General features: G+C 45.6%; 2 protein-coding genes and 2 long non-coding RNA genes across 4 annotated transcripts; 2 read left to right on the top strand and 2 right to left on the bottom strand.

The window, feature by feature from the left end:
- Positions 1-34,177: 34,177 nt before the first annotated feature.
- On the top strand, positions 34,178-62,486 carry LOC125757016 (uncharacterized). Its single transcript, XR_007415002.1, has 4 exons — positions 34,178-34,308; positions 58,871-59,092; positions 61,159-61,423; positions 62,213-62,486. It is a non-coding gene; the product is annotated as an uncharacterized LOC125757016 (long non-coding RNA).
- Positions 62,487-97,649: 35,163 nt separating this feature from the next.
- LOC119405600 (uncharacterized) lies at positions 97,650-124,809 on the bottom strand. Its single transcript, XM_037672437.2, has 8 exons — positions 124,596-124,809; positions 114,580-117,263; positions 111,249-111,299; positions 111,103-111,161; positions 109,913-110,007; positions 100,805-100,873; positions 100,680-100,740; positions 97,650-98,661 (listed from the first exon to the last, which is right to left on the bottom strand). The coding sequence occupies exons 2-8, from the start codon at positions 117,260-117,262 to the stop codon at positions 98,548-98,550; spliced, it is 3,132 nt and encodes a 1,043-aa protein (XP_037528365.1). The 5' UTR covers position 117,263; positions 124,596-124,809; the 3' UTR covers positions 97,650-98,547.
- Positions 124,810-125,207: 398 nt separating this feature from the next.
- On the top strand, positions 125,208-216,692 carry LOC119405569 (uncharacterized). The gene is made up of 13 exons (XM_037672406.2): positions 125,208-127,227; positions 130,355-130,458; positions 137,806-137,896; positions 141,658-141,734; positions 141,900-142,014; positions 142,725-142,812; positions 144,246-144,388; positions 161,141-161,294; positions 166,785-166,865; positions 197,337-197,405; positions 204,234-204,319; positions 216,291-216,395; positions 216,472-216,692. The coding sequence occupies exons 1-13, from the start codon at positions 125,850-125,852 to the stop codon at positions 216,477-216,479; spliced, it is 2,499 nt and encodes an 832-aa protein (XP_037528334.1). The 5' UTR covers positions 125,208-125,849; the 3' UTR covers positions 216,480-216,692.
- On the bottom strand, positions 190,550-196,960 carry LOC119405593 (uncharacterized). Its single transcript, XR_005186476.2, has 3 exons — positions 196,758-196,960; positions 196,204-196,291; positions 190,550-190,726 (listed from the first exon to the last, which is right to left on the bottom strand). It is a non-coding gene; the product is annotated as an uncharacterized LOC119405593 (long non-coding RNA).
- Positions 216,693-288,358: the final 71,666 nt, after the last annotated feature.

The following is a 288,358-nucleotide window of genomic DNA, read 5'->3' as shown; positions in this document are numbered from 1 at the left end:
TTTTAAGCTGTCTTCCAACTATACAGCGCGCCGTTACATTAAGCTGTTCCCGCGCTGTTTTCAGTATGTATGACACGTGTGCTATACGTGCCTGGGCGAACGCTCTCCTCGGGCCGTCGAGCGCGCGCTCTGCGTCCGCGCGCCGCTGCCGCGTGGCGGTGCTGTGCAAGTAGACTACGGGAAGCTGGCGCTGAACGGCCGCCCGCATCACGGAGCTCACGAATTCGCGTTTGCATCCGAGTTTAATTGCATTTGTGCTTCTTGCAGGCTTTCACAGGTACAGGGGCATGGAAAGAAACGCGAACATAGCGGCGCGCTGTTTTCATCACGCTCTAACCGTGGTGGCAATGAAAAGATGCTAGATGGTCTTTTCTTGTGTCGTGGATGATGTCGTCTTTTCATCAATCATCCAGTCTATAACCACTTGAAAATAAATGCGAAACAGCAAAGGATGCAGATGCCACATGTTCGCGTGTCTTTCCATCCCAGCTGTACGTATTACGCAGGCAGTCTGTCAGGCCGTGCTGCCGGTTCGATACTTGCACTCGAGGTTGACAGTATTCGCGTTTTATTTTCTATTTCAGGCTATTGCAACCGCCCCAATGCCTTATTATGTCATACTGGTGTTTCACTCTCCAAATGGAACTGAAAGAAATCGATCACGATTGTATTTTTTTTTATTTCCCTTTATTGATAAAGAAAAAAAATCGCACAGGGTCCCTTATGCATTCATCTAAGACGACTGAAAGGCGAAAGCCATCTTCTTCTTTTTCTTCTAGTCAATTTATTGAACATTTCCTGCCTCCCTTCGAGATATTTCTGCGCCTAACGTGGTTTTCTCACAGCCTCAAGGATCGAAGGCAGTGCAAGCTTTTTGCACATCAGCGGAGGCATGCACTGCCTCCGTGATCAGCTCATTTTGACCAAGCGAAGATGTAATATGACGACGTCACGTGATGTGACGTCACGATGATGTCACAAAATTTCATTTGTGACGTCATATGATGACGTCATCACGTAATTACTTTTTGCATCCCTCGTGCTGACGCCGCCGACCGTCAATTTTCGCGTTTGATCTAAGGCTTTCGCCTTAATACACTGTTCGGCTGTCGTTCCATGAAATTGCAGCTGCCGCTGGTGTTCGGTAGAGGTGGCTTGCAGTAATTAGGCGGGATAATTGGTCTCCTAATACATCTTCAACAGGGGCGTAGCCAGAAAATTTTTTCGGGGGGGGGGGGGGGGTTCAACCATACTTTATGTATGTTCGTGCGTGCGTTTGTATGTATGTGTATATATACGCCAGCAAAAGTGAAAAATTTCGGGAGGGGGTTGAACCCCCCCCCCCTGGCTACGCCCCTGATCTTCAACTACACGAGAATATGCAGCCGTCGTTACGACGTGAAGATTTCATAGGATATAAGAAGCGGCGGCTTAAGAAGGATGCAGTAGCGCCCGGTTGCAACAAATGTAATTCTCAAAAGCTTTACGATGGGAGCGGGTGGTCGCGTATATTCCTGGAAGCAGTCTAGTGACATTTCATGCTATTTAGCGCATGAACTCCAGGCTTGCGTATAGTGTGCTACACCAGTAGACGGTAGCACGCATCGGGGAACTTTAAGCGCCCAAGCTTTCAGTATTAGAACGTGGCAAATGCTGCTTTCGAAAGTCGACTTTCACACTGTCAAAAACCGACTCTCAGTCAAGCGAACGTAACGGTGACAAAACAATTCTCCGCGCATCACATGCGCTCTCTGGTATTGGGCTAGCAGACGACGCGCGAGCGTCTCGATCAAATAGCCGCGAAAGACACGCGCCTTCGAAATGGGCTGGTTGCCCAGAACAAGTGCTTCATGATTACAGCTTACAAGTTTTAATTATACTTTAAACACCGCGAATACAGCCGAAAACTGTACCATATAGCAGCTCCGAATGCAGCCACGGCATTCGTTTCCGCGAGCGACGACGCGATGGCAGGTCTACTACGGTGGCGGCGCCCGGCGGCTAAACGCCGCACTAACGCCGACGGTCGGTTCCCATTGCGCTCCGCTCCGGGAGCGACTAAAAAGCCACCAAAACATGTCCGCGTTGCCAGACCACTTTTTGGTGCTGTCCCTAGGAAATTCCAAGCGAGATGTACCTAGCCTAGTCCCGTGGCTGTGCGTGCGAGACGTCGATCATGCGATTTAACCATGGAAATGCAGGTGGCTTGATTTAATGGACGCACGAATTAAGGTGCATACTTGCTGCTTTCTTTGGGAAGGGCCACTTTTTGACTAAGGGTTACGCAGTTCGCAAGGAGGGGGAATCAGTTTTGTTTCAGCTGAGATCACTGCGCAGGCGTAGTCGCACAGTCCATTAGGTTTCATTTTTGTGTTAACCTTGCTGCCGTATCAAGCGCATTAGTTTACGAAGCTGGTTCTTTTTGGACGACGAAGTTTGAGACATGATCGGAACATGAGCTGCTGTTTGGGCCTTGTTTCGTGGTTCCAGAAAAGCCAGCTTTTCCCAAAAGGCGCCTTAGAAAAACGTTTAGCTCCAATATTCCGTGAGAGTCACCGAATAATCAATATTATTGCTTGTTTTAAACAAATGCTTGTGGCGATCGAACCACCACGCGAACGAGCATCACGCCGAAGCCGGCCTCCCTACTTGGAGCACAGTATGTGTGTATTAGGCGCAGCGATGCAGATTGCTTATTTTCTCATCTGATCAGTGGAGTTCCCGGTGCCTACCGAACACATCGTGGTGATGGATCTAGGCCATCCTCAACCGATATATGTCGCATATGCATGCATGGCTCCCATCGCATGCGTGGGCCGTGCGGTATCAAGCCGATATATGAAACACGTGCCATTGTGAATAACCTTTTTTGCCTAGCTGTTCTTAATGAAATATTTTTTTTTCATTGCTGTGCTTTTCACATACTCTATCATCAGTGAAAAGGAGTAGCCGGTGCTATACAGAAGCACCAACATCTCCTAAATATCATATGACGAAAAAAAGTATTTGTTTACGCCAGGAAAATCAATGCTCCTCACCACATAATGCTTCGCTGAACCGACCAATGTGTTACGAATGCACACTGTCGGCTAAGTGTATATACAGTAAAACTCGCATACATCGGAATCAAATGGCATCGCTAAATAGTTCGATATACCCGTAATTAAAAATGCATAAAATGCCTGTCTGAAGCTTAGATATAGTTGGTACATGTCTTGATATATACTGAGTACGCGCAGCTCAATGAAACGAAGACAAGAGGAGACACATAAACGACATAGCCAGTCTATGTCGTTTATGTGTCTTCTCCTAGTCTTCGTTTCATTGTGCTGCACATACTCAGTATATATCAATAAATATTAATGCGTCTCTGACTGTCCCTCGAGACAATTGTTCATTCTAAAGCTGTTGTGAAGCCGTTGAAGTTTTCCCATTACTTATTCTTCATCAACCTGCTCGTGTGAAACGTGCACGTATCGGACCAGACAACACTTTGCGCCACTGAAGCAACCTGGCGATACGTCTTTCCGGCAATTAATTGCAGCCGCAGGTAGCAAGCTTCACAGCATGGCATTTAGTTTTCGTCGCATTACACCCCTGTGTAGCGGTAAAACTTACAAAGCAATTCCTTCATTGTGGAGCGCAAAGAAATCTGTGCTGCGCACGCCGCGCATATTTTGACTCGTACCCTGCTTGTTTACGCCATGCTTGCACTGCCCCTTGGATTCAATGCACTATGTATTTACATTATATATACGTGCTACAAGATGACAGATTCACTACAGTCAGCTTTATGGCACTGCAGCTGTGTTATGCCACAAAGCATGTACTGTGCATCGACGATTCGTTGTGCAGCGAAGCCCACCCGCAGGGAAATCGTAACTGCCACATACGTTACTAGCTGATGCTTTGTCTTCTTTAATTACAAAAAAGGCGCCCACGCAGTCTCCATGCAGTCACCATACGAGCACGCAAACGTCTAATAAATGCGCAAGTGCATAGTAAAGGTTTCTTCAATTCTTCTATCTGCCACGCAAACGAATTAGCAGCAAACCTCTACATTAGAGAACAGACCAAGTCACTTTTTGAAATAGCTTGGAATAGTGTCATGGAGAAACTTAAGTATGCCAACAGAGATTATTACAAGATACCAATGAATCAGGTGGTCTGAAGCGTGCTCGCATAGGGAACTTTCTGCACAATTGCGACGAGGCGCCGCTACGGATGTCTGCATCAAACGCCAGCTGCTACCTTTCAGGTCAAATAATAAATGCGCAGATGATGGATTTCTTAGCACTGCTGATAGTCTTAACAATCTGTATAAATTCAAGCGAACACTCGCGAGGTAACATAAAGCAGGGCATACACAGACATTTTAACGCAAAGCACGCTCTCGAGTGCTTCAAGTTTCACCTCACTTGACGACCGTCGGACACATTGGATTCGAAGGGGATCGCGAAATAATTCGATATATCCATTATTATGAATCGAAAATACGCCAGTTGCTTCGAAGCCGTAAATGTTTTATCAACCACTTTGCGGCAGCGAACCCTTCTCGGCCACGAAGGGCTAGAGCTTCACAGCGTGACGTTTAGTTTTCTTCGCATAACGCCACTGTGCAGCGGTGAAGCTTAACAAGGCAAATCCCTCATTCTGGAGTGCACTGAATTATACCATGCGCTTACATCGGAACACCACTGATACCTTGAAGAGTGAACTTGTTGGCTAGTTGGTTCAACATAACTTAAGGGAGCAGTGCGAAAGACTGGGACAGAAAAGGCACACATACACCCACACGTAGCGCAGTATGTGTGGTTGTATGTGTGCCTTTTCTGTCCCTGTCTTTCGCGCTTCGTCGTACTTGAGGCTGCTGGTAGTCTTAGCAATCTCAGTCACTTCTAAGCGCATACTTGCGAGGTAACACAGATATACAAAATCTTTAAAGAAGACACGCCATCAAGTTTCAAACAAAAAGTTTCAACTCCGCCTCTCTATCTCTGCTCTCGTCAACTTGACTAGGGAATTTCTGGGTACACCACGGCGCTAGTTTTGCTCGGCAGCACAAGGTAGCCAACATGAAACATGCTTACACCGCTAACATTGGGTGATGTTTAGGTGGCTTTTTAGTCTCGTGCCTCCGCTCCTTCGCCCAGGCACAGAAAAATAGAGGAGGCGCTGGCTATACATACCATGCACGAGTCATCGCTTTTAGACTTAACGTGTATCTTCTTGACTGTCAAAAGGCATCCGTATGACAACAAAAGTGTGTAAGTATATTGCGCTGTCCTGAGAAGTTTATCACTGGAAAATATTTGCACAAAGATGGCGAACCGGTTGTGTATGAGCTTATCCATGATAGCAACGCACGACAAAACGAATGTACGGAAAACAATTAGACGGGACAAGCTCTTCCTTCAATGGAAACCTTAATGGAAGCGAAACGTGACATACATACGAGGAACAACAAAAAACTAAAGACAACAAAGCCAATAGCCACTATAGCGCTTCAGTAAGGGTCGGTTAAATACGAGGTTACATGGACAAGTTACGAAATATGGATAAGTTTTATGGCTCTTCCCTTGTCGATGTGACAGAAGGCTGGTCAACACACACTCTTCTTTTTTCTTATCTGTTTATCTGAAAGGATTCAGTGATCTCGCGCATGCGTTGGACCTTGTGCTTGGCGATAAATGTGATGTTACAGAAGGCTGGAGCGCGCATCCACAATCACGGAAACAAACGGAACGTCGGAGTGCCTTTTAAGCTATTTTCATGATAACATCGACGAACATTCGCATAATGCCCTGTTTTCCCAATACACACCTGGCCACATGACAGAGGACACTAATTTTTATGCACCACCCCGGTACAACAATCTGAAGGTTTACTTTAATGTGATTCGTAGAGCGTGCATTTGAAACTGTCCTAGCCTCGGGCATAGGTCAATTTCAGCGCACACAAACTGCCAATTGTTTTTGCAAAAAAAAAAAAAAAAACTGCATCGATCCCATAACGTTCTGCAGCCTTCATCAAACAGTGCGTACTCTATAATCGCGACCCTTCTTTTTAACTGCGGATCTGTTTATGCTCGGAGCAGGGGCGTAGGCAGAAATTTTCTTTCGGTGGGGGTGGGGGCACCTCCTTGATCTGAAATGGGACACGGTCAGGCAGATGTGGTCGAGTGCCATTTCGTGCTCTGTATGCCTTGGCAAAAAACCGCGCGAGCAGACAGCGGAAGGGCAAGGTTCTCCCTGCGCAAACATAACAAGAAGCGAGCGCGCTCGCCGACGACTTTTAAATCCACCCGTCGCGCTCCTAACGCCATCTCGCTGGTAATGAAGAAACACTTATAAGCGCCTAGCGTCTCTGAGTCCGTCCCCGTTAGCTACGTGGACGATCTGCGTTTGGTGGCGTAGTGGATAGCGCCACTCGCTGCGGAGCAAGAGGTCCCTGGTTCGATTCCGCGCTTCGGAAGCATTTTTCTGAATTACTTTTCTTTGGGGCTTTTATATATATATACATAATTAAACATATACGGTGCATGACGGGCGACGGCAAAATTCAGCCGAGACTGTCCATATAATTGCTATCGCAAAAAAAAGAACTTAGTGAGGAAGGGAGGGGAGGGGAAGGGGCCCGGGCCCGGTGAGCCACCCCCTGGCTACGCCACTGGCTCGGAGAAACCTCGTTAGTCGCGAACAAAAACTATCATCATCATGAAGTGCGCGCGCTCTCTTCGTCCTCTTCTTCATGTTCTGCTTCGCTCCCGGAACACGTGCGCCGATTTGTCCGGCGTGGGATGCAATGCAGAGAACGAGTACAGAGAGAGAGAGAAAGAAAGAAAGGGAAAGAGAGAAATATAAAGAAAGAAAAAGAAGAAAGACAGAGAAAGAAATGCACAGAGAGAAGAGACACTTATTATAGACAGAAAGAAACAGACACAAAAAAGAGAAAAAACAGAGAGCGAGACAGAAAGAGAAAGAGAGAATTAAAGAAAGGGAGAGAAAGAAATAGAGAGATAGCAAGGAGGTGGGAAAGGGAAGTGAGAAAGAAAGAGGTTCTTGATGGAAAATAGAAAGGTGGGGGAGTGACACAGTAACTGTCTCTCAGTCGAGGACACCACAACCGCGTCACTTTAGGGGAAGGGGATAAAAAGGAAAGAGGAAATAGATGGTGGGAGGAAAGGGAAGAGTAGGGATAGGATGAGGGAAGAGGGTGAAGCAATGAAGTCATGTATAGTATAGTATATCAAGGGGGAAGGGAGGTGAGGTGAGGAGGAGGGGAAAGGGTAAATCATAGCATAGCCATGTATAGAGCAGCGTAGCAAGGGGCGGGAAAGGGAAGTGAGGATGGGGAGAAGGGAAACGCCACCGTGGCTCCGTTGTTTCCTCATTCTTCGCACCGCTATAGTGCGTAGCTGCCCCAATTTTTTTTATAGTAGAAGAAGTGACGGGAGCTTCCCTCATATGGCTTTTTATCGTCTTCAGTGTCCTTATCGAAACAATGGCACATGCTGCAATATTGTGGAAGCATGATTGGAAGCAAGACAAAAAACAAGAGTCAGCTAACTATTCGTTACTATAACTAGAAGTTTGCCGCTTTGACGCTTTTTCTGTCCATTCTTTTCTTCCTTGGATTTTAACCTTTCGCCGCTTCCCTCCTATGGCTGTTACTTCTTTCCCGAAGTGTTGTTATGACCGCAGCCCTAATTTGAATATTACCGGTACGTTCAACAAAGACTAAATACTGATCCACAAACCGAAACACTTTCTTAGTGAGTTGTTCCAAATCCCGCTTCTGTGCTCTGTCCATTTTAATAAGGAAAGTGCCGCTTGTGACTAAAGCTACCTTGGAACATTGTGCAAATACCCGAGGATACGGGCAAATGTATGTCCCAGAAACAAAAGTGAAATCGAGGTAAAAAAAAAGAAACTTTCCACTAAATGCCACACCAATATATATGATATATAACAATGACAGCGTTTATATATATACATATATAAACGCTCTCATTGTTATAATCTGTGGTTAAAAAAGAAAGAAAACACGGAAAGGGACACCACACTGGAGGTCTCACATCAGCACTAAAAGGCGTACAACGCCCTGGGTTCGCAATCACTCATAAAACTGAAACTTGTCACTGAATTACTGATGATAAACGGATCATAAGTTGTTTCTGCAAGTAGCTGGTCACTACATACTGCGTTCTGACACAACGGCGAGGATCAAGACCTCTAGAATGTGTTACGGTAGAGTGCAGTGGTTCAAGCTATAGAGATCAATCACTCAGCACAAATTTCTAGTGAGGAGCAGTGGGAGGCTGCCTTGCGCAGCTCGAGGCCCGACGTGGGCTGAGAGGAAAGAGGAGGCTACTTCAAATAGTTCCTCTCCCCCACCCTCTGTCCCATTGCCCCTTCCCTTTAAACAGGGACAAATAAAGTTGTTTATTCATTCACCCAACATAATTATCGCTAAGTTGAATAATCAGGAACCCGTGTTTGAGTGCTCGTTTATTCACAGAGATCCCTTCAGAGTCGATATATAAGATGTTTGTGAACCCTTTCAATGACATTGTCACAACAAAATGACAACAAACGAGCGTTCTTTACGGCCACTATACTATAGAAGACGCCATAATAGACGCCACTAAGAAAAAGCTCGACGAAGGAGCACGTGTCCTGAACAGTACTGCACCGCGGTTCAAACCTGAACACAACATTTCGCCGCATCCCTAATGAAAGACGATTTATCTTCATGTGGGGCAAGAGAATAAATGTTACGCGCAATTGCTATAACTTCTCAGTATTTGAAAATGAAAACTCTGACAATGAAAGCAAAAAAATCACAGTTTCGCCGCAAGGGCGAAGCAATGAATCCGATAGCAAGAAACTAATGCTATACGAAGTGAGGCTCGCCAGTGGATACTCTCAGTTTGAACAGCGCTCCTGTTGCAAAGGCGGCCGAAGCAGCGAAGGAAACTAGCGTGCTTCGAGTGTCGAGCTGTGACACTTGATAGTTCGCGTTCATCTTCTGTTTGTTCGTTTAGAGGCGTCTCTTGAGCTCGAGTGACTTTCGTACGCTCTGTAAAATGAGCGCGGACATCACGGTGAAAGATTGAAACATCCCTCTTGCCCTCACCACGAGAAAACCGCGCAAGAAGACAGCGGAAGGCCAAGGTTCTCGCTGCGCAAATATAAGAAGCGAGCGAGTTCGCCGACGACTTTTAAATGCGCCCGTTGCGCTCCTAGCGCCATCTCGCTGGTAATGAAGAAACGCTGATACGCGCCTGCCGTCTCTCAGTCCGTCCAGCGGTAAAGGGTGTGTATATAACGCTCGCCGTTAGCTACGTGGAGGACCTGCGTTCCGTGGCGTAGTGGTTAGCGCCACTCGCTGCGGAGCGAGAGGTCCCTGGTTAGATTCCGCGCTTCGGAAGCATTTTTCTGAATTATTTTTCTTTGGGGCTTTTATATATATATATATATATATATATATATATATATATATATATATATATATATATATATATATATATATATATATATATATATATATACTTATACATATACGGTGCATGACGGCGACGGCAAAATCCAGCCGAGACTGTCCATATAATTGATGGATGGATGGATGAATAAACTTTATTTCGGTCCCTCGGAACGCGCCCTACCACGTTGCGGGCCGCTCCCACGTCGGAACAGAAAGACCAAGTCTCTCTGCTGCGTCGCGGGCCCTTTGGACTGCCCATAGTTGTGCTTCGAGTCCGGAGCTTGTAATAGCTTCTTCCCATTTTGACGGCGTGATGACTTCGCCGCCGTGTAACGCGGGGCACCGCCAGAGCATATGTTCGAGATTAGCGATATCTGCGCATAATGAACATGCATTAGTTGGCTGTATTTCAGGATAGATCTTGTGCAATAGCGCGGGGTTAGGGTACGCCCCGACTTGAAGTAGCCTGAGTGTCAGAGCCTGTGGTCTGCTTAATTTTCTGTGTGGTGGAGGGTACTGTCTCCGCCCCAGGTAAAATGTTTGGTAATTTCGTTATACGAGGTGGGCGGGTCCCGATTCTCCAAAACCTCAGCGCGCCCTCCGGTAGCTACGCGGTCTACTAGTCCTCGCGCAGCTATGTGGGCCGACTCATTGAGATTGGGCGGGGCTCCCTTGATCTGTCCCATGTGAGCTGGGAACCAGACGAGTGTGTGTGGCTCGATGTTCTTGTCCCGGAGGATCCGCAAGGCCGGTTCCGAGATGGTGCCCTTGGCAAATGCTCTAATCGCTGATCTCGAGTCGCTGTAAATCGTGGACCTCTTGTTGTCCAGCAAGGCTAACGCAATCGCAGCTTGCTCCGCTATTTCGGCTGCTGTCGTCCGGACCGTTGTCGAGTTCGTGATTATCCCCTCATGGTTGATGCTCACTGCCACATACGCCTTCCCCTCGGGATACCGGGCCGCGTCGACGAAGCAACAGTCCCCGGCCTGATCGTGAGCCCTTTCTAAAAGAGCCTTTGCCCTGGCCCGTCTCCTACCATCGTTATGCTCGGGGTGGACGTTTCGCGGGATGGGGACAACGGTGATTCGTCCTCGCTGTTCACGAGGAATGCTGCAGAAGCGAGACTCGATTTCCGTCGCTGGAGTCCCCAACTCCCGCAGAATGTTCCTACCGGAACGCGTGGTGGACAGCCTGGCGAATTGCGCCCTCTCCTGAGCCTCCGCAATTTCTTCCAGCGTGTTGTGCATTCCGAGACGAAACAGTCTCTCCGAGCTTGTGTACATAGGGAGCCCGAGAGCTCTCTTGATGGCCTTCCTGATTAACGTGTTGAGCTTGTCACGCTCCGCTCTCTGCCAGTTGTGCATGGCTGCAACGTAGGTAAAGTGGCACATCACAAAGGCGTGCACCAGCCTTACGAGATTATCTTCCACAAGTCCCTGTTGCCGGTTGGCAACCCTCCTTATAAGTCTGATGGCATTGTCCGTTTTTCTGGCGAGTCTTGTTACCGTCAGGTTATTGGAGCCGTTCGATTCTATAGTCATACCCAGAATCCGGAGGGAGTCCACCCTGGGGATGATGCAGCCTTCACCTGTTCTAAGAGTGATGCTGATGTCCTCTACTGGCTTCCAACCTTTCGGTTTGGGGCCCCTGCGCTTAGGCCTGTACAGCAGGAGTTCCGATTTCCGCGACGAGCACCGAAGACCAGTCGGTTTTAGGTAGTCTTCCGTGACTTCAATAGCTTCCTGTAGCACCGCCTCTATTCGTCCATCGCTGCCTCCAGTACACCATATGGTAATGTCGTCGGCATAGATCGTGTGGTTAATTCTGTCGACTTCGGACAGTCTTTTAGACAGACCGATCATGGCGAGATTAAAGAGGGTCGGTGATAAGACTGGCCCTTGTGGCGTCCCTCTGAAGCCAAGCCGGACCGGGTCCGAAACTAGGTCGCCCATTTTGAGAATAGCCTCTCTGTCTGTCAGGAATGATTTCGTGTAGTCGTGGAAGCACTTGCCAAGCCCGATACACGAGATCTGACTCAGCACGAAGTGGTGGAGAACGTTGTCAAATGCCCTCTCCAAGTCCAGTCCCAGTATTGCTCTTACGTCCCTTGTGTTGCGATCGATGACTTGGTCTTTGATGAGCTTCATGGCGTCTTGCGTCGAGAGGCCCGGCCTGAAGCCGATCATATTGTGGGGGTAAATGTCGCGGTCCTCCAGGTATCGGGAAACCCTGTTCAGGATGGCATGTTCAGCCACCTTACCCACGCACGACGTGAGCGAGATGGGCCGGAGGTTGTCGAGGCTGGGAGGTTTCCCGGTTTCGGGATGAGGATAGTGGTGGCCGTCTTCCACATCTCCGGGACTCTACCGCTCCTCCACGCCTGGTTGATGGCATCCGTCAGGTACTCCACCGACCTGTCATCCAAGTTTCTCAAGGCCTTGTTCGTGATATCGCAATAAAATAATGAAAGAAAGAAAAGTGAAGTTTTCGATGCGATAGATGCAATAAACACCTTTCTGCAGCTCACTGGGTAGGTGACTACATTTATGCCACCCCGTTTCAAATGGACGCCAATAAACATCATCATATCCGCTTGTAAAGCGTCAGCCCCGCATAACCAAAAAAATTACACCATATCCCGCTAAAGGGGACCATGAGGCGATGCGAAGCCGGAGCACTTGCACGATCGCGTTCCGTTGGCGTTCGTTGGGCATGCTACCGACCTCGCGTCGTGGAACGCGAAGAGGGACGCTACGCGCGTTATATCTTCCATCTAGCCTGGCTGTTAATTCTCACAGGGCGAGCGGGGAACGCGGTCGACAGGCGGGCGAGAGAGGGGCAGCGTAGGAGTGGAGAGAGAAGAGGAGGGGACGCGCATGCGCTCGAGCTCATCGCGGCGTTGCGCAGGAGAGAATTTCGGCATGTCTAGCCCGCGTTTCAGAGGAAGAGTGGAAAGGGGGAGGGGAGAGGGGTATGGGAGAGGGGAAGGGGATAGTGAAAGTGGAGAGGGTGAGTGGAGAGGGGGTGAGTGGAGAGGGTATGCGCATGCGCAGTAAGGGTGGTCACGCCGGACACCACCACCACCGGATTGAGCTCCGCCTTAAGATACTTCGCATCTAAAAAGAAACTCGCATACCAATATTTGCGTGACATACACACAGTATTAGGGGCGAAGCTCCTTAAAGGGGTGGTGCCACCAAATTTGTGGCTTGCGCGTTCTTTGCTGTAAGCGTTTCCTATAGCTCCAGGAAGCATGATGCACGCAGCAAGATTCATGTATTCTCGCCAAATAATTTAATATCGCCTTTTGATGTCGACAGCTTTCGGTTTCGGTTTCTGGGCGCCGAGGTTGGTCAGTGACGTAGAAGTGTAGGAGGCTTGGTCACGTGACCACACAAGGCTGTGACGCACTTAGCCAGGAAGCGTTAGAAACGCGGCGAGTGATGTAGCAATCGATGCTTTGCCGGTACTATAGTGAACTAGAATATATTCTAGTTCACTACAGCCGGTACGTACGTTGCGGAGGTGGCGGAGGTCCGGAGGTCACTCACGTCACTACAGCAGATCTGGTGTGACGTCACTACAACTTTCGTTGCCCTTCCTACAGATCTACGTCAGAGTTGGCGCGCTAGCGATGGGTTTCCATCGGGAGAATGGACATTTAGGTACACTTTGGAAGTGAATTAAAATATATTCTAAACGTTTGCTGTGTCCGACCCTTCGTGTGGAGTGTCCTTGCATACGGAGGAAACCCGCAACAGGCTTGTTAGAGCCTCGAAATTTGATGGCACCACCCCTTTAAGGCGGCACCCGTTATTCCCTCGTCGTAGTGCGTAACCAGTCGTAACGCTAGTACCAGATCTTGACCTCCAAGGTGGTGCCGGTGGGAAATTTTTCCTGTGCGTTGTTGAACAATAAAAAATTCGCAGCGTGCGCGTTAACTAAAAGCCGAATTCTTCTGTCTCTCATTCCCCATTAGTAGCCATTGGCATGTTCCAGTAGGAAACGTTAGTAGAAGTAGAAGTGTAAGTGTTAGCTAAAAGCCGACTTCTTCTGTCTCTTATTCCCATTAGCAGCCATTGCTTACCTCCAAGGTAGTGCCTGGTGAGATTTCTCCTGTGCGTGATTAAACAATAAAAATTTTGTTCGAAACGCCGTTGATTGATGAAATAAACCAACGAAAGACGCCAGATGTTTTGTAAAAGCAAAACGAAAGAACGCCAGATGTTTCTAAAGCAAAACGAAAAGACGCCAGCTGCTTAACGAAAGACGCCAGATGTTTTCTAAAGCAATGGTTTTCTAAACAATGAAAATTCACAGTGTACATGTAAAATTAAAGTGAGCTGCAAGTCGTCATAACTCATCGAACCTTTAGTATAAACACGCCCGATCTCACGTCGGTGATGATGTACTGGGCAGAATTCACGGAAGATTCACGGTTTACCGATGAACCTCCGCAGCTTCGCCCACTCATCATCATTCACTCTGTGGATATGCTGTGATTTTTATTGCGATAGCAATTATATGGACAGCCTCGGCTGGAAAATGTCCGTCCCCGTCGCCGTCATTCATCGTATATGTATAAGTATGTATATGCGTAGAAAGGCCACAAAGAAAAATAAGACTTTCCGACGCGCGGAATCGAACGGGCGACCTCTCGCTTTGCAGCCCGCCGCGTTAGACGTTAGGCCACGACAGCACCGTCTCTCAGCCTGCTAACGGCGAGCTATTTATATACACCATGTAATTCATTTCAGCATGCTTTCTTAGTGGCCACATAGATGGCGCGACGTGCGCGCGTATTGCGCGCATTAAAGATCGTCGCCCCGCCCCTGCGAACGCCGTTGCTACCGTTGCTGTTCGCTCTACAGGGCGTCGTCGCTTTCGTGCGCTTGGGGTGGGGTGCTTGGGGTGGGGTGCTTCGCTTCGCTCGCTGCAGCGGCCGCGTTTGCGAAAGGAGCGCGCTGTTCAAACAGAAATAAGTAACAACTGTGACAATTAGTTCGCGCTCGTCTTGTGTGCATCTGTTCGTTTGTTTCGTGCGTCCTGCTTTATGTTTGAGCAGTGCGCTTCAAGTGTCGAGCTGTTACGCATTAGTTCGCGCTCGTCCTGTGTGCGTTCATTTCGTGCGTCCTTTGGGCTCGAGCGATGCGCTGGCAATTTAGAGCTGCTTTCCGTTCTTCGCGTTACATTACAATTTATTGCTATCGCAATCATTGCTTCGCCGTTGCGGCGAAACTGTGACTTTTTTTATTATGAGTGTCTGCAGTCATTCCTCAGCGTTTGTTGTCCCGCCGGTCGGCGCCTCCACTCGGAAAACAGCGGCACGCTGTCCACATTAGAGCACTGCACGGGCTAGGGCTTACCCGAAAACCCAGGCCGGGCCGGGTAAAGTAGTTTTCACGGCGGGCCTGGCCCGGGTTCGGGCCTCAAGCTCCGGGCTTAGGGTGGGGCCCAAGTTTGAGGTGGCGGGCTCGGGTCGGGCCGGGCTTGGACTTCGCTCCGTTCTTAAAGGGACACTATAAAGTGAAGCACAGAAATGCTAAAGAACTCGAATGTCATTCATTTAATTCAGCATCATGAGTTTAATAATCCATGACGTCACGCGTAGAGATTTCAGGGCGAAATTTAAAAATGGAACTTTGACCTTGAATTGAGAGGAGAAAATCAAGGTCAAAGTTCCATTTTTAAACTTCGCCCTGAAATCTACAAGCGGAGATTTCAGGGCGAAGTTTAAAAATGGAACTTTGACCTTGAATTGAGAGGAGAAAATCAAGGTCAAAGTTCCATTTTTAAACTTCGCCCTGAAATCTCCGCTTGTGACATCACGGATGTGAATCTGCATTTGCCGTATATTGGGGACATTGGCTCAACGAAATTTCCTGAATCTTGGTATGTTAAGTTTATGGCCTCCTCAGAGGTCAATGTACTTCATTTTTACCAATTAGAAACTCGTAGGCCCTAGTTGACGCCGTCAGAATCTATGACGTCACGGCGTCTGCTGCGCGAATTTCTAGGTGGCGTCGCCAACCGCATTTTCTTTTTGTGCGTTTTTTTCGCTTACCAAGAGTCTTGTCGCGGTGACCGTCGTGGTTTTTGGAAACAGTGAAAGAGCAATTTACTGATAATAGAAAAATCGTTTGTTGTACTAAGTGTCAGCTAACGTTGTCATTTGAAAGACCTTTTTCATATCTCATATATGGGTCATTTCTGAAGGGTATTTGGTGGCGCAATTCCAACAACATATGGATACCTATCTCCAAAATGACTAAAATCTGGACGCCGATTGTGAAATATAGAGTTCTGTTTCATGGTTATGTATGGACACATGGTGGCCACAGGGGCTGCCTCACGAAAGAAAAAAAAAGAACCTTTAGACCACGCTTGTCATGCCTGTGTAGCCTAAGAACGCACTTATAAAGAAAATTTTTAAAAATGGGACCAAGACAGTCATGTGCGGGCCGCGTGTTTGAGACTCCTGCGCTATATAGTGCGAGAGCTACACGATACTGCCGCAGCAGCGTTGGAATGTGCAGGAATATCATAGCTCCGTTAAACACGGCGTTATTAAACACGGCGTGGGGCTAATAATATTCTCTTAACGAAATATCTGGCTTGAAAAAAGACAATTACGAATTCCGAGCCGGGTGATGTCCCTTTACCTCGAACCATATGCATCCAATGAGTAAGCGTCGAGAAGCTTATTTGCGCCTTTATTAACAAACTGGAACGAACCCCGAACATAGATCAAAATCTCTTCGTCGACCTCCGTCCAGTTCTACCCGCGTAGTCAAATGACCACCTTCTACCAGTACAACATCGTTAGAAAGGCATACAGCATTCTAATATGGATGAAAAGAGCATGGTGCAAACCGTGCATAACATACACTATATATTAAAAACTGCAAGGAAAAGTCCTCATAGAGGAGTCTTATGGAAGACTTTGAAGAGTGGCACGACGTTCGAGAACGAGAGAAATGAAGGGATGAGCAGGGTAGCTATGCTCATTCTGCAGAGGTCCACAAAGACATTCTAAATTTGCTCCAGTCGTGGAAGTTAAGAACAACGACTGCCGACACCTTCACGATTCGCAAGGCAGATGTGCTCCCCGGCGGCTAGCGCAAGCAGTGCAAGAAACTTTAGCGCAGCAGGATATGTGATGCAACAGCGCATGGTGTGCTTAAAGCCGGAATCTCTTGATAATTTCATTTTCTGCACAATAACATGTGAAGACATAAACTATAAAATATGCCACAAAAAAACCTATAGACAGTATATACTAGCAGATGCACAGGACCTTCGCAGGTTCCTTCGTAGTCCTGGTCGATTTCGCGCTATCCAATTTTGAAGATTATGAACCAACTAGACCAGCAACGTATTCTATTAAGATATATGAAGAGAATGCTCTAACAAATAGTGTTTTCTTCCTTTCGACTGCTTATACGTATTTCTAAAAGTACACGTGGGTGTGTACAGATAAGATCGAACACGATGTCCCGGTCACCATTCCCGATTTTAATTAAATTTCGTGTAGGCCTAGGCGTTAGACCCAGAACAAAGGTTTAGGAAATAGTTTTGTGAAAAAAATTTTGTTCGCCTGAAAAAAAAATATATATATATATCAATTTTGGCCGCAAAAAACACTTTCCCGCCAAATTCACCATTTCTGATTGTGAGCGCGCCTAGAGAAGACACGGTGCACTTTTTTGTCATAATATTTATTCCTCTCAAAGAACAAGTGAAATACAGTCTTATGAATTTATTATTTTTCTTACCTGTCGAAGCACTTTTGACGAAAAAAATCACAAACATAGCCAATAGCACAAAATACCTGTATTGCAGGAATTCATTGCTGCAGACAGGTTAAATTGAGGATAATAAAAGTCGGTGCATATTAAATCTAATATTTGCGCTCTCTTTTAAAATAATTTCCGTGGCTTTATCGCGCTCCGTTTTAATCTATAATTTGGCTGAAATGTAAGTGGTTTACCAAAAACACCGAAGTTTGAAAATAATTTTCTAAAAATAGCCATTTTTAATTTTTATTTTTGATCTCTCTGACTGAAGGCAAAGACGTTGTCTAGCTGCCATTATGCGTAAAAAAAACGTTGCATTATTTTCGTTGCTAGCATGTTATAATGCGTCACATGTGTCCAAGTCAGCCTAGCGGCCGCGCCGTTCCTTATGTGCTGACAATCGGGTATAAGTTGTTCAAAATAATTGTACGCGACATAATCACAAAGCAGCAGCTCCACGACAACAAATTCGCAGCCAGGCGTCATGGTGAAGCAAGCTTTGTCTTGCGATCAGCCGCTTGACAAACCCGCAGCAGCGGCCGCTCGGTGCATGCGGGCGCTCACATTACATGAGTGACGCTTCGACTGCGTACGAGCTCCGCTTGGGTGACAAACTACGCTTATAGGACGAATGAAATAAGGAATGTATCACTGTGAAAGGTAAAGGCTGTTAAGTGCCAACAAATAGTCATGTCATGCAACAAAAACTCTGCCGGCAATCTTGCAGTGAGCGCCAGTATACATATATTGCGCTCATGCGTTGCTTCCTCTCTTCTGATGGCCTAAGGTAATTATGTTCACTCTATCAGCAACATAGCTCCGCCACGGTTGTCTAGTGGTTATGGCCCTCGACTGCTGATCCGAAGGTCGCGGGATCGAATCCCGGCCGCGGTGGCTGCATTTTCGGTGGAGGCGAAAATGTTTGAGGCCCGTGTACTTAGATTTAGGTGCACATTCAAGAACCCCAGGTGGTCGAAATTTCCGGAGCCCTACACTGCGGCGTCTCTCATAATCATATCGTGGTTTTAAGACGTTAAACCCTAGACATCATCATTATTATTATTATCAAACTACACTTGTTCTCCATCTCGTGCCAGAACATTATAGATATAATAAGTTGTGTCATTATAACTTGTGTCAGCCGGCTGTGAGCAGAAGTGTGTCCAAGTCCCATGCTTTATTAAAGCACCGCTTTTAAAATACTGTATTCTTGGGCGTCCGCTGATATCAGCAACACAAGCCGCGCGCTTATCGCGATATTTTGCGGCTTCGGGCATAACAGCAGGGAAAAAAATACATGCGTGCTGTACTGAAGGCATTCACTGCAAGATTGCCGGCAGAGTTTTCGTTGCATGATAGGACTTTCGTTGGCACTTAACAGCCTTTACCTTTCACAGTGATACATTCCTTATTTCATTCGTCCTATGAGCGTAGTTCGGCGCGCAAGCGGTGCTCGTCCGCTGCAGTCGACGCGGCACTCATGTAATGTGAGCGCCCGCATGCATCGAGCGGCCGCTGTTGTCAAGCGGCTCGCAAGACGAAGCTTGCTTCACCATGACGCCTGGCTGCCAATTCGTTGCTGTGGAGCTGCTACTTTGCGATTATGTCGCTTACAATTATTTTGAACAACTTATATCTGATTTTCAGCACATAACGAACGGCGCGGCCTCTATAGGCTGACTTCGTCACATGTGACGCAATATAACTTGTTAGCAAGCAAAATAATGCAACGTGTTTTTTTTTTTTTTTGCACGGAATGGTAGAGGACGTTCTTGACTTCAATCAGAGGGATTTTTTAAAAAATCCCAAATGGCCTTTTTGACAAAACTATTTTCAAACTTCGGCGTTTTTAGTAAGCATACCCAGCAATTCCGGACATCGCTTTCAGTTCGCGGTTTTTGGCACCACGTGGCGTACGGACCTTAAAGATTCGTAATTCCCGCTATGACTCCGACAGCGTAGCGGACACAAAGACAGACGACAATATCGGCTTTCACCACCACGCGCGAACCGGCAATCGCCGACTGATAACCGCAACGCATGCGACGAGCGGGCGGCTGCTCAACTGTGAATCAGCACTAGTTTTGTTGCAAAGTGGCTCGGTCCTTCTTCAAGACGGCGGAACCTGGAAAGGGCGTCCTGCCCTTCCTCTCATTTTTCTTTCAATATTTTCCGAGTTTCTTCCATATTTTTCGTCCGATCGTACTGCCGTTGGCCTCCCCTGGTTCCTTTTAAAGTTGGCGAACACGCCTTTTGTCGCTGCCGTGTTTTGAATCACAGAAGCTAATTTTGAGAAATAATACCATCTTAAATTATGATGACGGTCGCGCGTTTCGGACTATGCACACTCAGGCTTGACTTCCCTCATTTTCGTTGACGTCAGTTTACAAGCCCATAATATTGTACAACTGGGTGAAAGCACCAAGCCGTGTGTTACAGTCGCTAACAGACTTCGCTTTTTCGTGTTCAATAAGCGACTGAACTAAGGCACAAATTTATTTGAATAATGAAGATTATTCAGTAGCCTTCGGTGAAGTATTTTAATTAGGCGCCATAGTTTCAACTACGTTGCTTTCCTTTCTCAAACTCATAATAAAATACGCCCTAAATACCTTATGTTCCTAAGCACAGTACACAATTTACAGCTCGCCCTCGCCTTTCTTCTCAGTGTTTCTGAAAATGAAATTAAATCGAATAAACTGACAAATCCCACCTCAATGCCTCAATGGATATCTGCTAGTCTGCAGATTTGTGCGAAGTCATGGATTGAAACCAAGCTCTTGCGGCCTTTTTAAAGCAGGAAAAAAACGAAAACAAAAACGTGTTTCGTTACGTGACAACGTACGTTACAGGCCCTTCACGAAATCCATTGAAAACTTTTGTTACATTTTGAAAGTTTTATGTTGCTTATGAAAACAAGGCAACTGCAAGAGTCTCGAAACGCATGTCTTCTTGTTCTCTGTGATGAATGCTTGTTTACCGTGAAAAAAGTGCGTGTTCTTTGCAAAACATTGTTTCGATTGCACCTAAAGTTGTAGATGCCATCTAGCTAAGATTTTAAGAATGATTTTTTTGTAAATAGGAAGAGTTGCAAGATGTTGAACTGTCCTGTTACCGCATTTCCAGAAGGCACCACTGACAACTCAGGCACTCTGTGTCTTTACCTCGGCAAGAGTGCATAAGCGAAGTTAGTTTTTTTTTTTTCCCCGCTTTCTTGTGGACACTGGAGCCTCAGTAAGTTGTAATATTCAGGTGATAGGTCCCGCATGTTTTTATCGCTATTTTTCATTGCGGCACCATTCTAGTGTCGTCACTGAGCGTCTCAGATTAGAGGGTTAACTGAAGTTGCGTGTCATAGTCAGTGACTCGATCACTGCGCTGCAGTCCGTGGCTCACATTCGCAGCTGCAGTCCGTGGCTCACATTCGCAGAAAGCCCGGCTCCCTCAGAAAGGCATCACCTTCTGTATCAAATTATGGCCGCCCTTCTGCGGAGCAGCCACTCATGTTTTGTAGACACGATCACCACAGAATGATGTGTACTGCCCATTTATTTGTAGTGCGCAATCATAGTGAGAAAATCCGACGTGCAGGGGGGGAATAAGGGCATAATGCAGGCTAGCCGATGTTTTCGTATACGTATACGTGAGCCTATCTTGGTCAAAGGCGTCAATGACCAACCCTTTCAAACATATGGCGCCTTTGACGAATATACCACCCATCGAAACATCAGCTAACAGGTATGAGGCCCCTATTATGGCGAAAGCCTTAGATGCCTCATCAAACGCGAAAAGTGACCGTCGGCGTCTTCGAGATCTGGCAATATCTCTCGATACTTCGCGAGACCGGCGTTGGCGTTGAAGTATGCAAAAAAAAGTAATAAAAGTGGGTTCAAAGTCACGTGATCGATACTCAAGTGAATGTGTGTGTGCGTGTGTGTGTGTGTGTGTGTGTGTGTGTGTGTGTGTGTGTGTGTGTGTGTGTGTGTGTGTGTGTGTGTGTGTGTGTGTGTGTGTGCAGTCGGCGTACCAAAAGTCACATGACCTCAGTGTAACATGACGTCAGCATGACGTCACAGATCGCCAGAATTTGACAAATCGTAGTGGCGACATCGAAGGGCATCGTCACTTGATTAAAGGCTGGCCGATCACGGAGGCTATGCAAAACCATGTCAGGAGCAGAAAGCTTGTAATGCCTCCGATCCGGGAGGCAGTGCAAAAGCACGTTGAACTCGGAAAGCTTTTGAATGTTACGCTGGAGGGGAGGATCAGCACGTCGACCGAGAAGAAAAAGAACAAGAAAATGGCTTTCGCCTTCGAGTTGTCTTAGGCGATTGCATAAGGGACCCTCTGAGTTTTTCCTGTTGAGACAACCTCTATAGCACACCTATTCGGTGCCTTTGACTACGCTGTCGCTCATCTTCACAAATTCAGTCATGCGATGCTACCAATAAGCACTTCACAAAATTCAGAGGGCAGTACTAACATTTAGTAGTCCGAAGTCGCCGACATGGGTCACTGGGGGCAAATAGATACGACCCGTTGAACACAACCACGCATTTATACTTCGTCGTTAACGCGGGAGTGTCACGCACTAAGCTTCGCCGAAATTAAGCTTGGGAATGTTCTATTGGAAGCATAAGTTAGTCCGTACGTAATCCGGGAAAGTTCACATGCGCATGTTACGCGCATGTGAACTTTTCCAGATTATATGCTTCGCGATGAGTTATTGCAGTCATGACGGCAGATGTTTATCCCGCTTCTCCAATCTTGCTTCTGCTCCCTAGGCTGTCTTCTGGCGCTGCTGTTACACGTGAAATGTTTCATTGCAGTGCATTTTACTTCGTGGGATACGAGTCAAGCAATTTATTCTCATGGTATCCGCGTTTCTTTTTCTTTCTCTTGCCATAGGTTGGGAAATCCACAGCATGATTAGAGGCTTAATACTTGTGTAGCTCATTGTTCGTACACCGGTGCACCGAGCAGACAATGTTGAACCAGCTTCAATGGAAAGCTTCTAAGCTTTCATTTTTGCCAATACAATTAAGTGTAAACGATCACATTAGCAGTATAAAGAGGTTTATTAGCGGCGACGATACTCAACAGCGACAGTCAAGGCGGGGCCGACTCTCAGCGCGAGTTACGTTCTCTTCGAAAAGAGCCGAAGAGGGCGACCCACTAGGAGGTGTTCGAGAGGACGACCCATTACTAAGTTCGATCTCTTCGCTACAATTACCCCGGGTACGAAAAGGGAGCCGCCTGGCGACCTAGCAACTTGTCACTATGAAGGGGTCGTGGTAGGGCTTCAGGCGTTCCACGTTGACAATGTCGCGCCCTCGACGGCGCATGTCCGAAGATCGTTCTATGGGTTCGATCAGGTGGTTGACCGGGGATGTGCGTTCGACGATACGGTAGGGGCCTTCGTATTTCGGCAGTAGTTTTGAAGAGAGGCCGGTTGCAGTGGTAGGGACCGAGAGCCATACGAGCGCTCCGGGGAGGAACGTGGACTCAGAAGTGGTGGTGCCACCGCGAAGGCTCTTCTGCCGCTCTTGTTCGTGCGTTGTAAAGGCCTCTGCAAGCTCGCGACACTCTTCAGCAAGCCTGGCTGTGTCAGAAATAGGCGCACAATCAGATGGATCCGGCTTGTAGGGAAGGATTGTGTCGATTGTGTGCGACGGGTGCCTGCCATACAATAAGAAAAAGGGTGAGAAACCAGTAGTGCTCTGAGGGGCGGTATTGTAGGCGTACGTAACGAAGGGCAAAATGGCATCCCAATTTGTGTGGTCGGCGGCGACGTACATCGAGAGCATGTCGCCGAGCGTGCGGTTAAAGCGTTCGGTGAGGCCATTCGTCTGCGGATGGTAAGCAGTAGTTTTGCGGTGAACAACGTTGCACTCTTTGAGAATGGCTTCGACGACTTCCGACAAAAAGACACGGCCTCGATCACTGAGCAGCTCCTGGGGTGGACCGTGACGCAGCATGAATCGGTGGAGCAGGAAGGAGGCCACATCGCGCGCTGTAGCCGCAGGGAGGGCGGCAGTTTCAGCGTATCGCGTGAGGTAGTCTACAGCGACGATGGCCCAGCGGTTACCAGCGGACGTCAGAGGAAGTGGCCCGTACAAATTGATGCCAACGCGCCCAAACGGCCGGTCAGGGCAAGGTAGAGGTTGCAGACCTGCCGGCGACAGGTGCGTTGAAGTTTTGCGGCGCTGACAATCGATGCAGGAGCGAACAAACTTCTGCACGTAGCGGTACATTCCTCGCCAAAAGTACCGTTGGCGAATGCGGTGGTAGGTTTTCGATACCCCAGAGTGTGCACACTGCGGATCAGAGTGGAACGACTCGCATATGTGAGAACGCAGACTGCGGGGTATTACTAGTAGCCACTGGCGACCGTCGCCGTCGTAATTGCGTCGGTGGAGGAGGTCGTCGCGAACGGCGAAATGGTGGGCTTGACGACGCAATGCGCGAGAGGATGGTGTGGCCGATGGATCGGTCAGCAAGTCTATCTGTGAGGCAATCCATTGATCCTTGCGCTGTTCGGTAGCGATGGTGTGAACGGCGATTGAAGCTACAGCTATGTGAGACACTGAGCTGTGGGCATTGTCGTCAGGCAAGGGAGAGCGGGACAGGGCGTCGGCGTCAGCATGCTGGCGTCCGTTGCGGTACAGCACACGGATGTCGTAGTCTTGCAGGCGAAGTGCCCACCGGGCGAGAAGGCCTGAGGGATCCTTCAAGGACGACAACCAGCATAGTGCATGATGGTCGGTGACGACATCGAATGGGCGACCATACAAATAAGGTCGGAACTTCGTAAGGGCCCAAATGATTGCCAGGCATTCTTTCTCCGTAACGGTATAGTTGGTCTCAGCTTTAGTAAGCGTACGACTTGCATATGCCACAACGTATTGTAGCGAAGCGATCGAACTTAGTAATGGGTCGTCCTCTCGAACACCTCCTAGTGGGTCGCCCTCTTCGGCTCTTTTCGAAGAGAACGTAACTCGCGCTGAGAGTCGGCCCCGCCTTGACTGTCGCTGTTGAGTATCGTCGCCGCTAATAAACCTCTTTATAATTTGGTGGAGAGTGCTGAGCCTTCACAACAACTTCGGCCCTCGTTCGATGCCCCTGGCTCTTCGATCCCGTATCCTGCCGCCTACCATGTCTCAAGACGCCTCCCAGCAAACGACCCCGCCCGCACCGATATGTCCCGGTGTCCCTCGTATTCGCGACCCTCCAGCCTTCACTGGCGCCGATGGTACCGACGTGGAGGACTGGCTCGCCATTTACGAGCGCGTGAGTGTCCCCAATAAATGGGACGAGGCCGGAAAATTGACTAACCTGGTTTTCTACGTGGCGGGTGTGGCGGGCCTGTGGTACAACAACCACGCATCCGATTTTACGACGTGGTCCGACTTCAAGACCGCCATTATCAACGTGTTCGGCCGACCTGCCGTTCGTAAGCTCCAGGCCGAACAGCGCTTGCGTGAACGCGCTCAGCAGACCGGTGAATCATTCACCAGTTACATTGAAGACGTCCTCGACTTCTGTAAGAAAGCCGACGCCACCATGTCCGTTTCTGACAAGATCAGGCACATCATGAAAGGCATCGACGACGACGCCTTCACCATGCTGCTCGCCAAGAACCCCAGCACAGTGGCAGAGGTCATAACACTCTGCCAAAGCTATGAGGAGCTGCGCCGACAGCGATCGATGACCCGTCGCTCTCCATCACGCGACGCCGAGCTTGCTGGCTTGTCGACCATACCCGACCACTCCGCGTTGCTCGCAGAGATCAAGACCTTCGTGCGCGAGGAAATCGCGCGCCAGTTCTCTCTGCTGGACTTTGCTCGCCCTCGGTACGCTCAACAGCCGTCGACCACCCTTCTGCCTCCCCTCCGTCGAGCAATTGAGCAGGAAATCGGGGAGGTCATGCCCGAGTACCACCAGCACCATCCGGCTCCTGCACCTTTGAGTTACGCCCAAGTTGTCGCAAGACCGCCCCCATCAATCGCTACCGCTGCCCCACACATTTCGAAGCCTCCACTCGACCTCACTCTTTCGAAGCTGATGTACCGGTAGCCTACGCCAACGTCACGCACAGGCCACGACTGCAGCCCACCATGCAGTCCTATCAGTTGCCGCCCCGTCAATGCCGTCCTGCACAATAGGCGGGGCCGACTCTCAGCGCGAGTTACGTTCTCTTCGAAAAGAGCCGAAGAGGGCGACCCACTAGGAGGTGTTCGAGAGGACGACCCATTACTAAGTTCGATCGCTTCGCTACAGCAGTTTGAGTTGACAATTAAAAAACGACCGTTTTAATTGATTTGACGTATTAAATGCGAAGCATTTCTTAGCGAACTTCTGCGGCTTTGAGCGTATCTATCTATCTATCTATCTATCTATCTATCTATCTATCTATCTATCTATCTATCTATCTATCTATCTATCTATCTATCTATCTATCTATCTATCTATCTATCTATCTATCTATCTAGCCGCCTACGACTTTGTGCTCTCCTGGTCGCATGGTTAATCGAATGTGCACCAAAATTGGTATGGCGTAACATGACTGTGTGACGAACATAAATGAGAAGTCATAACATGAAAATCATGACACGCATGTCATGTACAGCATGATTTACATGCCACGCTCATGGGGCGCTGGCGGCCGTTTCGTTAGCTTTATATACACCAAAATTGGTATCTTGTGACGTGACTGTATAACGAACATTAATTACACGAGTTAACATGAAAATCATGACACGCATGTCATGTACAGCATGACTTACGTTCCACGCTCATGGGGCGCTGGCGGCCGTTTCGCTAGATTTATATACACAAAAATTGGTATCTTGTGACGTGACTGTGTAACGAACATAAATAACACGAGTTAACATGAAAATCATGACACGCATGTCATATACAGCATGACTTACGTGCCACGCTCATGGAGCGCTGGCGGCCGTTTCTCTAGCTTGATCTACCCCGAAGTTGGTATTGCGCGACGTTACTGTGTGACGAACATAAATAATAGGAGTTAACATGAAAACCATGACACGCATTTTCCTCAATGACATACAAGGCGGTGTATGCAGCTCTTTGCTGGCTGCTTCGAATTACATCGATTCCCACAATGCGAGGGATCTGCCGGCTTTTTTTCATCAGGACTTATAGCTTAGAACGCTAGGTTACGGTAAATCCAGTTAACTTGTATATTCAACAGCTAGGGCACACTGTTCATTCAGCTGTGATTAAGCCCTCTTTCGGTCAGTCCACGAAACGCCTCTGTGAGCATCATAAACATAATTATCATCATCTTCAACCTATTCAGTGACCACTTAACTGAGGTTTTCTCTAGCGATTTCCGATTCCCTCTATCCCGCGACAGTTGATTGCACTTTATTACTGCGACATTTTTAATTTCATCACCTCGACCTAACACTCTGCTGTCATTGACTTCGTTTCTGTTCTCTCGGTATCCATTACGCCGCACTAACGGCACATCAATTATCGGTCCTTCGTATTAGTGACCTGCCCAAGTCCACTTTTTTCTGATGATGTTAACTAGGATGTCGGCAACGCCTGTTTGTTCCCTTATTTCCTCTACGTATTATTCGGTGTCTTAATGCGGGCCATTTTTTTCTTCCGTCATACATTGCGCGGTACTTCACTTTTTTCTCGAGTTTCCTTGTTATCCTCCAAGTTTTCAGCCCCGTATGTTACTACCAATACTACGAAATTGCACAGGTCGGCAAACTCACTCATGAGTCGACTCACTCAAACTCATTCAGACTCAGATCGGGCCATGAGTCTGACTCTGAGCGAGTCCGGGTAAGTAATGTTTTGGTGTGTTTTAGTCGGAGTGAGTCCGACTGAGGAAAATTTTAGTGAGCCTGAGTCCAGGTGCGTCCAGATGAGAAACATATTGGTGAGTCTGAGTACGAGTGAGCCCTAAGCACAAAATATATTTCTTTTTAGTGAGTCCGAGAGGGCTGCACCGTCCATTGCCGACCTATGGTCATATCTACTCATCTTCAGCATTACTATCAGTCTTATATCGGCTTACCATTATACCCAAGTCTAGTCACACATATGTCAACGCACGAGCGTTCATGCGCCACCTCAATATTTATTGATCAGAGGTGTGAGGTGTGTGTGTGTGTGTGTGGAGGGGGGGGGGGGTGACCTCCCCGTACAAACTCTTTCACGGGAAGTTCTTGATAATCTATCTCGTGTGAGTCGCGTATTTCATAAAACTGTCCTTGCATGATTTAAGCCACTTATAATACGTGTTTGATGGTGCAAGATCAAAAGGCGCATCGTAGAGCACCGATTACGTGAGATATTGGCGTTAAAGAGCATCGGCACCACGACCGAAAAAGCTAATCTAACGCTAACAGACTCATTAATCGACTCACTCAGATTCACTCAGATACAGGTCAAGCCGTGAGTCTGAGTCTGAGTGAGTCCGGCTGAGTAATATGTTGGTGAGTTTGAATCCGAGTTAGTCCGGTTGAGAAAACATTTAGTGAGTCTGAGTGAGTCCGACTGACGAAAATTGGTGAGTCTGAGCCCGAGTGAGCCTTCGGAGCAAAATGTATTTCTTCAGTGAGTCTGAGTGAGCTCCAATTTTTTTGCCGACCTATGCGCAATTGTTGTATACATCCCGCTTTAAGAATAGCGGTGAATTGCCTGTCATGGCTTAGGAATGTCTATCTCAAGCACTACTCCAGCCTATCATCGGCGAGTTTTGGTTTCATGAGTAGGTTACCCTTTTAATTATTCGTGTCGATGAACATGCTCTCGCGCAGGTTCTGAACACTGGTTGCTAATTTTGAGTTCTTCTAAGGACTCAAAACAGACGAGTACGCAACACGGTTAAATTTGCAGATACAGCAAAAATATTTTTATTATCACTGCTCCTCCGCTTGTGTTTCTTTGGGGTAAGGTTATTCGACACATCGTTTTTTTTTCTTTGCGGCTCACTACAGGCAGTAGTATATAACTCCTCGAAAAAATACTTACAGAGTCCCAGTTTCCACTTTGAAGGAAATCTATACATTTATGGCGTTATATATATATATATATATATATATATATATATATATATATATATATATATATATATATATATATATATATATATATATATATATATATATATATATATATATATATATATATTGTGAGCGCTGACTGTGTCGGTCATCATCTTCACTTGTGCATACAAATCCTCCTTAGTTCTCCTTAGTGACCGTGGCAAGACGTTTCTTTCTCATGTCCTCGCTGAAGTCCTACAGGCCTCTGACACCATCCATAAGACCACCTCGGCATATCACCCGCAGACAAATGGTCTCATCGAGCGTTTTCACCGAACTTTGTCCGACATGATCTCTATGTATGTTCAGCCCGATCACAAGAACTGGGACACAATACTGCCTTTCGTCACGTTTGCCTACAATACGGCCATACAACGCACTACAAGCTACAGCCCGTTTTTCCTCGTGTATGGCCGTGCACCGTCTTTTGTTCTGGACACCAGCTTCTTCTCCGCGCTCTCTGTCCCATCAGCGTCCCTTCCAGAAGAGTTCGCTGCCCGCGTCGCCCGCTGCCGTGAAATTGCCCGCGCCAAGTGTTGGCACGGGCAATTTCACGGCAGCGGGCGACGCGGGCAGCGAACTCTTCTGGAAGGGACGCTGCCATTCAGGCCAAGAGGAAAGTTCGTTGTGATGAGACACGTAGAGTTGTGTCTTTCCACCCAGGCGACGAAGTGCTCCTCTGGACCCCTGTTCGCACACCGGGGCTCTGTGAAAAATTCGTTCACAGATACCTGGGCCCTTACACCGTGCTTGAACGAACGTCTGCGGTGAATTATCGCGTCGCTCCTGTTAGTTCGGCTTCGGACCGTCGCCGTCGCGGTGCCGAGATCACCCATGTGTCTCGCCTGAAGCCCTATATCCGGCGTTCGTACCCTTACTAAATAGACGTCTTGCTGACCGCTTTCGCGAAGGGGGAAAATAGTATGAGCGCTGACTGTGTCGGTCATCATCTTCACTTGTGCATACAAATCATCGTGATCATCATCATCGTGTTGGATCGCCGGTGTTCGGTTTTTGGTTCGCGCGCCTTTGCTGTAAATACAACAATCGTTCCGTCGTACCTGACGTCGTCTCACAATATATATATATATATATATATATATATATATATATATATATATATATATATTATATATATATATATATATATATGAACACTGCTCCCTTCCCGTCTGCGTCAAAGAATCAAACGCTCGATCACGGAATTTTGAACCGACCGCCACCTACGCAGGAACCATGACATGATGCTTAACCAATTCGCTCATTTTACACGAATTTGAATGTCACTCAGGCTGAGTCATGGTCACAACTGATAGGTCACTTTTATTCTGATTACTGCTTAGTAATTCTCTTATTTGCTGCATTTCTTAGCGAACCTTTGGCACTTTGAGCGTTTCTATCTATCTATCTATCTATCTATCTATCTATCTAGCCGCCTACGTCTGGGTGCTCTCATGATCGCCTCCTTTACTTGGTGTAGACCAAAATTGGCATGGGAAGACAAGAGGATTTGACGAATATGACTGTCGGGTCATGACATGAATAATATGAAAATCCTGTCGCGTACGTCGTCAAACCCTTTCCTCCAGACACGTGTGGCACACACCCGTTTACCACGGACCGCGGTGCACGGGGTATGCGCCACAGGTGACCGACAGTTTATATCTGCCTAGCAACGGCGAGAACACACATTGGTAATTTAAATGCCAGAGCATTAAGAAAAACCGACATCGGCAGCGTTGACCTCGAATGGAAAGAATCAAATCTAGGATCTCAGCAGGAATCGAACCCAAGGATTCTGCGTGGCAGTCAGGTATTCTACCACAGAGCCACGCCAGGTCTAGAAACTGCTTCGGAAAAACACCCAATGCAGGCGTAATTTCGGTGCAACATCAATTGTGGTTGTGGTGCTGGGTATATAATTGTGTAACAATGCAATAAACATGTACTCCTACGATACAGGCGTCATGTCAGGTTAACGTCTCTGGTTCCAGTGTTGGCTTCGCTTTTATAACATTTGTATTCCCATGGTTCAGCAAGCTATGATGAAGCATTGCTCGAGCACGGAAGAATACATTAACGAAAGTTACGTATGATATTCCCATTATTGCACCGTAAAGTGCATTTAGTTTCGATAATACTGACGTATGTGCTCTTACGTGAGGGCTGACGTTACGTCAAACCATAAGTTACACTTTAAACGCCAATGTTGTGGATGTGCCTGGTAAGCCCAACATGTGCACACAGCTACTACGCTTACAAAATCACCTTGATCAACCTCGTAACGCTTGGCTAAAAGCCATAAAATGCAGCATAGAAGTACTCGCTGACTGCTTCGCATGAAACAGATTCCCAGAAAGAATGGGATCTGCCGAATTTTTGTTTGGAGCAACAATCCGAAAATGTTTAAAATTAATGTTTTATTTATTTATTTTATTTATTTTATTTATAGGATACTGCAGGCCCATTGAGCGGCCCAAGCAGGAGTGGTTACAATATTACATTCAACTGAACATTATACATTGTAAACAGTTAGATCCGTGCAACAATAACAAAAAGGCAAAGCAAATCGCCATGCATTGCAATACACACAACAAAGGTAGAATGTATATACACACATACAGTAATCATAAAATATAGTAGGTAAGGTGACATACAGTAAATACAGCAGGTATGGTTACATCAAAACAAAACGACATACGTCTATTTAATCATTTGCTCTATTAGTTCCGCACTATGTAACCATGTCAATGGAAGGGCATTCCACTCGTTTATCGTACGAGGGAAAAATGAAAATTTAAACGCGTTGGTTCTGGTGCTGTAGGGCGTAAGACACTCGGCATGACGATGCCTCGTTTCTCGGGTTAAGAGGGGTGATATGTATTCATCTGGATTTAAAGCTATTTTTCTGTTTTTTAGCTGAAAAAGAAACTTCAGTCTCTGTATCTTACGCCGTAGCTGCAATGTTTGGATACCATGTTCACACATTAAAAGTGTTGGAGAGTCAGTTTTCCGATACTTTGAATAAATAAACCGTATAGCTTTTCGTTGAATCCTTTCGAGAGCATCGATGTTTTGTTTAGTATGTGGGTCCCAAACAATAGCGGCGTATTCAAGCTTCGGTCGAATAAGTGATAAGTATGCTAACTGTTTTGCCTCAGCTGGTGCTTGTTTTAATTTATGTCTGAGTAAGCAGAGTTTTCGGAAGGAGGACGCACATATGTTTGATATGTGTGAATTCCATTTTAGCGTGTTTGTTATAGTGACACCGAGATATTTGTAGTTTGTAACTTCAACAAGCGGAATTGATGCGAGCGAGTACGGAAAAGAAAGACAATGGCTCTTTCTGGTTATTTTCATGAAAACAGTTTTCTGGGCATTGAGAACCATGTCCCGTTGTTCGCACCATTTATGAATTTTCTGTAAATTATAATTAAGGAGTACTTGATCCTCAGAACACTTCACCTCATTAAACAGCACGCAATCATCAGCAAAAAGTCTGATACAAACCGGCTCACTAATTACATCAACGATATCATTTATGTACCTAGAAAACAACAATGGCCCAAGGACACTTCCTTGTGGCACACCAGAAGTCACTGGTAGCTGCCTTGAGCTAGTGTGCCTCGATGTGCGCGCCCCCCTTAGGGTGCTGCCATTCTTTGAAGGGGCTGATGCCGCCGCGACGCCATTTTTTGCCCCGCGTCTCGCATCACACAGCACAGCCTCCGTAGAGTGGTAAAACACCAGTAAGACGCCGTGGGCTCAAATATGGCAGCCGCGGCGCAGTAGACGCTGCAGATGTCCTCACCCTAAAGCGGACAAAACGCGCATCAAGGCACCCTACCTTGAGCAATGGCCATCAATACACACAAATTGCACTCTGTCGCTTAAGTATGCTGCAACCCAAGAAATAATAAAACCTGGTAAGCCTAGTGCCTGAAGCTTTAAGATTAGTTTAGAATGACATACAAGGTCAAAAGCCTTCTTAAAGTCCAGGAAAATAACATCGACCTGACCTGATTTGTCTAGAACCGAGGCTAAGCGATGTACGACTGTTGTCAACTGTGTGACTGTAGAGAGCCCCTTTCTAAAACCATGTTGAAACGGAGTTAATTTACTATTGTCAGCTAAAAACTTGTTTATGTAATTCGCGATGACGTGCTCCAGCATTTTGCAACATGATGACGTCAATGAGATCGGTCGATAGTTTGTTAATAGCATGCTGTCTCCTTTCTTTAAGACGGGAACGATTCGTGCTGTTTTCCAATCAACAGGAATGCCACCTGATGACAAGGAAGCGCGGAAAATAACAAGAAGATATTTCGAAAGCACTTCAGCATAACGACGAAGAAAGGGGTTTGGTATATTATCAGGTCCAGGCGACGATTTTGTCTTTAAATTCAGCAACATAGAGACAACACCAGCTTCTGAAATTAGGGTGGAATTTTCATGCAGGCTATTACGGCTCTGACGTAACGGTTCAGTTTGATTAGAAAAAACACTGTGGAAGTATTCATTGAACCTTTCAGCTATACTGCGTTTATCATCGATAGTCACGCCATCGCACATAATTCGATCAACTGCCTTTTTCTGTGTGGAAAGGTATCGCCAAAACTTCTCGGGGGAGTTTTTGATGAAATTAGGCAATGTATAACTGAAGTAATGTTGCTTTGCATTATAGACTGCCTCATTCAACCTCGCTAGTGCCATTTTCACTGTATTGTTGTTTGATTTAGCCCGTTTTAGTCTTTTAAATTTTCGTTTGAGGTGCAATATATCCCTTGTTATCCAAGGAATATTTTTCCGCGTTTTTTTAATTCTGTCCGGAACGAAATTTTCAAGGCAGTACGTGCATAAGGTCTTAAATGAGTTCCAGAGTACCTCAACATCATGTCCTTGAAAATTGTCCACGTTATGAAGTAGATAATCCATAATACTTTCATCACAAGCCCGAGAGAAGTCTTTAATCAAAACTGGAGTGCTAATTGTTTTTTGTACCTCGAGAGAACACGTAAGACACACCATATGGTGGTCAGAGATACCTTCTTCAACGGATGTATTGTAATTTTCAATTGAACGGCTAATAAAGATAAGATCTAGTAGTGAAGAAGAATTATTTTGAACGCGAGTTGGTTGATTTACAATCTGGTGAACGTCAGCACTCAGCATAATGTCGGCCACGTAATCAACGTGCCCACGTGTGTTACTATCAGTACTTCTTTAACGAGTAGGCCGACTACGTCACGGGACCCTGGAGTGCTCTTCGAAATCGAAACTGCCTCAGGTCCTAGCATACGAGCACATAAATAAACATTCGTCCCGCGCTGGGGCAAATGAGTTTCGTTGCCGTTATTAAGGAGACTGTCGCCACTGATTGGGAGAAAAAAAAAAAGAGGTTCACAAATTTTCTGTCACCCCTCCTTTAAGACATGCAAACTGCACGTAGTTATACTACGGTCACGTAAAAGCGCGTGCGTTGTTCTTCAGTCCCGCGTACAGGCAGCATCGGCAGCTGATTAGCCCAAACAAATCGTGACACTTGCTGGACAAATAAAAACGAAAATTTAAATAAAAAAATAAATTACGACTGGATTCTGATAGCGTTCATGTCAGACCAGACTTTGCGTACAGCAGCCCAAAAAAAAAAAGCATGACGAATGTTCCATTCTTGAAGCAGTTTGCGCATGCGTGTGGGAACGACATTGGTATAAAAGGCAAAGCCGCATGGTCTACAAGTAACAGCGGTTTAACTCTGTGTTGGCAACTATTCGTACGGCTTCTTCCCGCGATGGGCACTTCGCGTCTTCCTGCAGATGTACTACGTGGACGACCGATTCACTGATCGAGCATTTGCGTATCGGCATGGCTTGGTGTCTGCGTACCAGGAGCCAGGCCTCATGGTTCTACCAACAGCGCTCTAAGTGAAGGTGAGTTATGCGTTGTAATATTTTCGTTGGAGCATTCGTGTTTCGCTGCAGGTGGCAACGAAATTTCATTTGTTCAGAGTAAAGTGGTAATACTGAAATTTGACATTAGCACAAAAAGCCTTCAAGAGTAATAACAATTCGTCGGGTTTCACGTGCCAGAACCACAATATGAATATGAGGAACGCGCTTCAGTATAGTAACGGAGAACGGGCCAACAAAAAGACGGCAGATAGTTACTCTCGCAGAGAAAGAAATCTGATGATGAGAGCAGTGCTTTAATAATACGCAGTAGTCCTGTTATTCTTTCATTTATTTGCTCCTGCGAAGAATTTGGGACGCTTCTTCGGGCTAGACCGGCTTCCGTCGACACCTAGCATGTTACCGTCCTATACATCACAAAGCCTACCGAGTAAGCTAACATGAGTGCGATACCGTGACATTTGCGCCAACGGCTACAAGAGATGCGTTCAAAGCCTACCGAGTAAGGTAACTTGAGCGCGATACCGTGTTGCGTTCACTTCAGTTTTGGTCGAAGGTAGTCGCGTGTTTGCACTCTTCCTGTTTTCGCGGATTCTGCGAGTTCCACAGCTTAGAAATCAGCGCCGTGACTTTTGTACTGGCGTGGTTTCCTTTATATGGTGCTACATATCTGTTACTACTGCCGATAAATGTAGCCGCACCGTTGGCAAACATTGAAACAATCTAACCGCAGGTTGAGTGCCGTCGACGTTGCCGGCGATGCGCTTCGAAATGATGTACATGTTTCCCATACTATCTGAAAAAGGAGACAACCGTGCAAGACCGCATGTAGAAAGCTGATCAGTGGTACACAGGATGTGTGTGATCGATAACTTCCACTTCTTTTGTTTTTGAATGGCGCGCTTGCACAACAACCTCACGCACAACAATTTTTGCTTTTTGTGGTATGCTATACTTGTCAGACGTAGCAGTTCGCCCTCTAAATGCGCCCGTTCAGCAATGCAGGAGCGAATAAGTGACGTTACATCGTATAGATTAACATGCGCACGTTAGCTGAATTATAGACGAAGTCAAGGTCATTTTTGGGTGGTCAGTGGTGCAGCAAATACATGACTGCGTAATATTGCCTCCTTACCAGTAAATTTTGTCCGTGCGGGTACAAGATGTTCTAGATATGTGTTTCCATAAGACCATGCAACGTTTTTCTGCATGGGCGGCCACAGGTATACACTGAAATTTAGAAGACAGCACTTCGGTGTGACTGCGGTCAAAACCTGGTGTTCAAACAAACCCGGGTGTCGCTTTTTTTGTTGTTGTTTTCAACCACCATACACACCGTACAAGTTCACGTACAAATTGCATTTTCTAAGTAAGAATTTGTGAAATATTGGGCAGGCCTAGTACGTGACGTGCTGCAACACAATTTTAGGCATCTTAATTCCCTGATGCTCTCGAGGCATCTTTCGCTTGCATGATATAACTCCTAAGAAAGCATGTGCAAACCAGGATACGATTGAAGAACGCCGTAGTGGGGACTCCGGGTTAATGTAGACCCACTGGGATTTACTTAAATTGCAAGTCCGCGCGGTGGAGCAGTGGTTATGGTGCTCGGCTGCTGACCCGAAGGTCGCGGGTTCGATCCCGGCCGCGTCGGTCGCATTTCGATGGAGGCAAAGTGGTAGAAGCCCTTGTACTGTGCGATGTCGCTGCACGTTAAGGAACACCAGATGGTCCAAACTTCCGGAGCCCTCCACTACGGTGTCTCTCATAATCGTATCATGTTTTTGGGACGTAAAACCCCAGATATTATTACTATTAAATTACATCCAGTTCTGAGAACACGGGTGTTCTTCGCATTTCGCCTATCGAAATCTGGCCGCCATCGCCCGGAAACAAAGCCCGCGACCTCGGGCTTAGCAGCGCGACAGCTTACGCGCTAAGCTACCGCGGCGGGTCGTTATTCAGCTTGCATCTCTGCAGTTTTATAGCTCGCTCACCTCTGAAACCAATTGAACCCATTCCGCTAAAGCGGTACATTCATTAACGCGATGCAGCCGCTTTCTTGTGTTCTTTTTTTTAATTGCATAAGTGCGATTAGCGATAACCATTTTGTAGCTCACGGCTGCAGCGAAGTTGAGAGCTCTGTGGCCAACGTAGCGGGGTGCCGGATGCGCGCCGCGCGTTGAGCGAAAACTTTGTACGACCTATTGCGCAGACATGGTGGCAGAAGGCAGATTGCTCAAGCTAATCGTCAACGAAAAAAGGCGGAGGAGGGGGGGGGGGCATTTCATGCAGGCAGTCACGGTTTTCGGTCACGACGACATATACCCTCTGATAGCGAGCACCAGGAGTAATCCACCCTTATTGTGCTGCCGACTGCGATTCCGTTTTGCGGGCTTCTGATGCACTTAGGATGCATCCCTTTTTTTTTCTAACGATTATTAAAAAAATAGTCTGCATTAGCGAAATGGGCTCAAAATGTGGTATAGGTATGTTATCGCGAAGAAAGCCGCGCGATGCTAGTCGAACCTATTCAGAAAGCTTGGTAAAATCACATCCACGGCCTGCCTGACCTTTTCCCGCACCTGTCACTTGCACAGGACATTTGTACGTTTTTCACCAAAAAATAAAAATCAAGGGAAGTGATTAACGAAAATACCTGTTGACTAATTCATTGAACATACGATTGCTTTCAACGGACTCTATCAGCTATATGTACTGGACTAAGCCCTTAGTATCTGCTGATGCTTTATACGCCACATATTGTATATGTACAAAGTGCCTCTGATTTTTTTATTTTCTTATTCATTTATTTTTCCTAACTTTCTTGTCTTTGTGTATTTCTTCAATACTACTATCATGATGACGGGATAGCCTGCTCTAACTAAATTTATAATAAATTTATAAAAAAAAAGCTGACCAAAGCCGCGTCAAAGTGCTATCGCGTGTAGTACTGCATAATCGCTCCCATAGTTTCAGAAACAGTGACGTAGGGAGCAACAAACCCAATCATTATACCCAATCAGATACAATACGTGGTGCGCGAGACCAAGCAAATAGCTGCACGACAAGCCTCAAAGGCCATGCTATACAGGGTGTTTAAGCTAAGAAGCACCAAGTATTACAAAAATTAAGCATAGGTGCTACGCGTCTTCAATTAGCGCACTATTGTTCTGAGCCATATAGAGCACGTCAGAACATTTTTTCCAATCCGCCAAGCTTGGCAATTAACGAAGATTACTTAATGAACTTTTTAAATAGTAACTATAGAGAAAAGTTTTCAATACAGACGTTGTAGCGCTTGCTCATGAACATCGAATTTTTCAATCTATGTTAAGATAACTCCCCTGCTTAAGTTTTTTCCGGCCTTTCTTTAAAGCGCGCAAATTTTAAAAAATACCACGTGACTGCCGCCAAACGCGCGGCGCTTTGTGCCATCAAATGTAAGTTAAACGAATTATCAAAGGCTGCTTCGCGCACGCAGATCGATGGAACAGGTTATCGGTGACTGCGATGGACGTTAAGCGACAAAATGAGCATACCGTTTCAACAACAACAAAAAAAAATTTTCAACAAAAAAGCGGCAGCCACGGAGCAAATGCCACATGAGACTGTAGGCAGCATTTGATATAGCGTAGGCATTTTTTCTTTTCTTTTCGCACCAATGAAGACACACATTGGAAGACGAAGAACGAAAACAGCGCTAAACACGGGACGAGAAGAGGACACAAACACCGCGCCGTGTCCTCTTCTCGTCCCGTGTTTAGCGCTGTTTTCGTTCTTCGTCTACTATGCAGCACCAACCAGCCCAGTCAAGCACTTTGTTAAACAGGCATTGGAAGGGGCGAGGGTGAGAGCGCGATGAAGGACCGAGATAAGATTCACTCACACGTGGCGGCCGCTCTTTCGTGGACTTTTAGATGCGAAGCATCTTATGGCGGAGTTCAAACTGGTGGTGGGGGTGTGCGGTGTGACCACCCTTACTGCGCATGCGCAAACACTCTCCACATACCTCCTCGTCACTCCCCCTCTGAAACGCGGGCTCGACATGCCGAAACGCTGCTTCGAATCGCCTCATGGTCCCCTTTAGCGAGAGATGGTGTGATTTTTTTCTTTAGACGGTACGCCCTTATCATCATTTAGCGTCCATCGCAATCACCGGTAGCCTGCTCCATCGAGCTTCGTGCGCGGAGCAGCCTTTGATAATTTGTTCAACTTACATTTGAGGGCCCTAAAAGCGCCGCGCGTTAGGCTGCAGTCACGTGGTACTTTTTAACATTCGAGCTCTTTAAGGAAAGGCCAGAAAAAAATTAAGCAGGGGAGTTAGCATAGATTAAACAAGCGCTACAACTTTTGTATTGAAAATTTTTCTCTAGAGCTACTATTTAAAAAGTTCATTAAGCAATCTTTGTCAATTACCGAGCTTGGCAGATTTGAAAAATATTCTGACGTGCGCTATATGCATACCCAGGAATTCGGGACATCGCTTCTAGTGTACCGTTTTTCACACCACGTGGCGTACGGACCTTCAACGTTCAAAATGCGGTTACGGCAAGCGATGACGCTTGCCGTAACCGCACGAATTGAGAACACGACAATACATAAAAAAAGCACAATGACGACATCCGCTACAACCAGCGAGCGCGAACCTCAGTCGCCGACAGATAACCGCAACGCATGCAACGAGCGGCCGGTTGGGCTGCTCGACTGTGAATCAGCAGTTCTGTTGCAATGAAAGGGTGCACACGTATACAACTCGCGTGGCTGTGCTTGGTGGCGACGAACTCTCGAAAGAGAGCGCTGCCCTTCCTCTCATCCCCTGCCTCTCCAAAATATTTCGGCCAATGATGTTGTTGGCTCCAACGGGTTTCTTAAAAGAAAGCAAGAACGTCCTTTAGCGCTGCTGTTTTTGTAAATGTGAAAAAGCTAACTTCCAGAAAATAATGCAAGCTTGGGACGTAGTGACGACGATCGCGGGTTTCCGAATGTGCAGAGAGTCTTGACGTCCCTAATTTTTGTTGGCGTCAATTTATCGAATCGACATTTCGCACTATTACGTGAAGACGCCTGGCCGTGTTATATTCGCTGCCACAGACATTTTTCTTTAAAGCTCAATAAGAAGCAGAAGGAAAGGAAGAATACCTTTGCAAGCAGAATAGTGTTGGATGATCTTCTTAAAAAGAATGGTTTTAATAAAATAGCTTTAGTTTCAACAGCGCGCTTTTTGTTTCTAAATAACATAACTAAAGACGTCGGAAAGCACTGACTTCATTATACGCATGACACACTACACAGGCCGCGTTCTCCTCTCTGTTAAATATTGGTGAAGGAGTAATGAGACAGATTAGATTCCTATAACGTATCGAGAAACCCGCGTTGTTTGACTGCCTATGCTGGTCTGCAGAAATGTTGGAGGTCGCGGCTTCGAACCTCGCTCTCGCGGCCAGCTTTATTCGGGACAGAATAGCGCGTTGTATATTTACGTGGTAAAGTTCGCTAAAATACCCCTCGTCAGGACCCGCTTAATGTATTGATTACGAGCTGCAATATTTCATTTATGTGAGCAAGGACACCTGGAAGGTTCTCGAAAAGCCGTTTTATTTTTATTCGCTGTGTCATGTGTTTGTTTACCGTGAGACAACGGTCGATGTTTGGGGCAAGCTGAGGCGATGTTTGGCGCAAGCTTAGCAACCTTTCAGAAATCTCTTCTTTTTTTTTTTTTTTTGGATGGCATTGAACTGTCCTGTTACCGTGCCGCCAGAAGATAAACAATGCTGTCAACGCAGGCCTTGTCCGCCGCGGTGGAGCGGTGATTATGGCGCTCGGCCGCTGGTCCGAAGGTCGCGGGTTCGATCCCGGCCGTCTCATTTCGATGGAGGCGAAATGCTAGAGGCCCGTGTACTGTGTGATATCAGTGCACGTTAAAGAACACCAGATGATCGAAATTTCCGGAGCCCTCCACTACGGCGTTTCTCATAATCATATCGGGGTTTTGGGACGTAAAACACTAGATAGTATTATTAACTCTGCCCTTACCTTTGCCAATGTGATGGCCTGCAAGCGGAGTTCTTTCCCTGCCTTCCCTTGCGATCGTAGGCAATGTACTCTGTTTTGCTTACGTGACAAGCCCCACCTTCTTACTGTTTTTCTTCGCGGCGCCTTTAGAGTGACCACTATGAGCGTCTCGGAATGCGAGGTTAACTGAAGCCACGTGCTGTAATCAATGACGCTAAAAGCAGTGTGCTGCAGTGCGCGACTCGCGTCTCGCAGGAAGTGTGGCCCCGTCCGAGATGCGCGGACTACTTTTTATTATTTTCATGCTTGGCAGACACGATGTTCACCTACTAATCTACAGACCTAATTTGTCAGAAATCTTAGTTCATGAAGTTCTTCGGTTTCCTCTACTACCATATACTCATTGCCATCGTTTCAATTGTACAGTAATGTCAATAAACACACCGCACCGTCAGAGGGTGCTAAGTAACTATCACTCATTAAGGAGAGAGCGTTGAATGGCTCGTGATTTTAAAAATCCGGCGTTCGGCGGCGCGAATACCATTGGTACCAAAACTCGAGTGGGCCGATACCGCAGGCTGTGCAACAACGGGTGAGGTGGAAAATGCTTGAGGGTGAGGGTGGGACGAACAATGCAATTGACTAATAACGTTAAAGTAGTTTAATTAATGAATGTCTCTCCAGAGCATAGGCTACTGTGGTCTCCTTAGCGTGAGCTAAAGGGGCTAAATTTTATTCCAGCGCCGCCGAGATAATGTACATACTCGCCGTGCGAGCTATTGGCAGATAAGGTGTGGCGCTGCTAAGCGCGAGGTCGCGGGTTCGATTCCCTGTCATGGCGGCCGTATTCCAGTGGGGACGAAATGCAAGAACATCCGCTCACTTAGATCTAGGTGCACGTTCAAGAACCCCGGGTGTTTAAACCTATAACAGAATTCCCCGCTGCGACTTGCCCCGTAATGACAATGTGGTTATGGCAAGTAAAATCACTTAAATTATTAAAGTAGGACGCTAAGGGACAACAGAAATAATACGTGAAAAACAACCCCCTACACACGCTTCATCATTAACGTTGGAGTGTCACGCACCGAGTTTTGCCTAAATTAATGTTGGGCATGTTCTGTCATCTGCTTATTAATAATTCGCAAGTATCCACGTGTATGTGCATGTGGACACTTCAGAATTACGGATGCTCTTGTCGCAGGATTGCTTGCTTTGCTCGCTAGGCCGTCTTCTGGCGCTGCTGTCACATGCGAAAAGCTACACCGCAGTGTGTATTTTCGCGGGGTACAAGTCAAGAAATGGCTTCTCCTGCTCTTTGTACTTTTTTTTTTCAGTCATATAGCGAGTTGAGAAATCCAAAACACGACTAGACGCTTAAGACGAGTGCGGTTTAAACCAATGCACTGCGGAGAAAACATTAAACCAGGTTGAATATAAAGGCTTCGAGCTTTCATTTTTGGTAATTCAATTTACATAAACCAACACTCTACCAGTATCAAGTGTTAATAATAATAATAATAATAATAATAATAATAATAATAATAATTGTTGATGTTTAACGTCCCGAAACCACGATATCATTATGAGGGACGCCGTAGTGGGGGGGCTCCGCAATTATTGACCACCTGGGGTTCGTTGACGTGCACCTAAATCTAAGATAAGATTTATTCCAGTATTCTTATATATGGTTCGTCGACGCTCCGATTCCGTAGTTCCTGCGTAACTGCTGATACTCGACCGAATAAAATGCCTTCTCGTAATCTATGAAGGTTATATATAGGGGTTGGTTATATTCCACACATTTCTCTATCACATGATTGATAGTGTCAATGTGGTCGGTTGTCGAGTATCCTGTACGAAATCCTGCTTGGTCCTTTGGTTAATTGAATTCTAATGTTGTTCTAATTCTGTTAGCTATTATGTTTGTAAATCGCTTGTGGACAACGGACAGTAAGCTGATCGGCCTGCATTTTTTCATGTCCTTGACGTCCCCTTTCTTGTGGATTAAGATTATGTTAGCATTCTTTCAAGGCTCCGGTACCTCACCGTCAAGAGGCACTTCGTATACAGGGTGGCCACTTTTTCTAACACATTCTGTCCACTCTTTCAACAGATATGATGTTACATGATGCCTCACCAGCGGCTTTGCCTCTTTTCCCTCCAAGGCTTTCTTTATTTCCCCTGTCGTTACTGGTGGGATGTTCGATTCCTCTGGTCTACTATTACTTCTTACATTATCGTCCTGGTTGCCCCGGCTACTGTACAGATCTTTGTAAAACTCCTCAGCTACTTAAGCTATCCTATCCATACTGTTAGTGACTTTGCCTTCCTTGTCCCTTAGTACCAGTGTTGCGGAGTTCCCACTCCGGAATTGGAATGACTCCGGAATCATTCCACATTTTCGCGATCCCGGAATGGAATGGGAATGGAATTAAGCGCTTTTTGCACGGAATGGAATGTGAATGTAATTACGTCTTTTTCCGAAAATAGAGCAAGTTTTCGTCTACGCGCTGTTTATCAAACTTTTCAATTATCAGTAAGTCAGAACCTTGAATTTAACAATAAAGCAGTATTTTTAAAATGGCTTGGCTTATTACAAGCACGGTACATTTATATAATAATAATACTATCTGGGGTTTAACGTCCCAAAACCACGTTATGATTATGAGAGACGCCGTAGTGCAGGGCTCCGGAAATTTCGACCACCTGGGGTTCTTTAACGTGCGCCTAAATCTAAGTACACGGGTCTCAAACATTTTCGCCTCCATCGAAAATGCAGCCGCCGCGGCCCACGGTACATTTATAAGCAACGCGCCTACTACAATCCTGTCCTTATATAGACTGTGTTGCTCCGAAGTCTCGAGCTGAGAGCTGGTCAGCCTGCACTCCCACTGCTCCGGGGTGGGATCATTTCATTATTATCGTTATCCTTTTTTTTTTAGATGCGAAGTATCTTATGCCGGAGTTCAATCCGGTGGTGGTGGTGGTGTGCGGCGTGACCACCCTTACTGCGCATGCGCATACTCTCTCCACTCCCCCTCTCCCATTTCCCTCTCCCATCCCCCTCTCCACTTCCCCTCTCCACCCCCCCTTTCCACTCTTCCTCTGAAACGCGGGCTAGACATGCCGAAATTGTCTTCTGCGCAACGCCGCGATGAGCACCAGCGCATGCACGTCCACTCCCCCTCTCTCTCCTCTCCTACGCTGCCCCATCTCGCACGCCTGCCGGCTGCGTTCCCCGCTCGCCCTGTGAGAATTAACGGCCAGGCTAGAGGGAAGACAAGACGCGCGTAGCGTTCCTCTTCGCGTTCCACGACGCGAGGTCGGTAGCATGCCCAAAGAACGCCAACGGAACGCGATCGTGCAAGTGCTCCGGCTTCGCATCGCCTCATGGTCCCCTGTAGCGGGAAATGGTGTAATTTTTTTGCATCTTTTCTTGCTACGGCTCGGCACATACCCGCGTTCGCATCGCGAGGGCATTGGGGAGGAACGTATTTTCCGACACCCTTAATTGCTACTACTGTAATATGATGCTCAAATTAGTCATGTAGGCGTGAGTACATGTTTTTTTCGAAGTCGAAGGCCATAACGTATTCTCTAGGTCCACCTTTAGTTAGCCAGAGCCACGGTGTAACCGTGGCCAGAGCCAAGGGTAGACGTGTAAAAGTGTGAACGGTCTGCCAATTTGTAAAAGAGAAACCGAGGCATAAGTCAGTGTGCAAACAAATGCATTATCCCAGCAGCTACTGAAGGGAGAAACAAATTATCCCTGCGCGTTGGTTCCCATTGATACCCCCACACGAAAGCGGCCAGGGGCGTAGCCAAGGGGGGGGGGGGGGTCGGGGGGGTTCAACTCACCCCCCCCCCCGACATTTTTCAGTTTTCCTTGCGTATATAGGCACGCACGCATACAAACGCACGCACGAACATACATAAAGTATGGTTGAACCCCCCCCCCCCCCGAAAAAAATTTCTGGCTACGCCCCTGAAAGCGGCGAATACTCTATGCACAGCCTGATCTTTATCTCACGAGCAGTTTAGTACCTGACACACGTAAATAACCTTTGCGACAAGGAAGACATTGCATGCCTGCGCACAGGCGAACACAGAAAGTCCTCCTCACCCCATTCATGCTTGAAAGGCGCGCTTGACAAGCATGAGTGCTGACGAGCAGTGCTGCCCAGTGTTCCATATTCGATGCAAAGGCACAAGGTGCCCGAGCGGTGCACTGTTCCAACTAATACCGGCAGATCTAGAGGATTTTGTTCCCTATTAACCAAATCTTAGTTTTCCCCATATTCACGACCGCTCCAGACGCGTGGCAAAACTGCTTAGTCTTCATCAACGCTACTTTTGTCAGCATAAAAATGCGTTATGTCGTCATTTTAGCATTAACACATTTAAGCTTAAACAATATTAAAACACCATTCGTCCAAACACGCTGACCATGCAAATACTATAGGTAGCGGGAGAACTGCCCCTATTGGAATTGGTAGGGTGTATGTACTGCACGAGATATGTCACCAAGCTATACTATCCCTCGACCTTGGTTACGTGCTTTGCGTACTTTTGCAGTTCATAATTAATGTGATGACATCAGCTTTATGGGGCGTTCATTCTTAACTCGATAAAACTATCAGATGCCTTTCATACGCTGAGGAATTACAGGAATGGAATTACGGGAATGGAACTGCCCGGCCATTCCCGGAGTGGGAATGGGCTAAGTTTTTTCATTCCGAGGAATTGAAGGGAATGGAATTGCGGCAAGTTCTAATTCCCCGGAATGGAACTGGAATGAAGGCGCCCATTCCGCAACACTGCTTAGTACATACATCTGGTTTTTGCCTGTGCCCAGTTTTCTCTTCACCGCTATGAGGCTTCGTCTGTTCTAGAGATGACTAATAAAAACATAGCACGAAGTCAGTCACGTGCGAGTCGGGCCGGGTCCCCTGCCCCTGCAGCATAAATTAAATAAAACAATACAACTCGGCTTCCTAGATGAAGTTCAGGAGCGGTCTATGCAATTCGCAGATCCATTTGGAATCAACGTCCGTCGACACTGTCGACGAGCTGAAGGTGAGGCTCTGATATTTAAAGAGTACTCGAAAGAGTATAGTAGGCGTTTACTAAAATAAAGTATACATTGATTAGACCGCGTGCGCGTCATTCGCACCATATATGTAACAAACCGTAAGCTTTTATCGCCCTTCGTTGATACTAACTGCTGTTGTTGCATTTTAGAAACGCTGGTTGTGCTTTCGCGTGTTGGCTAGCAGGTGAATGTATACCGCAGATATGTATAGTCGTGAGCAAGATGAGCTGCAACTCTGATATTACCTTTTGAATAGGCTATAGCGACTAAACACAGCGAGCAAGCGCAAAAGTGTTCATGACACCAAATGCTCAAACGGAAAGGTGTGTATATGGCAATTCAGTACGTCACATTTACACTAGTACATTACAAGTTTTTGTACACTAAACATTAATTCGGTGTTCGGCTCATAATGATGACAACAGAACGTCTTGACGGCATCGGCACGCGATAACGCACATGCCGCTTAAGTGCTACGTCCGATATACATACATACGCTCGGCAATACCTACACTGACTGCGTTCTTCCTTTCACATTTCATGCGTAGATACATGCAGATGCGTTCGGATATGTGAAGTGTTTTACGAAGTAGGAATATTCAAGAGGCGACGTTTTTTTTTTTTTTTTTTTTTTCGTCTCGTGCTCCCACGGCGCCAACGAGCAGCGGGCGACCGAACGGCTGGCTCGATCGATGTACACACTTTTCCCATAGTGCCTACGCTCCCACGGGCGTTCTGGGATTGCTTGAAAGGGTTTATTAGCAAGAATCTCCCAATGCATTCACCCTCTCTCTATAGGATATCGTCTGATGCTTTGCAATCTTATCCTTCAATTAATTTTTATTATATATCTCCACTTAATTATTTGTCTGTAACTATCCGCGCAATTAATTACTCCTTTAAATTGCGGAAGGGTGTCTTGAAGGGCCAGTTGGTGCCTGTTACTGCGTTGAAAATAGCGCGAAAACGGGACGAAGGGTAAGGAACAAACAACACAAGGCGCTGTTCCTTTGTTTTCTTAGCTTTCGCGCCCTTTTCGCACTGTTTTTAACGCAGTAACATGTAGCAACTGGCCCTTCAAAACAGCCTTCTGTGATCTGTTTCTCTTACATCAGGCTCTTTCGCACCCAGTGCTTTGCATAATTCATCAATGTGCCAGCGCTTGTGTAGCTTTCCTTAGCCTTTGTCCAGTTTTCGCGCTGTTTTCAACGCAGTACTCCTATAAATCGTGATCTCTCGTAAATGTTTCTCGTAGCACATGTGAGTGATAAATGACATCTATATTAAAGGAATAATTATCATTGATTACGAATTAATCATATTTATTGCTGCTAATTAACAATATTCTATCATTTGCCGTTATCGTGCTATAACTGCATTGATTGAGATACTAGCTATCTGTCTTAATTATGTCCTACACTGACAGCTTGCACCCCTACATTTAAAATATGTTGAATTCGTTGTCGCCATTCATTAGTAATGCACTGCATGCCAAGGTGTGAATGTAGATCAACATTAGTCACTTGCTGAGAATTCTGCTTGGTTAACCTAATTTTCAAAATTCGCGCAGCTTGCACTGAGTCGCGCAAAGCTTGGCTAGAGGGGAGCTGGTCGACACTTGACTGGTCCTGGCTTGACCAGCCAAGTGTCGACACGTGCAATCACACGCCGATGCACGAAGTGTTCACGGGATCACATTCTAAATCACGAGTATAGACTATAGTTGTTGATCGGGTCCGATTGGGTATTGCTTGTCAATCACAACACCAGGTATGATAATTAGCTTAAGTGGATTAATTAGAATAATTAGCTTAATAGCATTGTAACGGAAGAACAGCGCGAGAAGACAGGGTCGGAAGGGGCACACACACAGCGCTCGTGTGGGTGCCCCTTCCAGTTCCTGTATTCACGCGCTGTTTTTTCGTTACTATGCTAACAAACCAACTAGCCCACCGACATGCAACAGCTTAATAGGTCTAAGTGGCACATTGGAGACTTGGTGTCGGTTAGCTTGCATCCCAAGTCAGACAAGCCTTAATTATAACTGAATTAGCCTAACTCGCACACTCGACGCTCGGCCCCGAATAGCTTGCATTCGAAGTCAATCTAAGCCTAATGAGCTAATTATCCTAATTGAAGCTAATTAGGCGCAGTACTATTTAGTATTAATTACGCTTTGCTCGGCACATCTTGTCAAACGCGGCATGGCTACGCACACCAGAATCTCAACTATGCTTAAAGGGACACTGAAGCGGTTTTGAATTCGCGAATTTATTTCAAATTCGGTATCGCGACCTCTTAGAACATGCCTGCGAAGGTTTTTTCCCCCGATTTTCGACTAAACAACGGCGCTATAAGCGAGCAAACTTTGGCCGAGGGAACGCTCCCCTGCTCGCGCGGAGCGCAGGGTAGGAGGACGGCAGAGAGAGAAACGTGGAGAGGTGACGTCATCGACAGGAACGAGCAGGGCCGTTGCACCTGTTAGCTTCGGTTTGTTCCTTGTTTCTGCTGCGACCTGCTGCCTAGCGAAGCATCAGTTGTGCCAGTTCGCATGGGTTTCTTGCCCTTGCACCATTGTCTTGTTTCGATTAGAGATTTTTGCTGTCCGACATTCACTAGTTGTGTTTGTCGGGGGTTGAAGCGGACTCTCGATGCCGCAGTACTGCGCGGCATATGGCTGCTGCAACACTTTCGGTCGCGATGAGATCGATTTGCATAAGTTTCCTCGGGATCAGAAGATGGCTGCAAAATGGGTCACTGGAGTTAAAAGAAAAGTCTTCAAACCTACGAGAGCAAGTGTGCTGTGCTCTAAGCACTTCCATGACAGCGACTACGTACGAAGCCCGTCTCTGATGCAGTCGCTGGGATTGACGATCAAGAACAGCAACGCGATTCCTTCTGTGTTCCCGCACCTGAGGGGGGCCTCGCCCAGGACGTAAGGTGCTTCCGTGTTAAACTCTTTGATATGGCTTACGATGAGATCTCGAAATCGGGTACTCTACATGAAAGTCGCATACTTATGACGCAGCAAATATACCGTTTGCATTTCAACACACCATCATTATAGTACTGGCCAGAATTCCGAAAGAGCGACGACATTGTAAACAGAACTGCAATATATGAGCCAAATTATCCATGCGCAAGATCTGGGGCGTAGGCAGAAATTTTTTCAGGTGGGGCGGAGGGGCACCTCCTTGATCTGAAGTGCGGGCCGGGCAGGAAGATGTGGTCGAGTGTCATTTTGTGCTCTATATGCTGTGGCAAAAAAATCTTGCGCAGTGGCGTAGCCAGCGCGGGGGGGGGGGGGGGGGCACGGGCCCGGTGTGCCCCCCCCCCCCCCAATCTGGCTACGCCACTGCGCAAGATTGCAACGCAGCCCGGAGCACATGTCACCACTGCGGCAAAGATCGGCTCTCGTGTGCTTTTTCTCTCGCGATAGCACACTAACTCATCACATGCTTCTTGCCCGCTGCGAAGTGTGACACTGATTGCGTCAACAACGCTGCACTTTGAGCAGAGAAATTCACGAACAGCTGATGTTGTCGCACGATGTGCGCGCGCAGCGCGGACCCTGCCAATACGCGGCTAAAAGCGACTGCCAATGCTGCTGTTCCCTATCGGATATAATATACACGGCTGAACGTATCATTTCTATCGGTTCACTGCACTGAAATTAAGCACTAACATGCACCTTGCACGTACCAGTCCATGTTTCCGACGCGGGTGAAGGTTACCGGTTGGGACACGCTTTCTTGTGCCGCATCATCGGCGCTGGCAGCATCTTCGGTCGTCGTTCCTACAGTGGCGACCGGCTCGACATGTAACAGCAACTACACGCCGATTTCAACAAAAGAAAAGAAAAACACGGCATCGCCTGCTGGAATACGCCGTCAGCTGTCTTCACAATTCCGTCGATGATGCCACGGAGCTTCGACCAATCACAGGCGGCGGCGAGACTCGCAATGCCGGCCGAGGCGCCTGTTGCTCGTTTTCGGCAAAATAGTTGTTTTTCCTAAAGGTGCATTGCAGGTTTCGCTGCAATGCATCTTTTCATAAAACTCGAGCCTTCGAGCCTCACAAACTTCGCCAACATCAGCCAAACTTCACAGGTTCGAACACTGAATAATCAAGACTGGGTCACTTCAATGATTTAAGCAGGTGAGGGCGCATTGTTTTTATATAAATTTTAAATTCTCTCCCATGGAGTTTCACATAGCACATTAAAGTGGTTCTCGAACCCAGGAAGTTAATGGGAATAGAACAAAACTTCTCGCACTGCGAGATGGACTCCCAGATTATATGGACGAAGTGATTTAGCCTATATTGAAGCGTTGCACTACAGTAAATGTTTAAAGGTCGATTCCCGTTCAGTGACGCTGCCACTCAGCAGCCAACGCAACAGATGGCGCTAGTTGGTGTCCCAAATTCTTGGACATGACTCAGAACAATACTGCGCTAATTGGAGAAGCGTAGCACCTAAGCTTAATATTTTTAATACTTGGTGCTTTTTTCTGAAACACCCTGTATACGCATGAAACGGCACTCTGCGGTTAACATGTTCCGGAATACAACAAAGTACTACAGTGCATTTTACATAGCAAACGTTTCGTCACATACATGTACACATTACACACGGAAGCAGCATACGCATACGGCACTTCGTATGTTATTACAATTAATGTACAAATGTTGGTATAATAATGAATGAGATCTTTTACCTGCTAACGTCACGTAGGGCGTGATCTTTTTACGAGCTGGCAGCTGGACAGTAATCACTCGTATACTACATGCAGGCATCAAGTATGCCAGAACGAGACCCCCGCTACGAATGAACGAAAGAAGCAAGAGGTGTGCCAATATTCGAAAATTTCGAATAGCATTCTATTCGATTCGGTACTCGAATCGAATAGCAGACATTCGAAATACCGCATGTTTTAACAGCGAAGCTGCTTAGCAAACCAAAAACTATCGTCACCATGAACGGGTATCTGCCACAGAAATTGGGCAAATCCCACTACTCACCACTGGTCCACTAAAAATGATGAAGGCAACAGTTAGCCCAACGCTGCGAAGCGACGGCGGCGAGCCCAAGATCCTGAGTACGTACAACGAGAGAATACTAGCTAACGGGAAAGGCAGCGGCGGCTGCGGGAAGACCCGAAGCGATGGAAGGCCTTCTTGTGCCAGAGCACCTGACCGAACGTGGAAGCAGGGATCAACCCCTGCATGCTTTGTCTGCAATCCGGGGAAAACGGTGTATTCACCCGGCCGGCCCCGTCAACTGACGCCAGTCGTTCTTCAAAGCTGCCCAGCTATGGAAAGGCTGCTCAACTCCTGCGGTGTAAAGGAGGTTCAACACCTGCGGCCGGCGGACGGTCAAAATACGAAGAGGACGCCAACACCTGCGTGCGGCTTCTGGCAGCGCGTCGCAATTGAGACTTCTAGCGGCGCGCCGCAATTTAGAGAACTTGAATAGGAGCCAACACCTGCGTGTGGCTTCTGGCAGCGCGTCGCAATTGAGACTTCTAGCAGCGCGCCGCAATTTGGAGAACTTGAATAGGAGCCAACACCTGCGACCGGCGGACAGTCAACAGGACAATGGACGGCTAGACGATTTAAGGCCGTGCCGGTCCGTGGAAGGAGGAACGAGAAGGAGAACGACTCGAACGGAGTCGAACCAGCCGACGTGGTCGGGCTGGCAGTCATGTTGCCTGGTAGCAAAAGTATGTAAATAGTTGTACATAAAATCTTTTCCTTCTTCACCTTGCCATTACTGACTACTCCGAGCACGATACACACCAGTGTTCGCACCGGCCACGCAACCCGAGTCCCAACAGCGGTTCCAGAGGAGGGATGCAACGACGCGTATTCCCAGCAGCGAGCCTGAGGGACGACATCGGAACCTAAAGGTGGCGGTAGCGATGGGCCACGCAACCTCAATCGTAACAGTGGATGGCAGCTCGGTGGGATCGGCCAGCGTCAGCTACCCTGGTGTGGTGAGTGCCTGAAGTTTACCTCTCTTATTGCCAGACCTAGCTAGCCTAAGTCATTGTTAGCAGGTTTTGACTTTTGTTGTTGGCTTAAAACTTTGTTTGGTCAGCCAAGAATTGGATGGTCTGACCACTTTGTTTTGTAGAGGGTAAACGAGGCGGAGTGTAGGGTCAGTATGGACAAGTTCAGTGTGCAGGACCTCCTTGAAATTTGCCAGGAGTTGGGCATTTCGGTTGGCTCGGCCAAGCGGAAACGGCAGATCCTCCCGATTATGGAGGCAGAGAAGGTGACTGTCGAGGAGGCCCAGGAAGCTCATGAGGAAATTCGAGTTAGAAAGGAGGAAAGGGATAAAGAGGAAGCTGCCGAGCGGGAACATGAGTTGAACCTAAGAGAGCTGGAACTTCGTATATCCGCCGCAAGACAGGTTCCCATAGTGAGGGAGGCGGTAAAGATGGAAGACCTTTTGCAGCCGTTCGAAATTGGCCAGGACATCGCACTCTTTCTTGTTAATTTTGAGCGAACGTGCGAGAAGGCAGGATTCCCCCTCGAAAGTTGGCCGCAAGAGTTGCTAACTCTTCTTCCGTGCGAGGCCGCCGATGTTATAGCTAGACTCAATAGGAAGGACGCTGTATCGTATGACAAGGTCAAAGAGGCGCTGTTGCGAAAATGTCGCTTGTCAGCAAAAGCATTCAGACAGCGTTTGAGTCACGCGCGCAAAGCTAGGACATCGGACGAGGGCACGCATGGGGGAAGAGGAAAGATGGCCAACAGGCACGCAGAGTGCCTCGGACGTGGGAAAGGCTCAGTTTTAGCCTTAGTGTCAGACGGCCTGCAGGAAGTAACTGAGGTTAAGGATACGTTGTTCAGCCAGTGGGGTAATGTAGGTTCGGCCGAATGCAAAGGCCCAAGAGAGAGGTCTCTGCAGGGCAGTGATAAAGCCCCAGTAATGGAAGAGACTCCTCAGAGCAAGCTGACTAGCTTAGAGAGCGTCGCGGCTGTCGTTCAGTCACAGGACATAACTGACGAAGACCGCGAGAGTAGCTCAGTTCAGCCGTTTGGAGCTTTGACTCCACAGAGTTCCGTACATGCGAGTACGAGGGACGAGGCGTCTAGTATCACGAGCCGCTCCGAGGCGCAAGAGGATGAGGCGCGCCGCAGAGACCAAGAGGTCGAGAAGCGTCGCGAGGCACAGGAGGCTGAGACCCGTCGCGAGGCGCTTCAGGAAGCAGAGGCGCGTCACAAGGCCCTAGAAGAGGAGGCGCATCAGAGAGAACGAGAGGCTGAGGCGCTTCGATGGGCGAGAGCGGACGAGGCGCTTCGAAAAGCGAAAGAGGCGCGAGAACAAGAGGCACTTCATATAGCGCGAGAAGCTGAGGCGCGTGAGGACGAAGCGCGTCGAAAGGTGCAAGACGAGGCGCGCCGCGGAGACCAAGAGGTCAAGATACGTCGCGAAGCGCAGGACGCAGAGGTCGCCTTCGAAGGCCTGAGAAAAGGGGCTATCCAGGATAGTGATAGATCACCCGAAGCTAGAGAGACATCTCAGGGCGAGCTAACTGAGTTAGAGAGTGTCGAGACTGTCGCTATGTCAGGAGTACAGACACCTAGCGACGACACCGAGGATAGGCTAGTTGAGCCGCCTGAGGTTTTGGCGATGAATATCGAAGGCAGCGTACTTGCGCGCGCGTGCGTCGAAGCTGCCAGCATTCCGAGCCGTTCAGTGAGGAAAAGGCGCCGGCGAAAGAAAAAGGGGAACGAAAGAGAGACCAGTAGCGGTAAGCGTGCTAAAGCGCTAGCAGAACGCGAAGACCGCATCTCTCGAGACGCCAAGTTGAAGGCTTGGCCTGAAATCCCAAAAAGGCGGGCTAGGAAACGTCCCAAGTTGAGAGTCCCGCGGGGATCTAGATTGTGCGCTAAGCGCATCGCGAGGAAGCGAATGTCGATGAGATTCAGGCGCCGAGGTTTCCGTCTGTTCTCATCTTTTTCACTGCCGTGTAGAGGCAGGAGCGCAACGAGGTGTCGCGCACATAGGTATCGTGACAAAGGCCCCAAAGTATGCACAAAGAGTCGTGCAAAAAGAAAGCGTCCGCAAGACAGAAATGCGGCAAAGGTCGCGACGCGTTTGAGGAAGAAGTTCGGACGTCGGCGCGAAATTGCGAGAAGGGCGCGATTGTCATTGTTGACCGGTTTCTACAGCATGCGTATGAACCACCAAGAGAACAGGAGGAGAGTAGCGCATGGTTCGCGGAATCGGTCAGAGGATGAATTGATGCGCAATCATCAGGACAGTAAGCGCGAGACAGCTAAGGAGCATGTTGATGCGGATGAGCATCGGAGGCGGACGGAATGCTCCAAAGTCTGCACCAAGAAGCGTGCGAAAGGGAGAAAGCGTCCGAAAGATAGAAATGCGACAAAGGTCGCGACGCGGTTGAGAAAGAAGTTCAAAAGTCGGCGCGAAATTGCAAGACAAGTGCGATTGCCGTCAGGGACAGGTTTCTACCGCATGCGCCCGTACCCCCGAAAGAAAAAGAAAAGAGAAGCGCATGATTCGCGGAAAGAGTCGGCGGGCAAAGGAACCTCCCGTTGTTCTTTTCGAAGAGCGTCGGATCAGGTGCGAGATCGCAGGCGTCCAAGCAGCCGAAAGAAAAAGAAAAGAGAAGCGCACGATTCGCGGAAAGGGTCAGTGGGTAAAAGAACTCCCCGTTGTTCCTTTCGAGGAACGTTGAAACAGGTGCGACACCGCGAGGCCGGTGACCTTCGCGAAGTGGCCAGGAGGCGACAAAGAAAAGTCCGCTACAGGGAAATTAGTGAGGCTCGAAGAGGGGGTGATTAACTTTCATGCGTATCGTACACCCCGCTTGACGAGAAAAGCCGTCTGGGCGCGACCGCCACGAGTGCGCCTGAAAAATTGTTGAGGACAGCTGTTAGCTTTTCAGGAATGTCGACCCAGGATTTGTTGAAAGGAATTTTGACTGTTAATTTTAGTTAGTATTTGGTATTCCTTGTTATTTCCGCGAGTATTGATGGCTTAGTTAGCTGTTATTCAACTTTGTTTTCTTTAAGCGCTCTATGGTTTTGTTTGTTTGCCGATATGCGTTGTGCGGTTAGCTATCAGATGGTTAGTGACACGTATCAGAGCGAGTCAAGGGCTTTAAGAGATGAGCGCCTTGAATAGGGTTACGTCAGCTGACTACGAAAAGAGTTTGTGGCGTTTCCGTTGCGTGTCATGCGTGGACGCAAGGAAACATTGGGCGGTTTTCGAGTGGCGTGCGCTGAGTTAGCGTTGGCGTTTGAGGCCTGCTGTTTCCGTCACTTAGCGGGAGCCCGCAAGCGGTTGGCGTATGACACGTGCGCAGTTACACGAAAGGCCGGCGCAGGGCTTTGTGTGCGCCGTTCGGGAGCTTCCTAGTAAGTCAAGATGTCCCACGAGTTGTTAGCGGAACCTTAGGCGTTAAGCTGAGAGCTTGCGAGAAGGATAGGCAAGGCTAGGCTTTGTGCGAGTTTTGGTAGAGCCACGCAAAATTTATTTTTGTTTGTTTTTTGTTCTTTTCGCGTGCGTTCTATGTAGTGAGGAAAGGTTACAGCGAGTCACTCGGTTGTTTGTGAGAATTGTGACCGCAAGAGTAGAGCTGGGTTAGTCGTACATCCGCGGAGTAGAAGCTCGCAGTGGCACTAGTACGTGCAATTACGGGTGTCGTTTGCGAATTCAGTTCCTGATGTGGGTGCAACGTGACAGAGTGCTCACGGAAACATGTCTAGCTTTAGTGGCGCAATATTAAGAATAACATGCGGAAGCAATGACCCGCACGAGAGTGAGCGGACGGCGTAAATTGAGGCACGTTAGCCGTAAGTAAAGATTTTACGACCGCTAATTGTGAAAGAGTGGTGTTTGGCGAGCGTGACCGAATTTTACTTGTTTGTGTTTACTGTAGAGGCAGTAATTTTGACCTATGTAGTGTCTATATTTTGGAGGGTAATCTTCTAGCGTTGTAGTTGAAACTTGTTTCAACAGAGCTAGCTGTAGGTTGAGTTTTAGTTTTGTTTTTGTACTAGTTAGCAAGAGCATTTAGTGCGAAAGGTAGTTTAACATTGTTTTATGTGAAGCGTGTAAGCTTTATTTTCAATTTCAGTTCCTAGTTAGTAGAACCATGTTGTGTTCTTACTGTAGCCTTTGAGCTTCCGTTGGCTTCCTTGGTTGTTTACCTTCTATGCCTAAGCAGCTTTAGTACAATTACAATTCTTGAATTACCTCGGAGTTGTTTCTTTAACAACACCTGAAATTGAGGTCTGTGGTTGAGCTTGTCGCCATGTGATGCGCACTTCTCCTTGTTTTATTTACAGCGGAAACGTTAGTTATCAGTAGGATTTGTTTCATTCATGTCTGGCAATTGGAGGGAGTGCGGAGGGCACTTGCAGCGTTGGGTGTAGTTTGACAATGGTTGCCCTGTCGAGTTCGTCTTATCCTCAGGAACCTCGAGTCCGTGCCAGCTGAGTGTTCGTATGGAATGTCACGGAGCAGTGATCCTGGGAGCTTCGCCTCGAGCCGTGGATGAGCCTGGTGTCCGGCCGCATCAATTCAGCCGAGCTACGTGGAGCAGCTCGTCCTCCTGATGCATTGTTTTGTGGCGGGGGTGCTGTTGTGCCAGAGCACCTGACCGAACGTGGAAGCAGGGATCAACCCCTGCATGCTTTGTCTGCAATCCGGGGAAAACGGTGTCTTCACCCGGCCGGCCCCGTCAACTGACGCCAGTCGTTCTTCAAAGCTGCCCAGCTATGGAAAGGCTGCTCAACTCCTGCGGTGTAAAGGAGGTTCAACACCTGCGGCCGGCGGACGGTCAAAATACGAAGAGGACGCCAACACCTGCGTGCGGCTTCTGGCAGCGCGTCGCAATTGAGACTTCTAGCGGCGCGCCGCAATTTAGAGAACTTGAATAGGAGCCAACACCTGCGTGCGGCTTCTGGCAGCGCGTCGCAATTGAGACTTCTAGCAGCGCGCCGCAATTTGGAGAACTTGAATAGGAGCCAACACCTGCGACCGGCGGACAGTCAACAGGACAATGGACGGCTAGACGATTTAAGGCCGTGCCGGTCCGTGGAAGGAAGAACGAGAAGGAGAACGACTCGAACGGAGTCGAACCAGCCGACGTGGTCGGGCTGGCAGTCATGTTGCCTGGTAGCAAAAGTATGTAAATAGTTGTACATAAAATCTTTTCCTTCTTCACCTTGCCATTACTGACTACTCCGAGCACGATACACACCCGTGTTCGCACCGGCCACGCAACCCGAGTCCCAACAGCGGTCCCAGAGGAGGGATGCAACGACGCGTATTCCCAGCAGCGAGCCCTGAGGGACGACATCGGAACCTAAAGGTGGCGGTAGCGATGGGCCACGCTACCCCATTCGTAACAGCCTACACCAACGATGACGTGCCCGTAGATATGTGAAAGGGGCGAACGCTTGGTTTCGGCGCGAGTTTTGTTTCTGGAGTTCGGACATCCATGTCGTCCGTAACCGTCTGTGGTTTAACTCGAAACTCTCTGCGCTGAGAATCAGCGTAGAAATAACCTAGCATCACCTAACTAAAGCCTAGCAACGACCTTGAAACAACCTGCATCACCTAGCTAAGGCCCAGAGGAAGCTGAAGCAACCAGATTAGTCTATGGCGAGTCGTCAGCGTCTCGGAGAAAACGACCAAGTTGCGCCTCAGCTGCTCCGCACGTTCGATAATAATAATATCTGAGGTTTAACGTCCCAAAACCATGATATGATTATGAGAGACGCCGTAGTGGAGGGCTCCGGAAATTTCGACCACCTGGGGTTCTTTAACGTGCACCTAAATCTATGTACACGGGCCTCAAACATTTTCGCCTCCATCGAAAATGCAGCCGCCGCGGCCGGGATTCGATCCCGCGACCTTCGGGTCAGCAGTTGAGCGCCATAACCACTAGAGCACCGCGGCGGGGCTCTCCGCACGTTCGAGCCTAGCGCGAGAGAAGAGGAGGCCCGCAAGAAGACAGCATCTGTGGTTACCCATCGGAGAAAAAGCATCAATAAAATATGTGTGAAAGCGAACGCCTCACGTCTTCCCACAAGTCTTCAGAAATGTCCAGTTTCGCTGTTTCAAGCTTTGCGCGGCTTAGTGCAAGCTTCGCGATTTTTTTTTCGAATAGTTTTCGAATAATCAGCACCGACGGGAGAACCAGAACACAATTACCAATACGCACGCAGCCCAACATTTTGCGAGATTACCTATGCTAAATTGAATACCGGATGAAGGCGTTTTTTTCTTCTTAAAACTTCACTCCTACTCAATTTTTACTATGCTGCATCGCATTAATCGCTTCCTGTCTTCGTCTTGTAATAACTGACGTTGGGGACTACGGCTGCGTTCAGCTTCACTATAGCCAACAGACGCGTAAATTGTTTGCGTAAATTGTTCTTGCAGATGCAGCTTTCAACACTGATGCTTTCGGTGCAGAGGCCCATGTTGTAATGTCAGATTTCTCAGTTTTATGACAGATTTAGCTGTAGGCGTGGTGTCTCAATTTCATTTAGAAGCAAGCGACTAAGTGTCACCATGATTACGGTAGTCACTGCTGTATTTAAACCTACAGTTGCGAAATATTTTGAAGGCTCTGGTCGCTGCTGTATACGAGCTTACCTCGGTATTCATAACCGAGGTATTAGGGTCGGTTAAAAGTAACCGTAATGTTGTTGGGTGAAAGTTTGTGAATGTTTGTTTAAATTAAAATGTTGTAGAGTGTAGGACTTCTGAAAATGGTTGTCTTACTATTGGAAAACTATCCCTAGAGTATTCTATTAGGATTAGATTTGGTGTCATCACTAGTCGATTCGTATGCGATTTGGTTTCAAAATTCACTATTCGCACACCTCTAAAAGAAGGGGAATTTTTAAGGGCTCGTTTGTCTTTGTTAGACACAACGTGGCATCAACTCGGCCATAACGAGAATCCCGCTACGAATGAACGAAAAGGGAATTTTTAAGGGCTGGTATTTCTTGTTAAACACAACATTGTCTAACAAAGAAAAACGAGGCCTGCGAAATTCCCCCTTCTTTTGTCCGTAGCGAAAATTGTAGCACTTGTTTTACATGACTAAAGTTACACCCTTTAATTGAGTCTTCGGCTATGCGTGTAGTATTTGTCTTGTTAGCGTTTAGTCCGGCTAGTGCTTGTCGCTATTCAGTGTTATAATATAGGCCATGCTTGTAGTTCCGTCATGGCCTACAAGTTCACATTAGACTAACTTGCGTAGTATTGTGTTCTACATAAGATCAATGGAGTAAAAAAGGTGTGGCATTTTACATATTGTACAAAAGACGTGTTTTCGTAATAGTGCGAGCCTGTAAGCTGGCAAAAAGTGTATCTTTAAAGAAACATGCTGATACGTTTAGGACGATTGCAATAAATATGACGCATTTTCAGAGTTCCGAATAATCGTATGGTTTGCGTGGTCATTTCGACAGTCATCAAGAACTTTATTGACAAGTCCTGAGGAGTTTAAGCCGCCGGGGAATCCACGAGGGACACCCTGGCAGCCGCTACCGTAGGCGACGCCCGAGTCGGGGCGGGAACGTGGTGGCGTTCCGCCAGTTCTTGGGCCCTCCAGACTGCCTTGAGTTGGGGGTGGAGCTCGGAGCTACTGAGTGCCTCTTCCCAGTCGAACTAACTGGTGACTGGTCCCCGAGGTAACGCCAGACATTGCCAGAGCATGTGCGAGAGTGAACAATAAAATTTCTGTGCAATCTGGGCATTGTGGAGTGATGTCCGAGTTGTAATGACCGAGTAGGCAACGTGATGGGTACGATCTCGTTTGTAGCATGCGAAAAGTTACCGCTTGCGCGCGTTCAAGCTTTGTGTGTGCTAGGGGTATTGGCTTCTGTTGTTACGATATTGAGAGGTGATTTCGTAGAAGGTGAGTAAGGGGTCGCTAAACTAAACTGTATGTCTGTAGTCACGCGCGATATTGCCGGTTTCGTAAGCCGGAATGGCGGCGCGTGAGTCTTTGAAGACGCTGGTGTGCGAGGGATCGATCATCGCTAAAGCTATGGCGACCTGCTCGGCTATGGCGCTCGTTGCTAGTCTAACCGAGGCGGCTGAGCGTAGGGCTCCGTCGCCATCTACTACCGAGAGTGCAACGGTGGAGGAGTTACCGTATTGCGCCGCATCGACGAGTACGGAAGAGTCGCGAATCGCGGCGGTGCGGTCGAGGATCGCGCGAGCCCGGAGCAGGCGTCTGCCCTTGTTGGGCTGTTGGTGGACGTTTCGTGGGAATGGGGTTACCATGTAGGTATCTCGAACATCTCTCGGGAGAGTTACTGAGCGTTCAAGGTAGTGGTGTGGGGGACATGCCGGCCTCGTTTAAAAGTCGACGGCCTGCCTTGGAGGAGGAGAGGCGGACCATTTGGGCCGTAGTCTCGGCCTCGATGAATTCGTCGATGTCGTTGTGCATGCATAGTTGGTCGATTCGGGAGATACTCGTGTTTTGGGTTAGGCTGAGGACTTGTTTAATGCTTTTGCGCATGAGTTTCGTCTTTTCCACCTTTATCCAGTTGCGGTCACTAACCAAGTGAAGGCAAAAACGCACGAGGGACGTTTACGGGCTTGTAAGGGTTCCTTGATCACGCTAAAGCAGGCAGAAGACGTCTGTTATACTAAAATATGACTTAGCGAATTGGTGTCGTCAGCGGACAGATTTCCACTGTTCCTGTTGGCGGTGTTGTCGACTGAATAAAAATTTTAGAAGTATTCTAGTTGCGAGATCCTTCTCCTTAGCTATTGTATTGGAGTCATCCAAATCGATGCGGTGACCGTGAATGTCTGCATGCTCAGCCAGGACGTTCGATGCTTTCTTGTTGCCGATTTCTCTTTGACGCTCCTTCAATATCCTCCTGAACTTGCCAGTTTCGCCGATGTAGCTGCAGTCTGCACATGGTACTGCACATGGTAAAAGGGGGAATTCTCGCTGTGTATCGGATCCCCGAAGTTAGCAAGCTGATTTTTCAGTTTGTTGAACGGTACGCGTGGATTGTGAATGTCGTATGTAAACATGCGGTTTAGAGCTTCGCTCACACCTGGAACGGACGGAACACCGGTGCGCCCTGCAGAAGGCCTGCTTTGAGACGGCTTTCGATAAAACGACAGATAAAACAGCGGAAGGCTTCTGGCAAGCCTGATGGCATGAATAGCCGGTATGAGTCCTTCCGGGCGCCGAACGAGAGTCTGTTCCTGTTCACTCACGCAGACGTGGAGGATGGAAAGGATGTTATCCAGCTTCTATTCTGCAGTGAACTGTTTATATGGTGTTGAGAAGATTCAGGAGACTTGTTGCGTCTTACACTTGTATAATGCTGAAGCAGTCGTCTACATAACGGACGAAAATATTTGGTGTGGGCGCAAAGTCTGTTCCCAAATTGCCGGTAGTCATGGAATGGAAGATCCCATGGCAATTACGACCGTTTGCTGACATAACCGTTTCCTGCAGGAGGACTATGTGTTGTTCAAGCACATCTCAAGCTCCCTTACCTGTTTACTTAGCCATTCCCGATTAAGTAATTTCCTGCAGTAAAAGAGCTCAATGTGGTAATTTTCAACATGACTGTTATCGAAAGATTAGTCCTGTAATGCAAGGTTTTTGGCTTGCAATTCCAAGGAGTTTTGTTAAGAAACCGTATAGCATGATTTCTCCTTATAGAAGCAATGGTGCGGTTTTGTCTTTCCACTGTAGAAATATGCGTGCTCGTCTCCTTCGCAGGATCCGGAGAGTAGCAGAATTCGCGACGTGTCCTGCGCTGCCCAGGGGTTCAGCTGTTTCGACAATGCTTCGCAGCGGCTCGGTTACCCATACCAGCGTACTTGGTGTCTTCTCCATCTGGTACTCTGGGGTTCTGTCGATCAAGTGTTCTGCACGACCGAGCGTGCTTGTCAGCGAGTTGCGCGTTCTCACCGCAATCGAGATGTTCAACCATTGCAGTACCGGTGGACCAAGAGCAGCTGAGTTCAAGGACTATCAAATGCTGGTGCGTAAATACATTCACCGAGGTGTATATTATCTATTGAGGACCAATAATTGCTTGCGTGTGGTTACGGCTTTTGAATTGTTCAATTGCGAAAGCGTGTGCTCATTAGTTTGCACATTGAAACTCTTAATGAATGATGCATACTGAATAAAATTCCTGCCGTCTACATTCTATTACCACCTTAGGGGAATACTGGGCGCAAAAATTATACCTTCAGTTCCGTAATAACTTAAGCACTAATGTCGTTGCTTGGGCAATTACCAACCATCTGCAGCTTGAATTTGACGTGTGCGGAAGTAGCGTAGACGTTAGGGTGAGTCGGGTGTAGCTCCATGTCGTGATGAATTGGCAACACAAAACCAACTAAAAGAACTGTGTTCTTTCTCCAGTGTGACTGCATTAGTATTTCGCGCCTAATTCATCACAACGTGACGGTTACTATTCGTTCAGAACTATAGGGGTTTAAGTCGAAGAACGCGTTGGTTCGTAGCGTCAAGTAGACTATTTAGGACCATACGACGTCAGAACTTGAGGCGGACGTAACGATAGCTGTTCGTTGTGCGAGCCCTGAACGCATACCAGTGCAAGCTTGTGTTACGTAGTAGTGCTGCGTGAATATTCCGAGCAGGAAGGACTAAGATAGCGCACAAGAAATGCTGGTGTTGATTGTTTAATCACACTTTGAAGGACGTTCAGTTCAACTAAGCTTAGATTTGTCACACTTACCTGAACATGTGTGTTTACTAATAGGTCTTGTGGTTTTTTTTTTTTTTTTTTGCACTTAATTAGGGTGAAGAGGAGAAGGCTGGAGGTCGGCGAAAGTGAAGGTGATTCCGTGAGCGGCTCCTGCGGTGTGCGTCTGCTTCGAAGAAGTCGCTCAGATCGGGGAAGAAGCGTCGATTAAAGGCAGCCGCCATGTGAGCGAGTGCTTACGCGAACGAATGCGTGACCACCCTGTACGCATTGGATATGCCCTTAGACTCTGAGCAACATTTATACGCCGGACGTCGTATATGTACATATTTTGTCGTGATTATTTAGGATTATTTTGTACTGCGTTATTTCTTTTTAGCTGGTCTTTTTATTGTTTGTTTAGTAGCACGACCATGTTCATGGATGGGTTAGCCGGCTAGAACATTAGCTGACCTGCCATGTTTTCCGTGTATAAGATTACAGAAAAGTTATTAAAAGGTGCGTGCGGTTGTTGGTGCGTCACTGTCGTTCTTCCAGGCTCAGCCAGAACAGGTTGGCGTAAGGGGAACCTCTGAACAACAACAACAACAACAACAACAACAACAACAACAACAACACTTCGTTTGCTGGCGCTTGTCCGACTCTGACTGAGGATATGCCAGATTCGTCCTGCGCGCACAGCAAACTTCGTTTGCTGGCGCTTGTCCGACTCTGACTGAGGATATGCCAGATTCGTCCTGCGCGCACAGCAAACTTCGTTTGCTGGCGCTTGTCCGACTCTGACTGAGGATATGCCAGATTCGTCCTGCGCGCACAGCAAACTTCGTTTGCTGGCGCTTGTCCGACTCTGACTGAGGATATGCCAGATTCGTCCTGCGCGCACAGCAAACTTCGTTTGCTGGCGCTTGTCCGACTCTGACTGAGGATATGCCAGATTCGTCCTGCGCGCACAGCAAACTTCGTTTGCTGGCGCTTGTCCGACTCTGACTGAGGATATGCCAGATTCGTCCTGCGCGCACAGCAAACTTCGTTTGCTGGCGCTTGTCCGACTCTGACTGAGGATATGCCAGATTCGTCCTGCGCGCACAGCAAACTTCGTTTGCTGGCGCTTGTCCGACTCTGACTGAGGATATGCCAGATTCGTCCTGCGCGCACAGCAAACTTCGTTTGCTGGCGCTTGTCCGACTCTGACTGAGGATATGCCAGATTCGTCCTGCGCGCACAGCAAACTTCGTTTGCTGGCGCTTGTCCGACTCTGACTGAGGATATGCCAGATTCGTCCTGCGCGCACAGCAAACTTCGTTTGCTGGCGCTTGTCCGACTCTGACTGAGGATATGCCAGATTCGTCCTGCGCGCACAGCAAACTTCGTTTGCTGGCGCTTGTCCGACTCTGACTGAGGATATGCCAGATTCGTCCTGCGCGCACAGCAAACTTCGTTTGCTGGCGCTTGTCCGACTCTGACTGAGGATATGCCAGATTCGTCCTGCGCGCACAGCAAACTTCGTTTGCTGGCGCTTGTCCGACTCTGACTGAGGATATGCCAGATTCGTCCTGCGCGCACAGCAAACTTCGTTTGCTGGCGCTTGTCCGACTCTGACTGAGGATATGCCAGATTCGTCCTGCGCGCACAGCAAACTTCGTTTGCTGGCGCTTGTCCGACTCTGACTGAGGATATGCCAGATTCGTCCTGCGCGCACAGCAAACCGCGTGTAGAATGTGCGTCGTTACTGCCTCACGAATCGACTGCTGCAAAAATTTTTGAAATCGGTCAGGTAGAAGCGGAGTTATAGTGATTTGTCGCGCTCGCATGATAACAATGAATGTGTTAATGTGGACGTTTTGCGGGAGTTTCTTGTTGTGATTTTTTCTACTTTCTTATTTAAAAGGGCGCTTTACAGTATGACGTTCAGGTTGGTCGCGAATAGGGGCCAGAACTTCTTTAACTGGTGTATTTTCATGTTATAACTGACAGACTGAGTCCCTGGCTTTCGTGTGGCTCTGATCCAGATGAGCTTTCTAGCGACCGTCCGTCTCTCTTTTGTCCCTCTCCTACAGTAGTGAGGTTGTCATCGCCATCACGACAGGCCTGCGTTTTTTATCAATTCAGCGGGAAGTCACCCGCCAGTTTTCTTGAGCTGGTTTAACCGCTTTTAGGGTCCTTCAATGTTTCAACTCCCATCGCTCTCCCTTTTCAGTGAGGCAACGGCCCCATCAGTCAAGGGCATTTCTCGGCACACTCTGCGAGAACTGTTTTCTGATTGTTTACTTGTAAATTTACCTGAGTCTACTCTTTTCTACCAAGCTGTCAAAATGAGAAAGGGAAAATAGACAAGCACCCATTTGTAGCACAAAGCCACAAGGAAATCCATACGGATTTCTCAGAAATAAATCCTCTAAGTCGCCGAAATATTCGTCCTGGTCTGCCTTGCGGGGTTCCGCAAAACTGATTTGCAAGCTGTCAAGATGCGTATTTCTAGCATCTGTTAAACAGAGCTCCAAACACGTCGTAATTCACGGATCTACTCGATATAGCACTGACAACTTGAGCATGGTAAAAGAGGAAAGCTTCCTGCAGTTTTACTAAGCATATAAAACAATGATTTTCACAACAGGTCAATACGAAGCGGTTCAGATAGGCAATAAAACGACAGGTGTTGTAGACCGCTGTTTATGTAGAATCCAGAATAGATCAAGATGGCTGATCAACTACAGAAATTCAGCAAAGTAGGGTACTTGTAAAGAGGTATGGGTGGACATTCAAAGATTTTGAAAGACAGATGTTAGTATTCAGGTTAAAATTAACCATAAAAATTTCCCATTTCATTACTTGATTTCTGTGCTGCAAATGCAGTGGCTTCTAGTTGTAAGCTGACTTTGTACACAATATGTTGCTTGCTCGTAGGGTGCTGCGAAAATCATGCCCTTCAAACTCATTACACCCACGGAAACACGAAATATGTTTCTGCATGGATAAAATGACGCCCCAATGCTTCTAGTTACGTTGTACAAAACAATAGACGTAGTGAAGCGAGCCTTACTTCGCCTTCAAGAGTAGAACGCGACAGCATGATCGGGCCCCGTGCACATCGTTTTCAACCGTGCCGCGCGGAAAGGAACGTTCGTGCGCGTAACATTGGCTGTTTCGAACTATCCTAGAATGTCTACTGCAAGTGCAGTTGCGAAGCGCCCACTACGCCATTATTCTTCTATTTGCTAATTTCCGAAGTACTCACTACGCGTCAGTTAGGTGCCACGCGCACCTGTGTACTTTGTAATGGTTGGGCAGCTTTAAAGGGACACTAAAGGCAAATGTTAAGACGACATTGATTGTTGAAATAGCGTGTCAGAAACCTCGCAGTGCTTGTTTCGTGCCAAGGAAATACTTATTTTTAATGAAAATCAGGTTTCGGTGGTCCGCACAGCGTTAGCGCATTTCAAATCATACGCCTGAGAAGGCCTAACGTAGCATTTGCCTTGCGCAACATTGCCCGCCTTTACTGCCCGGCAGCCGACGCCGTGGTTTCTGCTCTCAAGGGCACATTACACAACATCGCATGGCCACGGCCTTTTGTCGGAGTTTCCGCTAGAGCGACTTTCATGAGCGTGCAAGGCACACACAGCAGTACGCGGTAATGAAACTACCACTGACACGCGACCGCGCGAGTGGAGCGCAGCCCGGCGAAAACGAAACTTTTGCACAACCCGTGTTGCACAACGTCTTGCAAATCTCGGAATGTTCTTTTTTATAATGAGTAGCTTGACTACTAGTGATAATTTGTACTCGGGACTCTTGAAGCCATCGGGCTCGTTCCAAAACGTCCCGCTGGTGGCGCATACAGTGTCCTACATTTACCTTAAAGGGACTGTCTACCGTCCTTCATCGCTTTTCTGTTTTGTACCGCAATAGAAAGCGTACCGTCTGAAGTGTCCAACCTTGCAGCGGTTTCTCTGGACAGTGAGTAGAAATTTTTAAAACAGAATTTTTCCATCTGCGTTCGGTCTTCTTCCATTGGCGTGAAACATGCCCACAACACTGGTTGGTGGACGCGATGACGATTGTTGTGCCGGTAAAAATTAAAACCGAAAGCACATCTGATTTCTGTAGGATTACTTTATTTTCGCTGAACACTATGAATGTAACAGTGGTTTTCAGCGCGCTAGTGGTTAAATAATGCCTTATTATACGATTACAGAACACTTGTTTTTCTGTAATCGCAGTCTATGCGTTTATTTTAGCTCTGCTGCCGCAATCCAAGCCAAGTCGATTCATCAAAAAGAGACAATATATGCGCGCCTTCACAGCGCAGGACATGTGAGACATCCTATCAACAATACAGCGGTGCAGTGCGACCAGCGCGGAGAGCCGCATGGCATAGCGCATGAGTTGAAGCAGAAAAAATCGAAGACGGCGCCGCAAGCAGCGCCACCGGGCGCCTTTTTGGATGTGTGAGGAAAAAAAAGGCATAAAATTGCTCTTTGACGCAACCGCAAGGTGCCTCAAGTGCGTAAAATACAATTTCACGTTATACATGTTTGTTTTTAAGCAAAATGAGTCTACTTTCGAGGATTTCTTGTCATACCAGTGGATTGAACCACATCGCTGTTGGGTGACGCTAGCGGTCATTCCTTCACGATTTTCAACATCGAATTAAAAATATAATTCCTTTTTTTGTGGGGCAAAAGCATGCTCGTTGCCGCCGATGCCACGAACGATCTTCTCATTTTCACCACAATCAGAAAAATTTTTCCGAGCGGTAGACACTCCCTTTAATTTCTTGATTACTAGAGCACTGCTATTTATAATATTGACGTTTTAGGCGTTCTCAAACATTGACCTTTCACTCTGACGTAAATTTTTTTTTGCCTTTAGTGCCCATTTAAACCACCCTCTCTTTGCTCAATTCAGATAATTTGACGCCTGGCGCGATTCTAAAATTCTGCCACGCAATATTAGGGTAAGGCGGGGCAAAATGAGACGCGGGGCAAAATGAGACGCGGGGCAAAACGCGACATTTTGACTTTGCCGCCCTCTACAGCTAATACAAAAGGTACCTTTTCTTCGTTTCTCTATTTCAGCGATAGGTGCCGGTAGTTTTCGACGTTTTTGTGTAAAAGTGGACGATCGCTCACAGCGTTCACGCGGGAAAAATTGCGCGGCTGATGTCAGCAGTGTCAGTGTGTTCGTGACCCGCCGAAAAGGGGCGTAATTCTGATGCGTGCATGAAGCTACTCCGGCGTCAGTCCAACAACGCAAATATTTACGTTGTTAGGTACATGCCCCCAAAAGTTTAGTTCATTCGGTGCCATGGGCCAAAGGGGAAATATTTTTGGAATATGGACATGTGAGTGGGGCAAAATGCGACAAAAAGACATTGAATTGCCTTAGAGAGTGTCTTATTGAGTGAACCATTTATTTACGCTCATTATGTATAATATTCTTTTGTTTAGGATGGTGCGGAAGTGCACCAGGATATAATCTAGAGCTTCCTGGGTAGAAAACGACTTGAAAAATGAACTGAATGTTGTTCCAGAGTTTTGGAGTAACACAGCGCCGGGTTCTGTATTGATTCAATGCGTGGAGTGCAAAGACTGTGTTCATGAAGACTGCGTGAGGGCCCACGGAGTGAATTTCAAGTGCTGTGGTGTAAGAACTGAAGGGATGAAATTTTTTCACACCGTCTCGTTTCGCCCCACGCAGCGTCTCGCTTTGCTCCGCAGATTGGGGTAAAGTGAGGCACCTGGTGCATTTTACAGCGAAAGCTGTTATGAGCTCATTTCAACGGCCGTTTTTGGTGGCGTAGTTGTCCGCCGCCGCCGCCGCTGCCGCCGCCGCCGGTGTCCGTAACCACTATCGCTCGAAATAAGAAAAAAAAAACGAAATAAGAAAAAATTTCCAGGATGGAATGGGGTTCGAACCTGGGCCCTCTGCGTGGGAGCCCAGTGTTGTACCTCAGAGCCATGCCGGTGCTTGGAACTGCCTTGCAAAAAAAAAAACGCTATACAGGCTTCATGTCAAGAAGAAACCACATTAACATATGTAATTTAGTGTGGTAGAAGAGTGAAATAACAACCACGCACCACACAACGCGAATTCTGTAACTAGGCGTCACACAATGCGAATTGCGCAACGAGTGGGCTGTTGGATGCTTCCAACCCACTACAAGGGGCTCTGCAATAATTCTTCATCGTCATCAGGCACAACACCAACAAAGTGCGCATAATGCCTTAGATATTTTTAGCGGGTACCACGGCTCTCCGTTGAATGACGAAAAATGGCATAGTGGCTGCTTCCCTACTTCACAGAAATTATGATTTATAGTTAAATAGCAACCGGGCGTCACACAATGCGAATTACGTAACTGGTGAGCCGTTTAAAGCTTCCAACCCATTACAAAGGGCTGAGCCACAATTCTTCATCGTCATCAGTCGTCACGTAAACAAAGTGCACATAATGCCTTACATATGTGTAGCTGGAACCTCGCTTCTGCGCACAATGACGAGTAATGGCGTTGTAGGTGCTTCCCAATTTCACAAATATTGATTTATGGCGTAGTGGGTACCTTGCTAGTGTACTTGTATTAGTAGCCCCAAGAGAGTTTACAACGGGCTCTAGAAATGCCGCTCTTCCAGCTATCGCTGTGACTGTGCTGCGCTTTCTGCGCAGGCCTGACATTTTTTCTTTCATTTTAAAATAAACTTTTTTCTTTTTAAATAACCTTTTGTTTTCTTTTTTTGTGTTCTTGTTTTTTTTTTCGTGTTTCTAATATGCTTTCATTATGCTATCAATACAATATCGCTAGGAGGTCCTTCTGACAGTGTTTACTTCGGGACCTCCTTCTGTAATACTTATGAACCATGTCACGTGTATTTTCGTGATGTTAGAATAAACTTCAAACTTCAACAGTCCCAACATCGCCATATTTATGTAGCACATACCTCGTAACCAAAAGGAAGTTCGGGCGTTGATGTTTTATGGTGCGTAACAAGTGAAATAAAAAATTATATTCACTATTTTCACATTTTTGTGGCATTTTGCACCGCCTTACCCTACATATTTTAAGGCGACCCCTCCCAATACATGACATTCTTATCGCGTTATTTTACGAAGCAGTTTCAAGCACTGGTGTGGCTTCGTGGTTGAACAGCAGCTTGTCATGCACAAGGCCTGGGTTCGATGCTCAGACAGGCCGAAGATTTTTTATTATTTACTTATTTGCATCTGTCTCGAATTTTAGCTCACGGACAACGACGCCGCCGCCAAAGCCGACACCGGCACCGGAATTTCTGTGAAACGAGCTCTTTAACGCTGTCGCGTTAACATTGGGGCAGCTCCGTACTATGGTGCGAAGACTGAGGAAACAGCGGTGCTGGTTGCATTACCCTCCTCCTTTCCCTCCTCTTCACCTTCTCTTGCCTTTCCCGCTCCTTGCTTTACTATAATATACAAGTGTATTCTATGCTTTACACTCTGCCATCCTCCTTACCCTCAAATCACTCCTCCTCATCCTCACTTTTCTTTCTCACCCCTTGCTATACTTTTCCATACATTGCTATGCTATGATTACCCTCTCCCCTCATCCTTTCTCCCCTCCTCACCCCCACATATCACTCCTCCTCACAATCACATCCCTTTCCGGCCCACTTGCTATATCATACTATAGATGGCTACGCAATGCCTTACCCTCTCAGAAGATCTTATGTAGGGATTAGTTAGAACATAATGGATGAAAAAGTCAGCGATTCAAAGTTCACAAAGAAGGCAGACACGAACGATGAGACGAAGCGCATCCAGCAACTGATTTAAAAGTAGACAAGAAGGGGTGGGTAAAAACATAAAAGGATAGAGGATAGGGCGCTGTTGGCAAACCGCGCATGGGCAAACGTGATTGCTAACAATTGTAAAAACCCTTGTATTTTTCTTGGAAATTTACGTTACCAAAATGCCAAGTCAGAATCCAAGATGAAAGATGTACGGCGACCAAAATCTTTGTTTCACTAGAAATGCAACTTGCTTGTCTTTAAGTGCAACGGACGGAGAGCTCACGCATGCGCCAAACTGTCCCGACGGCATAGCGTACGCTTCTACAATTGTCTTTTTTTTAATTCGGTTCCTGCTGTGTCAACATAGTTTTGGCACTGACATTCGGGTTACGCTTACAGGCAGATCAGCGCTGAGCGTGATTTCCCTCGATTGCAACTCTATTACACATATTCTTTTGTTCCTGTAGCCTTTCGTTGAGGCACCTGCCCGTCTGTCTAATGTATAATGAGCCGCTGGACAGAGGAATCCTATAAACTGTATACTTTTTCCTTGCACTCAACAAATCACTTGACACGTTTGACGTTACATGTTGCTTCTCGGGCGTCTTTACCAGTGCTCTACATGTTAATTTTAGACACAAACCTATCGATTTTTTGGGTGCCGAGAATATCATTGGCCCATCGCACCGGGAAGCCATTATTTTTAATCTTTGCGTTATTGTGTGCAAGAACGGCAGCACAACCACCGGATTCCTGTTTATTTTCTAACACGAAAGTGCTTTATGCCGGGGTCCACTGAGACTTTCATGACGTATTTCCGTCACTGAAATACGTCGGCAAAATGAAGGCCATGAAATGGCAAAAAAAAAAACTGTCAAGAAGTTTTGATGGCAGGAGTCGAACCCATGACCTCTCGGTCCGCGACGATGGCTGGCAGGAGTTTAGCCCGCTGAGCTACCGCCAAACAAATAACGGAGGCTACATGAACGCGCCTTTTAACTTTCACACTTTCCTCTCTCAGTGCTCTTGGATGGATGCTATGGGCGTCCTCTATATAACGGGTCGGTGAGATGTGTGCCACCAGGTTAAAAAAAAAACGCGCCGTTTTTTCCAATGTAAACTGGAATGGTGCGTTTACACTGGAAATGTGATGTCTTCAACGTTTTAAACACCGCGGGGTGGCTTTAGCCCGAGCCTCGCTCATAGCATCCATCCATATCGACAAACAGCTCTCCGACGCTCGCCTGGCTGTCGCAACGCTTTCCCCGCTCGCCCTGTGCGAATTAACGGCCACGCTAGAAGAGACGATACGCGTAGCGTTTCTCTTCTCGTTTCACGACGTTTTGAAGGAGTGCATATCAAGTTTCAGTGTTTATTATGTGCCCGTTGATGCCATATATGCACGGGTTTCACCATATGCGGTGTCCACATATATGTTAAGAACTTCAGCTGCAGCAAGGGTTAAATCATGATCATGGGCGTTAGTCGCAGGTACGGTGATGTGCCACTAGGTGTCAACGTGAGTGTGTCCACATCAAGCGGTGCTATGTCTCCCAAACAACAGTAGACATTGTACAAGCTCTGACATACCAATGCACTATAAACAATCAACTGCTACTGGGACGACACGTTTCACTTTCGTGTTATACCGATTCCTATGACAGAGGGATCAGCCATCTTTTTCTTTAGCTTTACCGGGATTGTTTCTTTAGCTTTACCGGGAACACCTAAGGGGTGGCACTTCTCCGGATCTTTAAATAAAGTTCTTCGTACCGTACCGGGAACACGCGAACTTACGCAGCTGTTCAGTGTGTTGATGCTTTTGCTGATGATGATGCTTAAATATGTCTCAGCGCTTTGTAACAAGTGGGCCTTTAAAACACGCACTCATCGTGTAATTCACATGTTTTGACGCCTGGTGCGATTCTACGCGTCTGCCACGCAATATTGCATGCGTTAAGGAGACTCCCTCCACTACATGACATTCATATAGTGTTCTTTTTTTTTTCGAAGCAGTAGAACACGTGGTAGAACACGTGCTTCCCACGCTGACGGCTTGGGTTCGGTTCTCACTTGAACCCGAAGATTTTAATTATTTATTTTATTTGCATCTTTCTCGATTATTTATGTAGTGTTCTTTTTTGTCAAAGACGTTTCAAGAAATAGCGTGGCTCTGCGGTAGATTACCTGTTTGTATCAGACGGCCTCGGTTCGATTCTCACTCGAAACCGAAGATTTTTATTATTTATTTTATTTGGGTCTTTCTCGATTTTTCGGTCACGGACAAGATGCATCATTTTTCGCTCACAACCAGCGACGCCGTCACCGACGCCGACACCGGAATTTCTGCGAAACGAACTCGTTAACGCTGTTGCGTTAAATTCCTGATACCATGAGAATAAATTGCTTGACTCGTATCCCACGAAGTAAAATGCACTCCATTGAAACATTTCACGTGCAACAGCAGCGCCAGAAGACAGCCTAAGGAGCAGAAGCAAGATCGGAGGGGCGGAATAAACATCCGCCGTGGTAACTGGAATACCTCATCGCGAAGCAAGAGCGTCCGTAATCTGAAAAAGTTCACATGCTTGCACTTATGCTTGCAATAGAACATTCCTAAGCTTAATTTCGGCGAAGCTTAGTGTGTGACACTCCCGCGTTAACGACGAAGCATAAATGTGTGGTTGTGTTCAACGGGGCGTATCTTTTTGCCCCCCAGTGACCCATGTCGGCGACTTTGGACTAATAAATGTTAGTACTGCCCTCTGAATTTTGTGAAGTGCTTATTGGTAGTATCGCATGACTGAATTTTTGAAGATGAGCGACAGCGTAGTCAAAGGCACCGAATAGGTGTGCTATAGAGGTTGTCTGAACAGGAAATACTCAGAGGGTTCCTTATGCAATCGCCTAAGACGACTCGAAGGCGAAATCCATTTTCCTGTTCTTTTTATTCTCGGTCGACGTGCTGATCCTCCCCTCCCCCGCCATATTCAAAAGCTTTCCGAACTTAAAGGGAGGCTGAAGCACTTAAAAAATGTCTTTGGAGTGTGTAATCATAGTTTGATCCCTGCTGCATTCGAAAACCAATGTAATAATTCACAGATGAACGCAAATAGCATTTCTTGGCAAAAACCGCGGCTGCAGCCGCAGGGCTTCTTGAGATGCTGAGTGAACGCGGTGACGTCATCTTCGGCGTGCCGTGTCATTGGAAACATCAGCACAGTTAAAGAAAGCATGGCCTTGCGATCAGTTCCACAAACGCGCGCAGCCGGAACTAGTCACGGAGGCCACGGTTGAAGATACGACTGTGCTGCGCGGCTCCGCCAAAGCTACCGACGATGACGTAGTTCCGGTTAGTTTCGGCGCGTTCGCGTGGGCGGAGCAAGACGAACTTTTCTTTTGCGTATTTTAAAGCTCCTGCTGCCAAAACAGCGGAAAAAATTACGCCATTGTCGACAATAATGTTGGTCCTTCTTAACAACAATGTTTTACCGAATTGTAAAAGCTCTAGAGCTTCCCTTAAAGGTGGTTTTGAACATGCCTCCAGGATCGGAGGCATTGCAAGCTCTCTGCTCCTCACAAGGTTTTGCAGAGCCTCCGTGATTGGCCCGCCTTGACCAAGCAACGATGTCCTTCGATGTCGCCACCAAGGTATATGTAAACTGGTAGCGTAACTTCCGTGGAAGCCCACGTGTCAAGCCTGTGGCTAGTTGTTGCAACAGTCGCCATCTATGTGAGGAGGGGACAAACAGAATTAAAAAAAAAAGAAAAAGATGACGTCACAACCGGAAGCGGAAATGGCGTCACGTTTTAACGCGATGGGCGCGAATTTATGGATTTTTTTGACAGGGCGCCGCTTCTTACTTTTTTTTTTATAGCTGCACGTTCTTTTTCTTATCACTACGACGGCTCCATAATGGAAGCCTGCAAGATAACGGGAAGACGAAAAAGACAGATTTGATAAATAAGGTGTATTTTATTGGCGAAATATTGCAGTTGAACAGGATATTACCCCGAAATATATAACACAGAAATCAGAAGTAGCATAACAATTCAACGTGCACACAAACCTTGCACACGTGTTGCTCTTGCATCCGTAGACAGCGCAGCGTTTCTTCGCGTAGCGTGGCGGACTCATCGTCCCGAAGGGCGACAGCACGCCGGCCGTGCGCTGGCAAAACACAGTCACTGAAACGGTTCCCGATGGCTGCGATGGGCTATATTACCTTCTGCCAAGTACCACGACTAGAAAACAACGCTTATGCGAGGAAATCACCTACGGACGACAGGCACAAACCTACTGCGCAAAAACGAGCGACGCCATTTGCATCTGAAAATGCGCAAAACCGTTGGCCCATGTAACCAGACTGCCTGCATGTGCCCGCTGTTTCTGAAAATAAACGAAACAAATTGGCCACTCAACCACATACCCAAGACTAAACTTTGATTAAAATAATCTACTAATTTAATTCGTGACAAATAAAATTAAAAGTAATGAAAATAAACGCTTAATTAATTGTTTGTTTTCATTATTTGTCCCCCCCTCACCTAGTAGCGCTATAATCGTCACGCGGGTGTTGGATGTTTGTCGCAATAGGTTTCCGACCATTTTTCGTTCCGACTTTTGCGACCTATTTACATTGACCTTGGTCGCCACTACGATGTCTCAAAATCTGGTGATCTGTGACGTCATCATGACGTCACAGAATGACGTCATTAATGACGTCATGTTACTCTGAGGTAATGTGACTTTTGGTACGCTGACTGCACGTACACGCACGTACACAGGCACGCGCATATTCACGTGAGCATCACGTGACTCTAGACCCTTAATTACATTTTTTGCATCCTTCGACGCCGTCGCCGGTCTCGCGAAGTATCGTCACATGTCGCCAAATCTCGAAGACGCCGGCAGTCAATTTTCACGTTTGATGAGACACCTAAGGCTTTCGCCTTAGAAAGGGCCTCATACCAGTTGGCTGATGTTTCTATGGGCGGTGTATTCGTCAGGTGCATCATAAGCGCGGCATGAAAGTCATGTCGTACATGATATGCATGTCCCAATTTTCATGTTAGGACCTGTCGTTTATGTTCTTTATACAATCATGTCATGCCATATCAATATTGGTATATATCCAATGAATGAAACGGCCGCGAACGCACCATGAGCGTGGCATGTAAATCATGCCGTACATGGCATACATGTCATGATTTTAATGTTATTACTTCTAATTTATGTTCGGCATACAGTCACGTCGCACCATACAAGTTTTGGTATCTATCAAACTAGCGAAACGGCTGCGAGCGCACCCTGAGCGTGGAATGTTAGTCATGCCGTACATGACATGCATTTTATGATTTTGATATTACCACCTGTCATTTATGTTCATCATGCAGAAATGTCAGGCCATACGAATTTTGGCACATATTCATTTATCGACACGGCCGCGAGCGCCCCAACGCCGTGTCTTGTAAATCATGATGTACATGACATGGATATCATGACTTGCGCGTTACGACCAGTCAATTATGTTCGTCTACACTCTTGTCACGCCTTACCAATTTTGGTATACATTTAATTAACGAAACGGCAGGGAGAGGACAAGACCGTGGCATGTAAATGATACCGTTCATGATATGCATGTCAAGATTTTGACCTTATGACCTGTCATTTATGTTCGTCATGCAGTCACGTGATGCCACACCAATTTTGGTGCACATCCCGTTAACGAAACGGTCAACAGAGCACAAGGTCGTAGGCGGCTTGATAGATAGATAGATAGATAGATAGATAGATAGATAGATAGATAGATAGATAGATAGATAGATAGATAGATAGATAGATAGATAGATAGATAGATAGATAGATAGATAGATAGATAGATAGATAGATAGATAGATAGATAGATAGATAGATAGATAGATAGATAGATAGATAGATAGATAGATAGATAGATAGATAGATAGATAGATAGATAGATACCATTATGAGGATGACCATGATTACTAAATAAATATAGATGTCAGTGCTAATATTAAAACGCTACAACGCCATTTCGGATACTTTTCGTTTGACAGCACTGAACACTAGGTTGCATATAATTAATAGATAGTAATTAATCTTGATTACTAATCAAGGATAAAAATGAGCAGTAGAAATCCATTATATGAAATTATGATCTATCGTCTGATCGTAACTATATACCTTGAAATACCATCTATACAATACATGTGCTTCTACACTGTGAGCTTGCGCCCATAAATTTCAAATAAATTGTTAGATTCTTTATTATTATTTATTACTATTACCAATTTCCTATACGTCAGCGTGATAATGTGCATCGCATCTGCAGATTTTTCTGAGTTTTAACGTGATCAACATGCACTTTCTCATCAATTTAGCGACAGGCATTTTTTTACCCCTGTAGGGCTGCTTTCCCGCAGTAGAATTTAGAAAAACTCTTCGGGAAAAAAATCCAGCCAGCGCAATCATACCAAACTGCAAGCACATGGAAGGGTTGTCGTACTGTACACGCCACTAGAGTGCAATTAGCGAATACATGATCGTTGCGCTACAATTAACTTTTGAAAAATCACCCCATGCATTTTCAGCGGATCCACGAAAGTGTCTCGGGAAAAACATCCAGCCGGCGAATTCAAACTAATCGCGATGTACAGCATAAGAACGTTGTCAGCGTTAAGTCCCTTAAGTGCAATTTGCGAAAATTAAGGCATTCTTCAGTAATCAATTTTTAAAGAACGCTCTCCATAGCGTTACGCCGAGCGCTTCCCCTTAGGGTCGACTTTGCCGCAGTACTCTATGTCCCAGATTGCTGGACATGTCACTTACGTTTCAGCACAATTATGGAGTGAGACGGCGCGCGATAAAACCACGAAAATTATTTTAAAAGAGAGCGCAAATATCAAAGTTAATATGTACCGATTTTTATTATCCCAGTCGAACTTTCTTGGAGCAATAAATTCCTGAAATGCGGACTATTTTGCGCGATTCGCCATGTTTATGATTTTTTCTTCAAAATTGCTTCGACAGGTAAGGAAAATAATAGACTCATAAGATTGTATTTCACTTGTTCTTTAACTGGAATAAATATTGTGACCCAGAAGGGCACCGTTTTTTCCCCAGTTGCGCTCAAGATTCAGAAATGGCGACACTGACGGAAAAGTGTTTTTTGAGGCCAGAACTTATATATATATATTTTTTTCAGGCGAGCAAATTTTTTTTCACAGAACTAAGCTCTAAGCCATTGTTCTGGATATAATGCCCAGGCCGACACTAAATTTCATAAAAATAGGGAATGGTGACCGGGACCTCGTGTTCGATCTTATCTGAACACACCCACGTGGTGCACGCGGTTCGTTATAACTTTTATCTCTATGTTGGCGTATTTACAACAAGGTAATACATTTGGCTTTCTTCCTGTATTTCTCTTGCTGTAGCAAGGGGCTACTATGCTAAAGACAGGTGCTACATATCCAGAACGATGCACGATCGGCTTTCTCGTTAGAGTATGCATTACATTTCAATAGAGAGTGCAATAAAAACAAAGCGAAGAGAGCGCTCTGTTCTCGGCCTCCTTTTTTTTTTTTTTTTTGTTGCGCTCCTTATCGAAACTGAACTCATGCTGCAAATCACTTTCCTTGCTATACTATCTGCTACAAAACGCCCTTGATGATCCCCATTGTATTTGCAGAAAAAATAGGTATACAGTATATACCACTGCCGAACAAACATTTCATTGTACCCAGTATGTCCACTCAACTGTTTGCGCCGTGAGCCCCTTTTTACAAGAAATTACCGCATGTTAAACTATAATTGATAGCGAAACAAGCGTCAACAAAGCGTAGATATTTGCAACTTGAAACACCTTGGTTGTCGATTCCATGTTCTAGTGGCTCAGGCCCCTGTCGGGCCCGGTCAGGCCGGGCCAGGCCGGACGAAATTTTTTCTCGTGTTCGGGCCGGGCACGGGTCTCGCTTTGAGTCACAGGGCCGGGTTCAGGCGGGTAAACTTGAACAAGTTCCGGGCCCGGGCCGAGAATCACGGCCCATGCAGTTCCGGCGCGATAGTCACGAAACAAGCGTGGACATGTCGAGGCGCGCGCGCCCGCCGGCTCGCGACTGCCATTTGGATATTTGGGACGACTTGCCGTGTTTGCATTCCATATCCTGCTGCGACGCGCCTTTTTTCAACAATTGTCACTTCAGCTGTCGGTCTGACGTAACCAAGCTGACTGATTTCCTGCGCTCCCGTGCTCTCAGTATCGGTATCGCCTCGATACGGGGTCTTAAATTTCGGGGATTATCTCAAATTACGTGCGTTTTTTTTGCAATTTTAAGAAATGGCCGTGTCATAAATTGTCACGCCCTACAGCTCTTCCATATAAACAATGGCCCTAAAGAACGCACAGGACCAGGTATGGACAGGAAGAGCCTGAACTGTCACAGTTGTTATACTTAAACTAGCTAGCCCCTACTATGGCTCTTCTATAGCTAGCAGCTCACTCCTTTCGCAAACGCGGCCACTGCAGCTAAAGCCCCTCCATCGCGTCTGCCGCCGGCTGCACCCAGTGGCGGATCCAGAGGTGGGGGGGCGGTAGGGGCGATCGCCCCCCCCCCCCCAAAGCCTGTGTCAGCCTCCCCCCCAACCCTTCCTGCAGTGCCTGTCGCCCACCTCCGTTATCAAGTTGCTTCGGCTACCATATTACATAAAAGGAGAAAGGAGGATCTGGTCCCCGCCCTCTACCTCTCTCCTCATCCCTACCCTACCACTCCCCCCCCCCCCCGGTCAGATGAAGAAACTGCCCCCCCCCCCCCCCCAAACATGGCACCTGGATCCACCCCTGGCTGCACCTAGCCCGCGGAAAACGCATGGAGGGGCTTTAGCTGCAGCGAGCGAAGTGACCTTCATGCGGTCTATATATATATAGCTTCAACGCAAACTTTGCGATGAAAGCACAAGACGTACAAAACTCCTTCTCAAGAGATAATCGCGCGAGCACGGTCGACCACGCCCTGTATGTCAAAGCACAAGTCGGAGGCGCACATCCCAACTCCGGCGAAACACTAAAGAGCTTTATAATTGGGGACCCAAGAAATTTGCGAGCCGCCAGGACGCATGCGCAGAACGCAAGTCACTCTCGGACTCTTGCGCTCGCGTTGTCCCAAGAACGTGCAGCGCCTTCCTTGGGCGGCGAACAAAACCGGAGAGCGCGCAACCTCAAGAGAAGAAAATAAAGACGGCGCTTGGCAGTGAAACGTGAGTCGCGGCTCGCGTTCCCTGCAGGCGTCGATCCTGGTCACTAAAATAAAACTTCATTTGGGTCTAGTTGGTACATATTCCTGAGGCTGGCGGCTGCATTTTCGATGGAGGTGAAAATGTTTGAGGCCCGTGTATACTTAGATTTAGGTGCACGTTAAAGAACCCCAGGTGGTCGAAATTTCCAGAGCCCTCCACTACGGCGTACCTCATAATCATATCGTGGTTTTGGGACGTTAAACCCCAGATATTATTATTAGTATTATTCCTGAGGCTAAAATTACAGCGCAAACGCACTTTTTTGTCCTTCTTACTCCTTATTTACCTCTTTGTCCCTGCACCCATCTGAATATGATGTCATGTCTTCGCCTATCAAATACACTATCATCCTTGTCACACATTTTGGTTTAGAAGGAAAGAAGTGTTAAATTTAAGGGCTCATTTTTCTGTTATACACAATATTAATGAGCACTAACAGACAATAATGTAAGGTAAATGTGAAGAAAGAAAAGTGGACGAAAAGATAACTTGCCGCGGGCAGGGACCGAACCTGCGACCTTCGAATAACGCGTCCGATGCTCTACCAGCGCCTCCTATATAGAGGAGGCGCTGGCTCTACCAACTGAGCTACCGCGGCGGCCATCCCCTCTTCCACTTTATAGGGTATATATGTACATTTAAACGTGGATGGATGGATGGATGGATGGATGGATGGATGGATGGATGGATGGATGGATGGATGGATGGATGGATGGATGGATGGATGGATGGATACGGCAGTGCCCTTTAGATCGGGCGGCGGCTCACGCCACCTAGCCATAAAGTTAAGTACTATCACTATGTATTGAAGGATTGCATTTCACTCGTGCCTTGATTGTAGCCACCAATCGGTTAGCCTCCTCCTGGTTATTTCTACTCGTTTAAAGTCTATTTTGCCTTCACTGTCCCTAAACCCCAATGCTTTGAAAAATTCCGCGCCATTATCTTGGACTGTAGGGTGAAGCCCTTTACAGAACATTATCAAATGTTCAGCCGTTTCCTCCTCCTCTCCACACGCACTACATAACGTGTCTGTGCATTCGTTTTTGGCTCGGTACGTCTTGGTCCGCAATACTCCCGTCCTGGCCTCAAACAGCAGAAAACTACCCCGAGAATTATCGTAGATCTTTTCTTTTGCAATTTCCTGCTTGAAAGTTCGGTAGGTCTTCAGTGATGATTTCGTAAGCATCCCCATTTTCCACATGTCCCTCTCTGTTTCCTTCACCTTCTTCTTAACCGATATTTCCTTTTGGCTTGGTATTCTGCTGTTGTCTAAATACTTGCTTGACAATTTTCGAGTTCGCTTCCTCCATTTAGTATCAACATTCTTCAAGCAGCTGAAAACTTTCCGAGCCCAACGCTCCTCTCCCATTTTTCTCAATCGCTCCTCAAATTCTATCTTGCTGCTAGCCTCCCTGCCCTCGAACGATGTCCATCCCATGTCACCCTGTACCCCCTGATTTGGGGTATTCCCGTGTGCTCCCAAAGCAAGCCTACCTATGCCACGTTGTTTAATTTCCAATCTTGCTTGAACCTCTGATCTCATGCACAAGAGCACATTGCCGAACGTCAAACCTGGGACCATTACCCCTTTCCAAATCCCTCTCACAACGTCGTACCTATTGCAGTTCCACAGTGCCCTATTTTTCATTACAGCTGCATTCCTGTTGCCCTTAGTCATTACGTATCTTTCGTGCTCCCTTATATAGGTACTCATCCCCGTTGTTTATCCATACGCCCAGATATTTGTATTTATCCACTATCTCCAGCGTGACTTCCTGTATCTTATGCTCACTGCCTTCATTATCATTAAGAATCATGATTGCCGATTTTTCCCTACTGAACTTCAAATTTAACCTATCTCCTTCATTACCGCAGATGTCTATCAATCCCTGCAGATCTTCCTTGTTGTCGGCCATTAATACTATATAATCTGCATACATCAATGCCGGTAATGACTGTTCAACGTGTTTTCCTTGCTTGGCAAAAGAGAGGCTGAAGCCGAGTCTACTCCCCTCTAATTTAGCTTCTAATCCTTGTAGATACAGCATAAATAACAGAGGTGACAAGGGACACCCCTGTCGAAGCCCGCGTTGTATCTCTATAGGTTCGGATACCTGTTTTTCCCATTTTTTAACTACCCTGTTACTTTTATAGATGTCCTTTAAAAGATTAGTTATTCCATCTTCCACATCTAGTGTGTCCAGTAGTCCCACAAGTCTTTTTGAATCACTCTATCGTAAGCTCCCTTGATATCTAGAAATGCCAGCCACAGGGGCCTGTGTTCTTTTTCCGCTATTTCAATACACTGCGTCAATGAGAACAGATTATCCTCCAACCTCCTTCGTTTACGGAACCCCTTTTGTAGTTCCCCCAGCACCCCCTCATTCTCCACCCATGTCTGTAGTCTTTCCTTTACGATCTGCATCACCAGCCTGTAAACTACTGACGTCACTGTTATAGGACGGTAGTTTTTTTAAATCAGCTTTGTCCCCCTTTCCTTTATAGATCATGCTCATCCGGCTTAGTTTCCACCCATAGGGGGCTTCACCATCCATTATTGCTTTGCTCGCTGCTTCTCTTAATGTTTGCTTAGAGTTTGGACCTAATTTCTTTATTAGCATAATTGGGATGCCGTCAGGGCCTGTTGATCTGCTATTAGGAACCCTCTTCTCTGCCCTTTCCCACTCTCGTTGTCCCAGTGGAGCCACTGCGCTAATTGGTCTATCCTCATCCGTTAGGGTGCATGCATCGCTTCCTTGTTGTTTAAATTTTTCTGTCATCATTGTTCTTATAAATTCCATTGGCTCATCCCCTTCTAGCCTAACCCCTTGAACTGTAGTTATAAACCTCTGTTCCATGCTTGTTTTATTACTCAGAGAATTGAGATGGTTCCAAAACTTTGCAGCTGCCTTTCTATCCTTTTTGTTTACTTCCGCCATCCATTGGGCCCCCTTTCTTCTAATCTTTTCATTGATCAGATTGGAAGCTTCCCTTCTGCAGCTCAAAAAGTTACCCCATTTTCTTTCGACATCATCTTCTGGTTCACTCCTCTGTTTAGCATGCCTGTGTTCTATGGAGGCTTCCTGACGTCTTACTATGGCTCTCTTCCTCATCCCACCAGCTCTTGGGTTTGAGTCTCCTTTTCCCGGTTGGGAGTGTTGGGAGCGTCAGTCAGCGCCGCCAGTGGCCACTCGTGGACAACTTTTCTTGGCAATGAAGGGAAGGCTAGAGAGCCGAACTACGCGTGTGCTACCGCTGAAGATTATAGTCCCACAATTGCGTGCGTGTTTTCTGCGTGAGAATACAAAACAACATTACTTTATTTTCTACGGGGTGCTGTTTGGAAAGAGGGTCAACGCGCACCAAGGAGATATTTATATTTGTTTTGCTTTATGCAATGTCATTTCGGGTTTTTGTACCTATGAAAACGTCGCACCTTTTACGTGCACCTCACAGTCAAAATGGCGTCTTCGTCTTCAGGTATAGTGTGCTAGAATATACTTCAGGTGAGCCCTCGTCATCCTCCAGCTTTTCCGACGACTCGCCGAGGGAGCTTGTGACGAATTTCACTAACAAATGGCTGTGTAAGCCTGTGACGGCCGCTCGAATAATAAAATGGCCGTCACAGGAGATACGGAAGGTTCACAAACCAAAACTACATTCGAAACGCGCGTCGAACCGGACTACTTCGCGGAGCAGTACATGTGCGGTAGCTCCGCCCCCGTAGCCTTTCCTTCATTGCCAAGAAAAGTTGTCCGCGAGTATAATAACATCCCCTATACTTTTCCTGGCATTATTATCTGTTAGTGCTCATTAATTTTGGTTTAGAGCTATTGTGTGCGCATGTGCGACAAGGTTGCCGTGGGCTTATATATGCATTGGCGTATGAAAGAATAAATCGGGAGACAGACGGTACGATTTTCCATGCGATGTGCCGGCCGACGCGGCGGTGGGGGAGAGGGAATGGTGGCTGTCCGATGCTATGAAAGGTCACCATTCCGGTTTCCCCACCGCCGTGTCGGACGTCGCAACGCATGGAAAATCGTACCGTCTTGTCTCGCCCTTAAAGGCCAACTCCGGCGATTTTTCGAGGTCGATGGATCTCAATTAAATTCGCTGGGTACGTTCCTTTGCACGTTTCCATCATTTATGCCAAATTACAGGCTTGAGACGTGCGCAGATTGTTTGCAAATGAATTTTAAAGATTGTCTGCAAACGCCCTCCTGGCTTCCCACAATTATTGGCAACATTGCGTCTGTGACGTCAGTATTGGGAAGGCGGCGGAAGTGACGCAGCCGAGGGCACCGCTAACTTCGGCGCTTCGGCCGCTACAGCGAGCGTCTGCTGTGCACAAGGCAACAGACAGCGTTGGTTTGGCCGGCGTTTGGCTGGTCGTCCCGGCTGTCACAGTTTTCATACTCCACGCCGGCGTGACCGGCATGCCTTGCACGACTTCCGGTTCGTTCGTAACAACGTCTACGTCATACGTAGACAGTACACTCGGTTGGGTTTCGGTGTTGCGCTTTCTTGCTTATTTAAAATTATTCTCCAATTTGCCGAGTATTTCTGCTATCGGGCCCGTAACAGGAGCGTCTCAGCAACATAGAAGCACCATTACTTTGACATGGCCAAAAAATCGCCGGAGTTGGCCTTTAAAACAGATTTGTTAGTCAGCGCTTGTGTCGTATGTTTCTTTCCTTCGTGGGTGTTTGAGCGTTTGCGCTGTAATTTTAGCCTCAGGATTCTGGTCACGGTGTAAGGTATACTGTGATTCTGGTTCAGCCGTCTCATTTCTTCCTTCCAGGAGCATAAGCCTACAAGAGCCAAAGCGTTTCCACTAGCTCGCGCCACCACGAGCTACGGGACGCTCTTCTTTTTCCCTGGCCGACTGGCCACGAGTGCGGCGGCGCTACAACACCAAAATGGAAATCTAGCGTGGGTCCCCAGAGATACGACGCAAACGCAGCGCGGACAACGATGCAGCATGGCCCGCGTCTCGCATAATTTTAATTTCGCCTCGTTTGGCGTCCCGTGCATTTCACCCAACGCCGCGTACGTTTGTATTCTACCGTTAGTATCCTGGAGAACGAATGACGCATGTCCCGTGCGTTTCACCCAACGCCGTGTGCGTTTGTATTCTGCCGTTAGTATCCTGGAGAACGAATGACGCATGGCGTGATTGTCTAAGGCAGCGCGCTACGGAGCGAGGGCTCGCAGGTTGAATCCCCGGTCGCGTGCTTCGGAATTTTTTTCTTCTGAATTATTTTTATTTGTGGCTTTTATTTATGTATACATATATATACATATATGGCACATGACGGCGACGGCAAAAATCCGCCGAGAGTGTCCATATAATTGCTATCGCAATAAAATTGGAGCACTTCCCCTATCGGGAAGCTTGGCGTGTGCGTGCCTGACCTATACACTCTCCTTTCTTTCTTTCTACAGCATTCGCAATGCTCACTCCTTCCCTTCCTGCATGCCGGAAATTGGACCTTCACCCACGTGCTTAGCAGTGCAACACTTCTGTTGCTACAGGCAGCAACGACGGTCATGCGTGAAACAATGAAATGCAACAATGAAACGTGGCAACGTGAAATGACAAGCCACCTCGATAAGAGATCAGACTGTCATATCAGAAACGGCTAATTGCGGACAAGCCTACGATCGAGATCATCATTTATTGGAAAACGGCGCATACAAACACGCATGTGAGCGGCGCACCATCGAGGGCCTCATTTGCGCACACCTGCATTTCTGTATACCCTCGCCAGCGCCGGGTTTTTCGCTGACTATGGCGACACCGCCGCTGCAAGCAGCCGCAGCATCGGTCGGACGCACGTGCGCATCGCTCTCGAGGTGTCCTTTTTTATGTGTGTGTTCCCTTTACTTTTTCGGGGCACGCGCCCCCAAAATGGAAGGGACACCATGCACGACCATGCTCGGATCATCGCCGACCAACAGCGATTTCGACGCTCCTACTTGTCAATCAGGCACAGAAAATCGTACTGACAGGCCGCGGACACACCCACCGCTGACACCTGCACGGCAGACAAGTCGTCACGAGTGATTCCGGCGATACCGGTCTTCAGCTCCTTCTCCGACCACGGCGCTGATGGCGTGGCTGAAAATCACTTCTTGGAGGTAGGATTGAGTACTTCTCATTCATATAAAGTTGCGAAAAGACCCACAATAGGGTTCAGTGTCTTCCGGACCGCTCAAACTAACGCTGACTGTCAAAGAAACATGCCGAACTGCGTGAACACGACCTGTGGAAATCGCTGCAATACAAACAGACCCCGTCGCGATACTGTCCCCCAAGGCTATGATCACGTCTGGCGCACTGTTCGCCTAAAAAACAAGTCGGCGTCACCTGGACGACTGAATACAATACCGGAGCTGCTTTTGGCCGCTGCAATAGCCAGTGAACTGCAGCAGAATTAATTTCAATATCATATTTTCGGTACGACAACTATAGTAACGTTGCGACAAACCGCAATGTATTTAGTGAATTGAAAACGCCCTAATTTCATTTGTAACACTTCGGGACAGAAGCTTTGCCGTGTTGTAATGAAGTTAGAACCGTTTAGCGTAATATTTTCTTAGCACCGATTTCTTGGATTATAGGCGGTGAAAACAACGAATGTCTTGCTGTCCTGCATCACCCTTCTAATTTTTTTTTTTTCGTTCGGACGGGAGCTTGCCCTTCCTAAGCTATATTATCCAAACATTTCAGGATTTCGTTAACTCTAGCTAGTAAAGAAAACTTCCACCTTCTGCCTCGGGAGCTTTGCATCGTAAAATTGAGGAGTAATCGCCACCGTATCGCAAAAGAGCGTGCAAATGGCGGGCGCAGAAAACGGCGATCCTCGGAGGCGGAGCGGCCGAGTCCTTGCCGTGACGTCACATCGGCGCGACTGCAGCGACGCCCGGGCCCGGTACTCGTTGAAGTTTACCCACCCGAACCCGGCCCGGTGATACAAACCGAGGCCCGGGCTCGGCCCGGCCCGACCGCAGATCGGGCCCGACAGGGGCCCGAACCAGTTATCTAGGTGGCGTTGCCCGAACATGTAATCAACAACAGGGCGTATTAAGTACCAAATATTTACGTTTTCCTGGCTCATGCTTCGCTAACAAGTATACTTTAACGTACAGTAACTACTTGTACAAAAGTGCTTCATGGTGGAAATAGCCGAGTGGACATACCGGGTGCCATGAACTTTTGATCGGCAGCGGCATACTGTACCCATTTTTTTCTGCAAATACGGATGGGAACCGTCAAGAGCGTTTTGTAGCAGATATTGTAGCAAGGAAAGTGATTTGCAGCATGACTTCAGTTTCAGTAGGGAGCGCAATACAACATAGGGGACAGAGAACAGAACGCTCTGTTCCCTTTCGATTTTTGTTGCGCTCTCTATGGAAATTTTAAGCACTATCAACAAACCCAACCGTACACACTTCTGGATTTGTAACACCTGTCTTCAGCGCAGTAGCACCTTGCCACAGCAAGAGAAATGGAGGGATAAAACCATATTTATTACCTTTGCTGTAAATACACTAACAGATAAAAATTACAATGAACCACGTGCACGACGTGTATTTTTTGAAATACGAATGGACCGCCGGAAGGAAAAAAAAAACTATTTGTGATACCATTATTTTCATGTATCCCACCATTATTTTTATGTATCCCACCATTGCTTGTAGTTAGTGCATAAGTTTTTTTGTGGAATAGTTTACAGTTTATTTCTTCACATCTTATCGCGCAAAGAAGGAAATCAGCAAGAGATTCGACTTTAGCGCACCCTACGATATTGCATCACAGATGCTGCCGCGCTAAAGTTTCTCTCTCTGCTTGCGCTAGCCGCAAAGGCGCACAAAATCTGCCTTGTGAGTTGTGAAGGCAGTCGTTGTTCTTCCATCGCTGGAGCAAATTCCGGGTGTCTTTGGGGACCTTTGCAGAATGAGTATAGCTGCCCAGCTCATTTATTCGTTTCTCTCGTTCCCGAATGTCGTGCCGCTCTTCAATATCACCCACAAGACTCCTCTTTGTAGGATTCTCGTTCCAGGTTTCAGTTATGCGCGGTTTGTGCCATACTCTGGTTTTTATCCTCTCTCGCTATTTTAATGCTGTATGCCTACCTAACGATGTTGTACACAATTAGAATGTGGCCATGGACTACGCGAGTAGTACCGGTAAGAGGTGAACGAGGAGATTTCGACCTCAACGAAATATTTGTGGCGCGACTGAGAACGAAGAAGAAGAAGAGAAGACAGAATAGGGCGCCTGTCTTCTCTTGTTTTCATTCCACGTTCTCAGTCGCGCCCATGGGCGTCCGAAGGGGGGTGCAAGGGGGGGCAGCTGCCCCCCCCCTGGAATTTTGGATAATATCTTTCTATGCAGTAGCAATAAGCTGCACACGCGTTCGTTAGCACACAAAAGGTCCGCATATCTGTGTGAAACGGCCTTCAGGATTGCCAGCCAACTTTGCACGTTATTACATATTATTGACTAACCTTGCCGGTCAAGTTACGGTAGTGACCGCACCCCCCCCCCCCTAGGATGCACCCACCCGGAAAAATTTCTGCGGACGCCCTTGGTCGCGCCACAAATATTTCGTTAAGCTACGCACCAACTCGCCGAACGTTACACTTTCCTAAAGCAGATTTCGATCTATTTTCGGAGTTCGTTCCAGCTTCGTGATAAAGGCGCGAATAAGCTTATCGACGCTTACTCATTGGGTGCATATATATGGTGCGAGGTAAGGAGGCACCTCCCGGCACGGAACTCGTAATTTTTTTTTTTTTTTCAGGCCAGATATTTGGTCAAGCGAATATACTTTCCCCACTCTTTGCTTAATAATTAATACCTGTACGATTCCTGCACATTGCAACGCGGTTGCGGCATTATCATCCCATGGGTAGCACATATGGTTAACAGTCGAAAACATTAAAGAACCCCAGGTGGTCGAAATTTCCGGAGCCCTCCACTATACGGCGTCTCTCACAATCATATCGTGGTTTTGGGACGTTAAACCCCAGATATAATTAACAATAGAAAACATCGCTACAAGAAGGGACGAAGAAAGGACACAAACCAATGTACGGTTTGTGTCCTTTCTTCGTCCCGTCTTTTAGCCAGCCCAAATGCGTGCCCTACTGCAGCACATATGGCCTACAAAACGTCGATTTTTAGGGATAGAGGGGATAAATTAGATTCCAAACCGATTTCGGCGTTTTAAAAACGCCACGGGAAGAGTAAAGGGATAAACGGTGAAAAAGACGTAATTTATCCATCTTGTGCTACCTGGGAAGTAGCTCTCTTACCATATAGCGGAATAAGACGAAAGCACACACGTTCAACGTGGGCATACCAAGTAGGCTCTACATGTCCATCTCGCGTCACATGACCACTGGGAGCCGTGACGGAGCCACGGAAAAAGAATTGTTTCTCTAGAGTGATTCTAACGAGACTCCGCACTGACCTTTTGTTTTAGTGGACGGCTGGAACTTCCAAGAACGTTTCCCCGCTCTGGAGCTCTGTGATCCCTCTTGCGGTAATATGTTATAACTTATAAGTATAAATTCACTATGTTGCACGGGGCGGGTGGGGGAGGGAGTTCAACCATACTTTATGTATGTTCGTGCATGCGTTTGTATTTGTGCGTGTATATATAAGCAAGCAAAATTGAAAACATTCGGGGGGGGATGTTCAACCCCCCCCCCCCCCTGGCTACGCCCCTGGTCGGTGAAGCTGACAGGAAAAAGCTGGTGTGCACCAGCTTCTCGCGGAGATCAACCAGACTTCTAGCGCAGCGCTTCTCGTACTGCATAGTTACCGCAGCCGCCATGTGCCGGCGGTGTGCAGTGTTGCACGTACGGGACGACGTTCCAGGAATTTTTCGAGGAGCGGAGGAACGCCATCGTTCCATTGAGGATCGGTGGAACTGTAACGGTAACTCGTTACGTTTACGTAGGAACGGCTGAGGGAACGGCGTTCCTTCGCTAAACGTTCTCGGCATTGAACAGGCGCACGCACGTAGCACGTCATGCAGAACAGGTCTGATGGGCGACCGTGTGAAGCGAAAGAATTTACAGCTCGCCTCTTACTTGAATAAGGCGCCCGCCGAAGGCGCAGGGAAGCTGTCTTCTGACACCCGGTTGCATGGATAGCGGGGAAGAGGACCGAAACGCAGTGGTCGCGTGTGCCGCAGTGGAGTCTGTCGGGTGCCTTCGATCTTTGCGTTTGAGCAGGCATCCCTTCAACACGCGAGTTATCTTCGTGGCTATCGGTCTATAATTTTTATTATAGTTCATTTCGACAGCCGCCGCACTGATGACGTCTGTCATGCAATAAACGATACGCGTACATCCAGCGCTACATTCTTGTTGCGCCCGCTGAGCCTGCCCTCGAGCGCCCTATACGACTTCGGTTGACTTCGTTCCTACTTGTATAAAGCACGGTAGTACCCTCAAGCGCTTGATGGAACGGCTCTTCAACATTGCGAACGAAGCGCTGACGAGAAAAGTTCGGCTGTCGGATACCATCAGCATCATCATAATTATCAGCCTGACTACGCCCACTGCTACCACTGCAGGGCAAAGGCCTCTCCCATGTTCCGCCAACCAACCCGGTCCTGTGCTTGCTGCGGCCACGTTATACCCGCCAACTTCTTAATCTCATCTACCCACCTAACTTCCTGTCTCCCCCTTGCGCGCTTGCCTTCTCTTGGAATCAGTTGCACCTAATTACCAGCGGTTATCATGCCTACGCACTAAATGCCCTGTCCATGTCCATCGCTCCTCTTCGATCTCGACTAAGATGCCCTTAACGCCCGTTTGTTTCCTGACCCATTCTGCTCTATTCATGTCCCTTAAGGTCCATAGGTGGAGAGTACGGGGGGGGGGGGGGGGGGGGGGGCTGGGGGGCTTCGCCCCGCTTCCCCGGACTGCCTCATGGGGGGGGCAGAGCCCCCACTGGCGCCGGCCCAGGATATCTTTTAAGAGCTTGGCTTAGGTCCCCGTCCATTGACAACATACTGTTGGCCGTCCTGTCTGACAGTTATTTCACAGGAGGCTGTTTATATATATGCCAGCTTCTTTTTTATTTCAGGCTTTTAAAGTGCGGCTCATGGGCCAGTGATAAACCAAACATTCAGTGGAAAATGCCCCTCAAACGGATTTGTACGCGCAGAATATGTTGTGTTGATGAACAACTGAAGCGACGACTTAAGCTATGACAACTTAAAAAAATTCACCGACGATTACGATACTGCCTAATTCGCTGAGCGCAGCTTCGTGTTCGGGCAACGCCAAATGTGTTTGAAGTTTTGACTATCCGCAGTTGTAGTAATATAACATTCGTTACATATTGCCGCAGAAACTGCCAGCGCTCGAGTGCTACGCACACTACTCTGTGCATTGCAGGCGTCGCGAACCAAGTGAAACGCCGACAGCCCCGTTACGACAAGTGAAGCCAGCCGCAGGGCACGTGCCAGCCTTGCGTGCGCACGAGCTCCGACCGAGGGGCCAGCGCGCGCGACGGAGGAAGAAAGCGAGGTTAGAGGCCAGTATCTCCGCGTTCGCTCTCTTTCGTCCTCGTTCGCGCTATCGGTTACGCCGCCAACGCCAACGGCGATGCCGCTCAACGCAAGAACGGACGCCGAAGTAATTGTCTTGAACCCCTTAGCGAATGATTTTGAGAACACAAAAATGCTACTGAGAATATAAAGCAATCCCGACACAGTCAGTCAGTGAATGTTTCCCCCAAACTTACTCGCCAATAAAAAAACGGGTAATTTCTTGGCTGCCTACAAATTGGTGCCCTTCGGCATGCCTGCCTATAAATGTGCCGAGAAAAGATGGTACGCATTTTTTATTTATCAGTAAAGGGTTTTACTACAAGTTCGGTCACCAATGAGCAATTCCATTACTCGTCGAGAAAACAACCATTGGCGGAAAGATTCGTAACCGCAGCTTCGCGTGGTAGCAAATGGTATTTGCTACCATCTGAGAATTACTTTCGCCCATATTGAATTGAATTCACTGGCATAATTAAAGCTTCCCGTGCCAGCGTTAGCTCTCCTGTTTGGTGCATGTTTTGACAAAGTAAGGCCTATTAATAAAAAAAAAAAAAATTCGCCAGATCCCACGCATTGTGGGAATCGATTTTACGCGATGCAGTCAACAAATAGCAGCCTATGCAGCCTTTTTCGCTTTGAGCCAAGAGTTACGAGGTGGATCGACGTCTTTGTGTAAATTCAAAAATAATTCTGGAGTCTTCCACTTACAGATATTCATAATGATATCGCGGTGTCGGCACCTAAGAGACTAAAGTTACATTAAATTCTTCAATTTGGAAGTTGGACTCCCCTCTCTCTCTCTCTCTCTACACACACACACAAAAAAAAAAAACAACATATTATTTGGGGAGAGAAAGAGAAGTGTGGAAGAGTAAGTCGGGCCCCCGCCCCCTCCGGTAAAATGAAAACTCTCCGCCTACGGTTACGTCTATCATTTTCCTTTCCACTGCTCGCTGCGTAGTCCTCAATTTCAGTTGAACCCACTTTGGAAGCCTCCATGGTTCTGCTCCGTAGGTAAGCACTAGTAAGATGCAGCTGTTATATGCCTTCCTCTTGAGGGATAGTAGTAAACTATACCATTCATGATTTGAGAATGCTTGCCGAATGTGCTCCACCCCATGTAGTTCAATCTCATGGTTTGGCTCCACGATCGCTATCTCTCCTAAGTCGACGTATATCCCATTTACAACTTCCAGTGCCTCGCTACCTATTGCAAAACGCTGTTCTCTTCCGAGAGTGTTGTGCATTACTTTAGTTTTCTGCATATTATTTTCAGATGTACCGCTCTGCTTTCCTTGTCCAATTTAGTAATCATGAGTTCCAGTTCGTCCCCTGAGTTACTCATACAGAATCATATGTCAGGCAGCCCGAAATCCGAGATACGCGAAATGCTAACTGCGCTCAGCGAGGGTCTGAAGCAGCTTGGTGACAAATTCTGTGAATAACCGCCTTAGAAGAAGGTACCAACCAGGGGCGTAGCCAAGGGGGGGGGGGGTTGGGAGGTTCAACCCCCCCCCCCCGAAATTTTTCAATTTTGCTTGCTCATATACAGGGTGTTTCAGCTAAAGAGCACCAAGTATTAACAAATTAAACATAGGTGCTACGCATCTCCAATTAGTGCAGTATTGTTCTGAGCCATATAGAGCACGTACGAATATTTTTCCAATCCACCAAGCTCGGTAATTAACAAAGGTTGCTTAATGAACTTTTTAAATAGTAACTCTAGAGAAAAGTTTCCACTACAAAAGTTGTAGCGCTTGTTCAGAAACACCGAATTTTTTAATTTATGCTAAGATAACTCCCCTGCTTAATTTTTTTCCGGCCTTCCTTTAAAGCGCGCGAATTTTAAAAAATACCACGTGACTGCCGCTTAACGCGCGGCGCTTTTAGTGCCCTCAAATGTAAGTTGAACTAATTATCAAAGGCTGCTCCGTGCACGAAGGTCGATTGAGCAGGCTGCCGGTGACTGCGATGGACGCTAAATGATGATAGAGGCGTACCATCTAAAAACAAAAAAAGATCTACGAAAGAGCGGCCGTCACGTGTGAGTGCATCTTTTATCTCGGTCCTGCACCACACTGCCACCCTCGCCCCTTCCAATGTGTTTCTTCATTGGTGCGAAAAAAGAAAAAAATGCCTACCCTACATCAAATGCTACCTACGGTCTCATGTAGCAATTGCTCCGTGGCTGCCGCTTTTTTGTTGAAGAATTTTTGTTTGTTCTTGTTGAAACGGTATACGCTCATTTTGTCGCTTAACGTCCATCGCAGTCACCGATAGCCTGTTACACCGATCTTCGTGCACGAAGCAGCCTTTGATAATTCGTTCAACCTAAATTTGAGGGCACTGAAAGCGCCGCGCGTTTAGCGGCAGTCACGTGGTATTTTTTTAAAATTCGCGCGCTTTAAAGAAAGGCCGGAAAAAAAGATAAGCAGGGGAGTTATCTTAACACAGGTTGAAAAAATCAATGTTTCTGAACTAGCGCTACAACTTTTGTATTGAAAACTGTTCTCTAGAGTTATTATTTAAAAAGTTCATTAAGCAATATTTGTTAATTACCGAGCTTGGCGGATTGAAAAAATATTCTGACGTGCTCTATATGGCTCAGAACAATATTACGCTAATTGCAGACGCGTAGCGCCTATGCTTAATTTTTTATTACTTGGTGCCTTTGAGCTGAAACACCCTGTATACACGCACGCATACAAACGCACGCACGAACATGCATAAAGTATGGTTGAACCCCCCCCCCCCCCCCCGAAAAAAATTTCTGACTACGCCCCTGGTACCAACAAGCGCAACCAGAAGCGTTTCTTTAGATTCCTTTTATCTACATATAACCTGCTGCAGGCGATGTAAAATTCGTAAAATATGTGTAGCTTGTAAATTGCTCACTTTATTTCGCCTCAGGATTACACGGCACTATATTTTGACCAAAATTTCACATGTAACGTTAATGTAACGACACGTTCCAGTCTTGAAATGTAACGGGAACTCGTTGCAAGATTGGGAAGGAACGAGGAACGAGCTGTCGTTCCTGTTTTTGAGGAACGCGTAACACACTGGCGGTATGCTAATCTGTGCCGAGAATGTGCGAACACGTCAAAAAAAAAAAAAAAGCCGTTCCCCTAATGGGAGGAGAGGAAGCTTGGCTAGGGCGTGCCTGACCAACTGCTTTTCTTTCCTTTTTTCGTTCTTTCGCACTGCGGTGCTCCCTCCTAACGTAAGCGTTCAGTTCATGTGGCCGTCCCCGGAACGCTGTTTTCAGGCTGAATCGGCATGGCGTCTTTCATGTTCTTACCACCGTTCGTCAGCCTCTAGAACGGCCCAACGAAAGGACCATAACGCGATCATGGAAACGCAGCTTAGGAATTCAATTTTCTCCAAGTCGGAATTTCCGTGAAATGTGTAAATCGTGGTGAAATCTTGCGGTTGCACCAGGGAACTGTTCGCGGGGGTTGATCGATGGTGTTGGGACTTCCGGAAAGCCATAGTTTTTGTTTGCACGGCGTCGTCTCTGGGCCTCAGAGCGTTGCTGTGTGACCTCTGCTTGCGCTTGGCGTTCTGCTTGTCCTTTCCGAACTTCGTTCTCTCGGCGCCGACGTTTTGCTTGCAGGTCGGTCTGACGGGTTATGGGATCAGCCCGGCGTTGGCGATTTGCTTGTAAGTGGGCCTCGTAGATGGCAGGATCAGCCCTGCGCTTATGAGCGCGCTCACGCTCTAGTTCGCGTTGTCTTGTACGCTTCTTCTTGCGACGCAGTGCGGGTGACACGCGGTAGCAGTGATGTTCCGTGCAGGGAATTTTCGACCCTCATCTTAGACGAAAAGGAAAAAGGGAACCTTCGCGATATTGCAGGGAATTTCAGGGACGGAAAAATTTATCTGTAATGTTCGAAACGCTTCGGTTACGAGGCGCCTTCGGATTCTCTAATCGTTTCCGGCGCATGTAGCACGCAAAATCATAGCCTTTGAGATTCGTTCTGTTTATTTACACGGAGCATCTTTTTGTGCACTCCGGGCGTTAGACTCAAAACCGACATGTGTACAATGCATTACAGCACATGAGCTCCGAGATTGTAGATCTTGGAGCTCATGTGCTGTTGTAACATTATATATATAATGTTATATCACTGTCTTTGTGCAGGGAAATATGCGGGCATTTTTGGTGGTGCATGAGGGGAAAAATGCCTGAAATAGGGAATCTTCGTGCCTCGGAAAGGGAATTCTTCGGTGCGGGATGGAACATCACTGCGCGGTAGGCCCATGGTACCCTACCCATGGCGCGATCTGCGCTAAACTGCTGTCGCCACCCCATAGCCAACCGACGCACGAACCCCTCTAGTACCCCTGTCACACGGACACGGCTACTGGCACTGCTACACGGCAGACGTAACCACAGTTAGTCTCCTAACCGTGGTTATCGCAAACCGAGCGACACGGTTTACCCTCACAAACCGAGAAGCTGACAAGATGGCGGATAAGCTGCGAGTGCACCAGCCGTGTACCGGCGCACGGCAGCTTCGCGTTGTTTGAGGATTTTCACGGAACGCAAAACAGCCCTCGCTACACGTTCCTTGATGGAGCGGCTAGACACGCCAGGGCGGATTTATGCTGCTTTTTTACTACCCCTGTATGGGACCTGGTTTTTTTAGCGAACCTAGCCGGCTTTACTAGATGAATGCAGCGCAAGGACAAATTAACTGGCAACTTGAATCACATAAACACTGAACATGGCAAATCAGTTCTGTGGATGCAAGGTGAAGAAGGTTCACGAATTTTACTTTTTTCTAAAAAAAAAAAAACCGCTTGCTTTTTATGAAGAAGATTTATAATGTATAAGCCATCCGTGGACACTTTACCGGTCCAGCGAGTACACAGCTGCAAAATTGTTTGCTGCACTCCCTTTGGTAAAAGCGCTCTCCACAGAGAGTGCACTCTGGAGAAATATGGCTGAAGTGGGAGGGGACCTGAGGGGTGGGAAGAGTTCAAGTCTGGAGTTGCCTGCAGATTTGTTGGGAGTAGGAACGGCGGGTGTAGGGAGGTCGGTAGAGGCACGGCCGCTGGATGAAAAAGCGCACCATGCGCTTTTTCATCCAGCGAACATGGTAGAGGTGACGGGCAACGCATGCTTGTTGGATGAGTTCAGAAAACGTGCGTGCTCGCTCTCTCAATAAATCTCGGTTGGGGTCGCCATCTGCCCGAATAATAAGTCCTCAGGCTATGTTATCGGCGGCCTCATTTCCGGGATTTCCAGAGTGAGCCGGTCCCCACACGAGTCCTTAGACCACATTCTCTTTGGCTGCCCTGCAGATGCTCCTCGCAGGGGCAGCCCGCCATCAGAACATGGGAGGAATGGGAGGCCCTCCTTGCGTTGCAGTATCTGGGCACACAGCTTTACTGTGTGAACCGTGGTGCCAGTACCATAGTCCTGCATGGTACCTGTAATACCATGGTATCCTGCAGTACCATGGTCCTCCCTTGGTACAAGGAAATATAGTTAAACATTTTAAAAAGCCTGAGCTTGTTTTATTGCGTAGTTCAGTGCACATGAATCTTGTGTGCAGTCTTATGCCAATCCAGGTCATTATGAAGCATGGCTTACAATGGCACAGTAGAGCATACAGTAAAGTTTCATGATAGGTTTGATGCATGCAGAGAAAAACATGTGAAAGGGCTGCATTATATGTCAGGTCATATGATGTTAACAAATGTTTATTTTGTGACCTGTGGCAGAACATACGTAGGACAATCGGGTCGTTGTGTGAACGAACGGCTGAAAGAGCACCGCTACGCGTGTCAACAAACGGCAATAACAGGCAATCTGTCAATGCACTGCAGAGAATGCAGATGCAGCCCAAAGTTCGAAGAAACTGCAGTATTAGCCAAATCAAAGAACAAGAAGACCAGAGAAATATGGGAGGCCTACCATATAACTAACCAGCAAGGCGCATACGTCAGTTCATGCTCCATTCTACTAACCCCACAAGAAATCGACTTCATCAGAAGAAACAAGCACCATTGACGTCACCCACACCAGGCACGTGTGGCGCAAGATACCTGTTCAGAAGAATGTAACGCCCTCTCCCTTCGTAGATTGACTGTTGTCCCCCTTTCATAGAATATTTTCGCCCTTCAATGTTCTTTTCAATAAATTTCAGTTGATAGTTTGCACTTGTCGTGTCCATTCCGTTCGTCCGTCCTCTAGCTTTGTTAAGTCCCAGTTAACTGTAGCGCATTCCCTCCCAACATGCACAACCAACTAGCCCAATTTCTAACTTTGCTAACAAATGTTTAATTGCTTAACAGAATTTTCGGGCCTGGCATGACATATAGCCATTCCTTGTATTACAGTGAGGTCGACAGTTAGTGGAAATAAGCTGAATATATGAGCAAATTTCCCTCTGTGGCAATTCTTGAAAGACTCGGCATTCGGCTGTGTGACAGGACGCCTCTCTGGTCTCGGGTCTTTTGCTCTGCATGCCTGTGCAGCACATGGGCTTTACTTCGTTAGCTACCAGCAGCTAAAGTGTATACTATGTGTGAGCAGAGGAAAATGAAAAGTTATGTGTTCCCTTTAGTGGCATACCACATTGTACATATTTGTACTTCATGTAAATCGGCACAAGAACCAAACGGAGCATAACAGTGTTGCTTTAAATGCATTTGCACACAACCCACTGAAATTTAGAGCCATCAACTCGACTGCATCACATAAGCAATACCTCAGCACACACATTTGCCACATCTACTAATTACATTTAGGTTGCACATAAATGTAGTTTGACAGCAGCATCAGGTTCCGTTTACTTCATGTACAGCCTGTAATGTCTGAATCACAGTCGAATGGCAATATCATCTATTTAACATTTACAGAACAGTGATAACCACCAACTGCGCTTTCCCAATCATAAAGACAACAGCCAACACAAAACATGGCGTAACTAATATTTGTTATTGGAAAATTAATTTGAAAGAGTGCATTCTATACATGGGAACAATGAGACAAAAAAAAATAAATGGTCAACAAAAAATTGCACTTAAAAACAAAAATCAACAGACAACAATATCATAAAAAAGTAACAAAGGTAATTTACAGCTTAGCCTGAGAAGGAACTACTACAAGTCACTCATACATACTGCACAACAAAATAGCCATGCCTTCTTGATGCTTTCTGTGTGACCCTTCATGTGTCCACATGGAAAGTAGTTATAACAAGGCACCTCACAAAACACCATCATTCTGCTAAGTGTCCTATGCTTAGCATTTGTACAAAATATAAAAACAGGTCACCACACATGTAGACAGGCTCCCTTTTATGCTACTTTTCTACAACAAAGGGGCATAGTCACAGAGACCAATACTTTAAGAAAGGGGCACAATCAATTATATGTTCACACGATCAGTCTTGGCTAATGTTACTGCCGAAACAATGATTCATTTTACACCAGCTAGAGCTTGCTGTCTTCAAGCACTAGAGGCAGCAGCTAAAAAGCACTTACTGACCTGCATTGCCTGCAGTGCATACATGAAAATTGTAGTATGTTGATTTTCATGTCAATAAACATGCATGTTACAAAGCAGCCCGTTATCCAGGATCATCTTATGTAAGGTAGTAAACCTTCACTTCTTACAAAACTAGAGTGAAGGTTGTGTTTATGTAATAGTACACTGCCGTAAAAAATATTTCCTGCAGTCACTTCTCACTTGCACATATGATGAGTAACAGACAAAGGGCTCATCTAAGTTTCCTTCAGCGGGGCAAAAGTTCAATCAAGACATAATGCCTTGATCCTTGTGCATGTTCCCCTTGAACACCGTGCAGCGAAGTGTCTACGCATTCCGAGGTCTTGTCGCAGAAGTCTGTACCAACCCCTCACATGCTGCAAAAGTTCAGTGTCTTAGTGAAAGCAGGCAAAGACACATTATAAGGAAGCCTTAAATTCTGTAAAAAAATTATTGTACGCATTCAGTGGTGCTATGCTTGCACAAGGGCATGGTGGTTCACAAAAAGCTTCTTTCAGAATTCAGGCAAATGGAATTCAGGACTGCATTACATGCCGGAACAGGACACACTACTCTACAAGCTCCGAACAAGAGAGCACAGTCACTGGGACACAGACAGCAAAGCTGGTTTTATAAACACTTTTCAAAGAATGAATGATGGCATTTTCACATCGTAAAATAAATGTTTATTTTATTTCATTTAGTTTTAATTTGAATGTGAAGTGACTGTTGCACAAGCTTACATGCTATCCTGCTCATTTGCTGCTTGCTTATCTATAACACAGAAAATTGAACCAAATCTGCCATAAGTCATTACATCGCCCCGCCACGGTGGTCTAGTGGTTATGGCGCTCGACTACTGACCCGAAGGTCGCGGGATCGAATCCTGGCCGCGGCGGCTGCATTTTCGATGGAGGTGAAAATGTTTCAGGCCAGTGTGCATAGATTTACGTGCACGTTAAAGAACCCCAGGTGGTCGAAATTTCCCGAGCCCTCCACTACAGCGTCCCTCATAATCATATCATGGTTTTAGGACGTTAAACACCAGATATTTTCATTATTATAAGTCATTACATCAACCCGTCTACAAACAATGACAAGCTTTGAAAACCAGTAGCATAACCCATGGGCTTATTATATACACAACCACTTTCATGTCCTGAATCACCCACACACTAATCTGCAGACCATAATCACTTATACTAAGTCTGTTCTAAGGAAATCTTCAAGGTTGAGAAAGTTTCACGAAAAGAAAAAAAATTGGCATCCACCTGGACAGTAGCATAAAGCTTCTAAGAAACCAAATACAGATTTTTCAGAAACATAGCTTTAAAGTTGAAGCAAAACTTGTTTTGGTCCAGGGGATGAAACTGAGACCAATGCCTTTTCGGGGCTGTCACTCGATCATCTGTTTCGACAAATAGGCCAGCAGAGAGTAGAGCAAGGGCAAATAAATGAATTCGAAGCACAGGTGCAATGATTGGCAAATTAGTTACACAGAAATCTGTAAGGTGGAGCTAATTTTGTGCTACTTTTGGGTGGATGGCAATTTAATATTAGGCAGCATACAGAGTGACAACAAAAAAAGAGAAAGAGGATGGAACTAGTGCTGATCTTTTGTTGTACTCTGTGTGCTGCCTAATAATGGACAGTTTCCAACTTGCCCACCTTTAATTCTTCTACAGATCACAATTTTCCCTTTCAGATTAATTATTTATGCAAGATAATGCAATGTGCTCCAGCTGGCATCAGCCAAGGTGTCAAAATACATTAATGCACTATAGGACGACATGACTAAAATCTGATATGGCCACTCATCGAGCAAGTCACTATCTCTGTATGAAATGTAATTGCATGACCAACCTTGAAAGACATAAATTTAAGGTAATACTTTCAAGAAATTATACAGCACTCTAGGAACCATCCGATTCAGCAATACCTATAAATTCCTACATATTGAGTAGGATGGACTGTTGGCACAAATTTCATGATCAATGCCTTCATCACATTCCCAGTAGCAATACACTACCTGAATACACAATTCATTCACACACACAATGCATTTCGGAGAATTGTAATTGCAGCATGTAAGCAAGTTGCCACACAAGCGCTTCATACACTCAGGATTTATTTGTGATGTGGAAAGTGCTGAATAGGTGCCTCTTAGAGCATACAACAAGGTTGTCATCAAAAGATTTGTAAGTTACTGCTTGAGAAGTTAGGTCACTCGTTATGCAATTAGACAAATACAAAAACAGCAATGCTTGCTTGATAGAGTAACCAACATGCCTTTAGCTGCCTCCCCTTAGAGTATAGTTGTATAATTTCAAACCTTGGCTAAAGATAACTTGCACAGCTTGTTTAACTGAAGTTTAATGCGAGGCTCATCTCTCACCTGGTCAGAGTCCAAGATTTTTGCCATACCAAAAGACATACTTCCTAGAAGCTCACTGCGCCTGAAATTAAAAGTAACAGAAACTATTAAAACACGGCAAAGAGAGGCATAAGAGACAAGCTTACTTGTTTTCAAAATCTCGATGCCATGCTGTCACCAAAAGACGCTTTCCAGCATCATCTGCCATGAGCTCACTGAAATAAAAATAATGCACAGACTATTCATAAAAATACTGACACACCATTCTAAACTATAGGCTATGCAACAAACCATCCGGTGTTGTCATCAACCTTCCTTAAACAGTCATGCGTTGACACAAACCCATATATTAAGTAAAGAATTGCAGGCACAGAGGAAACCGCTCTGACATATCAGTTATCCATACTCCCCTTTGCATCCCAAGTCCTGCACTATTTTTCACATCCTTATACTTCTACTAAAAAAAAAAAAACTAGGCAGAATCAAGCATATAAATGCACAATGTGCAGACAAAATAAGAATGTGCACGAACAAGCAGTTACAATTACTGCTGCTTTGTCACTGGACTTCAGCGTTTTTTATCTATTCTGAAAGGTAAACCAAATCAACTATAACAACTATAACGTGTCCATTGTAGCCATCTTATTAGAGAGAGAGAGAGAGAGAGAGAGAGAGAGAGAGAGAGAGAGAGAGAGAGAGAGAGAGAGAGGCTCTTTGTTGAAAGAACAGATTTTTGCCGGCATGTATATAACATCTTATTAGAAATTACTACTGACTGTCAAAATTTGATTGCTCTTTGTTCGTAACACACCATGACAGAATTTCAAGTGATACTGTACTGATTTTTTCAAACACACAGTCCAAATCTATGGTGATCTTAAGGTGACCTGTGTTGACTGGGTATGTGTTAAAGCACAGAATGCTGTGGTTCAGTCATCATAAACATGGCTTCTTGGTTTCTCCCTTTAAAAAACTTTTACGGACTCAGACTTTTGCAATACACTTTAAAAAATTTTGTTGGAAACACGCTTGACATGTTTGTGTTTTAATTATAGCTTAACTGACTCCAATAAAAATAAAGCCACATTTTTCAGAGCAAAAAATTAGGCTCTTTCTGTCAGCGCTACTCTTACCTTAGGAGGAAATGCCATAGAAATTATAAACACCGTCAAAATGCTGCTAGTATATTTCAATGAATTCATGTTGTAAAGTAAACTTGCCAGTAGAGTTAGCATGATGAGAAAATTTCAGTATTTATTGCCATTAAAAGCAAGGCTTATGTTGTACCATGCACTGTTTACATTGCAATTCAAATACACTGCGTTTTGGTAAGGGGGAGTACAACACAGACAAACATCAGTAACTTGTTAGTGTAAACGCAAAAAAAAAACACCGACCAAAAACACAGTTTACTTGACGTTTCGGCCCCCCATATGGGAGCCTTGTTCACAATAAAAGCCATAAGGATGGCAAAGTGTATTTAAGTACGCCTAAGTACGTGACGTAAGCAGCGATAGTACATTGTCGGAAGCGTCCCATCACTCCTGTTCAGCTTGTGCGCAGTCGTCTGTATATGCAAGGATTCCAGGTGTAGGTGTGATGCAAGCTTCTTTTCTTTGGCCAGAACATGCGCACTTGACCAGTAAATTTGGTGGCCTGTAGATTCCATGTGCTCAGTGAGGGCAATTGAGGCAACGTGCCATTTCCTGACGTCATATTCATGTTGTTTGACTCTTTTCTTGAAGTCACCGCTCTCACCGATGTACTGCTTGTCACAATCATGGCAGCCTATGGCGTAAACAACACCCGGCAAATTTTTGCTCGGCGACTTGTCTTTTACGTCGACTAGGGCGTTCCTTAGCTTCTGTGCTGGTACATGCGCTATTTCGACGTCGTACCTGCGCATGATGCGGGCGATGGTCTCACTTGTTCCGGGTGCATACGGGATGGCCATACGCTTCTTAAGATAATAATAATATCTGGGGTTTAACGTCCCAAAACCACGATATGATTGTGAGGGACGCCGTAGTGGAGGGCCCCGGAAATTTCGACCACCTGGGGTTCTTTAACGTGCACCTAAATCTAAGTACACGGGCCTCAAACATTTTCGCGTTGTTTCACTCACTCACTCACTCCATAGAAAATGCAGCCACCGCGGCCGGGATTTGATCCCGCGACCTTCGGGTCAGCAGTCGAGCGCCATAACCGCTAGACCACCATGGCGGGGCCACACACACACACGCACACGCACACACAAGCAAACACCGCCGATGACGCATTCTCATTATCACTAAGCTACCAACTGAAATGTGCCCAAACAAAATTATCACAAATGAAGTTCCTGTAGTCGTCGTTTGTCGACTCACATCGACTCCTATTGCAGTCACGTTGTCGAGCATGTTGGGTGCGGAAGACATGCCCCAAAAATTAATATGGAAGACATTGCAATTGCAGTGCTCTGTTATTATTGGTGGCTCTTCCGCGCCCATATTTGGAGGTCACTAACTAGTCCAATGCCACTTCCTGTAGCCATCTACATTAGTCTAGACTTTACATATATGTTAGCCACGCAGTACAATCACATGGCACGCAGTACAAATGTCTGGCTATGTGTCTGTCCAAAAAGAAAGAAGTGTCCTAGGGATACTTGATTGTGGCACGAAATACACTTGGTGAAAAAGGGAAAGAGAGGAGGCGACAGTGAAACGCCAAACTACCAAATGTGTAACGACAGCCTCGGAAACATACAGAAAAGAATACAACGTTCGCACATGCGCAGAGAGCCAATGTATGATGTAGAACTACATGGTCATGATAACATACTTCGAAGAAAGAACATTTCTGCAGAATGCAATGTGATGGATGTATTGCTGATGCAATCAGAACTTTTCTTTTTAATACAGAAGGTTTCCAATAACTCCCTGGCTTTTTGTCCCCGGCTTTTGCACGGAATCAATACTTGAGCAAGGTATCGCGCACAGCGACAGGCCTTAGGGTGCTCGCTTACCTATACTATTAGCATGCTCCGCTTCATTACCCTCTCTTTTCTGTCCCCTCTTCACGAAATGTATTTCGTGCCACGATCAAGTATCCCTAGGAAATCTAAGCACCACCTTGCCCAAGAAGTTGTTTCGGAAGGAAATTTCGTTTGCGTGCATCTGCGCTTGCAAGGGACCTCGTTCACCCCACACTACCTGGAATAACCGCGATATTCGAGTTTCCATTTCCGTAAACATTGGATCCTCGTTGAAGCTACAGCTGCCACCACAGTCCTCCATCTGCGATGTACCATTACTGCACCGCCTCTAGTTGCGTGTGGCTTTTCCAAAGCTTACCCATTCCTCACTGAAATGACAGACACACCTATTTGAGGCTCACGCGGCCATTACGAGACAAAAGGACACATCTTGTGTTCTGGTCCTTGCAACGATGTCGAGTGTGACACTTATTGGGCTGTGTTGTTATGCACAATTCAAGAAAAGTCGCAATTACAGACCATTTTCAGAGAGAAAGCTTCTACACTCTAAAAACTGAAACACCTGCAGTGAGAGTTAAAGAGCTGTGTTACTCCCGCAGATCTCATTATACTCTCTTACAGGGAGGCGCTTTACTCTCTTTTGCCAGGAGGATTGAAAAGGCCTTTCACTCCTGCTGGCGAGACAGAGTAAAGTGCCTGTTCCACTCCTGCACCCCACGAGATGGTGAAAGGTTGTTTTACTCTCTTGCCATATAAGAGCTTGTTTCAGAGCTTGTCGGAAATTTTGACCACCTGGGGTTCTTTAACGTCCACCTAAAGCTAAGTACACGGGCCTCAAACATTTTCACCTCCATCGAAAATGCAGCCGCCACGGCCGGGATTCGATCCCGCGACCTTCGGGTCAGCAGTGAAGCGCCATAACCACTAGACCACCGTGGCAGGGCACGCTTCTTAAGAGACGGCGTTGAATGCTGCCTACGTGGTCGTGATAGTTGTTTCTGCACAGTGGACAAGATGGACGGGGGGTATCCACACATTTTTAATTTTTCGAAGATGCTCTCACTATCCCGCTTGTAGTCGTCTTGGCTCGCTGGAACAGGGTAGCGGGGACAGAACGTTTGTGTGAATGCGGATGCACTGAGTCGAAATGTAAATACTGTCCTGTATGTGTCGACTTCCTGTACATGTTGAAGGTCAGACCAGTATTACCCCATTTCACGAGAACATCAAGAAAAGGCAGGCTACGCTGACTTCTTGCTCGACAGTAAACCGAATCGCCTTTTCAATGCTGTTCAGGCGAGCAGTGAAAGCAGTGAGGACATCTATGGGAACTGTGCAGAAACAATCATCAACATATCGCAGAAAGATCTTCGAAGAAGGGGTGAATGAAGCGAACGCCCGACACTCGATGTCTTCCATAACAAGATTGGCAGCAGAGACGGCGATAGATGCGCCCATAGCAGTACCATGTGTTTGCAGGTAGAAATTTTGTTGGAAGATGAAGTAGGTATTTTATAAACAGAACCTAAGGAGACGGAACAGGTGTGGAACGTCAACTGGAAACCTCTCGGGCAGTGTCCCATCAGACTCGAGGGCAGCGGTGCAAACATTTACAGCCAGTTCTACTGGAACGCTTGTGAATAAAGACTTGACATCAAATGAAACCATGACGTCATCATGAGCAGAAAGAATGTGCCGTACCTTTTCAATAAAGTCGGCGGAATTGCTCTTGTGCATGCCCCTTTTTCCAACGAGTGGCGAAATAACACGGCGTAAGAAGCCAGATAGCTTGTGTAGGGGTGAGCGGGCGTAGTTGACAATGGGCCTCATAGGTACACCCTCCTTGTGTGTTTTTGGTAGGCCATAAAGCGTGGGAGCTGAACCGTTGTGGCACAATAGGCGGTAATAGAGTGGCTTGTGCTGGTGTGGCACCCCACGAAAGACATCAGCTATAAGCTTTTGGAAATCCCTTGTATGAATAAAAATGTAATGTTTATTAGACTGCTATAATAGCGGAGCCAACACTGGAACCAGAGACATTAATCTGATATGACGCCTGTATCGTAGGAGTACAGATGTAGTGTTTATTGCTTTCCTATAAAATCAGATAGCCACCACCACAACCACAATTGACGATGCAACGACATTACGCCTGCATAGGCTGTTTTTCCAAATTATTTTATAGACCTGGTGTGGCACAAGTCAAAGTCCTAGCTTTCGCTGATGCTGATTCAGTGGCTGCTAAGCTAACACAGCTAGTAAAAAAGCCATAGATAGTACTGTTTCTTGGGCGAGTTGGAAATTCATACTTGGAAGGGTAGCACTAGTAGACACGGACTAGAGGAAGACACACGGACACACAGACGGAAGGCACTTCCGTCTGTGTGTCCGTGTCTTCCTCTAGTCCGTGTCTACTAGCGCTACCCTTCCAAGCCATAGATAGATATGTGCCACAATAAATGTTAAAACCTAGAAAGTTAGTTTCCTAGTTCTCAAGAGAGTTGAAAAAGCTCTGTGAAAAAGAAAGGATTCTTTCATACTCACTTTAAAAACACTGGTTTTGAACTCTGGTACATAAATTTAGGAGAATAACGCTATTTGGTGACAAACTTCTTGCACAAGATAACCTTGTTTACAAAAACTGCATTGTACAAAGTTTAAAGACTAATTAAGTTTCGTGCGAAGTTTAAAGACTACCTTAAAGCCCGCAAGCTCGACCGACAGAGGAGTGCACTAGGTGAGGTGAACAACCATCGCATCGCTTTTGACAACTCCCACATCGTCGACTTAGAGGCCAATTACCATAAGTGGCTTTTATGGAATCCTGGCACACCTAGGCGAAACCCGGTAACATCAACCAGTGTACAGGTGCACTGCCGAGTGTCTACTTCAATGAACTTCGGCACATCATTGAGAACAAGCATCACCCCACGACATAGGTCGGCAAACTTACTCATGAGTCGACTCACCGGACTCACTCAGACTCAGTCGGAGTGAGTCCGGTTGAGCAAAAATTTGGTGAGTCCGAGTGAGCCCTCCGAGGAAAATATATTTCTTGAGTGAGTCTGAGAGAGCTCCACCTCTTATTGCCAACCTATGGTCCTGTCTACTTATCTTCAGCATTACTATCAGCCTTATATCTGCTTACGTTTACACTCACGTCTATTCACACATATCTCAACACACTAAGGTTCATGCGCCACCTCAATAATTTATTGATCAGAAGCGTAAGTTGGGGGGAGGGGGTGCCATGACCTCCCCCCCCCCCCCCCAAACTCTTTTATGGGAAGTTTCTGGTAAAACTGTCTCGTGTGAGTCCCGTATTTCATAAAAATGTCCTTACTGGATCGAAATCACTAATAACTCGTATTTGAATGTACAAGATCAAAAAGTGCATCGTAGAGCCCCAATTATGAGAGATATTGGCGTTAAAGAGCATTGACACCATGTTCGAAAAGGCTAATTTCACGCTAACGGACTCATGAGTCGACTCACTCGCGCTCACTCAGACTCAGGTGAAGCCGTGAGTCTGAGTCCGAGTGAGTCTGGCTGAGTAATATCTTGGTGAGTTTGAGTCCGAGTAAGTCCGGTTGAGAAAAAGTTTAGTGAGTCTGAGTCCGGTGAGTCCGGTTGAGGAAAATTTTGGTGAGTCTGAGTCCGAGTGAGCCCTCAGAGGAAAATAGAATTCTTGAGTGAGTCTGAGTGAGCCCCAATTTTTTTGCTGACCTATGCCCCACGGCCTGAAGAAAAGAAGGCCATATAAACACTACTTCCTGGTACACCCCCAGTCACACCAAAGAAAGGTCTGAGTGGGACCTGAAACATCAGGTTGTTTTGTTTTTGTAAAGTATGAAAAGTTTTTACTTTTAATCAGTACCTTGGTTGGTGTCACTCTATTTCAACCATAAGTTCCTTCCCAACCGGATAGAATTCTGTGCAATGTTCACCTATAAAACTTTAGCTTGTGCACCCCATCAGCAAACATTGGCTTATCCTTGCCCCTTTGAGTTAGATCCTGCGCTTTCCTATGCACAATAGGTGTCACAGTAATCCAGTCTTTGTGGTTAGTATAATGGGGGTTTCAATTCTACCGCTGGGGTACCAAGAGATGGGCAACAACATATTCAGCACCAACAGCACAGGCTCTAGCCTTGAGCACAGGTGGAAAGCAGTGGCAGTCCACTTGGTATGAGTATATACAGAAAACTGTGAATTTATAGAACGGTTACCATATTTGCATAACCTAATGTTTCCAGCCATCCAAAATGCTAGAACAAAAATGCTTTTTTTTAACCTTCTGGGAGTGTGTTATCACCACTTTATATATACGGCATTAGCTGCTGGGCATAAAGTGCAACTTTTTAAATGCTCTTTTGATTGTGCAACTGCCAAATGGGTGTACCTCCACAATGGTAAATATAAATGACATTACATTAGCAAAGTAGCTCTTTGCAGTCCGAAACTTTTACCCACTTTCCGGCCATTCTGGTCTGAAAATGCTTCGCCACTTTTGAACACGTGAAAGAAAAACAACTGTGTACAAAGAACTAATTGGATGTTTATTTTTGCAGTTGATTTTGTGGCTAAGTCTTTCAGTGATATTTGGGCAGTGTGTGGTACCTGACAGCAGTCTGCTGCGGGCGTGCTGCATTGACGGAAGGGGCACGACAGCGGACCGCAAAAGGTTAGTAAAACACTCGCTTCAATTTTTGGCAAGCTGGCATAAATAATACTCTACTGATTCACCCATTTGCCAGAATATCAATCGAAATATTGGAAAAAGTTCATAATTTCCAAATTACACACTTTTAACAATGATTACAACACACAAATTAAGATGCCAATACCCCTATAACAAATTTAAAAAAACAGTGCACAAATGAACTTTTGGCTATCCAAGTTATCATAGGATGACCTTACTACTGGACTCTGTTGGCTCGCGAATCGCCTGCCACAAAATTTTTTTGATTCCACCAAGTTAATAAACAGGGTTATAACACGAAATGTGTGCTTTCTCTCTTCTTTCGCACTGCATGCTACACAGGGAGCGAGAGGTTGCAAGGGGGCAATGCACAGCCCAAAAGTTATGCTGTCGTGCGTCATGGCCTTGAGTATTTTCTCTTATTTTTTTTTTCTATCATATTGGGCCTCTTTCTGTTCCAAAGATGTGCGGCGCCAGCACGTGGCGGCACCCTGTAGGCAGCCACGGTATCAACATGATGTGGCATGTCTTCTGAAATTATCTACTGGTAAACTGTTCTTGAAATAATCCAACACATGACGCGCTTGCTTGCTCCTACATGCTTCACAGTTTGCCGAGAAGACAGCAATTTTTGGCTGTTTTTGAGATGAAATTGTAAGTTTCCTGCTGCATGCAGCCCAATAATATTCAGCTCACGTGTTCACAGTAGTCTTAACCCTTTGAGTGTTATTGCCGTACATGTACGGCGGTGGTTTTCTGTCCCGCAAGGTCTTTGCTGTACGTGTACATTTTCGACCCTCCGTTTGAAATTTCACACCGTAATGATGATGCATGCTCACTGGGAGGTGCTGCCACCTCCTAGGACTTACAAGAACCTTTTGAACAGATTGTGCTACTTTTTTGCGAAGATAAACACAACTGATTTCTAGCTTCAGCACCTCGTGCAGTCTGCGGCAACGCCGATGGGCAACACCCTTTCGTGGTTTCGGTTTCGCAGCGTGATCACAATGGAGGCACGCGAAACTTGATTTTCATCTTTATCGGCACTCCCTTGCAGGGGCGGCAGAAGTTTATTTCCATCTTTATTGGCGCTGCTCTCAGCTTTTTTATCACCGACGCTCATTAGATATTCTTGCTCTCCTTGTTTACCAAGTTTATTCAGCTCAAGGCACCCGCACACAGAGATGCCGTGTATGAGCCAACACAACTCGTCGCTCCAAGAGGAGAACGAACACGTGTTTTATGTGTGCAGACTGCGATAAGGTGCTGTGCGTAGAGCGGTGTTTCAAGGGATACCACGCTCTGAAATACTATTGAACATTTTGCAGTTCTGAGTGATACTGACACCAAAATACTGTTCCTGATTTTTTAAAAATTTTTTCCTGACTTTACATATTTCGTACATTCAAAATCTGCAATGAAGTAATTTGACTATCTGGGAAATTTTTTTCAAAAAAATTCGACACTCAAAGGGTTAAATACAGATTGGCACCATTTGAAGACTACGTTCAAAGAGTGCTGCAGGACTCCTTAAGGTTTAAGTTAGGCTGAAAATTTTGAGGACCTCACACTCACAATGAAAACTTGTGGTCAAATTCTGGGTTTCTACTTGACTTCACAACGGATGTTCTCCAGTGAGCTCTTTTGATGTGATCGGGTTGGAGGGAGACCTGAAAGTTAAAGGAGAGATTTTGTGAATTAGACAATTACATGCACAAGAAACTGCTTCCGATATTAATATCCTATAAACCTTTTCAATTGCACAAAAAAGTAAAACCAAGTTCCTAGTTATAATATCAGTGAAAGCCAAGTATTATTGTAAGAGGGGTTTCTTAAGAGGCAGAGTCCAACCAGCAACAACTAGCAACACTGCTTTAGAACTAGGAATTATAACTGAATGCACAAACAATGGCATAAAGCTATCTACAAAATTATCAGTGTCAACTGTGTGTTAAGCTGTGCCAACATATTCAGAAGCCACAAAATTGTAAAATTCACAAACAGTAATTAACAGCAGATGCCAATGTCAAGATCACTTGGAGGGATTGTCAGGTTTAGGTATCTACAACTGCATTTTTGCATGGGCATTCAATGAGGAATGACACATTAAAGGAGTACTGACATGAATTTTAAAATTTTTCGGGTTGTTGCTCTAAATGAAAGCACGGGTGTCGAGAACCCTAAAAAGAGTGTCGTGGTGCCTGGGGATGCATTGCATATATTTTTGATACCGCTTCTTTCAACCAGCAGTTTCGGTTTCGGTTTCGAGAGGGCGGCTTCATAGTGACGTGTCAAGTCGGCCCGTGACGTCACGGGCAGACTGCAACCCACGAAATATGCACCTGCTGTCCTTTGCTGTCAGTCGAACGTGGTTCATGGTGAGTGAACTGTCGTCCAGTGCCTCCGACAGCGATTTCTGTGATTTAGGCTGCATGCAGAACCCAGATTTCGCAAACCAAGTGAGCTGACTTGAAACGTCATAGGGCTCTCCATGCGGTGAAGCTGCCTTGCAGATGCTGGGAGATGAAAACTTTAAAATCAAACTTAAATATTTATACGTGTTTCCCGGATGCGGTGTGGGGAGAGCGTTAACACTACATGCCAAGAAAACCAAAAACGTCCGTTTTGCCGCACTTCAAAATCGTGTCAGTACTCCTTTAATTAGGAGTGCAATTTAACTACCTTAAGTAACTGAAACAGGGATCTACAGAAATTAGTGGTGGTGCTAAGGTTTATCAGTGTCGGAGACAGGTCTGATCTACTACCTTAATGTAAGCATTTGCAGATCCTCCCCGGGAAGTTGCCAACTTGGCCGCCCTGATGACTGAAGTAGAAAAACAGACATGTCACATGGTAACATTGTAAAACATCCAACATTAATATCTTTTTGTGTTCATTCACAAACTCTTACCGTGTACAGTGACATGTCCACTGTTCACATAGGCAGCAAGCTTTAGTTTTGCTGAAAAGTGAAATAAAAAGACATAACATGTTTTGGTAGATAGCACTGTTTTTACAAGTGTTATTAGAAGAGTACTACTACTGTAGTTTAGCGCCATAAGAGTGATCTCAACTTTCATAACAAAGTAAACAATGCAGAAGTATAGTTAGCTGGGCCAGTTGGTAGGGATCCATGGAAGTAAGCAGTGCGAAAAGCGAGACGACGCACACATCCATTTTGGTTCTACATTCATTTTGTACAAACACAGAAGCCAAAAAGTATGTGAACTTGTTGAGGCCACACACATCTCCAAACTGTCGCAAGCATGTGTCAGTCAGGCGTCGGTGACACTACATGACAAGGAAATTTCATATCTTGGAATAACATGAAGCATGTGCATTAGGTGTGCTTTGGTTTTTGAGCGAGAGAGGAAAAAAAGGGTCTGAAAATTTTCTTTGCGCATGCACCGTTAGGCAGTGTGATGTATATATGTTTTACTTCTGATTAAAAGAAGCTAAGTTGAAAGACAGCGCTTGTTCTTGTCATTCCTCCCTGTGTGTGTCGTCTTGCTTTTTGCGCTGTTTACTTCCATGAAACAATGCAGCTTGCATCAAGACATTTAGTGGACCCCTACGGAGGCCCCAATAGGACGTTTCTGCACAACTTGAATGATGTAAAGCGGCATCTACAAGGTGATATGTTGGACAGAAAAAAAATGCTTGGCAAGGATGGAGGTGGAATAAATGAAATACAGTACAAGTGGATGGTGTGGGAAGGTAAGCTGTCTTTCCCACTGCCTGGACCTTCTTTGTCTTCCGCATAACAAAAATGAAAGCCTATGTGATTAAGACAGGACACAACTCACAATCACCACTTTGACATTTTTTTCCCCCTGGTGTGTTTATCAATTATTGCACGACACATTTTATGTGGCGCTGTTGTGGGCTCAGAGTTTCACAAAAATTCCGGATTTCTGCATTGCTGCTGGCTGTTGCTGCACAGCAGGTAAGGAAAGTAGCACTTCGCGGGTTCAATCCCCTCCCGTGCAAGTTTCTCTTTTTCGACCAGTTTCATTTTCATTGACCTCGTAATTACTACAGTTCAATTAAAAACTACAAATAACGCCCCCTATGCTCTCCTTGGTTTCATTATCCGTTGGCTTCATACAGTTGTGCCTAAAAAAAAATGTGCCTCTCAACCCATTCCCTTCCTTTCATTCACTCTTAGAAGAAGGGCACCCAGATGTTCGAATTTTGAGCTGTTTTTATGGCATACTTAAGTGCAATACCTTGCAGGCATGATTGTCGCCATATCATCAATGCCCCATGTCGTCAGTTTGCAATGGCCAAACCTGTGCTGCACTTGAAACCACTTGTCAATTAACTCGTCCGATACAAGGCTATGTATCCCATATTTTCTTGGGTATTTTGGCAAATTGTGTACTGCATATGACCTATTTGTGAGAGTAAGAGTTGCCACTATGGTTAGAATCCTACTGAGGGTAGGAAAATGCACTCACTATGTTATATTGTTGACTTATTAGGCATGTTGACTACACTGGTGTCTAAAGGGTAGCTTATTGTCTGACTTAACGCCGGCACTCACGGATGTCACTTTCATGGAAACGCAAATTTTATTGCAGGCCTTACAAATGTCTCATAGGTTATTTGTCTGATGAGGGCTCCAGCATTGTAAAGGTTATATTTATGATAACCAAGTGTATGCGAAGCTTTCACAGTTATTTTTTTAATGTGCACAAAAAATGACAGGTGAGGTGTAAACAGAACGCAACACCATGCATTGGTGCGTGTAACAAAAGGTTCTTATTCAGTGTGAAAATGAAATATGGAATGTCTTTTTGTGGGCGAATTATATCAGTTTGCATTCATCAGTGTTTAGGGTCATTTACCAGTCAGTAATACAGTCGAGAGCAATATGATTGGAAGCTGAGCAGATTTGACAGTAGATCATGCAGTCGTCTGTGCACAAGCAAATGGATTACTATGTTTTGCGTGGCAGGTCATTAATAAAAATCTCAAAAAGTAATGGTCCGAGTACGCTTCCTTGTGGTACACCATGTTACATCGCTAATACTGGGAATGTAGTTATTGAAAACGGTGAATAGCTCATGAAATAACAAAAAAAATTTATCCATGATACTGTTAGGGAATTGATGTTCATGCACAAAAGCTCAGTTATGAGATGGCAAGAGCAACACACTTGAAAAGCTCACAGAAATCAATAGAAATGAAATTTGTTTGTGGGCCCATATCCATATTTACAAAAGACATCTGTAGTAAATTCAATTAGCTGTGTTTCACATGATGGTCCTTTTCTAAAGCCATGCTGATGTTTGCCACATTAGAAAAAACTGTGTCCTGGTAGCTTACTGGGAACACTTGATGAGAGATATTGGTGGAAATTGTTAAGTATTCTTATCACGAGACTTAAAAAAAGGTATAACTTTACTGACCTTCAAGTCATATGAAACTTCCCCTGTTCAAACAAGCAAGAAAGGACTGTGCTAGAGGGTAATACTGCATATTTTAAGATGCCCTCCATTCTGGAGGAAGCCGAGATCTTGAAGTTGTTAATCAGATCGGCAATGTCAGTTGTTGTTATCAATCTTGATAGGTTCCATGTACAAACGAATTCAATGGGTGTTGGTATTTGCGAATAGTCCTGCTTTGTAAATACACCTGAGAAGTAGTTGTTTGCAGGAGAGAATGGTTTGCAAGAGAATGTTCTGGCATTCTGAATTTTCCAAGACATTAATAAAAGGGAGAGGGGAATCTGAACTCTCTGTCTAATTAGAAAGATAGTCAAAAAGGATGCTTTTTGTCTGAGGCAGGTATAAAATACTTACATACCTTGTAGTTCAGTTGGAGTATGATACTCCAACTAAACTATGTAGTTTCCTTGTAGCTATACACTACTCAAATGCATTCTAACTTTCCCTTTCATGTGTTTGACAGCCTTGTGTTATTATGCAGAACATATAAACAGCAAACAGAAGTAAATGTACATTATACCAATAAACTGTCATAATTTCATAATCTGTATTATTACAGACGTGTCACAATTGCATGATGTGTATTACTTCTGTCACTGCTGTTCAAAGCTGTGAATATTTTTCTGTGCACTATGAAAAATTAACTAAATAGTGCTTCCTGATGGATCTTCCGCACATCATGCATGATGCAGGTGCATCAGTTTTACTCAAGTTCAGCTCAGATTGAAACACAGTGTTTGAGCTTGCACCTTATATTTGCTGTACACTCATACACAAAAATGCACATACCTTTACCACAAAACACTTCAGCTGACTTGAATCTCCTAGGAGATTTCACCAGTTTTGGACACCTGGTTGGCAGCTTGATTGGTGGTGTCATACCCATGCCTTTCCTAATCACTTCCTCAAGAATATGCTGGTCATCACTTCCGTCACTGTCGCTTGAGAAGAAATGTTTATGTGCATCATCTGGTGTGTGAGGATTCAGCTCGGATGGCTCATCATCATCGATATCAACTACATCAGGAGCATCAGATGGTGGCGTTCTCTCCCAACCATCAGGTGGCTTGCGGCTTGATAGACTACCTATACTTGAGCTAGGCGAATCCAGTACAAGCCTTGGTATACTTGCTGATTGCTGAACTTTAAAGTTATATGCTTCATTTTTTTCCAGTTGGTCATTTTCAGCAGTGCATGAGCTTGACCCATTTGCTTCATCTTGAACCGCTGAGTTGCAGGCTTTTTCTGATTGGCTGCATGAATCCTCTGCACAGTGGCTTTCAGCAGTCTGCCAACAACTTTCCGTACCCCCACTGCTGCATTGGCTGCATGATTCTTGTGATGCCACACTTCGCTGATTTATTGTCACATCTAGAAACGAGCTATGGTTTGATGGTGTTCCGTCATTATTTTGGCCTAAGCTCACCCTTTTCACAAGCTTTATGAAAGCAGTTGATACTCTCACTTTTGCAGGGCTGCCGCTTTCTACTAATGATGGAAGTGATGCAGTTCGCTCCAGGGTAACCTTTGACTGGGGCAACTGTGAGCTGGTGTTCACAGTGTCAATGCCATTAGTTGCCACTTCCTTTTCAGTTCCTCCAGTGAGACATGGCTGGTGAAATGATGCAATGCCACTGTCCACTTTAGGTTCTTCAGTAGAATGTAACAGGGAATCGGCAGTGCCAGATCTACATGATGACAGGAGAATGTACTTTGAAGGTGAAGTCGCAGCGTTCTTGCGATCTGCCTGCTCATGGAGACTCTCCAGTGATCGTGTCTTATTCAGCTGTTGATTTGCATTCACTGATAACAGCTTCTCAATGCTTGCTTTTACAGCTTCCTCAATGACTTTGGTTATCTCATCCTGACACTGAAATCCATGATTGTTACTAGTGCTGCATTTAGCTGCCTTGTCTGAATTTTTCTCACACGAAGGTTTAGAGTGTGAAGATACAATTTTTTCATCGACATCCTTTATTTCCTCATGTGTCTTATTGAATTGGCAGCATTCACAATGATGACTTGGAGCAGCTGCTTGCCTGCCATTTTTTGAGAAACAGCTGTTAACAGCTTGATGTCCCATTGCACGTGGATAGTTAGTATGAAAGTCGCCCATCCTCCCAGGCACCTGTCTTCCAGCTGCATTAAACTTTGTAAGGCACCTTTCACAGCTGCAGTTTAGGACTGTAGCCTCATCATCAGCCATAACATCAGATGCTCCAGTGCTGCACGTTTTGCTTAGCTTCTGCACTCTTGATGCACAATCAATGCCATAACCGGGGTTATGGTGAACCTGTGGCCTAATGGCTTTTTTGGGCTGTTGATGTTTTGAAGCAAGTGCCTGTGAGCGCACACCAGTTTCTGCATACAATCTCCTTTGCCTCTCATGAGGCACTTGCTGCTTTAATGCTGCTCTTTTTGGAAGCAAAGAGCACTCTTGGTTTGCATGACTGCTTAAAGAATGAGCACATTTAGAGACAGCCCCTTTAGCTCCACCAGGATTGTGTGTGGCTCCTGGAATCTTAGAATTGGCCAAGGGCGCTGCAGTTTTCGAAAGATGTGCCTTGGCATGCGCCAGCTTTGCAAGGTAAGTTCTTGGTGGAACTTTAGGGGCACAGTCAATAGACTTTGGAATTGTTTCCTCCTTAGCAAGGTGACCTGGTCTGTGCTTGTGCTGTGCATATGGCAGAGAATGCTGCACTGAAATGCCACAGCTTGAGTCACCAGTGCATAATACCCAATCCCTAACTCTTTCATGCTTTTCATTTCTTGGTGGCATCATGACTTGTGATAGTTCCAGGAAATCTTGCTCCCTGGGAACTTGAGGTAACTGTCCCAATTCTGTGGATGTTCTTGGGAGGCCTATATTGTTGACTGCTGTTCTCCAGATATCCTGCTCTCTTGCCAAGCTTCTTCTGTTTTTTGCATGCCTTGCAGCACTCAAAACGATTTCTGAGGCGAGGTTACCATCAGAACTTCCCGCTGAACTTTGGTTTCCATAGCTTTTGCATTTTGCAACAGATGGTGGAGCAAGGTTTTCCTTGTTAGGAGAATAGCAGCAGTGGTTCAAAGAAGACTGAAGCCCCCTTTGATTTGCCTGCATTTTTTCTGAGATTGGAATTTTACTTGGGCTTCCAAGAAGTTTGCTCCTCAGAGAACATGGCTTCTTTGATTTTCGTTCAGACATGCTCCTTTCACAAAATGCCTGTGTTTTTGCCTCTTCAGCCCAAATTTTACGTATTGACATCAGAGATGCTCTCGTAACATCTTGGCTTTCATGATTATTTTCATCATCTTGGTCTTCACTTTTTCTTGACCCAAGGCTTCGACGGTAAGAACGAAGGAACCGTTTTGTTTGGCAGGAGGCAGGCCTACCTTCCTTGTCGTCAGACACTGATGCACCTTTTGAAATCCTAAAGGATCGTAACCAGAATGGTATCTTTTTTAAAACAGGAGTCTTCTGGTTCTCCATTCTGAAGGGGGAAAAAAAAGCAACAAAGAGCATAATTAACTTTTCATGCAGGACCTTTACAAAATAAGAAAACTTCTCCATGGAAACAACCGCATACCCATAACAATGAAAAAGACAAATGCACAGGCGTAAAAATATTATCTGAAATGCATCTATCATGCATATCTGGTGAAAGAAAAAAAAAGAGAAAAGGCACAGGCATATTACACATATTTTCAACATTTGTTATCACTTGAAAGATGCATCCTGAAATGCATAGCCACTTTCCTTTGCTTATTTACAAACAGAGCAATGACAACTAAGCAGGACCTGCCACAGTGGCTACGGTGTTCACCTGCTAAACAAAGGGTTGCGAGTTTAATTCCTAAATGTGAGGACTTCATTTCCAATGTGAAATAGAAAAACCACCATATAAAGTCAGATATCAATATAACAAACATGGAAATAACATATTAATGAACGTGACAAACTAAATCTAAAATATTTTACACCATTATCAGCATGTAACAAATAACTGCTTGTAGTGAATATTGAATGTAATACGGATGCTGTCAGGTGCGAGATTATTTTAATGATGGTCGACTGTACCAACATTTCGGAAGCACAGTGATGCATTTCACATGATCAAAATAAATTTGAAGTGAATTGCTACACTGTCCATCATATTTCAGATCTAACATTTAAATACAAAACACCATTACCTTATAAACATTATACAGGGCCAGCACAAATGATTCATTCGTTTTGAAAAGGCTACATTTTCAAAACTATTACACATACACACACAAAAGATATATGAAAAGAACCACAAACTCACCAAGTTTGCATTGTGTATTTCAAGTGGCAGCAAGAGGCCACTGCAGTCATGAGAATTGAAAGAGATTCGACAAAGGTGAATGTTTTCTGTGGAGTGTCACAAACAAAGATGTATGGGAATTTTTTCTTCACTGAGCAAAGTGTGGCCGGTAAATGTTGCCTAGATAAGTTGCAGTTGCGGTTGTTTCCATAACACAGCGCTGACTTCAGGGATTTTGTCTTCCAACAAGACAGCACACCCTCATTGGCACATCCCAGCAGGGGCGTAGCCAAGGGGGGGGTTGGGGGGGTTCAAACCCCCCCCCGAAATTTTTCAGTTTTGCTTGCGTATATAGGCACGCACGAACATACATAAAGTATGGTTGAACTTCCCCCGAAAAAAAAATTTCTGGCTACACCCCTGCATCCCAGTTCGCGACTACCTAAACAATGAACTTCAGCATCGCTAAATTGGGCGTACTGATGATCTAGCTTTGTTCCCCTGGCCTCCTAGATCCCCTGATTTAACGCTCTGCGACTTCTTCCTATGGGGGTATGTTAAGGACCTTGTTTACATAGCCCCACTCCCACAATCCTTAGTCAAACTCAAAGAATGCATCAGTGCTGCAGTTAAGACAATTGACCGGACTATGCTACAAAATGTATGGAATGAGCTCAATTATCATCTGGACCTGTGTCATGTGTCAAGGGGCACAATTGAACATTTGTAGAGGGTGTATAAACTTGGTGGGTTTGCAGTTCTTTTCATATATCTTTCATGAGTGCACATGTAATACCTTTGAAAATATAGCCTTTTAAACACGATTGAATCATTTATGCTAGCCCTGTATTACTGTGCTGCTCAACAAAAGCTTGAAATAAAGCATTTGACAATCACCTTTTCTGGAATGAATGCAAACAACCACAAAAACAAAAAAAATGCTAACAATAGAAAACCTATCTAGAGCAGCATTGCACACACTCCATGCTCAGTCCAAGATCAGCAAATATACGTTAGTATTTGGGAACACATCTCCCTCTAAACATTTCTGCTCCATCGGCAAAATGGCATCATCACTAAAGTTCACTTCTTTCAGTACATAGTGCTCATTCTCAAGCATGGTGTGGATAAAGTGGCAACTGGCCAAATCTATGCACAAGAAGCACAGACTTAATGAATGGAGGCCTACTCAGTTCATGATCAGCACAGGTTCCAGTATTTTTGGTCTTTAGTTCAGACATTCAACATGTTTTTTAAACTTCCATTGAGAAACCTAAGCTGAACAATGTTGTAATTCTATACCAATACAGGGCACCAATTGTTACCACCAGTGTCAGTCTGCCATGAATGGTGGATAAGAAAGTAATATATTCAAGCAAAAAATTCTTCAAAGCAACAAAAAAAAAAATGGTCACCCACCATTTGAAGCACAGAACTACAATGGAAACCGATACAGGTTTTCACAGGGATTGTCAGGAGGAAAGCATCACAGTTGAAAAAAACATTTCAGGTGTAGCTGATATCCTTGTTCATGGTAAAATTTCACCGTGCACAAATGACAAGGACACAGCCTAGGGGACAAACTGTGTCCTTGTCATGTTGTGTAACCAACCGGCCAACCTTCCGTTTTACTGATATCCTAGTTGCCACAAAGAGAAATAGGTGGTCCATGACAGGTCACATAATGTGTACAACAGACAACTGGTGGTCAGTTAGAGTGACGGAATGGGTACAAAGGGATGGGAAACACAGCCAAGGATGGCAGAGAACTAGGTGGGATGATGAAATCGAGAAATTCGTAGGCAGAGAATGGAATCGGCTCACGCAAGACAGGGTAAATTGGAGATCATGGATCAGAGGCTGGGTCCGCGCTAGTTGGTGCAGATACATTATGAAACCGGTAAGCGCACGAAGACGGGAACAAGAAGACGACACACAGAGCGCTCTGTGTGTCGTCGTCTTGCTCCCGTCTTCGTGCGCTTACCAGTTTCACAATGCAGATCATGGGAGGGGCCTTTGTCTTGTAAATGGACGTACAAGATGAAGTGGACATCGTAAAATAGGCTGATAATGGTAGTTTAAGTAAAAAATTATATGAGAACTTCAAATGGACACTGACATGTTCTCACTTAGCCATGACTACTAGAAATCCCTTTTTCACTCTTTCATTCTGGCTGCAAGCAGTCTGCGTTTTAATGAATGTGGACATGTCATACATGCCAATCCTGTGTTAGACTCGCACTGCTTATATGGGGTATGCTTAAGAAGTGCACAACCCTCAAGCAGAAGTGTTAAATTTTACAGCACTCTATGGCCACTCACACTGGATTCTTTCACGATCATTTATTCATTTTTCTCCAAATCGTCTTAAAACGCTATTTTTGGATGAAAATGAATTAAAAATGATAAGCATGATATAAAATTGTGCAGTTAACAAAACAAGAACAGTTGACATCTTGAGTTATTCAGTAGTAATTAAAATTCATTGGCTTTTAACTTGCATATTTTAGGAGTGTGGCTTGAATAACGAAGCTTGGGTTCAAATCTACATATATGTGGGGTGCTTAATGGCACTGCACTTTTGGCAAATTCAGTGGTTTTTAGTTGCTCAGTAAGTCTTTCGATAAAAGTCAAGGACGAAGAAATTGAACGATGTCCGAAATTCCCCCCCCCCCCTCTTCAAGGCACAAGAGCACAGGTGTTCTGACATCAAGGCACAAGTGTCCTGACGTCAAAGTGGCATGAGGAGACACTACACTAAGAGGGCTATAAAAATACACGCTTGGCCATTGGCTCCTTCTGTCTGCTTGCATGACAGGTCCGGATGCTCTGTTGTGGTTAGTAGACAAGATGCGCTGCCCAACAAAAGTCATTTTCTCTAAATTCATCAGCTATTTATTTAGAATGCCTCACACCGATAATTCCCCTTCACAGAGCTTCAGCCGAGATTCTTTTAACAGCGAAGCTGTTCTTAGTCGCGGCTTTCATGCCCGGGTTTGTGGTAGCAGTGATAACGTGGCCTCACAGTGTGGCGAGAGTGAGGCTCGGTAGCAAGGGGAGGGCTGTGTGTGCTGCGAGAGCCGAGGGGTGAACGTTCGAGAAGTGCGCCAAGATGAGGTGACGGTGAGGTGCAGTGGAGTGTAAAATAGCGTGTCAGCGTCAGTGTTCAGGAGTTTGCGCATTCAAGATGGCAAACATTTCTCATTCTCCCGATGAAGAAACCGCCCATCGTGAGCGTCAGCGAAAGCTGACGCGAGCACAAGCGTGTCGTCGCCGAGCCAACCACGATGTTCGTGCAAGAGAGGCCAAAGCTAAGCGCGAATGAACAGATGACTTGAAAAACATAGAAGTACAACATAGCCTGATGAAGGACGGGCATAAGCTTTGCTAGCTGTTTCGACAGTGTTCGCGAAGTGGAGCTGGCTGGATTTTTTTTTCCTGCAACAATGTGCCTGGCAAATATTTTCATCTTCAAAGTTGCGAAGTAACAGGCAACTTACAGCACACTCTATTCAAACTCAAGGGGACTTTAGAATTTCGTTTGAATAATCAGATGCAAACATAACCATGGCTCAGTGCATCATATCAGGAAAAGCCGAGATGGCTGACTATCACAGGCCTTGCCACTGTTTGGGTGCTTTTTCTTGTTTTCTACTTGCGGTTTTGGATGCTTTGACAAGCGCAAGCTGGCAACTGGATTGTTTTCTATTTTAAAAATATATGAGCACAATTTTTCAGCTAGAAGGAAGAAAGGCAGCTAGTATTTCTGGTACAAATAATTAAAAAGTACAAATAAATAGAATTAACCAAATGGTGCAGTTTGAATTAAGTAATTTTAAATACACTGAAAACACAGCAGGGCAACCATAAATTTAAAGTTCATTTCAGTTAACCAAGAGTATGAAATATCATAATTTGAATTATCCTGAGTCTACAGTGAAAGGGCTCAGCAAATAGCACCAGTAGGAAAAGCAAGAGGCGTGCTAACTCCCGACAAAGAAAATTATGTTGATCCAATGTGCATGTTGAAATTAGTGTAAAACGAAGCATTCATATTAACGGTGACACAACACTGGAACTGCTACAGTAATAAAAGAAGATTACACAAGCGCAAACTGTCACCTAGCCGAGAGATTGTGCTAGTGTCGTCTTTTCTTACTGTAGTCCCAGTGTTGTTGCACAGTTAATATAAATCAGTACCAACTTGCCCAGCTGCATGTACTGCTGTAAAATGAAGCTTTTGCAAAGTGGTTAATTAAATGCTATAACACTAAATTTGATACAGATAAGTGTGGCTTAACCCTTTACTGCCGGTTGTCGCGAATTCGCGACATACCGAAAGACGCCGATTAAGTAACACACGAAACGTGTTGATGCCTTCACCGGCGGCTGTCACGTATTTGCGGCGAACGTAGCTTTCAGCACTAGACATCTAGCGCCATTGCATGTAAGGTATTGCAAGCTGGAACCCAGTGTTCTGTATCAGTTGCCGGAGAGCGCGAAGCACGTGCAACAGCTCTCACTACTTCGTTGTTTTCTGCCCAAGGGACGTAAGTTCTATCTCCTATAAAATGTTTTCGATGTGCACACGTACAAGAGATTGCACACGACATGTCACGTTGTTTTGAAGTACGTTATTTCCTGCACTATCCTCGCTTCTGTGGTATGTCGCGAATTCGCTACATCCGGCATTTGAGTCAGTCAGTGATGACTGCCTGTATGACAAGTTCATGATGGACTTCCGCTCATTTTATGGAAAAAAAAGGCTTCGCATGCGCTTGCCACCCGAAGATAAAAGTGACGGCAGCTGTCTCAATGACAGCGAAGACGACGATGTCGATCCTCATGCACAAGCATGAGTGTCTTCATCGAGCAGTGAGGATGAAGACGAAGATGTGGTAGACCAGCCAAGCTAGTGCCTCTCTGAAACATGCAGTGCGGTGGAAAAAAAAAGACTCAAGAACAGCGGGAAATGCCACACTGGAAAACCGCTCATCTTCAATGTGACACTGTCCGAGCTCCTATTGAATATTTCAAGGAATTTTTTATGACACCTTCACGGAACACATCGTTCAGCAGAGCAATCTGTTTGCAACGCAGAAAAATCCGAACAAAGGACTGGCTCTGTCTAGTGGTGAGCTAGATCTATTTCTCGGTGCCGTCACCTTCATGTCATTCTGTCGGCTCCCAAGAAGTCGGCTATACTGGGCGGCGGAGTATAGGGCACACATGGTGGCCCACACGATGTCACGTGATTGGTAGGGGGCAATAAAGTCAAACTTGCATTTAACAACAATGACGACGCCAGGTTACGCCGCCCTGAAGAGATCCGCTTCATTGATGCGGCGATGCCATACTTACGTTGCATTGAACATATTGAGCTACTATTGGCTTAAGTGCCGGTTGTTGCGAATTCGCGACATACCTAAAAGTATGCATTAAAGTTGCATTTTGGATAATACAACTGCTGATTTGTGTTAAGGCTGCTATTTAAAGCTGAAAACGAAAAACAAATTTTTTTCTTCGGCGCTTTCATAATTCAGGCATTAAAGGGTTAATTTCAAATACCAGCACACACATCAAGCACTTTGAGCTAGGAGCCAGATCATGCAACACTGTTCAACGACTGCTGGTGTAATGTTTGTGTACTATGTTCTTTTTTTATACCTGTATCACAGTTTCGTTAATTTCTAAAATTAAAGTCACCAAATGGTCACGTCACCAGTCTTGACTAGCTTCATATGCCTGCAATGTAGCACATTTTCCCTCAGGCTACTGCTACATTGATGAGAGAAATCGTGCTCAAAGGTTCTTATACGCGCCTACCAAACTCAGGTGGTCAGTGTTGTGTCGCCACCGCCATCACTAAGGCGGAATCCGATTTGACCTGTATTTATTCTGCCAGTGGCGATAAAACAGTCAGGTCATCGAGTCGCAGTTGGCGAAAAATGAAAAACAGGCATGGAAGCGTAACTGCAGAGAACAGTGAAGGCTGGAGTAACGGCATACCTGTAGATCCCCATGTGGGAGTCGCACATAGGGATCTCTGGCCGGGGGCAATCTCCCAAGAATCGTGTAGCACGATTGAAATGTAAAAGGAGTAAGATACAAGTTCGGATACAAAACACTGCACGCAATTTTAAATTTGCGTCATCGTCGCACATGATCGCGAGTTTTCAATCGGGACATTTATTATACACGCCTGCTAAAGCCGCAGTAAGCTCACGGCCTGAGCATGCGGGACATTTTCGCAACGCAGAAAGAGAAAAAAGATCAATAGCCTTTCTAGCGCCCAATAAAGGAAGCAAAACAAACGTCAAAATCAGTAATAAACGAGGAGACATGAGGTGAAGACAGGCGACAAGGACCCGGTTTACGGTTGATCGCGATTAAGCTCGATCGGGATCAAATTTTTCAAGTTATTGGCCACCTTCTGTAGCTTGCCTAAAGAAGGAAATCGCGATCAAGAAATTAATGATCATGATCGCGATCAAAAGCGACCGTGTGCACCGGGATTTTAGGCTGTGAAAGACCAACCTGAAGCAATGCCATTCAGAGCTGCCACTTCTCGCTTCAGACCACAATTCTGGAATTTGTAAACGATGAGTTCCCTTCCCTAGATTACATTGTAACTTCTGATACACTCATGCATGATCACATAAGGTAATCACGCAATGCTTGAAAAAAAATGTAAACGCTGTAAAAGTTTCGGTAGTTTCGGCATTTAAATTTTCGCCCTGTCTACTTGATTGGCTGGCTGAAAGACTGCAAGGGCAGCACCAATGGACATGCCAATGAAAAAGAGCTCGTGCATCAATTCGTGTTGAAAAAATAATAATAAAAAACAAGCAGCCGCAATTCAAAATTATTTCCTCCGTAGCATAAGATCATTCTGAAAGGATTGAAATAAATATAATGCATCATAAATTTGAAAAACTTATAGAAACAAAAAAAAACTAGCTTCCAGATTTTGTTACAGTCAAAGTTACAATGCTGTTTTTTAATTGATAAACTAGAATAAAACTATATGCGTTGTAGAGATATAAAACTACGGCCGCTACGGCTCCCTACCGGCGGCTTTCCGTGAGCGAAAGCAAGCGAAAAAAAAAAAAAAAACGCGTGGAGGGCCATTATGTTTTCGGCTACAGGCTACTGCAGGCGCAGGAAGTGATTGACGGGCGTAGATTGCCGCGATGTTTTGAACATTTTAACACCATATGTTCCGTTGATTCATAAGTCCCCTCTGCAGGCTTTGTGCTGTCATCCTTGGTCACGGTGTTGCACCTGGCAACATATCTTGGCGCGTGAATCTGAGTGGTACTCTCTTGCGTGCATGCCATGTGCGCTTTGCGCAACAGCCATACTGACCATACAACAGGTCGAAGCATGTGACTTCATCTGCGTGGTGGTTGCATAGAACATCTACAGCCGACGTTGCGCTTATTCAGAGACCGTCAACAACTTGCTTAGCTGTGTGTTACGTGCGACCGAAGCGTGAAAACTGTGCCCCAAAATCGTGGATGACCGTGAACTAGCTTGTTGTCGGTCATTGCGCTGTAGAATCACCAGCGCAATAAACGAGACTCGAGTCGAGCATGCGAATATGTTCTGAGCGGCGTGTCGGTGAGTTGCAACGTGACACTTCTTCACTGGCAGCAACCTGTGTGTGTGTGTGCAACATAGGCATTGTGACAAAGTTGTGTTAACTGCACTTATTCACCTTGCGTAATCCGTCAAAGCCTCGTCGACACCGCGCTCCTTAATTGCAACCACAGAAACTGGGCTGGCATCATGAGCGAAAGTGATGAAAGTAGTCGGGGCACCAAAGAGAGGCGCCGGAGACGCACACAGTCACCATTGTGCACTGCGGGGCCAACTAGTGAGACAGAGGAAACCTTCATTGAGGAAGCAAATGGTGTTCACAGAAAGAACACGAAAAAGAAATATTGGGACTTGTCCATGTGTGACAGTGATGAGCACAGCGAAGGAAAAAAGAAACATAAACGCGGGAAGCAACGCAAAAGTGCTGTAGGAGAAAATTCTGCCTCTGGTGAAGAGGAAATGTGCTCTGACAAACATCCCGCAACTTTGAACCCCCATTCCCTCGCTAGTGACGAACTTGTTGAGGCGAGTCAAGGAGAAAGGAGATGCAAGAAGGTGAAAAAACGAGGTGTGCACTGTGATAGTAGCGAAGTTGTGGATGCGCCTTGTGTTGAAGAAACTGAGGAAGAAGTTGAAGTTCATGGCAAGAAGAAGAAGGAGGGTGATCGGACTCCCGAGTATCACGTTAAACGTCACAAAAAAAGGCATGAAGCACTGCAGGGCAACAGCAGTACTGAAAGTGACACACTGCTTTACAGTGGCGAGACTTGTAAGGATGACACTGCACTGCCAAATGACAAAAATAAAATAATGTCTGAGGCAGGTGACAGTGACAGTCAAACTATAAAGAGTCCACACAGAAAGAGGTGTAAAAGTATCGACAGGTATAATCAGGCAGTCAAAAGTCCAAATCATCGAATGAAGCATTTTAAAACTAATACTCCTAACCATAGAGATAGTACAGTGCTATCCAGCATGACTGATCAAAGGGGTAGCATGACCTCTGAACATGCTGACAATTTTCTGCATAAAGGCGCAAGCCCAGTAAAAGCACCGAAGGTTTCCTCGCAGAAGAAAAAGCGAAAGCTGGCTAACCTAGAAGGCAATGCTGAGGCCTTGTTTTGCGATTTCATTCATGATATTGACGTGGATTTGCCTGAGACCATGGAGGAAACTACATCGACAGTGCCAGTTCCAGAAGACCTTGATAATGAGAAAAGTGCAGATGGCAGTTCTATAAAGGAAAAGGCAAAGCTTCACAACCCCCAAAAGCTGGGAAATAGCAAAATGCTATCAAAAGCAGGTGCAGGCAATTTTAGTTCTGCAGCCCAAAGGTCTGAAAGTACCTTGGCAGATGAGAGTGATGCCCTGTTTAGTAGCGAGGGTAGCGGTCGTGGTACATGTAGTGGGGACATGTCTGATGTTCTCACACCAGAGCAGACGCAGCATTCTTCAGCCTTATCAAGCTTTTCACCAAGCACGCCTAGTTCAAAGAAAGGTACACCAGTCTCTAAATCCAACACCCTGTTGAAGCCATGCAAACAGAGCTATAGGGAAAAAGCTGCAGGTGAGTTGATTTTTTACATTTTATGCAAGTTTGGTAAGTGTTGTAATGATAGGGATGTCCTGATCTAGCAAGGATATTGTAGAAAAATAACCTCCAGAGCAGAAGAACGGTGATTTGGGCTAGTTGCTTAAAGTGCATTTTTAAAGGTGTTTGCAGTGCAAGCACTCAAGTGTTGAAGGAAAGGTGTCTCTCTTTGACTTCCGTTCTTCACTTTGTCGCCTTTCCTTCAGCACCTTCGTACTTGCGCTGCAAACACCTTTGAAAAAAAAAAAAAACCTCCAGAGGGATAAACAAATATTTATTTGTGAACAGTCTAATTGAATATTTTATTTTTAAACACAGTGAAATAAAAAGTTGTAAAAAAAATAAGTGCTTCTGACATTATTTGTGTATCTTATTTAGAGGCATATTGCATGTAATGCCATCTGCAAATTATCATCCAGTCAACTGAGGACCTTTTAAATGACAAACAACTTTCATTTATGTGGTGCACAATGACAGTAATTAAGAAAAGGGAATGGCATGTCGGTTAACACATGAAGTGTTAGAGAAGTGTGACACTTCAGCACTGCACCACGTATGAAAGAAGTGGAAACATGTGAATGACCAAATTAATTGCTTTGTCTTATTTAGAGGCAAATTTGTTTGTAGGATTTATAAAAGTCACAAATTCATAATGACTGAAAATTATAGAGTGGAAGTTATTCATTCACTCGGGAATTGGTGCCCCTGCTCAGCAACCGCAGCACACTTTAGTAGAATAATTCATAACCACTCTCCTTTCATTGTTCTTTGCTGGATCAAGACCAGGTTGCAGCGGCCACATTTTGATGGAGGGAAATATAAAAATACCCATGTACACTGCATTTGGTGCATGTTAAAGAACTTCAGGTGGTCGGATTTTATACAGACTTCCCACAATGGTGTGCCTCATAACCAGATTGTGGTTGTAGCATGTAAAATCTCATAATTTAATTTATATGGATATATTTCATTGTTTTCTCTCCTTCCATGTCAGTACTAAGTTTTTTTTTACATATTTTAATAAAATGAATATTTGACAGTTTTGAATAGTCAACTCTCAAATCGAATGTGAATTGAATAGGCAAAGGCTATAAATTTAATCTTTGCAATTTTGAATAATTGCACAGATAATCAGCAAATTCACTTTTGAAAAGACTTGTGCTGCCTCAAATGACCACAAGTTAACAAAGACGACGAACAGTGTTTGCACTGGTGACGCAAGCGCACATTCATTTAGAGCAATCTTCCACATGTAAATAAGAGGACAAATTAGGCACAATAAGAGCACAAATTCTTAACTTGTCAGCTTTCCTTCTGAGAAACTTCTGCGTATTTCCTTTGTAGCTTTGTGCTATTGATAGCTTGCACGTGATGTCATGGATGCATAACATGGCTCCAACATGGCGGCTTAGATGACGTCAAGGCAGTACAATCACGCAGCAATTAACCTACTTGAGTGCGATAACAACGTCGCTGGAACGTTATTGGGCCTCTGTGCATGAATAACGAAGGAACCAGCATGCGATGTACTGATAACACTAACGTGACATCACAAAGTTCGCTTCCCACCATGTTGGTGCTCCAACGTGGCTGTTTGAGTGACGTCAGTGCAAGCCATCTGTAGACGGGTGGATGACAATTCCTTGCTTTCATAAAACGATCTCCACCTTGCATACTTGTGCAAAACCTATTTGCCATAGCTTTTATTTGCTTATCTAAAATATCTGAAAGTGAGATGCCTGAAAATTATTGATTTGGTGAGCTTCCTTGCCATGCTCTACCTGGGTAGAAGAATACCCGGACAGAAGATGTTTTCTTAGTTTTATATATTTGAGTCTCACACACTTTTACTATAGCACCATAAAGTTTCAGTCTGCTACACTTAGTGGGCTCAAGATTCTGAATCTTGTTCACTGTTTAGGTGCCCACCTTGCATATGGTGCCTTTTGCCAAATCTTATAGTATCAATCTCTGCATAGGAGCTGAAGTGTTCTCTTCATCTGCAGTGATGTTGCATATTTTCTTGGAGTACATATCCTTCTTATTTAACTATAAACTGTATGATCTCTACCACACTTTGTCATGACCATCCTGCAGCAAGAGATGAAAAATTGCTGAAACAGGGAGTGTCACTGGAGCCCATTTCGACAAGTGAACTTTTATTCGTCAAGGCAACAACTGCCGTATCAGCGTGTTTATGTATGCTTTGCTCACTCTCCCCAGCGAGAGAGTTCTCGCTATGTGTAAAAAATCTTGATGAAGGCGTGTGTGTTTTTTTTTTTTAATATTATCTGATGGCTCCAGCAAAGTCATTGCTGCCATACTCACTGGCAGCTTCTACAATGTAACATCATGTCCATGATAAATATAAAACAGTGCTTAACACATGGGACAAAGGAAAAAGTGACACACACAAAGCCATGTGTGTCACTTCTTCCTTTGTCCCTTGTGTTAAGCACTGTTTTATATTTATCATGGAAACCTACCAACTCGCCCAATCTGCCTGTCTTCTTCAGTTTAACATCATTTGTAGAGATCAGAAAACAAGCTCCAAAGACACACATTAGAATGCACATCCTTGAACTTCTTGCAATCTGTGCCAGTAATATTACACTGACACATCAACATGTACTGACATGTGTCATGACACTAGGTCCCGTCCTTCTTGGTATCCATATTTCGAAAAATTTCAAGTAGCCACAGAGACACATCACATGGCACAGCAGTCACCACATGCATAGTGGCCTGTATACTTTTGTCTAAGCTCTACTTTAATTGTTATCAATCACATAAATCATCTGTGCTCTCTGGCAAGGGTTGCATGTGTACTTAACTTCACAACAGATCTTTTAAATAGATGCACTGTTCTATCTCTGTATTCACTGTAACGTTTTAAGAAAACATTGCATAAAGATAAACTACCACAAAAAGTGTGTAGGAAAAGCAGAACCAAAAGCAGCAGCTTAGTGGACTGGTAAACAAAGGTGTTATGCTTTATGAGCTGGTTCATGATCTTATTGTTTCATTTCACCTCACTCCTCACCTGACATTTTTTTGATATTGCAGAACTTTAATAAAATATTCACTGCCCTTTGTTTTATAGCATTTAACGATCTACGCACTGAACTGTTTGAAGGAGCTTCATCAGAAACAGCATTTCGCAAGGATGGAGAAAAGTCAAGCTCTCCTATTGATTCGGAATTTTTGGTATGTATCTTGTGTTCGCATGAGTGCTTAAAGTTGTGCGTTAATGAGCATAGGGTGTGATAAGAAGCCTTGCCCTCACCTAAATGCAAGATAAGAATTGTGTTTTTTATCTGGTGTTGACTACCAGCTACTGGAATGTTCAGTGCATACATATAATGTGCAGAGGGTTGTGCTTCTAGCTCATTGGTCACTGCAGCCCCTGTGTTGCAGAATATTTCAAATTATACCAGTTATAATAATCAGGGACGTAGCCAAAGGGGGGGGGGGTTCAACCCCCCCCCCCGAAATTTTTCAGTTTTGCTTGCGTAATATACGCACACACATACAAACGCACACACGAACATACATAAAGTATGGTTGACCCCCCCCCCCCCCCCCCCCGAAAAAAATTGTTGGCTACACCCCTGGTAATAATCCACTTTGAAATAATACAGCTGTTTCCTGTAACTACCTTTTTGGAGCTATTAGCATCTCTAATAAAGAAAGCAAATGGGCAGTTTCCATTTAACGATTGTCATTTGGTGGTATCTTAGTGTGCTGTAGGTTGTGCAACAGTTAGAAGCACTAATTCTCTATAGATTAGGCCAGTTAGCATGCCACTTTCTGGTGCATGGAGTCATTTGGGAGTCTTGCAGCTGGCGTGATGGTAAAGGGCTCTGCTATCATATTTCAAGTAATGTGGAAGTCTGCACTTACTTGCGAAAATCCTCTTCCCTGTCTTAGATATCAGAGAAGCAAAGCTTCTAGCTTTTGGTTTTTGCACGCTGTAGCAGTTTGTACTTCCAGTTTGACTTCCATTGCCATAAATTCAGTATTGGGCAGTAGCGAATGACGAAAGGGTGCAGGTTTTGTTGTATGCAAACTTCACTGCTGCTTGCTGCCAGCTCTGCAGCTGTGACCACACAATTTCTAAAATCTTGCCATTTGTAGTTTTGTTCTGCGTGCATAGTTGTGCTTAGTTAAACAATATATATACAGCCCTGGTCTCGGCTCTCTTGTTGCTCAGAAACATAGAGCTGCTTGCTAAGAAGTGTGATTCTAGCTGTAAAATTATCTAACCTAAATTTAAGAACACAGGTGTTCTCGCATTTTGCCCTCCAACAAAATGCGACCACCATGGCTGTGAATCGGACCTGCGTCCTCAAGCTTAGCAACACAGCATCTTAGCTGCTAAGCTACCACTATGGGTAGAAGAGCAGTAAACCATAGATGCATCCAGTGTGGAGTGGAGTGCTCAACAGCATCATGCATCGTTTTGAAGGAATGAAACGATGTTGAGATTGGCAAAATAAGGTAGCCATGGATGAACGTGATTAAACCAAGTTTGTCAAGGATAGCTTGGTGTCGCTTGCTTTGGAAAAGAACGAGACCTTTGGTTTGCAGAGATTTTTTATTGCATGTGTTGGTTTAGGCAAGGATGAGAAGAAGTCTACACACTTTGACTACGTGCTGTGACAAGGTCAAACGTGTTGCACCACAACACAACACAGAGACGCTGCTCAGCACTGTCGGTGCTCTAGGTGCAAACGTGCAGTGAACTTGGATGCAGCCAGCGCCTCTGGCGCTGGCGGCATAAAAGAGTCACCATAAGCCAGTGTTTGTTTTACAGCGAAAGCTGTTATGAGATCATTTCACTGGCCGTTTTTGGTGCTGTAGTTGTCCGCCGCCACCGCCGGTGTCCGTAACCACTATCGCTCGAAATAAGAAAAAAAAAACGAAATAAGAAAAAATTTTCAGGATGGAACGGGGTTCGAACCTGGTCCCTCTGCGTGGGAGTCCAGTGTTGTACCTCAGAGCCATGCCGGTGGTTGGAACTGCCTTGCAAGAAGACGCTATACAGGCTTCATGTCCAGAAGGAACCACATTAACATATGTAATTTAGTGTGGTGGAAGAGTGAAATAACAACCACGCCCCACACAACGCAAATTCTGTAACTAGGCGTCACACGATGCGAATTGAGCAACGAGTGGTCTGTTGGATGCTTCCAACCCATTACAAGGGGCTCTGAAATAATTCTTCATCGTCATCAGGCACAACACCAACAAAGTGCGCATAATGCCTTACATGTTTTTAGCGGGTACCACGGCTCTCCGTTGAATGACGAAAAATGGTATAGTGGCTGTTTCCCTATGACACACAAATTATGATGAGGTATAGCGTAGTGGGTTCCTCGCAAGTGCACTTGCATTGGTTGCCAAGGAAGCCCATAAGCCCATCATCCATTTCCTCAGGGTCTCGATAAAGTTCTTCCCTCCTCTCTCTGTCTCTGTTTCTCACGTCAACGTATGTTATATTGCTTGGTGGGAGAGTGAAATAGCGACCGGGCGTCACATAATGCGAATTACGTAACTGGTGAGCCGTTTAAAGCTTCCAACCCATTACAAGGGCTCAGCCACAATTCTTCATCGTCATCAGTTGTCATGTAAACAAAGTGTACATAATGCCTTACATATGTGTAGCTGGAACCTCGCTTCTGCGCACAATGATGAATAATGGCGTTGTAGGTGCTTCCCAACTTCACAAATATTGTGATTTGTAGCGTAGTGGATACCTTGCTAGCGTACTTGTATGAGTAGCCCCAAGAGAGTTTACAACGGGCTCTAGAAATGCCGCTCTTCCAACTTTCGCTGTGACTGTGCTGTGCTTTCCGCGCAGGCCTGGCGTTTTTTGCAAATGTGTCACTTTAGTCGCCGGCATTGACCTTGGATGAGCTTCACGCAACAAGGCAATTTCTGGGTTTGTACTGGGAAGGGTAGAGCTATCACTCTAAAATTATAATGCTTTGTCTAAATCAAGACAGTGAATTGATAGGCTGTATAAAGATGATACGGACTTACTTAAAGGGACACTAAAGGCAAATATTAACTCGACGTTGATTGTTGAAATAGTGGTCCAGAAACCTCGCAGTGCTACTTTTGTGCCAAGGAAGTGCTTATTTTGAAATAAAATCACGTTTTAGTGGTCCGCATCGCGTTAGCGCACTTCGAATCACCCGCCTGAAAGTGATATTTTGCACGTCACTGTTGCCGTGCCCAACGTTGCCCGCCTTTACTGCGTGGCGGCGTGCACCATTCGGGCATCCGGCAACATCACATGCATGCAGTATTTTGTCGAACTTTCTGTCAGAGCGACTTTTACGAGCGTGCAAAACACACACAGACCGAAACTACCACTGAGACGCGACCGCGTGAGCGAAGCAGGGCGCCGGGCGAAGCGCTGTCCTGCGAAAACGGAACTTTTGAACCACGCATGCCGTTCCACATGACAACGCCAAAGAGGTTCTTTTTTCCGTGAATCAAGCAGAAACGAACCAAGCAGCATTTTATTACATGTCTTGATGCACGGAAGGTTCTTTTTTTATTGCAGCTAGTTTGATTACTAGTGATTAATTGTATTCAGACTCTCCCTCGTCACTGGGATGACTTCCAAAATGTCCTACTCGTAGCGCTCATTGTGTGATACATTTAGCTTAGTTTCTCTGTAAGTAGGGCACTGCTGTTGATAATACTGCCGTTTTGGACGTCATACATTGAGCTTTCACTCTGACATAAATTGTTATTTGCCTTTAGTGTCTCTTTAAAGGAGTACTGACACGATTTTGAGACATCGCAAAAGGTATATTTTTCGTTTCTTTGGTATGCAGTGTCAATGCTCTCCACACACTGGAGTCGGAGAACACGTATAAAATATTTTAATTTGACTTTGAAGTTTTCATTGCTGAGCATGTGCAAGCCAGCCCCACTGCAATGGGCATTATCCCAACGAGTCAACACAGTTCCCCCGAGTTTGCGAGCTCTGTGTCCTGCACGCAGCCTAAATCGCAGAAATCACTGTCAGGGTCACTGGACGACAATTCACTCATCGTTGTTTATGTGCACCATGAGCAGGGACGACAGATTTGCCACTAGCACGTCGCAAGTTTCTGTATCCCCGTGATGTCATACTGCTATGAAACGTCACTGAGAAGCCAACCCCTCGAAGGTAGCGGTAATTAATATATATTCGATGAATTCCCAGGTACCGCAATGCTTGTTTTAGGTACTCGACACCAGTATTTTTATTTAGAGCAACAGTCCAAAAAAATTTTAAATTCATGTCAATAACCCTTTGCGGTCTGAAACCGTTGCCCACCTTCTGTCCGTTCTGGTCTGAAAGTAAGACTCAAAGCTCAAGTAAAAGAAGTGTGCTTACTCTTTTACAGATGGCACATAACGTAGTGAGAAAATGCATGCATGAATCAACCGTGAAAGAACTGGTCCAGTAGTGCCCAACCACAGACTGCTGCGGCCGTCTTGCGTTGTTGGGCAGGGGCCGACAACGGACCGCAAAGGGTAAACAAAGGGGGACTATTTTTTAAATATATGTTTTGATATCGTATAAAGGCATATATGCATCCGCGCGTGTGTTTGTGTTTATATATATACACATAGACACACAGTAAAAGCTCGTTAATTTGGAACATTGGATAATCCGGATGTGTTTCCTGGTCCTGTTTAACGGCATCAAACTCTCATTAATTCGGTCACAATTGGCCACAACTCGGTTAATTCGGACGATCCCTGGAGTACACGAAGCGGCGCAAATGTGTGGCGCAAAAGAGCGAAAATGGCATTAGCGGAAAACCAGAATGACGCGGTGCTGTCCATCGCTGTCTTCATCAGTTAGTTACCACGATTTTATCAACATGCGGATCCAGCACTGTGCAGTTTCGTTTTGATCCAATGCATGCGCAGTGTCACAAAACTCAAATATGGCGGAAACTGTTGAAGATGAAGAGCTTTCAACCGCAATCGGTGGGCTGGCATAAAACTCGTTTGCTACATCGTGATGAACGAACGATCAATTGCCGGCCACTTAACTGAAAAGGACTATCGCCACGTGTGTGTGGTGGCTGTGGCGGTACGTAATACGGGAGGAGTGCAGATCACGTTTCGGACTAATTAAACCCGGCAGTCTGGCGTCATGGTTGCATTGAGAATGTAGTCGAAGGGTGACAAAAATTGCGGCTTTTACCCTACTCTTATGCAAAAGAAGTGCAGGATTTACGTATTCATCAAGAAAATGAAAGTGTGTTGATGTAACGGACATTTGTTTTGTAGTTTTCTTGATACTGTAGATAATTCTGCATTCAGTTAATTCGGGCATTTTTTTCAGGTCCCGTGAATGTATATGTGTGTGTTTGTGTGTGCGCACACACACACACACACACATATGTGGCGCTAGGACAGGGAGTCATGCCGTGGCTCACACGCCATACTTTTTACATATTCCATTCCACGCGCACTTCTTTCCCCTCGGCTTCTCTTGCCATCGCTTCCTTCATACGTCACACACACACACACACATCTATATATACAAGGGTTATTCAAAAAGTAAGGGCCGTTTGGTCCCTAAATAATAAATGTTCGTTAGTAAAAGTTATTATTGGCTGGTCTAGTTTAGTACAAAACTCCTTCACTTTTCTACAGAATCACCATTAACCTCTAAGCACTTCTTGTACCACTGCACCAGCTTCTTTAGTCCCTCTGCATAGAAGTTCGCCGCCTGGAAATGCTTTGCTGTTTGAGTTGGTCGGTAAGCATTTTTAGTACTCCCCTTGCACACACTATGTGATATCCAAGCTTCTCAGTTACAATCGTGAAAATTGTAGTGCGCTGACAAGAGGAAGTTCATATCCAACAGATCACTAACATTCAGTCGTCGATCTAATCGCAATTCCTGGTCCACTTTTGAGCAGTTTCATTGGTATGGATTCTGGCCCTTCCAATCCGCTCTTCGTCGTGCACATTTGTGCGACCATTTGTGAAGTCTCGACACCATTTTCTGACCTTCGTTCACTCATTACTTCAGGTTCATAAACTAGGCACAACTCCGCATAAATTTGAGACGCTGATGATCCTTTTGAATGCAAAAATAGAATTACAGCTCGCACATTGCCGACAAGCAGACGACTACTTAGTCAGAACAATAATTTCAGTCCCTTCGCAAAGAATTAACAGATGGCACTGCACAAATAAATCTTTATTCTGATGTGTAAATAATTAAATATTAGCAAATGGCCCTTACTTCTTGAGTAGCCCTCATGTGCGCGTGTGTGTGTGTGTGTGCGTATGTGTGTTTTTGTCGTAAATGACATGCTTCATTTGCAATCATGATAATATAGGCTAAGCACAAACAATCTTCCTTCTTTCATATTTATGTTGTGCTCTTATAATTAGGCATACTGAATTAGAACATATAGTTCTTGCTGTTGCTAAGATTTTCCCCCATATATCCCACACACATACTGTAACTGAAGTCTCTCCTACCAAAGCACGTTCTGTGTGATATTGGCCACTGCAGCCATGACCTGCACCTTATATTAATGGGACACTAAAGAGAGAAAAAAATTTTCTCGTATTAGTAAATTACCCTTTCACAATATCAGAATTGCCACGCTTGTCGCGAGATGATGCTTGGTAAGCAAGAAAACACGCAAAAAGAAGGTGCAGGTGGTGCAGGTGGTGATGTCACCTTGAAGTTCCCGCACCAATTGCCATGACGTCATAGATTTTGATGGCGTCTTCTAGTGTCTGCGTGGTTCCTAATCGGTATGTATGAAGTACATTGTCCTCTGAGGGGGCCAGAGACTTAGCATACCAAGTTTCAATAAAAGGTCGTTGGGCCAGTGTGGCCGAAATGCGAATGAAAACTTTTGAAATCACTGACGTCAAGTGCAGAGATTTCGGCACAAAGTTTAAAAATGAAACTTTGATATTGATTTTCTGTTCCCTTAAGCAGCTTATGATAGTTAAATTAATGACAATGGATTTTGAGAGTATAATTTATCAGTCTAAACTGATTCATTGTTTCACTTTAGTGTCCCTCTAAGGTTAGATGAAAGCAGTGATAGGTTGACCTCATCTTGTACATAAACCAAGAAAAATAAAGGTGGTTGGCATGATGTCCACACGAGTAAACAAGCAGGCTTGTTCAGCTCATGCAAACGCTGTTAGCTCTGGTGCACCTAATTCATTGCTCAAGTATGGTATCCATTCTGAGAACCTTCACATAGTATTAGTCGCAAGGCCGGTTGCTGCCCATTAAAGAACTTAAAGAACATTATTTTTTGAGAATCCTTCAAATGTTACAGAAAACATTGGGATTAATACCCACTCACAGATGTAAAACTCAACAAATTAATTTGCAAATAAATGAAATGTGATTGCAATTAGTATAAAAGTAATTGGGGAGATAATTTGTGTCAAGCTTCCATAACATGCAGTCGCTGTCAGTTTTATATCTTCTGTTATTTATTTATTTATTTATTTATTTATTTATTTATTTATTTATTTATTTATTACTAGGATTACTTGCGTGGCAAACATGGCTTCCCTTCTATTCATGACAAGACGAAACCATCACCTGAAGCAATAAGGTGCTACGAGGAAGAAACAGGTAAGATTTTTTTAAAAAGCATTTTAGCTTTGTAATTAGCAAACCAAGATAGTTTATTATTGCACAGCTGACATGAGAAGTTCTGTCACAATCATTTTACTGCAACAGCAGTTAAGTGTTAGAAAGTGGGTTTCTCTTGTGTGTCTGTGAATCCATTTTGTTACGCTGATGATGGCCATTGTCATAATCAGTGGCACACAATGACTGGGGCACCTTGTTAACATCAGCTGCACCATTGCCATAGCATGATGAAAAAGAAGGCATCTCCACAATGGTCTCCACTGTGATTTAAATCAACACCGGTGAAGCAATCTACATTGGATCACTGGTATAGTGTTTTGCCACAAAGTTGCACCACTCCCTGATCAGTTATGACATTCCTCCATTTTTGCTTTTGCCAGGCAGTGGCTATAATGCTTACAGGTGCATCGATAGAAGTACACAGAGGAGGTTGTGACAATTTCAGAAAGTTGAAAGAAAAAGCAGACTGTAAATGAAACTTCAATGAAGCTTAAAGTGGTACTGAACCACTTTTGCAAGGTTAGTGCCATGGTACACTTTCACACATTTCTGTGACATTGCACGAACACATCATTAGAAGAAAGAAACACCGTGGGGACACATCATGCAGGATTTTTTAGCACTACAGGATATATACAATGCCCACATGGAATTTTATACTGATGGCTCAAAAACACCTGAACATACTGGAAGTGCTGTTGTATACAAACACTTGGAATTAACATATTAGACTGCCTTAATTTGCCTGTCTTCACAGCCAGAGTACAGTGGAATCTCGTTGATACGTTTTTCATGGGAACTGGAAAATAAAACATATTATACAAAAATCGTATTAACCAAAGAGGTTAAAAAAATCTGGAAAATATGCATACTCCGTGAGTAACTCAATTTTATTGAGCAGCATTGAAGTAGCTGGACGATTTGCACTGCACTTACTTCTTTTCAATGTCTAGGAGTAAATCCTTCTGAAAAGTAAAAAAAAAAGCTGGAGTTTGCTCACTCAGCTCTGCATTCACGGCGAAGCTACGAAGTGCGTCCAAGTGTTTGAGTGCATCGTTTGCTGTTTGCAGTGATCTTTTCGCTGCAAAACCGACGCTGCTGCGGCCTCAGCGACTCTGCCATGTGCAGATTGTGGACGCGGTTTGAGCTAGTATACCGGAGAATAAACTTAGGCTTTCTAGATATATCGGTGAAGACCCACTTTTGAAGTCATATTATCCAATTTCAGGCAAAAATGTGATTGTATTAAGTGCATGAAAATGCATTATTTCCAAGAGACGTTGGCCAGGAATAAAAAGAACGCATTAGGCTGAAAAACATATTATGCAGAATAGTATAAACAAGATTCCACTGTGTATGCCTTGTTTTTAGCTGTAAAGGAAAAAAAAATATCAGCAGAACATAAAAAGACAGTTGTATACAAAAATTCTCTAAGCACACTAAAGGATCTACTTAGAAAAATAGGAATGCGTATCTTTCCTTGGAGATATTTTGTAAATGCTACGAGGAGCTGATGAATGAAGCAACATAATCTATCAAGAAATGGTAGGGCAAATAACTAGCAGTAATGGCAGCATATGAACACATAAGCATTCTACTCGAAGTAGTTGAAAGAATGCTACTCCAGGATGCACAATAAACTGTGATCTAATAAACCAATTTTGCAAGAATGTAAGTCGTGAAGGAGTCGTGAAGAAGGGCGTATGGCAGGGAGACACTATCTCTTCAGTGCTATTCACCGCGTGTTTACAGGAGGTTTTCAGGGCTCTAGATTGGGGAGAATTTGGGATAAGAGTTAATGGAGAGTATCTCAGTAACCTGCGATTCGCTGATGACATTGCATTGATGAGTAACGCGAGAGACGAATTACAGCTCATGATTACTGAACTGGATACGGAAAGTAGAAGAGTAGGTCTGAAAATTAATATGCATAAAACTAAAGTAATGTGGAACGATCTTGGCAGAGAACAGCGCCATGCGATAGGTGGCGAGACACTGGAAGTTGTAAAGGAGTACGTCTACTTAGGACAGGTAGTAACCGTGGAGCCGAACCATGAGAGTGAAATAACTAGAAGAATAAGGATGGGATGGGGCTCATTCGGCAAGCATTATCAAATCATGAATGGTAGTCTACCACTATCCCTCAAGAGGAAGGTATATAACAGCTGCATCTTACCGGTACTTACCTACGGAGCAGAAACCTGGAGACTTACAAAGAGGGTTCAACTTAAATTGAGGACGACGCAGCGAGCGATGGAAAGGAAAATGATAGGTGTAACCTTAAGAGACAGGAAGAGAGCAGAGCGGGTCAGGGAACAAACGAGGGTTAAGGATATCATAGTTGAAATCAAAAAGAAGCAAAGGATATGGGCCGGGCACGTAGCATGTCGGCAGGATAATTGGTGGTCATTAAGGGTAACTGACTGGATTCCAAGAGGTGGCAAACGCGTGAGGGGGAGACAGAAAATTAGGTGGGTAGATGAGATTAAGAAGTTTGTAGGTATAACGTGGCAGCAGAAAGCACAGGACCGGGTTGATTGGCGGAACATAGGAGAGGCCTTTGCCCTGCAATGGACGTAGACAGGCTGATGATAATGATGATGATGATTAAGTCGTGCTACCACCAAGAATGTTTTATTGGGGTGATCTTATGTTGCCTGCATATAGACACAAAGACCTCACTCAGCTTTTTACTGAAAAGAGAACAGAAACAGGAATGTGAAGAAAGCAGAGAATTTCTTCTGATCAATTGCATTTTAATAGCATGTCCTGCATCTGGAAAACTAAGGCGGAATGGTTTTTGCAAATTGTAAAAAACATTAACACCTCTCCATCCACATGTAATACTAAACATGAACCGCTGGTTCGTGTTTCCCGCTGGTTTTTATCCAAAAACAAAGTTGTTTTGTACTGACAATATGGTCGGGCCTGCTCCAGCAATTTTTTGCCAGTGTGCTCCTGTCACCAAAATAAATTAAACCTGTATTGCGGCTAAAATCTATATAGCTCACTATTTTCATTAATCAAGAGTAAAATTTGGATTTGGCTCTTATGGATTGGAAAATTTCAGTTGGTCTTGAATTGGCTACGCAAACATAGTCCGAATGGCAGCGAATGAACAATATAGCAATATTTTGTGACAAAATTAACATCATCTCGTACTTTCTTCAGCGCTGTCCTTTGTTTCATGGGTATAGTGGCAAAGAGTAGACTTGAAAAGCGAGTGGTCCTTCCTGGAAACAGGCGCACTGTCCTGGACACTCCGCAGTATGTGTTGAAGGCCTCCAAAAAATGCTTCAGCTCTTCTTCCTTCTTAGCTGGTTTTATGCGTCATGTAGGATCACTTCAAGGAATACATCGATGCCCAATAACTTCATTTCCATTGTCTTCCATTTCAAATATACCATCTTGAAGCGAAAGAAGGACATGATACAGTAGCGTAAAACTTGAAAAGAAACACTGACAGGCAGGAGTAGGAAAGTTGGCCTCTTACTCTGGCCATTCTAGTTTTGCCCTAAAATATCATGTCCTTCGGTAAGTATCAACTTGCCCAAGAAAAAGCAATTGTGGAGTGAAAGCACGATGGCAAAAGCTGCTAGGTCACAAATGAAACAGATTGGATGCGGCCACGTAGGTTGTTTTGGTCATGATTGTTGACGTAGCGCAGGTTTAATGGATCGTTTTATATATAGTGAGAAAGCTTATGTTGTGATAACTTTGTCACACTAATTATATTGCAGGACTTACTATTGATAATGGAAAGTACACTGCTAAGGAGGACCATATTCTTCTCAGGAATATTTATGGCATAGCAAACGTAAGTAATCAACTCGCATAGCATGGTATATTTAAACTGTTCTGTTTCTTAAACTGTTTCTGTTCAAGCAGATATTATCTGACACCTGCCACGTTATGATAGGTTAAATTATTTTAAAAATATATATGTACTCTATATATATTTTTCCTTATCATTGCTTTGCAGTATTACAACATCCGTTATCCTTACATGATTGTGGGACACTGTGGAGATCATGACCCGGCTTTACAGAAGCAAGTAAAGGACTTGGTTAGACAAGAGAAGTTGCTGCGAATATTAGGTGATATATGTAATTTATGTGTGTGTCAGAAATTTCACTTCACTAACTAAATGTTTCTCAGAAAGTGATTTTAAAGATTTGTGTGTTGTGGTTTGTGCATGTTAGTCCAAGCATATGCACATTAAGTACTATCTCACATCTCACTGCTTGTCATGTTGAAGCCTGTGTGAAGATTGAATAAACTAAAGAATTTGGCAGTAAAGCACCCTGTTGTTATAGCTTGCCTTAATTCAACAAGTCAGCACTGCAGTTCATGGGCACCTGATATGTCATAGAAAAATCAGACTTTGTGAGCTTCTCAGGAACAAGATTGCATTCACATATGTCAACCAGAGTTCTCTTTAGTTTGTTTGAATTATGTGCATTATGATAAAACAGGCACGTAGCCAGGATTTTTTTTCGGGGGTGGCCCAAGGCCTAATTGTTCGAAAGAAAGTATTTCCATGGCAAAAATAAAACAAAAGTTGCCTGGGAAGATAGAAGGCCAGACGAATTTAGGGGGGGGGGGGGGGCCCAGGCCCCCCCCCTTGCCTACGTGCCTGTGATAAAAAAAATGACAGGACCCAGAGGCAAGAAGCAGACATTAATAATATGAAGTGCCTAATGAACCTGCATAAGTGCATATGATTACAGCGAATAGCATGAGGTACTGAATTTTTTGTGATAGAGCAGTGTCATTTATGTTTATTAAAGCATGCTATGCCTTTCAGGTAGAGGATTGCCTCGCAGGACAATTCATTCAGCCTATATGCGGGCTCGTATTTTGTTGAATCCCTTAGGCGATCCTGCAAAGGCAGTGTAAGTGTGGATCCTCATTTTATTGTTTGTTTGCTTTTCCTGTACTATACTGCTCTAAAATGCATTATTGGGCTGAAAGTGCTCCCAAGTATGCCATGTGCTGTCAGACATGAGGCAACAGTGATATGTTCAGTGCTATTCACTTTATACTGGGAGCAGGAGAGACACATTCGTTCAGCTGTCATCCACGACATGGTGCACTCTAGCGAACTCCGTTCCTAAATATAAACGTTAAACTCTCTGCTGTGGTGGTGCAGTTTGATGGGAGCAGCCTGAAAATGACAGCAAAGACCTACACCGCATTCCGCTATGCCGTGCAGGGAAACATAGCTCTTTCTTTAGGTAATGCTACCATTAAGCTACTTAAAGATAAACAATCGTACATGACTTCAAGGATGGTGTTGTGTTATAGTGCCATTTGTGGTTTTCACTGCTATACTAGAGCTAGTCATTTTGACAGTGGTGAGGCTTTTCATCGCCCTACTCATTCTTCTAAAGGATGGCCATAATAGTGTCACATCTAGTCATTGATGAAAGGGAACAATTCATTTCCAAAAAGTGGGATATTGAAAAGTGACTTGTGTTAGTAAACCTAAATATATTTCAGAATGGTCAATCGTTGGCCTAGTTGGTGCGACATCTTGCATAGGGGAGCGCGAATTTGGTTAGGAAGAAAGATCACACGACAGAAAAGACACTCACTTGCAACTGAGTTTATTCGAAAAAACTTCACACCAAGAAAGCTTATGTGCAGGCGCATTCACAACAGCCACTGTCACAAAAAATTGCCGAATCGCTGGGACATGCGGTAACAATCTAAGATATCTTAAAGGGGGTCACATATGATCAGTCTAAGCAATTAACTGCTGTGAAGGAAGCTTGCCTCCTTCATCGTCAAGTGCACCGAAGGCGCACTGATGCATGCGTCTGCTGCAATCTTAATTTGGTCCGCCTCTAGAATCTCTCTTTCACGCCTTCTCTTTGCTCTACTCATGACGTCTGCCTCCTCGAAAACTGCTGTGCACCCACACTTCCTGCAGTGCGCAGGCAGGTGTGCCCCATCATTCTGAGCCATCAGCGTAGTCGCGTGCTCTCTTAATCTATCATTAAGACATCAGCCCGTTTGGCCGATGTCTTAATGATAGATATACAGTGCTTGTCCTATCTTCTATCTTGTCTTCATTCTCTTTTGCACTCTTACTTTCATTGTGAGCGGAAGCCAAGTTGCTGTGTTCGCTGTGTTACTAAATATAGAAAGCCTGTGTATGTTTATTGATTTTAAAATACTTACAGAAATGATATTGCTTTTGACAACAAGTATGTTTTGTTCATCATAGCGAACATTGTGATTCTTCTCTACTTCGTACAGCAATTGTATTCACTGCAGAAAGAAGCATGCAGCAGCTTTGTCTTCCATGACACTTTTGTTTCAGGCTAACTCCAGAACAGAAGAAACAGGTGCTGCGCATGTATGACATGGTTGGGCCAAAATGGACAGAAATGGCACAGAAGATGGGCCTTGGAGCAGAGCAGTTGAGAAGTGCTTTTCGTTTTGTCAAGGACAAAGAAACTTTCGGTATGTGTAAGTAGCAGTAATGTAACAGAAAGACAGCAGAAAGTTCGGCTTATAAGTTTTTATGTCATGAGGGCAGTTTATTTTTTAATAACGTCAAAACGGTATTCAACAGAGCTAGTTGGTTCATAGTATGAGAGTAGAAGAATTGCTGTCTGGGCAAGTTGGAATTGGTTATGTATCTTTGAAGTGGGCGGCGCAAAAACAAGGACAAAAGAAAGGTACGACAAGAAAGGTTGTGAGAAGGCACTCTGCGGTGTGTCGTACCTTTCTTTTGTCCTTGTTTTTGCGCCGCCTGCTTCAAAGATGCATAGCATGAGAGGTAGCGACCATGGTTTGGTATTGTGCTGACAAAGTCCGGCTGGGGGGGGGGGGGGTACACTATGTAGAAAGCCAGAACAAACTTCAGTCCCGTACACTGGGGATCAACACTAGCTAAGCTTTTGCGCTTATTCCACCATTGTGGGTTTTCCACTATACCGTTGTGTGCCAGCCAGAGTGTTTTAACGACAACAAATTTTATTTAGTAAAGCAATGAACGGGCCTAGTTGGTGGCTGTCCATGTTTACACTATGTGTAATGTACATGGCGCTAACTACCAACTCGTTTAATACTGTTAGAGAAAGCACTTATACACATAGTGATTGTGGGGGGTGAGTGAGGGCGGAAGTGAAATATAAGATATGCAGGGGGGTAACACCTGTGTCAATTGTGCCTTTTTGTCACAATTTCGTATTTTTTCGTCAAGCTGTGCCAAACAGCCAGACCAACTGCAAAACTTCTCAATTGCACTAATTTCAGTGGGAAATAAAGGCTGCGTTGGCAACCTGCAGTTTGGACATTATCATGCTGTACAATCCAGTGGCATAGATGTGGTTAACTATAAACATATCTCACCACCACGGCATAGACAAGGCGAGGAGGTTCTTGGTGTTGGGTGTCCAGAAAGTTATTGCTTTTTGCTGCTGGTTGCAACACTTTTGTACATAGGCATTCGATATGAGCAAAGTTGAATGCCAATTTAAACTGGGAGCTTCCCATAAAAGGCATTGACAGTGTGCCGCTGGTGTGTACAATGGAAACATTGACCATTTGACAGGCACTGCAAATGTTAATGGGGGACATTGTCATTGTTTGCACTGTGTGCTAGAGCCCTGTTCAACAGATTGCTTTGTAGAAGTAACAAAGGTCAAGCGCACAAATTATGTCATATGTACAGTAAAATCTTGTTAACACGTACCATTTTTACGTGTATTAAAAGCTAAAATGTAGTTCAGGTGAGCATATTCGCTGGCTGCTGAAGCCATACTGGTTTGTCCTATAAAAGTTATCTGCTCCCCCCCAACTCGATGTGAGGCTGGCCCTGCAATATGCTGCAAAAGGCTTTCTGCCTCTTCGGGAAAAGGAGATTGGTCGGCTAAAGATCTTGTCTTCGGCTTGAGTGCAGTGACCTCTTTACTGATAAGCACAGGAAAAATGTGAAGGCATGATGGCATGATGGCGGGCACCAATTAGCACACCAGTGCGACTTATCTCCAACAACCCTATCACAATAAGCATCTCCAGACATGTCTGCTTGGAAATGCGTGTGGATAGCGCTGTCAGTATTGCTGTAAACGTACTACATGCATTTAATAGGCGACAACCTAACATGCCGTTTGCTGCTGCCTCCTTGGGCAGGACCACCAAGTGCACTGCAGCAACGCAGAGTGTGTATTTCTTGTGGTAATGAAAGCAGCTATGTAGTTGTCTTCTAGTCGTATGCAAGAACAATTTTGTCTTAGTACTTGTGCCTAGTGTAGCCAGATGCTGCTCAGGCGGAAGAGCTGTTTGGTATGCAATTAAGTTTGGGCTAGTAATGTTCTAGGCTAGTCAGTTGCTACTCAGTGATAACAGTACTTCGGAATTCAAAGAAAAATATTGGTTGCAGTTTTTATACCATTCCTTTTGCTTTATGTTTCTTTGCTTGGTCCTGTAACTTCTCTAAGCACATACACCATCCTGATTTGCAGGTTGGTATAAATTCACCACGTCGTGTCGGTTTCAGCCGTATTCATTGGTCATTTTTGCAGGACCTTGCCACTGAAGCTAAAGCATGATTGCGCCTAAGTTGAATGGTTTGCACATCTTTTTCCTTTCTGTTCCAAGAGTAAGATTGATTTGTTAAACTGCTCTAAAGTTGGGATTTGATGCTCCAAATACTGTTTCGCCTGTTGCATTCCTGGATATGACAAGGTCTTGACATGTGATGATACGGTCAGCCAGAACACCGCCATGCTGATCCACCACGTCATAACATCATGACCTTGTCATATCTTATGTTTCGCTCTTGCCCCCCCCCCGCGTGCACGCACACACGCACATACACAATCATCATGTATATAAGCATGTTCTCCAACATTATAAAAGGAGTTGGTAGTTTGTGCCAAGTGCGTCTACTTTTCGTTCTCTTATGTTACTTCTTTAGTTCTTTCGTCAGTGTAACAGAAAGAGCAAGGCAGGACAATCATTGAAGGTAAACATTAGACAGAAGTCTGTCTGGTTGGGTAAGTAAACTGAGATAACTGATATTTATTCTCCAACCAAAGTTACGAAGACACGTAAAAACCCGACGTTTCGGAACCAGCTCGGTTCCTTCCTCAGGGGGGACTGCGGCGGCTTGGCAGCGGCCTCTTTAAGGCACTCCCGCGGCGGTTAACGACCCCACGCATTACCGAGGAGCGTAGCCCATGCGCATACACCGGGGGGAGAGTTCCGAGTGAACGGTTGATATTTTGAGTGGTCCTCTGTATATGCCACGACTCCAGTAGTAACCTCCTCCTCCACTTGGTTTCACTTTCGAGGATGGCGGTTCCGTCGAAGTCTATTCTGTGGTCAAACGTCTCTGCGTGCTCGGCGACGGCGCTGCGTTCTTTGTTGAGTTTACGGACGTCGTTGACGTGTTGCCTAATCCGTTCGGGGAAGTTTTTGGTCTCGCCGATGTATGACGAGGGGCAGTCGGCACACGGTATTTTGTAAACGACGCCGGGCGCCCTGTCTTTTGTTGGTCGGTCTTTCGGGCGGGGAAGGAAGCGACCCAGCGTGCATGAAGGCACGTGCGCGATGTGCACGCCTTCTTTCCTAAATATCCGAGCCAACGCCTCGCTGGCTCCCTGGACGTATGGGACCGACACGCGTTTTGGAGAGCTGTTCGTCAATGCTGGCTGGGGGTCGCGTAACCTCTTTTTCTCTGCGCGGCGGGCGACGGATCGAATGAAATTTCTGGGATAACCGTTTTTTTCTGAGGTCCGCAATTACGCGGGCCTCTTCTTTCCGGCGTTCCGTGTCAGTGGAGCATATCTTTTTGGCTCTCTGAAGTAATGTGGACACAACGGAGGCCTTGTGGGTGGAGGGATGGGACGAATCGTATTGAAGGTACCGGCCGGTGTGCGTCGGCTTCCTGTAAACGGAGAACTCCAAGTCACTGCCCCTTCTTGCCACCTGGACGTCGAGAAAGGGGAGGGTGCGGTCGCGTTCACACTCGACCGTGAACTGTATGGCTGGGTGGACGGAATTTAGGTGCAGTCTGAAGTTTTCAATTTCAGATGTCTTCACGACACAAAAGCAATCGTCCACGTAGCGAAGAAAGAGCTTGGGTCGCGGCGAGAAGGAGCCAAGTGCTTCCCTTTCTATGTGTTCCATGGTCAGGTTTGCCATTGTGACGGAGATGGAGGCTCCCATTGCGGTTCCACTGTTTTGCCTGAAGATTGTTCCTTTGTAGGAAAAATACGTGCTGGACAGGCAGAATTCCAGTAGGCGGCAGAGTTCGTCAACAGTGAGTGGGGTCCTTTGACTCAAGCCATCGTCACCCTCAAGAGCAGCACGGGCACAGGATACAGATAAGGGTACCGGCACATTGGTGAACAAAGATACGACGTCGAACGAGACCAGGCTCTCGTCTTCGTCGATGCTCACCTCTGATGCTAGCTGCACGAAATGGCTGGAGTCGCGGACATGAGTTGGGGTATTCCGGGTGAGAGGGGCGATGATTCGGTGCAGGAAGCTTGAAAGGGCTCGGCATGGAGAGGAAGTGAAGTCGACGATCGGTCGGAGGGGGGCGCCAGGCTTGTGAATTTTGGGGAGTCCGTAGAAACCCGGTGCGGAGCCGTTGCGGCAGATTAGACTTAGGTAGAGTGCTTTTAATTGTGGGTGGTGCTTGAAAATTTCGGAGAGTAGCTTGTTTAGCTGAGTCTGAGTTTGCTTCGTCGGATCCTTTTTTAGCTGCGTATATGCGTCACCCTCTAAAAGGGCCGAAATCTTCCGGTCATAGTCCCGGCTGTCCAACACCACCGTTGAGTTGCCCTTGTCAGCAGGGAGGATGACAATGCTCTGATCTTGTCGGAGTTCCCGAAGGGCTTTGCTCTCTTCTGCAGTCAAGTTCTTTTTCCCTTGTGACGGCAATTTCGAAAGGATTCCAATTGATTTTAGTCTAATTTCTTCTCTGGCGCTTGGCCTCACACTCTGGACGGCTTCCTCTACAGCCGCGACGACTTTCGATAAACGGGGCGTCGTTGACACGTTATACCCGTGTCCCTTTGCCAGAACAGAAGTTTCCCGATTAGTGAGTGGGCGGGATGACAAATTGGTGACAAACCTGGGATTTGGGTTGCCTTGGGGCGAACCCCGGTCCAACAGGTGAGAAAGTTTCCTATCCTGCGCGGTCCGATGCCTGTCTGCAGACGACGCCGCCACGGAGTCCGCGAATGCGTCGATCGGAGGCATCAATCCAGGGATGCGGTGCTGAAGTTTACGCTTGGCGAAGAACAGGTCTAATTCCTTTTTCCGTAGAGAGGCGTTGATTTCGTGCAGGCGGGCGTTGACCAGCCGTTGTTCTGCTCTCATGACGATTTCCATACCTTCGGGGGTCGAGACAGGGCGTTTCAGGCGTAGGCTTTGAGGGACGACTTTCCTATCTTTGCAGGTGCGATTGAAGTCCAGATGAGTTTTGAAGACTGATATTCCCTCCTTGATGCGTATGTAGCGCTTGACTAGCTGCATGGTATCGCGGCCGAAGTCCTGGCTGATTGAATTGAAGGTAAACATTAGACAGAAGTCTGTCTGGTTGGGTAAGTAAACTGAGATAACTGATATTTATTCTCCAACCAAAGTTACGAAGACACGTAAAAACCCGACGTTTCGGAACCAGCTCGGTTCCTTCCTCAGGGGGGACTGCGGCGGCTTGGCAGCGGCCTCTTTAAGGCACTCCCGCGGCGGTTAACGACGTCCAGGTGGCAAGAAGGGGCAGTGACTTGGAGTTCTCCGTTTACAGGAAGCCGACGCACACCGGCCGGTACCTTCAATACGATTCGTCCCATCCCTCCACCCACAAGGCCTCCGTTGTGTCCACATTACTTCAGAGAGCCAAAAAGATATGCTCCACTGACACGGAACGCCGGAAAGAAGAGGCCCGCGTAATTGCGGACCTCAGAAAAAACGGTTATCCCAGAAATTTCATTCGATCCGTCGCCCGCCGCGCAGAGAAAAAGAGGTTACGCGACCCCCAGCCAGCATTGACGAACAGCTCTCCAAAACGCGTGTCGGTCCCATACGTCCAGGGAGCCAGCGAGGCGTTGGCTCGGATATTTAGGAAAGAAGGCGTGCACATCGCGCACGTGCCTTCATGCACGCTGGGTCGCTTCCTTCCCCGCCCGAAAGACCGACCAACAAAAGACAGGGCGCCCGGCGTCGTTTACAAAATACCGTGTGCCGACTGCCCCTCGTCATACATCGGCGAGACCAAAAACTTCCCCGAACGGATTAGGCAACACGTCAACGACGTCCGTAAACTCAACAAAGAACGCAGCGCCGTCGCCGAGCACGCAGAGACGTTTGACCACAGAATAGACTTCGACGGAACCGCCATCCTCGAAAGTGAAACCAAGTGGAGGAGGAGGTTACTACTGGAGTCGTGGCATATACAGAGGACCACTCAAAATATCAACCGTTCACTCGGAACTCTCCCCCCGGTGTATGCGCATGGGCTACGCTCCTCGGTAATGCGTGGGGTCGTTAACCGCCGCGGGAGTGCCTTAAAGAGGCCGCTGCCAAGCCGCCGCAGTCCCCCCTGAGGAAGGAACCGAGCTGGTTCCGAAACGTCGGGTTTTTACGTGTCTTCGTAACTTTGGTTGGAGAATAAATATCAGTTATCTCAGTTTACTTACCCAACCAGACAGACTTCTGTCTAATGTTTACCTTCAATTCAATCAGCCAGGACTTCGGCCGCGATACCATGCAGCTAGTCAAGCGCTACATACGCATCAAGGAGGGAATATCAGTCTTCAAAACTCATCTGGACTTCAATCGCACCTGCAAAGATAGGAAAGTCGTCCCTCAAAGCCTACGCCTGAAACGCCCTGTCTCGACCCCCGAAGGTATGGAAATCGTCATGAGAGCAGAACAACGGCTGGTCAACGCCCGCCTGCACGAAATCAACGCCTCTCTACGGAAAAAGGAATTAGACCTGTTCTTCGCCAAGCGTAAACTTCAGCACCGCATCCCTGGATTGATGCCTCCGATCGACGCATTCGCGGACTCCGTGGCGGCGTCGTCTGCAGACAGGCATCGGACCGCGCAGGATAGGAAACTTTCTCACCTGTTGGACCGGGGTTCGCCCCAAGGCAACCCAAATCCCAGGTTTGTCACCAATTTGTCATCCCGCCCACTCACTAATCGGGAAACTTCTGTTCTGGCAAAGGGACACGGGTATAACGTGTCAACGACGCCCCGTTTATCGAAAGTCGTCGCGGCTGTAGAGGAAGCCGTCCAGAGTGTGAGGCCAAGCGCCAGAGAAGAAATTAGACTAAAATCAATTGGAATCCTTTCGAAATTGCCGTCACAAGGGAAAAAGAACTTGACTGCAGAAGAGAGCAAAGCCCTTCGGGAACTCCGACAAGATCAGAGCATTGTCATCCTCCCTGCTGACAAGGGCAACTCAACGGTGGTGTTGGACAGCCGGGACTATGACCGGAAGATTTCGGCCCTTTTAGAGGGTGACGCATATACGCAGCTAAAAAAGGATCCGACGAAGCAAACTCAGACTCAGCTAAACAAGCTACTCTCCGAAATTTTCAAGCACCACCCACAATTAAAAGCACTCTACCTAAGTCTAATCTGCCGCAACGGCTCCGCACCGGGTTTCTACGGACTCCCCAAAATTCACAAGCCTGGCGCCCCCCTCCGACCGATCGTCGACTTCACTTCCTCTCCATGCCGAGCCCTTTCAAGCTTCCTGCACCGAATCATCGCCCCTCTCACCCGGAATACCCCAACTCATGTCCGCGACTCCAGCCATTTCGTGCAGCTAGCATCAGAGGTGAGCATCGACGAAGACGAGAGCCTGGTCTCGTTCGACGTCGTATCTTTGTTCACCAATGTGCCGGTACCCTTATCTGTATCCTGTGCCCGTGCTGCTCTTGAGGGTGACGATGGCTTGAGTCAAAGGACCCCACTCACTGTTGACGAACTCTGCCGCCTACTGGAATTCTGCCTGTCCAGCACGTATTTTTCCTACAAAGGAACAATCTTCAGGCAAAACAGTGGAACCGCAATGGGAGCCTCCATCTCCGTCACAATGGCAAACCTGACCATGGAACACATAGAAAGGGAAGCACTTGGCTCCTTCTCGCCGCGACCCAAGCTCTTTCTTCGCTACGTGGACGATTGCTTTTGTGTCGTGAAGACATCTGAAATTGAAAACTTCAGACTGCACCTAAATTCCGTCCACCCAGCCATACAGTTCACGGTCGAGTGTGAACGCGACCGCACCCTCCCCTTTCTCGACGTCCAGGTGGCAAGAAGGGGCAGTGACTTGGAGTTCTCCGTTTACAGGAAGCCGACGCACACCGGCCGGTACCTTCAATACGATTCGTCCCATCCCTCCACCCACAAGGCCTCCGTTGTGTCCACATTACTTCAGAGAGCCAAAAAGATATGCTCCACTGACACGGAACGCCGGAAAGAAGAGGCCCGCGTAATTGCGGACCTCAGAAAAAACGGTTATCCCAGAAATTTCATTCGATCCGTCGCCCGCCGCGCAGAGAAAAAGAGGTTACGCGACCCCCAGCCAGCATTGACGAACAGCTCTCCAAAACGCGTGTCGGTCCCATACGTCCAGGGAGCCAGCGAGGCGTTGGCTCGGATATTTAGGAAAGAAGGCGTGCACATCGCGCACGTGCCTTCATGCACGCTGGGTCGCTTCCTTCCCCGCCCGAAAGACCGACCAACAAAAGACAGGGCGCCCGGCGTCGTTTACAAAATACCGTGTGCCGACTGCCCCTCGTCATACATCGGCGAGACCAAAAACTTCCCCGAACGGATTAGGCAACACGTCAACGACGTCCGTAAACTCAACAAAGAACGCAGCGCCGTCGCCGAGCACGCAGAGACGTTTGACCACAGAATAGACTTCGACGGAACCGCCATCCTCGAAAGTGAAACCAAGTGGAGGAGGAGGTTACTACTGGAGTCGTGGCATATACAGAGGACCACTCAAAATATCAACCGTTCACTCGGAACTCTCCCCCCGGTGTATGCGCATGGGCTACGCTCCTCGGTAATGCGTGGGGTCGTTAACCGCCGCGGGAGTGCCTTAAAGAGGCCGCTGCCAAGCCGCCGCAGTCCCCCCTGAGGAAGGAACCGAGCTGGTTCCGAAACGTCGGGTTTTTACGTGTCTTCGTAACTTTGGTTGGAGAATAAATATCAGTTATCTCAGTTTACTTACCCAACCAGACAGACTTCTGTCTAATGTTTACCTTCAATTCAATCAGCCAGGACTTCGGCCGCGATACCATGCAGCTAGTCAAGCGCTACATACGCATCAAGGAGGGAATATCAGTCTTCAAAACTCATCTGGACTTCAATCGCACCTGCAAAGATAGGAAAGTCGTCCCTCAAAGCCTACGCCTGAAACGCCCTGTCTCGACCCCCGAAGGTATGGAAATCGTCATGAGAGCAGAACAACGGCTGGTCAACGCCCGCCTGCACGAAATCAACGCCTCTCTACGGAAAAAGGAATTAGACCTGTTCTTCGCCAAGCGTAAACTTCAGCACCGCATCCCTGGATTGATGCCTCCGATCGACGCATTCGCGGACTCCGTGGCGGCGTCGTCTGCAGACAGGCATCGGACCGCGCAGGATAGGAAACTTTCTCACCTGTTGGACCGGGGTTCGCCCCAAGGCAACCCAAATCCCAGGTTTGTCACCAATTTGTCATCCCGCCCACTCACTAATCGGGAAACTTCTGTTCTGGCAAAGGGACACGGGTATAACGTGTCAACGACGCCCCGTTTATCGAAAGTCGTCGCGGCTGTAGAGGAAGCCGTCCAGAGTGTGAGGCCAAGCGCCAGAGAAGAAATTAGACTAAAATCAATTGGAATCCTTTCGAAATTGCCGTCACAAGGGAAAAAGAACTTGACTGCAGAAGAGAGCAAAGCCCTTCGGGAACTCCGACAAGATCAGAGCATTGTCATCCTCCCTGCTGACAAGGGCAACTCAACGGTGGTGTTGGACAGCCGGGACTATGACCGGAAGATTTCGGCCCTTTTAGAGGGTGACGCATATACGCAGCTAAAAAAGGATCCGACGAAGCAAACTCAGACTCAGCTAAACAAGCTACTCTCCGAAATTTTCAAGCACCACCCACAATTAAAAGCACTCTACCTAAGTCTAATCTGCCGCAACGGCTCCGCACCGGGTTTCTACGGACTCCCCAAAATTCACAAGCCTGGCGCCCCCCTCCGACCGATCGTCGACTTCACTTCCTCTCCATGCCGAGCCCTTTCAAGCTTCCTGCACCGAATCATCGCCCCTCTCACCCGGAATACCCCAACTCATGTCCGCGACTCCAGCCATTTCGTGCAGCTAGCATCAGAGGTGAGCATCGACGAAGACGAGAGCCTGGTCTCGTTCGACGTCGTATCTTTGTTCACCAATGTGCCGGTACCCTTATCTGTATCCTGTGCCCGTGCTGCTCTTGAGGGTGACGATGGCTTGAGTCAAAGGACCCCACTCACTGTTGACGAACTCTGCCGCCTACTGGAATTCTGCCTGTCCAGCACGTATTTTTCCTACAAAGGAACAATCTTCAGGCAAAACAGTGGAACCGCAATGGGAGCCTCCATCTCCGTCACAATGGCAAACCTGACCATGGAACACATAGAAAGGGAAGCACTTGGCTCCTTCTCGCCGCGACCCAAGCTCTTTCTTCGCTACGTGGACGATTGCTTTTGTGTCGTGAAGACATCTGAAATTGAAAACTTCAGACTGCACCTAAATTCCGTCCACCCAGCCATACAGTTCACGGTCGAGTGTGAACGCGACCGCACCCTCCCCTTTCTCGACGTCCAGGTGGCAAGAAGGGGCAGTGACTTGGAGTTCTCCGTTTACAGGAAGCCGACGCACACCGGCCGGTACCTTCAATACGATTCGTCCCATCCCTCCACCCACAAGGCCTCCGTTGTGTCCACATTACTTCAGAGAGCCAAAAAGATATGCTCCACTGACACGGAACGCCGGAAAGAAGAGGCCCGCGTAATTGCGGACCTCAGAAAAAACGGTTATCCCAGAAATTTCATTCGATCCGTCGCCCGCCGCGCAGAGAAAAAGAGGTTACGCGACCCCCAGCCAGCATTGACGAACAGCTCTCCAAAACGCGTGTCGGTCCCATACGTCCAGGGAGCCAGCGAGGCGTTGGCTCGGATATTTAGGAAAGAAGGCGTGCACATCGCGCACGTGCCTTCATGCACGCTGGGTCGCTTCCTTCCCCGCCCGAAAGACCGACCAACAAAAGACAGGGCGCCCGGCGTCGTTTACAAAATACCGTGTGCCGACTGCCCCTCGTCATACATCGGCGAGACCAAAAACTTCCCCGAACGGATTAGGCAACACGTCAACGACGTCCGTAAACTCAACAAAGAACGCAGCGCCGTCGCCGAGCACGCAGAGACGTTTGACCACAGAATAGACTTCGACGGAACCGCCATCCTCGAAAGTGAAACCAAGTGGAGGAGGAGGTTACTACTGGAGTCGTGGCATATACAGAGGACCACTCAAAATATCAACCGTTCACTCGGAACTCTCCCCCCGGTGTATGCGCATGGGCTACGCTCCTCGGTAATGCGTGGGGTCGTTAACCGCCGCGGGAGTGCCTTAAAGAGGCCGCTGCCAAGCCGCCGCAGTCCCCCCTGAGGAAGGAACCGAGCTGGTTCCGAAACGTCGGGTTTTTACGTGTCTTCGTAACTTTGGTTGGAGAATAAATATCAGTTATCTCAGGACAATCATGAATGAAATGTTGTGTTCACCAAACTTGAAAGGACTGACAACTGGCCAGAACATGTGATTAGATCCTGGTGGAAATGAAAGGACCATGAATTAGAGTGACTGATTCAAGCATCCTTTTCGCGATCTGAGTAGGATTTATATTTCTAATTGCGTTTAAAATTCACAAAAAACTGGTATGTCACACAGCCTAGCGGAAGAACCGTGACTCTGGATTATGGAGTGATTCACTTTGCTGTACGTAGTCTGATGCTTTCATGCACACCATAATTATGGCTCAAAGTTCGAGTATGTATGTTATTAACCCTCCCCACTCTGTTCTGGGCTGCTTACAAGGTAAAAAAAGTTGCACGCTAAGAAGTGGTGCTGCCTTCGTGGCAACTTGTGGAACATGTCGAGCCGTGGCACATGCACATGGAGTGCACGCATGCGCAGCAAACTGCCACACACAAAAACAGGAAACACTTTCGTGTCACTTCCCACTATTTGCAGATGTGTTGGGTGTATACAACTTATAGTCGTCGCAGATAGAAAAATTTTGATTATAAATGTTTCACTGCATTTTACACATAACCACTCTGTGATTAGACACTCAGACCAGTAAGCTTTCCGTTGTGTTAAAGAAAACAGGTACCATAAAAATTGGTTGTCGGTCCCTTTAACCACCACTACTCTGTCCATCTTCTCCGATGAACAGAGTATTAGAGCCTATAGGATGCCACAAAAAAAACTTGGGAGGACGCTTGAGCATCGCCTTCTCGATTGCTAGCCTGGCTTTGTTCAGCTCTCGGTGCATGCCTCAACCGTGCCGTTAGGAAATGAATGACTGCGCACTACATTAGCTGTTTAAAAGTATTCTAGAATGCCTACTTCAAGTACAGTTGTTAAGTGCCCAACGCCATAATTATTCCTTTTGTGAATCAGCAAAGGGCCCACTATGCGTCCATAAGGCAATACATGAAGCTACGCAGCTGTTCACTTTGTTGATGCTTTTGCTGCTGATGATGATGATTAAATATGTCTGAGCGCTTTGTAATGGGTGGGTCTTTAAAACACCCACTCATTGCGAAATTCACGTTTTGACGCCTGGCGCAATTCTACGCTTCTGCCACTGAATATTACATGCGTTAAGGAGACTCCTTCCACTACATGACATTGATATAGTGTTTTTTTTTTTTCGGAAGCAGTTTCAAGAAATAGAGTGGCTCTGTGGTAGAACACCTGCTTGCCACGCAGACAGCCTGGGTCCGATTCTCACTCGGACTCGAAAGCTTTTATTGTAGAGTTAGCTACACTGGCCTAGCCAAGCCAGTTTCGCGTGGATCCTCAAGAGCCGTGCTGCGCATGCTCGAGGATCAGTGATGTCACGCACCAGAGCCGGCAACTCCCGCGCAGTCCGGCGCCGCCGCCGGTATGCACTTTCCAGAGGAGTGACGTCGTAGCCTTGGCAGACGTATCGGCGCCGGCGCGCGCGCGCAGCTATTCGCCTTCACTGTGCAGTCGCCGTCTGACACTGCGCTGAAGCCGCTTGATAGTGCCTCTGGCTGGCGTTTGCCAGTGTGGTATAGCCATGGAGAAGGAGAGCGCTAATGCTGCTCAACGGTGCAGAAGAGCGGAGAAGCTTAACTCATTGGATCCCGAAGTAGTTGCGTGGCAAAATAAATATACATGTGCCACATAATACGTATAGCGTGTGTGTGTCATTGGAGCAGCAGTAAGCATGATAACCAAGCTAATCCTAGACAATCAGGAAAGCTAAGAATAATTAGCTGAACCTTTGCTAACGCTGCGTTATCCTGGCATAGCCGAGCTAAGCCACTGCAACATTTTTATTTATTTTATTTGAATCTCGATTTTTTGGTCACAGACAAGATGATTATTTTTCGCTCACAACCAACGGCACCATCACCGACACCGATTCTGACATCGGAATTTCTGTGAAATGAACTCATTAACACTATCGCGTTAAAACTGAAGACCTTCTCTTTATAATCATGTGGAAGTGAGGTGACATCTTCAAATATACTGCAGCTTTGTGGTCTTCATATTTTCTATTTTGTGACACCTCACACACACATTATATCCCAGGAATACAAGACCCAGCAACAGTAAGGTGTCATAAATTTTGGTTGTCATTGAACATTGTTTTAACAGAAGCCTTGTCAGTCCATTTTATAATGGAATACCCACATGATTTTACGGAGTTTGATAGTGGGACGACCATGGGTAAATGTGACAAGCTGAGAAAAGTTGGTTGGGTATTAAATCCAAAACATGCTGCATTCATTTGCAGTAGTAGTGTATTAATTACAATTGCTTTCACAGAGGATTTGTCCTTCACTTAGTTAAGAATAGCTTTTATTTTTTTGTATTTCAATATCCCAGAAAGTGAGCTCTGTGGTTTCCTGAAACAAGTGGTGACAGGTGCTGGCATAAAACATTTAAAAGGTTCAGCGCAAAAGACATGCACAGCAAACAGAGAAGTGACCAGGACAATCACAGACTTCCAACTGATGTTAATTAGCAATGCACAAATATATACCTTACACACGTGATCAAATCCACATTTATCCGTGCAAGTAGACGATAAAATAAAGAACTCGTAACAAAATGTGGCCAAATTAAGACAGAACACTATGTGCAGGTGAATTCAAGTAAGCTAGCTCTTTATGTGTTGATGAAATAGATGGTTTGCTCATGCAGCTTCCATTAGCTGTCGCCGCAGCCTCAATGATGATCCTAGTGCTGTCATTAGGGTGAATGGCCAACATTGCTGATCTGTCGAAATAAAGGCACCCTTTGCGTTCCAAGCAATGAGGCGCCAAGAAAACATCACTGCCTTTTTGCACATTTTGACTGTGTTCTAGAAAACACACATTGAGGCATCTGCCTGCCTGTGCAATGTAACTTTGGCCATAGGACAAGGGTATGTTATATACACCTCTTGTGGAGTCAGTAATTTCTTTTGATGCTTAATTTTGCAATGCTTCTGGTTCTGGTTGCAGTGGTATTGCAGGACTGGTTCTGGCGCATAACTGTGGCAGTTTAAATATGGAATATCAAATAGCCCACACCTATACCTTTCTTGTGATGTAAGAATTTGAAAGTTCTATTTCTGAGAAATACAGTTAAACCTCAATTTAATGAAGCTGGTAGCATCTGCATTTTACTTCACTGTAGTTATGGAAACTTTTGATGGAACTTTTTATGGAAACACAGTAGAACTTGGTGACACAATCACGTTTGGTGGGAATTTCATGAATTTCTGTGATACGAATTTTCCATATTCTCTGGTTGAAATACATTGTGTACGATGTTAAAAACATCAGCTGAGTCTGAATGCATTATCACACTGCTGCAAATCATAGGAATTCATAAGCGGCTGGCATAGTGTAATACTGGTCTGCCATGTTGTCAAGCTGACCAGCCACACTGGGCAGTGTATCTGGAGTACCACTGATTCGATACTACTACCACACGCAAGAGCAAAAATATGGCAAGAAGGAAAAGAGGTGTGTGCTCGGACACTTCGTGATAACATGCACACAAGGCAAGGGCACTGGATCAGTTCTCTCTTTCCATGCCCGTTGTTGGAGGTCATTCAATAACAAAACGGAAAGTTGGGCTAGTTGGTCTTGATTCATAACGTGTGGAATTGAACAGCGTGTAATACAGCGCTGTCCCTGTGTGCTTCTTCAAGTGTTTTGTCCTGTATTCCGCGCTGTGCAATTCCATACGTTATGAGTCATTCAATAAAACTTATTCAAAGCAATGTTGGGGGATACAAGCGTCCAGTATAGTGATCAGGAGTATGCCAGGACGGAGGGCAAGGGGCAGGTGAGATTGCATCTTCTCTAAGCCAGCTATAGCGGCTATGCTGGCTTTCAATTCAGCTAAAACAGGAACGAAAGTTCGTTCCTCGTCCCTTCCCAATCTTGGAATGAGTTCCCGTTACGCCCCGCCACGGTGGTCTAGTGGTTATGGCGCTCGACTGCCGACTCGAAGGTCGCGGGATCGAATCCCGGCCGCGGCGGCTGCATTTTCGATGGAGGCAAAAATGTTTGAGGCCCGTGTACTTAAATTTAGGTGCACGTTAAAGACCCCAGGTGGTTGAAATTTCTGGAGCCCTCCACTACGGCATCCCTCATAATCATATCATGGTTTTGGGACGTTAAACTGCAGATATTATTATTAGTTCTCGTCACAAGTTCCTTTAAAGCCAAAGGAATGCATTCCAGTTACATTTCGAACATTGGAATATGTCGTTACTTTAACGTTACATTTGATTCTTTAAGTCAAAATATAGTGTCAGGTAATCCTGAGGCAAAATAAAGTGAGCAATTTAAAGCTCGCATCGAACTACATATATTATTGTAGAAGTTCAGGGAAAGATTGAATATTGAAGTGACGAAAAATCCTTGGAACACGGGATGTGCTGGAGCCAATGTTTCGACAAGTGGTCTTGTCGAAACATTGTCTCCAGCGACACTTCATGTGGAAAGTTGGCTCCAGCGACACCCCATGTTCCAAGAATTTTTTATTACTTATATGAATTCGAACCTCTCTGGCAGCAGATTATCTGGAGATAGAAAGAACTTGCGTTCTTTTGATCACACCTAGACAACTTTTTTTTTCAGGGAGCTCTGGACATGCTCCAGACATGTCTAACTGCAACATTGGCACTGGCCTAGTACAAGTGCAACACATATAGCGCTTTCAAATTTGGTCTTCAGATGGGCAAATAGAAAGTTACTCACATGCACCAATATAATTAAGTTTCGTGCACGAGAAACTGCATTGAAAGAAACAGTACATAGTCGTTTATTGAATACCAATTCGATATCACAGTGAGTGGGAGAAAAATGTCCAGAATACGTATTTGCAACTTACTTATTTGAACTCTGCAAGAGTTGCATCTCGATGTTTGTGTCCGACAGACAAACTTGTTTTTTCGTGAGCACTTCACTGGCAATGTGCAAGAGCCTTTCCACCGAACTGCTTGAATGTACTGCTGTGTTGTACTTGAGGCAAAGTTGGTTCAATCCCTCAAAGTTCCTCTGCGAGAGCGAGTAGTCAACTGGTATACAAGCAGGTTTTGCAACAGCTCACATTGTGCCTCAGTTAGAAGGGTTGCAGCATGGCGTGCTCTTGTGGTTGGAGATTTTTTGATGCATGGGCCTTGTGGGAGCTTTTCTTCCAGTAGGGCCCCTGTGGGAGGAAAATTTTATGGCTGAAAGGAATGCATTAAATTCCCCTGTGCAGTCCATTGTGTCAAATTAAAAAGAGATACAGTGTTACAAGTACCTGTTTGAGGTCTGCAAACTTGTAACTAATTAGAAATGCATAGGCAAGTAGCATAACCTTGGCCTGTAGAAAGTTATGAAATTTTGAGGCTTAGACACCGATGTTGTCTGGTGCACTAATTGTCTTTTCCTTCGGCAGCAACTGGCAAGTGGGAAAAATCGGAAGACGATCTCCTCAAGGAGGCTGTTGAACATCAGACTGGTGACGGGAAGACAAAACTGAAGGACATCAACTGGCAGGCAGTTGCTCATCATGTACGAAGTCGAAATGCAGTTCAGTGTAAGAGGCGGTGGTAAGTGAACTGCTGTGGAGCTGTAATTTGCCTTGGACAATAGTTCTGATCTTTGGTCTGCCTTTTATATACTGTATGGATCCAAATTTATGAGAACCTATCTGCTGAAAGGAATGTGCAAGGGCTTGCAGTACTAGTATTACCGTAAAATGCCGAGCAAGCGCCCCCCCCCCCCTACGGTGTAGGATAATCCGACCATATTTGGACGGGGGGCGCTTGCTCGGTCCCGGATGGAAATTCAAGATGGCGGTGGGAGAGCCACTGAATATAAAAAAATGCCCAGCCATGTTTTTAATGAAATGCTTTATTCATTTACTGTTTTTTTTCCCCTCGTCATTGTCAAACCATTGAAGCAGCGACCGGTTTGACCAATATACAACCGGCCACATGACAACGGAATTTTGTAAACATTAGATACGCATTCAGTGTACTCATTCTTGTGGTTCTTTTTACACAAGCGATGCTCGTCTTGAAAAAAAGTGGATGCAGGGGAGGAGGGGGGGGGGGCTTGCTCGGCATTTCAGATTTTGTCAGGGAAATAGTATATTCAGATTCAGATTTTGTCTGGGAAATAGTATGCAGATTTGACATCATTTGATTAAACATTTTGCTTCCAAAATTCTGGGCATGTGCTTATATTTGATATTTTCAAATGCTTAATTGAGTATTATAATATTTGCACTTGCTTAAACGTTAGGATTCAGAGGTTTTGAAGTATGCAGAATGAACGAATAAATTTAATTTTGTATGTATAACCTACCTCAAGGTCTGGTTTCATATCAGTGCAGACCTCACTGCCATGAAGTCACACCTCAAGGTAAAGTTTCCACAAAATCTTCACCCCGATTTCAATTTCATCAATTTTTTCGTGTCCATTATTAGTGCAAATCATGGTAACCTTAAAAAGTGCCATATTTTACCACATATAACTCATCCTCTCATATAAGAATAGAATTTTTTTTTAATCCATGTGCATAAACCTTGGAAATAACTAATGCTGAAGGCCGAGAGCTTTGTCATATATATGTAGACTTGATTGCAGTTTTTTTTATGTAGAGCATATTAATTGTAATATTCCTCATTACAATATCTTTGGACTAATAAAGTTGCAGCTAAGCATTAGACAAGAAAACATTGGAGGCATACATAACAGAATTATGAAAATACCTTGACCTGAGTTGACCAACAGAGCAACGGATCAGCGAAAGACCGTTCCAGCAAAGAACACTTTAACTTTTGAGTAAGAATGTTTGAGCAACTTTTAAAAAATGTCAGTTAATAAAGGATTTTGCAATAGATTTGCTATGGAGGTGCTTTTATATGCAAATTTTTCCAGTGTCTGGGAAGATTCATTGTGGGGCAGAGTTCATACTTGGTAAAAATGAGGCACATATTACAGGGTTATGTGTGACCAAAGATATACAGCATTGCGTAAAAGTTTTCTGAGTATTCTGGGATAAAAAAAATGACACACAATTCAAACTTTGGGGTTCAAATTTGCAGGAAACTGGGTACATGTTGTGGTCATATGCAACTTGCAATTTCTATTCTTGGCTAGTTCAGATGGCTGTTGGAAACATCCTCAATTAGTCCATACAGCCAGTTATTTAGATTATCATGCTGCAGTCTATCAATGCAGTTCGTCTTCATGTGCAGTGTGAAAACTCTTGGTAGTAGTCTTCGTGCTTTTCCCTAGCATTTATCATACACAGTGACAAAGGAATCTTCCATATCATAACTGGTTGTATAAATGTTGGTGAATAATTGGTGCCCCCTTTTATTTTGAGTACTTCAATTACACATGACTGATGGGGCATGTGTGAAGAAAAATGAGCCCTCAGTGCTACTGTAGCCCATACATTGGCATTCAGTCATTTTTGTTTGCTTGAGTGCTTGCCCTTGTTTCTTTGCTGTGTTCACTGAAAGGGTATAATTGTATAGGATGTGTAGTGCAAGTATAGCACAACGAAAGTTCAAGACTGAATAGCATTAATAAACAGAGCAGGCATGTATGTCACAACACAGCAAGAAGAAAAAGATGCTGTTCATTAAAATATATTTTAAAAAACTGGAAGGCTGAGAAATGATGCAAAAAGAAATGGCTGATCCCCCTTATATATTAATCAGTCATAACATGAAAGGGAAACTATGTCTTCATAGCACTGGAGGTAGCTTCATTGGATGTTTAAAAATACAAAAGCATAGATTGGCAGTGTCCATTACTATTGGGTTGACCTAGCAGGTTTTGACATAAATGGACCCACATTGACATCTAGTGACTCATCTCCCCCATCTCGACAAGTAGCATTGACGGCTACAAGCGACCCTTTCTAGTAGCTGAAGTAATTGGCCCAAGACTAGGGCACAGCGCATCGTAAATGATAAAACCACAGGTGTTCGTGAACCATACCAGAGAAGCTGAAGGGCTTGTCCATAAATTGCTTCACAAACTCGTTGTCCACTGCCACAAAAGGCAGACTATTTATGGGTGACTGGCCGTTTCGTGGCTTAGCTTTGCATGCTGCATCTCATTGGTGAGTGGCTTTATCAAAAGTGCGAGCATTTTTGTCTGGCTTGGAAGTGTGTTTGCAGCCTGGTAACTTACAGTGTGCTCAGCTTCATGAATGTAAGAGGTGCAGTTTTTTTTATGGTGCACCCAGTAAGCGTGAATGAGTTGTGCTGCCTGTTGGCATGTCTCTTCTGGTCCACTGTTGACAGTTTCAGGACATTTGCCCATCACTGTCGCTGCCTTTCTGCAGCACTTAATGCAACATTATTATTATTTCATGCCATTGCAAACGAAGCAGTAGTTGCTACTGTGTTTTTAATACCCGTGTCACACGACACTAAAAAGTCTTTTAAGCAAGAAGACTTTTTCTGAAAAAGAGTTCTGCGTGCTGTCACACGACAGAGAGTGATCTCCTTTTCAGAAGTGGTCTTTTCTGGAAACGGCGTTCGACGAACTCTTTCACGGCGGTAAAGGAGTAGCCTGGAAACCAGTGGGCGCCAGCATTTATGAAGTGGTGAAAAAAACCGACAACTCTTTATTACGATGTCACTTGGGCTCACCATAAAAATAAATTTCATTTGTCCTAAGCAGCGTAAGAAAACCATTTAAACTTTATTTTTTGTGTACTCTCGTAAACAGGGCGAACGGGTTGGGGTTATGGCCGCCTGCATAGACGCGAGCACGAATACGAGTGAGCGCGGAAATGCGAACGCCGGTGTGCAATCAGCCCGTCGCTGTGTCTGCGTGCCGTGTCTGCCTCGTTTTCCAGAGAGAGATGGTACGCTACAAGACTTGCAATTGTCACTTTTTCCTCCGTACGGTCATCCATGGTGAGGCAGACAAGAGCGCTAACAAGGAAAACGTACGCCCACTGTTGCCACAATAATATATAAAGGCCGCCAGTTGTGCAAACGCTTCTGATGATGCTACAGCTTGAACCTTTCTTTTTCAACTGGAGTTGTTAAATTTATGTCAACAAACGTGCCATACAATAAATTTGGACATCTTCTGTCGAGATACATAATATTCTTTTCGCTGGTTCTGTTTTGAAAGCGAGCGCCACTCTTTCGGTAGCGCATTCGGAAGGAACCTCTAAAAAGAGATCGTCGGTGCCGCGTGACTGCGAGAGAACGCCTCTTCATAAAAAGTCTTTCAACATAGTAGAAGACCGCTTACGTAAAAGACTTTTTGCTAGGGGTGTTCGAATACTCGAAATTTCGAATATTTTTCGAATAGTGTTTGCTATTCGATTCGATTCGCACTGAAATTATACTATTCGAACTATTCGAACTTGCCAAAGACAAATGCAGTCAACGTCCGGTTGAAAGTGACCCCTTCAGATTTTCAATATGCTTCACCTCATCACACCCCCGTATTGCGGCAAAGCTGCCTTTCAAGCTCCGTTACGGTCGAACTTAGGCAAGAGACAGTCAACGTCTGCTTGGAAGTGGTCCCTAGATTTTCAACATGCTTCACCTCATCACACCTCCGTATTGCGGCAAAGCTGCCTTTCAAGCTCCGCTACGGTCGCAAATGTATTAACTCGAGAAAACGCTGGTTCCAATATGGAGATGAAAGATGTGGCAGAGTTGGGGGCTCAATTAATGCTGTTTTGGACCTGAAATATGGGCAGGAAGTCTGAAAAATCACACGCCGAAGCTTTTTAGCATCCAAAATTTCAGATGTTCTTATATATCGACGTCTACGAGGCAGATTTGGAACTCCAGACTTGAAGGGAGCACACCCTTGTCCGCCACATCAGTTGGCCTTCCACAGCAGTTGAAAGAGGAGGAGAGGCTGAGGAAATGGCATCTCTGCTTATCACGTGTAAAGTGTTGTCGGCAACACTTTGGTTGCACCAAATCATGTACATAAATACAATTCGGCCTCTGCATTGCCTCACTCTTGATAAGAAAGACAACTATGAAATATGACTCCACCAGTGCTTCATCAACCTAGCGAAAAGAAACACTTTCAAGTTGCGAACTCACAAGAACATACTTAGGGATTCTCTGCAACTTTTTCTGTAATTTCACTTCGAATTGTTCGAAAAATGTTTGAGAAATATTCGAAAATCATTCTAAATTATTCGATTCGATTCGCACTCAATCTTTATTATTCGAATTCGCTTCGCACCCAAAATTTTGCTATTCACACAGCTCTACTTTTTGCGCGCCCGTGTGACACAGGTATAAACTGCACTCCGAAGGCAACCAAGCATCATAGACTAATCCGACGCAGAAGAGAATCCAGTGGCAAAACTTCATCATTACCGCAGACTGTCAGGGCAGAAAGCTAAGAGAATATCAAAATGGCACCATTGTGCAGGGATGCAAAAAACTAGCATGCTCTTTTAATGATGTCATTTTCATGACATATGTATGCACATGACTTCTTGGTGGAGCCTGGCATAAAGCACTTCTGTATTAAAAATCACGAGTAACAAAGGAGGCAAATGATACAAACACTTAAAACTCTGAGTAAACAAATTGTAACTTAATTACATTTGAAGACCCAAATGAGACAGCCATTATTATGTAAATCAAAGGGTGTCTGTCTACAGTAGTAGCTGCATCAGGTAACAAGTTTAATGCATGTATGGTGTAAAGGAAAGAATGAGGATTGTTAAACCTTTGTGCATAATTGTAATTCCTGATTTCTATACATTCACTTTTTGTCCTCTGCAACATGATGATGGCTAAAACATTACCATTATTTTGATGCTATTTCTACTACGACTAGCTTGGCTGTCCTAGACACTTAGTGCCCTCAAGAGAAAGGCAGTGACTTCTGTTAACTCCACTTCCATTATTTCACCCATTGATTGCAACCATACCTTGTGTGTTTGCTTTTATTGAATGGGCGTAGCTAAGTATACAAATGCATAGTTATATGGGCTAAGGGATATATTGTTGATAACACCATAGAAATTATATTTAAGTTATTTATCAGTGCTGCTTTGCCCCCTTGTTCACTTTTAGGACCTTGACACAGCTGAAACATCAGCCTAAGAAGGGAAAGCGGAAATGGAACAAATTTGACTCTATTCACCTGATCTGCATGTAAGTCAGTTTTATTTGATTGCAGTTTGTCTTTTTTTTTTCCCTGAATATTTCTGTTTTAACCCTTTAAGGGTCTAACTTTTTCACGAAATGCACTCCAAAAATGTGTATTTTTTATTGCTGAATTAAATTCTTCAGATGATTCCATTTAAGAAAAAATTGTCTAAAATTTTTTTGCGTAACCGTAAAATGACAAAAAAATCATTTTTTTACACGTGGTTTATTTGTGAGTAACATCAAGCAAAATCCTAAAAAAAAAAAGAACACTTACACGATCTTTTATAAATAAAAATTATGTGTTGTATTAAACACGCTCACAGTGATACAAAAATACACTTGGGGAATAGTCCACATCGGAAGAATTGCCGCTCCACTCACTAGCAGTAGAGCAACCGGCGCGTACTTCCATAGCGCAAGCAAACTGCGTGAGTAAGCGCACGGAAGAAAACTGTATGGTTGTGCACCCGTCCGGAAAGGAAAACAAGTGAAAAAGCTATAATAGTCCTCCTTCTTATCGCCAGTGAGATGGAGTTAGTTTTTCCGAGTCCCCAAAACATGAAACGGCGGCATCGTTTGTGTAATTTAGCGCCACACGGAAACAGATGTAATTGCGCCCTGGGGACCAATATATGAGAGAGTAATGAGAGATTAGACACCAGACAGCCATCAGCTTTGCGGGCGCGAGAAGCGATAAGTGCCGGAAGGACGAAACCGAAACCAGCCGCACCTCGCGTGCGCTCAGATGAGCACGCGAAAGCCGGCGCGCCGCTTTGGAAAAAAAAAAAAACAACGGAGAGACATCGGTGCATGAAGAGAATTCCACATATCTCCGAAGTATGGCAGCACATGCCAAGCAAGAGAAATGATCGAAAAAGGCACGCATTTTAAACATACAGGCATGTTGTACATGTACGGCAAAAACCCTTTATTGCCTGTTAGGTGATGTCGTACATGTACGGTGAAAACCCTCAGAGGGTTAAAGGGGTGGTGACACCAAATTTTGAGGCTATAAAGAAACCTGCTATAGGCTTCTTCTGTTTGCAAGGACACTCAGCACGAAGTGTTGGACACAGCAAACGCTTAGAATATATTTAGAATATAGTGCTCATTCTCGCGTTCAAGACCTATCGCTAGTGCGACTGACACCTACGTCACTTTGTAGGAAATGTAACGAAAGTTTGAATGATGTCAGACCATGTTAACGTGACACTCATTGAGTGGCGCCCCACAGCTCCACTGCACCAGGCAAGCCAAGAGAGCATCAGCTGCGAATCTACACTCATTTTTTTTTTTCAGCATGTTGCTGAAATAGCCAAATTTGCTCGCATTTTGTGAGCAAATGTGAAGTGCTTCGCATTGTCCTGTGAACCTGCGAAAGCGACTTTAGAGAGTTTTAGTTTGTTCGCACACTTATTTGCTTTAGCATACCGGGTTACTGAACCCGTAAACGTGAGTCTGGATTGGTGGGGCTACCTGGTGCCGCTAAGATGAACCAGTAAAGCACCGAATTGTTGTTGCAGAAATCTAGTGTATTCTACTTCTCTGCTGGTGTAAATTCTCAGCAGCGAAGTGGTTTCGAATGCGTTATCTTTTTAAACATTTTTTTGCTATGGTCACTCAGCAAAAACAAAGAAACGCACCTATAACTGTAGTTGCATGAATTGTCGCAAGATGTCGATACCATATCGTCCGGTAACCCAGTACTCCGCAAAGATCTCTGCGTGTATCGGAATTCTGTACACGCTAATATTCTTTATTAGAGAATTTAAGCGAGTTTTGAAGGCATCTGGACGGTCGCTTGCGTGTGTGTGCGAGAGCAGACGATGCAGCGCTGTGTGTGTCACAGCTTTGTGGGCCCACGTGTTCAAGCTTCCTGCACAGTGACGTCACTGTCCCAATTGGCGCCCAGAAAGCGAAACCAAAAGTCGTTCGCATAAATAAGGCGATATCAAATTATTTAGCGATAATACATGGATCTTGGAGCGTGTATCATGCCTCCTAGAACAATAAGAAACGTTTGCAACAAAGAATGCGCAAGCCGCAAATTTAATGGCACCACCCCTTTAAGTGGAACTAGTTGTAGCAATAGTGCCACATGTCAACAGCCTTTAAAAGAACAGTCAAGGGACTCGATAAATATTTCCATATTATGAAAGGCTGAGCATTGAGATCAACACCCATTGTCATAGCTTAGTAGCTAGGTGCTGTGCTGCTGAGAACGAGGGTGCGGGTTCAAATTCCTGCCACGGTGGGTGCATTTTGTTGGAGGCAAAATGCAAAAGCATCTGTTTACTTAGATTTATGTGCATGTTAAAGATCCCCAGGCAGTTAATATTAATCCAGAGTTTCCCACTATGGCATGCCTCATAATGATGACATTGTGGTTTTGGTATGTAAAATATGATTCACTGACGTAGAAAAATGCACATGCCAGTCTATTGTCCCCTTTGTTCGAACAGCGTCGTTGTACCACACCTGCTTTGAAGAAGTGACTTTTTGATTGGTTTCCGTGTCCAGTGTTGTTGGTAATTCCTTGTTTTGTAGGGCCAATATCCAATAAATCTTGATTCACGTCAAAATCTGATTGCTCTAGTGTGTGCGTAGTCCAACTTGACCTTGCATGTTGTGGAGATAGGTTTGCACTAGGCTTACCTACGAGTGCGACCGTGTAGGGACGCGACGTTCTCCACTGCCGCAGCGAACAAAGACGCTACGGCCGGGTTCGTCGATTCTCCGGCACGGCGCAGAAACCACGCACGAGGCAGGGTAACAGCAACAACGGGTTTATTAACCCAAGATGCAGCACAGTACGACACTCACAGGCTTGCAGGCCGTAAGGGGAACTCCGCAAGACCGAACGAGTACGCTTGCCAGCGGCGCTAGGACTACCACACAAAGGGCAGCGGTCGAGCACACGAACGAGAAGCCGCCTGCTAGAGCAGCGCGTCAACCTCTCGTGCTAGCCTGAGAGCATCTGACGCGGGCAAGCCCGCGCCAGACAGAAGCGAGCTCAAGGGGGAAGGGGGTTGTCACTGGCGGCCAATGAGGAACGGCGTTGCACAGTGACGTAAGCTAGCTTGGCGGCGTGAGCATGTGAGCATGTCGAGGCATGCCCGGACGCGTGCCCGCGCGCCGGGAGGCTGACGCATGGCTTGCACCAGACAAAGAAGCCTGGCGCTGCCGTCGCGGTCGCCATACCGCCGATTAACGGCGGTTCCCGGCGCTCGAGCCGCGCGGGGCCAACACGCGCGCTAGCTGGGGAACGAGGCGCCAAAGGGAAGGGCGCGCTCGATTCCCACATTCCCCTCTCCTAAAGACCGAGGCCAGCCTGTGAAAGAGGCTGTCCGAGGCCAAGTGGCAAGGTCAGCTCAGCCGCAAGGGGGCTGGCCAACGGGGCAAAGTCCAACAGGGGGGTGTCGTCTTCCCAAAGGTACAAGTCCATAGGTCGTCCATGGCCACACAAAAGTTCCACCGAAAGTTCCACCACAAGGGGGAGCCCAGTGCCGTAAGAAGGTCCGCAGCCCAGGAGGAAAGTTCCACCGAAAGTTCCACCACAAGGGAGAGCCCACTGCCGTAAGAAGGTCCGCAGCCCAGGAGGAACGGGGAAGACTGCACAAGGGCGGGCAGCCAGCCCGCTTGAAGTTCGCCGGACTGGAGAGGTTGGCAGCCGGGAACGTACGAGGCGTGGCTGCCAGTTGCGTGCGGCAGCCAACCGCCGAAAGTCGCTGGGGCGGGGGGCCACACAGGGACAGCAGGCAGCCAGGAAACTGGAGCCGGAGCGACCACGCTCGGGACTGGGCCGAAGCTTCGGTGGGCGGACTAGCCGCCGAGGGCGGCTGCCGAAGCTGCCAGGTGGGTAAGGCAGGATGGAGGTGGCCGCAGGGCAGAAGGCAGCAGGCCACAGCTGGGACGACCAGGGAACAGCAGGCCACAGGCTCAGCGACAGGCTGGGCGGTCCAGTAGAGCCAGGCGCAGGGAGACGACAGGGCGACGCAGGAGTGGACAGAAATGTCCCCGGCAAAGCCGGCTTGCCAAAAAGGGTGCCTGCCTGACAGTGCTGCCCAACAAAGGGGCGCTTGCCAGGTTATGGCTTGGACAACACGTCAGAGGGTATTTTCGGCCAATAGGACCTTCTACCACTTCCCGACGTGTGCCGCCGCACCTTAGCGGTTATTCTCCATTCACTGTCATGGTATGGAATAAAGTCCAGCTACCTGTCAGTGGGAGAAAGGTTGCTTAAGTGCGTTTCCGCAGATTGTACCGATGGCGTGGCTTGGAGCCAGCCTTCTCACGGTTTTCCTGCGGTTCGGTGACCGCCTCCCCCCCTCCCAAGTCGTTGCTGCGGGCAACGAAAGGTTTGAGGTCGGAGACGTTAACTGGACCGCCGACTTGTCTCCCTTGGGAGTCAGCCAGCCTGTACACCAGAGGCGACACTTTGGTCTGCACTCGGTATGGGCCCAACCACTTGGCCGACAGGGAGGCAGAGATGCCTTTGGCAGCGTCACTCAAGACGTGATTGCGCCTGAGGACGAGATCGCCGACATCGTAGTGCACTTCCCGATACGACCGGTCGTATTGAGCCTTCTGTCCAGCTCGCGCTTTTGCCAGGTTGGAACGCGCCAGGTCGAGGGCTGCGTCCATCCGTGAGCGCAGTTCTGCCGCGTAGCCAGACGGGCCGGCTTTTGTGGCGGACGCCCCGCTACCGCCCCGCAGAACACGGTCCATGGGGTTAGGCAGCTCTCTCCCGAAGTTGAGGAAAGCGGGCGTGTACCCGGTTGAACGGTTCACCGTGGACCGCAAGGAGAAGCCTATCTCGTTAAGACAGGCATCCCAATCCCTGTGTTGCTGCGCGAAGGCTGTCAGCAAGGGCTTGAGGTTTCGGTTTATCCGCTCAGTCGGGTTGGCCTGTGGGTGATACGTGGTTGTTTTGCGGTGCTTAATGCCAAAGGCAGCACACGCATCCACAAACACCTTGGCCGTGAAGTAGGACGCATTGTCCGTGATCAACTCCGCCGGAAAGCCAAAGCGGGTAAAGACCTCGGTCAACTTGTCCCAGATTGCGCGTGCCGTTAGCTTCCGAAGGGGAAACAGTTCGACCCACTTCGTGAAGTGATCTGTGACAGCCAGGAGAAAAACATGGCCTCTCCGGCTTCTTGGGAAAGGTCCCATAATGTCACAGGCCGCGACTTGCCAGGGTTGTTGGCTGTCAATCGGCTGCATGAGCCCGGGAGGCTTGCCACCACGAGGCTTCACGCATTGGCACACGCGGCATGAGCGGGCGTAGTGAAGGGCATCGCGCTTCATGCCAGGCCAGGTAGCAGAGCGGCACAACTTTTGAAAAGTCTTAAGGCCACTCGCATGTCCGGCCAACCGCGAGTCGTGGAAATAGCCGAGGGTGGCTTTCCTTAGACTGCGGGGTATCACCACCTTGAAAGACTCCTGGGGAGCTTCTTCAGATGGGACATAGCGCAGGAGAACGCCATCAGCATCAAGCAGATACGAATCCAACGTGCCCGCAGCAATACCAGTCTGCGTCCGGCACTCGGCGCCGACAGCAATACCAGCTGTCCCTTTGCGCCCGGCGGCTTGACCGCCACGCTCCCCTTGGGAGCTCAGCTCTTTGAGCCCGTCAGCAATTTGCTGACAAAACGGATCGTCCTGTTGTGCCTTAAGTAGGTCCTCTCTGCTGAAGACGATACCGGCGGACGTTACAGGGTCTACCAGGTATGCGTCCTCACCCGAGGCGGTCGACTCGAAAGTCACTGCGCCGTCGGGGTTCGCGCCTTTCGACCCATTGGAGCCAGGGGCCCCTGAGTCTACTCTGTGCGAGTGCTCTTGGGAGTGGCGGACATAAGTGTCAGACGCCAGAACGGGGGCACGCGACAAGGCGTCGGCCACGACGTTCGAAGTCCCTTTCCGGTAGCGCACAACAAAGTTGTACCGCTGCAAGGTCAACGCCCAGCGCGCGAGGCGGCCCGAGGGCTCGCGCAAGCGCTTAAGCCAGGTGAGTGCCATGTGGTCCGTCTCCACCACGAATGACACGCCGTCGACGTAGCAGTCGAACTTCCGGAGAGCAAAGACTATAGCGAGACATTCCCGTTCAGTCACGCTGTAGTTGCGCTCGGCGGCGTTAAGTGACCGGCTCGCAAAGGCGACTGGCCGGAGGACGCCGTCGTGCTCCTGAAGCAGTACCGCTCCGAGACCCAGGTCGCTCGCGTCTGCTTGGACAACGAACTCCCTGTTGAGGTCGGGCAGCTTCAGGTCGGCTGTGGCCACTAGAGCTTGAGATAGAGCCTTGAAGGCTCGCTCTTGCTCTGGCCCCCAGCTCCATCGTGCCGACTTTTTCAACAGTGCGGTCAAGGGCGCTTGGAGGTCCGCGCAGTTTGGGATGAACTGCCGGTAGTAGTTCACCATGCCCAAAAAGCGCCTCAGGCCCTGAATGTTCGCCGGCGTAGGGTACTCCACAATGGCACGTACCTTCTCCTCGCACGGCAGAACGCGACCGCTCTCGATGGTAAAGCCCAACAGTGAAATGCGAGTCTCAGCTATTTGAGCTTTCTTCGGGTTCAAGGTCAACCCGGCGGCACGCAACCTCCCGAGGACATCCTCCAAGTGGTGAAGGTGTTCCTCGAACGTTCGAGAGAAGATGACGATGTCGTCGAGGTACGCCATGGCGTGTTGCCATTTAGCGTCCCCGAGAACGCGGTCTATCAGTCTCTGGAACGTAGCTGCAGCTCCAGAACAGCCAAACGGCATGCGGGTAAACTCGTACAAACCTCTGTGGGAGGTGAACGCAGTTTTCTCCGCGTCAGCCGGCTCCATCTGAACCTGCAGGTAACCGCGGCTAGCATCCAAGGTGCTGAAGTAGCAAGCACCGCCTAGCGCAGCCACGATCGAGTCAACGTTAGGCATAGGATAAGCATCCTTCCTCGTGACCTCGTTCAGCCGGCGGTAGTCCACACAGAGCCGGTGAGAGCCGTCTCTTTTGGGGACCATTACCACCGGTGAACCCCAGGGACTGTTCGAGCGTTGGACAACCCCGGTCTCAATCAGCTCATCCAATGCCTGGTCAATTGCTTTCCTCTTCGCCGCACTGACGGGGCGAGGATTGCATTTCCACGGTTGTGCGTCGCCTGTGTCAATCCGGTGCCTCACCAGAGAGGTGCAACCCGGGCGTTCCGTGAACATGTCACTGAAACGTGTCAACAGCGGCGACAGGCGTGCCTTCTCATGTGTCGACAAGCTGTCCGGCAAAGGCGGCAGCGAGCGATCCGAGCTGCTGCTTACCGGGGTGGTCATCGGCGCAGCCGAGACCTCGTCAACCACGGTAGCGCTATGCTCGAGAGAAAGCGGTAGGCACGGGCCGTTTTCCGCCGCGCCGGCCAAGGGGCCAGTCTTGGCGTCGGAGTGAGAGACGCGGGCCGAAGGGGCCACGCTTTGTCTCCTCTCCTCCTGCTCTCTCGTGGCGTCCGGCGACTTACGGGCAGCCGAGACCGCGGGAGGTGTAGCGAATGGCCGTAGGGCGCCGGAAGGGCCGTCCCTGTAGCCTCCGCTCGCGACGTCTATCACGATACCCGTGTGCGCGAGAAAGTCGCGACCAAGAATCACGGGCACGGAAAGACCCGGGAGATGCACGAAGCGCTGTCGGCGCGCGCGATTCTCCCAGCGCACAACCAACCGCGCAGCGCCGCACGAGGTGGCGGTACCGCTGGCGAGATGGAAGGCAGTGTCGCAAGCTCGAATGCGGACAGAGCGGTCGCGCAAATGAGCCATAACCTCTTCGCCGAACAGCGAGATCGAAGCCCCGCTATCCAGCAACGCCGCAAACTCTCGACCAGCGATCGTAAGGGCGATGAACGGCGCCGGCGTGGCTGGAAAGTCATGTCCAGCGCGACACGCCATCGGTGCCAGAGGTTGGGTTACACCCCCATGCTCTCGTACTGCTGTAGCCGCCGGCGAGGGGGAGCTCACCGACGGCTCACCCCGTTTCCCGACGGGCGAGCAGGCCCTTGCGTCGGGTGGGGCGCGTTGCATGATCGCGCGGTGTGGCCACGCTCATGACAACGGTAGCAGACGACGCCTTTTCCCCCATCAGTGAGGGATTTTGGCGACCCTTGAGAGCTAGGAGGCCTCCGTTCGCTAGCCGCAGGGGGGGCTCCGCGATCGGATCTCTTCTCGTGCGTTGGGGCACGGGGGTTCCGTTCTCGTTCGCCCTGCAGTGCAAAGGGGCACGCCCGGGCGTACGAGTACGGGTCGAGAGCGCGGTCCGAAACGTCCGGCGCGTCTCGTTGCTCTCTCACGGCCGAGGCCACCTCGTGATTAGGGGGATTACGGGGTGACGAGTCACCACCAGCCCACGCACAACGAGGCTCGAGAGAAGCGGACGGCGGCGGCGGCGGGCGATAGGCTCTCGCCGCCAGTATGTCGCCCTGAATACGCTTCGCATCGGATGCCAGCTCGTTTAGGTCACGATAACGGGCGCTCCGAAGGTAAGCGGCGAAGGTTGGATGAGCCTGACGTATGACTCGCTCCACCTTCTCGGCGTCTGATGCCGTAGGATCGGCAAGGAGGTAGAGCTCCTGCAAAGCCCGGACGTACTCGAGAAGAGATTCGTCGGGATGCTGTGTGCGAAGCTCTAGCTCGCGACGCATGCGGCGCTCGTAGTCGGGAGGAAGGAATTCGCTACGGAAGAGCGCCCTAAACTCCTCCATCGAACGAGCTTGGTGGCCGACAAGTCGGTACCACCGCGCCGCTTGGGCTGTCAGCGATACAGGCAATACACTACCGAGCATAACGCTGTCGCTCAGCCCCATCGCCCGCTGATAGCGGTGCAGCGCCTCGAGGTACTCTGTGGCACTCATGCGGTCCGAATAACCGCTGTACTCAGGCAGAGGTACCCTTAGGCTACTCGGTGCGCTTGGCTGAGGAGACTCGAGGCCTCCCTTTACCGCACAAGGCTGCGAGCGCGCCGCTTCCAACAGGACGTTTAGGAGCTGCGCCGCAGTTGCGTGCAGCGGCGATTGCTCCGACGCAGGCGCGGCCGTAACAGGGTCGCGCGCCTGTTCTCCGGCATGCACGTCAGACCGAAAAGGGCCAGTAAACGGCATGGGGGAGTGTAGGGTTGTTTCCGCTCCGACGGGCGCATGAGGCCTCACACGATAGGCAAGCGGATCGACCGCGGAGCACGGTGGCCCACGTCTGTCGAAAGTACCGCCAACGTGCATCTGAGGCATGCAAGCGTCGGGAAACGCGGCGACGTTGTCGGCCAAGCGAGCTGGCTCGCGCACGACATTGTCAACCCTTTGCGCTCGCGACCACGGCGGGTCAGGAAGCGCGTTCCCGCCAACACCTGAGTGCCCCCGGTAGGAAGGATCGGGTGTGGCGATTTGAGCTGTCAACCGTGCTGCTGACGGGGAAAGGCCAGCGAGCGGAGACTGCGCCGGGGACGGGCCCGTAAGCGCGTGAGCCTCGAACAGCTGATACAGCCCGTTACTGGCTTGGCTAGGACTGTGGTCCTCGTTCAAGCGGCTCACATCACTGTAGGGGGGCCCGAAAAAGGGATCTCTCCCGGTGAACGAAAGCAGAGGGTCGCCAAGAGGGCCGTAACCCGTGCTGTCGCAGCCGTCCGCCTCGAACGAGATCAAGTCCGTCGCCACAGGATCGAACAGGAACGAGCGCCTCGAGGGGGTCTGCTCTGAAGCCATGCCGAAACCAAGTTGGGCGCCAGTTATGTGGAGATAGGTTTGCACTAGGCTTACCTACGAGTGCGACCGTGTAGGGACGCGACGTTCTCCACTGCCGCAGCGAACAAAGACGCTACGGCCGGGTTCGTCGATTCTCCGGCACGGCGCAGAAACCACGCACGAGGCAGGGTAACAGCAACAACGGGTTTATTAACCCAAGATGCAGCACAGTACGACACTCACAGGCTTGCAGGCCGTAAGGGGAACTCCGCAAGACCGAACGAGTACGCTTGCCAGCGGCGCTAGGACTACCACACAAAGGGCAGCGGTCGAGCACACGAACGAGAAGCCGCCTGCTAGAGCAGCGCGTCAACCTCTCGTGCTAGCCTGAGAGCATCTGACGCGGGCAAGCCCGCGCCAGACAGAAGCGAGCTCAAGGGGGAAGGGGGTTGTCACTGGCGGCCAATGAGGAACGGCGTTGCACAGTGACGTAAGCTAGCTTGGCGGCGTGAGCATGTGAGCATGTCGAGGCATGCCCGGACGCGTGCCCGCGCGCCGGGAGGCTGACGCATGGCTTGCACCAGACAAAGAAGCCTGGCGCTGCCGTCGCGGTCGCCATACCGCCGATTAACGGCGGTTCCCGGCGCTCGAGCTATGGTGGCTAGAGGGGGAGGTGTGAGCAACGGCACGCCGGAGACGAAGCAATTTTTCATGACGATGCGACGGCGCGGGAGGCATCTCGGTGCCGACAGCAGCGCCGCCGCATGGGCGCGTCCTCGGGCGCGTCTGTCGGCTCCGAGATATCATCCGCGCGCTTGGTACGGACACGAGGCGCGTTTTCCGTTCACGACTTCTTACGGCGCACCATATAACCAAATAATTTTCGAGATTAGGCAAACATATCAATGAAGCTGGCCCAACAAGAGCTTTGGTAATTGCTTCGTACTGCTGAAGCTTTGTGTGGAGTGTAACGATTGGAAAACACTGCACCTCGGCATATGCAGTTGGAAAGGTACGCAGCGACGTTGGGGAACAAAGCTGGAACCGCATCTGGTGTTAGGGAAGGGCGACCACGGGGAATTTCCACTGTGTCACCGTTGATCACATGTGTGTAGCTGCGAAATATAAACCTCTTGTCGAAGTGAATTTCACAGACAACGCTGTTCTTCTCCAGCGGCTTATCAGCTCGTGGAATGGAACGTTCCCAACCCTGGCGGTCGACGTTCCGATCATCGGCGCACGATAACTGCGATGAGAGAAACCTTAATTTCTATCTTGTTTTCCTGTCCGAGACGTATCCCGTAGTGGATCCAGGGGCGAAACAATGTCTCTGTTGTCTCCGCAGTTTTGCCATCACGTAGCGTCAGCACATGAAAACAACAAACTCGCAGGTGAGCCGTCGGTGGAATGTAGCGGACGCTTTTCGGCTTTCTTGCGAGGCTCGGTCGATCACATAAAGTAACCAAGGCACGCATCCTCTGGTCCGGTGACGGCGACGGATAATCTATCGACGGAACGACACAACTTCACGACAGAAAATGTTGTGCGCTGACGAGATCGGCTGCAACACCGGCGTTCGCCGCACAATTATCTTTTTCGCTCGCGAGAAAACGCGACATGCGTTTGTCGCTCGCGAACAATGCGGCATACGTTTATCGGTCTCGAAAAACGTGACATGCTTTTCTCGCTCGCACAAACCGCGACATACGTACGTTTCTCGGTCGCGAAAAACGCAACATGCGTTTCTCGCTTTAGTAGACAGCGTGCCATAGACGCGTTCGCTGACTAGGAAATTCCGGTTTCCCGCGAAGCGCCGGTGGCTACGGCAACGCATTTGGCCATCAGACACCAATACGCACAAACAAAAGCCGAGCAGGCGAAGCAACAGGTGACATAACACGCACTTTGCCGGAGAGAATCCACGAGACCACTTCGCCAGACCTCGCTCTAGGCATCTCGGAGACGACGAGCGCGCCACCTGTCGGCGTCATGAAAATGTGCTTCACCGGCTTGCACGGCGCAGCCCGGCCGATGCTGACACCTCCCCCTCTAGCCACCATACTCGAGCCGCGCGGGGCCAACACGCGCGCTAGCTGGGGAACGAGGCGCCAAAGGGAAGGGCGCGCTCGATTCCCACAATGTATCACATTACTGTAGTTTATATGGTTAGTTATTTCCATCTGCATTGTTGTTGTGTTCTCAGCGGTTATTGTGGGAATGGTTCTTGTGCAGAATTCTACTCCTTGTCAGGCAGGCCATTGCTGGAATAACGTTTCCTTTCCTGCAGAAAAAGGACCGCAGAAACATACTGAAGCAGGCAAACGAAAGTCGTGTAGTGTCTTGATCTGAGCAATAATTACTATCATCCGTTGCATTCACAACCACCCTCCATCGTGACCCAGCCTAGCTATTGCATTGTTCTGATGAGCACGAGCATGCTGGTTCAATTCCAGGCAACAGCTGCCGCATTCCAGTAATGGCGAGAGGCAAAAGCGGCCGTGAAGTATATAGTGAAGTTTGTGTGTAAAAGAATTACATGTGATCCAAATTTATCTGGAGTGCCCTACCATAGCATGCTTCATAATGATACGAGGCAGGCCATAGCTAAAAAGTAATGGGCGCTGTTGCATTGTGCCCCCATTGAAATGCAACTGCCCTTGTCGATAATCAAACCGTGTCATCGAGCTTAGCAGCACCACACATTGTCACTAACCTACCAACACGGATGCTGTCATGATGCCACCATGGTTATTGACGCATGAGCATTCTTTGGCAAGTTTCCCAGGAAAATCAAAGCAAAACTGTGTCTGTAGCATAATGTAACATGTTTCCTAATGGAATACACTGGACTCCACAGAAATTGCATGGGAAGCTCATATTTTGGGGGAGGGCCAAGATTTGGTGTTGGGCCAATAGGAAAATTTAGGGGTAGATTAACAGGAAATTTGGGTGGGCCAGTTAAAAATTTTGGAGGTGTAACAACTAGAAAATTGGGTGGTCGGACAAAATTGGGGGCTAGATCCTTGGGTGCCATGCCAGTGCTTACACATACTTACACAACTCCTGTAGAGGTTCTGCATAATTCTTTTATCAAGATATGCATGCCAAATTTGCATCAGATAACATGCATGCCACAACATTTATGTCATTATGGATACTGAACTTTGAAAACTAAGGACTTCAGTTTTTGTGCATCAATTTTTATGGTTCTTTCTGCGTTCATTTCAACATTCAATACTACAAACTGCTACAGAAGGCAGTCATAAAAATGTTACGGGCCCCTATAAGATGAGACTTCACAGCAATGTGAATTACACCTGAAAAGGTGGTTTTGTAGCAATGCCACCCTCACTACTGTGAAACCACCATTTCAGGCAGGTAAAGCTCAGGAATGTACGCGTATTTGGCCGGTTTGAATACCTCAGAAGTTGGTGTACTAAGATTTGAGCCAGGGTGAATATTGAATACAGTAAAAGCTCTTTAGTTCATCATCATCATCATCATCATCAGCCTGTCTACGCCCACTGCAGGGCAAAGGCCTCTCCCATGTTCCGCCAATCAACCCGGTCCTGTGCTTTCTGCTGCCACGTTATACCTACAAACTTCTTAATCTCATCTACCCACCTAATTTTCTGTCTTCCCCTCACGCGTTTGCCTTCTCTTGGAATCCAGTCAGTTACTCTTAATGACCACCGGTTATCCTGCCGACGTGCTACGTGCCCGGCCCATATCCATTTCTTCTTCTTAATTTCAACTATGATATCCTTAACCCCCGTTTGTTCCCTGACCCACTCTGCTCTCTTCCTGTCTCTTAAGGTTACACCTATCATTTTCCTTTCCATCGCTCGCTGCGTCGTCCTCAATTTAAGTTGAACCCTCTTTGTAAGTCTCCAGGTTTCTGCTCCGTAGGTAAGTACCGGTAAGATGCAGCTGTTATATACCTTCCTCTTGAGAGATAGTGGTAGACTACCATTCATGATTTGAGAATGCTTGCCGAATGAGCCCCATCCCATCCTTATTCTTCTAGTTATTTCACTCTCATGGTTCGGCTCCGCGGTTACTACCTGTCCTAAGTAGACGTACTCCTTTACAACTTCCAGCGTCTCGCCACCTATCGCAAAGCGCTGTTCTCTACCAAGATTGTTCCACATTACTTTAGTTTTATGCATATTAATTTTCAGACCTACTCTTCTACTTTCCGTATCCAGTTCAGTAATCATGAGCTGTAATTCGTCTCCCGCGTTACTCATCAATGCAATGTCATCAGCGAATCGCAGGTTACTGAGATACTCTCCATTAACTCTTATCCCTAATTCTTCCCAATCTAGGGCCCTGAAAACCTCCTGTAAACACGCGGTGAATAGCATTGGAGAGATCGTGTCTCCCTGTCGTACGCCCTTCTTTATTGGGATTCTGCCGCTTTCTTTATGAAGGACTATAGTGGCTGTGGATGCGCTGTAGATTTCTTCCATTATGTTTATATAGGCTTCGTCGATGCCCTGATTTCGCAGTGCTTGCATGACTGCTGATGTCTCCACCGAATCAAATGCCTTCTCGTAATCTATGAAGGCTATGTATAGGGGTTGGTTGTATTCCGCGCATTTCTCTATCACCTGATTGATAGTATGAATATGGTCTATTGTTGAGAAGCCTGTACGAAATCCTGCCTGGTCCCTTGGTTGATTAAACTCTAATGTCGTATTAATTCTGTTAGCAATTACTTTTGTGAATAGCTTGTAGACAACGGACAGTAAGCTGATGGGCCTGTAATTTTTCAGGTCCTTGACGTCCCCTTTCTTATGGATCAAGATGATGTTGGCATTCTTCCAAGATTCTGGTATCTTCCCTGTCGAGAGACACTTCGTATACAGGGTGGCCAGTTTCTCTAACATAATCTCTCCACCGTCTTTCAACAGGTCTGATGTTACCTGATCCTCACCAGCGGCTTTGCCTCTTTGCATTCCCTTTAGGGCTTTCTTTACTTCTCCTGTTAATACTGGTGGGATGTCAGATTCCTCTGGGATAATACTGCTTCTTACGTTATCATCCTGACTGTCTCGGCTGCTGTACAGATCTCTGTAGTACTCTTCCGCTACCTCAACTATTCTATCCATATTGGTTGTGACCTTGCCATCTTTGTCCCTTAATGCATACATCTGATTTTTGCCTATGCACAGTTTTGTCTTCGTAGCTTTGAGGCTTCTTCTATTCTTTAGAGCATGCTCAATTCTCTCCATATTATACTTTCTTATGTCGGCTACTTTACGCCTATTGATCAACTTCGAAAGCTCCGCCAGCTCTATTTTGTCTGTTGCATTTGAGGCTTTCATAGCTTGACGTTTCTTAATGAGGTTTTTCGTCTCTTGGGATAGCTTACCAGTGTCCTGTCTAACGACTGTACCCCCGACTTCCACTGCACACTCCTTAATGATACTAGTCAGATTATCATTCATTGCGTCAACGCTAAGGTCGGTTTCCTCGGTTAAAGCCGCGTACCTATTCTGAAGTGAAACTCTGAATTCCTGTACTTTCCCTCGCAGAGCTAGTTCATTGATCGGCTTCTTGCGTATCAGTTTCTGCCGTTCCTTCCTCACGTCTAGTTGAATTCTAGATCTTACCATTCTATGGTCACTGCATCGGATCTTGTTAACTACTTCCACATCCTGTATAATGCCCGGGTGGTCGCACATTATGAAGTCTATTTCATTTTTAGTTTCGCCATTAGGGCTCCTCCACGTCCACTTACGAGTAGTCCGTTTTCTGTAGAAGGTATTCAAGATCCGTAAATTATTGCGTTCTGCGAACTCTACTAGTAACTCCCCTCTGGCATTTCTAGAGCCGATGCCATATTCCCCAACTGCATGATCTCCAGCCTGCTTCTTGCCTACTTTTGCATTAAAGTCGCCCATCAGTACAGTATACTGTGTCTTTACCTTACTCATTGCTGATTCTACGTCTTCGTAGAAGCGTTCAACCAGTTGATCATCATGGCTGGATGTAGGCGCGTAGGCCTGTATCACCTTCATCCTGTACCTCTTATTAAACTTAATCACGATACATAACACCCTCTCATTAATGCTATAGTATTCCTCTATATTGCCAGCTATATTTTTATGAATAAGGAACCCCACTCCTAGTTCTCTTCTGTCAGCTAAGCCACGATAGCATAGGACGTGTCCGTTCTTCAGCACTGTATAAGCCTCCTGTGGCCTCCTCACCTCACTGAGCCCTATTACATCCCATTTAACACCCTCTAATTCCTCGAATAGTACAGCTAGACTCGCCTCACTAGATAAAGTTCTAGCGTTATATGTAGCCAAGTTGAGATTCCAATGGCGGCCTGTCCGGACCCAGAGATTCTTAGCACCCTCTGCTGCGTCGCAGGTCTGACCGCCGCCTTGGTCAGTTGCTTCGCAGCCGCTGGGGACTGAGGGCCGAGGGTTAATTGGTGTATTCATGTGGGAGGTAGTGGCCAAGTACTACACCAGGGTGGCCAATCCTGCTCTGGTGAGGGAGTGCATTGCTGGCTGTGGTCGCCAGTGAGGCTGCACCCCAGGCCTTTTACACAATTCCATCATCACGCGGATTTTTTTTTTAATCCGGTTGGGAATTGTCCGGCACCGGGATTCGAACCACGGACCTCTTGCATGCGAAGCTGATGCTCTACCCACTACGCCATCGCTGCAAAACTCAGCTGGCCTGTCAGACGTGCTTTTTTCTAAAAATGAAATATATAGACTGTGATCCCGTTTATAAAGGCGTTTACAAAGAGTACGAAAACGACAGAATTCTTTCTTCAAATGAGTTCATGGAGAACATTTATACTTCCTGTGTGCACGATCTTTATGTTTCAGTGCACTTATAAGTTCTGATGAGAACCAGGAGGGATATTTACAATGATTAGGTGTATACTGGGGAATGAACTTGCGCATGCTGGTCAAGATAAGTTCCGTAAACTGATCGACTTGATCATCGACATTGGGTTTGTCAGTTACCAGTGACCAATCTGTGGTGGACAAGTCATAGTAGTACAAGCCAATGTAGTCACCTCGCTTGAAGGCAAATCTGGGCGTTTTGTCGATTTTTCTGGGAAAGCTTGGTTTTTCTGGTGAAATACAGAGTGTTAGTTTGTGTTTGAGAATTACTATTATAATAATAATAGTAATTAAAATATTATTATTAATAATAAAATCTTGACCTTAGTGGAGCATGGGTCACTGCCCCGCTATAAAAGGCCTCCTATGTTTTACTTTTGTCATGATGCAGAACAAGAAGTATGCAACTTGCAAAAAAACTAATTATATATTTGAAATCAGAATAGAAATATCTACAAATGGTTCAAGTTTCATTGCTCAAGGATGAATATTAAAAAACAAAAAAAGGGTCTTCGACCCACATCTCCCCTTAAGCTAGTACCAGCATATGCCGTGAACATGATTCCTACAGTGCCCTTTCTATTCCTGGGAAGTTGCCCATATCTACAGCATCAAAACGCACATATACCATAGCTTAGGTCTTTGTGAATGATGTTAGAAGGTGAAGCAGTCTATGAGGCGAACATGTGGCATCATGCAATGCGAAGGCAATGAAATATCACACAACAACGTTCACTGGACTAGTTCTCCAAACAACGGCCATTGACAAGGACCCACACGATCTAGGCATCGCAGTGAAAACAAACAAGTTATTGCAGCAAGTAGCTGCAAAGCGGGGTAAAGACAAGGTGCACAGACCACAATAATAAGTTTTGATGAGCAGCACTTTTGGTAAGAACGCTGCAACAATTTTGGTGGCAAAATCTCATATACAGCAAAACCTCATTAATTCGAGCTCGGTTATTTCGAAATCCCGCTTAATTCAAAGATTCATGAGGTCCCATATTTTGCAATGTAAATATGAGTGGATAAATTGAAGCGACGGTAAGCACCAGCTTGGTTGATTCAAAAACTTTGGGTGCAATGTGCCAATTCCCGATCCCGATTTCACCGCAAATCCGAAGAAATGACAGCCTTTAGGGGCCACAAGGCAATGCAGTGTAGCGATACTAATGAGTGTCAGGTAAAGCGGTCTCGTTGTCAGCTGGAATGCGCGCCTGCGGAAAAGAAGACGTGCTTCACCGCAACACAGCAGTGGCGCGCGAGCAGCATGTTGCATAGGGGAGCGCGGATTTGGTTAGAAAAGTAAAGGTGTGCAAATATTCAAACTTTCGAATATTTTTCAAATAGTGTTTGCTATTCGATTCACACCGAAATTTTACTATTTGATGTATTCGAACTTCCGGAAAATAAATACAGTAAACTCTCAGTAAATGGAAATCTGTTAAACGGAACTGCTGCTTAAACGGAACAACTGCATCTAACACGATTGGTTTCATACTTGGATTCCGCACCCCTATTCATCTCTCAGTAAACGGAACTCCTGTTAAACGGAACACATTTTCCTGGTCCCTTCAGGTTCCATTTACTGAGAGTCTACTGTATAACGATTTATAATTACGGAAAATAAATATAACGACGATAAATCGGCATGCAGCGTGCTTGGTCTTTCATTTCGGGGTGCCGACATGCGAAACTGCTAGCCGCTTCCACCGATGCTCCGAGCGGTCGCTGCGCGACGAGCTTGCCGGGGGTGCGCTGCCGATGCGTAAAATGCCCATCCACGGTTCTGAGGAGCCAGCACACGATGCAGTTCGTTGCTTGTGACGAAACACACTGCGGCTTCTTCGCTTTCGCATGTCCGCTAGCGCGATGTTCTTGCCCGCAAAGTTCGGATTCGTCTCGTACACCGGCACTGTGAGCGGAGTTAGGCCTAGCCACGACTCCGAGCAGTAAGCTCGGTTGCGATGTGCATGGCCGCGGTACCCGATGTTTCAAAGTGCATCATGCTCGATTGCGAGTACGAAGAGTCGTCCTGCGATGGTCTTTGTCACGATGTGCAAAATGCTGATAAGCAGAACAGTTTGTCCGAGACGCATGTCTGCAGTGCGCGCGACGAGCGCGGCACACTATCGTAATCTGATGCTGCCGCTTTTAGCTGCCAAACTAAAATGTAATTATATTCAAAATGATCGTCGACCTGTGAACACAGAACGAATGCGAACGCGTCACTAGGTAGTGCGATTTTAGACAGCCATGACCTTGCGACATGCAAGCAGCAGACGATGCTATCCAGGAGCGAGGATTGGACCAATGGCGAGGCGTGCTGGAGTAACATGGCAGACGCAGCCAATGGAAGGCCTCGAAACGAACTTCAAATATTTACTTGCCTGCCATTCAGGATCACGGAGCCTGAAAACAAAACCTAGGTTTTTTTTTACCCTACCCATATAATACAGCATGGCTTTTATACATTGGAGCTGCAGGGGACTCCTACATAACCTAAGCGACATAAAGGACATACTAGCCACGGTTTCACCAGTAGCCTTGTGTTTACCAGAAACGAACTTAGGTCGTAAACACAGAAAGATCTTGAAAAACCACAATGTATTCCGACACGACCGAGAGCAGGCAAGTAGGCTCTCAGGGGGTGTTGCTATTATAGTTAAGAGTGGAGTTCCAGCGCGGGAACATAAGCTTAAAACCAAAATAGAAGCCATGGCTGCCATCATACACGCATTTAAAACGATTACAATGTGCAGTGTACTTTTGGGGTAGTCAAAAAACTGACACTAAAGGCCAAATAATTGAGGATTTTATATTACGCAGTAACTACTAAGCAGTAACTACCGTCTACTAAACATATGAAAACCAGCATACTGTTCTTCTAGCTCAATAATAATGAGCTGCATATACTTATCCTTTTCTTCGCCTTCCGTTTTTATGGATTTCAAATGGGATGTCCTGAATGACCCATACGGAAGGGATCATCTACCCATATTAATCAACCTCAGAACCTCACCTGAAGTCATCCAACGAAAACCACGACGTTGGAAGCTACATTTAGCCGTCTGGGCCCTCTGCCAAGAAAAAGCTAGCCTAGAAAATATACATAGCGTCAGACAACCTCAACATAGATGAACTAAAGGAATTGCATCACGAACTGTATCATTACAGCTGCGCGCCTATCCATCCCTCAGACATCTGGACTGGTAAAACAAAATCCCAAAACATGGTACACATACGAATGCAGAGAAGCAAAAAAGAAGCAAAACAAAGCCTGGGGAACATTCCGCAGGTACTCAACACCGGAAAACTTTGTAACTTTTAAAAAAAAGCCAGAGCGAAAGCCAGATACATCCGCCGCAGCGCTGAAAATTCTTCGTGGCAAAAGTACGTCTCTTCCATAAACAGCACCACCACACCAAAAGAAATGTGGGAACGGATCCAAAAGATAGACGGCAGTTTCTCTCCATTCACTGTACCCTTGCTCACAACCCCTGGCGTAGAGACAAGTATTGAAGAACAGGCAAATATTCTGGATGATTTTTTTGTGCTGTTTCCAGCTCGTCACATTACGCACAATCATTTCTGAAACACAAACATAAAGCCGAAAAACAGACTTCCAACAAGCGGCAATACAAACGAACTCTACAACTGTGAAGTTACTCCTGAAGAAATCCACTCAGTATTGGCTACAGGTAAGTAGACTGCACCCGGACCTGATGAGATACACTATGAAACGCTAGGCCATCTCTTCGAACCCGCCACAGGAACACCTCTGACATTCTTTAAACGGCTAGTGACACAAAAATTTTGGCCTCGCGTTGTTTTTTTTTTTATTTTCTTTTTTTTTTTTTGCTGCAATGTGTTGCTGAGGGCCTGCTACTCATAACACGGCGCATCGTTTGCTGCAGCGCGCGACAGATAATTAATTACAGGCTCATCATAACCGGCCAGTGTCAGTTTCGGTTTCAAAACGACAAGCCTCCTGGTGCAACTATCACCACCTAGCGGGTGCAGCATTCGATCACGTCAGCACACAGAGCTGTGACGCACTTCCGCGCGTTTCGCGAGCAGCCGCCGAGAGGTAGGCTGCTGGAGCGAACGCGGCAAGAAAATATGGCGGCTATGACGTCATCATAACTTGTTGCAGCATGGTCACGTGAGGGAAGTAGGGGGTCCCAAGGGTCCCCTTTGAGGTTGTCAGCAGCGCGAGGACGTCGATCGCTCATGCAAACTTCAAAATTCATTTAAAATAACTTCCAAGCAGTGCTGGGCAGTATCGAAGATACATGTATCTTAGATACTCTTTGGGTATCTTGTATCTGTATCGCGATACGTCTCGCAAAACGAGTATCTGTATCTGTATTTCCGATACATTAAAAATGTATCCTGTATCTTGAGATACAAGATACTGCTATAGAAACGCCACCGTGCGAAACAATAAACGTTGGCTGAACTCCGCTTTTCATGGTGATACTGCTGCCACTATGTCACCTGGATAAAACTAACGACAGTGACATTCTTTCATCTTTCTGCCAGAGTACTCCAGCGAGCACAGGCGATTAGATATACGCATCGCTATTCGTGGAGCATACTCACGTGATGGCACTCGAGCCACCTCGACAAGAACAGGCGCGCATCCCGGCCGCCGCGGCTGCATTTTCCATGGAGGTGAAAATGTGTCAGGCCCTGAAGTGTATCATGACATATCAAATGGCAGAGAACGACACGGACATGTAGTACAAAACAGTAACTCTATTACATTGAAGCCTCCCTCCAGCAAAATAGCTGCACCGATCAGAAGCTGCAGTAACAGTAACATAATTGCACCAAATCAAGTTTCGGGACTGAGGCCGTAGCGTCACGTAAATAATGAACTGTTGAATGCAATTCCACCTCGACTACAACCGAGCTCGAGCTAAGCACTCACACAGGGTGCAAATTCACACAGGTAGAGTTCGAAGGCGAACTGCACACAAACACAGCACACCAGGCAGAGGGCCTGGCCCGTTTAACTCATTTGCTCCGTCGCGCGGTAGAAAACACCGCAGGACAGCGAATGCAAAAACTTACTTTGGCGTGGGTTGACACCGGCGTGAAGCGCGCATGGCCTTGTTATTTGTTAATTGTTATTTGTTAACCCTTGTTAATTCAGAAAATCGGATAATTCGGATGTGTTCCCTCATCCCGACCAGCATATGCGTTGTTTAATAACGTCAAACTCGTTAATTCGGTCACATTTGGCCGCAACCCAGTTAATTCGGACGATTGTCTGAGTGTGCCAAGCGTGAAGCGCCGTAAATGTGCAACGCAAAAGAGTGAAAATGGCGTTCGCAGACAACCGAAATGAGGCGGTGCTGTCCGCATCACTATCTTCGTCAGTTCGTGACCACAGTTTTGTCCACATGCGGATCTGGCACTGAGAAGCTTCATTCTAACTTGATGTAGTGCGCGTGCAATGTCGCAAAGCTCAAGCATGGCGGAAACTGTTGAAGATGAAGAGCTGTCAGCTGCGGTCAGCATGCTGACGTAAAACATCGCTTGCTACATCGCGATGGATGAACTATCAGTTGCCGGCCATTTTGCCTGTGACAGAACTATTGTCTCATGCCCGTGTTGGTGGTGGTGGTGGCGGCAGTGGTGGTACTTAATAAGGGAGGGGTGCAGAGCACGTTTCGGGCTAATTAAACACGGAAGTCTGGCACCGTGGTCGCATTGTGAACGAAGTCGCAGGATGACAAAAATTGTGGCTTTTAAACCGTTCTTATGAAAATAAGTACAGGATTTACGCATTCATCAAGAAAACGAAAGTTTATTGATGTAACAGACATTTGTTCATTGTTTTCTTAATACTTCAGATAATTCGGCATTCGGCTAATTCGTACATTTTTTGCTGGTCCTGTGAAATCCGAATTAACAAGGTTTTACTGTATAATAATATTTGACCACCGGATAACCGGTGTTCATTAAGGGTAACTGACTGGATTCCAAGAGATGGCAAACGCGTGAGGGGGAGACAGAAAATTAGGTGGGTAGATGAGATTAAGAAGTTTGTAGGTATAACGTGGCAGCAGAAAGCACAGGACGGGGTTGGTTGGCGGAACATGGGAGAGGCCTTTGCCCTGCAATGGGCGTAGACAGGCTGATGATGAAATGATGATGATGAAATATTTGATTGAATATTTGCGACTGTCAAATATTCACACGAGGCCATAGGTCGGCAAATCACTCATGAGTCGACTCAATCAAACTCAGATCAAGCCGTGAGTCTGAGTCTGAGTGAGTCCGGGTGTGTAATATTTTGGTGAGTTTTGAGTCCAAGTGAGTCCGTCTGAAGAAAATTTTGGTGAGCCTGAATCCGAGTGAGCCCTAAGTGCAAAATATATTTCTTGAGCGAGTCTGAGTGAGCTTCACATTTTTTGCCGACCCACCATCCTATCTATTCAACTGCCTATCAGCTTTATGTCGGCTCACGATTATACTTACGTCTACTCACACGTACTTCAACGCAGTAGCGTTCATACGCCAGCTCGATATTAATTGAACAGAGGCATGAGTTAAGGAGGGGGGGGTGAGGTGCCATTTAAGAATCACTGTGTAGCAAGGGTCTAGGGATGTAGGGTCCTCTATTGCAGAGTCTGGGGGGACAGCCACAGCTTTCCTTGCATTGGTCTGATAAGGCGCAGCGTCAGTGAATCTCACCGAGTTCATATATTTTGTCATTTTGTCAATGTATTCTGCCCTGATACAATCGTAAGGTCATGAGAGAACAAGATAACCTCGCACTGGTCAAAAGTCTCGTAATCAGTCGTATTACATACTCACTTCCGTATCATAATATGAACAGGGAAGAGAAAGAAAAAGCAAACCAAATAATAAGAAAGGCCTACAAGACAGCCCTAAGATTACCGTGGAATACGTCAAACAACAAGCTACTGGCGCTGGTTTTCACAACACAATTGAAGAATTAACTGAGGCACAGCTACAAGTACAAGAAAATCGCCTTTCCAGACTCCAACTGGCAAAGCAGTCATAACAAAACTAGGGCACTATGCAGTAATGTAGAAACATCAAGAAACTAAAGAGATACCAAACACGCTTAGAGAATGGTACACGGTATCGCCTGCGTCTCCATTTAAGATGGGATTTTTATTGCCACAGGCACATCTTTCATCGGGGAGCCAGCCAACATCACATTGTCCATCCTTCATAGTGTAGCTGGCAAATTTAATGCCAGCATGCGAGCAGCAGTGGAATCACTCTTCATCCTCCACAGCTTCAACCATGTTTGTGGACTCTGTGTGTACAAGGCACAGAGTCAAAATAAGACTGTTGCACATCACATACACTGCGGCAAACTGGTTGCTATCTATGCTACAATAGAAAGCATTCAGGCAGTTCTGAAAGCATTCGCACAGCCAACACTCTTTCAAGTCAAAACAAAACTACTGTTTGCCGCAACCGCTGCAGACAAAACCTAGGCTGCTAACAACATGATAATGGATGGCAACCGTGCATTTCTGAAGGCAGCTGACCAACCCAGTGTCATGTCAATGCAAATAGGCACAAAGCATTCTGATGTTCCTGCCATTCCTGTATGGTTCCCGCTGATGACTGTGGTAATGCAGGCTGTTATTTGGTTGTATGCTAGCACCACTTTCACTGTTTTGCATCTACATTCGCACCGCTCTGAATGTTTGGAAATTAACCGAAGTGCTAGCAAATATATGCAAATTAACAAAAGTTTGATGCCATTAAATAATGTATATATATATATACGCTTTCCAGGACTGACCGATGAGCCTGAATGATCTGAATTTTCCAATTGACGAGCGTTCAACCCATGAGATTTTACTCTAGTTGGGGTTCCACTTTACCATGCTTATTGAGATCCATGGTCAAGCATATTTTAATCAATGTTTTTCTCAAGGTGTAGGAAGGGGGCTTAATACAAAAGTGAATAAATTGTTTCAAGGGGTATATAATACCTCTTTATATGAATAAATAACTCACACATTTGGAACTGTCCAGTGGTGTTTACATTTGTGATTCATCTAAGCTGAAGAGCACTCCATGATGTTAAGAAGTTATTTCACAAGAAAAGCAACCCCAAGTGCCAATTGAACACGGAGGAAGTGACAGCGTAGACAGCAGCTTATATACAATGGCATGGCACCTCAAACTAGAAATAGCTACAGATGATGCTGCACCCTTATTCTATTTCCAGTGTCTGTTTTGCTATCCACCTATTCCTTGTAATGCTAACAAAATGTGATGTGATTTGTCACCACTAGCTTAGTCAGTAAAATAATTGATCTTTTTAATGAGCTTTTAATGCCGTTGGGCAAACTTTCGAAATTAAAAAAAAAATTGTAAACGAGCTTTTGTTCTGGAGCATGCTGTGATGGCAGTGGCAATGACACTGGTACAGTCCATATTCGTTATTTAGGCTTGTGCGAATATTCGAGCGAATATTACAGATTCGAATTCGCTTCGAAACGAATTTAAATTCTAGGAAATTTCGAAGTATTCGAAATGAACGAATAGACATATATAACCCGCATGTAACCCCCCCTTGTAAAAATGGTTTCACTGCAGTGGAGGTGTGCTATACCGTGAATACACCTTTCCAGGAGAAATCCGCACTGCCGCGAAGCTCCACTTCAAGGTTAAATGAACATACAGTAAAACCTCGTTAGTTCAAAGTCACTGGGACTGTGAAAAATCTAATTAAGCGGATTTTCGAATTAACCAAACATACAAAAAGCGGGATGCAAGGAACTTTGAATTACTGGAAGTAATCAGAGGTGGTCGTTTGCTGTGCCTGCTAGTTTGCGGCTACAAAGGTTATGTTTTCCAGCAATACTTGGCCCCAATTTTGCCGCTCAACCGGGGAAACTGCGGGCCTCGCTGCTGCCAGCGCTAGAAAAAAAAAGAGAAAAAAATGGTCTCGTCAACTGAAATGCGCACCTGCGGAAAAAGACATGCTTCGCTGCAACACAGTGGTGACACGCGGGCAGCGTGTCACATGCTCCTCGCAGCGTCAGCGCGTCATGATGCGACCATTCGCCCATTCTTTCTGTTAAAATAAATAATTTAATAATGACCAGTGTGACGGAATTCGCGATGTGTTCTGGGTGGAAAAGATGATCATTGAAGTTTTCTAACTGAGTTTTCGAAGTAGGGCGTGGCAGGCAAGTACTCCGTCAGCAGTGCAAGTGCGCAAATTGCCAGAACAACCGCCAATTGGAGGTTCGCATACATTGCGAATTCCGTCAGACCGCCCTTTATTAATTTCTCTATATTCCCAGAAATAATGGGTAAATCATGACGAGCTGACATTGAGAGAAGCATGCGTCATGCTGCCCGCGTGTGTGTCACCGCTGTGTTGCAGTGAAGCACGTCTTCTTTTCCGCAGGTGCACATTTCAGCTGACCACGAGACCGCCTTTTGTTTTGTTTTTTTGTTGCGCTGGCAGCAGCGAGGCTGGGATGCTTCACTTGTCATCCATTAGTATCGCTACGATGCATTGCCTTGTGGCTCCTAAGGGCCATCGTTTCTGCGGATTTGCGGCTAAATCGGGATCGGGAATTGGCGCATGGCACCCAAAGTTTTCAAATTAACTGGGCTGGTACTGACCGCCGCTTCAAATTATCCACTCAAATTTACATTGCAAAATACGGGGCCACAGAAATCCTTCCGATTATGTGGGATTTCGAAATAACCGAGTTCGAATTAATGAGGTTTTACTGTATTTCCCTCACATCGATTCATCATTTTTCAAGTTTAAAAGCTTGTTATACCGGCTTATATGCTGTAAGTATAGTAAATTTTAAATCGTAACATATTTTACAAGTTATCACTTGCATTCTACCGAAAGTCAAATCCTGCTACTACTGAAAGTTGCTTCCACTTCCCTTTGAACCAAAAAGAATGACAGATGCATATGCCTTGTTTCAACTTTAAAAATATTGTGTGGTTAGTTGGGTCATGACAGATATGCTCATTTTTCTTTATAATATGTGATATAAACTATTCGAATTTGCTTTGACCAAATCACTATTCGCTTCAAATTCGCTTCGGACCTAAAATTTACTATTCGCACAAGCCTATCGTTATTACATCACTGTGACAGTAACCTGACGCAAAGGATTACAAACGTCAGTTAAATACTGTAATCGCTGATTGTAAATTTGTGAGCTATTGTTTTTGTGAAGCTATTGTTTTTTGTGAATTTGTGAACCAGCGCGCCAAGGAACATGAACAATCGTTGGGAGATAAGTCGGCGTCATTCAAGAATCTACCTGCCCATTGCAGCACTTGCAGAAACTGTGAGCCACGGCTTGAGGAAATCAAAATCCTAAGCAGAAGTAAAGACAGAGTTGCTTGCAAACTATCGGAAGCATTTTTTATCACACGAAAGGTGACAAGTGCGTCAGCACCACATCTGTATCCTTGCGTGCCAGTGTATATAAAATACTAAACAAAAGGTGATAGTTTTGCACTAAGCCCACCCTAATCTACTGTTCCCTTATGATTGCACGTGCGTCCGTTGTCTTCTTTTGCTATAAAATGCAATGCATGTTATTTCAATAAAAATAGTTGGAGTCAGCGCCTGTCCTGTCATGTACTACTCTGTCTTGTCCTCATCAAATGTAGCGCTACAATATTTTAAATAAGAATTGTTTTTTGCTTTATGATTTTGCTAGAGCAATTGGAAAATAGGAAGTTTCGGCTGGAGGTGATGTGTGTTCACCTAATTAACTGTTCCCTAGTGCTGCCAAGATGGGCACTCCGGCCATAGGGGGTCATCATTGAGTGACCTCAGGTACACTTGTGCCGATTGGTCAAGTTCAACTTATCCAGTTAGGGCTTTTAGACGTTATTAAACTGTGGGAAGAGATGAGGACGCTAGTAAGAAACATACAGAACACCACGAGCACACCACGAGTATGTTTCTACTTGTGTCCTCATTTTTTCGCGCAGTTTAATAGCATCTAAAAGCTATGAGCCAACTAGCCTGCCAGAGCATCTTACCCCTGTGTGGGCCAACTTCAGGATCAAATTAAGGAAAGTTTTGGCTCACAGAAATGTCCAGGCACTACCAAGTCTTCAGCAAAATTCTGTAGCAAGTGCCCATTGCTCCTTTCTCTCTTTCTCTATCCCCCCAAGAGCGCTTTTCACCACCTTCACAGTCGACCTGAATTCACTTAGCAATTTAAGGAGAATTTCTCCCCACTTCTCAATGAACCGGTTCAGCATCGCCTCACGCAGATACCTCCACCACTTCTTAGTGGACTGGTCTCTCTTTATAAATAAAAGTGAGCTCTCTACTCTTGGGTGTGTCAGCTCATGAGCACCAACCCACCAATCCCACACCCAACCATGCAACAGTGGGAAGCCTCGCTGTCTGGTGTAAACTCCCGGGACTAACTCAATCTGCTTGCAACAGGACCCCATGAGCGACCGCGGCTCATGGGGTCCTGGACTGAGCACTCCACCCACCCCCAGGGCCCGTCAAACGACCCTGCGGTTTCTTTTTATTTTAATGAATGTGTTCATTCACTCCACTCTTGAGCTGTCAACACACTTAGTTCTTGCCTCTGCCTAATCATGTTCCCAACAATTTCATTAACTAAAAAACCAAGTTCGTTGGAATGTAATAAACAAATTTTGACTATATTATTAGTATATTACATGAGAACAGCATAATAATAATAACTGTTGGGATTTTATGTTCCAAAACCACTATATGATTACAGGGGATGTAGTAGTGGAGGGCTGTGGAAATTTCGACCACCGGGGGTTCTATAGCGTGCAAATCTAAGTACACAGGCTTCTAGCATTTTTGCCTCCATTGAAAATGCGGCCGCGGCGGCCGGGATTCCATCCCACGACTTTAGGGTCAGCAGTCGAGCACCATAACCACTAGACCACCATGGCAGGGTTGAGAACAGCATGTGCTTGCGTGCATTCTACATTGTTTATGTGTATGACCTGATCATATTGTCACATGGCTGTGACAGTGAAGCATGAAACTCAAATCGGTAAAGATTTGAGCTCTATATTGGGCGAAATTATGCCCAGAAAATGAAGCAACAGTCTCAGGGCAGCGATAGCTGCAAACACAGTCGTCAGTCGTTAATAATGTGATCCGCAGGTTCAATGCATGCCTGATAACTGTGCGTGCCTGATCACTGCATACCTGATAACTTGTGGCTGTCCTTTTCTTTTCCTAGTAATACATACTGGAAAAAAAGGATTATAGTGATTAAACGTGATGATAGTCCTTTCGTCTTGTGAATGTCACAAAGTTCACGAAAGTTTGTTCGAGCCGCACGAGATTTCAGCCTCGCCAATGAAAGCTACTTGCCAAACGCTGCGAAAAATCGACATTTCTTGCAGCAGGTGCACGCACCTAACATTGCCATTTGATCAGATATGACCATATATAGGTCATATATGGTCATATGGGGGTGGGGGATTTGAACATAATGTCACCTAATGCATCTAACATTGCCATTTGATCAGATATGACAATATATGGTTCATATCTGAACGGGATTTGACATCAGGTTTCGAGAAACATGTCGATGCTGATCTCCAGAATGACCAAAATTCTTAAATGGAGTTATTGATCTACAGTGATGCTTTAACACATAGTGACCGCATGGGATGCCTCAAGAAAAAATGCTTGAGATCAGTCCCGTCTCTTTAGCTTATTCGAACAAAGCATTATTAATCGCACTATAGGTGAGAAAATAATGCGAATACCATTTAGCAAAGTCACAGGAGCTTGTTCCTTGTGAAGCCACGGTCTGTTAGCGAAAGGTCCGCAGGCTGCATGTTTGAGACCCCTGCTCTAGAATGCAAAGTATAAAGTAGCACTATAAGTAGCTCAAGAATATGGTCGCTGGTGCCATTCTCCTTCACTGCTTAATCACAGGTGCAATTGCAATAGTGATAGCATAAATTTTGTTTGTTTTTTTTTCTGAGTCCGATTATACAGTGCATGAACAGACAAGCACCGAGTGACTGCATGAAAAAAAAAACATGATTTGGTTATGATAGGAACACATCTTTGAAGCCAGGCGCTGGTTTATGTGTAGGAGCATGATGAGTAAATGTGAATGGCAGAGCAGGCGATGCAAGAACACTGAAGTGCAGCAACAGAACAGCATTTACATATTCGACGAATAGTATGTCTTGCAGGCATAGAGCATGCCACTGCTTGAAGGCTACATTCTCCAGCATTCTTATTTATGCTTCGAGCCACTGTTAATTTTGTTTTACATGAAATAACACGTGAGCAGCCACGTGATACTTACCAGCTGTTTGCCATTTTCATAGAAGGGAATGGAATGTAGCTCTTCATTCAGAGCTTGTTGCTGTGTTCTTCATTATGCTTTCTGAGATTTCCTGAAGCACTGTAAGCTTCAATATTTGTTTCCTGAAAGACTGTCTTGAATCACTGTAACATTTTTTTAATCACCAATTATTGCCAAAACTGGGAAAGAGATGCAACTCTACGATACAAGTGCCGGAGACATTGCTCAACCAGCCCAACTAATGGTGGACGGTGGGGAAGATCATTATTGTCAGACTGGATTAGGAAAGATTTGTTTATGCACATTGTTAGTTGTGTAATTGAAAGCTTAGGAAATTGTGCAGAATGCTTGTGGTTTTGCTGGAGTTGGTGAATCAGAGTGAAATAGAGTGGTGAATCAGGCTAGTTGGTGATTGTTTATATGTTTTTACTGTGCTGTCTACTAAAGACAAAGGCAGGGTTAGAGAGAGGCATCATCCGTTGTAGTGTATATATCTCCATTCTTGTCTTTTGTACTCAGAACAGGAAAAAGTATGTGCTGTTGGAAGCTGGAGATTTACTGAACACTTCATGATTGCAGAATGCACAGGCTCAATGCAAGCAGGTCATCGGAAGTTGACTGGGAAGCTGTAGGAGAGTCATTCCCATGGTAAGGTTAATTTCATTCTTCTAGTTGCTGTTTGCCTGTATTCTGGGGTGTACCTTTACTGAGCACTCCACGTCAGTTCAGGAGCTTGAACAGCAGTGCTATTACTTGACAGATGTGATAGCTGCACCTCATTGACATTTCACATAGATTTTTGGGAAGCATAGCATTGTCCTCAGTTGAGAGGCAATGCTGTGCTCGACTTAGTAGAGAGAAAAAAAGGGCTTGAAGTTGGGGATCATTTGAGCATACGAGGGACTGAGGCCCGTATTCTGAAACGCTCCTTACCTCAGGCCATTTCCTTACCTTACGTGAGGAGCCCTTCATGCCTCCTTATCTTAAGGAGCTCCTTGAGGGAGCCAGCGTATTCTGAAAGCTTCCTCCAACCTTCCTTTCCTAAGGGTCGCCTCAGTAAGGTAAGGCGCGTGTTTCACAAGTCTGGGATCGAGAGTACGTGTGAAATACGGACTAAACGTCCGTTTTTAAGCAAGAATAAGGAATATTTTGTAGTCATAACGAAACGTGTACACTGCTTTACGTGTGAACTACTGACTAAACGTCCGTTTTCAAGCAAGAATAAAGGAATATTTTTTGTGCATAAGGATGAATAATAACGTGTACACTGCTTTTTCGTGATATGGGCGCACAGCCTTTCCCGTTTACTTAAATTTCGCCTGTTGCAGCAGACAAAAACAGTATGATCGAGCAACCTTGGAGCTCATTACGTTCATTGATGCATTTCAACGGCCTGTTATGTGGGAGCGAGTAATAAAGATCGTTTAAAGAGTTGAAGACGTGGGTGAGATTGATTTTCATAACCGAATAGTGTTAAACATGTGAAATCTCCTCACTTTGGTGCAAATTTGACTCGAATGTACTTATGTCCAAGTAAATTATTATGTTTACATTCAAAACAAGGGCGCGTCTATCGGGTCGTGCATCGCGCCTTCGTGGATTTACCTTTTTTTTTTTTTTTTTGCAAAACGAGAAAATCTTACAGCAGCGGTTCCCAGGAACCCAAGTCCTGAAAGTATTCAGATATATGTGCACGATTTCTTAGTAGTCTTATTACAGTGTGATGCCTCGGAGTTGCATTCTGAGTTGTCACAAATGGTCGGAATATTTGAAGAATGTATATCGCCCGCCATAAGACGTGATATGCCCTTCTAGGATTCTGTCGGGTTCCTTGACCTCAAGCTCGATTTCACCCGTGATCATGTTTGCTGGACATATGAACCAGGCACGTACAAGCTCAACTCCGCACAGTAAGATTGTCAAAAGGGTTATTGTTCGGGCTTGCTTCTACAACGCATTAATATAGTCATGCTGCCACAGAGTAGGCGCCAGCTTTCAGGCACAGGTCACTCGCCTGTGTCACGACGGATTACTAATCTCAGTGGCTGAGATAATTCGCAGAAAAGGAAAGGAGGGTTTTCTTGGCATACATTGTAGCGCATGCGGCTTCGCCCGTGTTCGCTGAGACCAATGTGACTTTCTCTTACCCGGACGACCGCACCTGTCTCATTGTGGAAGCAGCCCGCATGGCATGTGAAGAATGCCATTGTTAGCCTAATCCAAACAAGAACTGCCATTCCTTGAAGACCGCAGCACGAACGGTGTGCGATGAGGGGGCCTACCGTGTCGCATTCCTTGAGTCTGTTCTTTTTTCCCCTATTCCTGTAAAATGCCTTGTCCTCTTCGCGCTGCGCAATCTTAACGAAAAATGTTGACAGCCGTTCGGCCGCAGGCTCAGAAACACGCCTGGCAAGCAATTTTCCAACAACGACGAGGATACAATTAGCGCGAGCTTGTGCAGAAGTGCAAGGCATCGATCGAAAATAAGAAATCGGACACACTGTCGCTGACAAAGTACTGCAGAGAAGCTCCCTTTCAGTGCAAGTAGCAAGGTAAGGAGGCCTTAAGGTAGCCCTAGAGCTACCTTAACTTGAGGGAGCACCAAGGAGGGCCTCAGTGAGGGAACCTTAGTAAGGAGCGTTCCAGAATACGCGATAAGGCGTCCTCAAGCAGTTAAGGCCCCCTCACTGAGGTAAGGAGCGTTTCAGAATACGGGCCTGACTCCCTGATGTGTACATCTCTGAGATACACAAAAGGATGCACTCTGAGAAACTCATGAAAACAGCACTATAATTTTTAGTTGTATAGTGCTACTTGGCTCATTGTAGTGTGATTTCATACAGTCAGTTATAGATGGGGCGCCCATTTAACCTTAAAGGGCCTCTGCAACACTTTTTGAACGGAGTAAATACTTCTGTATTCAAGGCTCCTGTGAACATGTGAGCCAAATGATATTGCACTTGTGGAGATAGGTTTTGCACTAAGCTTACCCTACGAGGTGACCGGGAAGGGACGCGACGTTCTCCACTGCCACAGCGAACAAAGACGCTACAGCCGGGTTTGTCGACTCTCCAACACGGCGCAGAAAAGGCACTCGAGGCAGGTTGTCAACAAACATGGGTTTATTAACCCAAGATGCAGCACAGTGCGACAATCACAGGTTTGCAGGCCGTCAGGGTAACTCTGCAAGACCGATCGAGTACGCTTGCCAGCGGCGCTACGACTATCACACAAAGGGCAGCAGTCGAGCACACGGACGAGAAGCCGCCTGCCAGAGCAGCGCGTCAACCTCTCGTGCAGGCCTGTGAGCATCTGACGTGGGCAAGCCCGTGCCACACAAAAGCGAGCTCATGGGAGAGGGGGTTGTCACTGGCGGCCAATGAGGACCAGACGTTGCGCAGTGACGTAGGCTAGCGTGGTGGTGCGAGCATCCGGGCATGTCTGGACACGTGATTCGTGCGGGGACGACCAATGCATGGCTCGCACCAACCAAAAAGGCCTGGCGGCGTAGCCACGGTAGCCATGTCGCCGAATAACGGCGGTTCCCGGCGCTCGAGCCGCGCGGGGCCAGCAGGCGCGTTAGCTGGGGAACGAGGCGCCAAAGGGGAGGGCGCGCTCGATTCCCACACACTACACACAGCAGGTAATTTACAATTTTATGTCAATAACAGGTAAAAATAATTTATTCTCTACTCAGCAATGTCGTCATTAACTACACGGCAGGTCCGCCTCGGTGGTATAGTGACAGTGATTATGGTGCTCAGCAGCTAACCCGAAAGTTGTGGGTTCAATCGTGGCCATGACAGTCACATTTCAATGGAGGCGAAATGTTAGAGGCCCATGTGCTGTGCGATGTCAGTGCACATTAAAGAACACCAGATGGTCAAAATTCCCGGAGCCCTCTACTACAGAGTACCTCATAATTATATTGTGGTTTTGGCACGTAAAACCCCAGATATTAACTATGCAGCAGGCGTGAGCATGCTATTGACTGACTTCATGAATGGCACACCAAACGACAATATTGAAGGCCACAAGCCATAGAGTTTCATACTATAATACCTAGAGTGGAATCTGGCGCTAGTGTCTATGCAGGCTCTTTGAGCTGCACTTCAACCACCATGGGAATGATGGGAAGTACAGGCTTCGGATTTGTTTCTTTTGGATTGCATTCTTGAGATTCACAGCGCTTGTTTGCCGAGTGTAAAACAAAGTAATATGAAGTTATTTCCAACTAAAACTTGCTTCATTTGTTTCTACGTAAAACTTACTGCAAAAAGTTTGCGTGACCATGAGATGGAAGTGAAACCTGGACAAATTCAACCACCAGGGTATGCATTGCTCTGCAATTCTGTTGCAAATTTGGCATCACGACATAATGAATTATTTTTTTACAACACTTAAAACAAGCACGCTTGTTTTTCCCTGGAAAGCACGCATTATCTATTTATGGAAGTAACCGTACTGTATTGAGTGAGAAGCACTTAACGTATCAGCTGCTGTGATGCCAGGTGCATCTGTCAAAGTGGTCTGCCCCCAACGCGTTTCTCGTTCTATTGTGAAGTCAAGTCAGAGAAGCGTGATGGTGCGTCTACTTAGCTTCGCTGTCGTTCTGCAGCCTATTTGAACGAGTTTCGGCAAGTTGCGCTTATAAAGAAAACGTGAACTTTATGCAATTTCCTGCACTGGTATGGGACGCTACATCTATGCGCAGCGGTGAGCGCACAACGCTTTGCTAAAACTGTCAAATAAAACCTGTAAAGCTGCAGTGTCGCAGTAAACCAAGAGATCTAGCACTCTTCAGCCTCTTCGAACAACAAAGGCACTGCTTGAGTGCTTTGCAATGCATCCCACTACCCACGCCTCGCGAAGAACAAAACCGAAACTGTAGAAAAAGATCTGTAGACAGTTCGCTAGCTAACGCTATCCAGTCCAAACCCTGTGCTTCCCATCATTCCCATGGTGATTGAACGATCGCAGCGCCAGTTTCCTCTCTAGGTTATTGTATGGAACTCTATGCCACAAGCCATGTATGCTCCATAGCCACCTGGGGAGTGGCACCATCTGCCGGGGCCATAGACTTCTGAACCAGAAGTAATGGCCAATGCGGTCAAAGAAAAAAGGAGAGAAAATGTTCAAGGCCATGATGCACACCATGTTCGTGCCAACAAAAGGCACTTGTTTTGTACGACAACTCTGTTTATACTTGACGTATCTGAAAAATTTGTGCCAAGGAAGACTAGTTCTGGAGTGAGGTCATTCTGCGATAACTTCAAAAGGTGTTGCAGTGCCCCTTTAAGTATGGCTTAAGGGTAGTTCCTATAGACCTTTCCAATGGAGAGAAGGATCACCTCCTTTCTGGACAGTTGCATAGGAATACAAAAGCTGACATCACAGCCTCGGTAGAGAATTTTTGGGGGGTCACGCATGTTAACAACAGCCCAGAGGGGGTTATGGCAGCGCCAAGGGAGCCTTCATTGACAAGGTGCGTAAGAATAATACAGGGACACTGTGCTCAAAGTTCAGTCTGTTGTTGAAGTTCTACAACGCCTTTAAGGCCAACTCCGGCGATTTTTTTAGGTCCATGGATCTCAATAAAATTCGCTGGGTACGTTCCTTTTCACATTCCCGTTATTTATGCCAAATTACAAGCTGGAGACCTATGCACATTCATTGGAAATGAATTTTATTGATTGCCCCGACTCTCCCCACCTTGCTTCCCAGAGTTATTAGCAACATTGTGTGCGTGACGTCATTTTTGTTAAAGCGGAAGTGACAGAACCGAGGGGCTCCTAGAGCGTCTACTATCCGCAAGGCAACAATTGCGTGTGTTTGGCGAGCGCTTCGTTGGCTGGGCGTGTGAATTTCAGTTCCTTGTGCAATGGGTGGAAAGTGGTGTCGCGTTGTGGGCTGCACACGATTCCCCGTTGGCAGTCACGAAACACTCGCACCTAACTTGCACCCTGCGTCTCTATATTAGAGTGTTTTAGCTAGCAATGCTGGTTTACCGCGCGGAAAGTACGGTAATACCGTACCAGCTAAAGAATGCACATGCGTGAACATCACCGAAACACTTTCCGTAACATATACAAGGTGCACCGTGACCGGGCCTATCGGTATACAGCGCATCGTGCGAAACAACGTAATCTAATCTAGTAACGTTGGTGCGAAAGGTGGCTCATACTTGGCTTATTTTAAATTCCTTCGGCCGTACCAACGCGATGTTGAACGCCGCTATTGCCAAACTTATGCACTCTTCCCATAGCAATATTAAGAAGCTTTAGTCAGTCCGCGAACTTCTCAGCGATAGCATTTTACCCGATCACGGCCCCACAAACTTGAACTGCCTGGACAGGTGGTGCCATCTGGTGGTAGAATGCGCAACCAGGCAAGCAAAGAGCTAAACAGGTGTGTTCCACTTCATCAAAGAGGAATGGCCATTATAGTTGGCCTCCAAATGCGTCGGAATCGCAGCTGTCATTTTCTGACAGCTCAGCTTGTGCACGTGACACAGTCAGTCAGTCACACACAAGATTTCCGACGGAGTCACCTTTCAACTGAGTGTCTGCTCTTCTTCGCTTTTGCAGCTTTCATACTACGCGCTGGCGGGACCGGCATGCCTTGCATGATTTCCGGTTTTGTCCCCACTTATACGTCATGCGAAGACAGTATGCTCAGTTGGGTTTCGATTTTGGTGTTGCGCTTTTTTGCTTGTTTAAAATTATTCTCCAATTTGCCGAGTATTTCTGCTATCAGGCCCGTGACAGGAGCATCTCGGGAACATAAAAGCGACATTACTTTGACATGGCCAAAAAATCGCTGGAGTTGGCCTTTAAGCCAGGAGTATGAGAAGTGCTTGGTCACTCATGGATATAAGGGTTGAGAGAGTAGTCACTTGCTTTTCACTGAGCTTCTGGTTGGGTATAATTTTTGCTGTGCTGGTCATACCAATTGCCTTTGATTTAAGAGTGCACTCTTTGTCCGTCATTTGCTTTATTACAAAATGTCACCAGGCATGGGTGCTCATGAAAAAGGGGCAACTATTTAATCCCTTAGGCACAAGACATAAATACTTAAGTAGAAACCTTTATTTTTCATCTAAAAGTCCAAAATATGCCAAGAACAAAGATATTCAGCAGAACACCTAAAAACCATTTCTGCAGTTGAAGGCCTACGCTGGGCAGGTCATTGTACAACTTTATCTGAATCAGTTTTCTTTGGTCAACAAATGTATAGAAGTACCCAGATGCGAGACATCAAAATAAAGTGGAAAGTGAGTACTTCTCCTGTTTACTTGTTTCTGTTGTGGTCCTCTTCATTTTACATTCAATAATCTTCATTATTGCAATATAAACCAACTAGCACAGCAGCAACCAATATTAAACTAAATTACTCTATCCGAAACTGAGGCCTTTACGTAGCAATGTGTTCGTTTTCTTTGTTCACAATTCAATGCATTTTTTTTTTTTTTTTCAGGGCACCATCCCCCTTGGTTGCCAAGTATCACTGGGAAGGCACACTGAATTCTTATCTCCCACCAGACAAGCGCAAGGATTTTCATTGTAAGTAGTAACTCTCCTAAACATAAGTGGGTGCATTTTTAATGGCAACTTCATGATGACTTGCCGCACCTCTTCTTCTTTCTTTCGTTTTTTTTTTTTTCAAAGGTACTTTTTACTTTGAGACCTTGTTTGAAGAATGTAGGCTTCGTTGCAGTAGAGTTAAACCTTGAAATGATGAAATAATAGTTGTGTCCAAAAGCTTTCTTATATAGACAGTTTTTTTACGTGGAAGTTTATGTATTGATGCGATAGCATTAAAGAGCTCGTTTCGCAGAAATTCCGGTGTTAGCATCAGCATCATTGGTTGAGCGAAAAATCGCGGTTGTCCATGAGTGAAAATTTGAGATAGATACAAATAAATAAATAATAAAAATGTTTGGTCCAGGCGAGAATCGAACCCAGGCCTTCCACGTGGCAAGCAGGTGTTCTACCATGGAGCCATGCCAGTGCTTGAAACTGCTTTGTAGAAAAATATGCTATAAGAACCTCATGTAGTGGGTGCAGTCTTTTTTACGCATGTAATATTGTGTGGCAGAATTGCACCAGGTGTCAAAACAAGTGAATTGTGTGTGACGAATGGGTGGTTTAAGGCTGCCCACCCATTACAAGGTGTGCAGCTGCACAGGTGCGCGTGGAACTTTACGAATGCGTAGTGGGTACTTCGCCAATCTTCAAAAGGAAGAGTTATGGCATATTTGGCACTTAGCAACTGTACATCCAGTAGACATTCGAGGTTTATTTGAAGCGGCCATTGTTATGAGCACAAACGTTCTTTTCCTTGTGGCATGGTTGAAGGCCATGTGCACGGGGCCCGATTACGCTATCGCGTTCTACTCTTGAAGGCGAAACTCAAGCGTCCTCCAAGTTTTTTCAGTTCAGAGAAACCCTCCAGTTTCTTAAGACACTTTCATTAACTAAAATATTATCATTAACATTCTTAATGAAATATGCATATTAAGCATGCTGACCTTTAGTTTGTATGCTGCGAGTGTAACACAATAGCATGAAGGTGGGTGAAGGGGAGCCTAACTGTGGTGTGGATAGATAGCATCTAGTGCCATGCATTCATGCCATGTGTTTAGCTAGCAGCCAACTCTGAACATTCTCTCTCTCTTGCAGCATTGTAGCAAAACCTAGTACTTTAGTGCAATCTGTTAGAAACTCATGAGTTAGTGTCTTGAAAAGACTGCCATGTGGCAATAACAGCCGTTTTACACCGTCTGCTCTAGCAAAGCTTTAAAAAATGAGGGGAAGGGTGGGGGGGTCTGTCGATTGTATTCAATTGTTCTTTGTTAGAAGGGGGTCATGAACATTATGGCAGTACAGCGCAAACTACAGGACAGTGAAACACACACAGCACTGTGTCCGTTGTGTTTCACTGTCCCGAAGTTCGCGCTGTTCTGCCATGAGTAAAAATACTCAACAGTTGGTGCGCAAGCACAATATTAAGCATGGATGTTTGACAATGGTGCTCCGCAGAGCTGCATGCTGCACTGAGGTATATGGTACTTGGCCTTTTGTAAAACTGCTGCATGTTTCAGCACTTAGTGCCATTTAGAAGTAGGGGTGCGCCAATATTTGAAACTTTGAATATTCAGTTCGAATAGTTTGGTATTCGATACGATTCACAAGGCACTTTTACTATACTCTTCAAAATATGCAAACATCACAAAATTTCATAAACAAGTATTGAAATCGGCACAAAGAGTTAAATACCTGTGCTAAATTCTGCAAAATTTGATGCACAAATAGACAAATTAGTTTCAGTTGCCACATCACACCCCCGTGCACTTTTGCAAGTGTGCCAGTATTCAAATGTTGTGACCAGAGCATGTCATTTTGTATGAGGCTGAGAACGTTGTTGCAATAGAGTGATACTGAACAAAACCACTGAAACAAGTTGGAAGCCATTGCAAAATTAAGAAAAGATGTCTAAAAATAGGGAAATCCAGCATTATTCTGGGTTATCCTGAGATGAAGCACCTGCTATATATACATCATGTTGATCAGTTGTCATTGCTCCTCCCAATTGAGAAAGCAAGCTTAGCGGATTAAACTATGGGGACAAGATTAACACATAAGCACTTTTCTGGAGGAATGGTGACATGCACCATGGTGTTGCTACTTCCTGAACATAACAAGCAGTTATCCTTGCTTCATGACATCAAATAACTGCATGTGTGGTACTATCAACTACTAGTGTTGTACATTACATAAATTTCCTGTATGTTATTTGCAGTACAACAAACTTGCTTTTTCATGGCTGGTTGCTGAATTTTCTTTCTTTTTTTTGCAAAAGTTAGCAGTTGTACTATATTCATATATAAAAATATTAAAAAAATATTCTATCCACACTTGGCTTTTATTACTCGGGCTTCACAGTTGAAAGCTTGATCATGAACCCCTATTTAGAAGTGAATATGACATGCCAGTTACTTTTTTCTTAAAGGGGCAACACTTGTTGAGCATGGTCGGAAAACGCCGATAAGTAGTTCAAGCTCCTGAGAACATGTGAGCCGAACATTATAGTGCAGCACGCGGCCTGGAATTTACAATTAATTCTCAAAGTCAGCTAGAAATCGCTCGCTCTTCTCTTGACAAATGATGCCATAATGTAAAACGACCGCGTCATAAACACAAGGTCCACGGCCATTAGCTGATTTGAGCATTGTGAGCGCATAGTTACTGCAGCTGCCGCGGGATGCTGCAATGTGCCCACGCTGCACTCTATAGTGCTTGAATTACACACATTATAGAGTTACACCACCGCGCTCGCAATCACACTTGAAGTAAGTCACACGTTCAAAAAGAAAAGAAAGTGCTAAGGTCATGACGCGCTGACAAACGGATGTAGCCTCTTGCTCCATCCATTGCTACAGCCTCTTGCTACATCCCTACATCGAACGTCGGGCAGCACTAACACCCCCAAGAAGTTTGCTTTCCCTCACAAGAACTTGACTTTTCCTCATGGAAAGGGGGCTTTCCCGCTTGTATATGGGAAAGCGAGCAGTGTGATTAGAAACGAGTACAAACTACCACTTGCCATCACATGCTCTTTTCCCAAGATTCCTCGTCATTGCGCCGGTCGGCCTATCGTGCGGTGGTCGCTGTTCACTTCTCTGATCCCTCCTTTAACGCAATGGCGGCCGTAAAACAGAACCTGCTGTTCTCCTCAAAGCTGGTGATAATCAACACAGTCGAACATGGAGAAAAGTATGATATCGCCACTGTGTACAACATCCCAAGAAGATACATGCAGCATTCCAACATTCCAAGTACAACATCCCAAGAGAATACATAGATACCGTATTTCCTCGCGTATAACCTGCCCCTGCATATAACCCACACCCCCAACTATAAACCACGGAAAAATAAAAACGAAAATAAACCGCCTTTTTTGCATTACCTTGAAGCAGTGCTGTGAAGCCAACTTGCACACTGAAATACACATCAAAAATACAATAAGTACTTTAAAAGGTTTCTGTCAAATTATTGGATATATATCAACTAAATCCCTTTTTTTTTTTTTTTGCGAGTTTGATATATGCAGGTTCAACTGTAAGCAAGGTTCAGATGTATGTGTGAAGAAAAAAATAACCAATGTTTACAATACTCCTTAAAGGGGCCCTGCAACACCTTTCTTAGTTATATTGGAATAGTCTCATTATTGACGTATGACTCTTCACGAGTCATATGCCGCAAAAATTTTTCGAATCCGTCAAGTCTAAGTGGTCTTACCAAATTATAGAGATCACGTTCCGCAGCTTTCTCCCTCAACTCAACGCCGCGAGCGCGCGGAGAGCTAGGCAGCGAGTCGAGGGAGGGAGCGCAGACGAGCGAGGCTCCGCCCAAGAGCGCCGGCGGAAATTTTTTCTTCATTTTTTTCTCTCTGACGTCTGGGCGCAACCACGTGGTCTGTGCCGCCACTTCCGGTCGGCTTGCGTCGTTCTCGTCGAGCGGAGTCGATCGCACTGTGTATCGCGCGTGCTTGAAAACTGCGCGTCGGTTTGGTAATGTTGGGTGTGCACCTCGAACGCCGTAGTGTTTTCATCGCTTTGCCAACCATGGAAGCAAACCTGCGCGCTCGTTTGGAACGAATGACAGCTGAGATCGGTTTCGGCCCATACTCCGATACACCGGCACTGGCAGACGACACCGAAGCGCCGCCATTACCGGATGCCAGCATTGTTATCGGAGACATGCTGCACGGCTGCCTCGGTCGGTCGTGAGAACGTGCCGACGATGCAGTTCCCAGCTGACGAGGCAACACTCGAACGGCTGCCACTCTCAACGGCAACCGGCGATGGTCAAAAGCACAGAAATATTCATGTTTTCAGCACTGCGCATGGCGAAGAAAACGGAACCACGCAACTACGAGCAGACGAGCTGTCGGTGAGACTGGAAGTGCTAATATTAATGTTTGTTCGGTGTTTTTAACGCGATAACAGAATATAAACATACATATTATCTACTTATTGAACTCAAAATTAACAACGAAAGTAATAATGAGGGTGTTATCGTGATTATAACATCAGCCAATGGTGGAACTGCCGACAATCGTGTCATATTTTGCGGACTAATACATCATTTTTCGAGAGAAGAGGGAGCGATTTTCAGCTGACTTTGAGAATTTATTGTAAATTCCAGGCCGTGCGCATCGCTATAATATTTGGCTCGCGTGTTCTCGGGAGCCTCGACTACCGATCGGCAGCGCTTTTTGAGCATGCTCGAAAAGTGTTGCAGGGCCCCTTTAAAGGGCCCGTAAACAGGCTGCGACTTTTTTTTACACCCGCCAAACAAGCTTGCTAATCCGTACAGTAGACCGCGGCGATCACGTTTTCCGAATATTACAGCGCTGCGCGCCGCGCAGACCCTTCATTTCGAAAAACAATTCCCGCGCTTCTTTCCTACGCCTGAGCAATCCTCCTCGTATGCGCAGTGACGTCAACTCGGCGATCGCCGAGTTGACGTAGCACTGAGCTCGTCGATTGGTCTAAACCAGGTCTCAACAAACAATTGTCAAGTTAACGTCAGTTCCCGTTCCCACCCACCGCTACGAAACTGCGCCTTGTTTTTTGGCACTGCGGTGATGCGGTTTCGGCCACGCAGTTGTAGCGCGTATATTCCTCGCACTGCATAGCACCTGCACGCGCTTCTTCGACATGAGGCGAAGCGTTGTTCAGTTGCCGGCTGCAAATCGAGCGGCGAGAGGGGAATCTCCGGTAGCTCGGACAGGTCGCGCTTGCTCGCGCGGCAAGCGGGGTTCTCCAGGCTTTTCTCTCGCGCCCCTTCGACGTCTCGGAAAGCAAGCACGCATTCCTGCTTCATTGTGAACTGTCACAAAGGTTTAAAAATAGTGAAGAGCCGAAAACTGCCCGTCAAGTTACGGAGCATGTGCGACAATATAAACAATAAACAACCAGGAGCCGCAGCAAGCGGAAGTGCATTGCGACTGATCGAGCTCGCCCATGACGTCAATTGTTGACGTCATGTCACGTTGCCGAAGTGGGCGGAGTCACGACGACGGGCTACGCCTTTTCCTCCATGTGGCGGAGAAGGGTGGTGAGGCCGCGCGAAAATTTGAAACCAACTGAAACGGATGTTCTAACCCCTGTAACTTCGTTATTATAGCACGTACTCGCAAAATTCTTGCGGCAGCATGTTCACATAGCAAAAGTGCGCATATTTCTTTTAATTACAATTTTTGGACATCGGTGTTGTTTACTGGCCCTTTAAAGGCCAACTCCGGCGATTTTTTGGCCATGTCAAAGTAATGGTGCTTTTATGTTCTTGAGACGCTCCTGTTACGGGCCCGATAGCAGAAATACTCGGCAAATTGGAGAATCATTTTAAATAAGCAAAAAAGCGCAACACCGAAACCGAAACCCAACCGAGTGTACTGTCTACGTATGACGTAGATGTTGTTACAAACGAACCGGAAGTCGTGCAAGGCATGCCGGTCACGCCGGCGCGGAGTATGAAAACAGTAATAGCCGGGACGACCAGCGAAGCGCCAGCCAAACCAACGCTGTCTGTCGCCTTGTGCACAGCAGACGCTTACTGTAGCGGCCGAAGCGCCGAAGTTAGTGGTGCCCTCGGCTGCGTCACTTCCGCCGCCTTCCCAATACTGGCGTCACAGACGCAATGTTGCCAATAATTGTGGGAAGCCAGGAGGGCGTTTGCAGACAATCTTTAAAATTCATTTGCAAACAATCTGCGCATGTCTCAAGCCTGTAATTTGGCATAAATGACGGAAACGTGCAAAGGAACGTACCCAGCGAATTTCATTGAGATTCATCGACCTCGAAAAATCGCCGGAGTTGGCCTTTAATGCGAAGTTTGAACACAGCTGTATGCATATTTTCCACTTTGCCAGACAACGTAAATCCCAATGGCATGAATTGTGTGCATTGCTGCTCAGGTAAAATACTCTTAAAATGACCAAACACTACAATAAGAATGATTGTCATATATTTGTTGAATATTGCTTTATCCAATCCATTTTTAACACCATACAGCAGGGGTCGCAAACTCGCTTCACCTAGCGGCCGTGGTCACGAAATTTAGTCCCACACGGGCCGGGACAGTGAACAGTGAAGACTGTTAGAGCGGGGATGGAGTGACTATGGGCTGGGGGGTGACCAGGGTTGACCGCATGTGTTGCGGTCACCATGTGCATGTGTTCGTCCTGGCCCACAACCTTCGACCACTTTGAAATGGCCTCTTGAGCCAAAAACATTCAAAGAGAAACCCGTTCTAGGACCTCACCCACCAAGTTCCTTTATGGTTCAGACAGATGTCCATTGTGGGTTGAGGACTCGTGAAAGTACTTAGCCGGGCCACTAGCGAAAGTTCCGCAAGCCGAGTGTTTGAGACCCCTGCTATAGAGTAACAGTGAGAAGCAAAAGGTGGACACGATGTGCGAACTTATGTTAGCACCAGCAGTATGTCTTTAGTCGAAAGGTTTCAGTGCATGCACTGGCTCTGCCTAGAAAAGTTCTGCTGAGATGCGTGGAGAGCAGGAAAATGCCACACCGCATGACTACCTTCCGAACTTTGATTGGCAGATGCGCACGGAAAAAAGCATTCCTCCTCACCCCTTCATCTTTCATTGTGCTTCTTTGCTCGGTTACGACGAGAAACATGGCATGCCGACACTTAACTCAGGAATGGGTGCCTATGAGCTGCACACTAAAAATATTTGGACTGCACTCAACTTATCTATGCCACAGCAGCCCGTTGCCGCTGCCGACATTGTGATGTTGACATTGCTCACTGGTTTGGTTATTGGTTGCTGTGACATCCAAAGTACATGCAGAGATGTTGCCACACTCTGACGCTGTGTGCAGTACACTTCACTTTATTTGGAAATTACCAAATGCAAATGCTCTGTAGTAGCATGGTGGTTGGCTCACCTCACTATAAAGTGCACATTGCCACAATGACACAAGCTTGGATCCAAGTGTGGTTATTAACTGAGTTGTGTTTTAAGTGTGCAAGCCCTTCAAGCCCTTATTTGTCTACCACCTTGTTTTCATGATAATAATTGTTGGGGTTTATGGTCCCAAAACCACAATATGATTATTAGGGCGCCGGAAATTTCAACCACCTGGGAGTTCTTTAACATGCGCCTAAATCTACCCCCCCCCCCCCCCGAAAGCTTTTCAGATTTGCATGTGTGTATATACACGTACACATACAAATACACGCACGAACATACCTAAAGACTGGTTGAACCCGCCCAGGTCCAAAAAAAAATTCCTGGCTACGGTACTGCAGTGAACACCTTACAAAGTAAATTACAAAAACAAAAGCCATGTGCACATCACTTTTTTTTTTCTCTCTCTTTCCGCTGACAACTCTCCATGGTCTCGAATTTGCCAACCGCTCGCACTTTGTCAGTGCGGCGGCGAATGTGAATGCTCGCCGGCGTGTCCACTTCACTGCTGCTAGTGGTTGTTTCCAGGAGTTGGTCGAACTAGAGGACTAGGTTGAACCTCATAGAGTTCCGAACAGTTAATGTTGTGCAGTAACATGAATAACGACCTCAAACTGCACCCTGAAGTGAAACTTGAGGCTAAATAGGGCTCATATAAATGCCAATTTTGAATATAGGCATTTGTAAGCATTTAGATTTAGGCACAAAGGACAAAAATAGGCATTTATAGGCACTATAAAAACACTACAAATGCCCTTCTTAACCTCTAGTTCATGTTCATATATCAAAGTGACGCGATAGGAGCGCAAGGAACGAAATAGGCATTTGCCTAAAATCTGGTCTCTCGTTATGGCTGTGCAGCGCATGCAAAGCAAGGCGACAAAGCTGCTCTCGGGCATACTCAGGCGAGAAGAAACCCTTTCGCATAGATAAATTACTTTGTGTACATGAGTGGTGTATCTTGCATCTGGCTACGCATACCCTGATAGCTGCTCTCTGACTGTTGGTCTTGTCTCTTTGTTTACATTACAGCTGTATTTTCTGTTTGCACATTTACATGATTGTGCACCAAAAAGTTAGACTGTACTGCTGTGAGTGATCCCAAGCTTCATTTTGGTTGCTCCAAAATGGAATTCTTTCAGCTCCATAACTCCAAAAATTGCTCCGATTCCTAAACTGTCTGGACCACCACTGTACCAGCATTATATTTTTTGGTTCAGGTTCAGTTTCACACTCTGCTCTCAGCACCGCTAGTACACACTACTGTTCCACTATTGCAGCCCTACTGCACAGGGCAGCCATGTAGAAACTGACCAATCATGTTCAAATCATCAGGTGAAGGCCAGTTTCAACATCAAAACATTGAACCCAAAAATTTGTACCCTTAAAAATTTATCATTGTCAGCCATGCCCTTAACTGAACTAGAATTAGTGTAAGTCATGCTTTCACTTGGGCCAGTTGGTGCAAACTTGCAACTTCATTCATGGCTACGCTAAAAACACGGACAACAGAAGAGACGTACACACTACGGGCTCAAACTACCAACTTTATTACTGAATGCCAAAGTAAACCTTAGCAACAGTAATAAAGCTGTATTCAGTAATAAAGTTGGTAGTTATCGCCCATAGTGTGTACGGTCTGTTCTGTTGTCTGTGTTTTTAGTGCAGCCATGAATGAAGTTACTAGTGTAAGTCTACTGTGTAAAAACATATGGAGGAGATGGGGAGGGGTTTGCCTTACTGTCATCGCCTTTTTATTAAAAGCCTATGATAGTAAGGAACCTGTTGTCACTGCAGTCGAATGCTACATGGACGCGGACATACCTTGCCACTATTTAGATTACATGGAAGTGACTAATTAACAAAAGGTTATTAATTATTTTTAAATACCAGCTTGAGGGTAATTGTTTATGTGGAAAAGTTTTTAGGAGTCGCAATTGATGGTGTGCCGATTTTTTTAGGAATCCAACAAGTCGCACATAATTTGAGGTATTCATCGTCAAATTTCAAGGCCCTGAGCCAGCTGCGAACGTGGAAAAGATGATCACTCTGTTGCATCTGACTGAAATGCCGTGTGATGATAAATAACGAAATTCAAATGAAGGCACATCCTGATAGTATCTTATCAAAGAAATCAGCTAGTCATCTAGTGTGAAGTGTGAGATGACTTGCTTATCTGTTTTCTTTCATACTGTGAACAAGAAAACTGTCATTTCCACCTTTTCTTCTTTCATGGCATACATTAAGCTTTGTGGCAACCATTGTGGTGCTTTTTCTTGCAGACAGTGTGATAGGCGAAAGAATGCTTTGCACCCATTTTTACTTTAAGAATTAAGACACATAAATACCACAAATTACACAAAAAAAGCAGTCCATTTGTTTATATCAGACAGCTTGCCAAGAACTGCTCTCATGCAAATGATTAACAAGTGAACTACCAACTTCTTGTTAATTAGTATTTTTAAGGTAACTTTAGCAGCAACAAAGTATTTCCGCCTCAACATAAAGTTTTTCTGCGAAGATGGTAGGTGCCTTACTGTCATAGCCTTTTTATTTTAAAAAGTTTGTATAGGGTGTTGGAACAAAATGTTGTTCATTTCGGTTTTAGTTTCGTTCCACCGCAAAAAATTCTGTTCCGGAACGAAAAAAAAATGTTCCGTAACGGTTCATAACAGTTTTTTTAATGCAAAAATTTGAAGTTAAGGTAGTCATAAGAAACATTGGATTTGTGACATAGTTACTTGTCCTCCTCTTAAAAAAGTGGGACAGGGGTAAAATACGTTCTTCCCACATTCTTCAGAGGAGCGGAAGTAACTGTACCACAAATTCCTGCCAACTAGCGCAAACCAGTATACCCTTCAAAGTCATATCATTTATTTTCTCAAAAGGGATAGGTTTGAAACAGGAGAAAGTGCCTCAGAGAAGGCTGGCACTTTCTCCTGTTTCAAACCTATCCCGTGTATCCATCTGTCGGCTCCCATTTTGATCTTGGACTATTTTCTCAAAAGTCACTTACAATTTTTTTTTAGCGGGCTCAATGCTTTGTGTCAAGGGAGTGAGCGCGATCTCCAAGCTGGAAGAGCTGCCTTTCTAGAGCCCGTTGTAGACTCTTGGGACAACTAATACAAGTACACATGCAAGGTACCCACTACACCATTAATCATCGTAATTTTTCTGAAGTAGCGAAGCACCCACTATGCCATTGTTCGTCATTTTTCGGAGAATCGTAGTACCCGCTACACATCTGTATGGCATTATGTGCACTTTGTGCGATGGCTGATGACGAGGAATTATGGCTGAGCCCTTTGTAACGGGTTGGAAGCATTCAACGACCGACTCGTTGTGCAATTCGCATGGTGTGATGGCAGGTTGTTATTTTACTCTTCTGCCATGCTATATTACACATATTAACACGATTCCTTGCCTGACATGACACCTGTATAGGGTTTTTTTGCGAAGGAGTTACAAGCACCAGCGTGGCACTGTAGTGTAATACATACTCGATTGCCATGCAGAGGGCGCGAGTTAAAATCTCATCCAATTCTAGGAATTTTTCTCATTTCATTTTTTCTTATTTCACGCGATAGTGGTTATGGACACCGGAGGCGGCGGACAACTATGGTGCCAAAATCAGATGTTGTGATCTCATAACGGCTTTCGCTATAAGAAACTTCAGTGCCGACAATGCCCTCTCCACACTGGCCTGCGTGACAGGCACGCAAAAGTCCACTTGCATTAATATAAACATCTCTGGTTGCCACTGTTTTCGTTTTTCACACAATTTCAACATATCTTTGCTTTGGAATTCCTGCCTGAGGTACGCGCTAATACTGTACGCTGAGATATGCATAATTGCTCACATTGCATGACGTCAGTTGTTCCGGATTGCCCAGTTTTCTCGTGAACCAAAAAACAATTTTAAAATGTTCGGTTTCACTCCGGAACAAAATAATAGATAAAGTTTCAGTTACGTTTTCGTTCCGATCAAAAATATCGTTTCTTTTTTTTTTTCGTTTTTCGTTTTTGATTTTTGTCCCGTTCCAACACACTGAAAAGCTCACTGTAAATTATGATTGTGGGAGTCTATTACACTTCCAAATTGTTGCAATTTTATTATAATTCAGTACCTGCAAGTCCAATGCAGTGCAGTGGCATAGGCAGAAATTTTTTTCGGGAGGGGGGGGCACCTTCTTGATCCGACATTGGGTCCGGGCAGATAAGTGGGGTCGAGTGTCATTTTGTCCTCTGTATCCATATCCCATGGGGAAAAAAATTGGGGGGGGGGGGGGGGGGGGGGGGCACGGGCTCAGTGTGCCCCTGCCCCCTGGATATGCTCCTGCTGCAGTGTATCAAATGCATCTTTTTCATGTTTTATCAGTGACATGAGCATTTTAAATGTTGATGAGGTAGCTTTTTTTTTTCTTCATTGTATGTGTTGAATGAGGGTGCAACCACTTTTGCTCTTTATTTTTGTGTGTTATGTGCATTACCGATGTAAAACATTTGGAAATTTACTATTTATTCTCATTGCAGCTAAGGTAAAGAATTTGTACAAGATAGCACTGCCATTCCTGCTAGCAAAATATGGGAAAGGAAATACTTTGGATGAAATTATAGCACTTTCTAAGGCTCAAGAAGGTAAGTTGCAACTATCTGTGTACACATCAGTGTTAACAAGATTAAGATTTGTTTTTAATATGTCTTCTATTTTCAGGCACTTAGAAAAGCCCATGGCAGCATATTTGCCCTGCATCCTCCACCTTGTTTGGCTCACTTTTATTTGTGAAGCTGCTTTCTATTTTTTCTACCCATCTCATTCATGGTCATCGCATGTGGAAAGGACAGAACAGTGTTATGTTTGTTATACATAATGCATTTTCATCAGAAGCATGTACAATAAATTTTTTCTTTGGCCTTGTTAAACTACTACCTGTTTTCTGTAATTGAGTATACAGTAGACTCTCATTAAATGGAACCTGAAGGGACCAGGAAAATGTGTTCTGTTTAACAGGAGTTCCATTTACTGAGAGATGAATAGGGGTGCAGAATACAAGTACGAAACCAATCATATTAGAAGCAGCAGTTCTGTTTAAGCGATTTCCATTTACTGAGAGTCCGCTGTATTTTAAAGGACACCTAACAGCGAAAGTTTTGTCTGCGGCTTTTTTACTGTAATTTGTAGCTTTGTGTCTGGTAATCCTGGAATTGAATCGTAAATGCTCTAACATATAGTATAATTAATGCTAACGTCGTGAATTGAGAACAATTTTGCATCAGTTCAAAACGTCCGCCTAAATACCGTAAGAAACTAGCACCCCACAGCGGGGGAGCGCCTAAGGTCACGTGCGCTCAAGCTTTGGTGTCATTAAAAGCGCACTTTTCTACCCAGAAGCACCCTCTACCCAGAAAAAAAGAAAGCATTCCTGGCCGAAGCAGCCAGAACTACGTTGAGAGCTGCCCGACAACAGAGCGAGAGGGGTGACGAACAATAGCCCTCGTCGGGTGCCAGTCATGGTATATTGCGCGCCCCGCAAATATTTCGTGATGTCAACAATACTAGTTACTCATAAAACGTCACATGGGGCCTCTGCCTCCATCATACTAGTGGCGGTGTCACGAGGTGCTGAAAACTCAGATGAGCACTCGCTTACTTTAAAACCAAATTAAAATATCTTAAAGGCAACGTTCGTCTCTCATAATCAGTTGGAAGTGCCCACGCATGCAGGAACTATCAAACAACACAAGCTTCCCGAGTTTCCAAATTTAGTGTTGGGGGTCTCTTAAGTAGAATCTCTCGTGAAATTAAAACACATGCTTTGACTTTGCCGCATCAAATTTGCTTTTTATGTCAAACAGTGTTGGATCCTAATGTTCTAGGCGTAGTATAACGATATCGCTCTTCTGCTTTGAAAATGTTGTGAAAATAATTCACCCACTATCACAGGCAATATGTTTCATTTTCTCAACATTCGGACGTTCCTTCTTCACGACTGTATAAAGGCAGCACATGCCATGTGCACTTTGCCATAGAGCACTACACTGGCTGTGATTCTCAGCCCAGTCCCGACAATTGTTGAAGTTTACCCGCCTGTACCCAGTCTGGACGGGCCCGAGACCCGGGCCTGTCCCGAACGCGAGAAAAAATTTCACCTACCCGGCCCGACCCCGAATCGAGCCCGGCAGGAGCCCAAAATCTAGGTGGTGGTGTTTCCCGAATATCAAATTGACAGCAAGGCGTTTTAAGTATCAAATATCTAGGCTTTGTTGGCGCATGCTTCACTAACAAGCATACTTTAACCTATAGTAATTCCTTGGACAAAAGGGGCTCATGGTGGAAATAGTTGAGCGGGCATACTGGGTACGATGAAAGTTTGTTCGGCAGCAGCATACTGTACCTACTTTTTCTGCAAATGCAGATGGGAATCGTCAAGAGCGTTTTGTAGCAGGTATTGTAGCAAGCAAAGTGATTTGTAGCATGTCTTCAGTTTCGATAGGGAGCACAGTAAAAACAGATGGGGCAGAGAACAGGACGTTCTCTTCCCTTTCTGCTTTTATTGCGCTCACAAACCCAATTGTCCATCCTTCTGGATTCGTAGCACCTGTCTTCAGCGCAGTCGCACCTTGCCACAGCAAGTGAAATAAAGGAAAAAAGCGAAATTTGTTACCTTTGTTGTAAATACGCTAACCTAGATACAAATTATAACCAACCACATGCACTACTTGTACTTTTCGAAGGACGTATGGATAGCCAAAAAGAAAAAAAGACTATTTGTGACATTATTCTTTTCATTTATCATACCACTGCTAGTATTTACTGTCTATAAGTTTCTTTATTTATTCAAATCGCCTCGCAGGCTCCTACATTGGAGCATTGTGTGAGGTGGGGGGAATTGCATAAGTAGGAGTAATAAGAGGAGCATGAGAACCTTGTTATACAATGCTTATTGGCTGTTAGTACGAACACTGAAAAGAAAAAAAAAACATCCTTATACAATTCTTAAATAACACATTAATAATTAGTAAAGATGACTGTTACCTCGGTGCTAAAATTGGTTGCATTATGAATGTTAACGATGTGCTCTGGAAGACCGTTCTACTGAATAATAGCCTGCGGCAAAGCGGATCAATTAAATGCAGTGGTTCTACCTGAAATGCTTTGGAAGCTTAGTGGGTTATTTAAGCAACATGAGGTGCGAAAAGGTTGTACGAGAGGCAGCGCTGAGTGATTGGCACTATAGACTATCTTATGAAATAGGCAAATTAAGCTAATTAAGAGAGTGATGGTTTAAAGGGACACTAAAGGCAAATATTAAGTCGACGTTGATTGTTGAATAACGGTCCAGAAACCTCGTGGTGCTACTTTTGTGCCAAAGAAGTGCTTATTTTGAAATAAAATCACGTTTTAGTGGTCCGCATCGCGTTAGCACACTTCAAATCACCCGCCTGCAAGCGGTATTTCACACGTCACTGTTGTCGTGCCCAACGTTGCCCACCTTTACTGCACGGCGGTGTGCACTGGCGGCGTGCACCATTCGGGCATCCGGCAACATCACATGCATACGGTATTTTGTCGAACTTTGTCAGAGCGACTTTCACGAGCGTGCAAAACACACGCGGCAGTACGCGATACCGAAACTACCACTGAGACGCGACTGCGTGAGCGAAGCGGGGCGCCGGGCGAAGCGCAGTTCAGCGAAAACGGAACTTTTGAACCACGCGCGTCGTTCCCCATGGCAACGCCAAAGAGGTTCTTTTTTCCATGAATCAAACAGAAACGAACAAGCGGCATTTTATTACGTGGCTTGATGCACGCCAGGTTCTCTTTTTTTTTTTCCGGCTAGTTTGATTACTAGTGATTAATTGTATTCAGACTCTCCCACGTCATCGGGATCACTTCGAAAATGTCCCACTTGTGGCGCTCATCATGTGATACATTTAGCTTAATTTCTCGGTAAGTAGGGCACTGCTGTTGATAATACTGCCGTTTTAGATGTTGTCATACTTGAGCTTTCACTCTGTCATAAATTATTTGCCTTTAGTGTCCCTTTAATGTTTATTACGCATGAATGACGATTGTAGTTTACAGTTTATTTCCTCGCATGTCATTTTGCAAAAAAGCAAATTATCAAGAGATTCAGGTTATAAGCACGACCTGCGCTGGTGCATCACATTTCCTGCCCCGCTTAAGTTTCTCGCATTGTGCTAGCTGCAGGGGCGCACTAAGTCTGCCTTGAAAGTTGTGGAGGCATCGGCACTCATTCTGAGACTTTCACCACTGGAGCAAATTTCGGATGCCTTTGTGGACCCCTGCAGAATGAATACAGCTCTCCAGCTCATTCCTTCATTTTTCTTACTCCTGAACGTTGTGTTACTCTTGAATATCATCTATAAAACTCCTCTTTGTGGGTTTCTCGTTACACGTTACAGCAGTGTGTGTATATAAGGTTTGTCCTGTGCTCTTTTTTTCTCTATTATAATAATGTATGCCTTCCCAATGATGTACCAGTAGAAGGTGGCGATTGGACTATGCAGGTAGGACTGGCAGGAGGTGAACGAAGCGATTTCAATCTAATATCGGGGTTCATTCCACTTTGGTGATAAAGGTGCAACACTTCTCGGCACTTATTCATTGGGCGCATATGATTTGAAGTAAAGGGACATCTTCCAGCATGGAATTTGTAATTGTCTTTTTTCAAGCAAGATATTCAGTCAAGCGAATATACTTTGCCCCACACCTTGTTTAACGGAGCACATTGCAATGCTGCTGCGGCAGTGTCATGCAGCCCTCGCACCATATAATGGAATGGAATAAGACGAAAGCTCACACGTTAACAATGTGAGCACACAAAGTGGGCTGTGCATGTCCATTTCGTGTCACATGAACACTGGGAGCCGTGACGGAGCCATGGAAAAGGAATGTTTTTCTATAGAGATTCTATGTAACGAAACTCCGCACAAACCTTTTGTTTTAGTGGAGGGCTGGGACTTTCAAAAACATTTCCCCGCTTTGGAGCTCTGTGATCGTTTTTGTATTATATTACAATCATTACTGCGATTACAATATAACATTTGGGATATAAAATAATAACTAATGAAAATAAAGCACTGAATAGCAAGATGTTAATTATATAAGCACCTGGTCTATTTACTTGCAGCTCGCCTGCTTCACATAAATCAAGTAGCACCATATGCAAGAAGCAAAAGAACTTTATTACTTATTTTTGTCCCTCGTAAAACTTCTACGAAAGCTTGGCCCACATAAAAACTGCATTTTTTTTAGATGAAATATGTGGAACATATGTATATGCACGACATATGTGTAACTATCTTGAAAACTGAGCAGAGACGAAACCTGGCCCGACCTGAGCCCGCCACCTCAAACCCGTGCGCGACCCTAAACCCGGAGCTTCAGACCCTAGCCCGGCCCGGGCACGCTATGAAAGCTACTTTAGCTGGCCCGGCCCAGGTTTTCGTGTAGGCCCGAGTCCATGCAGTGCTCTTCTTTGCCATAGTTGCTCGCAAACACTGGCATCTGTTACTGTGCACACGATCTGCATTTGTGTTCGATCAGCACTACTTCGGCTGTGCAAGTCATCAGTGTCTCATAGTAAATTGTCACATGACATCATTCACAATATTGGCCATAATTAACCATATGTTTAGTCAGTTGCAACTGGGGTGGTACGATTATAGATTCTAATTAATTTTAACATAGGTTTTGAGATGATGCTAAAAATTGATCATAACTAACAACACTTGCTATGATTAGATGTCACGTTGGAGCATTTAGAGCTCTCCACCCCACCCCACCTTCCCGTAGCTGGCGCCTCTGTTCTACTACGGTTTTTCATTTATTTCTGAAGGTAGTTATTTTTGCTTAGAGATACCATGTAACAGATTTTCCCATTAGTATGTTTATGAATAATCACATAAAGCACATGCAGAGCGGACATTTTAACTGCCAAAACTGATATCTTTAGCTTGTCAACAACATATTCTGTAGGGGTAAAACCACTCGTGCTCTACGTGATGCCCCATTGATTTTTTTTTCTTTCTTGTTTTTTTTTTTTCCCCCTAAGGATTCTGTGTCTGGCCATCGCAGGGACTGCCACTCCAGATATTTTTTAAACCTACTTACGCATGTTCTACTCGCTCCGCTCTTGCGCATGCATTGCACTCTTAAAAAGAAGTTAGTAAACAGTTATGTAAACGCATGTATTTACAAGTTTCGAGCATATTTTACTACCTTCGTGGCATCCCTTTACTAGCCACCTGTTGGTAAAGCTTTTAAATTTGCATCACTAACCAGGTAAGCTTTCTTAGCATTTTCCACTAAGTAACTACTAAGCCATCGTGTTGCCAGATGCTTCGTTAAGGCCACAGTATATTATGCTGTAATTGTGACAGTCTAATGCAAAATGTAGACAGTTTAATTTTCTTGATTATGATGAAATAACAGTTTCGTGCTACGTGATGGCACACACACGTGCAAATAGAAGGGCACATGATAATGGGTAAAAAGCATGAGTTAATCTTCCTAATACTATGGCTGCTAACCAGTACACGGCGTGCTATCCCGAAGTAGGAGCATACATAGCCTTCCAGCTACTGTTAGAGTAGATATTGATTACATAGAAGTCTTGATATTCTGTGTGTGTGTTCTCGTTTGTGGTCCGTTCATGCGTCTGTGTACATTGTTGTGATGTTTACTTACTATGGTAATTATTTGAAGTAATTAGCAGTCATTAATTAGTTTAAGAGGACAATGCTGTTTCGTTTCTTTTTTATTTCATCTTATATGTGATTTTGTAATCGAATCAACTTGATATGGCAATGCACACGCACATGTGAACGAAATAGGTGTAAACCTCTAGCTGGCTAATTGTAGTTCACTAGAGTTAGCACGATTATAAGTGGCTAGTGCAGTTACTAACAATTTAGTAACGAACTAACCATTCGAGTCAGTGCTGTTCACTTACTAAACAGGTAGCGAATTTCACTAACCTGCATTTTACTACCTTCACTTACTAAGAGGTCAGTATTTAGTTAGTGGATATACCAGTCTTTTTTTTTTAAGAGTGTGCTTACTCTTCTGAGCCTTGCAAGAATCCTATGCTTTGCATCAACACTGAGCCATGCAATGTTGCCTTGCAAATACTGCATGGTTTCAAATAAAGTGAAAACCACAGATTGAGTTCTAAGCATGTCCTCTGTGATTATGCTTTGTTCTTCTCAAGCACAATCTTGGATGCATCCTTTGCTGGCTTCAACCGACTAGTACCCTTGCATTCAGACCCTTTGGATACACCTTGCTCTCGTCGCGTGTGCAATTTAGCAAGTTCTTGCTCATACCGGCAACTGACATTCATGACAAGAGTGGTCAGAGCTGGCGAGTAGGTGAAGTCTTCAAATTATTAACACATAGCTACTGAAATTTCCACAGAAATATTCTTAGCTGTATGTTAACTGCCACAGTAATAAGTACCTTTGGCAAGGGTGTCATTTGCAGAGTTTTGTCATGGTGCTTTAACCTGCTTTGAGCTATCATACGCAGGAAATATCAGTGACTCTCATATATGATTGCCTTGTGCCTCTTGTATAATTTATGATTCATTGATAAGATTTCACTCTCTTTCTGGTTCAGGCTCGTGATTTCATGAACATGTTGATAAAAAGTGCTGAGCTCTTGCATAACTGTCCCGATCGGCACCAGAACCCCATTTTGCGAAGAGAGTACTTTGAAAATGGGATAGACTTAAGTTAGGTATGTAGTATTTGGTTGATAAAAGCCATATCAGGAATTTATGCAGGGTGCGTAGAGGGAACATTAGTGGGACCCCAAAACAGTTTTGGTGATTTTTACAGATTCATTGAGCCATGGTTCTTTGGATCAAAAAGAGACCTGCTTAATAAGTACTCCATGACATTCCCTCTTCAATCATTTTTCATTACTTCAACCCTCCATCATCCGCTGAACTTCTGTACATGTAATTTATGATAAGGTTTTAAACATGGGTATTACTACAGATCGCAGCGCATCGCCATGCCGAATTTTCAGCCACCCCTTTTTTTGGACGCTGCATTGTTATGGGCACACACTCATGCGTCTGATCTGATTGGCATTTTGGCATATGTACATCAGGAGAAAACACAGCTGGCCTAAAGCCCCTGGAAAGGAACGGTAGTCTTTGATCTTTGCCGTGACATCCTCACCCGCATCATGGAGGAAGGAGGGAAATAGGCCCTGGTCATGTGATAGGCAAGCAGTACCATTGGTCGGCTTGCTTTAATTGCGTCTGCTGTGGGGGCCTAATCATATACCCAGGAGTCACCGTACACTGGTCGGGAGGGGCGGAATCAGAGGTGGTTGGGTTGCAGAGGCTAGCGGAGTCACGTGACACTGCCTCCTTACTCTGTGCTGGCACGTCCCCTACGGTGATTGGTTGCTGCACTCGAAACTGCTCCAACGGGTGATGCCGACATCATGAAAATGTCATAGAACTTATTTTGGCAATTTTTAACTTTCTGCAGCCATTCGCCTGCCATTTAAGGTGGTCTCGCTGCCCTTGTGCACACGTCTTTTCCAAGTCAAGTGTTTCATTTGCCAAAAGAATGTCTTACTGCAATGTGTTTCATTGCAGCAGCAGACCAGAAAAAGGACTAGCATTATTTTAAATGCCTCAATGAAAATGGAATGTTGTCTGCTAGAAATAGTGTATCTACAACGTCGAAAGAAAGGACTTCGCCCGCTCAAAACACGCACTTCTTTGAGAGAAAGATACTATAGCATTCCCAAGATTTGTGGGCGAAGGTGCACGGAGATTTTTATTGTTTTTGTGTAGCCGGTCTCTTCTTTCAGTTCATCACAGTGCACCAGTCGTGCAGCGCATATAGCTCGTTTTCTTTTTGGTTAACCTTTCTGTTGTCTGTTCGCACTATATAGTGTTCTTTTTTGCAGTTCAGGTATTTTTTAAGCACATATCCTTTAGAAACTAGTGCCTTTGACTGCATGTTTGTAATTATGTGTCTGGTTTTGGTTTTTGATCCTTGCTACACTTATGAAATCAAGGAAGCGTATAGTACAGTCGAACCTCAATATAACGAAGTAGCATCGCAACCATAAATTTGTTCGTTATACCCTGTATTCGTTGTAACAGTAGAAAATAAAATCTGCTCTAGTAAATCGGTGACCTTGCTCGTGTGAAGATCCAAGATTCAAGAATGCGTTATTCTAGGCTTCAAACAAACAATAAACGAGGTAATATCCTCACACGTCTTCCCGTGGCATTTCTAACTAAACAGACCGGAACATGAGAAGGTGAAATTACAAAAGAACAAAGTTCGTTTCACAAAACAGGCCTGCTTTCACATTTATTTTAAAAAGCATGTGATCTTCGTGTGGTGGCTTTTCACAGCACTGCGCAGAATGAAGCTTTCCAGCAGTGGTGTAAATCATATCTAGGGTTCCGTGTTTTCGGAGTTTATTTTTCTTGAAATTCGGAGGGCATTTTTCTAAGTATTTTTTGGCGAAATTCTGTGTTTATCGAAGTTTATTTCTTGTAAATCCCCTATTCTCTGAAATTCAGAGTTTAGTTTTGCATTATTCTCAATGCTCCAATATATTTCATTAAATTATATCTGAACACGAAAACATCAGAACACACGAAGCGTATTTGAGTTATCTAGAAGATTTGAACACACAAACACGTGTGCACACAAGCACAAATACTTGAATACAAAAAAAACCAAGTATGTTTGTTCATATTACAACCTTAAAGCTCGCTATAATAGACGCAAGCATACTTTATGAGGTTCTTATATTCGATGTCATCTGGCGCACCCCAGTGCCTCCAGGGGACCGTATATCAAGATGTCATCTCGTGCTCCCGGAGGCTCTACATACGTTGTCGTTTCTCTCTCCGTGCGCAACAGGCCTTTGTTAAATGTGTGATAGGTGCAGTCTACAAGATGCTGTTGACATGAGGTAAAGTTCATATCAGCCAAACCGGCCAATGTATCAATGACTGCTTAGAACATGCCCTCTCGATAAAGAACGGAACAGGGTCATATTGACCGTTAAAATCAGAGTTTATTGGATAAATCTGAATTGTCACAAATTTTACCGGCAAGTGTTTGTCGAATTTTTATATTTGTCCGAAAACACGGAGCCCTAATCATACCTAAGAACAGCAATAAAAAAAAGTCATTTGTCCGATGGAATATGACTTGAACATTTACTTTTCGTCACTAGTCGGATCCAAGAATGGCATCTATAGGTTTCGGTAGTGGACATACTACAACATTAGATAATGTGATCCGTGTTGTTCCGATCATTATGTCAATTTTGGCGGACATTTGCGATTGTCTCGTTTTGTCCAAAATTTCAAAGCGGTTGCCAGGTGTCCATGCTGTAAGAGTAGCTTTCAGAGGAAGAGCTTGCGGAGAGATTAGCAAGACGTTGGCACCTGTGTCGATGCAGACCTTTACAGGAGAGCTCGCGTTCAGGAGGCCGTTGACAACCATTAACGTTCCACCAGTAGACTGCCGAAAACAGTTCACCAGTTTGACGGAAGTCTCAATCATATTGTTACTCCTCGGTTTGCTCTCGGCCCTTTTCCTCGGCTCGTTGCGTTGCTGTCTTCTTCGGCTTCATGCACTCTCACGATATATGTGCGGTCTCGCTACAGTTAAAGCACCACTGCACAAATGGCTTCTTGAACGGGAAAGACGTGGCAGCAACCTAAATTTTGCATTCAGATTTCTTTTGTTTAAGAACAGCAATTGAGAAAAATACAAGTCCAAGATGCCACGCTCAAAGGAAAGCTTGCTGGGGGATGTGGCTTGATTGGTGGGTGATGTGGGCGTTGGTCTGAATTGTACTTCTGATGCATATATTGCCGCTCTTTTTTTTTAATAGTGAAGTTGTGTATGGCTAGCCGAAACCAAAATTCGTTTGTCTTATGTATGCAAAAACTCCTAGTGGATATGTGCCACAGAAATTGGGCAAGCCTCACTACTCGCGACTTGTCCACTAAAATCTAGAAGGATACACACGGGCTGCAAACACCAATGAATATTTCTGTACAGACGTAACCAATAATTGAGAAAGACTTTAATGAACCGTTGGGATTTACCCAGTGATAAGCACCGAGGCTGCATGTTTCAGCTTCAGTGGTTAACTATCTGTGCGGAGTGCTTGCGCAATGATTTTTTTTGTCTTCCCACACCTCATTTCTTCCTTTTCTCACAGCATAGTTGCCTAGTCAGGATGGTAAGAGCGGGCGTTATACTTCCGGCTGCCGTAGTGTAAAAACGTGTGTGTCATGTGCTTCTTTGGGGAAATCACAATGGTACATATGAGGCATGGAAACATGAGTTTCGCCGAAGAGAAATGAGTAGGGGTGTGAGAATAGTGAAATTTCATCTCGAATCAAATTCAAATCGAATAGTGTAGAATAGTGGCCAAAAATATAGAATATTGAATCGAATATCGAATACAAAAAATTTTTTTGAAAAATAAAAAAAATGTTGACGTAAAGAAATCTGACCATGTCCTCGAGCACATAACGCAGTGATCGACTAGTACTACCGAATGACTACAAATAGTCATGCAGTAACACAAGCTATTCCACATGACCAGTATACAGGCTCTCTCGCCGTGATGTTACATTGTTTCCTGCGGTTGAAAACATGCGCTCACTGGGCATCTCAGTAGCAGGAAAAGGGAAGGCATCGCAAAGCGATTTCGGCGATACATGGATAAAGTGCAGCTCCGTGCTCGGTGATGCGGAAGTGGCGACTGCACAGCGTGAACAAATTTTCACATGTGAAGCCAATCACCGATGGTATCGCGGGCCAAAGCCGGACGTTTTACAGTGCTTGCGGCTTACGCAACCGAACTATGCAGGAAGTCCGTGCCTTTCTTTTCGGTCGCGAAGTTGGCAAAGGGCTTGACAGTTTTCTCACGTGCTCTTTTACGTGCGGAAATGACATAATATTCTTTAAAATAAACATGCGCTCGCTTTTAAACCAGGACAGCGCTGAAAGTTTCAATGAAAGGCTTACTGTAACAACGTTAGCGTTAGTTTTAGCCACCCCACTCTAACCAAGTAGCACCATTGGGCTTTGTTGCATTTTAGATATTCGTCCTTTCGAATTATTTGAAATTTCGAGTACTGGCTATTCGAAAGCCGAATCGAATTATTCGATCAGGTATTATTCGATTCGAATTCGAAACTCGAATATTCGCACACCCCTAGAAACAAGACTACGAAATATTTTGACCTAGCGGCAGTGCAAGAACACCACAGGGGACAGAGGAGAGAAGAGTGCTGGCCCAACAGTTTATTTCGTTTCATAAAGCTTCACCGTACAGTCACACAGCATCACAAAAGCCATGTGCAGAATGCAGCTATACGCCACAGGGAATCAACATATGGTGAAAGCCCGAGATACCTTTCCTCCATATCAGTGAGGGCAACAGAGGGAGTACTAACGCAACCATCCTTTACGGTATATTTTCTTTCTGCTTCAAGTATTTCATGCATGTCACGATATCTAGATCTTGTGATGATAAGTCTTTTCATCTTGGCCTGCAGCCACATACGTTGCAATGAGCAGACAGCAATTCCTGTTCGGCACAGTTAACATTGTAGAGGTGTTCTTTCAACGTATCGCTTACGCAACTACCTGTCTGACCAATATTAATTTTGATGCCTAATAAGTAGGGCTCCCTGTTTTCGGAGTTAATTTTTCTTGAAATTTGGACGGTAATTTTCAGAGTTTATTTTTTTAAAGAAAATTCAGCGTTTATAGGAGTTTATTTCTCGTAAATCACCAATTCTCCGAAATTCGGTGCTTATTTTTGCATTATAAATTGTTGCAATGTCTTGTTAATTTTATTTCAAATTAAATGTGATGCATTGTTGCTGATAATCCTGTTTCTCCATCCTTTCATTTTTTTCACTTCCCTTTCGTTTACCCTCTTAATAAGGCTGTAAATGTGCGCTGCTGTAAACTTACAAGACTTCTTTTTTTTTTCTTTTTTAAGGGGGGGGGGGAGAGAAGGAGCTAGATAAGCTGATTCTCAGCTTTTTCTCCCAGCCTCCCTCACCCTCTTGATGAACAATAAGGGCCCATTATTATTGTCATTCTCAATACTCCGATATCTTAGATGATATCATATCTGAACACGAAAACATGCAAACACACTAAGTGTACTTTAGATGTCTGGAGGGTTTGAGCGCACATACACATGTACATACAAGCACAAATACTTTAATACAAAACACCTACGTTTGTTCATATTACAACAATAAAGCGTGTTGTACTAGACGCAAGCATACGTACTTTACAAAGTTGCTGCCGCTGATGGAGGTGCGATCCTTTCGATTGATGATTCTCAGCTTTGAAAATGTCCTTTGAACATTGAAAATGCCCTTTTAAAATTGGAGTTTATTGGATAAATCCGAATTGTCAAATATTTAATCCGCAAGTGTTTATCGGACTTTTTCGTATTTATCCGAAAACACGGAGCCCTATTAATAAGGCACCCTTGTGTGAGCCTAGATGCATGTTGGGAAAACAAGTTGCCTAATTTTTCTGCGGCTGAGAAAACAACTCTTATGTTTACACGCTACGTGACCTTTTTCACATTGAGTCAAATTCTATGCATTTCTAGAATTACCGCAATTTTCTGTCTCTCCTGCACATGGTTGTTATGGTTCTGGGTGACTGTATATATTTGCCTGTGTTAGAAGTACCGTTTCCCTACACGAAAATGTCAGAGCAAGGTTTTATTGCATGCAAGACGTTCAAAACATGGTGGTTCGTGTGGACAATGCTACCTGAGATTCTTGCCTCGGGTAACACTCGCACCACCATTGGGGTAGATCGCCGCGTACGTGTGCCATTGGTGTTTTCCACAGACAGTTTCAATTCACAATTGTAGTGTGTTCAAACTGCACAATTCTCGCTTCTGCCTCCAACATCAGCCTTGTTAGCTCATTTAGGGTTACTTTACAGTCAATCAAGAATTGCTGCAGCAAGGTTGATGCGAGAACAAGTGCATAAGTAGCATAAGCTTTCACCAATGCCAAGTCTGTCTTGCGCATCCACTTTCATGAAATAATGATGGACTGCGCTGTAGAGCAGGAATGTGGGCACTGCACAGAATGCGTGCTTTTAATCCTAAGGGCTCGTTTTCTTTGTTATACGCAATATTAATGAGTACTAACAGACAATAATGCCAAGGAAAGTATAGGGGATGTTTTCAGTAGTAAATGTAAGGTAAATGTGAAGGAAGAAAAGTGGACGAAAAGATAGCTTGCCGCGGGCAGGGGCCGAACCTGCGACCTTCGAATAACGCGTCCGATGCTCTACCAACTGAGCTACCACGGCGGCCATCCCCCCGTCCACTTTATAGGGCATATATGTACATTTAAACGTGGTAGCGTCAGTCAGCGCCGCCAGTAGCCATGACGACGAGTGTGGAACACTTTTTTCTGCCTGTTGGCGTCACGTAGCACGTGAACTTATTACGAGCTGGCAGCTGACCAATAATCCCTCGCATACTACCTGAAAGCATCAAGTCTGCCAGAACGAGACCCTTGCTATGAATGAAGGAAAGAAGTGTTAATTCTAAGGGCTCGTTTTCCTTGTTATATACTATATTAATGAGTACTAACAGACAATAATGCCAAGGAAAGTATAGGGGATGTTTTTAGTAGTAAATGTAAGGTAAATGTGAAGGAAGAAAAGTGGACGAAAAGATAGCTTGCCACGGGCAGGGACCGAACCTGCCAGCTCGTAATAAGTGCTACGTGACGCCAACAGGCAGAAAAAAGAGTGTTCCACACTCACCGTCATGGCTACTGGCGGCGCTGACTGACGCTCCCACGTTTAAATGTACATATATACCATATAAAGTGGACTGGGGGATGGCCGCCGCGGTAGCTCAGTTGGTAGAGCATCGGACGCGTTATTCGAAGGTCGCAGGTTCGGTCCCTGCCCGCGGCAAGCTATCTTTTCGTCCACTTTTCTTCCTTCACATTTACCTTACATTTACTACTAAAAACATCCCCTATACTTTCCTTGGCATTATTGTCTGTTAGTACTCATTAATATTGCGTATAACAAAGAAAACGAGCCCTTAGAATTAACACTTCTTTCCTTCATTCATAGCAAAGGTCTCGTTCTGGCAGACTTGATGCTTTCAGGTAGTATGCGAGGGATTATTGGTCAGCTGCCAGCTCGTAATAAGTTCACGTGCTACGTGACGCCAACAGGCAGAAAAAAGAGTGTTCCACACTCGTCGTCATGGCTACTGGCGGCGCTGACTGACACTCCCACGTTTAAATGTACATATATACCCTATAAAGTGGACGGGGGGATGGCCACTGCGGTAGTTCAGTTGGTAGAGCATCAGACGCGTTATTCAAAGGTCGCAGGTTCGGTCCCTGCCCGCAGTACCCGCAGCAAGCTATCTTTTCGTCCACTTTTCTTTCTTCACATTTACCTTACATTTACTACTAAAAACATCCCCTATACTTTCCCTGGCATTATTGTCTGTTAGTACTCAGCTATTCACAAAGAAAGACCGGCTTTGTGTTGAACATAACTTTCTCAATGCTTAAGAATTTGTGAATCATCCCGTTCGGTAACCACAAAAAGAAATTGGTTGAAACTGACTTTCTGGCCCAAAATAAAACCCAGCGACTTGTCTCAAAATAAAATAACAAAAAATATGAATTTCACACATGCTGAAGATCATTTTCTGAGAATTTTGAAACTTTTTTCTTAAATTCTCAACTGACCCGCCACGGTGGCCCAGTGGTTATGGTGCTCGACTGCAGACCCACAGGTCGCGGGATCGAGGTGTCCACATTTTTAATGGAGGCGAAAATGCTTGAGACCTGTGTACTTAGATTTAAGTGCACATTAAAGAACACAAGATGGTCCAAATTTCCGGAGCCCTCCACTACGATGTCCCTCATAATCATATCATGTTTTGGGGATGTTAAATTCCAACAATTATTATAAATTCTCAACTGCTCGACAAAAAAGAATGGTAAAATGCTCTTTTCAGCACCTTCAACATGTACGAAAGTTCCTTCTTTGCCAAGATCTGAATTTTTTATGCAGTGAATTGTCGTATACCGTTACGTATAAATGCGATTGAACATTTTCTTTTCAAAACTTATTCTATATATTTCCAATATGTTTAGCAAGCAAATACTTCGCGTTCAACACATTTATTATTATTAGGCCAAGTACTAGCACCAAGGTAATGCTTCACACCGCATAACAACTGCCAGCCGTGGCAGTCGCATTTCGATGGAGTTGAAGCGCTAAAGGCCACCTTTTGAGTGCGATATCAGTGCACATTAAAGAACACCATATGGTCAAAAATTCCGGAGCCCTCCTCTATGGAGTGCCCCATAATCCTATGGATTTGGCATGTAAAACCCCACATATATTATTATCCTCATAAGAAAATTGCCACATATAGATGGGCTTCCTACAGTCTCGCTGAAATTTGCATGAAGCAGATACATGGTACATAGCAAAGAGCAATATTTTCATTTAGCATGCAGAAAGGTTGTATTGCAACACTTACATGCATATTTTTCTTCCATACAAAGCACCAGAAAATGTAGGTAATATTTAAGATGCCCTGTGTTAAAAACACGTCTTTTTTTTTCATTTCTGTAACGGCGCAAAATGTTAGATGACCAACTGTCTCTTTTAGTTGACTGCTTCGAACACAACTTCATATTGCCGTGTGTACTTGTTGCTGTAGTTTTATGTGACATGGCTGTTACACGCGCGACCCCCGCTCAGTGCAGGCCGCGCCAGAAGGTATGAAAACTTCCCGATTATTTGAGAGCCAAAATTCTTCTGATAAAGGGGCCTTTAACGTGCCATGGAGTACAGAATACTATTCTGTTTGCTCCATGTCATAACGCTTTGGGTGGCCCACGGAAACTTGGGGGGGGGAGGCTGGCGTATTTCAGTATGATCAATGAAAAGCGCACGTAGTGCCAGGGGCACTCGCCTAGTTGTCTAAAGGCAGAACTGACCAATCAGGGAGGACAAATGCGCAATAGTATTCCGTGGCACAGTATAGGCCCCCAGATTGCGTGCACGAAGCGAGTATAGTTAACTTCATTCAGGGGGGGTTCAACCATACTTTATGTATGTTTGTACATGCATTTGTATTTGTGTGTGTAATATACACATGCAAAACTGAAGAATTTCAGGTGGGTTTAAACCCCCCAATCCCTCCCCCTGGCTACACCAAAGGTATTTTGCTTGATTGTTATATGCAGCAATAAATTCTTCAAAAGCGGCTGTTTATGAGCGGGTAACTAAACACCTTCCAATGAGACCGCTTGTTAAAAGGGTCCTGAACCGCTTTTCCAAGTACGTAATGGCCGATTGAACTCAGTATCTGAGTTGATTTCCTCACGAATCGATCACCGCAAAAATTTTTCGAATCCGTCAGTTAAGTACGAGCACAATTGCAGAGAATATTTGTCGCATGCTTTCTTCATTCATCCTGATGAGCGAGCTGGAAGCTACACAGGGAGGAATGACAAGGGGGAAAGAAGGTACGTAACGTGCTCGTCATGACCGTGAGCCCACGTTATGAACGCGATCGCTCTCCCCCTGTGTTATTCCATTATGCGCTAGTGTCCCTACTGTGTAGAGCGCCTCGACATCCTCTTTGCCGGGCGAGGAAGCTATCGAGACACTCTAGCTTCTGTGAGGGACTTTCGCTACTGTGGGGCACGTGGCAGCACTGCCAGCACCCCATGGCAAGAAGTGCATTTCTGATACGAAAGCCACTCTTGGTTTATGTCACAATCTGTTGTGTGACGGCCCCTCCGAAGAGAGCATATGAGGCGCTTGAGCACATGACTGCATGCAAGATTAGGTTGAGCTGTTCACAGCAGCATCTGCTTTTGTACATAGCACGAGGGGTGGTTCATGTTCAGCGGCCCTCGGCAATATAACATCGCGTGATTAGAGGCGCGCGAGCCAGACGTTTCGCTCTGCTGTTTTGTTCGGTCATGGCGAGAGGCAACTAGGGACGACGTCCAACCCAGGAAAGGGCGCCTAAGTGCTGCGCTCTAAAAAAAAAAAAAAATTGGGGCAACTACGCACCAGTGGTGCGCAGACTGACGAAAGAGCGGAGCTGATGGCTTTCTCCTTTCCCATCTCCTCACTTTCCTTTCCCACCCCTTGATATGCTATGCTTCACCTTCCTCTCCCTACTCCTCACTTCCCTTTTCTATCTTCTTGCTCTACTCTACTATACCTGGCTACGCTATTTCTTTCTCTGTTCCTCTTTCTATCTTTTTTATTTCTCTCTCACTCTTTATCTTTCCGTCTTGCTCTCCGTTTCTTTTTCTCTTTTTTTTTTCGTCTTCCCTTGCCCTCTCTCAGTACTCGTTCTCTCGCCTATACGAGTTATTGCATCCCACGCCAGTCAAATCGGCGCACGTGTTTGGGAGCGAAGACGTACGATGACCAAGAAGACGTGAAAAGAGCGCGCGCGCGCCGTCCGAGCCTCCGTGGTCCGAGCAACCAGAGTGTAGAAAATATTCTTTATAGAAAATATTCTAGTACACTGTAGAGCAACGCTCTATAGAACAGAGGCCAATCATGATGATGATAGTTTTTGTTCACTCTGCGCTATAGGCACCCGTCACTGACCAGAGGGCGCGATGGAGCTCTTATCGAACGCCTAAGTGTTGAGGGCACCAGCCGCCAGGGATACCAAGAAAATGAAACGCTCGCTGGACACATCGACGCGCTCAAGTGTCTCTCTTTTGGGCGCCTCTTTCAACGAACGCTTCCTACGTGGGTTTGTAATCACCTCAGGGATGTTGCCAGCGCCTTCAATGCAGCACAAACGCGTTTAGAACGCACTCTTTTCAGGCTGTGCCAAGGCAGCACAAACGCTACAAACGCGTTTCAAACGCACTGCATTGAGGCGGTGGCAAGTCACGTTCAAGTCAAGGAGCGTTTCTGAACATGGAGGATGCGGAAGATAGACACTCGATTTTGCTGCGTCTACTCGCTAGGCTATGCTTTCTGGCGCTACCATCGTATCTCGGAAACTGCATTGCCGGGTGCCTATTAACTTCGAGCGGTTAAAATCTTGAACCGTATTAAATGGCACGCTGATGGCGAGAAGACAAGACGTCGGTGGCGGCGCAGCGAAAACAGTTGGCGAAAACGTGCCATCTACAGTGTGTGCCAACGTCATGGTGCGCACAAGTTTGTTTGTCTGGCAACGAGTGCTTTTTCAGCCGAGCCGAGCTGTAGTCGCTACCATAAACAGCCAAGAGAGGGAAACCTGGGACTTGGGTAACTGGGGCTGGGACCTGGGGAAACGAATGGGAACAGGCTCAACGCTGCTGCGGCTCTACTTGGGGCGCGTTGTTGGAACACTATAGAGTCTGTTTTTCGTGTGGATACAATAATTTGGAACCTGATGTGTTGCCCAGATCGCAGTTGCGAATTGAGGAGAGCGTCGATTCTGCGGCACTCGACATGCGTCCGCTGGTAATGAAAACGAATCGTCCCAGATGAGCCCGACAACCAACCAGCCAAGCGGTCAGGTAACGGGAACAGGCTCGAACGCTGCTGCGGCTCTACTTGGGGCGCGTTGTTGGAACACTATAGAGTCTGTTTTTCATGTGGATACAGCAATTTGGAACCTGATGTGTTGCCCAGATCGCAGTTGCGAATTCAGGAGAGCGTTGATTCTGCGGCACTTGACATGCGTCCACTGGTAATGAAACCGAATCGTCCCAGATGAGCCCGACAACCAACCAGCCAAGCGCCTACCACCAGTCTTCAAAGCTCTCGCATTTTCAGCGTGCATGAAGGTTAAAAAGTGACACTTGTGCTTGCCCAGCTGAGCACCTCTTTTTTTTTTTTCTTTTTTTTTTTATTGCACTGCCGACACTAGATGTCACAAATTTCTGATAATGTACCTTCTCTTATGTTACTGTTGCACTGTGGCGTAAACCTCAGTGAACGTCACTAAACTCTGTGAAAATAATGGCACAGGCAGAACTTGTGCGAATTTAACACTTTAGGTGTGTTGGAACAAGTACGGCAGAAAATTTCTGTGTTTGAGTTATGGAACTGGCAGGAACAAAAATTCCTTTCTTGTAATGTGTATCCCATGCATAATTTTTATTCAAGAAATATTTAGAAAATCCTTCAAATCTTAACCAAACGCATGGGCTATCATGCTTGACTGTAGTGGCAGTGTGCAATAACACTACACACCACCTCCACTTTGTGATGTTTTTTACAATTTGAATGATGTTTCTTCTACAAATATGAGTATGTTGCACAAATCCAGTTATTGAGGAATCAGCTATGGAAAATGTTGTCATTCCTTCTATGCTTGGTCAGTGTCAAAATGTAATTGGTGGTGATGAGAATATTAGATTATGTAATAACAACAGATGTTATGACGGTACATTTTTTCTTCCATTCTGGCCAGCTCAAAACTTCATTTCTTCCCCTCTGTGCATTTGTGAACCAGCATTTTTTGTGTAACTCTTATCTGACTGTTCATGACTTGTCATGGACTATTGACCTGTTTGTTATTACCTCGAATATGTTAGATTCCTAGTGCTCAAACTGTTTCTTGATAGGTAAATCATTGAAGGGTGAAGTGCATGCTGTAAACAAATATTCTTGGAACCATATACAGCAAGTGTGTTTATTCTACATTGCTTATGTCATAAGTCAGTCAAAAATTATGCATTGCTCTCTTTGCACAAATGATCTCGCCACATTTCTGTATATCAATAATTCCATGCTAGTCATAAAAACAAAACAAAGAAAAACAGACTATTGCTGTCACAAGTCAAAAGAAAATTAATAATGGTTAAAAGCATGACTTTGAACCCTTTATAAGCACATTTATTGTAGTGATTACCAAATCAAAAAAAGCAACAGAGCTTGTCCACGACTGTATTGATTGAAGCCAGCATATGCAACTGCACAGTCTGCCGCAGCGGCTTAACATCGCTTCGCACTTCTGTGCGCATTGGCACTCCTTAATTCCCGCTGTTCTTCCTCCGAGTGAACAACATGTGTCCGTGCCGTAGTGAGCCCAAAGGATAATTGCTGATAACAGTGCTAGTGCAATCTCACGAGACAAAGTGGCGCAATGATTGGTGAGAATAATAATATCTAGGGTTTAACGTCCCAAACTCACCACATGATTATGAGAGACGCCGTAGTGGAGGGCTCCAGAAATTTCGACCACCTGTGGTTCTTTAACGTGCACCGAAATCTAAGTACACAGGCATCAAACATTTTTGCCTCCATCGAAAATGCAGCCGCCGCGGCCGGGATTCAATCCCGCGACCTTCGGGTCAGCAGTCGAGTGCCATAACCACTAGACCACTGTGGCGGGGCAATGATTGGTGGGAAGTGCCGCCGCCGAGTATTGTGACACTTGTGAAAGAAGCATCGGCGGTGGTGAGGGGGCGAGGGGCATCTGTGGCAGGGGACAAGGAGCGCTGTAAATTGTTGTTCTATGCGTCTTTTGCCTACAAATGTAGTTAGCCAGAGCATCACATCTAACCAGGCATTTAGGTGAAGAAGCAAAGAGAACATCAAAAATAGTAAAGTTTGTAATAGAGCTGTGTGACATGGACTACCAAAATTTTTTTCATGTAGATAGCTGCTCGTGGCAACAATTACTTTTCTAAAATCAATTTATATGGGTAGAATTGATTCTCGAATTATCTTTCCACATCTGAGGCTCAGAAAGTGGAGGATATCGAATTATGTTTCAAGACATAATTTAGCCATAGCAGCTGAACATGAGTGTGTAAATGCCAGTGTCATTGAAAGTGAAGTGACATTTATAATTTATGTATTCAGCTCTTTCTCAAGTACAAACCCATATGTATACTGTCTTCTGGAAAGCCAAGAATGTAGAACAACATCCCTAAAAAAAAAACCCGCATTTCCCCGAAGGGGAGTATGAGGAAGTGCGAAGCACGGGGTGATGCTATGAGGGGGCGCGCGCGACTAAACTGCAGAGCCGAGCGAAGGAGACGGCAGCGAGAGAGCACGCGCCAGCCGACCCACGGAGGTCTGGCCGTTTTTAAGTGCAAAGCACTTTTACTGATGATGATGATCTGTCTTCCGAACTCGTTCCAAAGAACCCGCAACGCGTTGAACTTGTTGGCAGCGTTGCGCACACCCGAGATGGGGCTCAGGTTGTTGTCGAACCACAGTCGATCGCACACCGCGCAGCTATATCCGAAGCTGCGGTCCAGGAAGTCTCGCTTGAAGCGCGCGTCCGGCCGATCGAATTCGAGGGCCCGCGCTCGCTCACGCATCGCGCGTCCCCGCGCCAGATCGGCTTCGGGGTGCTCGGCTCGCTTCGCACGCTTTCGTTCGGCGTCTCGCCGGTCTCGCCGCCGGCCTTCATCACCACAGGCAATGATTGATTGTGTGATTAGAGGAAGAATGAGACGCCTAATTTCTGCAGCCCTATAGGGAGCACGGCGCAGCGTCAAGGCAATGCGCGGGGCGCGCGCAGCCGGCGCAGCCACGGAGCGGAGGGCGGAGCGCGCGCAGTCACGTGGGGCGTGACGTCGCTGCGCCGTTGCTACAGACGCTCCTCTCCGCTCCTCGCGCCGTTGCTATGGGACGGCGGATTCAGGGTCGCTTATAAAGTGCATTCGCACTTAAAAGGAATTTGTCTTGTTGTATTTTGCAGACCATAAAAACACCCCCTTTGAAAGTTTCTCTCCCATGAACAAAAAGTCTGTGCAAATGGGCAAGTTGCTTTCTCATAGCTTCATACTCTTCACCTTCCAAACATTTTCTAGTAGGGGTGTGCGAATAGTGAAATTTAAAACCGAATCGAATACGAATCGGGTATTGATCATATCGAATATGAACAGGAGTCGCATACTATTCTAATAGTTTTCGAATAGCAAGGCAACCATTTTCAATACAAGCCTAGAATTCTACAACTTTTTATTTCAAACAAATATTCACAAACTTTAACAAAGTAACATTACCATTACATTTAACCGACTTAAGACACCACAATTATGTAAACTGAGGTAAGCTTGTATACAGTAGTGATGGAGCCTTCGAGGTATTTTTTTACTATGAGATGAATACAACAGTTACTTCAGTATTCGAGGTGGTACTTTGTCACCAGCTTTAAAGAATACTAAGGCCTAAGAGTTAAATAATGTTCCATGAATGAACATCATGAATCTCATTATAATGATAGTGGATTAAGGACACATTCGCTTCAGCGACACTGGAGTTTAAAAGGGATACTGAACAAAAATTTGAAAAAGCTACGAAAACACTTGCATTTGACTCGGACGACACGACTGCTCCTATAAACAGCGTTTATTTCACGTAATTTCGAGCTGTTGGCCGTATTTTTAGTGGATTGTGAGAGCGCGGTGGCTGCACGCCAGTGCGCTTGTCGGCGGCCGTGACGTCGAATGCTCCAGCAAGAGGGGGTCAACCGGCACGCTCTCTCCAGCCCTGCCACTTCCCTTTCTCCACCTCTCCTCTCAAGAACACCTTCCCGACCGTGAAAACACGTTTTAAGAGAGATGCGCGTCAGCGGGTGGCGGCTTGCGATGTCGATTGTTGAGCGATTTTGCAGCGAGCACGGTTGGCGAGTCAGTATCCGCCGAGTTTAGCGTCACTTCGTCTCTAGTTCGCGGCGTGGCCGCTAGACGCGCCAATTTGCGAAAAATGCATTAAATTCATTATTTCCTGCTAGTCTCTGGCTGAAATGAAGGTTGTTTAAACAAATTTCAGCACCCAATCTTTCAATTGGGCCATTTATCTCGGCGGCAAAAATTTTTTTCAGTATCCCTTTAAAGCAAAAAATTCTTCATCCGGTGATCAGTGAATCTTCGATAATGCCGTAAAAGCTTGCATGCATTTCAGCAATTCAATAATTTTTAAAAAATTTTAAATATGATCCTTCGCTTTTTCGACATGTCGTTCCTTTGGGGTTTTCTGTCGGTGCTGATTATTCGAAAAGTATCAGAAAAATATTCGGTAATTCAAATGTGCTTTTGATTTGTGTACCGAATCAACTACAATGCTAATTGATTCGTTATTTAAAATTTTAGCATATTCACACACCCCTATTTGCTAGTTATCGTACAATGTTACAGTGCCATCACTTACTGCACTTCACTAATGCCACACTCATCATGACAAACACAAGTGCACAAACAAACAAAAAGTTTGCGCTACACACTGAAAGAAAACATCATTCCTCATGTACGTAAAGGGATGATTGGCCTTAGCTGTTATTAAAAAACTGAAGCATTGCTTCAATGCCCGTCTTAGACAAATGAACAGAGCAATTTATAATCGTTCTTGCGGTTGCTCTTCATGAAGATGACAGGGGACTGTTAAGGTTTCGTTTAATATATTGGCAATCAATAATCTTTGAAAGTTGTCATAATAGAAATGCATATCATTTGTCCTGTAGCACACAGTGCAAAAATCTGCCGTGCCTTGTCATTCATGAACTTCAAAGTAATATACATGATTGACCACATTAGTATGCTTAGCTGTTGCGGCAAGAACAGCCTGGGCAGATCGGGCAGCAAGAATAGCCTGGGCAGATTTTCCAAATATCGGTTGAATATTAAGGTTGTCCCTTTGTACTGTAGAAATACTGTCACGGTACAGTTAGCCAAGCATGCTCACAAGAATGCAAGAAAATGAACAGAATGAAGGTGTGCCTAAGCTCATGTGTGGATTTTTCATATCGCGTGTAGTTATAGATGCTACCGTAGATATATTTTTTGCCTCATCTCTTCCTTATTATGTTTTAGTGGACGTATCAGGTGTCATTCTGCGTACATTTTTCCTTCCAATCACAATACCACTTCCACTTGAGCATCCAGTTTGGGACACTCGGTCCCTTAACAGGGTGCCGCAGTCAAAACATGGTTCCCTTTAACCATTTACTCTGTTACTTGGGTGTCCCTCAAGACTTCCAGCAATCTGTGTGCTCAGGTTTGGTTCTCCCCACCACAAGCTCCTACAATATTAACAGCATAATGGTAGCATGAGATAACAACTTGCTATTATTCATTACCATATGATTCTCAGTATTCAGCTCCTCTGCGGGGACAGAATTCATCTTCATAAGAGAAAAAACTTTCATAACATTCTTGTCACTACAAAAGGATGACAGTAGCTCTGTTGAATGACTGTTTACCCTGTTCTCATGAGGGCATCTTTTTAAACTTATGTGCAAATACAAAATATGCTGTGTTCTCTCTTTAATCTCTCCCATGTACAGTGCTCGGCGGTTGAAACACGATTCTCGTGGCACATGGCTGCTGGCGGTGAGGGTGATGGTAAGGGTGAAAGCGTTCGTGACACATAGTGACTGCATCCAGTAGGAAGCAAGTTTAGTCTGTGGCTCCTGATGGTGCAGGCGGAGCGCTGCTTGCCATGGCCTCAAAACACTGCGCTAACATGCTGCGCCATGGGAAGCTGCTGGAGCTGGCTGGTGTGTGCTATGAAGGGTTGCATCTTCTATGCATGAAACAGCAGAATGAGTTGCAGTGAGATGGCTCAGTATAGGAATATGTAGATGAATAGTCCTACAGCAGCAGCTTACCATTGAGCTTTGCAGCATGCTTTAGGTTTTAGGCATATATCTTGTTTCTGGAGATAGCTCTGTAAAAGGTGCAATGTTAAGGCAACTGTGACATGCACAGAAATATTACCTAAAATTTTGTGCATTAAATGCTATGATAACAAATGAACACCATTAAAACACAACCTAGTTGTGATAATATAGCTAGCTCAAAAATAGGATGCAACTCAGTACTGCATTTCATTTTGTAACAATACTTGTAGACCTGATCATTTTGCTTGTTGTCGTGTTCACTGTTAGCAATATTTTGTTTTCCTCTTCCTCCCTCCAGGTGCATGTCGCCAAACGTCAAAGGATTCTGGTGTCACTGTTGGATGGAGAACATTATATCATGAACCCTTGTTGTCAACATTTTATACTGAACATGTGATGTTACTTTTTCTTAATGACTGGATCTTATAATTATCTTACATTTTTGCAACCAATGCTCTCAGTAGATTGCTTTGTAAACAATATAATTTCATCTTTTTATGTCATGTTTTATGTTTTTGTTCTCTAAAGGTTCTAGTATTTAGTCACACTAAATACTACAACCACGAGAGGTAAAATTGTTGGTCACTTCATGTGTGCCTATGCCGACTCCCCCGGATCTCCATGCCTATGGTTGTAGCTTGCACCACCTTGGCGAAGGGAGAGGCAATACGTGCTTGCTAACTTCTGTGTGCATTGTTAATCATGCCAGCATCGTGAAAGTCAGTGTTTACAGTCAATAAGTGATCGTGCTTGCTTTTGCATGTATGACATCATGTTCATTAAATTAATTAGCAGTATGCAAATGCATACTGCAATATTCACGGCTGTTAAAAATACAAATATTACTTTTTGTGTAGCTCTTAATGCCTTGTTATTGGCGTCAGTGCTTCGCCTTTCAAATGGAAGTGTGACATTTTCTGTGCTCTTATTTGTGGCACTTCAGCATGGCTTGTCAGGTTGTTGCAGCACAACCTAACAAGTTGTTCCATACTATCTAAATGTAGCTGAGGCCACCTGTACTGAAAAGCAGCAGGGACATTTTTTCTGTTTCTGAGATAGTACCAAGTCAAAATGTTTATGATCACATGTGAATGCTTTGTGATGAAAGTGCACTTAAAAGCACTCATCCATTAATTAACTAGACCTCCAGAGGACTTATTTCTGCGCTCAGTCATGTCTGTACTCTGTTTCTTGTGTGCTGTGTACAAATTAACAGCATCACCATTTCACAAATCATTAAATTAATATAGATTCCGTCTATGAAGAAATTCCATTCTTCAGTTAAGTTCGAGCACTGGTTTAAAAGGTTATTGGCCCAGTTGTGTTTATTGCTATTCAAAATTCTTACTTGAACTAATCTTAAAGTACGTGCAAATGTGACCATGGCCATTCCACAAAAAGTCCTCAAATGTCTGGTGGCTGTGTTCAGTTAAGAACGTCTGGGCATGTCCGCCGACCCAATTTGATTTCAGCGAAAAAAATATACCGAGTGTCCAGCATCACAACACCAATCTTAGTGTCCGGAAAAAAGATTTTGCTTTTGTCAAGTCTCCACTGAGCCGGAACCGCATTTAAAAACTGCATGAAAATGGGATTTTCACAAGATCCTCCAAAAAAAAATTATGATAGCTGTGAGTTTCAATTTTTCCTGACATACTGTCAATAGCGTGCGTTGACAAAATGTTGTTGCCTTGCAGTGCTGGTGCTGTTATTTGAAGAAGAAAAAAATTGCAAATATGGCACATTGTTCAATAATACTCAAGTTTCAGATTCTTCTGCTCCGTGTCCATAATAGCCAGAATTTTTAAAGCTTTGCAAAGCATTGCCACACATTAGGTTAACAAGTGTGCTAAACATAATTGCCAAGAGGGAAGTCAAACGCTAACCAAAAATGCTTAAAGGGATACTGAACAAAACTTTTGCAGCCAAGATTTCCAGCCCATTTAACAGCTAGGGTGCTGAAACTGGTTGACCCAACCTTGTTTCCAGGCAGAAACTATCGAAAAGTGATGAATTTATCGTGCTTTTTGCAAACTGCCACGTCTAGAGGCCATGCCATCTGCCTTGGTGGTGCAGTGGTTACGGTGCTCGACTGCTGAGCTGAAAGTCGCGGGTTTGATCCCAGCCACGGCGGTGGCATTTCAATGGAGGCGAAATGCTAGGGGCCTCTGTACTGTGCAATGTCAATGCACGTTAAAGAACACCAGATGGTCGAAATTTCCGGAGCCCTCCACTGCAGCCTGCTTCATAATCATATCGTGGTCTTGTCCCGTAAAACCCCAGTCTTGTCCCGTAAAACCCCAGTCTTGTCCCGTAAAACCCCACTGTGGTCGTGCCATGACCTAGAAGAGGGGTTGTTTAGCTCACTGGAAAGGGTCATGCAAACCATGCTCTCTGCATAGTTGCTCACCCATCAGTATCACCAGCCATCACCTGCGTCTCTCAACCCAATCCGCTCCCACTACAGTACCTAGAACCAGTACAAAATGCACCGGCAGTTAACAATGCTCCCGAGTGGGGGCACGTCTCTATTCCATGGAATACCCCTTTCTTTTCTGATTCACCCAATTCGTCTTGGCAGCCTCCCCCCACCCCTGCTTTCGCAGTTGCCCTTTCCTTCTCCTTTGTGGAGGAGAGAGTACGAAGCATATACACACAATTTGCTAAGGAAATCAGTTACAGCCTTGAAAAAGACAACCCCGCCACGGTGGTCTAGTGGTTATGGCGCTCGACTGCTGACCCGAAGGTCGCGGGATCGAATCCCGGCCGCGGCGGCTGCATTTTCGATGGAGGCGAAAATGTTTGAGGCCCGTGTACTTAGATTTAGGTGCACGTTAAAGAACCCCAGGCGGTCAAAATTTCCGGAGCCCTCCTCTACGGCGTCTCTCATAATCATATCTTGGTTTTGGGACGTTAAACCCCAGATATTATTATTATTTGAAAAAGACAAGTCCACTTGTCAAAACGTCGCCTCGAGCACCCACCCCCTATTTACGGATTTTTTCATCGCAAGCTTCCATCTTCCTCTTCCTGCTGTTTTTTGGATAACTGCCCCTAATATGACTTAAAGGGACACTAAAGGCAAATATTAAGTCGACGTTGATTGTTGAAATAGCGGTCCAGAAACCTCGTAGTGCTGCTTTTGTGCCAAGGAAGTGCTTATTTTGAAATAAAATCACGTTTTTAGTGGTCCGCATCGCATTAGCGCGCTTCAAATCTTCTCCCGCCTGAAAATACGACTTTCATACGTCACTGCTGCCGTGCCCAACGTTGCCCGCTTTTACTGCGCGGCGGCCGACACTAGTAGCAGCAGAGCGGAAGTAGCGGGACCAGCTACTTCCGCGACCGCGTGAGCGAAGCAGGGCGCTGGGCGAGGCGCAGTTCGGCGAAAACGGAACCTTTGAACCACGCGCGCCGTTCCCCATGGCAACGCCACGGAGGTTCTTTTTTTTATGAATCAAGCGGAAACGAACAAATAGCATTTTATTACGTCTTTCAATGCTCGCAAGGTTCTTTTTTTACTGCTGCTAGTTTGATTACTAGTGATTTATTGTAGGCCGACTTCCATACGTCATCGGGATCACTTCGAAAATGTCCCACTCGTGGCGCTCATCATGTGATACATTTAGCTTAATTTCTCGGTAAGTAGGGCACTGTTGTTGATAATATTGCCGTTTTAGAAGTTGTCATACATTGGGCTTTCACTCTGACATAAATTGTTATTTGCCTTTAGTGTCCCTTTAAAGTAAGTTTGAAGTGCTGCCCATATTGTCATGTATGTGTGTGTTTCTTGCGGTTTTGTGTTATATTAGCAGCAATTATGTCATATATATATATATATATATATATATATATATATATACACATACCAGAACAACAAAGGGTTTCTAGGTCCGGTGAAATATTCACAAACAGCAAACAGACGCGCGTGCGAAGCAATTTTTTATTTACGTTTCGCTCGGGGTCTGAGCTTCATCAGAATCATTCTGATGAAGCTCGGACCCCGAGCGAAACATAAATAAAATATTGCTTCGCATGCGCGTCTGTTTGCTGTTTCTGTATATATATATATATATATACATATATATATATATATATATATATTCATATAAGTTGAAAAATTTCTAAGGCAGGCAATGCACATTTTGTGTATGCGCGTGTGTGTGTGTGCGGCCACGCAGTACATCCATATTGTAAGGTGAATCAGTTAAAGCAAACTAGCAGAAGAATACTAAAACCAGCGGAAAAACAGTGTAATGCCATAAAACCTGCAGTGAACAATATATGAGCGAAGAAAGGAACTGTGTAAACTCCTTTAATTAGCTATTCATTGTGAAAAAGTGCCGGCTTTGGCTTGTGTGCAATGAAAGATGTGCTTCATGCTGTAAAAGCTGGTGTTTCCTTTTTCTTTGATCTCAACAGGTGTTGTTTCAAGTCCTTGAAAATTCTTCGTTAGGTGCTTGAAAGTCCTTAAAAACTCTTGAATTTTTTTCTGCAATGTTGCTGTGAACCCTCTAAAGGTTCACTGAACAGACATGTCACCTCTGAAAGTGAAACGACGTTGTCAGACGTCCTATGCCAGGCACAAGAAGGTGGAAATTGAGGGTGCCGCCTCCAAGATAATTTCTGTCTGGACCCACTCTTCCTTCACTGCCTGTCTCGCACCCTGTGTACGTTAGGGCTGAATAAACACTTCCAACTAACACCCGACTCGAGTGCACCTTGAGAAGTTTTCCGATAATTACTTTCGCCAGGAACAATACTACGACGCATACAAGCACACATTACGTACAAATTTGCACTTTAAAGTAACTCGTCGTTCCTTGCTGTCAATTTGCTGTTACGTGACCATGACAGGACATATTTACGACCTAAAAATCATAACAATGGCGACTATAGCTACATGCTTGATCGTTGCTTGGTTGAGACGTCAACTTAAATTTGGTACTTTGGTGGCTTTATAATTCCGACCACACACAAATAATGCAACATGTTTTTACATATTCAGTTAGAACATGCACTTGGCTTTAATTCTAGGGAGTGGGAAAAATGACCACATTTTGTAAGTTTTAAGTCATTATTTTTTTGTTAAGAATAATATTACAGATGCAATGTAATATTATATATCAGTATAAAACTCAGTGATCATACTTTTCAATGGTATTACTTTAAAAAACTCATATAAGATTATAATATTCAGGAATATTTATGAAAAAAAAGACTTATTCAACATTGCATGGAACATTTCTAATGTGCTTGCAACGTGAAAGAAAAAAAAAAGAAAAATAATTTGAAATGTACAAACTGTTTTCTCAACAGTTTTTTATGTTAGAGGAAGGTTTGAATGACCTAGCCAAGAAAGCGTATGAGTTACCATTTTGTTTTGTTTGCAGAGTTAAAACTGCATTATTCCATCAGGTTACACGGTTATATTTTTTCCCTCTACAAATTTTTGAAACACAGTAATAAAATGGATATAATTAAGAAAAGGAATAAATTTTCTATTTAGCCATAGGTAATTTAGCAAATTACGCTAAATAGCAGCACAGAAAGAAATTCAAATACCAAAAGGTAACACTGAACATGATACCAAAATATTCTAGACGTGTAAGCTACAAAAGAGCTTTCACATTTCAATATCTGACACTATCGAAATAGGTGCAACCATGTCTGAAAGCTTTAAGATGTAAATAAAATTTTTTTCCAAAGTTGGTGTGCCACTGGGCAAAACAGTTTTCACAAGTGGCATTTTTCTGGTAGTCAAGTTTTCTGTTCTCGTAGCACTATTTGTATCTTCTCTGCTTCGTCAATTGGTGGGACTTGTCCTGAATGTACTTGTTTTGGGGGGGGGGGGGGTGTAGTGTGGAAGCTCGACGATGCCCATATAGATCAGCAGGCAAATGAAATTCCCTATCTCTGCATCCGTGACCATTTCTTAACCCTTTCAGGCGCCACCTATGAAGAACTGTCTGTAAGTGCGTCAAATCGATTCAACGTTATTTCAAGGCACTTGATATTCTATTGCAAAGAAATAATGTCATAATATGCTAATTTATGTGTGTTATGGTAATTATTCCCAATTAATTTCTAATTAAATATTTATTTATTCTCAAGTCATTCATGCCTTGTTTTTGCATAAATAGAATCAAATCTCAGGCTAGAAATATAGTGCGAATTTGTTTTTGGTTATGTCAATTTTGAGCAAAGAAAAATTTTACTTTAGACGTGGCTTTTGGGAAGCGGCTTGTAAAACGTGGTAGTGCTTTCAGCAAAGTGATCATATGCAACAGTACACTGCAAAGTGAAGTTAAATAAAGACAAATTTATTATGCAGGAGGTTCAATTCATCCAAAGCTCAATGTATGTGGCTTTTTTTTAGCCAATATTCGATACAACCAACAAAAAGTGGTGTACAGAATTGTGTACATAGCGTGTCAAAAGGTTAAGAACCATAATCCTCGGATTAAGACTGCTTCTACAGGATTTGCAACCGTGCATACTCATTTTTTTTAACACAAATCCTGTTTATGACTTTCGCTGTGAGAAAAATGCCCAAAACGCCGATTTTCTTTGCGACCTATCACTTCGCTGCACAACACTACTCTGAGGCCATGGCCGGATACCCTTCTTGGGCTGAGCATCACTCTTTGCTGGCTGAAGGTGATGTACCCAAGTCTTCACCATATACTGTTGAGTCACTAGAAATAAAAGATATAATAGTGCCAACATCCTCACAATGTTTCAATCAGCATAAAAAAATCTGTGCCAGAAAGCGAAATGTACTGATCAACACCTGACTACGATCCGGGCTCATTTTATGGTTTTTCATCACCCGAAATATATTTCCACGATTTAACATCATCCTCAAAGTCACTTCTCCTAGAAACAGCAGAGAAATCACTTGCAGATGCAACAGAATCGTCCAAGGAACAACATTTCCGGGAGGGTCTGACTACCGAGTCATCCGCTGTCTTTGCGAACAAACCAAGCAAATCGCTATCTTTGAGTCGTTTAAAAATCTCTGCCACTCCGGAAAAAAACTATGCAAGAAACAAAACGTTATTGCTTACAGAATGTGGTAGATGGCGCAACTAGTTTATAGGAACACTTGTATTTTTAAATTCTCACTTGGCACGTTCGAGTCACCAGTGACCCATGTTCTATGAGCGCGGTAACGAAAGATTTAAAGAAAATCGAAGGTGGCCATCTTTTGTAACTGATTTTTAGAATATTGCATTTTTAGAGGCATGCCTTTACCTAAGTATTTTTGGTTTGTGTTTGACTTCACTCTCATTAACTATACTTAGCAAACTTCGAAAGCTAACGTGTGGGAACCCTCTGCGAAGTATTAAAAATTCTGGCTATTATAGACGCAGAGCAAAAGAGTAAAGTTTGAGCATCATTGAACAATTTACCGTATTTGCAATTTTTTGTGTTCAAGTAACTGCACCAGCACTGCAAGGTAACAACATTTCATTGACCCACAGCTACAATAGTTTTTTTTTTTTTTTTTGTAGAATCTTGTATCTCATTTTCATGCAGTTCTCAACAAGTGATTCCGGCTCACTGGGTACTTCGGAATTTTTGGGGGGAATGAATGAACTTTATTTAAAACTGGTCCAACAGTTTCCTGTGGGCAAGGCGGGGGGAAGAGGGGATTAACCCCTGTCCTGTCCCACCCTCTGTCAGTGATGATGGCGGTCAAGGCAAAATTTTTTCTCACAACGCTAAGATTGGTGTTGGTATCCTGGGGACTTGGACAGCAAAGCATTTTTTTTTTCGGTGAAACTAAAACGTGTCGGCGGACATGCACCAATGTTTTTAACTGAAAACACTTGCTATGTCAGCGCCCTTGTTAAAGTTATCCACAATACCTTTCGTGTATGAAGCAGCAGAATGTGTCACATCCATGAAGAGTGCTACGGCAGCATCTTGCCACTGAGTGCTGTGGTGTGTTTTAGGTTTATACATTGACGTGTAGCATTCTGGTACAGGTAGCTCTGCAAAAGGTGCAACGTTAAGGCAACTACAATATGTACAGAATTGTTACCTAACAGAGACATGCATTAAATGCTATGAAACCATATAGCCACCATGAAAGAAAAATCTGGTTGTGATGACATAGCTAGCTCAAAAATCAAATCCACTTGAATGCTCCATTTCATTTAATAGCAACACTCGTAGGCCTGGTGATTTTGCTTGTGGTTCTGTTCATTGTTAATAATATACTTTCCTGTTTTTCTCTTCCCAGCAGTGGAGTAGCCAGAAGTTTTTTTCGGGGGGGGGGGGGTGTTCAACCATACTTTATGTATGTTTGTGCGTGCGTTTGTATGTGTGCATGTATATATACGCAAGCAAAATTGAAAATCTCCGAGGGGGTTTGAACCCCCCCCCTGGCTACGCCCTCCCTGCTTCCCTAGTTCAAGACACAAAATATCAAGAGAGACTGAGGTCACATTTTGAATACAAAACACTATGTCTTGAACACCTGTTGTCTACATTTTTTTTTAAATATCTGAGGTCATTTTTGTTAATGGCTGTAGTTTGTAATTATCTTGTATCTTTGCAACCTATTCTTCAGTGTTTTGCTTTCTACACAGTTATTTAATCTTTTTCTGTTATGTTAAAGGACCCCTGACAGCAAAATTTTTGTTGGTGACTTTTTTACTGTAATTTGTAGCTTTGTGTCTGGTAATCCCTAAGTTAAATCGTAAATGCCCTAGCATATCGTTTAACTAATTCTAACATAGTTAATTGTGACCATTTTAGCATCACTTCAAAACGGCCGCCTAAAAACCACAAGAAACTAGCGCCCCATGCGGGGGAGCGTCAAAGACCACGTGCACTCAAGCTGTGGTAACGTTGAAAGCGCGGTTTTCAAATTGGGGCCCCGCACGCGGTAGAGATTGAAAGTGTGTGGGTACCTCGGTATAGGTTAAACCTGTTAAGCGCGTGTCCCCTCATGAAAACTACCTCGAGAGCAGCCCGACAACAGAGCGAGAGGGGTGCGGAACAATAGCCATATTGTGCATGTGCGCCCCGCAAACCTTCTGTGACGTCCACAATACTTGCTTTACTTGTGGAACGTCACGCGGGGCCTCTATCTACGTCATACCAGGATGTCGCGAGGTGCAGCCTTACGCGAGGAGAGCACTTACGCTTACTTTAAAACCAAATTAAGATATCTTTAAGGCAATGTTCGTCACTAATAATCGGTCAGATGTGCCCCCTCATACAGGAAAGTCAAACAACACAAACACCTCGAGGTTCCAGTTTTGGTGTCAGGAGTCCTTTAATGTATTTGTTCTTTCACTTTTCCAGTATATTCACTTCTTGGAGTCCCTGTGTTATTAGTCTTGTTTTTAGAGCATGGAGTTTGTCGCGCTTGAAGGTTTATATATTATGATTGTTATTTATTATTTATACAACTGCTTTAAAGAAAGACATGCTGCTAAAAATCTTCTTTGATTCTGCTATGTATTTTTAAATTCTTGTCTTTCTTGAAAGGATGTAAGAATGGGCTTGTTGGTGGTGATACATGGCGAGACTTGTAGCTCACTATGAAGAACAGGGACGAAGAAAGTGAAGTCAGGACGATGCGCTCTGCTGTGCATTTTTATTCTTTTTTATCACTTTGATGTATTCGGTGTGCCTTCTAGCAGGCATCCCCTTGCTCTTTCAGCATTAGTGCTGAATAAATAATAGCAAGTTTTGCTTGTGTTATTCTATTTTATCCTGTTCAGAGTATTTATTTATTCATGTACCCTAAAGGCCCACTTAGCATACATTCTCATATATTATGATTTTTAGGGCATGCTTATATGCATAATGAATGTAAAAAATATTAGGCACCATTGCAAAACAGTGGAGAACAAGATGTGTCAAATCTATTTTCTTAGTAACAGTACGAGTCTATTTCATTAACTTAATCCTTTAGCAATTTTATGTGCAGATATCAAATGAATATAAAAAGTGGCCCGCTGTCTTTTTTTTTATACTGCTGTCAAGACTTTTCCCATCATTTAGCATCAATCAGCATTAGATTCATTTCATTCCTTTGGCATTTGATAATCAAGACTACAGTTGCTGCATATCAGTAGGAGTGGAATGCAAAAACACTTCTGTGCATGTCAGAGAACCCTTGGTGTTTTTAAATTAGTATTGATTCCCCCATTACAGCATTAGTCATAAACGCAAGGTATCGGTGCCGTGCGCAACTAAAGAATTTAATTTTTTTTTTTTCAAATGAAAAGCGGCACTTGACTAACTTGTCTTGTTTTTTGATCGTGCAGCATTCGGGCCTTCCAGCAGTTCTGCAACAGCACATGGTGAGAAGTCATGCCAAAGGGGCATCCACTATTGTAACCTTTGTGACTATAAGACAGACCGTTTGTGGGATATGAAGAAGCACACCATGGTTCATACAGGAGAGCGACCACTTAAATGTCACCTATGCCCCCACAGTTTCACACATAGCGATGGTCTGAAGAAACACCTGCGAACCCACACTGGTGAACGGCCATATACCTGCCACCTATGCCCTGAGAGCTTCTCACAAAGGAGCACGTTGACGATACACCTGCGCACTCACTCAGGTGAACGGCCATATAAATGTGACATATGCCTCAAGAGCTTCTCGCAAAACTCTACACTGAAGGACCACATGCGCATCCATACGGGCGAGCGGCCGTATCAATGCCACGTATGCCTCAAGAGCTTCTCAAAAAAGTCCACACTAAACATTCACATGCACATCCATACGGGTGAGCGGCCGTATCAATGTCCTTCATGCGCCGAGACGTTTATGCAGAGAGGCCACCTCAGAAGACACCGCAATCGACATGAATGCAAGTGATGACAACAGTGAAAGTTCTGTTGTTAAAGCTTTTTTTCACTTTAGAAGAACCTCTGCAAAAGATAGTGCACTCGCCCTACTGTGTAAGTAATCAGTAGTGGTTCCAAAGGCTGAATGAGCAAATACTGCTGGTGATTTCATGTGTGCTCACCGCACCGACTTCTTCCAGACCTCTGCGTACATTAGGTTGCAGCTTGTGTTATCTCAAACAGGGCAGTGTCATGTGTTTGCTCACTTCTCCCAGTGTTGTTCCTCTTGCCCGCATTGTGAAAGTCAGTGTTTGAACTTATTGAGTGATGTATGTGTTTCCTTGTGCGTGTATAACATCATGATCATTAATTTAATTAATAGTATGCAAATCTTTTTTACTGGAATAATAGGGCTGATAAAACTATGAACCTTGCATTGTATAAATCACTTTAAAGGGACACTAAAGGCAAATAACAGTTTATGTCGGAGTGAAAGCTCAATGTATGACAACGTCTAAAACGGCAATATTGTCAACAGCAGTGCCCTTCTTACCGAGAAATTAAGCTAAATGTATCACACGACGTGCGCCATGAGTGGGACATTTTGGAAATGATTCCGATGACGTGAGAGCGTCCAACTACAATGAATCACTAGTAATCAAAAAAAAAAAAGAACCCTCCGTGCATCAAGAGACATAATAAAATAATGCTTGTTTGTTTCTGTTTGATTCGTGGAAAAAAGAACCTTTTTGGCGTTGCCATGGGGAACGGCGTGCGTGGTTCAAAGGTTCTGTTTTCACCAAACTGCGCTTCGCTCACGTGGTTGCGTCTCAGTGGTAGTTTCGGTATCGCATACACTCTAAGAAAAAATTGATTATTTGGGGAGTATTTCTGCCACACAACAATAATCGTCATCTGGCTTGCTCGCGATTCCTTTCTTGAAAACCCAGCTCTCACCACTTTCCTATCAAGAATGCTATGTGACGTTGATAACGCGCGCGCCGTTCGTGACCGGAAAGTGCCGGGACCGCGATGATAACACGAGGAAAGTACGCGCGTTGGATGACGATTATTGTTGTGTGGCAGAAACACTCCCCAAATACTTGATTTTTTCTTAGTGTACTGCCACGTGTGTTTTGCACGATCGTGAAAGTCGCTCTGTTGGAAATTTCAACAAAATGCCGCATGCATGTGATGTTGCCGGATGCCCGAATGATGCGTGCCGCCGCGCGGTGAAGGCGGACAACGTTGGGCACGGCAACAGTGACGTCAGAAAGACTGCTTTCAGGCGGGTGATTTGAAGTGCACTGACACGATGCAGACCACTAAAACGTGACTTTATTTCAAAATAAGCACTTCCTTGGCACAAAAGTAGCACTATGATGTTTCTGGACCGCTATTTCAACTATCAATGTCAACTTAAAAAAGCCTTTAATGCATTGTTATTCTCATCAGTGCTCACCTTTTGAATAAAAGTGCGAGATTCTGTGTGGTTGAAAAAAACATGGTTGATCCCTCCGTCATAGGAATAGGCATAACACGAAAGTAAAATATGTCTTTACAAAAGTAGTTGAATGTTTACAGTACATTGATATAAGAGAGCTTGCACGGCCGCGATTTTTCTCAAGGCGGGCGTCAGCGGGGAACGCGGTGTTACAGCCAGGCAGCGCAAGCAGTGCGGGCGTGCGTCGCAGAGCTATATTTAATATGGATGGATGCTATGAGCGAGGCCGAGGCTTGGGCCAAGGTCTCCACCTTGCGGTGTGTTAAGGCGTTGACAAAATTGCACTTCTCCTTTTGGAAATGCACCAAATGGGATGGATGCGTGGCAACTACGCGTTGCAGGAGCTAATCGCAGAGGCCAGGGTCATAATGCATTACTTCACTTTACCATTCTCAGACGGCGACACTACCCTGCCAACCAAGAGCACTGTGGGAGGAAAGTGTGAGATATGAAAGGTGCACTTCTAAAGCCTCCAGAGTGTACGGCCATGATGCAGTGGGTAGCGTGCCCTGTATCTGTTGTCGTGCACCGAGAGGTCGTGGGTTTGACTCCCGTTCGTGGGACTTTCTTTTCTTTGCCATCTGATCGTGTGCATTTTTATGACGTCATTTCCATGACAGAAATACATCACTGAAATCTTGGTGGACCCCCGGCATAAAACACTTTCATGTTGAAAATCTGTAAACGGGGTAGGTGCTCGAGGCAACGTTTCGACAAGTGGACTTGTCTTTTCCATGGCTGGAAGAGTTCTAGCCTTGAAGAAGACAAGTCCACTTGTCAAAACGTTGGCTCAAGCGCCCACCCCTTGTTTACGGACTTTTTCATCGCAAGCTTCCATCTTCCCCTTCCTGCCATTTTTTTTATGCTGTACGGTTGTATTTGTGGAACTTTGGATGGCTTTTCAGATTATTGTGTCACTACTTTTTCTACCTGTTCAACTGTTAGGTATAACTGAGACCCGTATTGAATACACTTTTTTTCTTCTGAGATTGCAGCAAATCATATTCTTACGAACATGGGAGATTACTCTTTGGCAGCACTACATTTAAGAGCACTCATTCATTTACTCCTTCTAAGGACTCATTTCTGTATGCATTCATGTTCATAGGATTCGTCACAAGACTCATCCTTCTAAGGACTCCTTCCTGTATGCAGTGGTGTTCATCGTATTCGTCACAAGGCTCATATTCATCACGTTAACACCACCTGGCACCTATGAAAGAGAGAAAAAGCAAAAACGCTTAGGCTAACCTAAAGAGATCTCGATTTGGCTTTCCTGTAATTGAGAAATAGAAAAGCTATGCAAGAGGGTGAAGAATGTGCAGGACATAAGGAGGAGTCAATACATGAGCCATGTAGCTCTGGAGGACACCATCTACAAGCTTAGCAACATTTCATCAACACTCACTAAACTAAGTGAGGTAACTCAGCAACAAGTAAAGCTCTCACATTGACACGCAAGATTTGCTTTTGTGCCCCCGTGGTTTTTTAATACCCGTTTCATCAAACTGTCGGAGTCTTTCTTTTCTTTTGTTTTGGCCATTTCTTCTAAATTTCTAACTGAAATAGACACCTCTTATCCTCTTTCTTTTATTTCATCATTAACGAATGCCCTGTTCATAAGGAACACATTGTAATGCCATCATGTCACATCAAGCTCACAGTATTTTCTTTTGTCTTACTTTTCATGAAGGATTGCATATTTATTACTTTTTTTGCATGTGTGCAATTAGTGCCTTCCACAGTGTTGCTTGGTTAATATTAAGATGGGGCTTTTCATTTTAAACTCTAAACTTCTTTCTTTTTTTTTTTTGCCTCTCCATTGGGTACATGCAGGTCCTTTGGAGGTCTTTTTACAGCGAAAGCTGTTATCAGATCACAACGGCAGTGGGGTAGTTGTCTGCCGCCGGTGTCCGCAACCACTATCATGCGAAATAATAAAAAATGAAAGAAATAAAAAAGATCCAGAATCGGTTGTGATTTGAACCCGGGCCCTCTACATGGCAGTCGAGTATTCTACCACAGAGCCACACTGGTGCTTGAAAATCCTTTGCAAAAAGACCCTATATAGGTGTCATGTCGGGCAAGAAATCGCGTTAACATATGTAATATAGTGTGGAAGGAGAGTAAAATAACAACTAGGTGTCACACAATGCTAATTGCATAATGAGTGTTTGGTTTAAAGCTTTCCACCCACAACAAAGTGCTCAGGCATAATTCATCATCATCATCAGCCACCTCATTAACAAAGCGCACATAATGCCTTACAGATGTGTAGCAGGTACCTCGCTTATCCGCAGAAAGATGAACAGTGGCATAGTGGGTGCTCCCCTACTTCACACAAATAATGATTTATGGCATAGTGGTTACCTTCCATGTGGACTTGTATTTGTTTTCCCAAGAGAGTTTAGAACGGGCTTTTGAAAGACTGCTCTTGAAGCTTTCATTGTGACTGTGCTGCACGTTGTGTGCAGGCCTGGCGTTTCTTTTTTCTTGCCTATCATTATGATTATGTTTTAGCATTAATTGTTCTCTTGCATAGAAGCACTTCCTTGCAGCAATTATGGCTTTAACCATTTCTCACATTATCGTTTCTGTATGTTCTTTGATGCTTAATAAATTATTGCATTTTGTGAATATTATGCATTGTTCATATTTCAATGTTTGCACTAAAAGTATATAAATTCATTAGCATTCTCACATGCTTAATGTTGCAAGGGAAATTGATTGGTGGCTCTGATGTGCTCATTTGTTGTCACTGAATGCAGTTTCATTTACAAATTTTCACCGGTAATAAGGACACTTGCATTTGAATGCAAATGCATATGTCCATGAATTTGCTGTCGTGGACCATGGACCTGTATTTTTTTATAGCCTGTAATGCCTTTGGTTTCCAGCCATCAAACTGTTCCATATCGTATAAATTATTGAAGAGTGCAGTGCATACTACATGTATATATTCTTAGAATCATATACAACAAATGTGTTCATGCTACCTTCTTAATGTGATAAGTCAGTCAGCATGCGGATGCTCTCCTTGAGCATATTATCTCTACATTTCTATGGATCAAACATTCTATGCTAGTCATGGCAAGGAAAAATAAAGGACTATTATTCTCACCAGTTAAAATATAATAACTGTTATAACCACAATTTTTAGTTCTTTAATGTTTCTTGTGATGATTACCAAATCAAACTTGTCTTTTACATATGTCCAGTGAGGTATCAAAGTCGGGAAGAGAAGACAATATCAATACAGTAAAAATTGTAATGAGGCGGAGTTAGAAGTGTGGTCGCTGCCAAATTTCCTCCAAGCAGATGCCCAGGGATGATAATATTTACTTTTCTAAAATTGTTTGATATGCGTAGAATTCATTCTCGACTGGTATTTCCACTTCTGAGGCCCAGAATTAAAGTGGAAGATATTCAATTCTGTTCAAAGACATATTGCAAGAAGTCAAAGTTGTTGTCAAAGTATTGATAAATAAGAGTCTCTAAAAATTGTTGTATCAATGCAAATGTTGTTGAAAACAAAACAATACTGATAATTTATGTATTCCACTCTTCCTCATATACAAGCTTATATGTACTCTATATTCTTGATTGCTGAGACGGCAGAAAAACACTTGAAAAAGCAATTTGTCTCTGGCATTTCAGACTAAAAAAATGTCCTTGTTTTAAAGTTTTTCTCGCACCACAAAAATGCTGTGTGAGTGCGAGATCCTCTCACTTGGCTTGATACTGTTCACCTTCCAGTCGCTAGGTTTCGTACAGTATTATAGTGTCATCAGTTACTACACTTCACTAACGCCACAGTCGTCATAACAAACACAACTGCACAAAAACAAAAATTTGATACAGCATACTGAACAAACCATCATTCTTTACACGTGTAAGCATAGGTCGGCAAAAGTGGAGCTCACTCAGACTCTCTCATGAAATATATTTTGCTCTTAGGGCTCACTCAGACACAGATTCAACTAAATTTCTCTCAACCAAACTCACTCGGACTCAGACTCACTGAAATTTTTCTCAGCCAGGCTCACTCAAACTCACTCAGACTCACGGCTCTGTCCACGTCTGAGTTAGTTAACTCGTGAGTCTGCTAGCGTGTAATTGGCTTTTTCGACCATGTTGTCAGTGCTCTTTAACACCAACATCTCGAATAATTGGTGCTCTACTTGGCACCTTTTGATCTTGTACCTTCAGATATAACTTATCCGTGGTTACAATCCAGTAAGGACATTTTATTGAAAGATATTACTCGCACGAGATATTTTTATCAAGAACTGCCTATGAAAGAGTTTGCGGGGGAGAGGGGGGAGTCACAGCACCTGCCCCCACCCCCCCCCTCAGTAACTCATGCCTCCTATAAATAAATATTGAGCTGTCGTATGAATGCTAGTGCTTTGAAGTACATTTGAGTCGACGGGAGTACTATAAACGTGAGCCGACACGAGGCTGATAGTAATGCTGAAGTTGAGTAGATAGCACCATAGGTCGGAAAAAAGCGTGTAGCTCACTCGGACTCACTCAAGAAATATTTTATGCTTAGGGCTCACTCGCACTCGGGCTCGCCAAAATTTTCCTCACTCGGGCTCAGACTCACTAAACTTTTCCTCAACTCACTTGGACTCAAACTCACAAAGATATTACTCACCCGGACTCACTCGGACTCACGGCTCGGTCCGCGTCTGAGTTAGTTAACTCATGAGTCTGCTAGCGTGTAATTGGCTTTTTCGACCATGGTGTCAGTGCTCTTTAACACCAACATCTCGAATAATTGGTGCTCTACTTGGCACCTTTTGATCTTGTACCTTCAGATATAACATATCCGTGGTTACAATCCAGTAAGGTCATTTTATTGAAAGACATTACTCGCACGAGATATTTTTATCAAGAACTGCCTATGAAAGAGTTTGCGGGAGAAAGGGGGGAGTCACAGCACCTGCCTCCCCCCCCCCCCCCTCAGTAACTCATGCCTCCTATAAATAAATATTGAGCTGGCGTATGAATGCTAGTGCTTTGAAGTACGTTTGAGTCGACAGGAGTATAAACGTGAGCCGACACGAGGCTGATAGTAATGCTGAAGTTGAGTAGATAGCACCATAGGTCGGAAAAAAAGCATGTAGCTCACTCGGACTCACTCAAGAAATATTTTATGCTTAGGGCTCACTCGCACTCGGGCTCGCCAAAATTTTCCTCACTCGGGCTCAGACTCACTAAACTTTTCCTCAACTCACTTGGACTCAAACTCACAAAGATATTACTCAACCGGACTCACTCGGACTCACGGCTCGGTCCGAGTATGAGTGAGTCGACTCATGAGTGAGTATGCCGACCTATGCGTGTAAGTGATGACTGGCCCTAGCCATTATCAATATATAAAAACTGAAGCATCGCTACAATTCTCATCCTTGAGTAATGAACAGTGTTATTCTCACTGTTACTCTTCAAAATAATGACAGGGAGCTATATTAAGCTTTTGTTCGAGGCATTGGTAATCGGTAATCGTAATTGCGTTTGCCTCAGTGAAAAAGGGACAAAGCTGGCTATAAGAAACACTTATACTACATTATCAATAGAAGTAAGCAACGTGCACCACTATTTAGGAAACCATGCACACTAAAAGTCAGGATCAGTGCGCTACTAAAGGCGTTACAGGAATATTCTGAAGCCATGGTGAGTTTGTTAAGATTACATGATATGGCAGGACACACAAACTGACATCATTGGCAAATAAAGTGTACACCATTGCAATGATGAATTTCAGGGCGACTGCCGAACTCAAGACAGGCACCAGTGTATTGAGGCGATGGGTGGAAAGAAAGTGGCAGGTCATGTGTGGCTGGCATGAAGGTGTACTCTGCTTTGTCTTTGATAAATTGTTTGCACCTCGCACTCCCAGGCTCTCTAGAAGATGTATATGGCCAACTGGACAATCTCTGGGGGAGAGTCTAGAAATCTCACTCTTCTTCACCTTACCACCAGGCTGCTGTTGAACAGTGAGTGATATTCGAGTATGCCCTTTTTTAAAGAGGACGCCAGGCTGTCGGTATGATCAATGTCGGCTAGACAGAGGCTTTGTGATACCTAGTCCTAGGGCTCACTGGTTGGTTGGTTGGTTGGTCCTCAGTTACTTAGCGCAACCCACCACGGGGGATCGGCCATGAAACAGGCGGTACCTTATTTTAGAAATTAAATTGTTGCTGCGACACTCTTGCAACATAACATCTTTCTCTTCTTTGAACTACAAGTTTACTCATGTGGTCACCATGCACGGGAAGCACAAAAATTCCTACAAAAAAACATTTTCCTACAAAAATTCCTACAAAAAAACAGACAGTGTCAAGTATTAAGCTAGTTCATGAATTTGCTAAGTATATGGCAAACACAGCTTTCTCGCGATTGAAATACATGATTTTTTTTTTGTCAATTTGTGCGACAGACCAAGCATTGAGAAATGGAGGGACTCGCAGTTTTCAGTGGTAAGCTTTGCCTTCACCTTCCATTCGCATGTCAGCTTTTCAACTTAAAAAAAAAAAATGTGTTGATTCGCAGCTTAATTGATATCCCAGATGGCAGGGTCGACGATGTTTTGGGAGCAGGCTGGTGATAAATTCTCTGGCAGTAACAGCGCACAAGTGTGCCAGATTATCTTTTTAGAGCGATTGGCCGCGAGATCGAACGGAGTCACCGCCTAGCGGCTTCTGGGTGAACCGCGCCTAGTGTGGATTCCTCCTTGCGTCGTCTGCTAGCCCCGTTGTGTTTGCATGTGCGCGTACGTCATGCAGATCCTCAAAAGGCGGTTTGTTCCGTTGCGTTAGTGCAACTTTAACCACTCGTACGAATGCCTAACACGATGTAAAGAAGCATTTGGCTTTGATCGGCTGTATATGTACTGTAATAAGATCAGAGAGTGCACTTGTCGAGAGTGCTGTGTGTGGTCGTCGAACCCTGCGTTCACGAGTCATATCAGTGTAGGTGCCGCTTTGGTTCAAGCGCATTACAAAGTGCACTTGGCATTGCCCTAAAGATGAGAAGTATTAAATCTCATGTGAATATAGCCTTTTAGCCGCGCGGTGGTAAAAAAATGCCCCCACCTCCCCGAAGGGAATCGTGAGGAAATGCGAATGCATTTCTTACGCCGAGAGTACACGGCGCAGTAATTTTAATGGCGTAAATTAATGACGAGACGAGGATTTGTACCGTAACCATTTATTTACACATTCATCAGCACCTGTTTGTGTTGTCATTGTACCTGACGGCCATAATCTCTGCCTTGTGGTCACCGTTGGCGTTTCACAGCGGCGTCTCGAGCACACATTTCGAGAGGCGCCCAGCCAGCGGACGGGAGAGTGGGGCGCAGGGAGGAGAGAGAGCGAACGGCGAGAGAAGGAGCGGCGAAGCATGCCAAACTAAGGTCCCTATCTAGGGACCTTATGCTATAGTGCCTAGAATATTCTAGGCACTATACTTATGCCAAACTGCCTGTCCGCGCCACCTAGCGGTGCGCCATCTACCGTCGACCGCAGCGCTGGGCCGGAAATGGGTCTTATTATTATTCACTGGCCTTTCAATCTTCTACTGCCGCGCAGCGCATTGTGAGTTCGCAGTTTTCACGCAAAGCGCTTATCTGCAGTATGACCGTTAGACTTCTACTGCAGTATGACCGTCAGAATTTGATAGCAGGATCAAAGCCATCACGGCGTGCCTCGAACGGCGTGCCGTAGGGGGTATCACTTTGTGAGAAAGATTGCGACTGATAACAGTTATGCGGATAGACCGCGGCTGCCAAAGAGCGCGTCCCGTGAAAAAGTGAAAGGCGAAAAATATTTCTGCCCAGTAGGAAAACAGACAGGCCACTTATTAAGGAAGGGATGCGGCTCGGGCGCTGCGCTGCTGTCGATTGCCGCTGACGTAGCGGAAATGTCGCGAAGAGGCTCTTGGCCACGCGCTCGCGTGGTCCGTAAACTTTTGTGGTTGACTGTACGTCATACCATTTTGGATTTACCAAAATGGTCGAGCAATCGAAACGGCCGCGAGCTCATCAAGAGCGCGGCATGCCACACGTGACATGCATATAATGATTTTCATGTCACGACCTGCATGCCATTATGTTCGATGTACTCATTTCTGGATCCATGCAAATTTTGATACATATCGTGTGAATGAAACGGCCGCGAGAGCACCAAGACCGTGATATGTAAATCATGACAATCATATATACATGCATGCCGGTTTTCATATTATGACTTGCCATTCAGGTTCGCCATAAACTCTTGTCACACCATATGCCAATTTTGTTATATATATATAGCGCTTGCATTGATGTCACCATGGCCCACGCCCGTAGGCAGGAATTTTTTTCTGGGGGGCACTTGCTGAAAACCTTGTCTATTTGAGAAAAAACACCTATTTTATTATTTTTGGTAAATACACCTACTTGACCAAAATTTCGTGGGGGGGGGGGGGGGGGCTCTAGGGCCCCTCCTCCCTGGCTACGGGTCTGCAATGGGCGACATCTTGGGGTACCAGATGATTGAGACGCTGCGTGAACTTTTGCTCGAACGCTCGGAGCAAGAAACGGTGACGGCCATGGTACTGCTCGACATCAGATTTAGTGCCGGTGCCCCCAAGAATCTTTCATACCCAAACCCTCGCGTTCCTTTGTGTTCCCCCTTGGCACGGCTGGCGAACAAAAGAAAGCGGCTGGCACGTAGCCAGAAATGTTTTCAGGGGGGGGGGTGAACTCCCCCCCCCCCCTGGCTACGCCCCTGGAAAGCGGGGAGAGCACGAAAGAACGCGGGGACCAAACAACTGGGTGTCCCCCCCTGCACTCCATGGGCATAGGTCGGCACAAAATGTGGAGCTCACTCAGACTCACTCCCGAAACATACCGATCGAACTCAGACTCGCCAAACTTTTCCTCATTCGGATTCACTCGGACTCAGACTCACTACAATTTTTCTCAACCGGACTCAGACTCACCAAAATATAATTCACTCGAACTCACTCAGACTCACGGCTCGGTCTGAGTGAATCGACCCGCGGAGTCAATACTCTTATTTAATCTCGCATAATCGGTGCACTTAGCACCTTTCAATCTCGTACCTTCAGATACGAGTTATCAGAGTTTGCAATTCAATAAGGACCTTATCATTGAAAGAGATAACTCACACGTGCGAGACATGTTTATCAAAAACTTCCTGTGAAAAGTTTGCGGGGGAGGTGAAGGCACCTCCTCCTCCTTTTTCTCCTCAACTCACGCCTCTAATCAATATATTGAGCTGACGTATGAATTCGGTAGCGCGTTGAAGTATGAAGGAGTATACGTGTATAAACGTGAGCCGACATCCTAGCAAAAATTACCAATATAAAACCAATATAGCCTATTGGGTTATTGACACCTATTGGTCTATTGGTTCTGTATAGGCCTATTGGAACTGTATCAGCAACTATATTGGCCTATTGGTTCCGCATTTACCTACTGGCATTGTATTGATTTTGTATTTGCCTAGTATAATGTATTAGTTTTGCATTTGCCTACTTCTCAGCCATTACCCCATTAGAATTAGTCTTGCATAAGTGTTTTATGGGTGTCTTGTCGTCATGCAGAAGGCCCACAATGTGGCAGCGCCCCTGCAATGATCACAGTGGATGAATGAGGCATGTTCAAATATATTCTCAGAATCAAAACTACAAATGCTTCTTCTGGCCCTTCATGATGTCGGCGATCTTGTGAACGACTATTTTAATTGCCAAGGCAACTATGTCTTTGAGGAAGTGCCTGAAAAATTCTGTAAATAAACAGAACCATGAAATCAGAAAACAGTAACACATCTGTAATTAAAGTTTACCTTTGAAGCAATGTTTCCTATATCACTTGCGCTTTTCCTCTTGCAGGCGGGACGCATATATCTCTGCACTGGGCTGTCTCGGGCAAACATAACGACATCGTCAACTATAGGGCTGGTAGTAATGCTGAAGTGTCGGCAAACTCACCAAAATTTTCATCAACCGAACTCACTCGGACTCAGACTTACAAAAACGTTTCTCACCCGGACTCACTCAGACTCACGTCTCGATATGAGTCTGAGTAAGTCGACTCATGAGTGGGTTTGCCGATCGGCACTGAGACTCTCTAATGAGATAAAAAGGACGCGGCCGTGGCTGCCATGTTGGGGTACCAGCGCAGAGAACTTGTCTGCGCGAAAGCTATGTATACATATATCTCATTAAAGAAACGTTCACGAGAGCACAAAGTCGCAGGCGGCTAAATAGATATGTATATATAGATAGCAGATACGCTCAAAGCGGCAGAAGTTCGCTAAGAATTAATGCTTCGCATTTCGGCGCAAATCTCGAGAACACGGCGGGGTTCACGGCGGCGCCTCGTCCTTCGAAGCTTCCCGCGCCGTCGATATGATATGTCATTCGAAATTCCCAAAAGTTTCGTCTTTCCGTTGCCGCCCTACTCGCCTCCGATCACCACAGAAAAAGTGCAAATATAAAAAGAATTGCGAAGGTTGAACGCGCGGTTAAACCAAAATAAGTTTGTCGAGGGACAGCTCGGTTTTGCTTATTTTGGTAAAAAGACGAGGCCATTGGTTTGCAGACTTTATTGCTTGTTTTGGTTAGCACTTGATTGACTTGATCTAGATTAGGCAAGGACGCGATTTTGTGCTCCCAAACTGCGGGATCATGTGGGCAAGCCTCCGGCGTTGATCTGCAGCATGCATGTCTCGCGCAGCGGCACGATATTCATGCTCGCGGACACGCGTGGAAGCGTGCTTCTTCTTAGCTGAAGCTCTTCAGCCGGCGTTGCCCCGATGCGCAATGCATGGAACGAAGCACGTGACCAACGCGCTGATACTGCTGATACGTGGAGCAACGCCTCCTTTATTAAACCTGCTTTACACTTCCTTTAAAAGTTTGGTTAAAGGAGGCGTTGACTGGAGAAACGTCGGCGCGAACTTAGCGTCACCTCGCGCGCAATGTGCAAACTTTTATCTACGGCGCTGACGCAGCTCAAAGATGCTGACGTGACCTTGGCTGAGCTTGAAGGTCAGATCCACGCTCGCCGCGAGATCGGGATACAGGTGGCAGCACCGTCGCCGCGCTAGTGTGGATAGGCGGTTGTCGGCGCGTATACAAACGTGCACAACAGCGCTTCGTTGTGAGCGATGTGACCCGATTTCCGGCAAACAAAATGCGTTGACTGCAGCTTTGTGGTAATATGTGCGCTCTTCATTCTCGAATTAATGCACGAAGCGCGCCGAACGTTATAATTACTTGTGAGAGAAGCGCATTCTGTCAACGAACGGGTTGCTCGCCTTCGGCGACAGTCAGCGCTTTCGCAATGGGTGACGTTTTCTTGTTGTTTTATTTGTACATGTTTAGTTTGTGTTACACCTACTACGCACTGCTGTATAGCGCGACTGAATTAACTATTTACTTCTTGTTCATTTGGATGTCCCTCAACAAAAAGAAAGCCCGTATTCCTGCACGATGAGTTGAAATAGCACTTTGTGCACTGCGTGCTCAAATATTCATTCATTCAGTTCTCTATGAAATGTACGACAGTTGATAGGTTTACTGAGGAAAGCTACGTGGCTGACAGTGCTTTAGCGCTACGGAGACGTTCAACACGCACACGCTTGTTTTTATTCCAGTAACATTACACAAAAGTAACTGTACAGCACGGAAATTTCTTCGATTGATTACTTGCACGACAGTAATGGAACAAAGGTCCGGTTACTTCACGGGACCAAAGTACGTTTTTTCATACGAATAATGTCCGCTGCCTTCCATCAATCTAAACAACGCAACACAAACGCTCAAAATAATGTAAAGAAAAAAAGATGTGGCTTCGCATGGAATTACTACGACATAAATGTAAACTACGCCGTTTGGATTAATTTTGACCATCAGCGCTCTTTAACGCGCACCTTTTGCGCAAGGCAACTCAGTTTTGCGATTTCCGTGTTATTTCATTTTCTGTTCTTTTTAGGGGACAATTTAAGTACCGAAGTGTCAGACGTCACTTAACAGAAATATTTCTCTCTAGTGAGACCAGGACCGTACACAACTAAAGCTCGTCGCGTAACATATAAACAACACCTAACCACAACGCTCAAGTACACGCGAGCCTCTTTTAAGTGCGAATGCACTTTATAAGCGACCCTGAGTCCGCCGTCCCATAGCAACGGCGCGAGGAAAGGAGAGGAGCGCCTGTAGCAACGGCGCAGCGACGTCACACCCCACGTGAATGCGCGCGCTCCGCCTCCTCACCGCGGTTTGCGCGGGCGCGCGCCGGCTCCGCACCGCTCTTCTAGGTGGCATTGGGTGCAGTGCTTCGCTAGAGTCACTAGTGACTCTAGTTTGGCACGCGCTCGCGTGGTCCGTAAACTTTTGTGGTTGACTGTACATGACTATGGCGAATATAAATGGTAGGTGGTAACATGAAAACAATGTCATCCATGTCGATCATGTACGGCATGCATGATTTAAATATGTCACGCTCATGGTGCAATATATCGCGCGACTGTTTATATCGCGTGACATGCCTATGACGAACATAAAAGAAGTGACAGGTGGTAACAAGAAAATCACGTCATGCATCGTACGGTTACATGTATACTATAGAGTCTCGGGGCGCTCGCCTTTCTCTAAATTGAAACTGGTATGGCGTGACATGAATGCATGACAAACAAACGACACAGTCGTAACATGAAAACCATGACATGCGACGTACCTGCCGTTATGTTCGCATATGACATACGGCATGATTTACATGGCACATTTTTGGGGCGCTCGCGGCCATTTCATTCAAAATTATATGTATGGCATGACACGATCGTGCGTGAAGAACATAACGTACAGGTCATGGATTGTATATACCAGAATAGGTTTGATTAGCATATATATTTTATACCAGATTGTCCATGCATGTATGCATGACAACATACGTCATGAGCTGTCATGACACGATATGTCATAACATTAATGCCTTGATTAGCCACAAAAGACAATGCAGTGTATCCCATGAAACACAAAACAAGCTATTTCACGACTAAAAAATGTCTTGAACGGCTAGCTGAAAGGGCTAATAGATGTCTTGTCAAGACATTCTGTAGCCGTAGACGGCTATCCGAACGTCGGATAGCCGTGCTAATGTGACGCTAAAAGTTTCTAAAAAAACGTCGTGACAAGATCAAGCTAAGACGTTTTTAGACGTTTTCGTAATTTTGCTGTAATGGCTTTAGAAATAAAAAACAAGCTATTATAACTGTATTTGCAGTATGTTTGCTCGGCAGCCTAGACGGCTACCATAGGAATTTAGATAATCCAGGTACTGAAAAGAGCTCCCGCGGGAGCTCTTTTCTAATTGCTCTTATTTCCTATAAGCCAGTCGTCGTGCAGGTGACCAGCAACATCACTAACATACCTGTTCATCCAGCCATGTCCTCACTGTGGCATTTATAAATCTTCGACGTGCCATGTGCCGGGAAAACTTCAGCACACCACATATATCCAATTTTCATATAGAACACATCGATTTATTATTGATTAAATAATAAATCCGAATATGCAGAGGATGAATACGTACACCATAAATGACGTTTAGTACTGTAGGCGCACAAATAATCATGCTTATCAGCAGCAATAAATGATCCCATGATCTTGTAAAAGCGGCTTATTAATGAATAAAGCGCAATACCAAATGTGGCAAAAAATACGACATCGCACAATGTGAAGCTGATTACCACGGCAGCAACATAAATTCAAGTTGTGCATGAATGCTCTAGCTCCAGGTCCCGTCAGAGGAACTGCACAGTGGCTTCCACACTAGCTGGCGCGTTCTCAGGCCCAATGTCTTGTACAAACAGCAGTGAAGATGAGCTGCATACAAGAAAAAGCAAGTAAGCTAGGTATGATTTACAACAAATAACAGAGCATCAAGTCATTCTAAAAAAAATTACACATCATCTCCCCCTACGGGCAACCATGGTGGGATGCGAAAGCATCGCGGGGGGTGCGCGTCGAGTTTCCGTTTCTCTTATGTGATAATTAGAGGAAGGATTTTTAGGCACTACAAAAGGACATTTTAGGCGCCAAAAATAGGCAGGCAAAACACCATTTTAGGCCTCCAAAATCCTAAATATAGGCACAATAAATTTTTACACAAATTCAAATAATTTCTAACAAAGTTGTGCCCGACCTGTATCTACTAGAAAAGCCAGAAATATTGTTTTTATGATGGCACAAAGGCGCCAACTTTTCAACATAGCCATGCCATGGCTATGTTGAAAAGTTGGCCAAAGGACAATTAGTAATTGTCCTTTTTCCCGCACGGTTCGTAGAACACGGCCTCTCCTTTTAATGTCTAGAATGGACCTGAGTCAAGTGCCCACCGCCGAATCAATTAACACACTCCTGGGTCTCTTTCTTTTCGGCGTGGCTGAGTAGGGCAGCCCAGGAGCAGATACCCAGACCGCTAAAAGACCAGAAGGGAGGGATGCCTCGTATTGACCGGGGCTAATCGCGTAGGGTCAGTTTCTCCCCTGTTGGTGAACACCCCAAAGGGCTCCTCGCCAGGTTTGAGCATTTCGAGCAGACAAGTGTAATGGATGCACTGTGCGCTCACGATCACGTTTGCCAAGGTTTTCAACGCGCGGAAAGACGTGAAATTTCAAACTGAACGCCGTTGCCCTTCTTCTCGTAGGCGCGCCCCAAGATGGAGGGGCTGACGTACAACAGTATGTGGTACTACGTAGTTCTCTGTGCTCTTACCTCGTTCACCTACGTAGATATTGATGCTCTGAGTCTCTGACGTCGCTAACAATAGCACGTGACGCTGCGAGAAGTATTTGAGATTACATGTGTAATTTGTTTAATCTGTTGCTTGAATGAGTGGCCGAAAGCTGAGAGAAATAATAAAACACAGAAACGGAATTTGTGCGCGTTTTAACAGCGTAGCTGTTAAGGCTAGTCGTAATGTGTGCGGCCTACCAGGAAATGGATATGTGCCACGGCCTATTAGAAAACTATCACCAGTATAAACGGGTATGTGCCCCAGAAATTGGGTAAATTCCCCCACTCACCACATGGTCAACTAAATGTGAAGAAGGCAACATTTAGTCCAACAAATGGCTGACAAGCGATGACGGCGAGCCGAAGACCCCGAGTGCGTACAACGAGAAAATACTAGGAAACGGGAAAGGCAACGGCGGCTGCGAGAAGACCCCGAAGCGGTGGAAGGCCTACGTCAACAACGACTTGCCCGTAGACCTAAGTGAGGTGCGAACGCTTGGTTTCAGCGCGAGGATCTGTCTCGGGAGTTTGGGCATCCGTGTCCTGTCTGCAGGGTTGCCGTTGAGTAGATTCGAAAAGGAGCCAGAATTCAATCTAAAAGTAGCCAAAGTAGCCACGTCTTTTGATCTTATCGCCAAACTTGTAGCCAAATGGCAGAAAGGCGGTATTTTGAAAATAGTTTTTATTATTGAACAATAAATATTACCATTTTGCGTCAGCAATAAAATAGCATACGAGCACAGATTTTTTTTTCTCCCCTTGCCTGGTCTTCAAGCCATAAGCAAGTTGCAAATAAATGAACAATTACCTGCATACAGCCTATATATATATAGCATAGATAGAGTAATTGCCAGAGACAGAGTAAGATTGGAACATTCCAGCCAACCATTCAGTAGGAATATTAATCGTAGAAGCAGGTCGTGCTTGAAGTCTGCGACTTCAAGAGCGAGCACGATCAGCTTCAAGTAGTGATATCTGCTTGAATATGACTGGTCCAGCTTCATTTTCTAGCAGATCTCTGTATCTGTCAAGTTCACCCGAAAACACGCGATGTGCATCAGCATTAGAAAACTGGCTCGTATAGCGTAGGCACCGATGGCGGGCAGCGTGAACAGCGTGCTAGCCACGCGTATGCCAACATGCACGCAACTTCGTCAGTTTTGATCTTAGCCAAAAGGGGTACTTAAGTTTCATCTTTAATTTGTAAGTTATAATTCCAATTTCTTAATTTTTATTTAAATTCATAAGACCACCGAATTCTTGGTCAATCCTCCATGGTGGGTGTGAGACACTGACTAGGCGAACAAGAACTTCATCATTCCATCTCGGCAGGCGTTCAGGTGCGTTGCGTTCAGGTGCCTCGATGAGTACCTGACTCATGGCGAAGCTAGGTCACGTGCATGCATTAGCTGATGCGTCAGAAAAGCTTGGAAACAAAGGATAGTCGTCAGGCTGGCTCGGTATTTTATCTGCAGATAATGAGAAAAAAATGGCTACTGAATGCGCTAAAATAGAGGTTCAAAGTAGCCAGAAAGTAGCCATGGCGCCAACCTGAAATTTTTGTCGCCAGACTGGGTCGTAAAGTAGCCAATTTGGCGCAAAGTAGCCACCAACGGCAACCCTGCCTGTCTGTGACTGTCTGGTTTAACTCGAACCTGTCTACGCTGAGGATCAACGTAGCAACAACCCAGCATCACCTAGCTTAAAGCCTTGCAACGACCTAGAAGCAGCCTAGAAACAACCTGCATCACCTAGCTGAGGCCTAGAAACAACCTAGAAGCAACCAGATGAGACTTCAGAATCGTCCCGTTTTTCTGTTTCCAGCTTTGCGCAGCTTAGTGCAAGCTTCGCCATTTTTTTTCTTTTTCTTTTTTACTTTTAGTCGCAGAGAGATGCTAGACTAATCTGCCGCAATTTCTCATGCGTTCGTGTTCTCGCCATTCCCGCTTCCTGCCGATGCCAGCCCCGACAACGCTTGGCGCTTTTTTGGTTCGTCGTCCCTTACAGCGATTCCAGCTGTGCGACGCTGTGTGTTGCGGTAACGATACATGATCCGAGCCAGCCTCTTCAAACGTGCACGCACTGAGATGTGCATTCCCACAGAAATGAACGCCGAAACGACACAACGCCGATCGTGTTCACGAGCAATGGCATTGCCACGAGCTGGTCCTGGCACGTCATGCGCACGTCAGCTTGCGTGCGCATGACGTGCGTCTGCGTCATGTGATCCTACGGCTCCGATAGTGAAGAGGGCAGGGAAGATACTTTGTGAAGGTTACACGGGGCTAGTGGCAAGGGTTTCAAGATCGCCTACAAGGTTTCTCGGCTCATAATGAACCGATTTGAAACATGTGGTAAAACGCTCTTCATTGGGCACGCACAACTCCCAGTGTCTAACTAAAATTCCTTATGTGATCTCGTGAGCGGCTTTTTCATGAGTAAATTACAAAGAAAACAAGAAAACGCCGCGTGTGCATCACGTTTTTATTTATTTTGATCTAAACCCTCCTTTCCCCTGACGGCACTCCACGGTTTCGCATTCGTTCTCCACCTTCCCGTGGCTGCACAGCGGGAGCTCCTGTCGCTGCCCACCGCCACACCCAGGTCTTCAAGGCTGTTCTTGACTTCCTTGGGGACACTGGACAATCGGCTGTACAATCCATCCGCCACGTCCTCGGCAATGGACGCCACTGTCCTTTTCTTCTTCTTTCTGATTCCCATCTTTATTTCCCTCTCCCCATTAGCGCACTCAGGATTTCTCTCAGGGGGGGGGGGGGGTTGAACTTCTGACAAGATTACAGGAGTGCGGGGGGGGGGGGGGGCAAGCACATTGCATAATATGACATTTCCTTGCTTCAGCTGGAGTAATGCGACAACAAATAAAATACCAAATAATAATAATAATAATAATAATAATAATAATAATAATAATAATAATAATAATAATAATAATAATAATAATAACATGAATTATGATGATCATTATTCAGCGTTTTACAGAAAGGTCTTGAAATAACTTGACAAGGCCAAAAAACCGTTCAGTGGAGCAGTGCACGTAGAAAATAAACTACAAGTTGAACCGACATGTCGGCTGGCTGGCGGTCGCGCAATGATGTTAAAACTTTATTACTATGGTAGGTAGCGCATACAAACGGGACGCAAGAAAGGCACATGAAGACACCCAGCGCCGTGTGTGTGTTTTCGTGTGCGTTTCTTGTGTCCCGTGTATTTGCACTACCAGTGTAATAAGAAAATGCCATACGAACAAGCCCGCATGCATGGCAACATTAATTCTTAAAAAACGCTGCAGCTGATAATTTCCTACGCTTCCTTGGAGTCTCGCCAAACTATAAATTTCAAAGCGCACCATAAATATTACTTATAAACTACATAGTATTGATTATAAATAGCATGTACAGTTCAATGCAGCACACGTACAGTACAATTCTCAGCTCACGGATAAACTGCATTAGAGCCGCACTTACTGACTTTCCAGCGTAGATTCCCAGGTCACTCCGGCGCATGTAGGTTCGGCGGCTGAACCATCCTTAGTAAAAATGGACTGGTTAATGGACGCATGAGACGACGATATCTGCTGAGTTACCGGTTCCTCTATGGACGTAATCGGCCGGGCATTCCGGCGTTGTTGCTGCGTCGCTTGAATATGAACACGAAATCCTTTTTGGGTAGTAGGTGAGGATGTGTTCGACCATAGCCTCGTTCGACTGGCGCTTCGAGAGAGGGCTTCAGATTCACGCAGCAAACACAGCAACAAGTTCTAGCAAGCAAGCTGAACGTGCACGCATGTGTGCACATCAAACTTTGTAGTTTCCGTCCGATGTACATGCAAAAAAGAAGTGGTAAAAAGAGAGGGCGAGAGACGTTTACTGAGAAAAAGAAAAGGAAACGTGCCGCCCCAACAGACCCTCCGCACTTTCCCAAGGTTCTTTTTTTCTTAGAAGACGTCGTTAAAAACATTTACTTCTTCTGCCACGGCTTCTTGCTCCTCCCATCTTTGTGACGGCCAGACTCCGCATGGCATGCCACGGCCGGCGCGCGCCTCCAGACCGGCCGTGAGCATGCTTAGAGTCACTGTGTGCGTGCGATGCTGCGACAATGGCTGGCGACGCACACACTAGTTGCTCCAAGGCTTGCTCAGAAACAGCCTCCGTGGGTTCGCGGTCGCTTTGATGAGCGAGCCACTTGCGAGGTGCTTTCTTCTCGCCGCACTAACACGTCTCGTTCGTCCGCTGTCAACGAGGTTCAGAAAAAAAAAGCGCGACAACTCCGTTGCAGCCATTAAGCGACAGACGGTACCATTCACCAGCAGCCCCGAAGAAAATGGAAAACACCTGCGTCGAAGCTTGGCGGATGGATCAGATGCCGCCGACGCCTTCTTATCTTTAAAATTTGAGTGAGCATTGTCCCTAAACCATACGGTTCCCTCTTCGGAGTTTGAGGAAGGGAAACACGTGAATAGGGCTTCTTTTCTTGTTCGGCAGGTATGGAAGGGTGCTTCAGGCGGCGGCGGTGCTTGTCGGCAAAAGAACAGAGCAGTGCAAGGGCTTGACCGGAAGGCATGAGTTGAACAGTGAAGGGGGTAGGGAGCTTTTTAGACGGACGCGTCGAAGTGGGTACGCAGATGCCTCTCTCTCTCTTTTTTTTTCTTTCTTTTTTTTTGTGTGCTGTACACAAGGGGTAGGTTGCATTGAGCGCGGTTCACGTTGTTTGGGTCGTTAACATATGTCAGGATTCATTTCCGGTAGTTGGTTTCAAGTGCGAAAACTGTTGTTTCAGGAAAATTGATTCGAATTTCGGCGGTCCGCGTCCTCGGAATCTTCGGCTATGAGTTGCGATCTCTTGCAAAATTGGTTCCCGCCTTTCTTTCAGGTTCTCGGTTCAGCTGGTGTCTTGAATTTTCTCTTTCGGCGGCCGGTCATTGGGAGCGATGGTTTCGATCACTACTCGGATAGAAGAGACTGATGCATTTCTGTGGTGGTGTTGATTGGAATAGGGGGGGGGGGGGGGGGTGTTGCTGGATTTATCAGCTTGCGTCGTGTTTTTGGAAGTGAACTGCTTTCTGAATAAATGAGTTTCCGTAGCTGTTCTTGGTGAGTTTCTTGAATATATCATCTGTTTTTCTTTTGTTTTTCACGTTGTGCGCTGCAGTATGTTCCGGCTCTTCGTATTAATGTCTAAGATTAATATATTCCGCTTTTTTGGGGGGGTCTGAAGAAAACCGAAGATATCGACTTGTGTAGGTGTTTTTGCAGAGTTTTATTTTCAGGCTACGGGAACATCCAAACACGGCTGAGAGTCTTATGTTTTAAGGGCGAATTGAATTCTCGTTCAATGAAATTTACATGACAGAGAAAAATTATGACGTAGGATCTCTTGACGATCGAAAAACAGTCGTTTAGACGTATCTGAGAAATATTTTTGGTTGCGGCTGGAGTGAAATGAGAGCTCGTCCCTCGATGTGTTCCATTCTTATATTTGCCGTGGCATATGCTCTATTGTAGTAATCAAAGGGGCAAGAAAATAAAAAAAAATGGCAGATCCCACGTACCGTGGAAGTCGATGTTATGCGAAGCATGCGGCGGGAAGGTGACTGTGGCGCAACTTTTTTTTTTTACTGAGCGAAACGTTACGAAATTATGCTAAAGATTTGTATAAATTTTATACGCACATATATGCTGAAGAGCCGTATATGTGGTATAAACCAGTTGTTTAAAGTTGGGTAACGGTATACCAATGGCAACGTGGGTATTACCAACGCCGGAAGCGGTAAGCTGATATATAGTGCTTATACTTGTCCTGTATTGTGGAGAAAGTGCGCACATTTCACGAACCCGTGTGCATGTGTGGAAGGGGTTCCTAACAGTTCTTGAACAAGGTCATCATCACCGTGATCAGTGAGCACTAGACGCTGGTCATGACTTGTTATCGCATCCGGTCGCGATCGCGGTGGCGAGGGGTCCCTGTGTAGTGAAGTATGAGTACAGCTGTTAGAAATTGTGGATGCCTCGGTCATTTCGTCGACAAATTTTCTGTATAGAGAGTCGGCGACATGTCGGAATCTAAGTCACGATCGCGTTGGTGAGGTTTAGGCTAAAGTCCCTAGATTTTTCCCTGGTAAAAGCAGGGAAAAATCTAGGGACTTTAGTTTAGGCCGTTGAGGCTGGTAGGCCTGGATAGGGCTACGTAGACCAACATCAGCGGATGGCGCTTGTCGTATTCGTAGGCTACCTGGGCGTATGTGAAATACGTAGCCTAGTCTACAAAGCGGCTGTCAACCAATCTGTCATCATCCTCGGTCAGCCTGAGGCAGGGGCGTAGCCAGAAATTTTTTTCGGGGGGGGGGGTTCAACCATACTTTATGTATGTTCGTGCGTGCGTTTGTATGTGTGCGTGCCTATATACGCAAGCAAAACTGAAAAATTTCGGGGGGGGTTTGAACCCCCCCAACCCCCCCCCCCCCCTTGGCTACGCCCCTGGCCTGAGGCCATCGCCCAGCCTCGTAGGACACTGCGTCGTTCCGGTGCACTAAGTGCACCTTACGCTGCGATGATGTGAATATCATACGTAACTTTCGTTAATATATTCCTCCGGGGTCGAGCAATGCTTCAATATAGCTTGCTGAATCTTAGGAATACAAATGTAATGCTTATTAGACTGCTATAAAAGCGGAGCCAACACTGGTACCACGGACGTTAATCTGATATGACGCCTGCGTTGTAGGACTACCTATGTAGTGTTTATTGCTTTCTTGTAAAATTAAATACCCAGCACCACAACCACAACTGACGTTGCACCGAAATTACGCCTGCATAGGCTGTTTTTCCAAACCAGGTTGTAGACCTGGCGTGGCTTTGTGGTAGAATAACTGATTGCCACGCAGAATGCTTGGGTTCGATTCCTGCTGGGATCCTGAATTTTATTCGCTGCATTCGTCGGGTCAACGCTGTCGTTGTCGGTTTTTCTTAACGCTCTCATTTAAATTGCCATTGTCTGTTCTCGCCGTTCTTGGGTTCATATAAACTGTCAATCACCTGTGGCGCATACCCGTACACCGCGGCCGGAGGTAAACGGGTATGTGCCACACGTGTCTGGAGGAAAGGGTTTGACGACGCACGCGACAGGGTTTTCAAGTTATTCATGTCATGACCACACAGTCACATTCGTCAAGTCTTCTTACCCTCCCCTGCTAATTTTGGTCTACACCAAGTTAAGGAGGCGATCAGGAGAGCACCCAGACGTAGGCGGCTAGATAGATAGATAGATAGATAGAAACGCTCAAAGTGCCAGAGGTTCGCTAAGAAATGCTTCGCATTTAAAAAGGGGCCAGACTGACAACCCGTGAAAGCATATTTTTTCTTGGAAAGCTGCGCCCCGCTACAGTGGTCTAGTGATAAGTTATGGCGCTCGACTGCTGACCCGAAGGTCGCGGGATCGAATCCCGGCGGCGGCAGCTGCATTTTCGATGGAGGCGAAAATATGATTGAGGCCCGTGTATTTAGATTTAGGTGCACGTTAAAGAACCCCAGGGGTTCAAAATTTCAGGAGCCCTTCACTACGGCGTCCCTCATAATCATATCGTGGTTTTGGGACGTTAAACCCCAGATATTATTATTGGAAAGCTGCTTCCCTGGAAATTTAGGAACGCAGAGCAATAGAGCACGCCTAGAGAACTCCTCAATTTAGGAGTAGATGAGTGAATACAACACATTTCTAGAGCCAGTCAGGAAAAGTCGACCTCAGGACACCTCTGGATATGAACCTTGGACTACCGGTGAGAAGGACAGTGGGGCAGTTACGGGGGGGGGGGGGGGGGAGGTTGGTCGGCCTCAGGGGGGGGGGGTTACAACCCCCGAAACCCCCCCGTCGGTGCGCCACTGCCTCTCCCCATTCCTCTGCACACGCTGAGACGGGCTTCTATACTTCTATTCAGGTGCACTGCTGCTAGCGATTGTTTTTCCGGAAGTTAGTTGTACTAGATGGCTAGGTTGAACCCCATAGAGTTTAAAAAAGTCAATATTGCCCGGTAACATTAATAAACGGTTTCAAACTGCACTCGAAAGCGAAATTTGAGGTTAAATAGTCCTCATATAGGCGCCGTTTTTGAAAATAGGCATTTATAGGCACTTATAGGCATTTAGGCACGAACCCCAAATATAGGAATTTACAGGCACTATAAAAACACTGTAAAAGCCCTTCTTAACCTCTAATTCATGCTCATATATCAAAGGGGCGCACGATAGGATACGCAAGGAACAAAATAGGCATTTGCCTAAAATCCGGTCTCTAGTGATAATTATGAGACGGTGGTTGTCGAGGCGTTTGAATTACCGCTTGCCGACGCTGACGTTTACGTTCGGCTTCTCGAGCCTTCCTCTGCTCCGCGGCGGTGCCGCTGCAACTAGCGCCTACGTTGACGTTGTTCATGGCGTTTCGCACACCGGCCGTTGCACAGAGAGACAGCGAACGCGCGATTCGCAGCCTCGTAGCTTCGAGATTCGCTTGCCAGCGTTTCCGTTTACGTTCGGCTTCTCGAGCGTCCATAGCGCCGTTGCAAAGGAGAGTGCATACTCGGGTACAACTTCTTGTGGCAATGAAGGGAAAGCTCGGAAAGCTACGGGGGCAGCGCGTCTGCACATGTACTGCTACGCGAAGTAGTCCGGTTTGGCGCGCTTCTCGTAACGCCGTGGAAAGTGATGATGGCTTCGATGCAAACGCTGCTGAGCGTCTAAGGTACGAGTAAAAGGCGCGACCTTTTCAAGCACGCAAAAATGCAAAGTGTGGACAACGCATAAAGTAAAAGAAATACAAATATCTCGCTTGTGTGCGCTGCTTTCCGTCTCAAAAAGCTACATGTAGAAGATGAAGGAGTATTTTATATATCTCACGCAGAAAATGCGGACGCAATTGTGGGACTACATTCATTAGCGGTAGGATACGTGCATTGTGGCTCTGTAGCTTTCCCTTCATTGCCACAGAAAGTTGTGGGAAAGTACCGTATTTCTTTTAAAGGGGTCATGAAGCACCCCTTGGGCTTGTTGAAAAAACAAAACCTGCGGAAAGCTGACATGGCTATGAACTGCTCTGCAAAATATTACAGTCGTGCGCGCCGCGTAAAGGCCACAAGCGGAGCGCGAAGTTGCCGTTTCCTCAGGCGCCCTCTTTTCGAACGGAGGCCGGTTCTCACTCTCGTCGGTGGGCGGGGCGTCTGCACGTTGACGTCGCGGAGACATAGCATGCTTATTGGCCGATAGCCGGATGAGATGCGCTTCTTGCCACAGGGTGCCGCCACTTGCCCGCGCCGCACTCCTCAGTCTGCTAACTTTACACGGTAGCCGCACTCGCGCATGCGAATCACAGCGGGAGAGCGATCGCGTTTCATGACGCGCGCTGACGTAACTTCTTACCCCCGTGCCATCCCTCCCTGCTAGCTTCCAGTGCGCTCGTCGGCACGAGAAAAGAGCGAAAGCGCTGAGAGCGTGCGCCAAACCCCCGTAACTCCGCTGATTCTTGACGGATTCGAGAAATTTTTGCGGCAATAGATTCGGGAGGCAGTTAACTCCGATACTAAGGTCATTAGATCATTACTTGGAAAAGTGGCTCATGACCCCTTTAACCGAGCCGCCCCGCCGAGCACCCTCCTCTCCCCCCTTCCACCTCCCCGGGCCGTCGCCCGGGAAACGCGCGCGAACCTCTTTTTTTCTTCGCGTCACTACCGCGGTTCCGGCACTTCGCGGTCACCAACGTTGCGCGCGTTATCAGCGTGACATAGCATTCTTGATAGGAAAGTGGCGCGAGCCGGGTTATAGACGATTTTCCGCAGCAGCGCACGGGCGCTGCCATGTTTGATCACGTGATCGTAACTGGCCTTCCCCCAGCCATTTGCCCCAGCCAACGCATTGGGCCAGCGATGCGGCCGTGGCCGTACCGCACAAGCTGGTTGCAGCAGGGTGTAAACAAGTCACATGCTTGCGCAGCAAAACATAGTTCTACATGTAATCGCCTCAAAGTTGAAAACGTTGAGACATTTGCGTTTGTTTGGTACGTACCACGCCACAACGATAAGCGATATGTTTAATCTACTTCGTATTTATGGTGTATGCCTTTAATTGTTGTATTAGCAACCGCCAGTAGCTGGGGTTACAAGCCAACATGGCAGACCCATGCAGACGCGACAGCCCGCTTCGATCCGAACTGGCGCTTTCTACTTGCCCGTTGTCCTCCCAGCAATAAATGAATGGCAAAATCGGCCATCGCTTTGAGTCAGCTCACGCTGGAGAAAAAGCGTCAGGTATGCTTTGTGTTTATTATTGCGATCAGCTGCGTTTATTTAGCCATGCCTGCTAAGCCTTGCCTCCGACAATATGAGAATGAATCTTGGAAACACTGCAAAATACCGACGAGAACATTGCTCTCGAAGCTTCAGGACGCGAATATAAAGCAAATAAATGCGTAGGTTTTCAACTTACGGGCCACACAGCGCAGGACGACGACGTGATAAATTCGAGGCAGAAGGAAACTGCATCCACAGGTGCCGCCATGTTTACTTTTCCGGCGCTGCCGTCTGCTCGCTTTTACTCGCGTGCGCGCAGACGCTATGGGAACGCCGAGCAGACGACGCGACGCGGATGGAGACATATTGAGGAGCGCTGCGAAAGGCCACGGCAGGGGCATGGCCATGACGACGGCCACGGTAGGGGGACGGCCACAGTGCGGTGGCGCCATCTAGTTTTCATTGAACAAACCAGCTGCGGAAAATCGTCTATAGGGTCGGCGCCCGCACGGTGGCCGTTTGGGCGAGGGTATAGATAAGGTTTGGACACTTGGGAGAGAAGGGTTGGACGGTTTGGAGAGGATATGGAGGAGAGTTTCTTTAAGTGCAACGGGAGCGAGCGCGCGCCATTATATACGAGCGCACAGCTGTGGCTGAGAGAGAGAAATGGGAGAGGAGAAACAAAGCGGAGGCAGCGCTCACGCCACCTCCTCCCACCTCCTCGCGCTCACGCGAGGAGAGGGTGGAGAGTTGGCGCATGCGCAGTATAGGTGCGGACGCCGCAGAACGGACACTGCCCCGATCGAGCATATGATGCTTTCGCATGTAAAAAAAAATTCCAAATACTGATGTGATAAAATATGCTATCACGTATTTATAAACGACAATCAATCATAACTGCACTCACAAAGCGAGGCACCTATTGTCTCAGCGTTGCACTTTGTCAGCGACGGGCCAACATGGTGGTGCGCTTACTCGCACGCATACACCCACACACGAGCTGTAACCCGCAGTAAATACAAAGATCAAACAGCAAAGATGGCCCGAAATAGGGCCCCAACCAACGCTGGCCGACTGCCGACGTTTGGCTGATCACTGGCAAATAGCCGGCAGCCGACTTCACTGGCCACCAGACATCCGAAAAGGGTCGGCCGGAGGTGCGCTGCCAGCTACGTCGGCACTAGATCGGCTGCACGATTCGCGCCACCGTCGGTGGCCGAGTGAACGCCGAGCGCGCCAAACGCTTGTCGGCACTTGGTCGGCTGCACGATTCGCACCACCGTTGGTGGCCGAGTGAACGCCGAGCGCGCCAAACGCTCGTCGGGGTGACAAGTCGGCAACACGTCGTGCCGGCCTTGGTTGCCGGCAGAGGATTCGAACAGCGTGTATTATTTTAGGGCAGCATAAATACACTGCAGGAAGTGTAAACAACTCCTACAGTGTGATTTTTTAAACATTACAAAAGTCACCTGTGACACACAACATACTTGTGGTCCTTGAGCTGATTACACCAAGTGGTAGAGATTATTGTGCGAACAATCCAAATACATTATTGACTAAACAAAAATAATAGCGAGCCATTACATTCGTGCATGGTTTCTCCAGGCGTGCATATCTACTTTTAAAGATTTTTTCGAGACCATCATTCGCCAAGTGTGCGACAGTATTTATATACATGGGCGTTAAACTAGGCTTTTGTCGTTGTTCGATGCTTAAAACTTATTCTTACAAAAATAAACGTGACTGAAGCAACAGTGAACTTCTGCCTAAAATTTGATGGCATAAATATTAAATCGTAAGATTTCATTCCAATTATTGCAAACTCAGTGGCTACAGTTAGTCAGTTGCAGTAGGTAAGTCAGTGTAATTTTAAGGTCATTAATGAACTTTATTTAGATAGGCGATTATTTACTTTGCTTTTTCATGGAAGTAATTTCACCCGCTTGCATTAAACCGAGCTCACATAATACATTTATGTCATTTCTGAACTAAAACGGCCATTAAAAACCATTCTGTATAATCTAAAAGAAGCATCGTCTGTATACAGACAACATGAAGCATGAAAATTTTTGCGTGCTGCCGAGCAGCGCTGCACACCCAAACAGTCTGTGGATAGAGAGACACAGTGTTTAGTTCTAACAGCTAGTCCTTTATTATGTAATTTGCGCAATGTAATGAGTAAAAGTTCTTATCTTTCGCTGACGGATAAGTCAGGCAAGCGGAAATACCATATATGCTATGTGAAAAAAACTCATCAGAAGGCGTGGCCGCAATGTAAGATTTTAGTACCAATACACGAACAAGAAATATTCTTTCATGATTGTTAGAACGAACACATAGCAATGGCAATCCACTGAAGACTCGTGCTGTGAAAAATAAAACGAGCACATTTAAAAAAAGAAGCAAAAAAACATGCGCTACGGCGGCCCGCGCCCCGGCAGGTCCCGGTGGGGAGAGGGAAACTTCTTTCTTTCCGCTGTTCTGCGGTTTTCTTTCTCAGCGTGGAGCCGCCTCCTCTTTCGAAGAAGCCGCACATCTGCAGGCCCGCCGTCAGTGCCCAGCAGTGCTTTTTGCCGCCAAGATAAGAAAATGGGACACGTCCGAAACAACACCGCTAAAGACTTGCGTTTGTCAAAATTTACGCGTGTACGTCTAGGTAGCAACAAATTTTCAATTAAGTTAAAGCGAATTTATCTTTTTTTTTATTGTGCAATGTAGTTACACCTTTACCTCCCACAGATAATAAGCTCTGGCTGAAACCAGGGAACTATACAGTTACGACGGGTATATTCCCCGATATGCCTATTTGAAAAGTTTCTGTTATCCCATCACTTTGTGAGAGGTCGCCTTGTATATGTTTGTGACATTCATCCTTTTAGCACAGCATTTCAAATAAAAATGAACCCTTGTTTTTAATAAAAGACAAAGCAGGTACACCGTAACCTACATTATAAAGAAGTTAAAATACTGCACAATTAGGATATCACTGCCTCAAGATATGAAATAATGCCACTCAGAAGTCGCATTGTGGTCGTTTTATACGTCTTGAAAATACTAAACAAAAAGATAAGCGAGCGAATATGATGCATGGAAATGCATGAGAAACATTCCGCGGATTTGTCTAATCTTCTTACTCATACGTATAAAAGAATCGCATATAATGGAGCATTTGCGGCGGGTAACGCGCAACGCACACTGCTGTTCTGTTGGATCAATGTTAATAAAATGTTTGCTAGTTCCGTTATTTCACAGAATAATAATTATCCATAGGAGCAACACGTGCTTAAAACTGGACGCTGTAGCTTTATATTTCTATGATTCTATGGACGCTGTAGCTTTATATTTCAAGACGAATTAGACAAATGCATAGCTAGTGCCTCGCGGTAATCTGCCGTCGACGGTGCCTCGCATGTAAAACGAAAAAAAGTAATAAAATTACATTGCTAATAGTAGACGCTTCACGTGCCGTTGACGATGTGTGTGGCTGACTGTCTGCGCAACGTGAGCGTACAGTACGTTTCTACACATATGAGAGCTTAATTATCAAGTCCCTTGCCGACGCACCACATGGGACCAGGTGCACTGCTCGACACCGTTAGATTGATTTATATATTTGTCCAGCCTTACACCGGCTGCATAGAGTGATGAGGATTTGTCAGCAGAGCTCATCAATCTAACGCCGTTGTTATCGAAAGCAGAGCAAAATAACGCGACGTGGTGAAAAGTATTCGTCTCTGATCGAGTGACAAGTTGAACACCGGTCAATTTACTTTGAAATTCAACATTTAGGTTTCGAGCTAACAAGCGCGAGCGCGTTCGGGCAGTATGTTGAGGAATAAGTCATGTAGTGCAGCTACAAACGCGATGACGTCCTTAGGTCAAACAAGGAAAACAGCAATGACCGTCAACCACAGACGTAAGGGAAACTTCCGGCTAAGGAATAACATCGAGTTTTGCTCTGAACTGACTGAAGTTAAGCTATTATTCGGATGCTGATTAGACATGCGATGGCCATAATGATGAGCGCATGCATTGACTCAATAGGGAAGTTGGAATTCGTCGGCGTTGTGAAGAATTATTCGTTTGGAGACATATCGTTAAAATATTTTTATAACCTTGAGAAATCGCAAGATTTGAACACTCTGGAGATCAATGTGTTTGCCACCAGGAAGTACATAACGGATAAGAAAGTGCAATCACACGAATTTATCTTTAATGTGGCTTTACAATGGTCCATTGGGCTGCGGTATAGAATTGACTGAAATAGTTCGCGAATGGCACGTTGATTGTAACCGACCACGTACATTACACCATCTATTAGTAATAAACTTTATTGAAAATGAATTAATTCAATCTTTCTCCCATCGGAAAGGTTTTGGCTGCTTTATAGCGAGCCCCAAAAAATATTAATTTCGTCACACGAAACGTGCGAAATAGAGATCTCGCGGACTGTACAACCTTGCTGGAAAACTTCAGCTGCGTGTTTCAGGGGCGCGAAAGCTCTAACTGATTATATGAAAAGCTGAATTGCCAAGTGATCTTAAAATCTGGCGTTCTTGCAGCTTATTAAATGTCCATCTGTCTAAGAATGATGTCGCATTTGCAGTTCTGCTCCAATCAATAACCCCAGCACTAAAGTTATGTTTGCTGTGCCTCAGCATTCCCGAATCCAGCCGAATATTTCTGATGTGCACGTTAAGTATTTGACTAGGAAAAGGTACAATTACGGAGTTGGTTAGGGGCGGAATTTAAATGTCGAAGTTTTTCACCTGTTTCGCAAGAAACTTCGCAACCTTTAGCGATCGGGCCGCCGAGAATCCTCTGCCGCATTGTCATGAGTACCGATCAAGCCCTACCTCTAATGATGAAGCACTTATATGCTCAATGTACAGTGGTACGACATGAGTGCTTTTCAAGTGTACTGAGCGTTTACGGTTTCTGCTTGAAGCTCAAGAAAACGTACCGCCTTTGCATGCATTAGATGCAAAGCACTTGAGTTGAACAACAGCAATAAATGGGAACAAATGCGAGTGCCGAGCAGAAATTTAATTTTGATCGTGATACTATAGCGCGCTAGGCTCTATTAAAATATCTACGATTTTGAACTGTCCACCGAAAATTATCATCCCCGCCTCCGCCTTGTCTATGAGCTCAAGTGGAACAGTTCGGCACTTCTGGAACGCTAGCACGGTGCTCACGCTTTAGCACTGTCGTGAATATAAATATATGATTGATCTGATCGAGCCGCATGACAAAGGGAGGACATCAGATATAATGGTTACATATAGAAGTGTGCGAAGATTGAACATTTGGAATATCGAATCGAATATCGTCATACTTGATTCGGTCTTCGGGAATAGCCCATATGCGTTAATACGAATATTTCAAAATATCATCTACGCCCAAATAAACACGAAATTAGCGTAAAAATACGATAATTTCTACGGTCATAAGCTATACGTCGCTTGCAGAGCCAGAATTCGATAGTCCGCACACACTGAAGAGTTTTAAAATTTCTACTTGATACTCAGTTTATGGTTTTCATGTTAATTTGTTTTAATGTTAGAGTACCAACGATATTTTGTGTTAACATCGAAAACGGTTCAATTCAAATTCGATCCGCTTCTTGCACGCATTAGCGCTGCCCTAAAATGTTCAGGCATGTGCTTCAGTCGAAATTTCCCGCTCATTTTTTTTCTCACCCGAAAGAGCTGATATAAGCAACACGTGCGTTCCTCCGAAAAAAAAAAAAAAAGTGGTGAGATCTCTCTCCCAGAAAGAATGACAAGGCCTGAAAGGAGGAACGGTATGTGCCGGTCTCCGTCGTGTTAAGAGGGAGGCGGGGCGTGCAGCGGGGCTACCATAGCGGGGCGCCGGACCCCGCACCTCTCGCGTTTTCTTTTTTTTTCTTTGTCACAGCGCTGGGGAGGGGAGCAAGCTCCATGCGTCAGTTCCCGCCAAATTGTAGCTCTTTCGAGCGAGGACGTGCTGAAACACACTGCACGGAGACGGGCAAGCACTCAGAGGCATTTCGTTTGCCTTGATCCTGGAGGCGGCCTTCTCCCATTGCCGAGGATTTGAAGCGAACTCGTAAGTGGCATTTTATTTCCTCGCTGTATCGCATGGTGAGTTTTGTCTAGCGACAAAATCAAATTTTATTTGCACAAGTGATGCGTCAATCTGGTCGTCTCTTCTAGCTGGCAGATCAGAAATGTTCAGGCGAACGGCGGTTATATTTGTCCGTGGACCCAAGACTTCGTTGACGGGCAAATATGTCAGATTTTCTTGTTTTTTATTTGTGGCATCTTATTGTAAGACCGTGACATATTTTGCCGTTTTCTCTAGGGAACCCTGCAACAAGGACTGTTGTGTGAATAGCGTGCTGCGCTGCTCTCGCCAACTGAAAAGAACTCTGGTAAGATGCATGCTTGGTTACGAAAGTCTCATGCAATCGCTTTTCACATTGAATTTGGTCGCAGGTGTGCTGTAAATGCCGACTGCACAATATATGTGACTGGCCCGCGGCCGCTTTGAAGGTAAGATTGTGTTCTCATTAATCTATTTATTGTACCATTTGCTTTCCAGTGACATAGCCAACAACGAAAACTTCGATCCATCCTCTCTCCACATATTATCTAGTCTGTGCGCTGTGGAGCTTGAAGCACTTCTCGGAATTTCAGCACACTCGCATTTATTGTAAGTGCAGTGTTTTTCTTATTTGTGCAGCGACAAAATTATTTTGTTTAGTTGTGTGAATAGAGTTTCTAGACGCGACATGTCTGTGCAACTGGTCAAGTAAATAGTCTACCTTTCTCACAGTATTATTCATTGTTGTTTCTTTCAGTTTTTCCCGACAGAAGAAAAATGCAAGTCTAACATCTCGACGGTAAAACGTCGCATCTGCGCACAGGGCCAAGAGCACGAGAAGTGGCCGAAAGAAGGGAGCCGATCCAACAGGAATGCCGTCCGTCTTTATATTTATATATGTGAGCGTTATCATGCCGTGATCACATGGACTGTACGGTTGCGTTGCACAAGGGCTGATGCAAACACTCCGTGCGAACAATGTTGCATGGAAAATTAGTGCATCTATACAAGTGCAAAATAAAGATCTAAAGAGAGAAAACTTATATTCACGTCTTTCTTTGCAGACCGTTAGAGGCGTTTAATTCCGTCTTACATGTGCACTCTGCCCGTAATTAATTCAGATAGAGTTAAACGCCTCTATAAACTGCCCGTTCACATTGAATAAGACACGCATCAACACACCAGAAAAACAATTGATGCGTTTTGTTAGAACACGCACAAAAAATAAGAAAAAAAAAGCAGAGCAATACTAGCGAGAAACGTCCGCAACCGACCCACGGCCGTCGGTAAATCGACGCTTATGTAAGGTCGGGCATTAGTCAACCCGCGAGCGGCATGCACTCGGCCTCGTCGGCCACAGTGGACGGGCCTACATTGGGTGCCGACGCAGGCCCACATGAGGCCAATGTCAATCCCCGAGACCGGCCCTACATCGGGTGCCAAGGTTGGGCCAACGACAGTGCAGTTGGCCAGCGACGTCAGGCCGACATTTTGCCAAGGATAAAATGTTGCTTGGGGCGAGTCAGTCTGGCTTACGATTCGCACCGGCGCGTCCTCCATTTATATAGTTTCGCGTTCGACCAAGATTCAACTACGAGCAAAGAACTGTCATGTTTAACGTCTTAAATGCGTACAAGACAGCTAAAAAGTTCCAGCATTATAATGACGAAAAGTCAGGCGCACTTAATATCACTTACCGAAAGAAGTACGTTATCCGAACGATAAGGTGGAGAGTAGATCCGGCCACTGTTGTACCGTCGGCGAAAACACACAGAGCTTGTTTCACAAAACACTGATGGAAAATATGCGGCAAACGGCATGAGCACAGTTACTTGATGCCAGATAACAGCCAGTGAACCGTACTGAAAAGCTAGCAACGCTATATACACCAAACTCAAAACGATGACCGCCGAGCTGCTGCCAGCGCACGACGACAACGACGCCGCAATGGCCGCTGCACGATCGAGATAGGACACGTATACATAATGACGCACACAAAACCCGCAAAATAATTGATTCACACCGCAACGCGATGTGTATTACTATATCAAGAGATAACGATGCGTCTACAGCACGCTCGCACAGCAGCGACTGACAACAAGAGCAAAACGTACGCAGGCACGCAAGCACGCAGCGCACCGTGAAATCGTGCAATCAGCTTCGCGGGTTTTGTTGTGTGCGTCATTAGTTCGAGTAAAACCGACGGTCACCGCTTTTTTGACATGCCGTTTTGGCATATATGGCCCTTTTCTCGACAAAACATTCGAAGAATCATTGAGGTAGTCGATCGTTGTGCACTCGCACTTACAGACAAAACGTCTCGAAGTAGACGTTATGAACTTGTTTGGCAAAATAGACTATATAGCCGTAGCTGTTGAAAATACTAATAAACAGTATGCAAGCACATTTGAGGCGCAATTATAAAAAAATGTCTATTTTAGGTCATCTCGTAGACCAAGACGTCTACAGCCGTTTGTAGCCGTTTCGAGAAGTTTTTTAGAGGCTTTGTGTTTCGTGGGATGCAGCTCCTCGCTGACTGCTTTGCATTACATCTATCGATTCCCACAGTGCGTGGGATCCGCTAGATATTTTTGTATTCGCGGTTGCGAACACCGAGAAATCAAACAACAAAAAACGGGAACATATATCAGCAAGGTTTCTACTCTAGTTCTGCAGTATAGATACAGGGGCGGTGGCCCCCGTGGCACCCCTTACCCCCAAATTTTCGCCTGCCCCGCGCCATGACAAGCTCAAGCCTTGAAGACCCCCTTTGTCCCCCAAAAGCAAACAGTCAAAACACAACGCGTAAGTTCACCGCGCGCACACACACACACACACACACACACACACACACACACACACACACACACACACACACACACACACACACACATACATATATATATATATATATATATATATATATATATATATATATATATATATATATATATATATATATATATATACAATATTAATAATAGGGAAAACCTAGCTAGTCCTAGCAGAGGGCAAAGCTTGGTGATATTCCCAACTGGGACGTCCTGCAACGCGATGTTGACTAACTTATGAAACTTACACATGTCTTAAAGCTCCCTATTTAGTGGATGGCTTGTCTTTCTGGTAACCCGAAGTATCAGTCTGTTATGAGACGTCCCATTTGTGTGCTGATCATGCTGATTGGGGCACGCTCAATTGGATCCTGGCTGGATGGACATATATTCCTATGGGAAATGTCGACTTTTGGCTCAGGTCGTACTAACGTAGCAGACAGCGTCTGATAAGATATTCATAATTCGTTGCTGTGCCACAGAGAATTGTAGAGAAATGGAGAAGCCCTCAATGAGCAAGCTTCTGGAGCCGCTAAAGGAAACCGCACCGCA

The sequence above is a fragment of the Rhipicephalus sanguineus genome, chromosome 1 (assembly GCF_013339695.2).
Source record: "Rhipicephalus sanguineus isolate Rsan-2018 chromosome 1, BIME_Rsan_1.4, whole genome shotgun sequence".
Lineage (NCBI taxonomy): Eukaryota > Metazoa > Arthropoda > Arachnida > Ixodida > Ixodidae > Rhipicephalus > Rhipicephalus sanguineus.
This window is presented reverse-complemented; position numbering and strand designations above follow the sequence as displayed.

What these genes read in the sequence shown, in the direction of transcription:
- LOC119405600 (XM_037672437.2), bottom strand. Translation starts at nt 117,262, where the DNA reads ATGGAGAACCAGAAGACTCCTGTTTTAAAAAAGATACCATTCTGGTTA. An exon ending in TGGACATGTCACTGTACACG is followed by an intron (nt 111,162 to 111,248) that starts GTAAGAGTTTGT and finishes TTTCTACTTCAG; the next exon opens with TCATCAGGGCGGCCAAGTTG. An exon ending in AAATCTTGGACTCTGACCAG is followed by an intron (nt 98,662 to 100,679) that starts GTGAGAGATGAG and finishes GAACTTTTGCAG; the next exon opens with CATGTGAGGGGTTGGTACAG.
- LOC119405569 (XM_037672406.2), top strand. Translation starts at nt 125,850, where the DNA reads ATGAGCGAAAGTGATGAAAGTAGTCGGGGCACCAAAGAGAGGCGCCGG. An exon ending in CTATAGGGAAAAAGCTGCAG is followed by an intron (nt 127,228 to 130,354) that starts GTGAGTTGATTT and finishes TTTGTTTTATAG; the next exon opens with CATTTAACGATCTACGCACT. An exon ending in GAAGTTGCTGCGAATATTAG is followed by an intron (nt 142,015 to 142,724) that starts GTGATATATGTA and finishes TATGCCTTTCAG; the next exon opens with GTAGAGGATTGCCTCGCAGG.